The sequence below is a fragment of the Podarcis muralis genome, chromosome 12 (assembly GCF_964188315.1).
Source record: "Podarcis muralis chromosome 12, rPodMur119.hap1.1, whole genome shotgun sequence".
Lineage (NCBI taxonomy): Eukaryota > Metazoa > Chordata > Lepidosauria > Squamata > Lacertidae > Podarcis > Podarcis muralis.
In genome coordinates, this window is record NC_135666.1 from 2,157,369 (window position 1) to 2,431,569 (window position 274,201).

General features: G+C 47.0%; 9 protein-coding genes, 2 long non-coding RNA genes and 1 pseudogene across 18 annotated transcripts; 4 read left to right on the forward strand and 8 right to left on the reverse strand.

Moving 5' to 3' along the window:
• Positions 1-2,153: 2,153 nt before the first annotated feature.
• LOC144324971 (uncharacterized) lies at positions 2,154-30,118 on the reverse strand. 4 transcript variants are annotated; one of them, XM_077916615.1, is made up of 5 exons: positions 29,535-30,118; positions 27,694-27,899; positions 23,563-24,750; positions 7,720-7,774; positions 2,154-7,677 (listed from the first exon to the last, which is right to left on the reverse strand). In XM_077916615.1, the coding sequence occupies exons 1-5, from the start codon at positions 29,981-29,983 to the stop codon at positions 5,691-5,693; spliced, it is 3,885 nt and encodes a 1,294-aa protein (XP_077772741.1). In that variant the 5' UTR covers positions 29,984-30,118; the 3' UTR covers positions 2,154-5,690. The 4 variants fall into 4 exon arrangements, 2 of the variants coding, with proteins under 2 accessions (XP_077772741.1, XP_077772740.1); XM_077916614.1 differs by lacking the exons at positions 23,563-24,750; positions 27,694-27,899; positions 29,535-30,118 and adding exons at positions 8,730-8,911; positions 13,218-13,323 and having other exon boundaries at positions 2,154-7,828; XR_013390285.1 differs by lacking the exons at positions 2,154-7,677; positions 7,720-7,774; positions 23,563-24,750; positions 29,535-30,118 and adding exons at positions 24,903-25,580; positions 29,218-29,401 and having other exon boundaries at positions 27,745-27,899.
• Positions 30,119-33,602: 3,484 nt separating this feature from the next.
• LOC114607299 (uncharacterized) lies at positions 33,603-53,134 on the reverse strand. Its single transcript, XM_077916636.1, has 3 exons — positions 53,032-53,134; positions 43,939-44,120; positions 33,603-43,015 (listed from the first exon to the last, which is right to left on the reverse strand). Exons 2-3 carry the CDS (start codon positions 44,096-44,098, stop codon positions 41,214-41,216), a joined length of 1,962 nt encoding a protein of 653 aa, XP_077772762.1. The 5' UTR covers positions 44,099-44,120; positions 53,032-53,134; the 3' UTR covers positions 33,603-41,213.
• A 1,667-nt stretch (positions 53,135-54,801) lies between these two features.
• Positions 54,802-58,099, reverse strand: LOC144324976 (uncharacterized). The gene has a single exon (XM_077916632.1). The coding sequence runs from the start codon at positions 57,933-57,935 to the stop codon at positions 55,914-55,916; it is 2,022 nt and encodes a 673-aa protein (XP_077772758.1). The 5' UTR covers positions 57,936-58,099; the 3' UTR covers positions 54,802-55,913.
• A 12,994-nt stretch (positions 58,100-71,093) lies between these two features.
• LOC144324975 (uncharacterized) lies at positions 71,094-77,719 on the reverse strand. Its single transcript, XM_077916630.1, is given in 4 exon segments — positions 71,094-71,202; positions 71,205-73,000; positions 73,921-74,126; positions 77,640-77,719. Coding segments are annotated over 3 exon segments (2,061 nt in total). The 5' UTR covers positions 74,105-74,126; positions 77,640-77,719; the 3' UTR covers positions 71,094-71,121.
• Positions 77,720-97,835: 20,116 nt separating this feature from the next.
• Positions 97,836-158,441, reverse strand: LOC144324932 (uncharacterized). The gene is made up of 7 exons (XM_077916265.1): positions 158,294-158,441; positions 157,114-157,200; positions 154,248-155,556; positions 126,084-126,780; positions 112,873-112,970; positions 103,057-103,262; positions 97,836-102,144 (listed from the first exon to the last, which is right to left on the reverse strand). The coding sequence occupies exons 1-7, from the start codon at positions 158,424-158,426 to the stop codon at positions 100,187-100,189; spliced, it is 4,488 nt and encodes a 1,495-aa protein (XP_077772391.1). The 5' UTR covers positions 158,427-158,441; the 3' UTR covers positions 97,836-100,186.
• On the reverse strand, positions 126,866-144,346 carry LOC144324992 (uncharacterized). Its single transcript, XR_013390294.1, has 2 exons — positions 143,970-144,346; positions 126,866-126,997 (listed from the first exon to the last, which is right to left on the reverse strand). It is a non-coding gene; the product is annotated as an uncharacterized LOC144324992 (long non-coding RNA).
• Positions 158,442-163,554: 5,113 nt separating the features above from the next.
• Positions 163,555-172,654, reverse strand: LOC114607269 (uncharacterized). Of its 2 annotated transcripts, none has more exons than XM_077916646.1 (6): positions 172,547-172,654; positions 170,897-171,401; positions 170,393-170,462; positions 170,052-170,134; positions 168,859-168,985; positions 163,555-166,676 (listed from the first exon to the last, which is right to left on the reverse strand). In XM_077916646.1, exons 2-6 carry the CDS (start codon positions 171,308-171,310, stop codon positions 165,787-165,789), a joined length of 1,584 nt encoding a protein of 527 aa, XP_077772772.1. In that variant the 5' UTR covers positions 171,311-171,401; positions 172,547-172,654; the 3' UTR covers positions 163,555-165,786. The 2 variants fall into 2 exon arrangements, with proteins under 2 accessions (XP_077772772.1, XP_077772773.1); XM_077916647.1 differs by lacking the exon at positions 172,547-172,654 and adding an exon at positions 172,374-172,439.
• Positions 172,655-177,244: 4,590 nt separating this feature from the next.
• LOC114607312 (putative zinc finger protein 75C) lies at positions 177,245-184,714 on the reverse strand. Its single transcript, XM_077916645.1, has 7 exons — positions 184,634-184,714; positions 182,227-182,730; positions 181,888-181,969; positions 181,552-181,634; positions 180,525-180,705; positions 179,572-179,676; positions 177,245-178,296 (listed from the first exon to the last, which is right to left on the reverse strand). Exons 2-7 carry the CDS (start codon positions 182,638-182,640, stop codon positions 177,575-177,577), a joined length of 1,587 nt encoding a protein of 528 aa, XP_077772771.1. The 5' UTR covers positions 182,641-182,730; positions 184,634-184,714; the 3' UTR covers positions 177,245-177,574.
• On the forward strand, positions 184,713-186,282 carry LOC144324994 (uncharacterized). Of its 2 annotated transcripts, none has more exons than XR_013390297.1 (2): positions 184,713-185,026; positions 185,592-186,282. It is a non-coding gene; the product is annotated as an uncharacterized LOC144324994 (long non-coding RNA). The 2 variants fall into 2 exon arrangements; XR_013390296.1 differs by lacking the exon at positions 184,713-185,026 and adding an exon at positions 185,033-185,452.
• A 4,268-nt stretch (positions 186,283-190,550) lies between these two features.
• On the forward strand, positions 190,551-196,140 carry LOC114607298 (GTPase IMAP family member 8-like; annotated as a pseudogene). The gene is made up of 5 exons (XR_013390290.1): positions 190,551-191,077; positions 192,258-192,364; positions 193,348-193,390; positions 193,869-194,552; positions 195,316-196,140. The product of XR_013390290.1 is annotated as a GTPase IMAP family member 8-like (transcript).
• Positions 196,141-241,383: 45,243 nt separating this feature from the next.
• On the forward strand, positions 241,384-260,634 carry LOC114607309 (glycine receptor subunit alpha-4). 2 transcript variants are annotated; one of them, XM_028750412.2, is made up of 10 exons: positions 241,384-241,477; positions 247,229-247,362; positions 248,374-248,441; positions 249,618-249,841; positions 249,947-250,029; positions 252,076-252,216; positions 253,967-254,181; positions 255,543-255,692; positions 258,663-258,773; positions 260,006-260,634. In XM_028750412.2, exons 1-10 carry the CDS (start codon positions 241,431-241,433, stop codon positions 260,300-260,302), a joined length of 1,470 nt encoding a protein of 489 aa, XP_028606245.2. In that variant the 5' UTR covers positions 241,384-241,430; the 3' UTR covers positions 260,303-260,634. The 2 variants fall into 2 exon arrangements, with proteins under 2 accessions (XP_028606245.2, XP_028606244.2); XM_028750411.2 differs by lacking the exon at positions 258,663-258,773 and having other exon boundaries at positions 260,006-260,633.
• Positions 260,635-264,805: 4,171 nt separating this feature from the next.
• LOC114607675 (erythroblast NAD(P)(+)--arginine ADP-ribosyltransferase-like) lies at positions 264,806-269,128 on the forward strand. The gene is made up of 3 exons (XM_077916663.1): positions 264,806-265,448; positions 266,988-267,762; positions 268,809-269,128. Exons 1-3 carry the CDS (start codon positions 265,302-265,304, stop codon positions 268,883-268,885), a joined length of 999 nt encoding a protein of 332 aa, XP_077772789.1. The 5' UTR covers positions 264,806-265,301; the 3' UTR covers positions 268,886-269,128.
• Positions 269,129-274,201: the final 5,073 nt, after the last annotated feature.

A 274,201-nucleotide genomic window follows, 5' to 3' on the forward strand; every position in this document is an offset into this window, starting at 1 on the left:
GGAGTTTCCTGAAGGGATCTGCTTCACTTGGAAAGCCAAGAAAGAAAAGTGTGTGTGGATTCTGAACATGGCTGTCAACGTTTCCCTTTTTTAAGGGAAATTCCCTTATTCCGAATAGGATTCCTCGCAAGAAAAGGGAAAAGTTGACAGTTATGATTCTTGAAGTGGAGGAATTCTGGAGAAATGGCTAATTTGAATGACCAGGTAATGTATGTAACAGGTGGGAGAACATATTAAGGAGCAAAAACGAAGAAGGCCTTGCGGGAAGCCTGTAAAGTGTATTTTCTTAACCAATAGGAGCTGGAGGAGGGATATTCGGACGGTTTAACCTAATAATATTATCTGTGATGTGAACTGGAATGCGCACTCCCTCTTTCCAGCATGAGCTGGGGGGTCTTTGCCCGTGCAGTGCTGTGACTCCTTTCACAGAGACATCTGAATCTGCACCCACTTTCCTGAGGGAGTTTTCCTCCTGAGTCTTGGCTGCTCCCCCTCCCAGCTTCTTCTTCATTTCTCCTTCATTCTCTTCCTGTTCCTCTTTCCCCCATTGTTTGGGGGTCAGCTGCGTCCCCCCCCCATGGCCAGGAGGAGCCCACAGAGGTTGCAGGGCCAGGATATGGCATTTCCCGCCCTTTTCTGAAATAGGCAGGAACACCATGTTGTATCTTCTGGAGGCCCCAGCCGCTCCCAGAGATGCCATGGCTCCCCTGTGGGCCACATGGGTCCCACGGTCTTGGGGTTTCTCCTCCTGGCTGAAGGAGGGTGGCACCTTTGGGTGCCAGCACTCACGGGGTATCCACAGCAGCCTTCCTGCCATGATGGCTTTGCCTCCGCAGGGCAGCCTCTTTCCTCGCCATGTTTGCCCAACAGAGGAGGCCTCTCCATTGGAAGAGGCCAGGCAAGCGGCTTCAGAAGAGGAAGCCATTTTGGAGGACCGAGCCTGGCTGTTGTCTCCTGAAGGTCTCCTGCCTCCTCCCAAGGCTTCCTGGGGGCTGCAATGGCCAGAGGAAGAGACAGCCCCCCCCCAGCCTGAATCCCCTGCAGGGCCCTGGGCAGCAACCAGAGCCTGCATCAGTTTCCTTTCCCAAGGCATTGGAGGAACCTTGGGGTGCGGAAGGAGGAACCCCAAATGGAGATCAGGCTCCTGACAAATGGGGAAAGGAACTTTATATGGCCTCTGTTAAAGAAAACTCTGGGTTGAGAGACTACTCAGCAGCCCAGCTCGTTGGGGTACAAGTCCCCCACTGGTCCATGTGGTCAGTAAAAGAAGGAAATCCCAGCCAAGTAATTTGGAGCAAAACAGCAGTCAGTAGACTTAGAGCCTTTATTGTTGCGCAACAGGTTCAAATAGCAGTATGAACTCTGAGCATGGGGCGACATTAACTTTTAAAACTTTTGCACCATATCCCAGAATATCCACCCTCCCTTCCCCACAGGTGGGCGGGGTTTGCAGCACCGAGCGGGGCTCACCTGGGTGGGTATCACCTACCTGCTTGATCCGGCCTTTGACCTGCCCTTGGCCAGGGAGGACAATGGACCGCCGGCCGGGGGTGGGTCTAAGGCCAAAAGAAAAGAGGATGACTCCGTTGCTCAAGCCTCTTTTCCTGTTCTTCCTTCCAGAATCAGGATCAATATCAGGAGCGTGTCCAGGCGGCTGGATTGAGGTAAGTAGCCGGCCTTCTTTGCTTTGCCTGGATGGGGGGCGGGGGAGAGATTTGGCCCCTCCGCCAGGCTAGGCCGCATTTTTGGCGTGCTCGGTTGGTCATGTTGCGGCCTTTTCGTCTTTTTGTCCGCAGCGTGGGAGGGAGCTTGACTGCTCTGCCACTGGCTGCTGACCTGAGTCCCAGCGGGGCTTCTAGTGCGGCCTGCTCGCCTTCTGCGGCGGCGGGGAGGCATCGCTTAACGCTGGCCCGGGGCCCCTGATTGCCTTTTGCGGCGGGAGGGGGGGATCATCAATACATTGCACAGAATCATCAATACATGTTTTCTTTTTTTTTAATAATATTTTTTATTTTTCCAAAAGAAAAATAAAAGAAAAAAGAAAAGAAAAAAAATAAGGAAAACAATACAACACAACACATCAAATTAACAAAACAAGATTAAGACAATAAAATAAATCAACCAATTTCGTTATCCCAGAAAAGGAGGAAGTGTCCAAGTGGAAAGATAGGCCTTTATTGAATACAATTGTGCCTGCAAAGAACCACATCCCAAAAAGTGTTGCCACAGAAACTAGGGAGCTAAAGATGCTCTTCTGGCAGAGGGGTAAAATGTCATGGCAAAAGTCTTGAGGGTAGAAACTGGAAAATACATTCAAAGCACTGATACGGTTTCTGACCTGTATGAGTTCTTTGATGGGAAGTGAGACGAACTGTGACAAAAGCTCTTTCCACGCTCATGGCATTGAAAAGATTTCTCCCCTGTATGAATTCTTTGATGGCTAGTGAGCTTGGCCCCCTCCCGGAAGCTTCATTTAGTCTCCATCTTCTGTGTGTCAATTGTGTGGAGTTTGGAACTGACAGGGTTAAAACTCCGTGGTGTCCTGTATCTGGGAGGAGCTTGAGGCAGAGAAGTGTGTCACAGTGTGTGTCTGCTTTCAGTCTCGTTTTCTCTGCTGACTGACACACAGCAGCTTGGCACAGAAGCTGCGCGGGTGTGCTTTTGGAGAGCACAGAAATGGCTGAAGTTTCTGATGGATTTACTGCTTTGTAAATAAACACTACTAGAGATAAGAACGAACTGTCTCTGGACAGAATTTATCCCTTTTGCTCACACGGACTCAGGACTGCTGCTGCTCTGCTCTCTTGCCAGGTCTGCTTTCCCGGCAGAGCCCACACAGGGAAGAGTGACTGGACGCAGGAGTTATTTTATTTTCACGCACAAACTGTTCCCTTTGACATATAACTAATATTGAATAGTGGTCTTAGATTGTTCTCAGTTGTATTTCCACTTTCCGTTTTTTATAAAAAAATAATAATATTTATTACTTTCCAACAAATTGAACATACATAGAAAAAGAAAATAAACAGTACAATACAAAAACAATACCTAACAATAAACTAACAAAAACAATTTAAACTAAGAAAACAAAACAAAAACAATTTAAACTAAGAAAACAAGACAGAAACAATTTAAAACACATCAAATAATTTCAATCTTTCATTCACTTATTTCCATGACCTCCTCACACCTCCCTTTTTGTATTCCACTTCTATTTAGTTGTTTCAGCAATTCCTTTCCATCTTCCTCTGCTTTCCATCCTATAATTATCATAACACATTTTAACCTTATTTTTCCCTTTAATTCTCTATTAACCTATCTATACTTAATTCCTTATAATATTTCTACTAAAGCCGTATTACTTCATTTTTCTAACATTCATTAATTTTACAATATTTCTGTAAATAGTCTTTAAACTTTTTCCAATCTTCTTCCACCGACTCTTCACCCTGGTCTCGGATTCTGCCAGTCATTTCCGCCCTTTTAAACACAATTCAAGGATCCAAAATTAGTTTCAGTTTTCTGCTACTATTTGTTCTTTTTTTAAAAAAGACCCAAAAACTGTAGAAGCAATATAGAAACAAAGTATTTATCTTGCTTAGCTAGCTGTCAGCTAGCTGTCAGTAAACATTCCAAAAAACTTCAATCCAGCAGGCAGTCCGATTCCAGGTCAGAGCGGCAGAATTCTAACTCTCTTCACTCTCTCCTGCAGGTCTGCTCAGTCCACAACTTCCCCCCTCTTCTCCTGCCCCCAAGGGGGGGGAATGTTCTTTACCGTTGAAATTTTAGTCTTTTGCGAAAGGCTTTCCAAGGCTTCAGCTTACAGCCTTTTTGCCTCAGTCTATTTACAAAAAGGGGAAGGCGGACTTCCTGTTTTGATCCTCCCTGCTTCGATGCCAAATTGTATGTTTAAAAGTCTAATTCTCCTGTTCTAGCTCTACTCACGGGTAATTACTTTAGGTTCAAATTGTCCACAGGAAAAAGTCAGCGCTCTCCGGCAACAGCTATGCAGCTTCGCTCGGTTAAAGAAGCAGACGACTCGAAGCACCGCGCTACTCACCCCACGTCACTCCGGAACCCCGAAATCGGGTTTCCCCGCGAGTAGGGGAGGTGCAGAAGGTTCCCGCCGAGTCCCACGTTCACAGGCTTCTCCTGCCTGTGATTTTTCCCGGGTCTCCAGCTTTGCCGTAGTGGTCAGACCCTATTTTTCATGGGGCAAATTCCTCGGGTGAGAGGAATTCCGCCATTGCCGATGGCGCTGACCCGGAAGTCCCTGTATTTCCACTTTCCAACAAAAGAGCCAATTCTTTTGTTGCCCACACTGCATCTCTTCTACTTGTTGAGTTTTAAGCATTATAATAAAATGTATATTCCCTGTCTAATGGATGTTTGTCTCCATAAGTCCACTAAGTTGTTGTCATGTACAAAAAGGAATTGGGCATTTCCCCCTCCTTTTGTATCCAATTTCTATATTATCCTGCCTAACCTAATGAAACAGCCCCATTTAGATCTCCCATTAACATTATATTCCCTATAAAGTTTATATCCCCTTTATAATGTTCAGATGTCCTCTCATTGGGAGCATATATTCCCAAAATTATCCATCGCTGCCCTCTGATGAAGAAATGAGCAGTCCATAATTTTAACGGTAGGTTTATTGTAGCTGTGAGAGACAGAATAACAACAGGAAAAGCCCCAAAAACCCAGAAGACAAAAGTCAGAGATTGATGTGCATTATAATGAGTGAAATAAGTACTTGATCCCCTATCAACCAGCCAGATGTCAAATCTACCTGGTATCTTCACTGTATGTAATAAACTGAGATTAGAAGCACCTGGTGTAAGGGAGAAGTCTTACCTGTTATCCCAGGTTGTTACAGTACCTGTGCAAAAGACACCTGTTGACAGAAGCAATCAATCTTACCAGGGCATTGAAAATGGGTCGAGGATAGGTATTCCAGCATGAAAATGACCCAAAACACACGGCCAAGGCAACAAAGGAATGGCTCAAGAAGAAGCACATTAAGGTCCTGGAGTGGCCTAGCCAGTCTCCAGACCTTAATCCCATCAAAAATCTGTGGAGGGAGCTGAAGGTTCGAGTAGCTACACATCAGCCTCGAAATCTTACGGACTCGGAGAGGATTTGCAAAGAGGAGTGAGACAAAATACCTCCTGAGACGTGTGCAAACCTGGTGGCCACCGACAAGAAACGACTGACCTCTGTAATTGCCAACAAGTGTTTTGCCACCATGCACTAAGTCATCTTTTGCAAAGGGATCAAATACTTATTTCACTCATTATAATGCACAGCACATCAATCTCTGACTTTTGTCTTCTGGGTTTCTGGGGTTTTTCTTGTTATTCTGTCTCTCACAGCTACAGATAAACATACCATTAAAATTAAGGATGGCTTATTTCTTCGTCAGAGGGCAAACAGGCAAATTTAGCAGGGGATCAAATACTCACACCCCCCACTGTAACTCCTGACCACTTTTGTCCTTTATTATGGTAATTTTTGCCCGAAACGTTCCTATCATATCTCCAATTTTCTTGAACAGATCTTTGGTGTTTCCCATTCTATTGTTATATGATACAAATATAATAAAGGGTATTTTTAGTTATTCTCCCCCGTCCCGTTCTCTTTCCCATTCAACTGTGTTTGGTACGGGTTGTTTAATAATTTTTGCTTTATTACTTTTCTTTTTTTGGTCTTCCCTCTGCATGAATTCTTTGATGGGAAGTAAGATGGGAGTTCCGATTGAAACTCCTTCCACAGTCCAAGCACTGATAGGGTTTCTCCCCTGTATGAATTCTTTGGTGCAAAATGAGAGTCTGCCTGTGACTGAAGCTCTTCCCACATTCCAGGCATGGATATGGTTTCTCCCCTGTATGAATTCTTTGATGTGAAGTGAGACTGTGACGGAGACTGAAGCTTTTCCCACATTCCAGGCACTGAAAGGGTTTCTCCCCTGTATGAATTTTGTGATGGGAAACGAGATTCACCCTCTGACTGAAGCTCTTTCCACATTCCAAGCACTGATATGGTTTCTGCCCTGTATGAATTCTTTGATGGGAAGTGAGATTGGAGCGTTGACTGAAGCTCTTTCCACATTCGAAGCACTGATAGGGTTTCTCCCCTGTATGAATTCTTTGATGGGAAGTGAGACTATCCTTCTGATTGAACCTCATCCCACATTCCAAGCACTGATAGGGTTTCTTCCCAGTATGAATTCTTTGATGAGAACTGAGGTGGGAACTGTGACGAAAGCTCTTTTCACACTCATGGCATTGAAAAGGTTTCTCCCCTGTATGAATTCTTTGATGGGAAGAGAGCTTTGACCTATCCCTGAAGCTCTTTCCACATTCCAGGCACTGATAGGGTTTCTCACCTGTATGAATTCTAAGATGGGAAGTGAGACTATGGCTGAGACTGAAGCTCTTTCCACATTCAAAGCAATGATAGGGTTTCTCCCCTGTATGAATTCTTTGATGGGAAGTGAGATGTGTACTTTGACTAAAGCTCTTTCCACATTCGAAGCACTGATAGGGTTTCTCCCCTGTATGAATTCTTTGATGGAATGTGAGACTCAGCCGGATACGAAAGCTCTTTCCACACTCATGGCATTGAAAAGGTTTCTCTCCTCTATGAATTATTTGATGGCTTGTGAGATTAATCTCCTTCCGGAAGCTCTTTCCACATTCCAAACACTGATATGTTTTCTCCCCTGTATGAATCCTTTGATGTGAAGTGAGACTACCCTTGTGGCTGAAGCTTTTTGCACATTCTGTGCACTTATAAGGTTTCTCTCCAGTATGAATTCTTTGATGGGAAGAGAGCGTTGCCCCCTCCTTGAAGCTCTTTCCACATTCGAAGCACTGATAGGGTTTCTCCCCTGTATGAATTCTTTGATGTGAAGTGAGACTACCCTTCTGGCTGAAGCTTTTTGCACATTCTGTGCACTTATAAGGTTTCTCTCCAGTATGAATTCTTTGATGGGAAGAGAGCGTTGTCCCCTCCTTGAAGCTCTTTCCACATTCGAAGCACTGATAGGGTTTCTCCCCTGTATGAATTCTTTGATGAGAACTGAGATGGGAACTTTTACTGAAGCTCTTTCCGCATTCCATACACTGATAGGGTTTCTCCCCTGTATGAATTCTATGATGGGAAGCGAGACTTTCCTTCCGGCTAAAGTACTTTCCACATTCTAAGCACTGATAGGGTTTTTCCCCACTGTGAGATCTTTGATGGGAAGTGAGATGGGCACTCTGACTGAAGCTCTTTCCACATTCCAAGCAATGAAAGGGTTTCTCCCCTGTATGAATTCTATGATGGGAAGCGAGACTGCCCTTCAGAGTGAAGCTCTTTCCACATTCCAAGCATTGATAGGGATTCTCCCCTGTATGAATCATTTGGTGGTAAGTGAGCTTTGTCTTCCAGCTGAACCTCTTTCCACACTCCAAGCACTCATATGGTTTCTCCCCTGTATGGAATTTTTCATGGGACACGAGTCCAGCTCTGTGAGTGAAGCTCTTTCCGCATTCCATACACTGATATGGTTTCTCCCCTGTATGAATTCTATGATGGGAAGTGAGACCGTCCTTCCGAGTGAAGCTCTTTCCACATTCTCTGCACTGATACAATTTCTCCCTACTCTTTGTTCTTTCATGTGAAGTGAAGCTATCCCTCCTAACGAAGCTCTTTCTTTGATGGGAGGTGGACTGGGAGCTCTGACGGATGTTCCCTCCACACTCTGAATATTTATATGACTTCTCTGCTATGTGGATTCTGTTCTGGTCCCCCTTGTTCTTCTCTTCCAATTCTTCACCATCTGCAATGAAAAGAGAAGCTAATTAGAGCCTTGGAAAGAAATGGCGCTCCAGAGTATTGAACAAAGTCCGCCCCCCCGCGAGACTTGAGAGTGCTCTGTTTCAGCCGCAAGCAGACATCCTTGGAGTCTAACTTAATGTCATTGACGATGTGTGGTATCTTTGACCCCCCGAGCATTTCTGCATGCCTGCGGGGCACCTGACTTGAAACCGGTGGGGCCACACTGCCAGCATACCGTGACGGGGCACAGATGAAACAGAAGCATCAAATCCAACACCTGACCCCCCCTCCCCCAGCAATGCACTGCCATGTTAGTGTAAGTCACTCTGCATCGCTGTCCTGGACCCAAACCCCACTCAGAGCGAAGGGGACATGGTTCACATCCATTATTGAACAAAGTTAATAAATGCTTGTGACAGAGGAAGAACTGGAGTTAGGTGTGAGGCCTTACTATAGTTTTCACTGCCTTTGTTGATTGGTATTAACTGACATACTGCTTGGCTTTAATCTGGGATAGATTTTGTTTGGCTCAATCCTGGAATCCACTCCATCTCCGAGGTCAGTCTAATGCAGACAGAGCCAAAACAACAGACCTCACAGAAGTTATTTCAACTTCCCTAAAAGCTCTGAAGCCAATATTGAAGAAGGCCTGGAGGTTCAGACAAGCCTGGTCCTTGTTTAAAAAGGCATGACTAGATGGAGAACATTCACAGAGGAAAGAGTTGATATCCCTCCATTCAGGGTTCACCGTGGGGATGTTAGAATCCCAGACGCTGTTGGTCTCCCTCCAAACAGTGGAGGTTCAGGCAGGCAGGTGGAAGAGCCTGAAAAGGTGCTCCCCTTCTCCATCTCCATCCACCTGCCTGCCTCCCCCCACCCCCAAGCTGAGCAAGCCCCAATACCTCTCCAGCTCCATCCATCCACGTCACCAGATCTCTTGGAGGTCCCTGAGAGGGAACGCTCAGAGGTTGTGGGGAGGGATGCGGGAGACAACCTGACCAGGTCAACTGTCCATCTTCCCCCTTCCATCCTCGCTCGCTTTGCAGGATCCGTCTCTTTCATCCTTCCTGAGGAGTCGAGGAGCCTGGGAGAGAGGAAGAAGCAAAGGGAACCTCAGAGGCCCTGCAGGGATTCTCCTGCCCTAGATATTCTCCTGCCCCTGAAGAAGCACAAATGGGGCAGCCCCTTCCCAACACAAGCCCTTTTCCTAAACATCTCCAATGGTTCCAATGTAGCCTTATTGGAGTTCACCGATTGGGTCTGCGTTGCTCTGTGACAGGAGGAAGGAAGTCAAAATGACACCGAGTTGGTTCAAAGAAAGAGTTTATTCTGCTCTCCGGATAGCAGAAGGCACTTGCGTGGTGAGTCCACAGCAAGTCCAAAGAAATGACAAGTTATATGCAGTGTATATACCCTCCAGGCACCCTCTCCCTCCTTCCAACCACGTCAGCTTGTATACGTAGGTTGACAATGAAGCCTTAGCTTACAGGGGATTCATTTGCCCGCTTGCCCAGGACCGAGGAGAGAACAAAAGCACCAGGGAAGCAACTTCTTCGGAGAAAAGAGTTTTATTGAGATCTGCGCAGAGGCAGCCAGTGGAATATCTTCCAAAGACTGGCGGCCCGTATACTGTGTTCAGCAAGCATTCTTATACCTGGGAGCATGCATTCGTCTCCCCAATCAGCTGGCAAGGTTACAACTTATTACCTTATATGGCATATGGCTATATGGCTAGCTAAGCTCCCCTCCCTCCCTTGTATGTTTGTTCTTCTTCTCTTGCATTACTGAAGCAGGAAGCATGAAGCAGGAAACAGCTTCTGGCCTACATAGCTGAAGCAATTGTGGTTTTAACCACAGCTGCTGCTAGCTGCTTAACCACAACTGCAGCAGTTAGCTTGGGTCCTGATATTATTGAGATTAACCCTTCCCTCTCCCTTCACTCCCTCCTCTTCTTATGAACAACCTAATCCTTAGGTTCGTTCTGGGGTATGGGCCTATACTCTCTCACATATCCCATTGAACTCAGTGGGGCTTTTGGACAGAACTTGGTGGCAAAACCAGTGGAGCCCTGTCCCCAATCCTGAAAACCGCAACCCCAGAGCATGGCCAGAAAGTAGACAAGTAGCTATTACATGTGGGTGCCCCCATGCTAGATGCTTTGAATGGAGAGCCCAGTTCACACTCTTTGAGCTCTCTCACTGCAAGCCAGGCAGATGTTGTGGCCCTATTTGCCTCTGTCAGGGGTTGCCTGGGAACCAAATCTGTATGGGGAAGCAGAGGAGCTGGTGATGCCACATTTCTGAAATATCATGAGACGAATACACCACTCCTCCTTAGATATTGTCTGTGTTTATACACAACCTTCGCAAGTCTCCAGTCTCAAAATGTGGCCCCCACCCTGGCATGGAAGCCATCAAAGTATAGATCTTCCACATGTCCTAAATCTGTAGTGTTCTTAAGAACACCAGGCATGTATACCCTTTATAAACTCCAGAGGTGAGCTTTACACTCCTCTTGTGACAAGATTCCCAAAGGCTTAGGGTAGCTTGATAGAAATAGCCTCTTTTGAGACTGCACCAATTTCCATTTCTTTTTTATCAAAACCCACAGACGCTCTGCTAGATTTTTCCAGAAGATTTTACAAGTACCTTTCAAGATGGTTAGAATTTTATTACAGATAGCCAAAAAGGATTTTACGTGTTCCATGTCCTCTGTTAATAGTACAAGCCACCCAATGACTGATAATCCCTCTTCATTTGTCCCAGAAGGTTGGGAGAAGGAGTCTTTTATCCTTGTTTAGCATTTCCTGAGGATAGATCTGAAATCTGCTTTCACATTAGTTTGTCTACTTGTTTAGCCTGAATAGGGGAGAGACATGTTTTGTTGCATCTGGGACAGAGGAAGTGGCCCAGTTGTGCTGCTGCAGATGCAGAAGGGCTTTTCTTCTCCCTGTGCTCCTCCCATGTGCAAATGTTCCCGTCTGGCTACAACCTCTGTTCAGAAATGTGACTTATCCCTCAATCTGAAGGGGGTTTATTTGCATGCCCCCATGCAGTGGCGCAGCAAGGTCAGGTGTTAGCTGGTGCGGAAAATTTCCTGTCACTCCCCCCCCCCCATTGATTTTGTTTTGACTTTATTTCATATTTTCTTACAAAGGAATGTGGATTCTGGGCCTCTGATAACAAGGAGGCCACTGGGGGCAGATACTTAAATCCACAGGATGGGGTCTGTTATTTTATTTATATTTATTGTTTATTTAATAAAGTTTATTTTTAAAAGCCTGCAAAACTGTTTACCAAAACATAAAACAAAACAAAAAATCACAGCAGTAAAATCAATGAAAATTAGCAACCCTACTTTAAAACATACAAAATCTAAACTATTAAAATAGAGTAAAATTCCTTCAGCTTCCCAAGCATCTGAGTAAGCTTGCCTAAACAAGACTACTTTTAGCAGGTGCCTGAAAAGAGTCTAGCAAAGGCACTATTTATTGGGATTTCACCATGCTCTGTATTATCTGAAAAGGAAAACATTTATTTAAAAAGCAAGACTGCACAGCCTGGGAGTCTCATCATGATCAGCGGGACTTATTCCTGAGCCGACGGTGCATAAGGTGGGCTAGAATCCTATGCAACCCCCTGCATCCAACTTGTACCTAAAAATCTTCACAAACCTGCGCCAGAGAGTTGCAGAGTAGGAAGGGACCCCTGAGGGTCATCTAGCCAACCCCCTGGGGCAATGCAGCAATCTCCACTAGACCATCCCTGACCGATGGCCATCCAGCCTCTTCTCTGTGTGCCTTCTCCATGAGAGGTCTGGGTGGTGGCAACACAACAGCGAACCTTTTCTGCAGTGGTTCCCCATTTGGGGGAAGGTCTCCCAAGAGAGGCACGCCTGGACCCTTCCTGACATCTTGAGGTGCCAGGCAAAAACCTTTTTCTATAACTGGGTCTTTGGCTGGTTAGCATTCTATGGCCTTTTCAATATGTTTGTGGGAGGAGAGATTGTTGCCTTTGCCTTTGTTTCATTATGCGTTTGGTGTTCTAATTTTGCATGTTTATGTTGTGAATCGCCCTGTAAACTTTGGATGAAGGGCAGGATACAAATTTAACAACAACAACAACAACAACAATAATAGCAGCAGTGAACAGCTACAGTCAATCAGGGGTGCCAACTTGAATAAAACATTAGGAGGGAGCAGGCATCGGGCATAGCCAGGATTTATGTTAAGGGGCAGAATCTCATTTAATTAAGCATTTAATTCTCCCCATCGGACGCCCATGGACCCAAGTAAGCCCCACCCTGCAAAGTTGATCCCAAGATGCAGGGTGCACACACCAGTTGAATGGCAATGCCCATTAACGGGGTGGGGGCCTCAAATATTTCATGGTGGAACCAAAGGGACCTTGGTGCCCTGGGGTATGCCAATCTATGAGGAAGAGAAGCAGGCTTTGTTGCTCTCTCTCCCACCATCCCCCCTCCCCACTTTTTGGGCTGGGTTTCTACATCATTCTGGCAGGCAGAAATCCAGCAGGTCAGGAGGATTTCGTGTCAATATTGTTGCTGGAATGTTTGCAGTGACTGTGAGCTTCCATTGGATCATTGCAATGGATTGCATTACATTGCATTTGAATTATGGTGCAGAGTCCCATCGACTGCAAGAAGATCAAACCTTTCCATTCTGAAGGAAATCAGCCCTGAGTGCTCAGTGGAAGGACAGATCCTGAAGCTGAGGCTCCAATACTTTGGCCCCCTCATGAGAAGAGAAGCCTCCCTGGAAAAGACCCTGATATTGGGAAAGATGGAGGGCGCAAGGAGAAGGACGAGATGGTGGGACAGTGTTCTTGAAGCTCCCAGCATGAGTTTGACCAAATTGTGGGGGGCAGTGGAAGACAGGAGGGCCTGGCGTGCTCTGGTCCAGGGGGTCACGAAGAGGCGGACACGACTCAACAACAAGAACGGATTGCTTTGAAGGGATTTCTGCACCAGGTCAAGGAATCTGTAGCCCCCCAATTACACTCCGCCGCCCCCCACCTGTATTTTTCCCAACCAAAGGTGCAACTCTACCTGAAGCACAGGAACGAAGCAGCCAAAGGTACTTGATGACCTCCCTCCCCCCCGGGCGCCCCACCTTCCTTCCCCGGCTCCTTTTAACCCTTCTCCCCCTTTCCTGCCCCTTGTCCAGCCTCTCCGCCCCTCTCCCCCCAACTCCTGGGGCGACGCCTGCCTGCCTGCCATTGCCCCCCCCCCCGTCGCTGCTGCGTCTCCTTTGCCTTCTGCCATGACTTGGGGGTCTCCCCCCACTGAGCAGGGCCCCCCATGCCCCTCCCTGCCCCCTGGGACCCCCTTCTCCCCACGGCACCCTCCGGGGGAAGAGAGAGGAGACTCACCCAGGAAGCTTGGGCCAAGGGAGAGAAGAAAGCCGCCTCCTCTCGGCTGGCAGGAAGGGAACTTGGCAGGGAGGGAGGACCTGCGCCCCCTTCACTTCCTGTCCTCTCTAGGAATCCAGCTCGGCTCCTTTTAACCCTTGCCAAGCCGAGGGCACCAAATCCTCCCCTCCCTCTCCCTGGCTGCAGTTTTTCCTGCTTCTGCGCCTGCGCTCCAGGGGCTGCCCCCTTCCCTCCCTCTGGGCCAAGGACTCTGCCCCAAGGAGCCCACATCTAAGCAGACCAACAGCAAGGGAGGCGGGGGGGCCATGGGGGGGTACCTTGGCTCTGCCCCTCCCCCAAGATAGAGGCTCCAGGATCCCAAGGAAAGGCTGGGATGGAGAAGAGGCGAAGGTCTGCGCAGTGGCAGGAGGTGTCTTGGGCTCAGAAATGGCTCCATCAAGAAACCCCTTTTAAAAAACCCCTCCAGCTCAGTGAGTGGGGGGAAGGATGGAGGGGGCAGCTTCCCAGACAGGAGATCCCCCCCCTCCGAAAATGATCTCCCCCTCCTCCCAAGCGGATTTTGACCCCATTTTCCACCCAAGCTGGGCTGGACCAATCAGAAGCCTCTCCATTGGACAGCTGGCCAATCCCCTTTCAGATTCCCCTGGGCCTGGTCTCCTTCGCCTGGTTTCCTGAGGGAGTCCCCCCCCCCCATTTCCCTCTTGGCTGCTCCCTCTCCTTCTCCTTCACGGACTTCTCCGCAACCCTTCCCCTCTGCAGGGAGGTGGGACCGATTCGGATGGTCCGGCTTCCAGAGAGTGGTAGGGGATGCTTTATCCCAAGTTGATGGCCTTTCAGCTGATTCCCTGGTTGCACGCTGGAATGCGGAGTCAACCAGGGCTACTGACTGTCTGGCTCCGAAGCGCCCTCTCTGACTGCATGGAGCCCGGACAGCCCCGTGGTTTTCTTTGGAGCTGAGGGTGAGGAAACAAACGCTGACATGGCTAGAGTGCCGGTGGCAGAAAACTCATTCTGAATCAGACCGGACACGGGTTAGAGCTCAACGTCGAGCCTACCAAGTGGCAATGTCGACGAGTCCCACGCTCTCAGGTTTCTCCTCCCAGCTGAAGGAGGGTGGCACCTTCGGGTTCCAGCGCTCACAGGGCATCCTCAGCCGCCTTCCTGCCATGATGGCTTTGCCTCCGCAGGGCAGCCTCTCTCCTCGCCATGTTGGCCCAGCGGAGGAGGCCTCTCCATTGGGAGATGCCAGGCAAGATGCCTTGGGGGATCTTCCAGGTTATCGGCCAGAACAGGAGGAGGGAAAGCCCCACCTGTCTCTGAAGCCAAAGAAGAAGTGGGGCTTTATCCCCTCAAAGGGGGAAGGTTCCCTCAGGGGAGTTTGACCCCTGGACCGGCTTCCTTCGTCACCCCAAGAGCCAGAACAAGCAGAAGGGCTCCACCTGCAGGCCTAGGGGAAAGAGGGGCTCTTCCCCAGACAAGGCTGGAGACTCCCCTTCTGGCCCCTCGGGGTCCCAGGAGCCCTTTCTGGATGGCCCTCACTTGCCCCCCAAATGGGCCAAGACACCTGTTCCTCCCCCCTCAGGCAGCAGTTCAACAGAAGTTGCCCCCACTCCGGATCCCTATGGGTCTCAGGGGGCCACTGGAGCCCAGTGGGGGCACTCTGGGGAACTGGTTGAACTGGGCTCCTCCTGGTCTAGCCCAAAGAAGAAAGGGAGCTCTCAGAAGAGGAAGCCATTGCGGAGAGAACCGAGCTTGGCTGTTCTCTGCTGAAGGTCTCCTGCCGTTCTTCCACGGCTTCCTGGGGGCTGCAATGGCCAGAGGAAGAGACAGGCCCCCCCCCAGCTTGAATTGCCTGCAGAGCCCTTGGGAGCAACCAGAGCTCTTCCTCTTGCCATGGCTAAGCCTGCCTTAGTTTCCTTCCCCAAGGCCTTGGAGGTGTAGGGATGATCGCGGGGTCCAGAGGGAGCACACTCCCCTCCCGCAGGCAGCCACAGTCTGCCTCCACGCGTGACCTTGGGGTGTGGGGCACCCCCCTCCACACACAGACAAACCACAGCTGTCTGAATATCGTATTCTCTGCAGTAGTCTGTGGTGTCCTGTCTGTAACCTTTGTCTCAGAGACCTTTTGTCTCCGTCATACACTGTGCAAGAGGAAAATGATGCGGTGGAAACAGGTGCCAAAATAACTTTGTACCACCCCACTATCTCGGGACTGGAAGATGTGTAAAGGTCACAGCCCAAAATGTATCTGCCTGGGTTTGCATATTTCTGTCAATAAAAGGAGGCTCCACAGGGCTGGCTGGCAGCTTGCATGCAGCTCATCTGCATTCTCAACTCCTGCCTCATGTCCATCACTTCAGGAGGAACCCTGTGGTGCGGAAGGGGGAACCCCAAATGGCAAACGGGGAAAGGAAAATTATACGGCATCTTTCCAGATGAGCCAACGAATCGCCTCCAAGGTCCAGGGACTGATCCGCCCTGGCTTCATAGAATCATAGAGTTGGAAGAGACCACAAGGGCCATCGAGTCCAACCCCCTGCCAAGTAGGAAACACCACCAGAGCACTCCTGACATATGGTTGTCAAGCCTCTGCTTAAAGACCTCCAAAGAAGGAGACTCCACCACACTCCTGGGCAGCAAATTCCACTGTCTAACAGCTCTTACTGTCAGGAAGTTCTTCCTAATGTTTAGGTGGAATCTTCTTTCTTGTAGTTTGGATCCATTGCTCCGTGTCCGCTTCTCTGGAGCAGCAGAAAACAACCTTTCTCCCTCCTCTGTGTGACATCCTTTTATATATTTGAACATGGCTATCATATCACCCCTTAATCTCCTCTTCTCCAGGCTAAACATGCCCAGCTCCCTTAGCCGTTCCTCATAAGGCATCGTTTCCAGGCCTTTGACCATTTTGGTTGCCCTCCTCTGGACACGTTCCAGTTTGTCAGTGTCCTTCTTGAACTGTGGTGCCCAGAACTGGACACAGTACTCCAGGTGAGGTCTGACCAGAGCAGAATACAGTGGCACTATTACTTCCCTTGATCTAGATGCTATACTCCTATTGATGCAGCCCAGAATTGCATTGGCTTTTTTAGCTGCCGCGTCACACTGTTGGCTCATGTCAAGTTTGTGGTCAACCAAGACTCCTAGATCCTTTTCACATGTACTGCTCTCAAGCCAGGTGTCCCCCATCTTGTATTTGTGCCTATCATATTTTTTGCCCAAGTGCAATACTTTACATTTCTCCCTGTTAAAGTTCATCTTGTTTGTTTTGGCCCAGTTCTCTAATCTGTCAAGGTCGTTTTGAAGTGTGATCCTGTCCTCAGGGGTGTTAGCCACCCCTCCCAGTTTGGTGTCATCTGCAAATTTGATCAGGATGCCCTTGAGTCCATCATCCAAGCTGTTGATAAAGATGTTGAATAAGACTGGGCCCAAGACAGAACCCTGTGGCACCCCACTAGTCACTCTTCTCCAGGATGAAGAGGAACCATTGATGAGCACCCTTTGGGTTTGGTCAGTCAGCCAGTTACAAATCCACTGAGTGGTAGCATAGTCAAGACTGCATTTTACCAGCTTCTTTACAAGAATATCATGGGGCACCTTGTCAAATGCCTTGCTGAAATCAAGGTAGGCTATATCCACTGAGTTCCCTTCATCTACCAGGCTTGTAATTCTGTCAAAAAACGAGATCAGGTTAGTCTGACATGACTTATTTTTCAGAAATCCATGCTGACTATTGGTGATCACAGCATTCCTTTCTAGGTGCTCACAGACTGTTTGCTTAATGATCTGCTCCAGAATCTTCCCTGGTATTGATGTCAGACTGACTGGGCGATAATTATTTGGGTCCTCTCTTTTCCCCTTTTTGAAAATAGGGACAACATTTGCCCTCCTCCAGTCTGCAGGGACTTCGCCTGTTCTCCAGGAATTCTCAAAGATGACTGCCAGTGGTTCTGAAATCACATCTGCCAGTTCTTTTAATACTCTTGGATGCAGTTCATCTGGCCCTGGAGACTTGAATACATCTAAACTAGCCAAGTATTCTTGTACTATCTCCTTAGTTATTCTGGGCTGTGTTTCCTCTGCTGAATCATTTGCTCCAAATTCTTCAGGTCGGGCATTGTTTTCTTTATCGGAGAAGACTGAGGCAAAGAAGGCATTGAGGAGTTCAGCCCCTTTCTGTGTCCTCTGTTTGCATTTCACCATCTTCTCCTCTGAGTGACCCCACTGTTTCTTTGTTCTTCCTTTTGCTACGAACATACCCATAAAAGCCTTTTTTGTTGCTTTTAACCTCTCTAGCAAGCCTGAGTTCATTCTGTGCTTTAGCTTTTCTGACTTTCTGTGTCTACATGTGCTGGCTATTTGTTTGAATTCCTCTTTGGTGGTTTCCCCCCTTTTCCATTTTTTGTACACATCCTTTTTTAATCTTAACTCAGTTAAAAGTTCTTTAGATAGCCACCCTGGCTTCTTTAGGCACCTTCCATGTTTCCGTCTCATTGGTATTGCCTGAAGTTGTGCTTTTACTATCTCCCTCTTAACAAACTCCCAGCCATCATGAACTCCCTTTCCTTTCAGCATTACTGTCCATGGGATCTCACCCAGCACTTCCCTAAGTTTTATGAAGTCGGCTTTCTTAAAGTCAAGAAATTGAGTCCTAGTATGCTTGGCTGCTCCTTTCCGCTGTATAGTAAACTTCAGAAGAGCATGATCACTCGCGCCTAATGATCCTTCCACTTCTACCCCACTAACCAGGTCCTCAACATTGATTAGGACCAGATCTAAAATGGCTGTTCCTCTTGTTGCTTCTCCCACTTTCTGGACAATGAAGTTGTCTGCAAGGCCAGTGAGGAATCTGTTTGACCTTATGCTCTTGGCTGAGTTTGACATCCAACAAATATCCGGGTAATTGAAGTCCCCCATTACTACTATCTCCCTTCCTTTTGCATGCTTGGCCATCTGTTTCAGGAAGGCATCATCTATGTCCTCCGTTTGGCTTGGGGATCTATAGTAAACTCCCACAATGAGGTCTCTGCTATTCTTCTCTCCCTTAATTTTGACCCAAATGCTCTCATTTTGGCTTTGAGGTTCTAAATCTTGGATCTCTTCACAGGTATACACATCCCTGACATATAACGCCACTCCTCCTCCTTTCTTGTCAGGTCTGTTTCTCTGAAATAGATTGTATCCCTCCTTGGAGGTCCCTTCTGAAGGAGAAGGAGTCCCAGGTCTCCATGGGGGAGGGGGGGGAGAGAGAGAGAAGCGTCCCTGACTCCTGCATTCAAGGCTGATGCTTTCGCCTTTCAGACTTCGGCCACCTTCTCTGTGGTGCTTATGTGAGCTGTAGAGATGGGATCGCATGCAGACACTCCCTAGTTTAATAAGGATCCTGTGAAAAAGATGGGCTCTGCTTTGGAATAATGCCCCCCTCCCAACAAACCGTAAAATGAACTTCACAGTATGGAAAAAATATGTTTTAAAATTTATCGCTGATTCATTTTTTGAATGTTTTAAGAGTTGTTTCTATCAATAATTTTAGTGTTTCAGTCTCATTATAAATTACTTTCAAATTTATTTTTTCCATTCAGTCATGTGTATGTAGCAGAATCCAAAAAACGGTTCCTAGACTGGAGGTAACCCACAGAAACCCAAAAGAAAAGGAGGAAGTCTCCAAGTGGAAAGATAGGCTTTTATTGAAATACAAATGTTCCTGCAGAGAACCACATCCCAAAAAGTGTTGCCACAGAAACTCGGGAGCTAAAGATGCTCTTCTGGCAGTGGGACAAAATGTCATGGCTCAAGTCTTGAGGGCAGAAACCGGAAAATACTGGAAAATACTGGTTCCTTCCGGAAGGTTCTTTTCTGCTGAGGCAGCTGGATATATTATATTTGCCTTTTGTTCTCTCAAGGGCACACTGAGCCAGAAAGATAAACCTGTGAGCTCAATGGGCTGTTTCTCTCTTACTTTCACATCTGCTAGGTTTCCTAAAGTTTTTTTTCTGTAACGAAGCTGAAAACCCTTTAGCAGAAAGTTGTTCTTTTGGCAGTGAAGTTTGCATCTGCGTGGTTTATGGAGAACCAGATGCAGCCACTCCAAAAACGAAGCTTCTGCAGCTCTGCTCCCGATCCAGACATGGAACACCTTGGGACTGAAGACCCAGAAAAAGAGATCGAGGGGAATGTGTGGGTCATAAACTGGGAGTCGTTGGGAAGGAGTCACTGGGAGAGGCAGGAGGTTCTGTTGAGCAGGCGAGGGAAGAACAGGAGGGGAGAGAAAGAGCCCCATGGAAAGCTGAGGTTGGGCTGAGCGGGTGTGGGAATGAGCGGCAGAGAAAAATATACAGCCAGCAAAAGGGGATGCAATGCAGCTCCTTGAACTGTTCACAACGCAAGCTGCGATCTCGTTTGAGGGAAACTCTGAGGAAAGGGAATGAAGATGCCTTCTTCCCCATCCCCAGTGGATTAAAATCTTCAAAGATTAGGAAAAGAAGAGAAAGCAGGAATTGGATGATTAAAAGAGACAAGAATTTTGGATTGTGACTTGCCTGAGATTTGATGGAATGGCTTTTAAAAGGTTTTAAAGGAACTGGACCGAGAAACTGGAGAAATATAATTTGGATTATTAGACGATTATTTTAAGAGTCATATTGCCCTGTCTGAGTGGTTAAGATTTGAAGGCTGGGCTAGGGAGGGAAATGTAGGGAAAGTGTCATCTTGCTGAAGGGAAGGTGTAATGGTTTGGAGTTACTCGTGCGTAAGCCGACCCCGTTTGGGCGCTTGGTTGCCTGGTTAAACCCTTCGGACTGCACAGCCCATCTCTGCGTGGCTGCCTCAGTCACTGACAGAATCTGTCTGTGGGCATTTCTTAAACCTCTGCCAGCATAAAAGCTGTTTGACCCCCAATCGTCTCCGCCTCTCATTGCGCGGGAGTCTCCTGCGCAGGGTGGGCGTGGGTAGTGGAGTGCCTGGGCTCTCTTCACTGACTTCCAGGGAAGAATCCCGGAGCCCTTCCACCTCCTCTTCCCATTGCTCTCCTGGACTTTTGGTGTTACGCGCATTTCCTTCCCCTTCCACCAAGCTGAGTCTCCTCCTAGTGCTAGGACCTTCACCTGCAGAATCGGAGACCCTCTCCTTCTCCCGTGTCTCTGATGTCAGTTCCCTGACAGAAGGGAAAAGGCTGGGTATTAAATAGAAGAGTGACTAGTGGGGTGCCACAGGGTTCTGTCTTGGGCCTGGTCTTATTCAACATCTTTATCAACGACTTGGATGATGGACTCAAGGGCATCCTGATCAAATTTGCAGATGACACCAAACTGGGAGGGGTGGCTAACACCCCAGAGGACAGGATCACACTTCAAAACGACCTTGACAGATTAGAGAACTGGGCAAAAACAAACAAGATGAATTTTAACAGGGAGAAATGTAAAGTATTGCACTTGGGCAAAAAAAATGAGAGGCACAAATACAAGATGGGTGACACCTGGCTTGAGAGCAGTACATGTGAAAAGGATCTAGGAGTCTTGGTTGACCACAAACTTGACATGAGCCAACAGTGTGACGCGGCAGCTAAAAAAGCCAATGCAATTCTGGGCTGCATCAATAGGAGTATAGCATCTAGATCAAGGGAAGTAATAGTGCCACTGTATTCTGCTCTGGTCAGACCACACCTGGAGTACTGTGTCCAGTTCTGGGCACCACAATTCAAGAAGGACACTGACAAACTGGAACGTGTCCAGAGGAGGGCAACCAAAATGGTCAAAGGCCTGGAAACGATGCCTTATGAGGAACGGCTAAGGGAGCTGGGCATGTTTAGCCTGGAGAAGAGGAAGTTAAGGGGTGATATGATAGCCATGTTCAAATATAGAAAAGGATGTCACATAGAGGAGGGAGAAAGGTTGTTTTCTGCTGCTCCAGAGAAGCGGACACGGAGCAATGGATCCAAACTACAAGAAAGAAGATTCCACCTAAACATTAGGAAGAACTTCCTGACAGTAAGAGCTGTTCGACAGTGGAATTTGCTGCCCAGGAGTGTGGTGGAGTCTCCTACTTTGGAGGTCTTTAAGCAGAGGCTTGACAACCATATGTCAGGAGTGCTCTGATGGTGTTTCCTGCTTGGCAGGGAGTTGGACTCGATGGCCCTTGTGGTCTCTTCCAACTCTATGATTCTATGATTCTATAAATACAGCTGGGTTTATTCTGGAGCTCAAATTCTGAATAATTGTCACTACAGATAATTTTCAGACAGGCAGATGAGAGTTTTCTTTCATCTATATTTGTATGTTTTATATTAAGATTCCTTTATTTTGAATTAAGGAGGACACACATAGGAGGAGGACAGATTTCCAGTATTCACGCGTTCCAAGAGCCCGAAGACTTTTTTGTTAGGAATCATGACAACGGAAATCAATAAGTCAAATAGACCATTATTTATGTATGCCACAACTGCTGCCAGGATTCGAATTGCGAAAAGTTGGAAAAGCAAAACCATCCCCTCAAAACTCAAATGGCAAACCAAACTGCTAGTATACTTTCAGTTCAGGGCCGTGTTCAGAAAGTAGTGGTGGGGGATGAGTGTTCAGACCCTTGGGCCCTCACTTGTGGGATACCTCAGGGTTCTGTCCTCTCCCCCATGCTTTTCAACATCTACATGCAGCCACTGGGAGAGATCAGGGGGTTTGGGCTGGGTGTTCATCAGTAAGCGGATGATACCCAGCTCTACCTCTCTTTCAAATCGGAAGCAGTGAAGGCGGTGAAGGTCCTGTGTGAGTGTCTGGAGGATGTTGGAGGATGCATGGCGGCTAACAGATTGAGGTTGAATCCTGACAAGACAGAAGTACTGTTTTGGGGGGACAGGAGGCGGGCAGGTGTAGGGGACATCCTGGTCCTGAATGGGGTAACTGTGCCCGTGAAGGACCAGCTGCGCAGCCTGGGAGTCATTCTGGACACACAGCTGTCCATGGAGGCGCAGGTCAATTCTGTGTCCAGGGCAGCTGTTTATCAGCTCCATCTAGTACGCAGGATGAGACCCTCCCTGCCTGCAAACTGTCTCACCAGAGTGGTGCATGCTCTGGTTATCTCCCGCTTGGACTACTGCAATGCGCTCTATGTGGGGCTACCTTTGAAGGTGACCCGGAAATTGCAACTAATCCAGAATGCGGCAGCTAGACTGGTGATTGGGAGCGGCCGCCGAGACCACATAACACTGGTCTTGAAAGACCTACACTGGCTCCCAGTACGTTTCAGAGCACAATTCAAAGTGTTGGTGCTGACCTTTAAAGCCCTAAACGGCCTCGGCCCAGTATACCTGAAGGAGCATCTCCACCTCCATCGTTCTGCCCGGACACTGAAGTCCAGCGCCGAGGGCCTTCTGGCGGTTCCCTCGCTGCGAGAAGCCAAGTTACAGGGAACCAGCCAGAGGGGCTTCTTGGTAGTGGCAAAATAACTACCAAACCTTTAGAAGACATCTAAAGGCAGCCCTGCTTAGGGAAGCTTTTAATGTTTAATAGGTTATTGTATTTTAGTATTTTGTTGGAAGCTGCCTAGAGTGGCTGGGGAAACCCAGCCAGATGGGCGGGGTATAAATAATTTATTATTATTATTAGCAGCAAGGATAACCAGAGTAGTAAGCGGAAATACGATACAAGATGTTAATAAAGAATGGAAAGTAATCAAAGAATATCTTAAAGATTACTGTGATAACAAAAGCTTTATGGCAGATAATGATGATAATTATTATTATTATTTATTTATATCCTGCCCTCCCCAGCCAAAGCTGGGCTTAGAGCAGCTAACAACAGTATATTGAATGAGTCTTGTAATGTAAGGAAATATTGGAGAAAACGAGAACCCAAAAGGAGAATGTGAGGTGTGGGGGGGGGGGGGATTTAGGAAACTAAGAAAAATTAAGTTCAAAATAGTACAATGGGTATAGTTGGAAGGCTTTTCTTTATCGTAACATCATTTGCTATTCTTCTACTTCTTTTCTCTCTTTTCTTTCATTTATACTTTTTGTGTATTCATAATCTGTAATGTTTGAATGTAATGTTTTATATTGTATGTATTTTTAAGATTTCGGTATAATAAAGGTTTAAAAATTATATAAAACAGGAAGAGGGGGAGGGGCCTGCAAGGAATGCAGTGAAGGATCTCTCAGGGTGGGAGACGGGGAAAAGAGGGGGGCACCCAGGGGAGAGCTGGGGGAGCCTGCCTTTCTATGGGTTGATAAATAATATGATATATATGATACAAAGGTGATAAAGGGTATTTTTAGTTATTCTCCCGTCTTCTCTTTTTTATACACTTGTGCTTTGTAAGGGTTGTTTAATATTATTGTTGGTTTATTTTTTGGTTTTGCCTGTATGAATTCTTTGATGGGTCATGAGATTGTGCCTGAGACTGAAGCTCTTCCCACATTCCAGGCATGGATATGGTTTTTCCCCTGTATGAATTCGTCGATGGGAAGTGAGATGGGTGCTTTGAGTGAAGCTCTTTCCACATTCGAAGCACTGATATGGTTTCTCCCCTGTATGAATTCGTTGATGGTAAATGAGATTGGAGCTCTGAGTGAAGCTCTTTCCACATTCAAAGCACTGATAGGGTTTCTCCCCTGTATGAACTCTCTGATGGGAAGTGAGACTGCACCTGAAACTGAAGCTCTTTCCACACTCCTGACACTGAAAAGGTTTCTCCCCTAAATGAACTCTTTGATGGGAAGTGAGACTGTCCCTGAGACTGAAGCTTTTCCCACATTCCAGGCATGGATATGGTTTCTCCCTGGTATGAATTCTTTGGTGGATACTGAGCTTAGTCCCCTCCCGGAAGCTCTTTCCACATTCAAAGCACTGATAGGGTTTCTCCCCTGTATGAACTCTTTGATGGGAAGTGAGACTTTGCCTGACATTGAAGCTTTTTCCACATTCCAGGCATGGATATGGTTTCTCCCCGGTATGAATTCTTTGGTGGATAGTGAGCTTAGACCCGTCCAGGAAGCTCTTTCCACATTCGAAGCACTGATAGGGTTTCTCCCCTGTATGAATTCTGTGATGGGAAGTGAGATTGCACCTGAAACTGAAGCTCTTTCTACATTCAAAGCACTGATAGGGTTTCTCTCCCGTATGAATTCTTTGATGGGAAGTGAGATGATGCTTCCGATTGAAGCTCTTTCCACATTGCAAGCAATGATAGGGTTTCTCCCCCGTATGAATTCTTTGATGGGAAGTCAGATGGTGGCTGTAACTAAAGCTCTTTCCACATTCCATGCAGTTATAGGGTTTCTCTCCTGTATGAATTCTATGATGGGAAGCGAGACTGCCCTTCCGAGTGAAACTCTTTCCACATTCTCTGCACTGATACAATTTCTCCCTACTCTTTGTTCTTTCGTGTGAAGTGAAGCTATCCCTCCTAACGAAGCTCTTTCTTTGATGGGAGGTGGACTGGGAGCTCTGACGGATGTTCTCTCCACACTCTGAATATTTATATGACTTCTCTGCTATGTGGATTCTGTTCTGGTCCCCCTTGTTCTTCTCTTCCAGTTCTTCACCATCTGCAATGAAAAGAGAAGCTAATTAGAGCCTTGGAAAGAAATGGCGCTCCAGATTATTGAACAAAGTCCGCCCCCCCCCCCGCGAGACTTGAGAGTGCTCTGTTTCAGCCTCAAGCAGACATCCTTGGAGTCTAACTTAATGTCATTGTTGATGTGTGGCATCTTTGTTTTTTTTGTGGTTTTTTAAAATAAATATTTATTAAAGATTTTAAACAAATTTCATCACCAGACACATATAAAACCATCACCAAAATACAGTTAACAAAGAAAGACACAAAAGAAAGAAAGATTAAAACACAATAAAGAAAAGTAAAGGAAAAAAATATACAACAACAAAATCGATTCTTTAAAACCCAAACTTTCTTCAATTTTTGGACTTCCTCACATCTCTCGTTCCTGCGTTCCCAATTATAAAGTTTTAAACAGCAAATTATCACCTTGTTTCAAATCTAATTTTGTACTTTCCCAGTATTATGTCTCTAACTTTGCATATTTTTATCAACAACATAAGTTCTTAAGTTTAGACACAATATTAATCCAAAGTTTATCTTTTTTCTCAAATTTTCCATATTCTCATTATCCTTTCATACAGTTTGCTAGTGCCATGTTGTTTTCTTTCCTGCATCCTTCTTAGCACTCATACAGTTTACAATGTTTTTGTAGATAGTCCTTAAATTTCTTCCAATCCTCTTCCATAGCTTCTTCTCCCAGGTCTCGGATTCTGCCGGTCATTTCTGCCAATTCCATGTAGTCTATCAGTTGCATCTGCCATTCTTCCAGCGTGGGCAAATCTTGGGTCTTCCAATGTTTTGCAATAAGTATCCTTGCTGCTGTTGTTGCATACATAAAGAATGTTCGGTCCCTTTTTAACACCCTTATATTTATACTTAAATACCTTTTTCAACTCATTATAAATCATTTCCCAGAAGGCCTTAACCCTAGGGCAGGTCCACCAGAGGTGAAAAAATGTTCCTTCAATTTCTTTACACTTCCAAAATTTATTATCAGGCATATGGTATATTTTTGCAAGCTTGACTGGGGTCATGTACCACCTGTATATCATTTTCATAATATTTTCTTTTAAGGCATTACATTCCGTGAACTTCATACCGGTGGTCCATAACTTTTCCCAGTCAGCAAACATAATATTGTACCCAATATCCTGTGCCCATTTTATCATAGCTGATTTAACCGTTTCATCTTGTGTATTCCATTTTAACAGCAAGTTATACATTTTTGAAAGTACCTTAGTCTTAGGTTCTAACAATTCTGTTTCTAGTTTCGATTTTTCCACCTGGAATCCTATCTTTTTGTCCGATTTAAAAACCTCTTTAATCTGAGCATAATGTAACCAATCTCGCACTTTATCTTTTAGTTTCTCCAAACTCTGCAATCTCCAAGTATCTCCATCCTTTTCAAGTATTTCCCAATATTTCAGCCAGTTGGCCTCCATATTGAGTCTTTTCTGGGCCTTAGCTTCCATTGGTGACAACCACCTTGGGGTCTTATTTTCTAGTAAGTCTTTATATTTCATCCAGACATTGAACACTGCTTTTCTGACAATATGGTTCTTGAAAGCCTTATGGGTTTTAACCTTGTCGTACCACAAATATGCATGCCATCCATAAGCATTGTTAAATCCTTCCAAATCCAGAACATCACTGTTCTCAAGAAGCAGCCAATCTTTCATCCAGCAGAAAGCTGCTGATTCGTAGTATAGCCTTAAGTCTGGCAGGGCTAACCCCCCTCTATCTTTAGCATCAGTTAAAATTTTAAACTTTATTCTGGGCTTTTTGCCCTGTCAGACAAATTTAGAGATATCTCTCTGCCACTTCCTGAAACACTCCACTTTGTCCACAATCTGTAAAGTCTGAAACAAAAACAGCATTTTTGGCAATACATTCATCTTTATAGCAGCAATTCGGCCCAACAAGGAAAGTTTCAATTTTGACCAACTTTCAAGATCCTTTTTAATTTCTAACCAACATTTTTCATAGTTGTCCTTAAATAAGTTCAGGTTCTTGGCTGTCATGTTAACCCCTAGGTATCTCACTTTTTTAACCACATTTAAATCTGTCTCTTTCTGAAACTTTTCTGATTCTGAAGGTGTCAAATTTTCCCCCAATACCTTGGTTTTTTGCTTATTTAGTTTAAATCCCGCCACCCGACCAAACAATGTGTGGCATCTTTGACCCCCCCAGCATTTGTGCACGCCTGCGGGGCACCTGGCTCTCTTGAAACCGCTGGGGCCACACTGCCAGCATACCGTGACGGGGCACAGATGACACAGAAGCATCAAATCCAACACCTGACCCCCCCCCCCCAGCAATGCACTGCCATGTTAGTGTAAGTCATGCAAACTCTGCATCGCTGTCCTGGACCCAAACCCCACTCAGAGCGAAGGGGACATGGTTCACATCCATTATTGAAGCAAGTTAATAAATGCTTGTGACAGAGGAAGAACTGGAGAGAGTTAGGTGTGAGGCCTTACTATAGTTTTCACTGCCTTTGTTTATTGGTATTAACTGACATATTGCTTGGCTTTAATCTGGGATAGATTTTGTTTGGCTCAATCCTGGAATCCACTCCATCTCCGAGGTCAGTCTAATGCAGACAGAGCCAAAACAACAGACCTCACAGAAGTTATTTCAACTTCCCTAAAAGCTCTGAAGCCAATATTGAAGAAGGCCTGGGAGCTTCAGTCAAGTCTGGTCCTTGTTTAAAAAGGCATGACTAGATGGAGAACATTCACAGAGGAAAGAGTTGATATCCTTCAATTCAGGGTTCACCGTGGGGATGTTAGAATCCCAGACGCTGTTGGTCTCCCTCCAAACAGTGGAGGTTCAGGCAGGCAGGTGGAGGAGCCTGAAAAGGTGCTCCCCTTCTCCATCTCCATCCGCCTGCCTGCCTCCCCCCACCCCCAAAGTGAGCAAGCCCCAATACCTCTCCAGCTCCATCCATCCATGTCCGCATCTCCACTCCCCTGGAACTCACCAGATCTCTTGGAGGTCCCTGAGAGGGAACGCTCAGAGGTTGTGGGGAGGGATGCGGGAGACAACCTGACCGGGTCAACCGTCCATCTTCCCCCTTCCATCCTCGCTAGCTTTGCAGGATCCGTCTCTTTCATCCTTCCTAAGGAGTCGAGGAGCCTGGGAGAGAGGAAGAAGCAAAGGGAACCTCAGAGGCCCTGCAGGGATTCTCCTGCCCTAGATATTCTCCTGCCCCTGGAAAAGCACAAATGGGGCAGCCCCTTCCCAACAGAAGTCCTTTTTCTAAACATCTCCAGTGGTTCCAATTTCACCTGTTTGCTCCTCACTCCACTTCCTACGGCTGGCATGGCCTGCACAGTAGTGACCAGAGAGTAGATCCCATTGAACTCAGTGGGGCTTATGGACAGAACTTGGTGCCAAAACCAGTCACCACCCTGTCCCCAATCCTGAAAACTGCAACCCCAGAGCATGTGAAAATCGACTAGTAGCTATTACATGTGGGTGCCCCCATGCCAGGTGCTTTGTATGGAGAGTCCAGTTCACACTCTTTGAGCTCTCTCACTGCAAGCCAGGTAGATGTTGTGGCCCTATTTGCCTCTGTCAGGGGTTGCCTAGGGACCAAATCTGTATGTGGAAGCAGAGGAGCTGGTGATGCCACATTTCTGAAATATCATGAGATGAATACACCACTCCTCCTTAGATATTGTCTGTGTTTATGCACCACCTTCGCAAGTCTCCAGTCTCAAAATGTGGCCCCCACCCTGGCATGGAAGGCATCAAAGTCTGATCTTGCAGGTTTTTCTTCCCTCATGGGAAGAGAAGACTACCTGGAAAAGACCCTGATGTTGGGAAAGATGGAGGGCACAAGGAGAAGGCGACGGCAGAGGACGAGATGGTGGGACAGTGTTCTCAAAGCTATGAACATGAGTTTGACCAAACTGCGGGAGGCGGTGGAAGACAGGAGGGCCTGGCGTGCTCTGGTCCAGGGGGTCATGCAGAGGCGGACATGACTCAACAACAAGAACGGATTGCTTTGAAGGGGTTTCTGCACCAGGTCAAGGAATCTCTAGCCCCCCCCCAGTTACACTCCGCCGCCCCCCCCACACCTGTATTTTGCCCAACCAAAGGTGCAACTCTACCTGAAGCACAGGAAGGAAGCAGCCAAAGGTACTTGATGACCTCCAGGCTAGGAGGGGAGCGCCTCCCTCCGCCCCGGGCGCCCCACCTTCCTTCCCCGGCTTCTTTCGGCCCCTCTCCCCCTTTCCTGCCCCTTGTCCAGCCTCCTCCTCTCCGCCCCTCTCCCCCCAACTCCTGGGGCGACGCCTGCCATTTCCCCCCGTCGCTGCTGCGTCTCCTTTGCCTTCTGCCATGACTTGGGGGTCTCCCCCCACTGAGCAGGGCCCCCCATGCCCCTCCCTGCCCCCTGGGACCCCCTTCTCCCCACGGCACCCTCAGGGGGAGGAGAGAGGAGACTCACCCAGGAAGCTTGGGCCAAGGGAGAGAAGAAAGCAGCCTCCTCTCGGCTGGCAGGAAGGGAACTTGGCAGGGAGGGAGGACCTGCGCCCCCCTCACTTCCTGTCCTCTCTAGGAATCCAGCTCGGCTCCTTTTAACCCTTGCCAAGCTGAAAGCACCAAATCCTCCCCTCCCTCTCCCTGGCTGCAGTTTTTCCTGCTTCTGCGCCTGCGCTCCAGGGGCTGCCCCCTTCCCTCCCTCTGGGCCAAGGACTCTGCCCCAAGGAGCCCACATCTAAGCAGACTAACAGCAAGGGAGGCGGGGGGGCCATGGGGGGGTACCTTGGCTCTGCCCCTCCCCCAAAATAGAGGCTCCAGGATCCCAAGGAAAGGCTGGGATGGAGAAGAGGCGAAGGTCTGCGCAGTGGCAGGAGGTGTCTTGGGCTCAGAGATGGCTCCATCAAGAAACCCCCCGGGGGAAAACCCCCCAGCTCAGGAAGTGGGGGGGGGAGAAGGAGGGGGTGGCTTCCCGGCCAGGAGATTCCCCCTCCCGAAAATGATCTCTTCCCCCCGCCAAGCGGATTTTCCTGCTTCTGCAGCCGCTTTTCATCCCAGGAAAAATAGAGGAGAAAGTGTCCCATGCAAGGAATGAAACGCCCACGCGATCCTTTGGGTGGGGGAGACTCAAGGGGGGGGGGGACAGATGTGGAAGAGAAAAGAAATGACCATGCCTGCCTGCATCGGAGAGTAGGACTTACTTCTGAGTGAGCATGCATCGGGTGGGGCTGCATAGCAACGCTTCCAAAAGTGATGGGATCAGTGTGCGGATCTCACGAAATTAATGCCGTGCTCTTCTAAATGCACAGGGATAAGTGCATTCACACATACAAGGGTTCACAAACCCCTGCGTGTAACTGCAGGTGATGCAATAGGGACCCTTTTGCTGGGAGTTTCCTGAAGGGATCTGCTTCACTTGGAAAGCCAAGAAAGAAAAGTGTGTGTGGATTCTGAACATGGCTGCCAACGTTTCCCTTTTTTAAGGGAAATTCCCTTATTCCGAATAGGATTCCTCGCAAGAAAAGGGAAAAGTTGACAGTTATGATTCTGAAAGCGGAGGAATTCTGGAGGAAGAATTAGAAGGAGCTGGGAGATCCTGCACGGGTGGAATCTCATGAAGAAGAGCAAGTCGGAATTATGGGGGCTGGACTTGTGTTGTTTTCTTTGCGAAAAGAAAGACTCGGGTTTCTAAAATATGGCTTATAAATCTCTAGCCTGGAATGTGATGGACTCAATATGAACTCCGAAAGGCATAAGATAACACATGTATTAAGAAAGCAGAAATGAGTTTTAATAAGCTTGCAGGAGACCCACGTAAAAAGGACCCGTGGAAAATGGTTAATCAGTAAAGCTTGAGGCCAGTAATTTATACCTTCAGATAAATCGAAAAAAGACATTGCCAGGAAGGAATAAAAGTCCTGGTGTTACAGGCAGTGGCGAAGGGGTTGTTTAGACAGCCTTTCTAGGGAGAGAGAAGCTTGAAAAGCGAGAGAAATGAAGAGAAATGAGGGCGAATTAGAAGAAATCCCCCGATAAGCGAGGCAGCCCAGGGATACTGCAGCCTGGCCTGCCAGGAACCGGCCTCCTTGGCGCCTAAACCTGAGGCGAGGCTCAGATTTCGAAAGGCGGGCAGTTGGGAAAAGGCGGGAAAAGTCGTTTCCCTCAGAGCCGCTGAGGGGAGGAAGGAGCGGGGGGGAGGGGCTCCTCCTCTCTTGCCCCTCAGAGACACAACGGGGACCCTCTTGTGGGGGGAGCAGAAAGGGGGGCTCTCAGACAAGGGGGCGGCAGGGGGGTCTCTCGTCTCTCTCCCCCCCTCACAACCCCATTGCGTTCCTCTCATGGTGGAAGGCCTTGGAGAAAAGAAGCGACCATGCCTGCCTTCAAAGACGGAGGTTCTGTTTCAACCTCTGCTTGCAAAAGCAAAAGAAGGGGGTCCCTTCGGGGAATGGTGGATCTTGACAACCTGAGTTGTTTCATGTCTCACAACCTGAGTTGCTGGAGACACTACAGATGAGACAAAGCAGATGTTGGACATGACAAGTGGGAAGACTCCCTCAGAGGCGCCTTTCCCTGCTGGTGTTACAACTAAAGGAATGTGAACTGGAATGTGCGCTCCCTCTTTCCAGCATGAGCTGGGGGGTCTTTGCCCATGCAGTGCTTTGACTCCTTTCACAGAGACATCTGAATCCCTCTGGGAAAGATCCCCTGGACAGTTTTTGTCTAACAGGCCCCCCCATAAAAGTCCCACAGGCAGGAATGGGGAAGCCCAGGAAGGTGGGGAGAGGGAGGGGTGCATGTTGCTCAGGGGGCAGCCCCTCACCATGGGACTCTCCCAACGCCAGTTAAACAGAAGAGGGACACCTGCCATCCTTTCCCTGTGTTTCCAGCCAGAACACCAGTTTACACTGGGCTCCCAGAACCATCTGACCCCATTTCCCACCTCAGAAGCCTCTGCATTGGACAGCTGGCCAATCCGCTTTCTTCACCCACTTTCCTGAGGGAGTTTTCCTGCTGAGTCTTGGCTGCTCCCCCTCCCAGCTTCTTCTTCATTTCTCCTTCATTCTCTTCCTGTTCCTCTATCCCCCATTGTTTGGGGGGTCAGCTGGGTCCCCCCCCCCCATGGCCAGGAGGAGCCCACAGAGTCAGCAGTGCTAGGAGATGGCATTTCCCGCCCTTTTCTGAAATAGGCAGGAACACCGTGTTGTATCTTCTGGAGGCCCCAAACGCTCCCAGAGATGCCATGGCTCCCCTGTGGGCCACATGGGTCCCACGCTCTTGGGGTTTCTCCTCCTGGCTGAAGGAGGGTGGCACCTCCACAGGGCAGCCTCTTTCCTCGCCATGTTTGCCCAACAGAGGAGGCCTCTCCATTGGAAGAGGCCAGGCAAGCGGCTTCAGAAGAGGAAGCCATTTTGGAGAAGAAACAAGCTTGGCTGTTGTCTGCTGAGGGTCTCCTGCCTTTCTTCCAAGGCTTCCTGGGGGCTGCAATGGCCAGAGGAAGAGACAGCCCCCCCCCAGCCTGAATCCCCTGCAGGGCTCTGGGCAGCAACCAGAGCCTGCATCACTTTCCTTTCCCAAGGCCTTGGAGGAACCTTGGGGTGCGGAAGGAGGAACCCCAAATGGAGATCAGGCTCCTGACAAATGGGGAAAGGAACTTTATATGGCCTCTATGAAAGAAAACTCTGGGTTGAGAGACTACTCAGCAGCCCAACTCGTTGGGGTACAAGTCCCCCACTGGTCCATGTGGTCAGTAAAAGAAGGAAATTCCAGCCAAGTAATTTGGAGCAAAACAGCAGTCAGTAGACTTAGAGTCTTTATTGTTGCGCAACAGGTTCAAATAGCAGTATGAACTCTGAGCATGGGGCGACATTAACTTTTAAGAATTTCACACCATATCCCAGAATATCCACCCTCCCTTCCCCACAGGTGGGCGGGGTTTGCAGCACCGAGCGGGGCTCACCTGGGCGGGTGCCACCTACCTGCTTGATCCGGGCTTTGACCTGCCCTTGGCCAGGGAGGACAATGGACGGCCGGCTGTGGGTGGGCCTAAGGCCAAAAGAAAAGAGGATGACTCCGTTGCTCAAGCCTCTTTTGCTCTTCTTCCTTCCAGGATCAGGATCAATATCAGGAGCGTGTCCAGGCGGCTGGATTGAGGCAAGTAGCCGGCCTTCTTTGCTTTGCCTGGATGGGGGGTGGGGGAGAGATTTGGCCTCTCCACCAGGCTAGGCTGCATTTTTGGCGTGCTCGGTTGGGCACGTTGCGGCCTTTTCGGCTTTTTTTCCGCGGCATGGGAGGGAGCTTGACTGCTCTTCCACTGGCTGCTGGCCTGAGCCCCAGCGGGGCTTCTAGTGCGGCCTGCTCGCCTTTTGCGGCGGCGGGGAGGCATCGCTTAACGCCGGCCCAGGGCCCCTGCTGACCTGGGAGGACGTCGCGGGACCGGCTAGGCCGCAAACACGGCCTGATTGCCTTTTGCGGCAGGAGGGGGGATCATCAATACATTGCACAGAATCATCAATACATCTTTTTTTAATATATATATTTATTATTTTTCCAAAAACACTAAAAGAAAAAAAACAATACAAGACATCAAATTAACAAAACAAGGTTAAGGCAATAAAATAAATCAACCAATTTCGTTATCCCATCTTTCATTCACTTATTTTCACGACCTCCTCACACCTCCCTTTTTGTATTCCACTTCTGTTAGTTATTTTAGCAATTCCTTTCCATCCTCCTCTGTTTTCAATCCTATAATTATCTTAACTCATTCTAACCTTATTTTTCCCCCTTTAATACTCTATTAACCTATCTATACTTAATTCCTTATAATATTTCTACTAAAGCCATATTACTTCATTCCAACATTTTTCTAACATTCATTAATTTTACAATATTTCTGTAAATAGTCTTTAAACTTTTTCCAATCTTCTTCCACCGAATCTTCTCCCTGGTCTCGGATTCTGCCAGTCATTTCCTCCAATTCCATATAGTCCATCAACTTCATCTGCCATTCTTTAGCACCAATTGGCCGACCATCAATACATCATTGCTACATCGCTAAATTTCAGAAAGGGGAGGGTTACACAAGATTAGCATAGGCAAATGTGCCAGGATAACACCCAAGTATAATATTAGCATAGGCAAACATGTCTTAAGTACCCACCACCCAAAAGTACAACAGAACTTCCTTTGCATGTCTGGAGCCTGAGGCAAGTCGGTGATGAGATCTGGCTTCCCTTGGAGAACAATGAGCCCAGCAATTGTCACCTCTGGGCATTTCCTGGGTTAGGAGGTGTGTATACATGTCTTCACGCTCCGAGAGGTGGCAGGGGAAAGAGTCCTTTTTCCAAGGGCAATGGAATGGAGGAAACTGGCAAAGGAGGTAATTTTATATTTTTAAAGCTAAGTATCTTCCCTGAGCTGTCAAGTTGAAAGGATAAATTCAGGCAGAATATTTGTAACATTTAACAATTTTAATGATGTGCCCCCCCCCTGGTCATTTCCATCACACATCTTTCCAGAATAGTCTAGGAATTGCCTCCAAGGTCCAGGGACTGATCTGCCCTGGCTTCCTTCTCGGAGGTCCCTTCCGAAGGAGAAGGGGTCCCAGGTCTCCATGGAGGGGAAGCATCCCTGAGGTCTGCATTTGAGGCCGATGCTTTCGCCTTTCAGGCTCCGGCCACCTTCTCTGTGGTGTTTATATGTGAGCTGTAGAGATGGGATCACATGCAGACATCCCCAAATTTCATAAGGATCCTGTGAAAAAGATGGGTTCTGCTTTGGAATAATGCCCCCCCCCAAACCACCTGCAAAATGAACTTCACAGTATGAAAAAAATATGTTTTAAAATTTGTCGCTGATTCATTTTTTGAATGTTTTAAAGAGTTGTTCCTACCAAAAATTTTAGTGTTTCAGTCTCATTATAAATCATTTTCATATTTATTTTTTTAATTCAGTCATGTGTATGTAGGAGAAATTCAAAAAGAGAATCCTAGACTGGAGGTTACGCGCAGAAAACCAAAAGAAAAGGAGGAAGTGTCCAAGTGGAAAGATAGGCCTTTATTGAATACAATTGTGCCTGCAAAGAACCACATCCCAAAAAGTGTTGCCACAGAAACTAGGGAGCTAAAGATGCTCTTCTGGCAGAGGGGTAAAATGTCATGACAAAATTCTTGAGGGTAGAAACTGGAAAATACATTCAAAGCACTGATACGGTTTCTGACCGGTATGAGTTCTTTGATGGGAAGTGAGATGAACTGTGACAAAAGCTCTTTCCACGCTCATGGCATTGAAAAGATTTCTCCCCTGTATGAATTCTTTGATGGCTAGTGAGCTTAGCCCACACCCGGAAGCTTCATTTAGTCTTCATCTTCTATGTGTTAATTGTTCCCTTTGACATATAACTAATATTGAATAGTGGTCTTAGATTGTTCTCAGTTGTATTTCCACTTTCCTTTAAAAAAAAATAAAAAAATTATTACTTTCCAACAAATTGAACATACATAGAAAAAGAAAATAAACAGTACAATACAAAAACAATACCTAACACTAAACTAACAAAAACAATTTAAACTAAGAAAACAAAACAAAAACGATTTAAACTAAGAAAACAAGACAGAAACAATTTAAAACACATGAAATAATTTCAATCTTTCATTCACTTATTTCCATGACCTCTTCACACCTCCCTTTTTGTATTCCACTTCTATTTAGTTGTTTCAGCAATTCCTTTCCATCTTCCTCTGCTTTCCATCCTATAATTATAATAACACATTTTAACCTTATTTTTCCCTTTAATTCTCTATTAATCTATACTTAATTCCTTATAACATTTCTACTGAAGCCATATAACTTCATTCCAACATTTTTCTAACATTCATTAATTTTACAATATTTCTGTAAATAGTCTTTAAACTTTTTCCAATATTCTTCCACCGACTCTTCTCCCTGGTCTCGGATTCTGCCAGTCATTTCCGCCCTTTTAAACACAATTCAAGGATCCAAAATTAGTTTCAGTTTTCTGCTACTATTTGTTCTTTTTTTAAAAAAGACCCAAAAACTGTAGAAGCAATATAGAAATAAAGTATTTATCTTGCTTAGCTAGCTGTCACTGAACATTCCAAAAAACTTCAATCCAGCAGGCAGTCCGATTCCAGGTCAGAGTGACAGAATTCTAACTCTCTTCACTCTCTCCTGCAGGTCTGCTCAGTCCACAACTTCCCCCCTCTTCTCCTGCCCTTGAGGGGGGGAAATGTTCTTTACCGTTGAAATTTTAGTCTTTTGCGAAAGGCTTTCCAAGGCTTCAGCTTACAGCCTTTTTGCCTCAGTCTATTTACAAAAAGGGGAAGGCGGACTTCCTGTTTTGATCCTCCCTGCTTCGATGCCAAATTGTATGTTTAAAAGTCTAATTCTCCCGTTCCAGCTCTACTCACAGGTAATTACATTAGGTTCAAATTGTCCACAGGAAAAAGTCAGCACTCTCCGGCAACAGCTATGCAGCTTCACTCTGTTAAAGAAGCAGACGACTCGAAGCACCGCGCTACTCACCCCACGTCGCTCCGGAACCCCGAAATCGGGTTTCCCTGCGAGTAGGGGAGGCGCAGAAGGTGCCCGCCGAGTCCCACGTTCACAGGCTTCTCCCGCCTGTGATTTTTCCCGGGTCTCTGCCTTCACCGTAGCGGTCAGACCCTATTTTTCACGGGGCAAATTCCTCGGGTCAGAGGAATTCCACCATTGCTGATGGCACTGACCCGGAAGTCCCTGTATTTCCACTTTCCAACAAAAGAGCCAATTCTTTTGTTTCCCACACCGCATCTCTTCTACATGTTGAGTTTTAAGCATTATAATAAAATGTATATTCCCTGTCTAATGGATGTTTGTCTCCATAAGTCCACTAAGTTGTTGTCATGTACAAAAAGGAATTAGGCATTTCCCCCTCCTTTTGTGCCCAATTTCTATATTATCCTGCCTAACATAATGAAACAGCCCCATTTAGATCTCCCATTAACATTATATTCCCTATAAAGTTTATATCCCCTTTATAAAGTTCAGATGTCCTCATTGGGAGCATATATTCCCAAAATTATCCATCGCTGCCCTCTGACGAAGAAATGACCAGTCCATAATTTTAACGGTAGGTTTATTGTAGCTGTGAGAGACAGAATAACAACAGGAAAATCCCCAAAAACCCAGAAGACAAAAGTCAGAGATTGATGTGCATTATAATGAGTGAAATAAGTACTTGATCCCCTATCAACCAGCCAGATGTCAAATCTACCTGGTATCTTCACTGTATGTAATAAACTGAGATTAGAAGCACCTGGTGTAAGGGAGAAGTCTTTTTTTTATTATTATTCTTTTTATTAATGTTCCTTTATCATTGCACCAACAAAACTTTACAAAAGAGAATAACGAAAAAGGAAAAAAGCAAACAAACAAAGAAGAAAAACAAAAGGTACACAAAATGCAGCAAAAACCAAAACCCGAAATAACAGGTGCAGAAAAGACAAAAAGAACAAAAAACAGTTGAAAGTTTACATACAGCACTTAACAATCAGCCTCTACTTCCTTCCTTACTGGTTTCGGGTATGCGTTTTTGTACATTACGCTTTACAGCTGGTGTTGGTTTTTTGTTTGCGCGTCGAAAGTTTTATAGTAAACCTGCTATAGTTGGTAAGTTTCTAAAATTGCTTTCTATGTATGCTGAAAATTTGATCCATTCCTCATTTAACTTTGCTTTTTTTTTTATTTCTAATTCTTTGTGTCATTTTTGCCAGTTCTATGAAGCCATATAATTTCGATTGCCAATCCTTTACTGTTGGTAAATTTGTGTTTTTCCAATTTTGGGCAATTAACATTCTGGCTGCTGCTGTTGAGTATTGAAATAGGATTTTATCTTTATCCTGTATCTCATTTCCCACCATCCCTAACAAGAATGCCTCGGGTTTTTTAGGAAAATTGTATCTAAGTATTTTTTTTAGTTCGTTATATATCTGATTCCAGAACTTTTTTACTTCCTCACACGTCCACCACATGTGAATAAAGTTGCCCTCTTTTATTTTACATCTCCAACATTCCTTATTGCCGGTCTTATACATCCTATTTAATTTTTCCGGTGTTAAATACCATCTGTATACCATTTTCTCTAGATTCTCTCTTATTGCAGCACTTGCCGTGAATTTTATTCCCTCCCTCCAAAGTTTTGCCCATTTTTCATATTCAATGTTATGCCCCAAGTCTATCCTCCATTTAACCATGACTTCTTTGGTTTCTTCCTCCTTTGTGTCCCATTCTAATAAAATGTTATACATTTTAGACACTATCTTGGTTTTATTTTCGATTATTTCAATTTGAAACTTGGATTTTTTTTCATTCATTCCTGATTTTTTATCTTCCGTCCATAATGCATTAATCTGGTGGTATTGTAGCCAGCCCTTCAGCTTCTCCTTTAACTCCTCATATGATTTTAATTTCCAGCTATCTTGCGATCTAATTAGTAAATCTTCATATGTCAGTTTTTGTTCTTCCACATTTATCCTCCTGATTGATAAGATATTTGTAGGGGATAGCCACCAGGGTGTTTTCTGCTCTAACATTTTTTTGTATTTTTCCCAAACTTCATAAAGAGAGCCTCTGATGATGTGGTTTGAAAATCCTTTGTGCACCTTCCCTTTGTTTAACCAAAGGTAGGCATGCCAGCCGAACCTATTGTCTACTCCTTCTAGGTCCAATAGGTCGGTATTCTCCAGGGTTATCCAATCTTTGACCCAACATAGACAAACTGCTTCGTAATAGAGTTTTAAGTTGGGAACAGCAAGTCCTCCTCTCTCCTTCTTGTCTGTAAGCAATTTGAATCTAATCCTAGGCCTTCTGCCTTGCCATATAAATCTCAAGAGAGTTTTTTGCCATTCTTTAAAAATTTTGGATCCTCTTATGACCGGGATATTTTGAAATAAGAACAGCATCTTAGGTAGTACATTCATTTTTATCGCTTCCATCCTACCTAGCCATGAGAGTTTAACTTTACTCCACACATCCAGATCTTTTTTAACTTTGTTCCATGTTGCTGAGTAATTATCTTAGATTAAATTTATATTTTTTGATGTAAGCCAAATTCCTAGGTATTTTACTTTACTAGCCACCTTAATTCCAGATTCCCTCTCTAATTTCTCCTTTTCGTCATTATCCAAATTTTTTGTCAGCATCTTTGTTTTGGCTTTGTTTAATTTGAAACCCGAATGTTTCCCGTATTCTTCTACTGTCTCCAGGGCTTTATTAAGGCTTTCTTGCGGTTCTCCCAAAGATAATATCAGGTCATCCGCATAAGCTTTTAATTTGTACTCTTTTAAGCCCACTTTAATCCCTTGTATCTCTGACTTTGATCTTATTTTATTTGCCAGGATTTCTAGAACCATTATAAACAAAAGTGGGGAGAGAGGACATCCCTGCCTCGTTCCTTTCTCAATTTTAAATCTACTTGTAAGGTTGTTATTTATAACCAGCTTGGCAAATTGGTTTGAGTATATCGCCTGTATTCCTTTCAGGAACCCGCCCTCTATCCCTGCTTTTTCCATGGTTTTTAACAAAAACGACCAAGAGACATTATCAAACGCTTTTTCTGCGTCTATAAAGATTAAAGCTGCCGGTATCTCATTTTTAATCTCAAGATATTCTAGTAAATCGATCACATGCCTCACGTTATTTTTCAGGAATCTGTTGGGTAGAAACCCCGCTTGGTCTTTATGGATTAGAGTTGTTAGGTACTTTTTCAATCTGTTTGCCATGATGTCAGCGTAGATTTTATAGTCGTTATTTAACAGGGATATTGGCCTATAGTTCTTGATGTTCAATTTATCTGTGTCTGGTTTGGGGATTAACGTTATAAAGGCTTCTCTCCAGGACTCGGGTATTTTCCCTCCTCTCAGGATGTTATTCATAGTATCGCATAACGCAGTTGAGAGTTGATTCCCCAATACCTTATAATATTTAGCCGATAAGCCATCCGGCCCTGGTGCCTTCCCCAGTTTCATTTTTTTCATCGCATTTTGGATCTCCTCTATGCTTATGGGTCTATTTAATTGATGTTTTTCTTCTGTTATGGTCCTCCCTTCACAATTTTCTAAGTATCGTTCTATTTGGATTAGGTCTTCCTCTCCTTTTTTATATAGCAACTCGTAGAAATTGAGGAAGTTTTTTTGTATTCTTTGTGGGTCTGCTATCAATTCATCCCCTACCATTATCTTGAGAAAGCCAAAGTCACCTTAAAGGAGTACTTTGACCTTAACCTCAACACCGGAGTAAATATAGAAGTGGTGTGGGATGCCAGCAAAGCGGTCCTAAGAGGCCTTTTCATCCAGCAAAACAACTATAAGAAAAAAATAAGACAGCAAAGGAAGGAAGAAATTTTGAAACAGATAAAGGAGAATGAGAAAAAACTAATTATAAATCCAAAAGATGAACAAAGCCTACAAACAGTAAAATTACTGCAAACACAATATTCAATGTTAACGAATCAGGAGATTGAAAATAAAATAAAAATAATGAGGCAAAGATATTTTGAGTCAGCGAACAAAATTGGGAAATTTTTAGCGTGGCAATTAAGGAAAAAACAAAAACAGAACGTGTAAGGGAGAAGTCTTACCTGTTATCCCAGGTCGTTACAGTACCTGTGCAAAAGACACCTGTTGACAGAAGCAATCAATCTTACCAGGGCATTGAAAATGGGTCGAGGATAGGTATTCCAGCATGAAAATGACCCAAAACACACGGCCAAGGGAACCAAGGAATGGCTCAAGAAGCACATTAAAGTCCTGGAGTGGCCTAGCCAGTCTCCAGACCTTAATCCCATCAAAAATCTGTGGAGGGAGCTGAAGGTTCAAATAACTACACATCAGCCTTGAAATCTTACTGACTTGGAGAGGATCTGCAAAGAGGAGTGGGACAAAATACCTCCTGAGATGTGTGCAAACCTGGTGGCCACCTACAAGAAACGTCTGACCTCTGTAATTGCCTACAAGTGTTTTGCCACCATGTACTAAGTCATCTTTTGCAAAGGGATCAAATACTTATTTCACTCATTATAATGCACAGCACATCAATCTCTGACTTTTGTCTTCTGGGTTTCTGGGGTTTTTCTTGTTATTGTCTCTCACAGCTACAAATAAACATACCATTAAAATTAAGGATGGCTTATTTCTTCGTCAGAGGGCAAACAGGCAAATTTAGCAGGGGATCAAATACTCACCCCCCCACTGTAACTCCTGACCACTTTTGTCCTTTATTATGGTAATTTTTGCCTGAAACGTTCCTATCATATTTCCAATTTTCTTGAACAGATCTTTGGTGTTTCCTGTTCTATTGTTATATGATACAAATGTGATAAAGGGTATTTTTAGTTATTCTCCCCCGTCCCTTTCTCTTTCCCATTCAACTGTGTTTGGTACGGGTTGTTTAATAATTTTTGCTTTATTACTTTTCTTTTTTTGGTCTTCCCTCTGCATGAATTCTTTGATGGGAAGTAAGATGGGAGTTCCGATTGAAACTCTTTCCACAGTTCAAGCACTGATAGGGTTTCTCCCCTGTATGAATTCTTTGGTGCAAAATGAGAGACTGCCTGTGACTGAAGCTCTTCCCACATTCCAGGCATGGATATGGTTTCTCCCCTGTATGAATTCTTTGATGTGAAGTGAGACTGTGACTGAGACTGAAGCTTTTCCCACATTCCAGGCACTGAAAGGGTTTCTCCCCTGTATGAATTATTTGATGGGAAGTGAGATAACCTCTCTGACGAAAGCTCTTTCCACATTCCAAGCACTGATATGGTTTCTCCCCTGTATGAATTCTTTGATGGGAAGTGAGATTGGAGCGCTGACTGAAGCTTTTTCCACATTCGAAGCACTGATAGGGTTTCTCCCCTGTATGAATTCTTTGATGGGAAGTGAGACTACCCTTCCGATTGAACCTCATCCCACATTCCAAGCACTGATAGGGTTTCTTTCCAGTATGAATTCTTTGATGAGAACTGAGATGGGAACTGTAACGAAAGCTCTTTTCACACTCAAGGCATTGAAAAGGTTTCTCCCCTGTATGAATTCTTTGATGGGAAGAGAGCTTTGACCTATCCCTGAAGCTCTTTCCACATTCCAGGCACTGATAGGGTTTCTCACCTGTATGAATTCTAAGATGGTAAGTGAGATTATTGCTGAGACTGAAGCTCTTTCCACATTCGAAGCACTGATAGGGTTTCTCCCCTGTATGAATTCTTTGATGGGAAGTGAGATATGCACTTTGACTAAAGCTCTTTCCACATTCGAAGCACTGATAGGGTTTCTCCCCTGTATGAATTCTTTGATGGGAAGTGAGATGTGCACTTTGACTAAAGCTCTTTCCACATTCGAAGCACTGATAGGGTTTCTCCCCTGTATGAATTCTTTGATGGAATGTGAGACCCAGCCGGATACGAAAGCTCTTTCCACACTCATGGCATTGAAAAGGTTTCTCCCCTCTATGAATTATTTGATGGCTTGTGAGCTTAATCTCCTTCCGGAAGCTCTTTCCACATTCCAAACACTGATATGTTTTCTCCCCTGTATGAATCCTTTGATGTGAAGTGAGACTACCCTTGTGGTAGAAGCTTTTTGCACATTCTGTGCACTTATAAGGTTTCTCTCCAGTATGAATTCTTTGATGGGAAGAGAGCGCTGTCCCCTCCTTGAAGCTCTTCCCACATTCGAAGCACTGATAGGGTTTCTCCCCTGTATGAATTCTTTGATGTGAAGTGAGACTACCCTTCTGCCTGAAGCTTTTTGCACATTCTGTGCACTTATAAGGTTTCTCTCCAGTATGAATTCTTTGATGGGAAGAGAGCTCTGTCCCCTCCTTGAAGCTCTTTCCACATTCAAAGCACTGATAGGGTTTCTCCCCTGTATGAATTCTTTGATGAGAACTGAGATGGGAACTTTTTCTGAAGCTCTTTCCGCATTCCATACACTGATAGGGTTTCTCCCCTGTATGAATTCTATGATGGGAAGCGAGACTGTCCTTCCGAGTGAAACTCTTTCCACATTCTCTGCACTGATACAATTTCTCCCTACTCTTTGTTCTTTCATGTGAAGTGAAGCTATCACTCCTAACGAAGCTCTTTCTTTGATGGGAGGTGGACTGGGAGCTCTGACGGATGTTCTCTCCACACTCTGAATATTTATATGACTTCTCTGCTATGTGGATTCTGTTCTGGTCCCCCTTGTTCTTCTCTTCCAATTCTTCACCATCTGCAATGAAAAGAGAAGCTAATTAGAGCCTTGGAAAGAAATGGCGCTCCAGATTATTGAACAAAGTCCCCCCCCCACCCGCGAGACTTGAGAGTGCTCTGTTTCAGCCTCAAGCAGACATCATTGGAGTCTAACTTAATGTCACTGTCGATGTGTGGCATCTTTGACCCCCACCCCCCAGCATTTCTGCATGCCTGCGGGGCACCTGACTCTTGAAACCGGTGGGGCCACACTGCCAGCATACTGTGACAGGGGCGCAGATGACACAGAAGCATCAAATCCAACACCTGACCCCCCCCCCCCCAGCAATGCACTGCCATGTTAGTGTAAGTCATGCAAACTCTGCATCGCTGTCCTGGACCCAAACCCCACTCAGAGTGAAGGCGACATGGTTCACATCCGTTATTGAACAAAGTTAATAAATGCTTGTGACAGAGGAAGAACTGGAGAGAGTTAGGTGTGAGGCCTTACTATAGTTTTCACTGCCTTTGTTTATTGATATTAACTGACATATTGCTTGGCTTTAATCTGGGATAGATTTTGTTTGGCTCAATCCTGGAATCCACTCCATCTCCGAGGTCAGTCAAATGTAGACAGAAGCCAAAACAACAGACCTCACAGAAGTTATTTCAACTTCCCTAAAAGCTCTGAAGCCAATATTGAAGGAGGCCTGGAGCTTCAGGCTAGTCTGGTCCTTGTTTAAAAAGGCATGACTAGATGGAAAACATTCACAGAGGAAAGAGTTGATATCCCTCCATTCAGGGTTCACCGTGGGGATGTTAGAATCCCAGACGCTGTTGGTCTCCCTCCAAACAGTGGAGGTTCAGGCAGGCAGGTGGAGGAACCTGAAAAGGTGCTCCCCTTCTCCATCTCCATCTGCATGTCTGTCTCCCCCCACCCCCAAACTGAGCAAGCCCCAATACCTCTCCAGCTCCATCCATCCACGTCACCAGATCTCTTTGAGGTCCCTGAGAGGGAACGCTCAGAGGTTGTGGGAAGGGATGCGGGAGACAACCTGACCAGGTCAACCGTCCATCTTCCCCCTTCCATCCTCGCTAGCTTTGCAGGATCCGTCTTTTTCATCCTTCCTGATGAGTCGGGGAGCCTGGGAGAGAGGAAGAAGCAAAGGGAACCTCAGAGGCCCTGCAGGGATTCTCCTGCCCTAGATATTCTCCTGCCCCTGGAGAAGCACAAATGGGGCAGCCCCTTCCCAACAGAAGCCTTTTTCCTAAACATCTCCAGTGGTTCCAATTTCACCTGTTTGCTCCTCACCCCACTTCCTAAGGCTGGCATGGTCTGCACAGTAGTGAAAAGAGAGTAGATCCCATTGAACTCAGTGGGGCTTATTGGACAGAACTTGGTGGCAAAACCAGTGGCACCCTGTCCCCAATCCTGAAAACTGCAACCCCAGAGCATGGGCAGAAAGTAGACAAGTAGCTATTACATGTGGGTGCCCCTATGCTAGGTGCTTTGAATGTAGAGCCCAGTTCACACTCTTTGAGCTCTCTCACTGCAAGCCAGGCAGATGTTGTGGCCCTATTTGCCTCTGTCAGGGGTTGCCTAGGGACCAAATCTGTATGTGGAAGCAGAGGAGCTGGTGATGCCACATTTCTGAAATATCATGAGACGAATACACCACTCCTCCTTAGATATTGTCTGTGTTTATACACAACCCTTTTAAGTCTCCAGTCTCAAAATGTGGCCCCCACCCTGGCATGGAAGCCATCAAAGTCTGATCTTCCACATGTCCTAAATCTGTAGTGTTCTTAAGAACACCAGGCATGTATACCCTTTATAAACTCCAGAGGTGAGCTTTACGCTCTTCTTGTGACAAGATTCCCAAAGGCTGAGGGTAGCTTGAAAGAACTCGCCTATTTTGAGACTGCACCAATTTCCATTTCTTGTTTATCAAAACCCACAGACGCTCTGCTAGATTTTTCCAGAAGGTTTTACAAGTACCTTTCAAGATGGTTAGAATTTTATTACAGATAGCCAAAAAGGATTTTATGTGTTCCATGTCCTCTGTTAATAGTACAAGCCACCCAAAGACTGATAATCCCTCTTCATTTGTCCCAGAAGGTTGGGAGAAGGAGTCTTTTATCCTTGTTTAGCATTTCCTGAGGATAGATCTGAAATCTGCTTTCACATTAGTTTGTCTACTTGTTTAGCCTGAATAGGGGAGAGACATGTTTTGTTGCATCTGGGGCAGAGGAAGTGGCCCAGTTGTGCTGCTGCAGATGCAGAAGGGCTTTTCTTCTCCCTGTGCTCCTCCCATCTGGAAATGTTCCTGTCTGGCGATAGCCTCTGTTCAGAAATGTGACTTATTCCTCTTTCTGAAGGGGGTTTCTTTGCATGCCCCCATGCAGTGGCGTAGCAAGGTCAGGTGTTAGCTGGTGCGGAAAATTTCCTGTCACTCCCCCCCCCCCCCGTTGATTTTGTTTTGACTTTATTTCATATTTTCTTACAAAGGAATGTGGATTCTGGGCCTCTGATAACAAGTAGGCCACTGTGGACAGATACTTAAATCTACAAGATGGGTTGTGTTTTGGCTTCTGTTATTTTATTTATATTTATTGTTTATTTAATAAAGTTTATTTTTAAAAACCTGCAAAACTGTTTACCAAAACATAAAACAAATCAAAAAAACACAGCAGTAAAATCAAGAAAAATTAGCAACCCTACTTTAAAACATACAAAATCTAAACCATTAAAACAGATTATAATTACTTCAGCTTCCCAAGCATCTGAGTAAGCTTGCCTAAACAAGACTGCTTTTAGTAGTAGTAGTAGTAGTAGTAATAATAATAATAATAATAGCAGCAGCAGCAGTGAACAGCTACAGATAATAAGGGTTGCTAACTTGAATAAAATATTAGGAGGGAGTAGGCATCGGGCATAGCCAGAATTTATGTTAAGGGGCAGAATCTCATTTAATTAAGGATTTAATTCTCCCCATCGGACGCCCATGGACCCAACTAAGCCCCACCCTGCAAAGCTGATCACAAGATGAGGCGTGCACACACCAGTTGAATGACAATGCCCATTAATGGGGGGGGGGCTCAAATATTTCATTTTTTAAAAAAAAATATTTATTGGCTTTTCACAAATTATAAGACACACAAAATACACAACACACAGATACACACACGAAAACAAACATGCATAATTTCAAATCCTTTTTTTTCTTATAACTTACTTCACCGATTTCCCCATACTTCCCCTTTCTGCATCCCAATTCTCAAATTATTTCAGCAAATCCTCCCCTTTAATTTTATCTACTTCCGGTCAGCGCCAGCAACTAATGGTGGACTTCCCTCCGAGTTCCGAGGGAGTCTGCTCCGCGAGTTCGGGTCTGGCCGCTACGGCGAAGCGGGGACCCTCAAAAATCATAGGCGCAGAAGCCTGTGAACAAGGAGACTCGGCAGGCACCTTTGCGCCCCCCCAAACCGCGAAGGAGCCTTTTTAAAGGCTCTGGAACGGCAGCGGGAGTGTGGCGCGGTGCTGAGAGTCGTCACCTAAGCCCGTGGAGCGAAGCTGCGTCGCCATTGTCGGAGAGCGCTGATTCCTTCCTGAAATTGGGACTGAAAGTAACTACCCGTGAGTAGGACTTAAAAGAACTACCTGGGTTTGAGCTTTAATTATTACAATTTGGCCGGAAACGGGAGAGGCATAAAATAAGCAAGTCTGCCTTTCCGGACTGCATAAAGTTTAAAGCAAAGAAAGGGCAAAGCTGTAATCTGAGAAGGCTACTTGGAAACGAGTAAACTCGACATTAGATCTGAAACCCCCCTCTTGCATGCAGGAGCAGAGGGGGAGAAGGAGGACTTTTGATACCTGTATGGAAAGGAATCATTGAAAATTTTTTATCTGCTGTCTTAAAACCCTGGGAACGGACTGCCTAGTTAGGGAAGCTGAATAGAGAACTGTCACTTTGAAACTCTTTTGGTTTGACATTTAATTTGACTCTGTGAAAGATACAGAACCTTATTGTCAAGTGAAACAAATTTGGAACTGTTACAGTAAATTTTTGGAGACATTGGGGACTTTTTAAAAGAGACAGTTTGTTGCAAAGTTTTAGGGATTTCTCCCCCTAGAGGACTCTGTTGGAACAGTTGCAAATTGGACTATAATAGTTAAGCACTGGAAATTTCCACTTGAAAACAATCTACAAGTCTGGGAACGACCTTGGCTGGTTGTGAAAGTGTTATGGCTCACAGTTATGGCTGATAGAATCACCAGATCTGGAAAACAATATACGACTAGCACTTCGCACCAGCAAAGGGCTTCGGTTTCAGGTACAGTAACAGCTGCAGCTGGACAGACAAAAGTAAAAACAATGTCATCGGATCCTGTGGCACATGCTCTCTGCAAAATAAATGAGTCCCTGGAATTCCTGACAAAACAGGGTGCGGAATCCAGTAAACAATTGGCAGAGGTCTCAGCAAAGCTTGATTTGAATACTCAAAGTATAAATGAACTTGGGAAGAAGGTGAATTCAAATACTCAGATTATAGAAAAACTTAGAAGAATCAGCTACAACTCGAAAGATTGCAGAAGAAGCTAAGGTTACTGCAGAGGCTACACAGGAAAAGATAACACCAGTCTATAAAAAGTTAGAAGACCATGAGCTGGCTTTGTCCATGCTTGAATTGCAAAGAAAAGAGAGAAATTTGAGACAAAGAGCAGTGCCTGAAAGTGAGAAAGATAATTTGGTGGACTTCCTTACAAAAGAATTTTTGGACTTTTGGCAACTGGACCTAGAAAAGGAAGGATTTAAGATTGTGGCCGCTTTTAGATTGGGCAGGAGACAAAACAGAAAGAAGCCAAGGGACTGTTTGATAACTTTAAGATCCAAAGAAGAAAGGGACAAAATATTGAATCTGCATTTCCAAAGAAATTTGGAAATTGAAAATTCTTTTGTGGAGATTTTTAAGGATATACCCAAGTACATTTTGGATGCAAGAACTCACTATAAAGACCTGGTCGAATTACTGAGAAAGAATAGAATACCCTTCAGGTGGGAATTTCCTCAAGGCTTATCTTTCAAATACAAGGGAAGGAAAACAAGAATAAAATCAGTGAGTGACATAGACCAATTTTTGCGAGAGAACGAGGAAGACCTTCTGAAAGAAGTGGTTGAAGTGGAACCAACCCCAGCAGTAAAGGAAATAACAGATATCTTAAATCTAACATTTGGATTGAAATCACCGACGGAAGACGAACAACTACTTGGAGCAGTAGGAGGGGAAAGTAAATAACGGCAAGATGGCTCTGCAACTTCTAAGCTGGAATTGTAACGGTTTGAACCTTCCTCGAAAGAGGAAAAATGTGTTCCATTTATTGAAAAAAGAACATTTGGACTTGATTTGTTTACAAGAAACACATGTGACAAGGTTACACAGGAAACTACTTATCAACAAAAGATTAGGACAAGAATTTATTTCATCTGATAAAGTCAAGAAAAGAGGAGTTGTGATTTATGTAAAAGAAAAATTACTACCGAAATTGATGTTTAAAGATAAAGAAGGGAGATTCTTGGCAATTGAAATTCAAGCACAAGAAGAAAAATGTTTGATTGTGGGAATTTATGCACCAAATGAGGGGAAATCTGAATTTTTAAAGAAGTTGCATGAGACCTTACTGGATTATTTGGATTACAATTTAATTTTGATGGGGGACATGAATGGAGTAGTATCTACAAATATGGACAAAGCACAAAGACAGGTAGTCTCCAAAGATGGGAGACTACCAAAGACTTTCTTTGCAATGACGGAAAACATGGACTTGATTGATATTTGGAGAACAAAGAACCCTCTTGAGAGAGAGGGAACTTTCTTTTCTGAAGCAATGATGACATGGACTAGAATTGACCAAATTTGGGTTACTAGTGGGATGGCTCCAAAGATAAAGAAAGTAGAAATCTGCCCAAAAACTTGCTCCGACCACAATGCTGTAAAGATGGAGATGAAGTTAACAACAGCTGGCTCCTTCAGATGGAGGATGAATGACACCTTATTTAGAGATGAAGAGGTCTGCAAAAAGGCCCAAAAAACTTTGAGAGATTATTTTGAAATAAATTTAAAAACAGATGTTGAAAAAAGAGTAATTGGGGAAGCAAGTAAGGCTGTTATGCGTGTATTTTTAATACAGCAAAATACAATAAAGAAGAGAAGCCAAAATGAGAAAAAGGACAGGATCTTGGAAAAGATAAAAGAAGGAAAAAAGAAACTGAGATCTAAACCGAAGTCCCAAGAGATTTTGAGAGAAATTAAGCTATATCAGACGCAATATATGGAATTGATGAACCAAGAAATAGAATGGAAGATTAAGCAAATGAGACAAAGGACATTTGAATCTGCAGATAAATGTGGCAAACTTCTGGCTTGGCAATTGAAGAAAAGACAGAAATTAAATATGGTTACAAACCTAGAGGTTGAAGGAAAGAATATTTATAAGCCAAATGAGATCAGAAATTGCTTCCAGAACTATTTCAAAAAATTATATTCGCAAGGGCCGCAGAAAGAAGGGGACATGGATGAGTTTTTGAAGAAATATGGATTACAAAAAATTTCACATCAGAGTAAATTAGATTTGAACCAGAAAATAACTGAACAAGAGATAGAAGGTGCCATTCAAAATATGCAATTGGGCAAATCTCCAGGACCAGATGGGTTGACTTCCAGATATTACAAGGCTTTGAAGGAGTGGTTACTACAACCTCTGAAGGAAGTCTGTAATGAAATTCTAGAGGGGAAAAAGGCACCAGAATCGTGGAAAGAAGCTTATATCACTCTCATACCGAAAACAGAGACTGAAAAGACTCAGCTTAAGAACTACCGCCCTATATCATTACTTAATGTGGATTACAAAATTTTTGCAGACATTTTGGCAAAAAGATTGAAAAAAGTACTGATGGAAGAGATTCATAAGGACCAAGCAGGCTTTCTTCCAGGAAGACATTTGTCAGATAATGTGAGGAATATCATAGACATTCTGGAATTATTAGAAGTGAATATAAACACTAAAGCAGTTTTGATATTTGTGGATGCGGAGAAAGCTTTTGACAACATTTCTTGGAGTTTTATGAAGAAGAATCTACATGGGATGGGGGTAGGCCAAGGATTTGAGAATGGTATGGGTGCAATATATTCTGAACAAAAGGCAAAGCTAATTGTAAATAATGTGGTTATGGAAGAATTTAAAATTGAAAAAGGGACACGACAGGGGTGCCCAATATCCCCATTACTTTTTATATCAGTCCTGGAGGTTTTGCTAAACATGATTAGAAGGGACCAGCTGGTTAAAGGGGTACAGGTCGGAGCTAAACAGTACAAATTGAGGGCTTTTGCAGATGACTTGGTACTTACTTTACAAGAGCCAGACACTAGCACGAAAAGGGTTTTAGAATTAATTCAAGAATTTGGTCAAGTTGCAGGATTTAAACTGAATAAACAAAAAACTAAGGTATTGGAGAAAAACTTAACAGCTATAGAAAGGGAGAGGTTCCAGAATGAAACGGGTTTAACTGTGGTTAAGAAAGTGAAATACTTGGGGATTAACATGACATCTAAGAATGTGAATTTATTTAAAGATAATTATGAGAAATGCTGGACAGAAGTTAAAAAGGATCTAGAAATATGGTCAAAGTTGAAGTTTTCCTTGTTAGGCCGAATTGCTGTTATTAAGATGAATGTATTGCCTAGAATGTTATTTTTATTTCAAGCATTGCAAATTGTGGACAAGATGGATTGTTTCAAGAGGTGGCAGAAAGACATTTTGAAATTTGTCTGGCAGGGCAAAAAACCCATAATAAAACTAAAAATTTTAACAGATGCGAAGGAAAGAGGGGGATTTGCCCTGCCGGACTTTAAACTTTATTATGAATCAGCAGCTTTCTGCTGGTTGAAAGACTGGCTGCTTCTTGAGAACATACGACATTTTGGATTTAGAAGGTTTTAATAACATTTTTGGGTGGCATGCATATTTATGGCATGACAAGGTTAAAGAACATAAAGCATTTAAAAACCATATTGTTAGGAAAGCATTGTTTAATGTTTGGACAAGATATAAAGATTTACTTGAAAATAAAACCCCAAGGTGGTTGTCACCGATGGAGGCAAAGGCTGCAAAAAAGCTCAATATGGAGGCCAAATGGCCAAAATATTGGGAAATTTTGGAACAGGAGGGAGATAAATTGAAATTACAGAGTTTTGAGAAATTGAAGGCTAAAGTACGAGACTGGCTCCATTATTATCAAATAATGGAGGTTTACAAACAAGACAGGAAATTTGGCTTCCAGGTGGAGAAATCAAAATTAGAAACAGAACTGTTAGAACCTAATACTAAGAATTTGTCAAGAATGTATAACTTGCTGTTGAAATGGAACACACAAGATGAAACAGTGAAATCAGCTATGATAAAATGGGCACAAGACATTGGTCATAACATTATGTTTGTTGACTGGGAACAGTTGTGGACCACCGGTATAAAGTTCACGGCATGTAATGCCTTAAGAGAGAATATTATGAAAATAATATGCAGGTGGTACATGTCCCCAGTCAAGCTTGCAAAAATCTATCACTTGCCCGACAATAAATGTTGGAAATGCAAAGAAACTGAAGGTACATTCTTTCACCTTTGGTGGACGTGCCCAAAGATTAAGGCCTTCTGGGAGATGATATATAATGAAATGAAAAAGGTACTTAAATATATCTTCCCTAAGAAACCAGAGGCTTTTCTCCTGGGCATGGTTGGCCAATTGGTGCCAAAGAAAGACAGAACCTTTTTTATGTACGCTACAACAGCTGCAAGAATACTCATCGCAAAGTATTGGAAGACACAAGATCTACCCACTCTGGAAGAATGGCAGACGAAGGTGATAGACTATATGGGACTGGCAGAAATGACTGGCAGAATTCGAGACCAGAGGAAAGAGACGGTGGAAGAAGATTGGAGGAAATTTAAAATTTATCTTAAGAAATATTGTAAAATTAATGAGTGCTAAAATGTTGTGGTTATAGAAAATAGGTGATTAGAAAGGTAAAAGATTATGTAAAAGGGGCTCAAATATTTCATGGTGGAACCAAAGGGACTTTGGTGCTCTGGGGTATGCCAATCTATGAGGAAGAGAAGCAGGCTTTGTTGCTCTCTCTCCCACCATCCCCCCTCCCCACTTTTTGGGCTGGGTTTCTACATCATTCTGGCAGGCAGAAATCCAGCAGGTCAGGAGGATTTCCTGTCAATATTGTTGCTGGAAAGTTTGCAGTGACTGTGAGCTTCCATTGGATCATTGTAATGGATTGCATTACATTGCATTTGAATTATGGGGCAGAGTCCCATGGACTGCAAGAAGATCAAACCTCTCCATTCTGAAGGAAATCAGCCCTGAGTGCTCACTGGAAGGACAGATCCTGAAGCTGAGACTCCAAGACTTTGGCCCCCTCATGAGAAGAGAAGCCTCCCTGGAAAAGACCCTGATGTTGGGAAAGATGGAGGGCACAAGGAGAAGGGGACTACGGAGGACCAGATGGTGGGACAGTGTTCTGGAAGCTCCCAGCATGAGGGAGGCAGCGGAAGACAGGAGGGCCTGGCGTGCTCTGGTCCAGGGGGTCACGAAGGGGTTTCTGCACCAGGTCAAGGAATCTGTTGCCCCCCAATTACACCCCCCCACACCCACACCTGTATTTTGCCCAGCCAAAGGTGCAAGTCTACCTGAAGCCCAGGAAGGAAGCAGCCAAAGGTCCTTGATGACCTCCCTCCACCCCCCCGGGCGCCCCACCTTCCTTCCCCGGCTTGTTCTCCCCCTTTCCTGCCCCTTGCCCAGCCTCCTCCTCCTCGCCGCCCCTCTCGCCCCAACTCCTCGAGCGACGCCCGCCTGCCATTTCTCCCCTTCCTTCGCTGCTGCCTCTCCTTTGCCTTCTGCCCTGGCTCTCCGCTCTCTGCCATGGGGGTCTCCCTGCCCCCTGGGACCCCCTTCTCCCCACGGCGCCCTCAGGGGGAAGAGAGAGGAGACTCACCCAGGAAGCTTTGGCCAAGGGAGAGCAGAAAGCAGCAGCCTCCTCTCGGCTTGCAGGAAGGGAATTGGGCCAGGGAGGACCTTCACTTCCGGTGCCCTCTAGGAATCCAGCTCGGCTCCTCTTAACCCTTGCCAAGCCGAGGGCAACGAGCCCGCCTCTCCATCCGCTTCTGCCCCTGCGCTCAAGGGGCTGCCCCCCTTCCCTCCCTCTGTGCCAAGGACTCTGCCCCAAGGAGCCTACATCGAAGCAGACCCCTAACATAACAGCAAGGGAGGCGGGGGTGGCCATGGGGGGGGGTTACCTTGGCTCTCCCCTCCCCCGAAATAGAGGCTCCAGGATCCCAAGGAAAGGCTGGGATGGAGAAGAGGCGGAAGTCTGCGCAGTGGCAGGAGGTGTCTTGGGCTCAGAGATGGCTCCATCAAGACGCCCCCCCCCCCGGGGAAAAACCCTCCAGCTCAACGAGTGGGGGGGGGGAGGAAGGAGGCGGTGGCTTCCCGGCCAGGAGATCCCCCCCTCCCGAAAATGATCTCTCTCCCCCCCAGCGGATTTTCCTGCTTCTGCAGCCGCTTTTCATCCCAGGAAAAATAGAGGAGAAAGTGTCCCATGCAAGGAATGAAACGCCCACGCGATCCTTTGGGTGGGGCAGACTCAAGACAGATGTGGAAGAGAAAAGAAATGACCATGCCTGCCTGCATGGGAGAGTAGGACTTACTTCTGAGTAAGCATGCCTCGGGTGGGGCTGCATAGCAATGCTTCCAAAAGTGATGGGATCAGTGTGCGGATCTTACAAAATTAATGCCGTGCTCTTATAAATGCACAGGGATAAGTGCATTCACACATACAAGGGTTCACAAACCCCTGCGTGTAACTGCAGGTGATGCAATAGGGACCCTTTTGCTGGGAGTTTCCTGAAGGGATCTGCTTCACTTGGAAAGCCAAAAAAGAAAAGTGTGTGTAGATTCTGAACATGGCTGCCGACGTTTCCCTTTTTAAAGGGAAATTCCCTTATTCCGAATAGGATTCCTCGCAAGAAAAGGGAAAAGTTGAGAGTTATGATTCTGAAAGCGGCGGAATTCTGGAGGAAGAATTAGAAGGAGCTGGGAGATCCGGCACAGGTGGAATCTCCTGAAGAAGAGCAAGTCAGAATTATTGGGGCTGGACTTGTGTTGTTTTGAAGCCTTAGTTTACAGGGGATTCATTTGCCCAGGACCGAGGAGAGAACAAAAGCACCAGGGAAGGAGAAAAGAGTTTTATTGAGATCTGTGCAGAGGCATCCACTGGATATCTTCCAAAGACTGGCGGCCCCTATACTGTGTTCAGCAAGCATTCTTATACCTGGGAGCATACATTCGTCTCCCCAATCAGCTGGCAGGGTTACAACTTATTACCTGATATGGCATATGGCTATATGGCGAGCTAAGCTCCCCTCCCTCCCTTCTAGGTGTGTTCTTCTTCTCTTGCATTACTGAAGCAGGAAGCAGGAAGCAGCTTCTGGCCTACAGAGCTGAAGCAATTGTGGTTTTAACCACAACTGCAGCAGTTAGCTTGGGTCCTGATATTACTGAGATTAACCCTTCCCTCTCCCTTCAGTTTTCTTTGCAAAAAGAAAGACTCGGGTTTCTAAAATATGGCTTATAAATTTCTAACCTGGAATGTGATGGACTAAATATTGTTACGGAAATCTGGGTGCGTATTTGCCCTGCCACCCAGCCAATCGGACAAAGTCCGTGGGTCTTTGCGGAGGAAAGGAAGCTCAGCCGGACGCAGGAGCAAAGTACGAAGATCCAAGTTTATTGCGCAACAGGTTCAAAACGAGATTGAACCCCGAGAATGGGGCGACATAGACTTTTAAAAGTTCCCTCCAAGTCCCAGAATACAGTGCACAAAACGTCATGAATACATTATGGGAAGGTTGGGTTTCATGGGATTACATCACGAATACATTACACACGTCATGAATATCTCAGAGAAAGGTGGGGTTACACTAATTAACATTTGAGATAAGGGAGGGGGGAATATGCAGAGTGAGGGATGCGCACAAATATACATCTCTTGAGTACCGGGGCGGCGGGACAATGGGTTGGTGATATACATCGTCTGTCACTTGGCATTGCCCGGAGGAAGGGCTGGGCAGAGCGATCTGACAGGATTAAGGAGTTCCTGTGTACGTGACCTGCCGTCGCGGGGATTATGGAGTCCGGGTAGCATCATGGAGTCCAGAGGAAACTGAGTTGAACGACACCAAGAACAAGGAAATCGGAATTGTGGTTGATTTTATACGAATTTTTAAAGGTTCCGATGGTTTCCAGCCTATTCCGTAGTGTAGATCAAAAGCGGAAATAGAATGTATCCATTTTTGCAAGAATGGATACATTGTAACAAGGTTTTGACAGTTTTACGAGGTCGGGGGTTTCGATTCCATTGTTCTCACAGCGGGGAGCCGTCAGCAGCTCGTCAGAAGTGAAATGAGGCGTGCAGTAGCTCCCTGAGCTCGCCTCTGCAGGATGAATGCATGGCTGTGATTGGCTAAAGCACAGACATAGGAAAAAGCGGGGATATAGGGACACCCGGTCTACTCGTTCTAAGTATAGAGCGCAAATAGGCATAGAGAGAGATAGGGGAATATATTTATATATGAGCTTATTTCGCTCGTGAAAGGAAGAAGAAAGGGGGTTATGGGAGAAGTGTGGTGCTTGTGTAACGGTGAGGGGACTGGGTGGGTGTACCGTGGGTACCCTCGAGGTCATCGCCTCGGTTGTTCAAGGGAGAGGGGGGGAAAGAGGTACCCCCCCCTCCGGTCCGTATCAGTCCCCCATTCGGAGATAGATTTGCATTAAAGTTCTGTAGGAACTTGCAAATCTTTTCTCCGCACCACAGAAACGCTAAATTTCAGTGATCTCGTATTCCCCTTCCCCCAGATGCCTCATCTGTACGTAGTCTGGAAAGGTAGGGGTGTGTTGGGAACGGGAATAGGCTCGAAGAGAGAATGAGGTAGAAGAAGTAGACTGGCGGAGGAGGGAACAGCAGGGGCTAATACAGTGCACGGTACAACATAAGATAGAGACACAAAAAACAGCGGTCAAGATGAGGAGCAGTATGACTTTCAATAACTGTCGGAGCCATCCTAGCTTGGGTAACCATCCCCACAAGTCCACATCGGATAGCCCCTCATGCTGGATATTGTGTAGCCTCCCTGCTAACTCGTGAATGTTGTTTAAATGTCCGGTTATATTTAAAGTCTGGTCAGTCACATATGTGCAACACTCTGTACCTATTAGGGCACAGGTGCCTCCTTGACTGGACAAGAGGAAGTCGGTCGCAATCCTCGTCTGTAAGCTCAACTGTCTTACCTCGGATAGTTCTGACATGAGGGAGTCTGTGACCTGGGTTGCCTCCTGCATAAATTTAAGGAGGATGTCGGTGAGTCGGAGAATATCCACATGGTTTGATCCGGCCCCGTAGGCAGGGAAGAGTGCTCGGCCTACGGTCTCTCCATTCGCGGCAACGTCTGACAGGGCTGACAGCTCCTTTTGCTCCCTTTTATTCCGTTGTCTTCCAGGGGGTAGATGTGGAGTTATCCTTATCCCGGGAACAATATAGCCGACAAAGCAGGATCCGGACATGTGTGGGCTCACCCATGTATAGGTGCGATGTCCGCACACCCAAAATAGGCCGCTGAGATAAGACTCCATTCTGCCTGAAGCAAAGGATTGCAGCAGCATGGTGTCTGTGGGTTGCGGCTTCCAGTCCGAGGGGTGTCCGACAGCAGTGGCCCAGGCAACGGTAAGGTTAGGAAAAGTCCGGGAATCCCTTGTGTTGGAAACAGTGACCAGTCCAGTTGGTAGGATTTCAAGAGTGTTGGTGCATGTACTGGATCCGATGAAGGTTCCTCCTCCTGAGAAGCTGCGACAAAGGGGTCCCTTTGTAGGGCCGGTGAGATAGAGGTATTGATGTGTCAAGTTGAGCGCGGTTAAGTTCCAGGAAGTTACATTTCCGGAGCGGAACTGTTCTAGGGTCACCGGCACTGGAACCAGTGGAAGACTCTGTTGGAGATGGCTGGGCGCGTGAGCACAAATCCAGCAATCCGGGTAGGGTGCCTCCCTGGCCACCTGGCTGAGAAGTTTAATGTAGGAGTTTTGTTCCCAGGATGACAGGAGGTCTTCTCCCGGGAGTGCAGAGTCAGCGCCGAATTGTCGGGGTGCCGTGCCGACCGGGTGGAGGGGGTCGGTAGTGTTCAGTAGTCGCCTATCCCTGGCGATACCGCCGCATCTCAGAGGTCCGACGTGGTCCCATGAGGGGGAGCGCGAGGGGTGTATGGGATGGTGCCACCCTTCAAGATATTCAGCCCCTTTCCACTCATGAGTGACCCCTAAGTCCCATAAGCAGCAGAACCGTCGCAGGCAGAGTCCCTGGAGTTGGGGCTTCCGGGTTTCTGGGGTGGAGCGGAGGCACTGGAACCCAAAAATCAAGTTTCCAGAGGGGTGGTTTGAGTCCGTATAAGCGTGAGTGGCCCCTCCTATCTCGACTTCGGTCCAGTTTGGGTTTTGTGAGACCTCTCCACTCTCGTAAAGAAGATAAGTCCCATTTCTGCAGGTCAGCCGGTAAGAGGAGTGGTCAAGAGTAAGAGCCGCAGAGCCGATACGGTGTAAAACCTTGTTTCGGATGAAAAGTTCCCAATATTCGTTTTCGGCGAGTCGGGGTACTAGGGAATGGCGCAGTAAGGTCCGAGACTCAGGGAGGCAGAAATCAAAGTCCCCCATTCGATCAGGGTTAGACCTACCCGTCTCAACCTCATGGTAATCCAAGAAGTGATAGTCGGTATGCAATCCGGTGCAGTGGTCCGATGAGGTGGACGGGATCCAGGGTAAGGCGGCGAGAAGAAAGGCAATGCGGACCAAGCCCATAGCTTGGAGGCGCACAAGGAGAGTATAAATTGTGTGAGGTGGAGCGGAGCTATTGTCAGGGGGAGCCGGCAGATGAGCTGTCAGATGGAGCTGTCAGATGGAGCTGTCAGATGGAGCTGTCAGACGGAGCTGTCAGATGGAGCTGTCAGATGGAGCTGTCAAATGGAGCTGTCAGATGGAACTGTCAGATGGAGCTGTCAGATGGAGCTGTCAGACGGAGCTGTCAGATGGAGCTGTCAGAGCGTTTGAAGCGCAGCTTGATGTTGTTGGTATCTGGGATGATTTCAGACGTCCAGTTGGATGTCGCGGCGTCTGGTCCGGTCTCTTGAGCCCGACTTTGGCTCCGACCTGCTGGTCCGGTCTGTTGAGCCCGATCTTGGCCCCGATCCGCTGGTCCGGTCTGTTGAGCCCGATCTCGGCCCCGATCCGCTGGTCCGGTCTGTTGAGCCCGATCTCGGCCCCGATCCGCTGGTCCGGTCTGTTGAGCCCGATCTCGGCCCCGATCCGCTGTAGTTTCCTCCTCGGCGCCGTCGATGTAGGAGGTCGGCGGGGAAGGTGGAGGGTCGAAGGTATAGTCCTCCCCGAGGTTGTCGTGGGTTTCTTGGGGGGGGGTGCCGACTTGCACCTCGTGTGATGTATCCACGCGGCCTTCTCCCCCACCTTTACGGCAGTTGGTGAAGTCAGGAGTACCTGATAGGGGCCTTCCCAGGTTGGTTGTAGAGGTAGTTTCGGATACACCTTGACCAGGACCCAGTCCGCTGGATGGAAGGAGTGGGCTTGGACGTCGATGGGGAGGTTCTGTCCCTCGACGGCTGCGTAGTGGTGGAGGCGCTTCAGCTGTGTCTGGAGCTGGATAACATAGTTAGTGAGTTCTGTTTCCCCCACCTCAAGTTCTGAGAGGGGATATAGAGTATTATATACGGGAGGGGGTCTCCCAAACAAGAGTTCGAACGGTGATAGTTTTAATGGTCCAGTAGGGGCACTCCGGACGTTATGTAGAACCAGTGGGAGTGCATTCACCCATTTCAGTCCTGTGACTCTGCAGAGCTTTCCCAATTGTATTTTTATCTCCTGATTCATTCGTTCTACTTGGCCAGAGGATTGCGGGTGGTAAGGGGTATGTAAGTCCCACTTTATCTGGAGGGCTCTGGCAATTAGTTGTACTATCTCAGCGGTAAAGTGGGTTCCCCTGTCACTGTCCAAGCGTCGGGGTACTCCGTATCGGGGTATAATGTCCTGGAGGAGTGCCCTGGCAACTACTGAGGCAGTGGCCTTTCGGCAAGGGAACCCTTCCACCCATGAGGAGAATTGGTCTATTATGATCAAGGCATGTTTATAGCCCTGGCACTGTGGTAAATCTATGAAATCCAATTGTAAGCTCTCAAAGGGGACAAAGGCCCATGGTCTGGCCCCTGGAGGTCTTTTGGGTTCTCGCTTTGGGTTGAAGGCATTGCAGGTAACACAATTCTTGGAGGCTGCAGTGGCTGCTGCGGCTAGTCCTGGAGCAAACCAGGATCTTTTAACGTGTTCAATTAACCTGTCTTTTCCCCAGTGAGTCTGTTGGTGAAGGACCCTCACCAATTTTGGAGTCCAGGATTTTGGAAGGACAGCTCTGCCATCGGGGAGGGTCCAGACTCCGGCTTGGTTAACTGCGCCTAGGGATTCCCACATGGTTTTTTCCTCGTCTGAGGCCATGTGGTACATTTGTGAGGGGTCTATGTTGAGGGGGAGTTGTAAGGCTTGGAATTCTGACTCGTTTTGCGGGGGGCGGAGGGCAGCGGTCTGGGCCGCCTTGTCGGCCCGTCTATTTCCTTTAGAGACTGGGTCTCTTCCTTTTGTGTGCGCTTTACAGTGGACTACTGCTATTGCGGTGGGTAGGTGAATTGCTGTCAATAGTCTCTCGACCAGTGCGGCATGAGAAATTTGTGAGCCGGCAGCAGTCAAGAAGCCTCTCTGGAGCCAAATTTGACCAGTTGTATGTACGAGTCCGAAACAGTATTTGCTATCCGTGTAAATGGTTGCCCTTTTGCCTTCACTAATTTCACAGGCGCGTATGAGGGCAATTAATTCCGCGGCCTGGGCACTATACTGGGGATTTATTGGATTTGATTCTAGGACTTCGAGATCAGAGACTACTGCGTATCCAGTTTTCCTTTCTCCATCAATGACTTTTGAGCTACCGTCCGTGTAGAGTATGATGTCGGGGTTTTCTAGGGGGAGGTGGTCTAGGTCCTCCCGGGGTTTCTCTGCCTGGCGGACTATCGTGGCGCAATCGTGATGTGGGGTGCCGTCATCAGGGAGGGGGAGCAGGGTTGCCGGGTTAAGAGAGTTAACTCGTTTAATGGTGACATTGGACGGGGTCAGTAGGAGAGCTTCATATCTGTTGAGGCGGGAGTTTGAGAAGTGATGGCAGCCTTTTAAGGTCAGAAGAGTGGAGACGGAGTGGGGGACATGAATGGTGATTTCATGTCCTAGAACCGTTTCTTGGGCTTTTTCAAGAAGGATCGCGGCGGCCGCAATGGCTCTTAGGCAGCCTACTGCCCCCTTCGCGGTGTTATCTAGCTGGAGGCTATAATAGGCTACTGGTCGCTCTGTGTCACGAAAAGGTTGGGTCAGGACTCCTGAAGCTACCCCCATTTGTTCATGGATGAACAGATTGAAAGGGATTCTGTAGTCTGGCAGGCCTAAGGCGGGAGCAGACCGTAATTCCCGCTTTACACGTTCAAAGGCTTTGTAAGCTCCTTCCTCCCAGACCAAGGTGTCTGGGTGGTCTTGGCGGGTCATGGCAGTCAGGGGCTTGGTTATCTCACTGTAACCCGCGATCCAGGCTCTGCAGAAGCCAGCCATTCCTAGGAATCCCCGCAGTTGTCGTTTTGTTTTAGGGAGGGGGATCCTTGTGACTGCTTCTATCTTATCTGTGGCCAAACTTCGGGTACCTATTCCTAGGATGTGCCCGAGGTACTTTACTTCTTGTTTGCAATACTGGAGTTTTTTTGGTGACACTTTGTGTCCCTTTCGCGCTAATTCAGCAAGAAGGTATTTAGTGTCTCTTTTACATGCTTCCTCACTGGTGGAGCAGAGAAGAAGGTCATCTACGTAGAGAAGGAGGGCGGAGCCAGCCGGGAGGTGGATATCTTGTAAATCTTGGTGTAATATGGCCGAAAAAATTGCGGGCGATTCTACGTATCCCTGGGGCAACCTCGTCCAGGTGAGTTGGCTGGGTCCCCAGGTGAAGGCGAAGAGGAATTGGCTGGCTGGGTCCAAGGGTATACTAAAGAAGGCGGAGCATAGATCCGCAGCAGTGTACCATTTAGTGTCAGCCGGTATGGCATTCAAGAGGGAATTTGGGTTGCCCACCACTGGGTGGCGCGGTATTACAAACTGATTCACCAGTCTTAGATCTTGAACAAAGCGGTATCGGACTGGGGCTCCTTCTGTAGATGGCTTTTTTACGGGAAGTACTGGAGTGTTACATGGGGATGCGCAATGGATCAGGATCCCCTTTTCGAGGAAGTCCTCTATCATAGGGGTTAGTCCCTCGATGGCTTCCTTGGGTAAAGGATATTGTTTTGTACATGGAAAGGGTAAATCGGCCCTATAAGTGATTTTTACTGGGACTGCTGATAGTAAGAGGCCGACGGAGGTCGATTCGGTGCCCCATAGGGAAGGGGGTAAATCGGTTTCTAGTTCAGGTGGGAGTTCCGGGAATTGTCTGTCTGTCTTCGCTTCCTCTACTATTCCCTGAAATGCGGGAATGGAATCCTCCGGCATGTATAGATAGATACCCTCTTTGGAGCATTTGATTGTTGCGTTTAATTTGCAAAGAAGGTCCCTTCCGAGGAGGTTTACGGGGCTGGTGGTTAAGAGGAAGGTGTGTTCGGCTAGTAAGGGTCCAAGCGTAACTTTAGTTGGGCGTGAAAGTGGACACGTGCGGGGAATCCCATCCAGACCCATAACTTTTCTAGTTTCTGAGCCTGGTTCCAGGTGGCTATCGGTTAGAGTGGAGTATGTGGCTCCAGTGTCCAGTAGACATTGGTATGGATGGCCGTCTATGTCTATGGTGCAAAATGGGTCTTCAGCGGATAACGTCAGAACTGGGCAGATAGTCTGAGGTTGGTCGGGATCCCCCTCTAATTGTCAATATGCTTCTTGGTCGTCAGGTGGTGGCTGGTTGGGGGGGTGAAGGGGTGGTGCCGTGGCATTTGTCCAAGGGTGGGTTGGTGGATTTATTGTAGGCATTTGGGTCCTTGGCCCTGGCAGGGGCCCGTGGGTTTGAGCAGAGGCGCTTGAAGGTATTTGTGGGTTGTAAGGGGCAGAGGTCGTTCGAGGGGCATAGGTGGGAGGTGGTTGGTTTCCGTATCCGTGGGTCGTGTTGGAGTGCATGCCATAAGACATGTTATTGTTGAGGTAAGGGCAAAACCTTTTTATGTGGCCCTCTTCCTGGCAATAGTAGCAACCTCCGGCGGCAGGTCCCCATGGCCTCTGGGGATTTAGGGGTCCTCCTCCCCGGACTCCTTTTCCTCTGCTAAAACCCCTTCCCCTGTGGGGGTTCGGCTCCATGCTGAGGGCCAGGATCTGATCGACTTCGGGTTTGGGATCTCTCTTTCTCCGTTCGTCTCGAGAATTATAGACCGATTTAGCAATGGAGAGGATTTCACTAATACTTTTTCCATCGTATCCTATCTGTAAGTTTAGGGCTTTCCTAATATCAGGGCAGGCTTGATCCTTAAAGAAGCCTTTCACTATAACTTCATGTTGGGGGTTTTCTGGATCGATTCCTCCCCAGGTCTTAATGGCTGATACTAGCCTGGTGTAATAATCGGATGGGTGTTCGTTTGCCCCTTGTAATACAGTTTGGACCTTCGTCCAATTGACGGTACGCTGTCCCGCAGCTTTAATGCCGTCTAAAATCGCCTTTTTGAACATGTTTAAACACCAGGTTCCGTTGGTGGTATTATAGTCCCAAGACGGTTCGATGCGCAGGCATTGGGCTGTGAGTGCCTCCAGCCTTTCTGGGCGTCCCGCCTGGTAGTTCGGGAGTTCAATTGCTTCTCCAGCTTTAGTTAAAATATCTGTCTTTTCCGCATCGTTGAAAAGGGCGTTTAGGAGAACGTGAACGTCTGGCCAGGTTGGGTTATGTGTTGAAAAAATAGCGCTGACCTGGCGGTGGCATTTATCCGGGTCATCTCTTAGGGACGGCATTTGATTAGACCAAGTTACCAGGTCTGCTGTATAGAATGGCTGGTGGGTGTATACCATCCGAGGGGGTCCATCCGGTTCTAGGGGTGGGATTGGTAGGGCCCTTAAGGGCATCTGGACAGCTGTAGAGTCCGATGGCTTGGACGTCTCTGGGGCTTCTCTGGGTTTCTCTACGGGGCCAGAGTTTTCGTGGGAGGTGTTCTTCCTTACTTTAGCCTGTTGTCGGGTAATTCTTTGGCTCGTCCCCCCCCCGAGCCCCTTTCTCTTCATCGCTCTCAGACTCCCCGCTCGAGGTGGGTGGTGGAGCTTCCCTATAGTAGAAGGGGATGAGCGCTCGCTCCGTTGAGTCGTCTGCTGAGTGTCCTTCATAAGGGGGGGGCAGTGGTTGTCTCCCTTGGTTTAGAATGGGGAGTTGGTAGGTCATCGCTCCTTTTGGAGCCTGAAGCACTTTTTTGACCGTCTCAAAGGCGGCTAGATATTCTAACTGACGGGGCTTCTCCTCCATCAGGTACTTTCTTAGGTATTGCAGGCGGTCTTCGTTAAAAGAGCCTCCCGGTGGCCAACGTAGCTCAGGTTTTGCGGAGGCCGTGCCGTCAGGCCAGATTTCTCTACAGAGGTCCTCTAATTTCTGTCTCGATAGTAATTTGTGCCCGGGGATAGACTTCCAATATGAGATGACGAATTCAAGGGGGGAGTCGGGGTCTCTCTGGGACTCAGATGGCTTTCTGGAAGCCTTCTTCCCGGAGCGAGCCCGCTCGTGCTTGGAAGCTTGGGTACCCATTAAAATTCACGCGTGTCTGGGTAAAGAGAAGGGGAGAGAGAGGGTCGTTAAGGGTGCTGGGGTTTATCTGGGTCCTAACGGGGTTTACTTTAGAGAGCTCTTCCTACCTACTTTCCTTATCCTGTTTCTCCACTTTATCAATTTTCCTGGGGTTTCCTTCCCACTCTGCCGTTTCCCGCCCAATTCCTCCTGGGCTACCCTCCTGGCAACCTCCTACCTATCGTACAATCTCAGGAAAAGGGGCCCTACTGGACGCCCGCGCCGTGCGGTGCCAGATCGGGTTGTCCCTGGACAGAGTTTTCCGGGTCGAAAATCCCCCTTGCTTTCGGAAGCGGGCTCACGCACGATACACGTGTTACGTGGCTCGACCGGTGCGGCTGGGATTGGTGATAGAAAGCAAGACCACTTCCCGCCCCCTTGCCGGGCGCTAAAGAAGTTCGGAAAAGAACTCCAACCCCTTGCTTTCAACTGGGATGTCCGTTGCGGAGAGTCGGCTGTCTTTCAAGTCGGCTCTCTCCGTCTTACCTTCGGACTCCCAATTGGTGCGGCTGGCTGGAGAGTTTAGAGAAAGGGATAGAGCTCAGAGCCCCCCTTTCGGGCTGAGCGGTGGTCCACGGTCTCTCTCACTAACCGGACCGAGAGAAAGGTAAGAAGGAGCGATAGGAGGAGGGCAGAGATTCAGTTGCCAGGAGATTTCCACCCCTTTCCCACCAGTGCACTGGATTTCCTATACTCACGCGTCTTCTCTGTTGATCCGATCCCGGGATCGATGAACAAGCCGGCTGGATCCCTTTTGCTCCCCGGCTGAACTCCTGGGGCTTTCGATTACCGCCCGGAAGATGGCCGGAGGTCCAAAAGGGTCTTCCCAGGCAAAGTGGCCCGGAGCCGGCTGAAGATCTCGGGGCCCCCGGTCAGCAACTCGGGAGAACTGCTGAAAGCCCCACGTGGGGCGCCAAACTGTTACGGAAATCTGGGTGCGTATTTGCCCTGCCACCCAGCCAATCGGACAAAGTCCGTGGGTCTTTGCGGAGGAAAGGAAGCTCAGCCGGACGCAGGAGCAAAGTACGAAGATCCAAGTTTATTGCGCAACAGGTTCAAAACGAGATTGAACCCCGAGAATGGGGCGACATAGACTTTTAAAAGTTCCCTCCAAGTCCCAGAATACAGTGCACAAAACGTCATGAATACATTATGGGAAGGTTGGGTTTCATGGGATTACATCACGAATACATTACACACGTCATGAATATCTCAGAGAAAGGTGGGGTTACACTAATTAACATTTGAGATAAGGGAGGGGGGAATATGCAGAGTGAGGGATGCGCACAAATATACATCTCTTGAGTACCGGGGCGGCGGGACAATGGGTTGGTGATATACATCGTCTGTCACTTGGCATTGCCCGGAGGAAGGGCTGGGCAGAGCGATCTGACAGGATTAAGGAGTTCCTGTGTACGTGACCTGCCGTCTCGGGGATTATGGAGTCCGGGTAGCATCATGGAGTCCAGAGGAAACTGAGTTGAACGACACCAAGAACAAGGAAATCGGAATTGTGGTTGATTTTATACGAATTTTTAAAGGTTCCGATGGTTTCCAGCCTATTCCGTAGTGTAGATCAAAAGCGGAAATAGAATGTATCCATTTTTGCAAGAATGGATACATTGTAACAAGGTTTTGACAGTTTTACGAGGTCGGGGGTTTCGATTCCATTGTTCTCGCAGCGGGGAGCCGTCAGCAGCTCGTCAGAAGTGAAATGAGGCGTGCAGTAGCTCCCTGAGCTCGCCTCTGCAGGATGAATGCATGGCTGTGATTGGCTAAAGCGCAGACATAGGAAAAAGCGGGGATATAGGGACACCCGGTCTACTCGTTCTAAGTATAGAGCGCAAATAGGCATAGAGAGAGATAGGGGAATATATTTATATATGAGCTTATTTCGCTCGTGAAAGGAAGAAGAAAGGGGGTTATGGGAGAAGTGTGGTGCTTGTGTAACGGTGAGGGGACTGGGTGGGTGTACCGTGGGTACCCTCGAGGTCATCGCCTCGGTTGTTCAAGGGAGAGGGGGGGAAAGAGGTACCCCCCCTCCGGTCCGTATCAATATGAACTCCGAAAGGCATAAGATAACACATGTATTAAGAAAGCAGGAATGAGATTTAATAAGCTTGCAGGAGACCCACGAAAAAGGACCCATGGAAAATGGTTAATGAGTAAAGCTTGAGGCCAATAATTTATACCTTCAGATAAATCGAAAAAAGACATTGCCAGGAACGAATAAAAGTCCTGGTGTTAGGATTATGCGCAGCAAATGAAAAGAAATCAGACTTTTAAATGCTGGGAGGGATGCAGGCAGTGGCGAAGGGGTTGTTTAGACAGCCTTTCTAGAGAGAGAGAAGCTTGAAAAGTGAGAGATATGAAGAGAAATGAGGGCGAATTAGAAGAAATCCCCCGAGAAACGAGGCAGCCCAGGGATACTGCAGCCTGGCCTGCCAGTGGCGTAGCGTGGGGGGTGCAGGGGGGGCCGGCCGCACCGGGCGCAACATCTGGGGTTAGGGCAAATCCATTGGTTAAGGGGCACAAATCCACGGGTTAGGGGGCGCAAATTACTTGCCTTGCCCCGGGTGCTGACAACCCACGCTACGCCACTGTGGCCTGCCAGGAACCGGCCTCCTTGGCGCCTAAAATGGAGGCGAGGCTCAGATTTCGAAAGGCGGGCAGTTGGGAAAAGGCGGGAAAAGTCGTTTCCCTCAGAGCCGCTGAGGGGAGGAAGCAGCGGGGGGAGGGGCTCCTCCTCTCTTGCCCCTCAGAGACACAACGGGGACCCTCTTGTGAGGGGCGCAGAAAGGACGGCTCTCAGTCAAAGGGGCGGCAGGGGGGTCTCTCGTCTCTCTGCCCCCCTCACAACCCCATTGCGTTCCTCTCATGGTGGAAGGCCTTGGAGAAAAGAAGCGACCATGCCTGCCTTCAAAGACGGAGGTTCTGTTTCAACCTCTGCTTGCAAAAGGTTTCAACCGACACCCAAAAGAAGGGGGTCCCTTCGGGGAATGGTTGATCTTGACAACCGGAGTTGCTGGAGACACTACGGACAAGACAAAGCAGATGTTGGAGACGACAAGTGGGAATCCTCCCTCAGAGGCGCCTTTCCTTGCTGGTGTTACAACTAAGGGAAGAACGTGTCAGAAGTCGGTGGTTTGCCTCGAAAGAGGGAGAGATTTACAGTGGAGAGGTGACTCGAGATAACAAGGAGCAATAGCAGGTGGTAGCTGAAGAATGAGTCCACATGCTCAAACGCTTCATGAATATTATAGAACACACCTCTGTGGGAGAAATGGCTAATTCGAATGACCAGGTAATGTATGTAACAGGTGGGAGAACATATTAAGGAGCAAAAATGAAGGCGGCCTTGCGGGAAGCCTGTAAAGTGTATTTTCTTAACCAATAGGAACTGGAGGAGGGATATTCAGACGGTCTTAGGTTAAAAATTTTAACCTAATAATATTTTCTGTGATGTGAACTGGAATGCGCACTCCCTCTTTCCAGCATGAGCTGGGGGGTCTTTGCCCATGCAGTGCTGTGACTCCTTCTTTCACAGAGACATCTGAATCCCTCTGGGAAAGATCCCCTGGACAGCTTTTGTCTAACAGCCCCCCCCCCCCATAAAAGCCCCACAGGCAGGAATGGGGAAGCCCAGGAAGGTGGGGAGAGGGAGGGGTGCATGTTGCTCAGGGGGCAGCCCCTCACCATGGGACTCTCCCAACGCCAATTAAAATCAAGAGGGACACCTGCCATCCTTTCCCTGTGTTTCCAGCCAGAAAACCAGTTTATACTGGGCTCCCAGAACCATCTGACCCCATTTCCCACCCCAGAGCGGGGCTGGACTAATCAGAAGCCTCTGCATTAGACTGCTGAGGGTCTCCTGCCTTTCTTCCAAGGCTTCTTGGGGGCTGCAATGGCCAGAGGAAGAGACAGCCCCCCCCCAGCCTTTATATGGCCTCTGTGGAAGAAAACTCTGGGTTGAGAGACTACTCAGCAGCCCAGCTCCTTGGGGTACAAGTCCCCCACTGGTCCATGTGGTCAGTAAAAGAAGGAAATTCCAGCCAAGTAATTTGGAGCAAAACAGCAGTCAGTAGACTGAGAGCCTTTATTGTTGCGCAACAGGTTCAAATAGCAGTATGAACTCTGAGCATGGGGCGACATTAACTTTTAAAACTTTCCCACCATATCCCAGAATATCCCCCCTCCCTTCCCCACCAGTGGGCGGGGTTTGCAGCACCGAGCGGGGCTCAGCTGGGCGGGTGCCACCTACCTGCTTGATCCGGCCTTTGACCTGCCCTTGGCCAGGGAGGACAATGGACGGCCGGCCGGGGGTGGGCCTAAGGCCAAAAGAAAAGAGGATGACTCCGTTGCTCAAGCCTCTTTTGCTGTTCTTCCTTCCAAGATCAGGAGCGTGTCCAGGCGGCTGGATTGAGGCAAGTAGCCGGCCTTCTTTGCTTTGCCTGGATGGGGGGCGGGGGAGAGATTTGGCCCCTCCGCCAGGCTAGGCCGCATTTTTGGCGTGCTCGGTTGGGCACGGTGCGGCCTTTTCGGCTTTTTGTCCGCAGCGTGGGAGGGAGCTTGACTGCTCTGCCACTGGCCGCTGGCCTGAGCCCCAGCGGGGCTTCTAGTGCGGCCTGCTCGCCTTTTGCGGCGGCGGGGGAGGCATTGCTTACCGCCGGCCCGGGACCCCTGCTGACCCGGGAGGACATCGTGGGTCTGGCTAGGCCGCAAACACGGCCTGATTGCCTTTTGCAGCGGGAGGGGGGATCATCAATACATTGCACAGAATCATCAATACATCTTGTTTTCTTTTTTAATAATATTTATTATTTTTCCAAAAACACTAAAAGAAAAAAAAGAAAAAAACAAAGAAAACAATACAATACAACACATCAAATTAACAAAACAAGATTAAGACAATAAAATAAGTCAACCAATTTCGTTATCCCATCTTTCATTCACTTATTTCCACGACCTCCTCACACCTCCCTTTTTGTATTCCACTTCTGTTAGTTATTTCAGCAATTCCTTTCCATCCTCCTCTGTTTTCAATCCTATAATTATCTTAACTCATTCTAACCTTATTTTTTCCCTTTAATACTCTATTAACCTATCTATACTTAATTCCTTATAATATTTCTACTAAAGCTGTATTACTTCATTCCAACATTTTTCTAACATTCATTAATTTTACAATATTTCTGGAAATAGTCTTTAAACTTTTCCCAATCTTCTTCCACCGACTCTTCTCCCTGGTCTCGGATTCTGCCAGTCATTTCTGCCAATTCCATATAGTCTATCAACTTCATCTGTCATTCTTCCCGGGTGGGTAAATCTTGTGTAAGTGTCCAAGTGGAAAGATAGGCCTTTATGGAATACAATTGTGCCTGCAAAGAACCACATCCCAAAAAGTGTTGCCACAGAAACTAGGGAGTTAAAGATGCTCTTCTGGCAGAGGGGTAAAATGTCATGGCAAAAGTCTTGAGGGTAGAAACTGGAAAATACATTCAAAGCACTGATACGGTTTCTGACCTGTATGAGTTCTTTGATGGGAAGTGAGACGAACTGTGACAAAAGCTCTTTTTATGCTCATGGCATTGAAAAGATTTCTCCCCTGTATGAATTCTTTGATGGCTAGTGAGCTTAGCCCACACCCGGAAGCTTCATTTAGTCTCCATCTTCTCTGTGTTAATTGTTCCCTTTGACATATAACTAATACTGAATAGTGGTCTTAAGATTGTTCTCAGTTGTATTTCCACTTTCCAACAAAAGAGCCAATTCTTTTGTTGCCCACACCGCATCTCTTCTACTTGTTGCGTTTTAAGCATTATAATAAAATGTATATTCCCTGTCTAATGGATGTTTGTCTCCATAAGTCCACTAATTTGTTGTCATGTACAAAAAGGAATTAGGCATTTCCCCCTCCTTTTGTGTCCCAATTTCCATATTATCCTGTCCTAACCTAATGAAACGGCCCCATTTAGATCTCCCATTAACATTATATTCCCTATAAAGTTTATATCCCCCCTTTATAAAGTTCAGGTGTCCTCTCATTGGGAGCGTATATTCCCAAAATTATCCATCGCTGCCCTCTGACGAAGAAATGACCAGTCCATAATTTTAACGTTAGGTTTATTGTAGATGTGAGAGACAAAATAACAACAGGAAAAGCCCCAGAAACCCAGAAGACAAAAGTCAGAGATTGATGTGCATTATAATGAGTGAAATAAGTATTTAATCCCCTATCAACCAGCCAGATGCCAAATCTACCTGGTATCCTCACTGTATGTAATAAACTGAGATTAGAAGCACCTGCTGTAAGGCAGAGGTCTTACCTCTTATCCCAGGTTGTTACAGTACCTGTACAAAAGACACCTGTTGACAGAAGCAATCAATCATACCAGGGCATTGAAAATGGGTCGAGAATAGGTATTCCAGCATGAAAATTACCCAAAACACACGGCCAAGGCAACAAAGGAATGGCTCAAGAAGCAGCACATTAAGGTCCTGGAGTAGCCTAGCCAGTCTCCAGACCTTAATCCCATCAAAAATCTGTGAAGGGAGCAGAAGGTTTGAGTAGCTACACATCAGCCTTGAAATCTTACTGACTTGGAGAGGATCTGCAAAGAGGAGTGAGACAAAATACCTCCTGAGACGTGTGCAAACCTGGTGGCTACCTACAAGAAACGTCTGACCTCTGTAATTGCCAACAAGGGTTTTGCCACCACATACTAAGTCATCTTTTGCAAATGGATCAAATACTTATTTCACTCATTATAATGCACATCAATCTCTGACTTTTGTCTTCTGGGTTTCTGGGGTTTTTCTTGTTGTTATTCTGTCTCTCACAGATACAAATAAACATACCATTAAAATTAAGGATGGCTTATTTCTTCATCAGAGGGCAAACAGGCAAATTTAGCAGGGGGTCAAATACTCACCCCCCTCCCTCACTGTAACTCCGGACGACTTTTGTCCTTTATTATGGTAATTTTTCCATGAAATGTTCCTTTCATATCTCCAATTTTCTTGAACAGATCTTTGGTGTTTCCCATTCTATTGTTATATGATACAAATGTGATAAAGGGTATTTTTAGTTATTCTCCCCCGTCCCTTTCTCTTTCCCATTCAACTGTATTTTGTACGGGTTGTTTAATAATTTTTGCTTTATTACTTTTATTTTTTGGTCTTCCCTCTGCATGAATTCTTTGATGGGAAGTGAGACCATCCTTCCGATTGAAGCTCTTTCCACAGTCCAAGCACTGATAGGGTTTCTCCCCTGTATGAATTTTTTGATGCTGAGAGAGCGTTCCACTTTGACTGAAGCTCTTTCCACATTCCAAACACTGATATGGTTTCTCCCCTGTATGAATTATTTGGTGCAAAGTGAGAGTCTTCCTGTGACTGAAGCTCTTCCCACATTCCAGGCATTGATATGGTTTCTCCCCTGTATGAATTCTTTGATGGACTGTGAAATTGGCACTGTTTCTGAAGCTCTTTCCACATTCCAGGCATGGATATGGTTTCTCCCCTGTATGAACTCTTTGATGTGAAGTGAGACTGTGACGGAGACTGAAGCTTTTCCCACATTCCAGGCATTGAAAGGGTTTCTCCCTTGTATGAATTCTTTGATGGGAAGTGAGATCACCTCTCTGACGAAAGCTCTTTCCACATTCCAAGCACTGATATGGTTTCTGCCCTGTATGAATTCTTTGATGGGAAGTGAGATTGGAGCTCTGACTGAAGCTCTTTCCACATTCGAAGCACTGATAGGGTTTCTCCCCTGTATGAATTCTTTGATGGGAAGTGAGACTATCCTTCCGATTGAACCTCATCCCACATTCCAAGCACTGATAGGGTTTCTTCCCACTATGAATTCTTTGATGGGAAGTGAGACTGGAACTGTGACGAAAGCTCTTTTCACACTCATGGCATTGAAAAGGTTTCTCCCCTGTATGAATTCTTTGATGGGAAGAGAGCTTTGACCTATCCCTGAAGCTCTTCCCACACTCCAAGCACTGATAGGGTTTCTCCCCTGTATGAATTCTTTGATGGGAAGTGAGACTATGGCTGAGACTGAAGCTCTTTCCACATTCAAAGCACTGATAGGGTTTCTCCCCAGTATGAATTCTTTGATGGGAAGTGAGATGTGCACTTTGACTAAAGCTCTTTCCACATTCTAAGCACTGATAGGGTTTCTCCCCTGTATGAATTCTTTGATGGAATGTGAGACTCAGCCGGATACGAAAGCTCTTTCCACACTCATGGCATTGAAAAGGTTTCTCCCCTGTGTGAATTATTTGATGGCTTGTGAGCTTAATCTCTGTCCGGAAGCTCTTTCCACATTCCAAACACTGATATGTTTTCTCCCCTGTATGAATCCTTTGATGTGAAGTGAGACTACCCTTCTGGCTGAAGCTTTTTGCACATTCTGTGCACTTATAAGGTCTGTCTCCAGTATGAATTCTTTGATGGGAAGAGAGCGTTGCCCCCTCCTTGAAGCTCTTTCCACATTCGAAGCACTGATAGGGTTTCTCCCCTGTATGAATTCTTTGATGAGAAATGAGATGGGAACTTTTTCTGAAGCTCGTTCCACATTCGAAGCAGTGATAGGGTTTCTCCCCCGTATGAATTCTTTGATGGGAAGTGAGATGATCCTTCCGATTGAAGCTCTTCCCACACTGCAAGCAATGATAGGGTTTCTCCCCCGTATGAATTCTTTGATGGGAAGTGAGATGGTGGCTGTAACTAAAGCTCTTTCCACATTCCATGCAGTTATAGGGTTTCTCTCCTGTATGAATTCTATGATGGGAAGCGAGACTGCCCTTCCGAGTGAAACTCTTTCCACATTCTCTGCACTGATACAATTTCTCCCTACTATTTGTTCTTTCATGTGAAGTGAAGCTATCCCTCCTAACGAAGCTCTTTCTTTGATGGGAGGTGGACTGGGAGCTCTGACGAATGTTCTCTCCACACTCTGAATATTTATATGACTTCTCTGCTATGTGGATTCTGTTCTGGTCCCCCTTGTTCTTCTCTTCCAATTCTTCACCATCTGCAATGAAAATAGACGCTAATTAGAGCCTCGGAAAGAAATGGCGCTCCAGATTATTGAACAAAGTCCTCCCCCCCCCCCGCGAGACTTGAGAGTGCTCTGTTTCAGCCTCAAGCAGACATCCTTGGAGTCTAACTTAATGTCATTGACGATGTGTGGTATCTTTGACCCCCCCCAGCATTTCTGCATGCCTGCGGGGCACCTGACTCTCTTGAAACCGGTGGGGCCACACTGCCAGCATACTGTGACAGGGGCACAGATGACACAGAGGCATCAAATCCAACACCTGACCCCTCCCCCAGCAATGCACTGCCATGTTAGTGTAAGTCATGCAACCTCTGCATCGCTGTCCTGGACCCAAACCCCACTCAGAGCGAAGGGGACATGGTTCACATCCGTTATTGAACAAAGTTAATAAATGCTTGTGACAGAGGAAGAACTGGAGAGAGTTAGGTGTGAGGCCTTACTATAGTTTTCACTGCCTTTGTTGATTGGTATTAACTGACATATTGCTTGGCCTTAATCTGGGATAGCTTTTGTTTGGCTCAATCCTGGAATCCACTCCCTCTCCGAGGTCAGTCAAATGCAGACAGAAGCCAAAACAACAGACCTCACAGAAGTTATTTCAACTTTCCTAAAAGCTCTGAAGCCAATATTGAAGAAGGCCTGGGAGGTTTAGACAAGTCTGGTCCATGTTTACAAAGGCATGACTAGATGAAGAACATTCACAGAGGAAAGAGCTGATATCCCTCCATTCAGGGTTCAGAGTGGGGATGTTAGAATCCCAGACGCTGTTGGTCTCCCTCCAAACAGTGGAGGTTCAGGCAGGCAGGTGGAGGAGCCTGAAAAGGTGGCCCCCTTCTCCATCTCCATCTGCCTGCCTGTCTCCCCCCACCCCCAAGCTGAGCAAGCCCCAATACCTCTCCAGCTCCATCCATCCACGTCTGCATCACCACTCTCCTGGAACTCACCAGATCTCTCGGAGGTCCCTGAGAGGGAACGCTCAGAGGTTGTGGGGAGGGATGCGGTAGACAACCTGATCAGGTCAACCGTCCATCTTCCCCCTTCCATCCTCGCTAGCTTTGCAGGATCCGTCTCTTTCATCCTTCCTAAGGAGTCAAGGAGCCTGGGAGAGAGGAAGAAGCAAAGGGAACCTCAGAGGCCCTGCAGGGATTCTCCTGCCCTAGATATTCTCCTGCCCCTGGAGAAGCACAAATGGGGCAGCCCCTTCCCAACAGAAGCCCTTTTCCTAAACATCTCCAGTGGTTCCAATGTAGCCTTATTGGAGTTCACCGATTGGGTCTGCGTTGCTTCGTGACAGGAGGAAGGAAGTCAAAATGACACCGAGTTGGTTCAAAGAAAGAGTTTATTCTGCTCTCCGGATAGCAGAAGGCACTTGCGTGGTGAGTCCACAGCAAGTCCAAAGAAATGACAAGTTACATGCAGTATATATACCCTCCAGGCACCCTCTCCCTCCTTCCAACCACGTCAGCTTGTATACGTAGGTTGACAATGAAGCCTTAGCTTACAGGGGATTCATTTGCCCGCTTGCCCAGGACCGAGAACAAAAGCACCAGGGAAGCAACTTCTTCAGAGAAAAGAGTTTTATTGAGATCTGCACAGAGGCAGCCAGTGGAATATCTTCCAAAGACTGGTGGCCCCTATACTGTGTTCAGCAAGCATTCTTATACCTGGGAGCATACATTCGTCTCCCCAATCAGCTGGCAAGGTTACAACTTATTACCTTATATTACCTTATATGGCATATGGCTATATGGCTAGCTAAGCTCCCCTCCCTCCCTTGTATGTGTGTTCTTCTTCTCTTGCATTACTGAAGCAGGAAGCATGAAGCAGGAAACAGCTTCTGGCCTACATAGCTGAAGCAATTGTGGTTTTAACCACAGCTGCTGCTAGCTGCTTAACCACAACTGCAGCAGTTAGCTTGGGTCCCTGATATTATTGAGATTAACCCTTCCCTCTCCCTTTACTCCCTCCTCGTTCTGGGGTATGGGCCTATACTCTCTCACATATCCCATTGAACTCAGTGGGGCCTTTGGACAGAACTTGGTGGCAAAACCAGTGGGGCCCTGTCCCCAATCCTGAAAACTGCAACCCCAGAGCATGGGCAGAAAGTAGACAAGTAGCTATTACCTGTGGGTGCCCCCATGCTAGATGCTTTGAATGGAGAGCCCAGTTCACACTCTTTGAGCTCTCTCACTGCAAGCCAGGCAGATGTTGTGGCCCTATTTGCCTCTGTCAGGGGTTGCCTGGGGACCAAATCTGTATGTGGAAGCAGAGGAGCTGGTGATGCCACATTTCTGAAATATCATGAGACGAATACACCACTCCTCCTTAGATATTGTCTGTGTTTATACACAACCTTCGCAAGTCTCCAGTCTCAAAATGTGGCCCCCACCCTGGCATGGAAGCCATCAAAGTATAGATCTTCCACATGTCCTAAATCTGTAGTGTTCTTAAGAACACCAGGCATGTATACCCTTTATAAACTCCAGAGGTGAGCTTTACACTCCTCTTGTGACAAGATTCCCAAAGGCTTAGGGTAGCTTAGAACTAGCCTCTTTTGAGACTGCACCAATTTCCATTTCTTTTTTATCAAAACCCACAGACGCTCTGCTAGATTTTTCCAGAAGGTTTTACAAGTTCCATGTCCTCTGTTAATAGTACAAGCCACCCAATGACTGATAATCCCTCTTCATTTATCCCAGAAGGTTGGGAGAAGGAGTCTTTTATCCTTGTTTAGCATTTCCTGAGGATAGATCTGAAATCTGCTTTCACATTAGTTCGTCTACTTGTTTAGTCTAAATAGGGGAGAGACATGTTTTGTTGCATCTGGGGCAGAGGAAGTGGCCCAGTTGTGCTGCTGCAGATGCAGAAGGGCTTTTCTTCTCCCTGTGCTCCTCCCATCTGCAAATGTTCCTGTCTGGCTACAGCCTCTGTTCAGAAATGTGACTTATCCCTCAATCTGAAGGGGGTTTCTTTGCATGCCCCCATGCAGTGGCGTAGCAAGGTCAGGTGTTAGCCGGTCCGGAAAATTTCCTGTCACTCCCCCCCCCCCCCATTGATTTTGTTTTGACTTTATTTCATATTTTCTTACAAAGGAATGTGGATTCTGGGCCTCTGATAACAAGTAGGCCACTGGGGACAGATACTTAAATCTACAGGATGGGTTGTGTGTTGGCTTCTGTTATTTTATTTATATTTATTGTTTATTTAATAAAGTTTATTTTTAAAAACCTGCAAAACTGTTTACCAAAAACAAAAAAGAAAAATTAACAACCCTACTTTAAAACATACAAAAGCTAAACTATTAAAACAGATTCAAATTCCTTCAGCTTCCCAATCATCTGAGTAAGCTTGCCTAAACAAGATTGCTTTTAGCAGGTGCCTGAAAAGAGTCTAGCAAAGGCACTGTTTATTGGGATTTCACCATGCTCTGTATTATCTGAAAAGGAAAACATTTATTTCAAAAGCAGGACTGCACAGGAGCAATCTACTCGCCTGGGAGTCTCATCATGATCAGCGGGATTTATTCCTGAGCCGACGGTGCATAAGATGGGCTACAATCCTATGCACGCTCTGCATCCAACTTGTACCTAAAAATCTTCACAAACCTGCGCCAGAGAGTTGCAGAGTAGGAAGAGACCCCTGAGGGTCATCTAGCCAACCCCCTGGGGCAATGCAGCAGTCTCAACTAGACCATCCCTGACCGATGGCCATCCAGCCTCTCCTCTGTGTGCCTTCTCCACGAGAGGTCTGGGTGGTGGCAACACAAAAACGAACCTTTTCTGCAGTGGCTCCCCATTCGGGGGAAGGTCTCCCAAGGGAGGCTCGCTGGCCCCTTCCTGACATCTTGAGGTGCCAGGCAAAACCCTTTTTCTATAACTGGGCCTTTGGCTGGTTAGCATTCTATGGCCTTTTCAATATGTTTGTGGGAGGAGAGATCATTGCCTTTGTCTTTGTTTCATTATGCATTTGGTGTTCTAATTTTGCATGTTTATGTTGTGAATCGCCCTGTAAACTTTGGATGAAGGGCAGGATACAAATTTAACAACAACAACAACAACAACAATAGCAGCAGTGAACAGCTACAGTCAATCAGGGGTGCCAACTTGAATAAAATATTAGGAGGGAGCAGGCATCGGGCATAGCCAGGCGTGCTCTGGTCCAGGGGGTCACGAAGAGTCGGACACCACTGAACAACAACAACGGATTGCTTTGAAGGGGTTTCTGCACCAGGTCAAGGAATCTGTTGCCCCCCAATTACACCCCCCCCACACCCACACCTGTATTTTGCCCAGCCAAAGGTGCAACTCTACCTGAAGCCCAGGAAGGAAGCAGCCAAAGGTCCTTGATGGCCTCCCTCCCCCCCGGGCGCCCCACCTTCCTTCCCCGGCTTGTTCTCCCCCTTTCCTGCCCCTTGCCCAGCCTCCTCCTCCTCGCCGCCCCTCTCGCCCCAACTCCTCGAGCGACGCCCGCCTGCCATTTCCCCCCTTCCTTCGCTGCTGCCTCTCCTTTGCCTTCTGCCCTGGCTCTCCGCTCTCTGACTTGGGGGTCTCCCTGCCCCCTGGGACCCCCTTCTCCCCACGGCGCCCTCAGGGGGAAGAGAGAGGAGACTCACCCAGGAAGCTTTGGCCAAGGGAGAGCAGAAAGCAGCAGCCTCCTCTCGGCTTGCAGGAAGGGAATTGGGCCAGGGAGGACCTTCACTTCCGGTGCCCTCTAGGAATCCAGCTCGGCTCCTCTTAACCCTTGCCAAGCCGAGGGCAACGAGCCCGCCTCTCCATCCGCTTCTGCCCCTGCGCTCAAGGGGCTGCCCCCTTCCCTCCCTCTGTGCCAAGGACTCTGCCCCAAGGAGCCTACATCGAAGCAGACCCCTAACATAACAGCAAGGGAGGCGGGGGTGGCCATGGGGGGGGGGGGTTACCTTGGCTCTCCCCTCCCCCGAAATAGAGGCTCCAGGATCCCAAGGAAAGGCTGGGATGGAGAAGAGGCGGAAGTCTGCGCAGTGGCAGGAGGTGTCTTGGGCTCAGAGATGGCTCCATCAAGACGCCCCCCCCCCGGGGAAAAACCCTCCAGCTCAACGAGTGGGGGGGGGAGGAAGGAGGCGGTGGCTTCCCGGCCAGGAGATCCCCCCTCCCGAAAATGATCTCTCCCCCCGCCAAGCGGATTTTCCTTCTTCTGCAGCCGCAAGCTGACTTGGGGGATCTGCCAGGTTCTCAGCTAGAACAGGAGGAGGGAAATCCCCTCTCTGTCTCTGAGGCCAAAGAAGATGAATGTCTTTATCCCCTCAGAGGTGGATGGTTCCCTCAGGGGAGTTTGACCCCTGCTCAGAGGTGCATGGTTCCCTCAGGGGAGTTTGACCCCTGGACCAGCTTCCTTCGTCACCCCAAGAGCCAGAACGAGCAGAAGGGCTCCACCTGCAGGCCTAGGGGAAAGAGGGGCTCTTCCCCAGACAAGGCTGGAGACTCCCCTTCTGGCCCCTCGGGGTCCCAGGAGCCCTTTCTGGATGGCCCTCACTTGCCCCCCAGATGGGCCAAGACATCTGTTCAACAGCAGTTCAACAGAAGTTGCCCCCACTCCGGATCCCTACGGGTCTCAGGGGGCCACTGGAGCCCAGTGGGGGCACTCTGGGGAACTGGTTGAATTGGGCTCCTCCTGGTCTAGCCCAAACAAGAAAGGGAGCTCTCAGAAGAGGAAGCCATTGTGGAGAGAACTGAGCTTGGCTGTTCTCTGCTGAGGGTCTCCTGCTGTTCTTCCACGGCTTCCTGGGGGCTGCAATGGCCAGAGGAAGATACAGCCCCCCAGTCTGAATCCCCTGCAGAGCCCTTGGGAGCAACCAGAGCTCTTCCTCTTTCCATGGCTAAGCCTGCCTTAGTTTCCTTCCCCAAGGCCTTGGAGGTGTAGGGATGATCGCGGGGTCCGGAGGGAGCACACTCCCCTCCCGCAGGCAGCCACAGTCTGCCTCCACGCGTGACCTTGGGGTGTGGGGCACCCCCCTCCACACACAGACAAACCACAGCTGTCTGAATATCGTATTCTCTGCAGTAGTCTGTGGTGTCCTGTCTGTAACCTTTGTCTCGGAGACCTTTTGTCTCCTTCATCATACACTGTGCAAGGGGGAAATTACACAGTGGAAACAGGTGCCAAAATAACTTTGTACCACCCCACTATCTTGGGACTGGAAGATGTGTAAAGGTCACAGCCCAAAATGTATCTGCCTGGGTTTGCATATTTGTGTCAATAAAAGGAGGCTCCACAGGGCGGGCTGGCAGCTTGCATGCAGCTCACCTGTGCGCAGCTCACCTGCATTATCAACTCCTGCCTCATGTCCATCACTTCAGGAGGAACCTTGTGGTGCGGAAGGGGGAACCCCAAATGGCAATTGGGGAAAGGAAAATTATACAGCATCTGTCAGGGGCTCAGGAGCAGAGGCACAGGAAAGGGAGGAAATAGAGAGCGAGGGGGAGGAATCCGAAGGAAATGTTAGCGATGACAGCGGTCCGAGGTCTCTGAGTCTCTCCAGCGAATCGGAGGATTCACAGAAAGGGGCTCCCATGGTCAGAGCAAGGGGGTTGCCTAGGGGGACACCCCAGGAAGAAGGGGCCAGAGGGGACTCAGAGAGCAGCAGTTGGAAATCAGGACCAGCTTCTCCACCAGAGTGCAGTAGGGGGGAGGAGTCCCAGGTATTGGGATCAGGCGGCTCACCGCCAGCGGGAGGACATGAGTCAGGATTGGCCACGCCTCCATCAGAGAGCGAGGAAACGGTCAAAAGGAAGGTCGGAGACTGGGCGCGCGCGCCAAGTTCAAATGTACAAGAGGGCGGCGCAGTTGGCAGCCCGGATAGGGAGCCAGGTCCTAAAGCCCGCCGAAAGGAGGGAGAGCAGTCAGGGGGGTCAGCGTCAGAAGAGTCCAGGAAGGAAGGGACCCCGGGGGGTAGAAGGACCCAGAGGAGAAAGGAGAGACGGAAGAGGTGGAGTAAGGTTAGAGTCTTAAACTGGTGTACAGGGGGTGGAGATTCAGATGGAGCTTCGCCGGTCTACCTTCTAGACGTAGAGCTGCGCGCTGCGGCTTGAAAATGGAAACTGTATTTCAATAAAGACTTTTGTACATTACTACCGGCTAGCGTTGGTCCTCTGTGAGCTGGGACCTGGAGGCAGTTCTGACAGCATCTTTCCAGATGAGTCAACGAATCGCCTCCAAGTTCCAGGGACTGATCCGCCCTGGCCTCCTCCTTGGAGGTCACTTCCGAAGGAGAAGGGGTCCCAAGTCTCCATGGCGGAAACGGAGTAAAGCATCCCTGAGTCCTGCGTTCGAGGCTGATACTTTCGCCTTTCAGGCTTCGGCCACCTTTTCCGTGGTGTTTATGTGAGCTATTTATGTTGAAATACAAATGTTCCTGCAGAGAACCACATCCCAAAAAGTGTTGCCACAGAAACTCGGGAGCTAAAGATGCTCTTCTGGCAGTGGGACAAAATGTCATGGCTCAAGGCTTGAGGACAGAAACCGGAAAATACTGGAAAATACTGGTTCCTTCCGGAAGGTTCTTTTCTGCTGAGGCAGCTGGATATATTTGCCTTTTGTTGTCTCAAGGTCATCTTGCTGAATTGAAGGGAAAAGGCTGGATATTAAATAATAATAATAAATAATAATAATAAATTTTATTTATATCCCGCCCTCCCCAGCTGAAGCCAGGCTCAGGGCGGCTAACATCAATAAAATAGTACAACATTTTAAATCATTTCATTATAAAATTAATTCAAATCAAATTGATGGCAACCATTAGGCTAAAGTTCTGTGAAGATTGCCAAAAGAGGGAGTCAGGCTGTGCCCTGACCAAAGGCCTAGTGGAACAGCTCTGTCTTGCAGGCCCTGCGAAAGATGTCAAGTCCCGCAGGGCCCTAGTCTCTCGTGACAGAGCGTTCCACCAGATTGGAGCCACAGCTGAAAAAGCCCTGGCTCTAGTTGAGGCCAGCCTAACCTCTCTGTCGCCTGGGACCTTCAGGATGTTTTTGTTTGGAAACCATAAGTTCCTCTGTGGGACATACCAGGAGAGGTGGTCCTGTAGGTACGAGGGTCCTAGGCCGTATAGGGCTTTAAAGGTTAAAACCAGCACCTTAAACCTGATCCTGTACTCCACCGGGAGCCAGTGCAGCTGGTATAGCACCAGGTGAATGTGATCTCGCAGCGAAGACCCCGTAAGGAGTCTCGCCGCGGCATTCTGCACCCGCTGGAGTTTCTGGGTCAGTCTCAAGGGCAGCCCCAGGTAGAGCGAGTTACAATAATCCAGTCTGGAGGTGACCGTCGCATGGATCACAGTGGCTAGGTCAGGGCGAGAGAGGTAAGGAGCCAACTGCTTAGCTTGGCGGAGATGGAAAAATGCCGCCTTTGTTATAGCTGCAATCTGCGCCTCCATGGAGAGGGAGGTGTCGAAGATTACACCCAAACTCTTAACGGACGGTGCTGCCACTAATTGCGCCCCACAAGAGATGGGAGTTGGCCCCCCAGTCCCATATTGTCCCGTCCCAGCCAAAGGACCTCTGTCTTCGAAGGATTTAACTTCAACCGGCTCCCACGTAACCATCCAGCCACAGCTTTCAAACATCTGATCAGTGTGTCTGGGGCCGAGTTAGGATGGCCATCCATCAACAGATAGAGTTGGGAGTCATCAGCATACTGATGGCAGCCCAGCCCAAAACTCTGGACAAGCTGGGCGAGGGGGCACATAAAGATGATGAAAAGCATCAGGGAAGAGTATCGCACCCTGAGGCACTCCACACACCAAGGAGGGGCCGATGACAATTCCCCCCCAAGGGCCACCCTCTGTCCCCGACCAGAGAGAAACGAGCGCAGCCATTGAAGGACTGTGCCCTGGATCCCCACATCGGCAAGGCGGTGGTCCAAGAATTCGTGATCGACCATGTTGAAGGCTGCTGACAGGTCTAGAAGAATCAGCAGCCCTGACCCGCCTCGATCCAGCTGCCTGCAGAGATCATCTGTTAGGGCGGCCAGAGCCATCTCGGTCCCATGACCAGCGTGGAAGCCAGACTAGAATGGATCCAGAGCCGATGTTTCATCCAGAAACCCACCAAGCTGTTCAGCAACCGCTCTCTCAATCACCTTACCCAGGAACGGAAGATTCGAAACCGGGCGATAATTGGATAGATCTAAGGGATCTAATGATGTTTCCTTAAAGAGCGGGCGCACCACTGCCTCCTTCAGTTCCCCTGGGAATGTCCTGGTGCCAAGGGACAAATTGATGATATCCCCTAGGGGGCCCTGCACCTCATCTGGACATGCTCTAATCAGCCAAGACGGGCACAGGTCAAGAGGACAGGTGGTGGGCTTTCCAGCTCGGAGGAGTCTGTCCACATCAGCTGGGGATATCCGGTCAAAGTGGTCCAATACTGGACCCGAGGACAGTCAAGGGGCCTCCAGTTCCTTTATTGTATCCAAATTGGCAGCGAGGTCACGGCGGAGCAACAGGACCTTCTCCGCAAAAAAGCTCGCAAATGCCTCACAGCTGTGTGTCAAATTGTTATTTAAATTTGGCTGTCCGTCCAGGGACATTAAAGGCCTAATTATACTAAATAATTGCGCCGGGCGAGAGCTAGCAGATGCAATGGAAGCCGAGAAGTAAGACTTCTTAGTGGCCTTCACTGCCATCTTGTAGGTTTTCATAAAAACCCTATAAGATGTTCTTGAGGCTCCATCATGGGCACCACGCCATACTTGCTCTAGCCGTCTGAGGTCCCACTTCATTTTCCAGAGCTCCTCGGTAAACCAGGGAGCCCGGTTTCTGCGGGGTCGCAGAGAGCGCTTAGGTGCGATCTCATCGATGGCTGCCAGGAGCTGGGTATTCCAGCCCTCAACAAGCTCAGTCAATGAGTCGCCAGGGGGAGCAAGGTCCCGCAAGGCTTGGCGGAATCTATCAGGGTCCATCAGCCTCTGCGGGCGAGCCCAAATCGGCTCGCCACCTAAGCAGGGTGGGGGTGGAAAGTCAATCCTGGCTTTCAGAGCGTAGTGATCAGACCATGGCACCTTCATTGAAGGAGACATGATCACATCTATACCTACGCCAAAGATCAGATCCAGCGTGTGGCCTGCTTGATGTGTGGGGCCCGAAACAAACTGGGAGAGCCCTAGTGTCGCCATGGAAGACACCAGGTCCAGAGCTTGTGAGGAGGGGGTGGCATCAGCATGGATGTTGAAGTCCCCCAACACCAATAGGTTAGGGAACTCCAAGGCCCAGCCGGCCACAGCTTCCAGTAGGCCTGACAGGGTGGCTGCTGGAGCGCTAGGTGGCCGGTACACCAGCCAGACAGCCAAGCTCTCCTCGGAGCCCCACACTAGGCCAACACATTCAATGCCGGGGATCGATGGCGATGGTAGAGCCCTGAAAGAACAATCTTCCCGGATTAATAATGCCACCCCTCCCCCCGGCCCACAGTCCGCGACTGGTGGAGGACGGAGAAACCCGGGGGTGCCATCTCTCGTAAGGTAACTGTTTCTCCTTCGCGCACCCAGGTCTCCGTCACACAAGCCAGGTCGACCCCCTGTGAGGTAAAGAAGTCTCGCAGGGTGGCGGTTTTGTTGCCTATAGACCTGGCATTGCACAGCACCAGTGACGGAGGTGAGTAATCCTTGCTCATCCTACCCTCATCCCTCGGGATGGGGCGCAGATTGGAAGGGGTACGAGCATATCTGTATCTCGATCCCCTTCGCCTATGACATTTGCCCCCACCGCCATACCTCCCTCGCCCCTTCACGGTAGAAACCCCAAGCCTCATACTAGCCGCCATTTACAAAATAGTAACGCAAAATAAAACAAAAACAATTATACTAAAATAAAACTAATCCCCACCCCACTCAACATTTATCCCACCCCAAAACAAAACAAAATAAAAATACATAAATAAAAACCACCGTTCACAGTGGTACAACAAAGTAAAAACACTTTCAAAACATTTTAAAATATGTAAAAACAGTTTTGACATTTGCTGCAGCAGCACCAGTGTCCTTAAAGCTGTGGCGATGGTGAGTGTGGGCCCCGCCCCCTAGGCCTGGTGGAATTGGCCTGCAGGAGGGAGCAGCCTTCTCCAGCACTCACAATGGCAGCAGCAACAGCTGGGTTTATTCTGGAGCTCAAATTCTGAATAATTGTTGCTACAGATAATTTTCAGAAAGGGAGATGAGAGTTTCCTTTTCATCTATATTTGTATGTTTTATATTAAGATTCCTTTATTTTGAATGAAGGAGGACACACATAGGAGGATGTGAGAGGGGGAAACTGTGAGATTGGGAAACAAAAGAACAATACAGATATTATGTGCCTCAAACTCAGCCTTGAGAGCCAGACATGTACGCGAGATAACACAGTTACATGCGCAAACTGAGACAAGCCAAAGGTGATGCCCATATTTGGCTTTGAGTAACATGGATGGAGTAGATTGGACAATGTATTAGAAATGTGTTGAACTTTGATAGGTAGATTGTAAGCCAAGCCTCCAAAAGAGGGGCGGCAGTAAGGGATAAAACTATTGTACTGAAACTTGATCGGGGCTCTTCGTATCCACGGGTACGAGGAGTCCGCCTTTGCAAACACGCTGAATAAAAGGGTTATCCTTATACTGAAGTCTTAGTCCTTTGTCTCCACAAATAATATCTCACAAATCTTGGCGCCCAAACGTGGGGCCCTCGACGGGTTGCGCGGGGGGAACTCGGATTCCGGGCCGGCGCCGCTCCGTTATTCGGAGTAGCCTGGACCTAGATCTGCCCGCGACAGCTCACGAGGGCTAAAGACAGGACTCAATATAAGGAAGTAGGGAAAATTTCAGTTCTTTGGCGGTCTGGGACCGTGAGCACCCAGCGGGGACGCCCGCCTGTTCACTAGTTGCGAGAAGTGACGCTGGACTGTATTGGGTGAGTAGACGAGAGAAACTTGTGGACCGCGGTACGGGGCGGGGGCGAGAGAGTCGTCTCTTGAGCGGAAGAGAGGTTCCATACGGACGCGTGAGTGTGGATCAGGGTTCTGCCCTGACGGGAGGATTAGCTTGCGGTTCCGTCTTTCCCGCGAGGGAAGCGGCCAGGCGATTCCGCGTGAGTGTGTGTGTGTGGACGGATTAGAGACATTGTGGATATGGGCAAGAGTCAGAGCAAGAGACAGAGGGAAGGGAGTGTGAAAAGCCCAATCGACCCTACTAGTCCGTTGGGCCAGGTGCTGATCCAGTGGGATGAAGATTATTTAAGGAAGTTCACCAGATGTTTGGTGAAGGTAACCATGATCAATTTTTGTAGAAACATTTGGCCGATGTATCCAATAGGACCGGAGGGCGGATATACTTGGGATCCCGAGGGGGAGACAGATAGATATTGGATGACCCAGTTAAGAAATTATTTAATGCTAAATAAAAAGGAAAAAGAGAAACCATACTTAGAGGTATGGTTTCATGCCCGATTTTATGGACCTGATCCCCCTCCCGTTAGTCAATTTCCCCTGAGGAAAAAAGAGGAAGAATCAGATGAAGAAACGCGCCCTGTCCCCTCTGCCCCTCCCGCGGCCGTGCAACAGCCACCAACCCCGCCGGCACTTTCTGCGGTCGCAAGTCCCCCGGTTAACGACCGGTCAGAAAGGGAGAAGTCTCCTCCTCCTGATCAACGGGATGGGGAGGTCACCGGGGAAGGGGGGCAGGCGGTTTGTTCGCCGCCACCCTACCAGCCGTTACATAGGGAACTGCAACAACTGGTGAGAGATGTGCAGAATTTCCCGCTCCCAGGGGGAGCGCCCCGCGGTTCTCCGGAGTCTGATCCATTCCGAAGGTATAGAAAGGAGAAGAGTTGGGGATTCTCTCAGGCGGGGGTTCTGGGCGACTTTCCAGTCCACACTTTTCCCCTCAGAGAGACCCCTGGAGGAATAACTCAAGCAGGCCAGCCGGTAATGGTATATGTGGTCAGTCCCATCAAACCATCAGAACTGAGAGAGTTAAAACAGACGCTGCCCAAATTACATGAGAACAGTCAAGAGGTCGCAAACCTCCTTCAAATGTGGATGGGACCGCACATATATACATACACTGAGTTGATGTATATCTTGCGACATCTGTTTACCCCAGAGGAAAAAGCAATGATTAGGAGGGCAGCAATGCAATATTGGGAAGTTAAGGAGGCACAACGGGTGGCAGTAAACCTGGGGGGGCAGGGCCCGGCTCTACCGGTACCACCGGAAACCAAATTTCCTATAGGGGACCCGAATTGGGACATAAATAATGTAGATCATCGTACTCACTTGATGGATTTAAAGGAGATGATCTTGGAAGGAATCAAACGGGCTGTACCTCAAAGCACTAATCTCACCAAAGCTTTTGAAGTCAGTCAAATGAAAGAGGAATCGCCGGGCGACTTCATACAAAGAATTAGGGACCATTTGACTAAATATTCAGGGGTGGCACCAGACTCGCTGGCGTTTGATAATCTGCTGAGAATGCAATTCGTAACCAAGGCATGGCCTGATATTCAGAAGAAATTGCAGAAAATGGACTGGCAAGATGCCGCCATCATAGACTTAGTAAAAACAGCGCAGCAGGTTTATGTTAACAGGGAGGCAGTAAAAAGTAAGCAGAAATGCCAGATGATGGCGGCTACTTTACAGAAAACTTGGGAAATTCAGAAGCAACAGGAAACCGAGGCCACGAGGGGGCGTGGGGGAGCACCATATCGGGGAAGAGGGCGAGGGAGAGGGGGTTACACACCAGGTTCCAGTGTCGTTTGTTATCGATGTAACAAACCTGGTCACTTTGCCCGAGAATGTCGGACCCCACGAGATCAGATACTGGAAAGAAATGAGCAGAGACAGGGAAGTCAGAGGCCAAGGCAGACAGAAAGAGAGGAAGAAACTGGCACAACAGAGTTGTTCAGCCTATACGATGAATAGGGAACCTCCGGCTCACTCCATGGGGTCCGGAATGAGCCACTGGTGAACTTGCGTGTGGGGCCCTCTCAGAAATCAGTGGTTTTCTTGATAGATTCAGGAGCAACCCGGTCCTCCATATGCGTGCCCGTTCCAGGGGTACATAAAACAATGTCAAGTTTGAAAGTAGTAGGGGTAAGCGGGAGGCCAAAGGAAGTGGTGCAATTAGAAGAAACCACAATAAGAAGAGGAGACCGGATGGCTAAGGGATCACTATTATTTATTCCTGAGTCAGGAATAAATTTGTTAGGGAGAGATTTGATGGTAGAATTGGGATTTCAGTTATTGGATTTGGACTTAGGAACTCCCATGTACCCTCTGCAGATAGAGGATGAAGAACAAATAGACCCGACGGTGTGGGCAGATGGGAAGATGGTAGGGAAACTGGACATAGCCCCCATTAAGGTCACAGTAAAGCCAGGGATCACCCAGTCATGGACCCCCCAATACCCAATGACCAGAAAAGGAAGAATAGGACTACAGCCGGTGGTAAATGAATTAATAAGGCAGGGACTATTAGAACCTACCATGTCACCTTTTAACTCTCCTATCTTAGCGGTGCAAAAGAGAGACGGGACATATAGAATGGTTGAGGACCTAAGAAACATAAATCGGATAGTGGTCCCCCGTTTCCCGGTAGTACCGGACCCATATACTCTCCTTAGTCGCATTCCGCCCACTACCCGATGGTACACTGTTATAGATTTAAAGGATGCATTCTGGACTTGCCCCCTGGACATTGAAAGCCGAGATCTATTTGCTTTTGAGTGGGAAGATGTAAACACGGGCAGAAAACAACAATACAGGTGGACAGTTTTGCCCCAAGGGTATACAGAGAGTCCACTTCTTTTCGGGCAGGCGCTAGGGGAGAAGTTAGCGGGGTTTACCACCACAGGCCCCAATAGCTTGTTGCAATATGTGGACGACCTGCTGATGATGGGGGATAAGGAGAAAGAGGTTAGGCAAGACTCTATAAAATTGCTGAATTGGTTGGGTAAGTTAGGGGTGAAGGTGTCTAAGGGCAAACTACAGTTTGTACAGCGGAAGGTGAAATATTTGGGACATTTGCTAGAAGGGGGAACAAGGAAATTGGATCCAGAAAGAGTCAAGGGAATCTTAGAATTACAACCCCCTAAGAACAAAACAGATGTAAGGAGAATGCTGGGACTCCTGGGATATTGTAGACTGTGGATAGACCAATTTGCCAAGTTGGTCCGGTTTCTAAACCAAAAACTGGTTGGAGACGGTGAAATAACATGGGAGTCAGATGATGAACAAAGATGGGAAGAAGTAAAGAAAACATTAATGGGGGCCCCGGTCTTAGCATTACCGAACCTCCAACAGCCGTTTCACTTATATGTAACTATCAGCTCCCAGACTGCTGTCGGAGTTTTAGCTCAAAAGAGAGGGGGGCGGTATCAGCCAGTAGCCTATCTCAGCAAAACCCTGGAGCCAGTAGTGCGCGCATGGCCCACGTGTATCCAGGTGGTGGCAGCAGCGGCTGAACTGGTAGTTGAAAGCAGAAAGCTAACTTTTGGAGGAGCCCTAATTGTTCATAGTCCACATCAAATATCCACGGTGCTGACTGGGGCAGCCTCCACCTGGATGACGGATGGCCGCTTAACGCACTATGAAACAGTGCTAAGAACAAGCCCTGATATCACGCTGGGAACTGATCGGAATCTAAATCCGGCAGAATTCCTGATAGGAGAAAGGAAAGAATGGGAACCGGATGAACACGATTGTTTGGGTATTATACAATTAATGGCAAAGGTCTGAGAAGATTTATTTGAAACCCCTTTAACAATGGGAGAGAGATGGTACATAGATGGGTCTAGTTATGTTGAGGAAGGAAAAAGGAAGTCAGGATATGCTGTAGTCAAGGAGGATGGGGAGGTGATCGAAAGTGGGGCCTTGCCGGCGAATTGGTCGGCCCAGAAAAGTGAAATCATGGCCTTGACCTGGGCCCTCGAGTTAGCTAGGGGTCTGGAGGTAACCATATGGACCGATTCCCGTTATGCATGGGGAGTAGTGCATACTTTCGGAAGGACCTGGCGAGACCGAGGGTTCATTAAGGCAGATGGGAAACAGATAGAACACATGGTCTTGTTGGAAAGGCTGTTGGATGCCCTTACTGGACCAGAAAAGGTTGCAGTGGTACATATTCCCGCTCACACCAGGGGTACCACCCCTGAGGAAGCTGGAAATAGGTGGGCTGATTTGAGGGCAAAAGAAGCCGCTAAGGGCGTGCCAAATGAAGCAACGATACAGCAATGTACCTTGAGGGTGCCCATTCTGACTACGGCTGACACAGAGAATTTAACTTTCACCTCTCAAGAGATAGAATATATAACAAGAGAAGGATGGGAAAAGAAGGATAAGGGATGGAGGACCCCAGAGGGACAAATAGTACTGCCAAAGACTGTAATGATGGGGATTCTAGAGAAGATACATGAGAGTGGACATTTCGGGACAGAGGCTATGGTTAACATGGTGAAATCATTGTATTGGAGTAAAGATATGTGGCCCATGGCCCACTCCATAGCCTGGAAATGCATAATCTGTCACAAGGTAAATAAGGCTAAAGCAAAGAAAACAGAAAAAGGGGGAAGACCTCTAGCAGTATGGCCATACCAAAGAATACAAGTGGATTTCACAGAACTACCAGAGAAGGGAGGTTATAAACATCTTCTGGTATTCAAAGATCATCTTACGGGGTGGGTGGAGGCCTTCCCCAGTCGAAAAGCAACAGCACAGGTAGTAGTCAAGACCATTCTAGAACATATAGTCCCCCGGTTTGGTATAATCGAAGCCATAGACTCAGACCGCGGCACCCATTTCACACAAAAGGTTCTACAGGAAGTAATGGCAGCCCTAGGAATCAAATGGGACCTTCACACGCCGTGGCATCCGGAGAGTAGCGGGAAGGTGGAAAGGGCAAATGCAGAAATAAAAAAACATTTAACTAAATTATACTTGGAAAATGGGTTACCATGGACAAAAAACCTTCCTTTGGCTTTACTGAGGATGCGTATAGCCCCCAGAAAGGACTTAGGGGTATCCCCATTTGAGTTGATGATGGGGAGACCGTATTTGGCGCAACTAGGTCAACCGATGGTGGAGTTTAAAGACTTGTTCATTAGAAAGTATTTGCAGTCACTCTCCCAGTCTTTGTTGTCTCTTCATAGACGCGGTGTCCTTGCCCAACGCCCTCCGCTACTGGAGCAGCAACACAGTTTTCAGCCTGGCGACCTGGTCCTGATTAAGACGTGGAAGGCGGAAAAGCTCAGCCCGGGTTGGGATGGTCCATTTCGGGTCCTGCTTATCACTGAATCAGCAGTACGGACTCGTGAGTATGGATGGACCCACTACCACCGCGTGAAGAGGGCCCCGCCTGAACGTTGGACGGCCATACCGAGCCTAGACGATCCACTAAAAATAAAAATCACAAAATCAGGGAACCAGGGAACCAGGGAAGGACTGTAAGACAATAATTAGAGCTCCAATGTGTTTATTCTGCACTTGCAAGTGTCTTTTCGAATGCTGTTGCTGTGCCCATTGTGAAGGGTGTGTCTGCTGCGTCCACTGCACGGAAGAGTGCAATCTCGTGTGCATAAAGGACATAATACTCCAATATTGTACAATTGCACCGGGAGGGGCAACTATATATTGTAGTTTAGTTCAGACCCCCACAGTGGTTCAGGCCCTCAGAGAGTTGGAAGACAAGTAATATGAAAACGAGTTGGCTGAGGGGACTTCTGTTAAGCCTCTTAACAGCTGGTGTAGTCCGGGGCTCCGCGGAAACGCTACAATGTACAGAATGTATTCACGTCACAAAAACAGGGAACAAAATTACAAGGAATTCCATGCGTATTACCTATCTTTGTCCGGGCCATTAACAACTCTCTCTCCCTGTTGGCCCAGCGACATGTAACTACCCAGTTAATGGCCATAAGATACACACCAGTACCTACGGACGAAGAAGGAAGGGAATATTGGGAGCTATTACGTGAGTTTGAGGCAAGGTATAAAGAAGAAAGGGGGGATTGTGAGAGGGGGAAACTGTGAGATTGGGAAACAAAAGAACAATACAGATATTATGTGCCTCAAACTCAGCCTTGAGAGCCAGACATGTACGCGAGATAACACAGTTACATGCGCAAACTGAGACAAGCCAAAGGTGATGCCCATATTTGGCTTTGAGTAACATGGATGGAGTAGATTGGACAATGTATTAGAAATGTGTTGAACTTTGATAGGTAGATTGTAAGCCAAGCCTCCAAAAGAGGGGCGGCAGTAAGGGATAAAACTATTGTACTGAAACTTGATCGGGGCTCTTCGTATCCACGGGTACGAGGAGTCCGCCTTTGCAAACGCGCTGAATAAAAGGGTTATCCTTATACTGAAGTCTTAGTCCTTTGTCTCCACAAATAATATCTCACAAGGAGGACAGTTTTCCAGTATTCACACGTTCCAAGAGACCGGAGACTTTTTTGTTAGGAATCATGACAACGGAAATCAATAAGTCAAATAGACCATTATTTATCTATGCCACAACTGCTGCCAGGATTCTAATTGCGAAAAGTTGGAAAAGCGAAACCATCCCCTCAAAACTCAAATGGCAAACCAAATTGCCAGCATACTTACAGTTCAGAAAGTGGTGTTGGGGGGTGAGTGTTCAGACCCCTGGGCTCTCACTTGTGGGATACCTCAGGGTTCGGTCCTCTCCCCCATGCTTTTCAACATCTACATGCATCCACTAGGAGAGATCATCAGGGGGTTTGGGCTGGGTGTTCATCAGTAAGCGGATGATACCCAGCTCTACCTCTCTTTCAAATTGGAAGCAGTGAAGGCGGTGAAGTTCCTGTGTGAATGCCTGGAGGTGGTTGGAGGATGGCTGGCGGCTAACAGATTGAGGTTGAATCCTGACAAGACAGAAGTACTGTTTTGGGGGGACAGGAGGCAGGTGGGTGTGGAGGACTCCCTGATCCTGAATGGGGTAACTGTGCCCCTGAAGGACCAGCTGCGCAGCCTGGGAGTCATTTTGGACTCACAGCTGTCCATGGAGGCGCAGGTCAATTCTGTGCCCAGGGCAGCTGTTTACCAGCTCCATCTGGTACGCAGGATGAGACCCTCCCTGCCCGCAGACTGTCTCGCCAGAGTGGTGCATGCTCTGGTTATCTCTCGCGTGGACTACTGCAATGCGCTCTATGTGGGGCTACCTTTGAAGGTGACCTGGAAACTACAACTAATCCACAGTGCAGCAGCTAGACTGGTGACTGGGAGCGGCTGCCGAGACCATATAACACCGGTCTTGAAAGACCTATACTGGCTCCAAGTACGTTTCTGAGCACAATTCAAAGTGTTGGTGCTGACCTTTAAAGCCCTAAACAGTCTCAGCCCAGGATACCTGAAGGAGCATCTCTACCTCCATCATTCTGCCCGGACACTGAGGTCCAGCTCTAAGGGCCTTCTGGTGGTTCTCTCACTGCGAGAAGCTAAGTTACAGGGAACCAGGCAGAGGGCCTTCTTGGTAGTGGCACCCGCCCTGTGGAACACCCTCCCACCAGATGTCAAAGAGAAAAATAACTACCAAACTTTTAGAAGACATCTGAAGGCAGCCCTCTTTAGAGAAGCTTTTAATGTTTAATAGGTTACTGTATTTTAGTGTTTTGTTGGAAGCCGCCCAGAGTGGCTGGGGAAACCCAGGCAGATGGGCAGGATATAAATAATAAATTATTATTATTATTATTATTATTATTAGCAGCAAGGATAACCAGAGCAGTAAGAGGAAATACAATACAAGATGGTAATAAAGAATGGAAAGTAATCAAAGAATATCTTAAAGATTACTGTGATAACAAAAGCTTTATGGCAGATAATAATAATATTTTATTTATATCCTGCCCACCCCAGCCGAAGCCGGGCTCAGAGCAGGTAACAACAGTATATCGAATGAGTCCTTTAATATAAGGAAATATTGGAGAAAACTAGAACCAAAAAGGAGAATGTGAGGTGTGGGGGGGGCGAAGATTTAGGAAACTGTAAAAAATTTAAGTTCAAAATAGTACAATGAGTATAGTCGGAAGGCTTTTCTTTATCGTAAATAACATCATTTTCTATTCTTCTACTTTTTCTCTCTCTTTTCTTTCATTTATACTTTTTGTGTATTCATAATCTATAATGTTTGAATGTAATGTTTTATATTGTATGTATTTTTAAAATTTTGGTATAATAAAGGTTTAAAAATTATCTAAAACAGGAAAATACCTGTTTCTCGAAGCTACCAGCATGACTTTGACCAAACTGCGGGAGGTAGTGGAGGACAGGGGTGCCTGGTGTGCTCTGGTCCATGGGGTCATGAAGAGTCGGACATGACTAAACAACAACAACAAAAACAGGAAGAGGGGGGAGGGGCCTGCAAGGAATGCAGGTCTGCGCAGTGGCAGGAGGTGCCTTGGGCTCAGAGATGGCTCCATCAAGACACCCCCGGGGGGAAACCCCCCAGCTCAGTGAGTGGCTTACCAGACAGGAGATCCCCCCCCATGGGAAATTCTGCCTTTGCACATGAGTCTGGGAATGTTCAGTTCACATTGAGTTCATGAAACACTGTGCCCTGACCTGTTCTTAACGCATTATTGACCACATCTACGGAATGCGATTGTTATGCCTTTTCAAGTCATGCAATATCAATCATTAGTAATTGTATTATCAACCACTAGTAATAGTTTAACAAGGAGGATTTCGTACCTGTCTAACCATGTGTTCCGTTTCCCAACCTTTAATCTATTGATGATTAATGCCTATATTCAACTATATTCAACCTTTGCATTGTATTTGTGTTAACCGATCAGCAACAAGCACATATCTGGTAATGCTGTAATATTAAATAAAAGGGACTCACCGAGACCTGCTCGGCAGATGCCTCCCATATGACACTTGCCATTCGTCTGTCGTTTATTTCAACCCAACACCCCCCCCCCCCGAAAATGATCTGTTCCCTCCGCGAAGCGGATTTTCCTGCTTCTGCAGCCGCTTTCTATCCCAGGAAAAATAGTGGAGAAAGTGTCCCATGCAAGGAATGAAATGCCCATGCGATCCTTTGGGTGGGGGAGACTCAAGACAGATGTGGAAGAGAAAAGAAATGACCATGCCTGCCTGCATGGGAGAGTAGGACTTACTTCTGAGTAAGCATGCCTCGGGTGGGGCTGCACAGCAGTGCTTCCAAAAGTGATGGGATCAGTGTGCGGATCTCACGAAATTAATGCTGTGCTCTTATAAATGCACAGGGATAAGTGCATTCACACATACAAGGGTTCACAAACCCCTGCGTGTAACTGCAGGTGATGCAATAGGGACCCTTTTGCTGGGAGTTTCCTGAAGGGATCTGCTTCACTTGGAAAGCCAAGAAAGAAAAGTGTGTGTAGATTCTGAACATGGCTGCCGACGTTGCCCTTTTTTAAGGGAAATTCCCTTATTCCGAATAGGATTCCTCGCAAGAAAAGGGAAAAGTTGACAGTTATTCTGAAAGCGGAAGAGTTCTGGAGGAAGAATTAGAAGGAGCTGGCAGATCCTGCACAGGTGGAATCTCCTGAAGAAGAGCAAGTCAGAATTATTGGGGCTGGACTTGTGTTGTTTTCTTTGCGAAAAGAAAGACGCGGGTTTCTAAAATATGGCTTATAAATTTCTAACCTGGAATGTGATGGACTAAATATGAACTCCGAAAGGCATAAGATAACACATGTATTAAGAAAGCAGGAATGAGATTGAATAAGCTTGCAGGAGACCCACGTAAAAAGGACCCATGGAAAATGGTCAATCAGTAAAGCTTGAGGCCAGTAATTTATACCTTCAGATAAATCGAAAAAAGACATTGCCAGGAAGGAATAAAAGTCCTGGTGTTAGGATTATACGCAGCAAATGAAAAGAAGTCGGACTTTTAAATGCTGGGAGGGATGCAGGCAGTGGCGAAGGGGTTGTTTAGACAGCCTTTCTAGAGAGAGAGAAGCTTGAAAAGCGAGAGATATGAAGAGGAATGAGGGCGAATTAGAAGAAATCCCCCGAGAAACGAGGCAGCCCAGGGACACTGCAGCCTGGCCTGCCAGGAACCGGCCTCCTTGGCGCCTAAAACGGAGGCGAGGCTCAGATTTCGAAAGGCGGGCAGTTGGGAAAAGGCGGGAAAAGTCGTTTCCCTCAGAGCCGCTGAGGGGAGGAAGCAGCGGGGGGAGGGGCTCCTCCTCTCTTGCCCCTCAGAGACACAACGGGGACCCTCTTGTGAGGGGAGCAGAAAGGAGGGCTCTCAGACAAAGGGGCGGCAGGGGGGTCTCTCGTCTCTCTGCCCCCCTCACAACCCCATTGCGTTCCTCTCATGGTGGAAGGCCTTGGAGAAAAGAAGCGACCATGCCTGCCTTCAAAGACGGAGGTTCTGTTTCAACCTCTGCTTGCAAAAGGTTTCAACCGACACCCAAAGGAAGAGGGTCCCTTCGGGGAATGGTTGATCCTGACAACCTGAGTTGCTGGGGACACTACGGACGAGACAAAGCAGATGTTGGAGACGACAAGTGGGAAGACTCCCTCAGAGGCGCCTTTCCTTGCTGGTGTTACAACTAAGGGAAGAACGTGTCAGAAGTCGGTGGTTTGCCTCGAAAGAGGGACAGATTTACAGTGGAGAGGTGACTTGAGATAACAAGGAGCAATAGCAGGTGGTAGCTGAAGAATGAGTCCACATGCTCAAACGCTTCATGAATATTATAGAACACACCTCTGTGGGAGAAATGGCTAATTTGAATGATCAAGTAATGTATGTAACAGGTGGGAGAACATATTAAGGAGCAAAAATGAAGAAGGCCTTGCGGGAAGCCTGTAAAGTGTATTTTCTTAACCAATAGGAACTGGAGGAGGGATATTCGGACGGTCTTAGGTTAAAAATTTTAACCTAATAATATTTTCTGTGATGTGAACTGGAATGCGCACTCCCTCTTTCCAGCATGAGCTGGGGGGGTCTTTGCCCATGCAGTGCTGTGACTCCTTCTTTCACAGAGACATCTGAATCCCTCTGGGAAAGATCCCCTGGACAGCTTTTGTCTAACAGCCCCCCCCCCCCCATAAAAGCCCCACAGGCAGGAATGGGGAAGCCCAGGAAGGTGGGGAGAGGGAGGGGTGCATGTTGCTCAGGGGGCAGCCCCTCACCATGGGACTCTCCCAACGCCAATTAAAATCAAGAGGGACACCTGCCATCCTTTCCCTGTGTTTCCAGCCAGAAAACCAGTTTATACTGGGCTCCCAGAACCATCTGACCCCATTTCCCACCCCAGAGCGGGGCTGGACCAATCAGAAGCCTCTGCATTAGACAGCTGGCCAATCCGCTTTCTTCACCCACTTTCCTGAGGGAGTTTTCCTCCTGAGTCTTGGCTGCTCCCCCTCCCAGCTTCTTCTTCATTTCTCCTTCATTCTCTTCCTGTTCCTCTTTCCCCCATTGTGTGGGGGTCAGCTGGGTCCCACCCCACCCCCCATGGCCAGGAGGAGCCCACAGGGGCAGCAGCGCTAGGAGATGGCATTTCCCACCCTTTTCTGAAATAGGCAGGAACACCATATTGTATCTTCTGGAGGCCCCAGCCGCTCCCAGAGATGCCATGGCTCCCCTGTGGGCCACATGGGTCCCACGCTTTTGGGGTTTCTCCTCCTGGCTGAAGGAGGGTGGCACCTTTGGGTGCCAGCACTCACGGAGTATCCTCAGCCGCCTTCCTGCCATGATGGTTTGCCTCCGCAGGGCGGCCTCTTTCCTCGCCATGTTTGCCCAACAGAGGAGGCCTCTCCATTGGAAGAGGCCAGGCAAGCGGCCTCAAAAGAGGAAGCCATTTTGGAGAAGAAACAAGCTTGGCTGTTGTCTGCTGAGGGTCTCCTGCCTTTCTTCCAAGCCTTCTTGGGGGCTGCAATGGCCAGAGGAAGAGACAGCCCCCCCAGCCTTTATATGGCCTCTGTGAAAGAAAACTCTGGGTTGAGAGACTACTCAGCAGCCCAGCTCCTTGGGGTACAAGTCCCCCACTGGTCCATGTGGTCAGTAAAAGAAGGAAATTCCAGCCAAGTAATTTGGAGCAAAACAGCAGTCAGTAGACTGAGAGCCTTTATTGTTGCGCAACAGGTTCAAATAGCAGTATGAACTCTGAGCATGGGGCGACATTAACTTTTAAAACTTTCCCACCATATCCCAGAATATCCCCCCTCCCTTCCCCACAGGTGGGTGGGGTTTGCAGCACCGAGCGGGGCTCACCTGGGCGGGTGCCACCTACCTGCTTGATCCGGCCTTTGACCTGCCCTTGGCCAGGGAGGACAATGGACGGCCGGCCGGGGGTGGGCCTAAGGCCAAAAGAAAAGAGGATGACTCCGTTGCTCAAGCCTCTTTTGCTGTTCTTCCTTCCAAGATCAGGAGCGTGTCCAGGCGGCTGGATTGAGGCAAGTAGCCGGCCTTCTTTGCTTTGCCTGGATGGGGGGCGGGGGAGAGATTTGGCCCCTCCGCCAGGCTAGGCCGCATTTTTGGCGTGCTCGGTTGGGCACGTTGCGGCCTTTTCGGCTTTTTGTCCGCAGCGTGGGAGGGAGCTTGACTGCTCTGCCACTGGCCGCTGGCCTGAGCCCCAGCGGGGCTTCTAGTGCGGCCTGCTCGCCTTTTGCGGCGGCGGGGGAGGCATTGCTTACCGCCGGCCCGGGACCCCTGCTGACCCGGGAGGACATCGTGGGTCCGGCTAGGCCGCAAACACGGCCTGATTGCCTTTTGCGGCGGGAGGGGGGATCATCAATACATTGCACAGAATCATCAATACATCTTGTTTTCTTTTTTAATAATATTTATTATTTTTCCAAAAACACTAAGAAAAACAAAGAAAAAAACAAAGAAAACAATACAATACAACACATCAAATTAACAAAACAAGATTAAGACAATAAAATAAGTCAACCAATTTCGTTATCCCATCTTTCATTCACTTATTTCCACGACCTCCTCACACCTCCCTTTTTGTATTCCACTTCTGTTAGTTATTTCAGCAATTCCTTTCCATCCTCCTCTGTTTTCAATCCTATAATTATCTTAACTCATTCTAACCTTATTTTTTTCCTTTAATACTCTATTAACCTATCTATACTTAATTCCTTATAATATTTCTACTAAAGCTGTATTACTTCATTCCAACATTTTTCTAACATTCATTAATTTTACAATATTTCTGTAAATAGTCTTTAAACTTTTCCCAATCTTCTTCCACCGACTCTTCTCCCTGGTCTCGGATTCTGCCAGTCATTTCTGCCAATTCCATATAGTCTATCAACTTCATCTGTCATTCTTCCCGGGTGGGTAAATCTTGTGTAAGTGTCCAAGTGGAAAGATAGGCCTTTATGGAATACAATTGTGCCTGCAAAGAACCACATCCCAAAAAGTGTTGCCACAGAAACTAGGGAGTTAAAGATGCTCTTCTGGCAGAGGGGTAAAATGTCATGGCAAAAGTCTTGAGGGTAGAAACTAGAAAATACATTCAAAGCACTGATACGGTTTCTGACCTGTATGAGTTCTTTGATGGGAAGTGAGACGAACTGTGACAAAAGTTCTTTTTATGCTCATGGCATTGAAAAGATTTCTCCCCTGTATGAATTCTTTGATGGCTAGTGAGCTTAGCCCACACCCGGAAGCTTCATTTAGTCTCCATCTTCTCTGTGTTAATTGTTCCCTTTGACATATAACTAATACTGAATAGTGGTCTTAAGATTGTTCTCAGTTGTATTTCCACTTTCCAACAAAAGAGCCAATTCTTTTGTTGCCCACACCGCATCTCTTCTACTTGTTGCGTTTTAAGCATTATAATAAAATGTATATTCCCTGTCTAATGGATGTTTGTCTCCATAAGTCCACTAATTTGTTGTCATGTACAAAAAGGAATTAGGCATTTCCCCCTCCTTTTGTGTCCCAATTTCCATATTATCCTGTCCTAACCTAATGAAACGGCCCCATTTAGATCTCCCATTAACATTATATTCCCTATAAAGTTTATATCCCCCCTTTATAAAGTTCAGGTGTCCTCTCATTGGGAGCGTATATTCCCAAAATTATCCATCGCTGCCCTCTGACGAAGAAAGTTTATATCCCCCCTTTATAAAGTTCAGGTGTCCTCTCATTGGGAGCGTATATTCCCAAAATTATCCATCGCTGCCCTCTGACGAAGAAATGACCAGTCCATAATTTTAACGTTAGGTTTATTGTAGATGTGAGAGACAAAATAACAACAGGAAAAGCCCCAGAAACCCAGAAGACAAAAGTCAGAGATTGATGTGCATTATAATGAGTGAAATAAGTATTTAATCCCCTATCAACCAGCCAGATGCCAAATCTACCTGGTATCCTCACTGTATGTAATAAACTGAGATTAGAAGCACCTGCTGTAAGGCAGAGGTCTTACCTCTTATCCCAGGTTGTTACAGTACCTGTACAAAAGACACCTGTTGACAGAAGCAATCAATCATACCAGGGCATTGAAAATGGGTCGAGAATAGGTATTCCAGCATGAAAATTACCCAAAACACACGGCCAAGGCAACAAAGGAATGGCTCAAGAAGCAGCACATTAAGGTCCTGGAGTAGCCTAGCCAGTCTCCAGACCTTAATCCCATCAAAAATCTGTGAAGGGAGCAGAAGGTTTGAGTAGCTACACATCAGCCTTGAAATCTTACTGACTTGGAGAGGATCTGCAAAGAGGAGTGAGACAAAATACCTCCTGAGACGTGTGCAAACCTGGTGGCTACCTACAAGAAACGTCTGACCTCTGTAATTGCCAACAAGGGTTTTGCCACCACATACTAAGTCATCTTTTGCAAATGGATCAAATACTTATTTCACTCATTATAATGCACATCAATCTCTGACTTTTGTCTTCTGGGTTTCTGGGGTTTTTCTTGTTGTTATTCTGTCTCTCACAGATACAAATAAACATACCATTAAAATTAAGGATGGCTTATTTCTTCATCAGAGGGCAAACAGGCAAATTTAGCAGGGGGTCAAATACTCACCCCCCTCCCTCACTGTAACTCCGGACGACTTATGTCCTTTATTATGGTAATTTTTCCATGAAATGTTCCTTTCATATTTCCAATTTTCTTGAACAGATCTTTGGTGTTTCCTGTTCTATTGTTATATGATACAAATGTGATAAAGGGTATTTTTAGTTATTCTCCCCCGTCCCTTTCTCTTTCCCATTCAACTGTATTTTGTACGGGTTGTTTAATAATTTTTGCTTTATTACTTTTATTTTTTGGTCTTCCCTCTGCATGAATTCTTTGATGGGAAGTGAGACCATCCTTCCGATTGAAGCTCTTTCCACAGTCCAAGCACTGATAGGGTTTCTCCCCTGTATGAATTTTTTGATGCTGAGAGAGCGTTCCACTTTGACTGAAGCTCTTTCCACATTCCAAACACTGATATGGTTTCTCCCCTGTATGAATTATTTGGTGCAAAGTGAGAGTCTTCCTGTGACTGAAGCTCTTCCCACATTCCAGGCATTGATATGGTTTCTCCCCTGTATGAATTCTTTGATGGACTGTGAAATTGGCACTGTTTCTGAAGCTCTTTCCACATTCCAGGCATGGATATGGTTTCTCCCCTGTATGAACTCTTTGATGTGAAGTGAGACTGTGACGGAGACTGAAGCTTTTCCCACATTCCAGGCATTGAAAGGGTTTCTCCCTTGTATGAATTCTTTGATGGGAAGTGAGATCACCTCTCTGACGAAAGCTCTTTCCACATTCCAAGCACTGATATGGTTTCTGCCCTGTATGAATTCTTTGATGGGAAGTGAGATTGGAGCTCTGACTGAAGCTCTTTCCACATTCGAAGCACTGATAGGGTTTCTCCCCTGTATGGATTCTTTGATGGGAAGTGAGACTATCCTTCCGATTGAACCTCATCCCACATTCCAAGCACTGATAGGGTTTCTTCCCACTATGAATTCTTTGATGGGAAGTGAGACTGGAACTGTGACGAAAGCTCTTTTCACACTCATGGCATTGAAAAGGTTTCTCCCCTGTATGAATTCTTTGATGGGAAGAGAGCTTTGACCTATCCCTGAAGCTCTTCCCACACTCCAAGCACTGATAGGGTTTCTCCCCTGTATGAATTCTTTGATGGGAAGTGAGACTATGGCTGAGACTGAAGCTCTTTCCACATTCAAAGCACTGATAGGGTTTCTCCCCTGTATGAATTCTTTGATGGGAAGTGAGATGTGCACTTTGACTAAAGCTCTTTCCACATTCTAAGCACTGATAGGGTTTCTCCCCTGTATGAATTCTTTGATGGAATGTGAGACTCAGCCGGATACGAAAGCTCTTTCCACACTCATGGCATTGAAAAGGTTTCTCCCCTGTGTGAATTATTTGATGGCTTGTGAGCTTAATCTCTGTCCGGAAGCTCTTTCCACATTCCAAACACTGATATGTTTTCTCCCCTGTATGAATCCTTTGATGTGAAGTGAGACTACCCTTCTGGCTGAAGCTTTTTGCACATTCTGTGCACTTATAAGGTCTGTCTCCAGTATGAATTCTTTGATGGGAAGAGAGCGTTGCCCCCTCCTTGAAGCTCTTTCCACATTCGAAGCACTGATAGGGTTTCTCCCCTGTATGAATTCTTTGATGAGAACTGAGATGGGAACTTTTTCTGAAGCTCGTTCCACATTCGAAGCAGTGATAGGGTTTCTCCCCCGTATGAATTCTTTGATGGGAAGTGAGATGATGCTTCCGATTGAAGCTCTTCCCACACTGCAAGCAATGATAGGGTTTCTCCCCTGTATGAATTCTTTGATGGGAAGTGAGATGGTGGCTGTAACTAAAGCTCTTTCCACATTCCATGCAGTTATAGGGTTTCTCTCCTGTATGAATTCTATGATGGGAAGCAAAACTGCCCTTCCGAGTGAAACTCTTTCCACATTCTCTGCACTGATACAATTTCTCCCTACTATTTGTTCTTTCATGTGAAGTGAAGCTATCCCTCCTAACGAAGCTCTTTCTTTGATGGGAGGTGGACTGGGAGCTCTGACGAATGTTCTCTCCACACTCTGAATATTTATATGACTTCTCTGCTATGTGGATTCTGTTCTGGTCCCCCTTGTTCTTCTCTTCCAATTCTTCACCATCTGCAATGAAAATAGACGCTAATTAGAGCCTCGGAAAGAAATGGCGCTCCAGATTATTGAACAAAGTCCTCCCCCCCCCCGCGAGACTTGAGAGTGCTCTGTTTCAGCCTCAAGCAGACATCCTTGGAGTCTAACTTAATGTCATTGACGATGTGTGGTATCTTTGACCCCCCCAGCATTTCTGCATGCCTGCGGGGCACCTGACTCTCTTGAAACCGGTGGGGCCACACTGCCAGCATACTGTGACAGGGGCGCAGATCACACAGAAGCATCAAATCCTGACCCCTCCCCCAGCAATGCACTGCCATGTTAGTGTAAGTCATGCAAACTCTGCATCGCTGTCCTGGACCCAAACCCCACTCAGAGCGAAGGGGACATGGTTCACATCCGTTATTGAACAAAGTCAATAAATGCTTGTGACAGAGGAAGAACTGGAGAGAGTTAGGTGTGAGGCCTTACTATAGTTTTCACTGCCTTTGTTGATTGGTATTAACTGACATATTGCTTGGCCTTAATCTGGGATAGCTTTTGTTTGGCTCAATCCTGGAATCCACTCCCTCTCCGAGGTCAGTCAAATGCAGACAGAAGCCAAAACAACAGACCTCACAGAAGTTATTTCAACTTTCCTAAAAGCTCTGAAGCCAATATTGAAGAAGGCCTGGGAGGTTTAGACAAGTCTGGTCCATGTTTACAAAGGCATGACTAGATGAAGAACATTCACAGAGGAAAGAGCTGATATCCCTCCATTCAGGGTTCACAGTGGGGATGTTAGAATCCCAGACGCTGTTGGTCTCCCTCCAAACAGTGGAGGTTCAGGCAGGCAGGTGGAGGAGCCTGAAAAGGTGGCCCCCTTCTCCATCTCCATCTGCCTGCCTGTCTCCCCCCACCCCCAAGCTGAGCAAGCCCCAATACCTCTCCAGCTCCATCCATCCACGTCTGCATCACCACTCTCCTGGAACTCACCAGATCTCTCGGAGGTCCCTGAGAGGGAACGCTCAGAGGTTGTGGGGAGGGATGCGGTAGACAACCTGACCAGGTCAACCGTCCATCTTCCCCCTTCCATCCTCGCTAGCTTTGCAGGATCCGTCTCTTTCATCCTTCCTAAGGAGTCGAGGAGCCTGGGAGAGAGGAAGAAGCAAAGGGAACCTCAGAGGCCCTGCAGGGATTCTCCTGCCCTAGATATTCTCCTGCCCCTGGAGAAGCACAAATGGGGCAGCCCCTTCCCAACAGAAGCCCTTTTCCTAAACATCTCCAGTGGTTCCAATGTAGCCTTATTGGAGTTCACCGATTGGGTCTGCGTTGCTTCGTGACAGGAGGAAGGAAGTCAAAATGACACCGAGTTGGTTCAAAGAAAGAGTTTATTCTGCTCTCCGGATAGCAGAAGGCACTTGCGTGGTGAGTCCACAGCAAGTCCAAAGAAATGACAAGTTACATGCAGTATATATACCCTCCAGGCACCCTCTCCCTCCTTCCAACCACGTCAGCTTGTATACGTAGGTTGACAATGAAGCCTTAGCTTACAGGGGATTTATTTGCCCGCTTGCCCAGGACCGAGAACAAAAGCACCAGGGAAGCAACTTCTTCAGAGAAAAGAGTTTTATTGAGATCTGCACAGAGGCAGCCAGTGGAATATCTTCCAAAGACTGGTGGCCCCTATACTGTGTTCAGCAAGCATTCTTATACCTGGGAGCATACATTCGTCTCCCCAATCAGCTGGCAAGGTTACAACTTATTACCTTATATGGCATATGGCTATATGGCTAGCTAAGCTCCCCTCCCTCCCTTGTATGTGTGTTCTTCTTCTCTTGCATTACTGAAGCAGGAAGCATGAAGCAGGAAACAGCTTCTGGCCTACATAGCTGAAGCAATTGTGGTTTTAACCACAGCTGCTGCTAGCTGCTTAACCACAACTGCAGCAGTTAGCTTGGGTCCTGATATTATTGAGATTAACCCTTCCCTCTCCCTTTACTCCCTCCTCTTCTTATGAACAACCTAATCCTTAGGTTCGTTCTGGGGTATGGGCCTATACTCTCTCACATATCCCATTGAACTCAGTGGGGCCTTTGGACAGAACTTGGTGGCAAAACCAGTGAGGCCCTGTCCCCAATCCTGAAAACTGCAACCCCAGAGCATGGGCAGAAAGTAGACAAGTAGCTATTACCTGTGGGTGCCCCCATGCTAGATGCTTTGAATGGAGAGCCCAGTTCACACTCTTTGAGCTCTCTCACTGCAAGCCAGGCAGATGTTGTGGCCCTATTTGCCTCTGTCAGGGGTTGCCTGGGGACCAAATCTGTATGTGGAAGCAGAGGAGCTGGTGATGCCACATTTCTGAAATATCATGAGACGAATACACCACTCCTCCTTAGATATTGTCTGTGTTTATACACAACCTTCGCAAGTCTCCAATCTCAAAATGTGGCCCCCACCCTGGCATGGAAGCCATCAAAGTATAGATCTTCCACATGTCCTAAATCTGTAGTGTTCTTAAGAACACCAGGCATGTATACCCTTTATAAACTCCAGAGGTGAGCTTTACGCTCTTCTTGTGACAAGATTCCCAAAGGCTGAGGGTAGCTTGAAAGAACTCGCCTATTTTGAGACTGCACCAATTTCCATTTCTTGTTTATCAAAACCCACAGACGCTCTGCTAGATTTTTCCAGAAGGTTTTACAAGTACCTTTCAAGATGGTTAGAATTTTATTACAGATAGCCAAAAAGGATTTTATGTGTTCCATGTCCTCTGTTAATAGTACAAGCCACCCAAAGACTGATAATCCCTCTTCATTTGTCCCAGAAGGTTGGGAGAAGGAGTCTTTTATCCTTGTTTAGCATTTCCTGAGGATAGATCTGAAATCTGCTTTCACATTAGTTTGTCTACTTGTTTAGCCTGAATAGGGGAGAGACATGTTTTGTTGCATCTGGGGCAGAGGAAGTGGCCCAGTTGTGCTGCTGCAGATGCAGAAGGGCTTTTCTTCTCCCTGTGCTCCTCCCATCTGGAAATGTTCCTGTCTGGCGATAGCCTCTGTTCAGAAATGTGACTTATTCCTCTTTCTGAAGGGGGTTTCTTTGCATGCCCCCATGCAGTGGCGTAGCAAGGTCAGGTGTTAGCTGGTGCGGAAAATTTCCCGTCACTCCCCCCCCCCCGTTGATTTTGTTTTGACTTTATTTCATATTTTCTTACAAAGGAATGTGGATTCTGGGCCTCTGATAACAAGTAGGCCACTGTGGACAGATACTTAAATCTACAAGATGGGTTGTGTTTTGGCTTCTGTTATTTTATTTATATTTATTGTTTATTTAATAAAGTTTATTTTTAAAAACCTGCAAAACTGTTTACCAAAACAAAACAAAACAAAAAAACACAGCAGTAAAATCAAGAAAAATTAGCAACCCTACTTTAAAACATACAAAATCTAAACCATTAAAACAGATTATAATTACTTCAGCTTCCCAAGCATCTGAGTAAGCTTGCCTAAACAAGACTGCTTTTAGTAGTAGTAGTAGTAGTAGTAGTAGTAGTAATAATAGCAGCAGCAGCAGTGAACAGCTACAGATAATAAGGGTTGCTAACTTGAATAAAATATTAGGAGGGAGTAGGCATCGGGCATAGCCAGGATTTATGTTAAGGGGCAGAATCTCATTTAATTAAGGATTTAATTCTCCCCATCGGACGCCCATGGACCCAACTAAGCCCCACCCTGCAAAGCTGATCACAAGATGAGGCGTGCACACACCAGTTGAATGACAATGCCCATTAATGGGGGGGGGGGCTCAAATATTTCATTTTTTTTCAAAAAAATATTTATTGGCTTTTCACAAATTATAAGACACACAAAATACACAACACACAGATACACACACGAAAACAAACATGCATAATTTCAAATCCTTTTTTTTCTTATAACTTACTTCACCGATTTCCCCATACTTCCCCTTTCTGCATCCCAATTCTCAAATTATTTCAGCAAATCCTCCCCTTTAATTTTATCTACTTCCGGTCAGCGCCAGCAACTCATGGTGGACTTCCCTCCGAGTTCCGGAGGGAGTCTGCTCCGCGAGTTCGGGTCTGGCCGCTACGGCGAAGCGGGGACCCTCAAAAATCATAGGCGCAGAAGTCTGTGAACAAGGAGACTCGGCAGGCACCTTTGCGCCCCCCCAAACCGCGAAGGAGCCTTTTTAAAGGCTCTGGAACGGCAGCGGGAGTGTGGCGCGGTGCTGAGAGTCGTCACCTAAGCCCGTGGAGCGAAGCTGCGTCGCCATTGTCGGAGAGCGCTGATTCCTTCCTGAAATTGGGACTGAAAGTAACTACCCGTGAGTAGGACTTAAAAGAACTACCTGGGTTTGAGCTTTAATTATTACAATTTGGCCGGAAACGGGAGAGGCATAAAATAAGCAAGTCTGCCTTTCCGGACTGCATAAAGTTTAAAGCAAAGAAAGGGCAAAGCTGTAATCTGAGAAGGCTACTTGGAAACGAGTAAACTCGACATTAGATCTGAAACCCCCCTCTTGCATGCAGGAGCAGAGGGGGAGAAGGAGGACTTTTGATACCTGTATGGAAAGGAATCATTGAAAATTTTTTATCTGCTGTCTTAAAACCCTGGGAACGGACTGCCTAGTTAGGGAAGCTGAATAGAGAACTGTCACTTTGAAACTCTTTTGGTTTGACATTTAATTTGACTCTGTGAAAGATACAGAACCTTATTGTCAAGTGAAACAAATTTGGAACTGTTACAGTAAATTTTTGGAGACATTGGGGACTTTTTAAAAGAGACAGTTTGTTGCAAAGTTTTAGGGATTTCTCCCCCTAGAGGACTCTGTTGGAACAGTTGCAAATTGGACTATAATAGTTAAGCACTGGGAATTTCCACTTGAAAACAATCTACAAGTCTGGGAACGACCTTGGCTGGTTGTGAAAGTGTTATGGCTCACAGTTATGGCTGATAGAATCACCAGATCTGGAAAACAATATACGACTAGCACTTCACACCAGCGAAGGGCTTCGGTTTCAGGTACAGTAACAGCTGCAGCTGGACAGACAAAAGTAAAAACAATGTCATCGGATCCTGTGGCACATGCTCTCTGCAAAATAAATGAGTCCCTGGAATTCCTGACAAAACAGGGTGCGGAATCCAGTAAACAATTGGCAGAGGTCTCAGCAAAGCTTGATTTGAATACTCAAAGTATAAATGAACTTGGGAAGAAGGTGAATTCAAATACTCAGACTATAGAAAAACTTAGAAGAATCAGCTACAACTCGAAAGATTGCAGAAGAAGCTAAGGTTACTGCAGAGGCTACACAGGAAAAGATAACACCAGTCTATAAAAAGTTAGAAGACCATGAGCTGGCTTTGTCTATGCTTGAATTGCAAAGAAAAGAGAGAAATTTGAGACTAAGAGCGGTGCCTGAAAGTGAGAAAGATAATTTGGTGGACTTCCTTACAAAAGAATTTTTGGACTTTTGGCAACTGGACCTAGAAAAGGAAGGATTTAAGATTGTGGCCGCTTTTAGATTGGGCAGGAGACAAAACAGAAAGAAGCCAAGGGACTGTTTGATAACTTTAAGATCCAAAGAAGAAAGGGACAAAATATTGAATCTGCATTTCCAAAGAAATTTGGAAATTGAAAATTCTTTTGTGGAGATTTTTAAGGATATACCCAAGTACATTTTGGATGCAAGAACTCACTATAAAGACCTGGTCGAATTACTGAGAAAGAATAGAATACCCTTCAGGTGGGAATTTCCTCAAGGCTTATCTTTCAAATACAAGGGAAGGAAAACAAGAATAAAATCAGTGAGTGACATAGACCAATTTTTGCGAGAGAACGAGGAAGACCTTCTGAAAGAAGTGGTTGAAGTGGAACCAACCCCAGCAGTAAAGGAAATAACAGATATCTTAAATCTAACATTTGGATTGAAATCACCGACGGAAGATGAACAACTACTTGGAGCAGTAGGAGGGGAAAGTAAATAACGGCAAGATGGCTCTGCAACTTCTAAGCTGGAATTGTAACGGTTTGAACCTTCCTCGAAAGAGGAAAAATGTGTTCCATTTATTGAAAAAAGAACATTTGGACTTGATTTGTTTACAAGAAACACATGTGACAAGGTTACACAGGAAACTACTTATCAACAAAAGATTAGGACAAGAATTTATTTCATCTGATAAAGTCAAGAAAAGAGGAGTTGTGATTTATGTAAAAGAAAAATTACTACCGAAATTGATGTTTAAAGATAAAGAAGGGAGATTCTTGGCAATTGAAATTCAAGCACAAGAAGAAAAATGTTTGATTGTGGGAATTTATGCACCAAATGAGGGGAAATCTGAATTTTTAAAGAAGTTGCATGAGACCTTACTGGATTATTTGGATTACAATTTAATTTTGATGGGGGACATGAATGGAGTAGTATCTACAAATATGGACAAAGCACAAAGACAGGTAGTCTCCAAAGATGGGAGACTACCAAAGACTTTCTTTGCAATGACGGAAAACATGGACTTGATTGATATTTGGAGAACAAAGAACCCTCTTGAGAGAGAGGGAACTTTCTTTTCTGAAGCAATGATGACATGGACTAGAATCGACCAAATTTGGGTTACTAGTGGGATGGCTCCAAAGATAAAGAAAGTAGAAATCTGCCCAAAAACTTGCTCCGACCACAATGCTGTAAAGATGGAGATGAAGTTAACAACAGCTGGCTCCTTCAGATGGAGGATGAATGACACCTTATTTAGAGATGAAGAGGTCTGCAAAAAGGCCCAAAAAACTTTGAGAGATTATTTTGAAATAAATTTAAAAACAGATGTTGAAAAAAGAGTAATTGGGGAAGCAAGTAAGGCTGTTATGCGTGTATTTTTAATACAGCAAAATACAATAAAGAAGAGAAGCCAAAATGAGAAAAAGGACAGGATCTTGGAAAAGATAAAAGAAGGAGAAAAGAAACTGAGATCTAAACCGAAGTCCCAAGAGATTTTGAGAGAAATTAAGCTATATCAGACGCAATATATGGAATTGATGAACCAAGAAATAGAATGGAAGATTAAGCAAATGAGACAAAGGACATTTGAATCTGCAGATAAATGTGGCAAACTTCTGGCTTGGCAATTGAAGAAAAGACAGAAATTAAATATGGTTACAAACCTAGAGGTTGAAGGAAAGAATATTTATAAGCCAAATGAGATCAGAAATTGCTTCCAGAACTATTTCAAAAAATTATATTCGCAAGGGCCGCAGAAAGAAGGGGACATGGATGAGTTTTTGAAGAAATATGGATTACAAAAAATTTCACATCAGAGTAAATTAGATTTGAACCAGAAAATAACTGAACAAGAGATAGAAGGTGCCATTCAAAATATGCAATTGGGCAAATCTCCAGGACCAGATGGGTTGACTTCCAGATATTACAAGGCTTTGAAGGAGTGGTTACTACAACCTCTGAAGGAAGTCTGTAATGAAATTCTAGAGGGGGAAAAGGCACCAGAATCGTGGAAAGAAGCTTATATCACTCTCATACCGAAAACAGAGACTGAAAAGACTCAGCTTAAGAACTACCGCCCTATATCATTACTTAATGTGGATTACAAAATTTTTGCAGACATTTTGGCAAAAAGATTGAAAAAAGTACTGATGGAAGAGATTCATAAGGACCAAGCAGGCTTTCTTCCAGGAAGACATTTGTCAGATAATGTGAGGAATATCATAGACATTCTGGAATTATTAGAAGTGAATATAAACACTAAAGCAGTTTTGATATTTGTGGATGCGGAGAAAGCTTTTGACAACATTTCTTGGAGTTTTATGAAGAAGAATCTACATGGGATGGGGGTAGGCCAAGGATTTGAGAATGGTATGGGTGCAATATATTCTGAACAAAAGGCAAAGCTAATTGTAAATAATGTGGTTACGGAAGAATTTAAAATTGAAAAAGGGACACGACAGGGGTGCCCAATATCCCCATTACTTTTTATATCAGTCCTGGAGGTTTTGCTAAACATGATTAGAAGGGACCAGCTGGTTAAAGGGGTACAGGTTGGAGCTAAACAGTACAAATTGAGGGCTTTTGCAGATGACTTGGTACTTACTTTACAAGAGCCAGACACTAGCACGAAAAGGGTTTTAGAATTAATTCAAGAATTTGGTCAAGTTGCAGGATTTAAACTGAATAAACAAAAAACTAAGGTATTGGAGAAAAACTTAACAGCTATAGAAAGGGAGAGGTTCCAGAATGAAACGGGTTTAACTGTGGTTAAGAAAGTGAAATACTTGGGGATTAACATGACATCTAAGAATGTGAATTTATTTAAAGATAATTATGAGAAATGCTGGACAGAAGTTAAAAAGGATCTAGAAATATGGTCAAAGTTGAAGTTTTCCTTGTTAGGCCGAATTGCTGTTATTAAGATGAATGTATTGCCTAGAATGTTATTTTTATTTCAAGCATTGCAAATTGTGGACAAGATGGATTGTTTCAAGAGGTGGCAGAAAGACATTTTGAAATTTGTCTGGCAGGGCAAAAAACCCATAATAAAACTAAAAATTTTAACAGATGCGAAGGAAAGAGGGGGATTTGCCCTGCCGGACTTTAAACTTTATTATGAATCAGCAGCTTTCTGCTGGTTGAAAGACTGGCTGCTTCTTGAGAACATACGACATTTTGGATTTAGAAGGTTTTAATAACATTTTTGGGTGGCATGCATATTTATGGCATGACAAGGTTAAAGAACATAAAGCATTTAAAAACCATATTGTTAGGAAAGCATTGTTTAATGTTTGGACAAGATATAAAGATTTACTTGAAAATAAAACCCCAAGGTGGTTGTCACCGATGGAGGCAAAGGCTGCAAAAAAGCTCAATATGGAGGCCAAATGGCCAAAATATTGGGAAATTTTGGAACAGGAGGGAGATAAATTGAAATTACAGAGTTTTGAGAAATTGAAGGCTAAAGTACGAGACTGGCTCCATTATTATCAAATAATGGAGGTTTACAAACAAGACAGGAAATTTGGCTTCCAGGTGGAGAAATCAAAATTAGAAACAGAACTGTTAGAACCTAATACTAAGAATTTGTCAAGAATGTATAACTTGCTGTTGAAATGGAACACACAAGATGAAACAGTGAAATCAGCTATGATAAAATGGGCACAAGACATTGGTCATAACATTATGTTTGTTGACTGGGAACAGTTGTGGACCACCGGTATAAAGTTCACGGCATGTAATGCCTTAAGAGAGAATATTATGAAAATGATATACAGGAGGTACATGACCCCAGTCAAGCTTGCAAAAATCTATCACTTGCCCGACAATAAATGTTGGAAATGCAAAGAAACTGAAGGTACATTCTTTCACCTTTGGTGGACGTGCCCAAAGATTAAGGCCTTCTGGGAGATGATATATAATGAAATGAAAAAGGTACTTAAATATATCTTCCCTAAGAAACCAGAGGCTTTTCTCCTGGGCATGGTTGGCCAATTGGTGCCAAAGACAGACAGAACCTTTTTTATGAACGCTACAACAGCTGCAAGAATACTCATCGCAAAGTATTGGAAGACACAAGATCTACCCACTCTGGAAGCATGGCAGACGAAGGTGATAGACTATATGGGACTGGCAGAAATGACTGGCAGAATTCGAGACCAGAGGAAAGAGACGGTGGAAGAAGATTGGAGGAAATTTAAAATTTATCTTAAGAAATATTGTAAAATTAATGAGTGCTAAAATGTTGTGGTTATAGAAAATAGGGGATTACAGAGGTAAAAGATTATGTAAAAGGGGCTCAAATATTTCATGGTGGAACCAAAGGGACTTTGGTGCTCTGGGGTATGCCAATCTATGAGGAAGAGAAGCAGGCTTTGTTGCTCTCTCTCCCACCATCCCCCCTCCCCACTTTTTGGGCTGGGTTTCTACATCATTCTGGCAGGCAGAAATCCAGCAGGTCAGGAGGATTTCCTGTCAATATTGTTGCTGGAAAGTTTGCAGTGACTGTGAGCTTCCATTGGATCATTGCAATGGATTGCATTACATTGCATTTGAATTATGGGGCAGAGTCCCATGGACTGCAAGAAGATCAAACCTCTCCATTCTGAAGGAAATCAGCCCTGAGTGCTCACTGGAAGGACAGATCCTGAAGCTGAGGCTCCAAGACTTTGGCCCCCTCATGAGAAGAGAAGCCTCCCTGGAAGAGACCCTGATGTTGGGAAAGATGGAGGGCACAAGGAGAAGGGGACTACGGAGGACCAGATGGTGGGACAGTGTTCTCGAAGCTCCCAGCATGAGGGAGGCAGCGGAAGACAGGAGGGCCTGGCGTGCTCTGGTCCAGGGGGTCACGAAGGGGTTTCTGCACCAGGTCAAGGAATCTGTTGCCCCCCAATTACACCCCCCCACACCCACACCTGTATTTTGCCTAGCCAAAGGTGCAACTCAACCTGAAGCCCAGGAAGGAAGCAGCCAAAGGTCCTTGATGACCTCCCTCCACCCCCCGGGCCCCCACCTTCCTTCCCCGGCTTGTTCTCCCCCTTTCCTGCCCCTTGCCCAGCCTCCTCCTCCTCGCCGCCCCTCTCGCCCCAACTCCTGGGGCGACGCCCGCCTGCCATTTCCCCCCTTCCTTCGCTGCTGCCTCTCCTTTGCCTTCTGCCCTGGCTCTCCGCTCTCTGACTTGGGGGTCTCCCTGCCCCCTGGGACCCCCTTCTCCCCACGGCGCCCTCAGGGGGAAGAGAGAGGAGACTCACCCAGGAAGCTTTGGCCAAGGGAGAGCAGAAAGCAGCAGCCTCCTCTCGGCTTGCAGGAAGGGAATTGGGCCAGGGAGGACCTTCACTTCCGGTGCCCTCTAGGAATCCAGCTCGGCTCCTCTTAACCCTTGCCAAGCCGAGGGCACCAAATCCTCCCCTCCCTCCCTCTCCCTGGCTGCAGTTTTTCCTGCCTCTGCCCCTGAGCTCGAGGGGCTGCCCCTGCTTCCCTCCCTCTGGGCCAAGGCCTCTGCCCCAAGGAGCCCACATCGATGCAGACCCCTAACATAACAGCAAGGGAGGCGGGGGGGCATGGGGGGGTTACCTTGGCTCTCCCCCAAAAGAGAGGCTCCAGGATCCCAAGGAAAGGCTGGGATGGAGAAGAGGCGGAAGTCTGCGCAGTGGCAGGAGGTGTCTTGGGTTCAGAGATGGCTCCATCAAGACCCCCCCCCCCGGGGGAAACCCCCCAGCTCAGCGAGTGGGGGGGGGGGAGGAAGGAGAGGGTGTCTTCCCGGCCAGGAAATTTCCCCTCTCGAAAATGATCTCTCTCCCCCCCCCCCAGCGGATTTTCCTGCTTCTGCAGTGTCCCATGCAAGGAATGAAACGCACAGGCGATCCTTTGGGGGGGGGGGGAAGACTCGGGGGGGGGGCATAGAATCATAGAATCATAGAGTTGGAAGAGGCCACAAGGGCCATCGAGTCCAACCCCCTGCCAAGCAGGAAACACCATCAGAGCACTCCTGACATATGGTTGTCAAGCCTCTGCTTAAAGACCTCCAAAGAAGGAGACTCCACCACACTCCTTGGCAGCCAATTCCACTGTCGAACAGCTCTTACTGTCAGGAAGTTCTTCCTAATGTTTAGGTGGAATCTTCTTTCTTGTAGTTTGGATCCATTGCTCCGTGTCCGCTTCTCTGGAGCAGCAGAAAACAACCTTTCTCCCTCCTCTATGTGACATCCTTTTATATATTTGTACATGGCTATCATATCACCCCGTAACCTCCTCTTCTCCAGGCTAAACATGCCCAGCTCCCTTAGCCGTTCCTCATAAGGCATCGTTTCCAGGCCTTTGACCATTTTGGTTGCCCTCCTCTGGACACGTTCGAGTTTGTCAGTGTCCTTCTTGAACTGTGGTGCCCAGAACTGGACACAGTACTCCAGGTGAGGTCTGACCAGAGCAGAATACAGTGGCACTATTACTTCCCTTGATCTAGATGCTATACTCCTATTGATGAGGCCCAGAATTGCATTGGCTTTTTTAGCTGCCGCGTCACATTGTTGGCTCATGTCAAGTTTGTGGTCAACCAAGACTCCTAGATCCTTTTCACATGTACTGCTCTCAAGCCAGGTGTCCCCCATCTTGTATTTGTGCCTCTCATTTTTTTTGCCCAAGTGCAATACTTTACATTTCTCCCTGTTAAAATTCATCTTGTTTGTTTTGGCCCAGTTCTCTAATCTGTCAAGGTCGTTTTGAAGTGTGATCCTGTCCTCTGGGGTGTTAGTCACCCCTCCCAGTTTGGTGTCATCTGCAAATTTGATCAGGATGCCCTTGAGTCCATCATCCAAGTCGTTGATAAAGATGTTGAATAAGACCGGGCCCAAGACAGAACCCTGTGGCACCCCACTAGTCACTCTTCTCCAGGATGAAGAGGAACCATTGATGAGCACCCTTTGGGTTCGGTCAGTCAGCCAGTTACAAATCCACTGAGTGGTAGCATAGTCAAGACCGCATTTTACCAGCTTCTTTACAAGAATATCATGGGGCACCTTGTCAAATGCCTTGCTGAAATCAAGGTAGACTACATCCACTGCATTCCCTTCATCTACCAGGCTTGTAATTCTGTCAAAAAACGAGATCAGGTTAGTCTGACATGACTTATTTTTCAGAAATCCATGCTGACTATTGGTGATCACAGCATTCCTTTCTAGGTGCTCACAGACTGTTTGCTTAATGATCTGCTCCAGAATCTTCCCTGGTATTGATGTCAGACTGACTGGGCGGTAATTATTTGGGTCCTCTCTTTTCCCCTTTTTGAAAATAGGGACAACATTTGCCCTCCTCCAGTCTGCGGGGACTTCGCCTGTTCTCCAGGAATTCTCAAAGATGACTGCCAGTGGTTCTGAAATCACATCTGCCAGTTCTTTTAATACTCTTGGATGCAGTTCATCTGGCCCTGGAGACTTGAATACATCTAGACTAGCCAAGTATTCTTGTACTATCTCCTTAGTTATTCTGGGTTGTGTTTCCTCTGCTGAATCATTTGCTCCAAATTCTTCAGGTCGGGCATTGTTTTCTTTATCGGAGAAGACTGAGGCAAAGAAGGCATTGAGGAGTTCAGCCCTTTCTGTGTCCCCTGTTTGCATTTCACCATCTTCTCCTCTGAGTGACCCCACGGTTTCTGTTCTTCCTTTTGCTACGAACATACCCATAAAAGCCTTTTTTGTTGCTTTTAACCTCTCTAGCAAGCCTGAGTTCATTTTGTGCTTTAGCTTTTCTGACTTTGTGTCTACACGTGCTGGCTATTTGTTTGAATTCCTCTTTGGTGGTTTCCCCCCTTTTCCATTTTTTGTACACATCCTTTTTTAATCTTAACTCAGTTAAAAGTTCTTTAGATAGCCACCCTGGCTTCTTTAGGCACCTTCCATGTTTCCGTCTCATTGGTATTGCCTGAAGTTGTGCTTTTACTATCTCCCTCTTAACAAACTCCCAGCCATCTTGAACTCCCTTTCCTTTTAGTATTACTGTCCATGGGATCTCACCCAGCACTTCCCTAAGCTTTATGAAGTCGGCTTTCTTAAAGTCGAGAAATTGAGTCCTAGTATGCTTGGCTGCTCCTTTCCGCTGTATAGTAAACTTCAGAAGAGCATGATCACTCGCGCCTAATGATCCTTCCACTTCTACCCCACTAACCAGGTCATCAACATTGGTTAGGACCAGATCTAAAATGGCTGTTCCTCTTGTTGCTTCTCCCACTTTCTGGACAATGAAGTTGTCTGCAAGGGCAGTGAGGAATCTGTTTGACCTTATGCTCTTGGCTGAGTTTGACATCCAACAAATATCAGGGTAATTGAAGTCCCCCATTACTACTATCTCCCTTCCTTTTGCATGCTTGGCCATCTGTTCCAGGAAGGCATCATCTATGTCCTCCGTTTGGCTTGGGGATCTATAGTAAACTCCCACAATGAGGTCACTGTTATTCTTCTCTCCCTTAATTTTCACCCAAATGCTCTCACTTTGGCTTTGAGGTTCTAAATCTTGGATCTCTTCACAGGTATACACATCCCTGACATATAACGCCACTCCTCCTCCTTTCTTGTCTGGTCTGTTTCTTTGAAATAGATTGTATCCCTCCATTATTACATTCCAATCGTGGGATTTATCCCACCAGGTTTCAGTGATTCCTATTATGTCATATTTAGTTTGCTGTACCAGGAGCTCAAGCTCATCTTGTTTATTTCCCATGCTTTGCGCATTAGTGTACAGACATTGAAGTCCATTAATCATTCCCCCGTGTCTCTTATTTAAGGATTTTTTCCTCCCACCACTAGGTCTGCATGCTCTTTGCTCCATTCGGTCTATGACATTTGGATGATCATCTTCCTCAATTGATAGACTCCTACCTTCAGGAGCACTGTCTCCCTCCCCCACATTAGTCAGTTTAAAGCCCTCCTGATGAGGTTTCTGAGATTTTTTGCAAAAACATTCCTCCCAACCGTTGTGAGGTGCAGCCCATCGCTAGCCAGAAGTCCATCTTCAAGAAACTGCAGTCCGTGATCTAAGAATCCAAACCGTTCCTGTTTACACCATTTGCGAAGCCAGTTGTTCACTTCCACTATTTTTCCCTCTCTCCCTGGGCCACGTCGTTCAACTGGGAGGACAGATGAGATGACAATTTGTGCATTTAATTGCTTCAATTTCCTGCCCAGAGCCTCGTAATCTCTTTTGATCTTCTGGAGGCTATTGCTTGCAGTGTCATTGGTTCCCACATGAACCAAGAGGAAGGGGTATTTGTCAGTGGGTTTTATGATTCCTTGCAGTCGTTCAGTTACATCTTGGATCTTAGCCCCGGGGAGACAGCACACTTCCCGAGACATCTTGTCAGGCCCACAGATCACTGCTTCTGTTCCCCTCAGTAGGGAATCCCCTATCACCACCACACGCCTCCTCTTAGGTCTGGTCGGGGTTCTTCTGTGAGCTGTCCGTTCCAAGGTCGCCTGGACATTCCCAGAGGACTGCCTTTGCTCCTCGTCTTCATATACCTGATCGACTGTAATGAGGGAGAGATCCTCAAATGGAGTCTGCTCTTCGTCTTCCATGCTAGGGGAAAGGACCTCAAAGCGATTGCGTATTTCTAAACAATCAGAGCGAACCCTGGGCCTCCTACTTCTTTGAGTCACGTTTCTCCATATATCTGGCTCCTGTGTTGGTGAACTAGCCACCTTCTCAGGGGAGTCCCCTGTCTCTTCCTTGGTGGAGACGGTGTGCTCTGTTGCTTCCAAGAAGAGTTCCAGGTCTCTAATTCTTTGGAGCGTAGCTACACGTTCCTCCAGTTGCTGGACTTTGTCTTCTAAGAGGGCAATCAACATGCAATTGCTGCAGGTAAAGCTGCCTGCAACCTTTGGCAAGATGGCAAACACTGCGCAGGAACCACAGGCGACTGCAGCTGTTCCCTCACCCTCCATCTTGAGAACGTGTGGTTGGGGGTGACTACAGTGGTCCTCTATCATTAAAAGTGTGGAGACAGGACAAATAAATCCCCCCCAAAAAACCTAGGTCTCCCCCAACAAATGTTTGAGACTAGCTCCCCTAAATCTAAAATATGGATCAAACTGCGCGCGCCGCTAGAGAGAGAGCAGCTAAACAGCCACAAGAAACTCACACAAGAAAACCCTTTTTGTTCCTTCTTCAGCTGCTGCCCTAAAACTCTGATGTGGGCAGATGTGGAAGAGAAAAGAAATGACCATGCCTGCCTGCATGGGAGAGTAGGACTTACTTCTGAGTAAGCATGCCTCGGGTGGGGCTGCACAGCAGTGCTTCCAAAAGTGATGGGATCAGTGTGCGGATCTCACGAAATTAATGCCGTGCTCTTATAAACGCACAGGGATAAGTGCATTCACACATACAAGGGTTCACAAACCCCTGCGTGTAACTGCAGGTGATGCAATAGGAACCCTTTTGCTGGGAGTTTCCTGAAGGGATCTGCTTCACTTGGAAAGCCAAGAAAGAAAAGTGTGTGTAGATTCTGAGCATGGCTGCCGACGTTTCCCTTTTTAAAGGGAAATTCCCTTATTCCGAATAGGATTCCTCGCAAGAAAAGGGAAAAGTTGACAGTTATGATTCTGAAAGCGGCGGAATTCTGGAGGAAGAATTAGAAGGAGCAGGGAGATCCTGCACAGGTGGAATCTCATGAAGAAGAGCAAGTCAGAATTATTGGGGCTGGACTTGTGTTGTTTTCTTTGCGAAAAGAAAGACTCGGGTTTCTAAAATATGGCTTATAAATTTCTAACCTGGAATGTGATGGACTAAATTTGAAATCCGAAAGGCATAAGATAACACATCTATTAAGAAAGCAGAAATGAGATTTAATAAGCTTGCAGGAGACCCACGTAAAAAGGACCCATGGAAAATGGTTAATGAGTAAAGCTTGAGGCCAGTAATTTATACCTTCAGATAAATCAAAAAAAGACATTGCCAGGAAGGAATAAAAGTCCTGGTGCTAGGATTATACGCAGCAAATGAAAAGAAATCGGACTTTTAAATGCTGGGAGGGATGCAGGCAGTGGCGAAGGGGTTGTTTATGTGAAATTGATTGATTAGCGTGACCTGCTAATTGATTTACGATCCACAATTAGCTCTTTACTGCCGTCCGGCGCGCTTCCCTCAGCTGCGCGATCTCAGCTCCGTTGTCATCCAGTCACGCCTCAGCAGAGTGAACACAGCGGTAAAACTGTCACTTCATTTCCGACAAACACACAGAGTCCCAGTTTGTCTATTTACAGTCTTTATTCCGACATTCCCCAGAAAACTCCTGGGCTTCTTGCAGCCATGACAAACTGCGTCCTTCTCCCTCAAAAGACAGAGAGGAAGAGAACGAAACTCCTCCCAGCTTCGAAAGCTGACGTCAGAATGCTGAGGCATCATGGGAACAACTTAACCTGTTAAGTTCCAAACCCCATAGTTTAGACAGCCTTTCTAGAGAGAGAGAAGCTTGAAAAGCAAGAGATATGAAGAGAAATGAGGGCGAATTAGAAGAAATCCCCCGAGAAACGAGGGAGCCCAGGGATACTGCAGCCTGGCCTGCCAGTGGCGTAGCGTGGGGGGTGCAGGGGGGGCCGGCCCCACCGGGCGCAACATCTGGGGTTAGGGCAAATCCATTGGTTAGGGGGCGCAAATCCACGGGTTAAGGGGCGCAAATCCACGGGTTAGGGGGCGCAAATTACTTTCCTTGCCCCGGGTGCTGACAACCCACGCTACGCCACTGTGGCCTGCCAGGAACCGGCCTCCTTGGCGCCTAAAACGGAGGCGAGGCTCAGATTTCGAAAGGCGGGCAGTTGGGAAAAGGCGGGAAAAGGCGTTTCCCTCAGAGCTGCTGAGGGGAAGCAGCAGCGGGGGGAGGGGCTCCTCCTCTCTTGTTCCTCAGAGACAGGCAGAGAAACAACGGGGACCCTCTTGTGAGGGGAGCAGAAAGGAGGGCTCTCAGACAAAGGGGCGGCAGGGGGGTCTCTCGTCTCTCTCCCCCCCTCACAACCCCATTGCGTTCCTCTCATGGTGGAAGGCCTTGGAGAAAAGAAGCGACCATGCCTGCCTTCAAAGACGGAGGTTCTGTTTCAACCTCTGCTTGCAAAAGGTTTCAACCGACACCCAAAAGAAGGGGGTCCCTTCGGGGAATGGTTGATCTTGACAACCGGAGTTGCTGGAGACACTATGGACAAGACAAAGCAGATGTTGGACACGACAAGTGGGAATCCTCCCTCAGAGGCGCCTTTCCTTGCTGGTGTTACAACTAAGGGAAGAACGTGTCAGAAGTCGGTGGTTTGCCTCGAAAGAGGGAGAGATTTACAGTGGAGAGGTGACTCGAGATAACAAGGAGCAATAGCAGGTGGTAGCTGAAGAATGAGTGCACATGCTCAAACGCTTCATGAATATCATAGAACACACCTCTGTGGGAGAAATGGCTCATTTGAATGACCAGGTAATGTGTGTAACAGGTGGGAGAACATATTAAGGAGCAAAAATGAAGAAGGCCTTGCGGGAAGCCTGTCAAGTGTATTTCCTTAACCAATAGGAACTGGAGGAGGGATATTCAGACGGTCTTAGGTTAAAAATTTTAACCTAATAATATTATCTGTGATGTGAACTGGAATGCGCACTCCCTCTTTCCAGCATGAGCTGGGGGGGGGGGGTCTTTGCCCGTGCAGTGCTGTGACTCCTTTCACAGAGGCATCTGAATCCCTCTGGGAAAGATCCCCTGGACAGTTTTTGCCTAACAGCCCCTCCCCATAAAAGCCCCACAGGCAGGAATGGGGAAGCCCAGGAAGGTGGGGAGAGGGAGGGGTGCATGTTGCTCAGGGGGCAGCCTCTCACCATGGGACTCTCCCAACGCCAATTAAAATCAAGAGGGACACCTGCCATCCTTTCCCTGTGTTTCCAGCCAGAAAACCAGTTTATACTGGGCTCCCAGAACCATCTGACCCCATTTCCCACCCCAGAGCGGGGCTGGACCAATCAGAAGCCTCTGCATTAGACAGCTGGCCAATCCGCTTTCTTCACCCACTTTCCTGAGGGAGTTTTCCTCCTGAGTCTTGGCTGCTCCCCCTCCCAGCTTCTTCTTCATTTCTCCTTCATTCTCTTCCTGTTCCTCTTTCCCCCATTGTGTGGGGGTCAGCTGGGTCCCACCCCACCCCCCATGGCCAGGAGGAGCCCACAGGGGCAGCAGCGCTAGGAGATGGCATTTCCCACCCTTTTCTGAAATAGGCAGGAACACCATATTGTATCTTCTGGAGGCCCCAGCCGCTCCCAGAGATGCCATGGCTCCCCTGTGGGCCACATGGGTCCCACGCTTTTGGGGTTTCTCCTCCTGGCTGAAGGAGGGTGGCACCTTTGGGTGCCAGCACTCACGGAGTATCCTCAGCCGCCTTCCTGCCATGATGGTTTGCCTCCGCAGGGCGGCCTCTTTCCTCGCCATGTTTGCCCAACAGAGGAGGCCTCTCCATTGGAAGAGGCCAGGCAAGCGGCCTCAAAAGAGGAAGCCATTTTGGAGAAGAAACAAGCTTGGCTGTTGTCTGCTGAGGGTCTCCTGCCTTTCTTCCAAGCCTTCTTGGGGGCTGCAATGGCCAGAGGAAGAGACAGCCCCCCCAGCCTTTATATGGCCTCTGTGAAAGAAAACTCTGGGTTGAGAGACTACTCAGCAGCCCAGCTCCTTGGGGTACAAGTCCCCCACTGGTCCATGTGGTCAGTAAAAGAAGGAAATTCCAGCCAAGTAATTTGGAGCAAAACAGCAGTCAGTAGACTGAGAGCCTTTATTGTTGCGCAACAGGTTCAAATAGCAGTATGAACTCTGAGCATGGGGCGACATTAACTTTTAAAACTTTCCCACCATATCCCAGAATATCCCCCCTCCCTTCCCCACCAGTGGGCGGGGTTTGCAGCACCGAGCGGGGCTCAGCTGGGCGGGTGCCACCTACCTGCTTGATCCGGCCTTTGACCTGCCCTTGGCCAGGGAGGACAATGGACGGCCGGCCGGGGGTGGGCCTAAGGCCAAAAGAAAAGAGGATGACTCCGTTGCTCAAGCCTCTTTTGCTGTTCTTCCTTCCAAGATCAGGAGCGTGTCCAGGCGGCTGGATTGAGGCAAGTAGCCGGCCTTCTTTGCTTTGCCTGGATGGGGGGCGGGGGAGAGATTTGGCCCCTCCGCCAGGCTAGGCCGCATTTTTGGCGTGCTCTGTTGGGCACGTTGCGGCCTTTTCGGCTTTTTGTCCGCAGCGTGGGACTACTCTGCTTGACTGCTCTGCCACTGGCTGCTGGCCTGAGCCCCATGTTTTATATTAAGATTCCTTTATTTTGAATGAAGGAGGACACACATAGGAGGAGGACAGTTTTCCAGTATTCACACGTTCCAAGAGACCGGAGACTTTTTTGTTAGGAATCATGACAACGGAAATTAAGAAGTCAAATAGACCATTATTTATCTATGCCACAACTGCTGCCAGGATTCTAATTGCGAAAAGTTGGAAAAGCGAAACCATCCCCTCAAAACTCAAATGGCAAACCAAATTGCCAGCATACTTACAGTTCAGGGCCGTGTTCAGAAAGTGGTGGTGGGGGATGAGTGTTCAGACCCCTGGGCTCTCACTTGTGGGGTGCCTCAGGGTTCTGCCCTCTCCCCCATGCTTTTCAACATTTACATGCAGCCGCTGGGAGAGATCATCACGGGGTTCGGGCTGGGTGTTCATCAATATGCAGATGATACCCAGCTGTACCTCTCTTTCAAATTGGAAGCAGTGAAGGCGGTGAAGTTCCTGTGTGAGTGCCTGGAGGTGGTTGGAGGATGGATGGCGGCTAACAGATTGAGGTTGAATCCTGACAAGACAGAAGTACTGTTTTGGGGGGACAGGAGGCAGGTGGGTGTGGAGGACTCCCTGATCCTGAATGGGGTAACTGTGCCCCTGAAGGACCAGCTGCGCAGCCTGGGAGTCATTTTGGACTCACAGCTGTCCATGGAGGCGCAGGTCAATTCTGTGCCCAGGGCAGCTGTTTATCAGCTCCATCTGGTACGCAGGATGAGACCCTCCCTGCCTGCAGACTGTCTCGCCAGAGTGGTGCATGCTCTGGTTATCTCTCGCTTGGACTACTGCAATGCGCTCTATGTGGGGCTACCTTTGAAGGTGACCCGGAAACTACAACTAATCCATAGTGCAGCAGCTAGACTGGTGACTGGGAGCGGCTGCCGAAACCATATAACACCGGTCTTGAAAGACCTACACTGGCTCCCAGGACATTTCTGGGCACAATTCAAAGTGTTGGTGCTGACCTTTAAAGCCCTAAACGGTCTCGGCCCAGGATACCTGAAGGAGCATCTCTACCTCCATTGTTCTGCCCGGACACTGAGGTCCAGCTCCAAGGGCCATCTGGTGGTTCTCTCACTGCGAGAAGCTAAGTTACAGGGAACCAGGCAGAGGGCCTTCTTGGTAGTGGCACCCGCCCTTTGGAACACCCTCCCACCAGATGTCAAAGAGAAAAATAACTACCAAACTTTTAGAAGACATCTGAAGGCAGCCCTCTTTAGGGAAGCTTTTAATGTTTAATAGGTTACTGTATTTTAGTGTTTTGTTGGAAGCCGCCCAGAGTGGCTGTGGAAACCCAGCCAGATGGGCGGGGTATATTATTATTATTATTATTATTATTATTATTAGCAGCAAGGATAACCAGAACAGTAAGAGGAAATACAATACAAGATGGTAATAAAGAATGGAAAGTAATCAAAGAATATCTTAAAGATTACTGTGATAACAAAAGCTTTATGGCAGATAATAATAATATTTTATTTATATTTTTTTAAAATAATTTTTTATTAGGTTTTCACATTTTATATAGACAACACAAACACACAAAGACAAAAACAAAACATGTATAATTTCAAATCCTTATTTTCTTAACCACACTCCCTGACTTCCCCTCACCTCCCCTTCGTACATCCCCATTCCAATAGTTAGCTCAGCAAGTTCTTATCTCTCATCCTTAGAGTATTATTATTATTATTATTTTAACTTAGCTCTTCTTAATTAACCAGATTTATCTTATACAAATCTCTTATAAGCATTTGATCCTTTTCTAAGGTCGACCCAGGTTCCCTTCCACAAATTTCCCATTTTTACATTAAATATTGATCATACTAACTAAACACAAAAGTCATAATATTTTTTTTGGAATTTCACTCTCACTCCCCTCCCCCGGTTTCAATCCCTTTCCAAAGAAGTGTCCACAATAACAGCTCTTAGCCTGGATTTCTCACGTCCGAGGCCTTCAAATCTCTGTCCGTCCCTCTCTGCCGGTTTTGTTGGTACTCCTTTATGTTGGTCATTAAGTCTCGAAGGAGCTCTAACACAATAAAGTCAAAGTTTATTCCAACCAGTTTTCCATATTCAGAAGGGTAGCCCCAATCGTATTTCTTATTTCTTTTAAATCCAGATATTCCAAGTGTTCCGGGGCTCCCTCTTTCATCTTAAACAATGTAGGCTCAGCCTGTACTTTTCCATCTGCAGCCATTGTAATGTCTCAGAATTCCCCCTAGAGGGATTCTGGTTACTTAGTAATCCTTCTCCAACAGTCCATTACTTTGTTATTTATTCCTTCTTTGTTTCCAACAACTTAAATTCAAATGTAGCAGATTTAATCTGCAGAGATAGTATATAACAGATTTTTCTAATTTTGACAGCTCGTTTGACAGCTGTCAAACTCCTTATTTCTCTTCAACAGGCTCTCACACACAGGGCGCTCCCGGGTCCGGGGAGGTTACACAAAAGCTTCTAAAAATCAGCTCTTATTCTTCAACACAAAACTTCTTATGCCAATCGTGGAATTAATATCTTTTATCTCACAGGGATGAAAGTGATCTCTCCACCTTAGTTATCCGATTCTTGCTTTAAATAATCTGTAGGGAGGGGGTGCGGACTTCCCTTTAGCACATCCCCCGGTCATACCGAATTCAAGGAAATAAATTTTAAGTCCAAATTCCGTTCTACTTACGGGTTGTTTCTTTTCAGGTCCAAATTTCAGGGGAAAAAGTCAGCGCTCTCCGGCCATGGCTCGCGGCTTCACTCCACTGAGGTAGCGGTCAACTCACAGCACCACGCCACCCTCCGTACCCTCTCCGAAGCATTTAAAAAGGCTCTTCGTGGGTCGGGGGGCGCTTAAGGTGCCCGCCGAGTCACCAAGTCTGCAGGCTTCAGCGCCTGCGGTTTCTGAGGGTCTCCGCGTCGCCAAGACCCGTCCCCAGTAGAGCCGATTCCCTCCGGTGCTCGGAGGGAATCCGCCATTAACCGATCGCGCTAACCCGGAAGTCCAATAATATTTTATTTATATCCTGCCCACCCCAGCCGAAGCCGGGCTCAGAGCAGGTAACAACAGTATATCGAATGAGTCCTTTAATATAAGGAAATATTGGAGAAAACTAGAACCAAAAAGGAGAATGTGAGGTGTGTGGGGGCGAAGATTTAGGAAACTAAAAAATTTAAGTTCAAAATAGTACAATGAGTATAGTCGGAAGGCTTTTCTTTATCGTAAATAACATCATTTTCAATTCTTCTACTTTCTCTCTTTTCTTTCATTTATACTTTTTGTGTATTCATAATCTGTAATGTTTGAATGTAATGTTTTATATTGTATGTGTCAGGAAACTGACATTGGAGCAGAGTGGAGAGGCTAGGCTCCCCAACGATGCCGGAGAGGGAACCAGTACAGGGGGAGAGAGGGCTTCCGCTGGGGAAGAAAGCCAAGGTGACACCAGGAAGAAAGAAGGGATTGAGAGCACTTTGGAGGGGAGGCTCCGAGACTCTTCAAGTGAGGTCAGTGAGGAGAGTGGAGGACCACCGGTGGGGACACCCACTCTGCGCAGAAGGCTTTCGCGCAGAGAGGCGAGACGGAGGTTGTCCGTGAAGGAATTCTTATGTTGGAAGAAGTTTAGGAAACGCCCACTGATGGATTCTGCCAGCGACTGAAGCAGTCGTGCCCAAGGGGGGCTGCTCAGCCGGGGAAAACGCAACCGCCTCATGCAGTTTGGAGCAGGTGGAGGTTTACACACAAGCAACCCCAATTCCCATGATAGTATGTATTTTTAAAATTTCGGTATAATAAAGGTTTAAAAATTATGTAAAACAGGAAGATACCTGTTTCTCGAATCTACCAGCATGACTTTGACCAAACTGCGGGAGGCAGTGGAACACCGAGGTGCCTGGTGTGCTCTGGTCCATGGGGTCATGAAGAGTCGGACATCACTAAACGACTAAACAACCACAACAAAAACAGGAAGAGGGGGGAGGGACCTGCAAGGAATGCAGGGAAGGAAAGATCTCTCAGGGTGGGAGACGGGGGAAAGAGGGGGGCACCCAGGGGAGAGCTGGGGGAGCCTGCCTTTCTATGGGTTGATAAATGATATGATATATATGATACAAAGGTTATAAAGGGTATTTTTAGTTATTCTCCCCCCTTCTCTTTTTTATACACTTGTGTTTTGCAAGGGTTGTTTAATAATTTTTCCTTTTTTCCTTTTTGGTTGTCCCTCAGTGTGAATTCTTTGATGGGAAGTGAGATTGGTGCTTCGACTGAAGCTCTTCCCACATTCGAAGCACTGATAGGGTTTCTCCCCTGTATGAATTCTTTGATGGGAAGTGAGATAGATCCCCTGACTGAAGCTCTTCCCACATTCGAAGCACTGATAGGGTTTCTCCCCTGTATGAATTCTTTGATGGTAAGTGAGATAGATCCCCTGACTGAAGCTCTTCCCACATTCGAAGCACTGATAGGGTTTCTCCCCTGTATGAATTGCTTGATGGGAAGTGAAATTGGTGCTTCGACTGAAACTCTTCCCACATTCGAAGCACTGATAGGGTTTCTCCCCTGTATGAATTCTGTGATGATAACTGAGATGGGAACTTTTTCTGAAGCTCTTTCCACATTCGAAGCACTGATAGGGTTTCTCCCCCGTATGAATTCTTTGATGGGAAGTGAGATGATCCTTCCGGCTGAAGCTCTTCCCACACTGCAAGCAATGATAGGGTTTCTCCCCCGTATGAATTCTTTGATGGGAAGTGAGATGGTAGCTGTAACTAAAGCTCTTTCCACATTCCATGCAGTTATAGGGTTTCTCTCCTGTATGAATTCTATGATGGGAAGCGAGATTGTCCTTCCGAGTGAAACTCTTTCCACATTCTCTGCACTGATACAATTTCTCCGTACTCTTTGTTCTTTCATGTGAAGTGAAGCTATCCCTCCTAACGAAGCTCTTTCTTTGATGGGAGGTGGACTGGGAGCTCTGACGGATGTTCTCTCCACACTCTGAATATTTATATGACTTCTCTGCTATGTGGATTCTGTTCTGGTCCCCCTTGTTCTTCTCTTCCAATTCTTCACCATCTGCAATGAAAAGAGAAGCTAATTAGAGGCTCGGAAAGAAATGGCGCTCCAGATTATTGAACAAAGTCCGTCCCCCCCGCGAGACTTGAGAGTGCTCTGTTTCAGCCACAAGCAGACATCCTTGGAGTCTAACTTAATGTCATTGTCGATGTGTGGCATCTTTGACCCCCCCCAGCAGTTCTGCATGCCTGCGGGGCACCTGACTCTTGAAACCGGTGGGGCCACACTGCCAGCATACTGTGACAGGGGCGCAGATCACACAGAAGCATCAAATCCTGACCCCTCCCCCAGCAATGCACTGCCATGTTAGTGTAAGTCATGCAAACTCTGCATCGCTGTCCTGGACCCAAACCCCACTCAGAGCGAAGGGGACATGGTTCACATCCATTATTGAACAAAGTTAATAAATGCTTGTGACAGAGGAAGAACTGGAGAGAGTTAGGTGTGAGGCCTTACTATAGTTTTCACTGCCTTTGTTGATTTGTATTAACTGACATATTGCTTGGCTTTAATCTGGGATAGATTTTGTTTGGCTCAATCCTGGAATCCACTCCATCTCCGAGGTCAGTCAAATGCAGACAGAAACCAAAACAACAGACCTCACTGAAGTTATTTCAACTTCCCTAAAAGCTCTGAAGCCAATATTTAAGAAGGCCTGGGAGGTTTAGACAAGTCTGGTCCATGTTTAAAAAGGCATGACTACATGGAGAACATTCACAGAGGAAAGAGTTGATATCCTTCCATTCAGGGTTCACAGTGGGGATGTTAGAATCCCAGACGCTGTTGGTCTCCCTCCAAACAGTGGAGGTTAGGCAGGCAGGTGGAGGAGCCTGAAAAGGTGCTCCCCTTCTCCATCTCCATCCGCCTGCCTGCCTCCCCCCACCCCCAAACTGAGCAAGCCCTAATACCTCTCCAGCTCCATCCATCCATGTCCACATCTCCACTCCCCTGGAACTCACCAGATCTCTTTGAGATCCCTGGGACGGAACGCTCAGAGGTTGTGGGGAGGGATGCGGGAGACAACCTGACCAGGTCAACTGTCCATCTTCCTCCTTCCATCCTCGCTAGCTTTGCAGGATCCGTCTCTTTCATCCTTCTGATGAGTCGAGGAGCCTGGAAGAGAGGAAGAAGCAAAGGGAACCTCAGAGGCCCTGCAGGGATTCTCCTGCCCTAGATATTCTCCTGCCCCTGGAGAAGCACAAATGGGGCAGCCCCTTTCCAACAGAAGCCCCTTTTCTAAACATCTCCAGTGGTTCCAATTTCACCTGGTTGCTCCTCACTCCACTTCCTAAGGCTGGCATGGCCTGCACAGTAGTGACCAGCGAGTAGATCCCATTTCACACTCTTTGAGCTCTCTCACTGCAAGCCAGGCAGATGTTGTGGTCCTATTTGCCTCTGTCAGGGGTTGCCTGGGGACCAAATCTGTATGTGGAAGCAGAGGAGCTGGTGATGCCACATTTCTGAAATATTATGAGATGAATACACCACTCCCCCTTAAATATTGTGTGTGTTTATACACGATTTTCGCAAGTCTCCAATCTCAAAATGTGGCCCCCACCCTGGCATGGAAGCCATCAAAGTCTGATCTTCCACATGTCCTAAATCTGTGGTGTTCTTAAGAACACCAGGCATGTATTGTTGTTTTTGCAGAGTCCTGAACACAGCGGAAGGATGAGCAGTACATGCCACATGCTTAACTTTACTTTATTTATGAAGTGAGAAGTGAGGAGATTTCACCTCTCCCATATCCAAGAATCTCCTGAGGAGATCTGCTGATTCTCCAGAGAGGAGGAGGCGTGTTCTGCTATCTACTTATTCTACTCCATCAAGGAGTCATTCAGTCAGTCAGTGTGTCGGAGAGAGAGAGAGACTGATTTTTACAGATCGTGTGTAGAGATAAGGTTGCCGCTAAGAGCAGCTGCAGACACTCAGTGTAGTGTAGCATTCTTTATGCTTAGAGAACCCATTAAGCTCTGTATATAGTTGTATAGTAGTTGTAGATAGAATAAAGAAGATATTCTACAGAGGTGCTCTCCGAGTCATTTATATACTCTGCTAGACTCTGCTATACTCTGCTGTGCTAAGCTGTGAGTCCACAGCACTTTGACCTGTTCCTGTCCAGAAGGTGGTCTCTGGAAGTGCTACCCAGCTCGCCTAGCCCAGTCGGGGCTGAAGTGTATGAGTCCAGTTGGTGGCACTGGCTCAAGGGCGATGCTGACAAGAAGGAGTCTTTTATCCTTACAGATGGGTAGCCGTGTTGGTCTGCCATAGTCAAAACAAAAAAAATTCCTTCCAGTAGCACCTTAAAGACCAACTAAGTTAGTTCTTGGTATGAGCTTTCGTGTGCATGCACAAGTGTGCATGCACACGAAAGCTCATACCAAGAACTAACTTAGTTGGTCTTTAAGGTGCTACTGGAAGGAATTTTTTTTGTTTTTTCTTTTATCCTTGTTTAGCATTTCCTGAGGATAGATCTGAAATTTGCTTTCACATTAGTTCGTCTACTTGTTTAGTCTAAATAGGGGAGAGACATGTTTTGTTGCATCTGGGACAGAGGAAGTGGTCCGGTTGTGCTGCTGCAGATGCAGAAGGGCTTGTCTTCTCTCTGTGCTCCTCCCATTTGCAGATGTTCCCGTCTGGCTACAGCCTCTGTTAACAAATGTGACTTATCCCTCAATCTGAAGGGGGTTTCTTTGCATGCCCAGTTTTCCTTGACCCAAAGCCCCCTCCCCAAAAGGATCCAAGGGAAGAAGAGAGCTGCAGACCTCATGCAAACTCACCCCCTCCCTGGCTTGGCAGAGAGAAGGGGGGACCCTCTGCTTCCTGACTTGGAGGTCTCTCCCCATCAGGCATGATCTGGACCTCCATGCACCCTCCCTGCACCCCTGGGACCCCCTTCTTCCCAGGACACTCTAAGGGGGACAAGAGAGGAGACTCACCAGATTCAAGGAGGGACACCGAGGAAGCTTTTGCAAAGGAGAAGAAAGCAATCTCCTCTCTGCCTGTAAGAAGGGATATGGAGGGAGGGAATTTAGCCATGAAGGAGCTTGCCTTCTCCTGCCCTCCACCTCTGTCACCAAACCGTGGTAACTTTGTTGTTTTGAAATCAGGAGAGACAAGTGATATTCCGCATGCTATAGGACTTTCAGTGAGACAAAGTTACCACGGTTTGGTGACCTAAATGGCGTCACGAACAGGATGGAGACAGTAACTCAAATATCAGCAGACACTTATTACTCAGTCTTGGATTTGGCAAACTGTTTTTTTGCAATACCTTTGACCAAAGACAGTAGAGCTAGATTTGCTTTTAATTTGGGAGGGAAACAATACACGTTCACCCGATTGCCCCAGGGATTTCACAATGCCCCAGCAATAGCACATTCTTGTGTAACAAAGATGTTAGATGATCTGGGGCCTGAAGATAGACCCCATGAGACTTCTTATGTAGATGACATTCTGGTGGTGGCTAAAACCATGGAAGAGATAGAAGAAAGAACCAGGAGAGTGCTGGAATTAATAAGAGACACTGGGTTTAAAGTAAACCTGGAAAAGGCTCAGATTGCAAAACAACAGGTAAAACATTTGGGAATTTGCCTAGAAAGTGGAGGCAGAGTAATTGAGGAAAACTGAATAAAAAGCTTGTGTAATATAGATGATCCCAAAAATCTAAAGGAATTAAGGATGTTGCTTGGAGCTTTTGGATTTGTGTGATCCCATGTTCCAGCTTATGCACAGTTAACTACAGTGGTACCTCGGGTTAAGTACTTAATTCGTTCTGGAGGTCCGTTCTTAACCTGAAACTGTTCTTAACCTGAAACACCACTTTAGCTAATGGGGCCTCCTGCTGCTGCTGCACCACCGGAGCACGATTTCTGTTCTCATCCTGAAGCAAAGTTCTTAACCTGAAGCACTATTTCTGGGTTAGCGGAGTCTGTAACCTGAAGCCTATGTAACCTGAAGCGCATGTAACCTGAGGTACCACTGTAAACCAATGTACCGGATGCTGAAAAAGTGAGTGGAATGGAAATGGGACGGGCAATGTCAAATTTTTTTTGGAAGAATTAAAATTGTGGGTAAAAAGAAGCATAAAACTTTGGCAGCCTTTGGAGGCTCGGTGTATGAAGCAGGAATGAGACAAACAGCTTGGGCATGGTTTAATCCCATACGGCACAAAGAGAAAATGGGATTAGTGGAAAATTCGTTTGGAGCACAAGAGGCTGAGGTTCAGGCTGTCTTAGAAGTTTTGATGTTCCTAAAAAAAATCTAAAAGGTGAGGGTGAGACATATATAGTAATGGGCAGTTGATATGTACATAGAGGAGTAACAGAATATTTGAATTTGGGGGCAAAAGGTGAATTTAAAAACACTGATAGAAATGAATTGAAAACACAAAGTACAGTGGAAACAGACATGGGAATTGTTAAAAGAAAATGAGAAGAAAAAAAATTTGCTTGGATAAAAGCATACCCCAAAGAAGTAACAAATTGGTTACAGGAAGGGAACCAATATGCAGATCAGCTAGTGAAGAAAACAAAACAAGAAGTAAAAACACTAAAAGAAAGGCAAGATCATACTGATCAGTACCAGCTTTTAAAAGATATACATGAGGCAGGACATGAAGGAATGGAAAAGGTGTTCCAACGGTCCCACGAATTTGTAGAATGGAAAGGGAAAAGGAAAAGGATAAGTGACATAGGGACCCCTGACCATTAGGTCCAGTCATGGCCGACTCTGGAGTTGCGGCGCTCACCTCGCTTTACTGGCCGAGGGAGCTGGCGTGCAGCTTCTGGGTCATGTGGCCAGCATGACTAAGCCGCTTCTGGCGAACCAGAGCAGCGCACAGAAACGCCGTTTACCTTCCCGCTGGAGCGGTACCTATTTATCTACTTGCACTTTGACGTGCTTTTGAACTGCTAGGTGGGCAGGAATAAGGGACATAGTGGATTCCTGTATACCAGGGGTCTGCAACCCGCGGCTCCGGAGCCGCATGTGGCTCTTTTACACCTTTGCCGCGGCTCCGGGGCGGATACTAGCGAGGGGAGGAGGCGTATTGTGCGCCCCGACACTCCCCACTGTGGTGGGTGCTGTACTGGCTGTGACGTCGCATGGGGGCGGTGCGTGCGTTAGTCACGCACTGTCCCGACGTCACCTTCCCGCCCGCTGTCAGATCGCGGCTCTGGAGATATATTTGTTTTAAATGTCGCAATGGTTTTGTGGCTCCCAGTTTTTTTTTTCCTTCGGAAACGGGTCCAAGTGGCTCTTTTTGTCTTAAAGGTTGCAGACCCCTGCTGTATACCATGCAATTTAGTGAAAAGGGAGTACGAAAAACAGGAAGAAATATTATTACCAGTGAAGGAAGAAAGGCCTTGGGGAATAATATATATGGATTATATTGATAAGTTGCCAAAAACAAAGGAAGGGTATCAGTATTTATTAACCGCAACTGATCATTACAGTGGGTGGGTGGAGGCATTTCCTACGAAAAATAATGGAGCTAAGGTAACAGTAAGAAAATTGTTTTCTGAAATGTTTGCAAGGGTAGGAGTACCTAGTGTGATCAGTTCAGACCGAGGTTCAGCTTTCATTAGTAAAGAGATGGAAGAGATGGCGAAGGCCTTAGGAATTTCTTTCAGGCCACAGAGTTCAGGAAAAATTGAAAGGGTTAAATGAACGATTAAAAACATGCTAAGAAAAATGGTTAAAGCAACAGGCAAAGATTGGACAGAAAAATTGCCTCTGGTGTTAATGGCTATAAGAAGCAGTCCAGTGGGAAAATATGGGTACAGTCCATATGAGATTCTGAATGGAAACAGAATGAATTTAGGATTTCCTCATGAATTTGAAGAAAGTAGTGAGGAACAGTGGATGGAAATCCTGAAAGAAAGGGAAACGTATAGAGAACTTATAAAAGAAATGTTACAGCTGGAGGAACAGATTAAACCACAACTCAGTAATGAAATGATACCCATTGGAAGTGAAGTATTTACATTTGGGACCAAAAGAGCCTTGAGACCAAAGTGGAAAGGTCCATTTGTGGTCATGGATTCTATTTACCCTGTAAGTTGTTTGATCAACATGGGAGAAAAACAGAAATGGGTACACCGGAATCAGATAAAATTGTGGAAAGCCGCACAAGCGTAACTGTGCTTTATATTTACAGGAATGGAGTGGCTGATATATGCATTTGGAATTCTGTTATTTTTATTGATCCTTGGACTACTGTATCAGTGTGAAGGAGACAAGTATGGAATACTTATACCCTACGCTGGAGCCGCAACCCCAGAGTCGGCCACGACTGGACCTAATGGTCAGGGGTCCCTTTACTTTTACCTTTACGCTGGACAAACAACAGGAAGAAATTGAGTTAAAAAAAATTTTGAACAAGAAAATGTACTCATGAGGAGCCTGCCGACATTGTGGATGGCCCACAACTAGCCTCGAGCCTGTGTATGAAGGAACAGATGGAACAGACTATTGAGTCCCTGCAAAAAACTTCCCCTGAATTATCCCAGCCACCAGCCCAGTTAAATAAGGACCGAGAGGTACTGGAACTGCTAATTTGCCAGACTGAGCTGATAACACATACCATCACCAACTTATACAAAAGGCTGGATGGGATCGAAAAGAAGCTTGAAAAAGTTTTTGGCTTGTTCTGTTGCCCCCCCCCCCTCACTTCCTCAGCTTAACAATACTGCAAACTCCGCTCACCCCTGCCCAAGTGTGCAGGCCAACCTTGCACAAAAACAAGTGAGATGCCTGCCCAACCAAGTACAAAACTTAAGTCTGCAACTTCAGATCAGCAAACTTGCAGTACTGGTGGGAAGCCACCCCTTGAACTATAACAAATGGGTGGATAAACACTCGGTCGCAAATTCCCTGACCCAACTGCTGGGGCAGACACTACGCCCCGCAGATATCGTGGACATCTCATGGCTGCCTTCTGGACCTTATATGAGACGTATGGTTATTAACTTTAGATCTGCCCATTTCGTTGCAAAGATTCTAAAATTAAGAAACCGTACAAGAAAATGGCACATTTTTTTCACAAGGGTATTCACTAATCTGACCCGTACACCACTATGCACCAGGATAGGCGCTGTCTGTGTCGATGCTGGGCCTGTGCGCCATAAAGAACAAACAGACGGGGGAATGGAGCCGGGGACCCCAAACAAGGGCAAATCTATTACCCCACAGGGAGTGGCAAGCCTGCCCGCAAATGACTTAATTGATTTCCTACACCCCCCGCTTGGTACCTTGGTCTCTACGTGCAACGAGCCTGACATTGGACTATCCAAGCAAGACCAGTCTGAAATGCTCTCGCCCTCATATGCCTCGATGCCGGAATTGGAGGCTTCCATTATTCTAAGCCCAATACGCAACCAAGATCCACAGCATTTGTCAAATTTTGACCCGCTGGCAGTACCGACGCAAGATGCAGCTGTTGACCTGCTACCTGTACAGCCTATACGGGTCGGCAAAACCCTTGCTCTGCAAAAACCAGCTGAACATCATGATATTTGTAATGGTGCCATCGAAGATCCTCTGGGCCATATCAACCAATTGGCCCCTCAGTTAAAGCTAGCACACCTACCTAGGGACCAGCGACCTCAAACCTGGACCACCAAGCAGGGCAGAAAGAGGAGGAGCCCAACTTAGGAGCCTCAAACCACCGGAAAAGAGACTGACTGCCACTATTTCCACCATCACCCTATTTCCACATTCTATCTTGGAATGTGGCGGGATGGCTATCTAAGCAGGGCGATGTCGACCTTCTGGATTTTCTTACAAAATTTCAGATTATATGTCTACAGGAGACATGGTGTTTAGATCTCCATGTCCCTTCTTTACAGGGTTACGAAGCCTTTGTTACCCCCGCGATAAAACCAAATACCTGAGCCCGACCTAGTGGTGGTTTAGTCACTTTTATATCTACTAAGGTAAAGTGCAAGGCCCGGCAACAGCAGTGGGTGAAAAGTAACAATTTACAAATCTTACTTATTTCTAGCAGTGAAGGAGGAGATTTTCTCTGCTTTAATATATATATCCCTCCCATAGGCACCCCTTCCCAGTCGTCACAAATCTGGGAAGATTTAGAGCTATGTTTGGAGAAGGCTGAACTAGAACTCCCTGGCATGGATATCCTGCTGGCAGGTGACTTCAACGCCAGGATAGGAAACGACATTAATACGTACTGCTCTAAATCTCAGTTCCTGCCAGAGGCAGATTGGTTTATTCCCTGGTCCTCTGACGACAAGGTCTTGAATAAGGCAGGCATTACATTAATGGAGACTGCCTTCAAACATAATTTGTATAATTTGCATGGTACCCATATGGACAGGTCAGGGGGGTTCTTTTCTTTTCTTGGGCCTAGAGGTGCGAGCATTATTGATTATATCCTGGTCTCCCCAAAACTCTTGGAGAGGTCACAGGGCTTCAGGACTTTCAATAGAATTGAGAGTGATCATCTTCCTATATCAATTTCACTAATTCCCCGTGGTTTGGAGGATCCACAATACCGCAATCACTGTGCAGACCCACCTCCAACTCTGGCCCTTCGTAGGCGTAAATGGAACAGCGACCTGGATTTTAAAATCAAACAACACCTGCATTCATCAGACTTACTGGCCTTGAGAGACCAGTGTATCTTATCTAATTCTGACCCCTTTTCAATATTTCAGCAGGTCTCAGAGTTGCTCTTCTCACTACTTACGAACTCCAATCCTCCCAAACAACTAAACAACTCGAGGGCCTGGTTCGACAAAGACTGTAGGAATCTAAGATCTTTGCTTAGGAAATTACAAAATAAGGTAAAACAGGAAGGGACCCTGTCCTCAGTGGAAAACCTGCACAGGTGGCGTTCTCATTATAAAAATACTCTAAAATTTAAGAAATCCCTCTACAGAAAGGAACAATGGGAGGCACTTGACAAAGCGATCAAATTGCGGGACGACAAAAAATTCTGGGAAATAATTGCTCAGGGAGTTTCACCCAAAGGGAAAATTGTAACCAACAGTATTTCACCCAACTTATGGTACCAACATTTCTCCCGGCTATATACAGCTCCAAACACTTCTAAACCGAGCCAGTTCCCTCCTCTTAAAAACGATCTATTAATGGGCTGGGATCCTGTTACCGAATCAGAATGTTTACAGCTAATTAAAACACTCAAGAATGGCAAAGCTCCTGGTGAAAATATGATTCCTCCTGAGGTGTTTAAACTAAATGCCCAGTGGTGGGCTGCTTTCTTGGCCCAACTTTTTACGGTAATAAATGATACATGCAAAATCCCAGAAAACTGGAAACTGAGCCTGGTAGCCCCCATCTATAAGAAGGGAGACCCCCAAGACCCCTCAAACTATCGCCCCATAAGTCTCCTGGACATTGTGTATAAACTTTATACTCGTTACCTGCTAAATAAACTGGTTGACTGGGCTGACCACTCTAACTGGCTTAATCCGGAACAGGCAGGGTTTAGAAAGGGCCATAGTACAACAGGCCATTGTTTGGTACTACAGACAATGATAGATAAGTATACAAAGGTATATAAGAGCAAACTTTTTGTGGCTTTTGTAGATCTCACATCTGCTTTTGATTCAATCTGTAGGGACAAATTATGGCAAAAACTATATGAGACAGATATTGATAGACGACTTCTCAAAATACTTAGAGAGTTACATTCAAACACTACAGTTAAAATTAGAACTGGGATGTCAGGCAACTATACTGACCCACTGCCACTGGGGAAAGGGGTTAAACAGGGTTGTTTGTTAGCGCCGTTCCTCTTTAATTTCTATATAAATGACATTGTTCAACATATGGCAAAGTATAAGTTAGCAGCTCCCGCCCTGGAAGGCAAACACCTGAATATATTGCTATATGCTGATGACATGGCGGTCATGGCACTCACTCGAAGGGGCCTACACAGCATGCTGGAGGGGCTCGCAGCTTATTGTTCCCAAAACTCTCTAAAGATAAATTATGACAAAACAAAAATTGTGGTGTTTACTAGAGCTCGCCAGACATTCAGATGGTCTTTAGATGAACACATAATTGAACAGAGACTTTCTTTTAAATATCTTGGTATCACTTTCCAAGCTACATCTAGCTGGCTTGCCCACTTCAAGACTGTAGCCCTCCTAACACGTAGGACAATTGGTGCTCTGCTCAGCTTTTTTTATTTGAGGGGAGGGCAACTGGTGACCCCGGCACTAAAAGCTTTTCTGGAAAAGTAATTCCCCAGATGTTATATGGAGTAGAACTCTGGGGATGGAATCAGAAGCTGCTAGAACGGCTTGAAATCTTCCAAAATTTCTATCTCAGAAGAATTCTAGGCCTCCCTCAGAGTACTCCGGCAGCCTTCCTAAGAGTGGAAGTAGGATTACCTTCTGTGTCTGCCAGGGCCCACTTAAGATTCCTGCGTTTTTTCACCAACCTCCCAGATGCCCCGAACACGTTATTGGCTAAACAAGCCTTTGTATCATTACAAAATAATATTACTTGGCGTAAAAATTTACTAGATATCCTATCCAGATACAATCTACCCGAGTTTAATACTCTCAAATTGTGGAGCCCTGATAAAGTTCGGGAATGGATTTTTGAAAAAGACGCCTTTTCGGACTTCATAAAGATAAAAAACTCTGGGTTTTCCTACTGGTTTCCCGGTGTAAAAGCAGTCAAAATCTGTGCCAACTACTTGGTGGAGATCACTGATCCCACCCTTCGGAGAGCTTTCACTATGGCACGGTTTCAAACATTGCCAACTGCATATCTGACCGGTAGATTCACAAAAACACCAGTAGAACATCGTTTATGTCCTTGCCCTATGAAAATTAAAGAGGATCTTACACATTACCTCCTCTATTGCCCCATTTACTCGGGCTTTAGAGACGCATTGCTGCAAATCATACCCAACTCTATAATCAATCCTGAAGATAGAGTAAAAATTTTGTTAGTAGATGCAAACCCACGTATTACCCATGTGGTAGCGGTTTTTGTGATGAAGGCCATGAAAGCCAGGGAAAGATTTATGGATGACAATGTAAAGACCCTCTCATCGTCTGTCTAACTCGTTGCTTGCTTTTTTTTCTCTTTCTATTTTGTGGGTTGAAGGTTTTGTTGGCATAGTATGTAATGAATTTTAATATTTTTAATTATTGTTGTGTCGATGTTTGTGTACAGGCATGGTCCTCACAATAAACGGATTTGTTGTTGTTGTTAAAAAAAAAATGTTATGGGCGGGCCCACACGCGTAGAACCTTTAAAAGTGATTGGAACCTTAAAGGAAGCCAAAATGATTTCAAATTCACACTGCAGCGGAAGGATAATAGGACTATTCCTATTAATAAGCATGGTAGGCTGGTGTCCATTTGTGGAAGAAAACGAAACTTATGTGAATAAGAAATGTGAATGCATTATAGTTCTAGAAGATGACCAACAGGACAATGTAACTTTTTGGTACAATAAAACACAAAAGCTTGTGGAGCAGGGTGTAGGTCTAACAATACAGCCATGTTCACAATACATAAGTGAATTGACATTGTCCGAAGACCAGCTTTGTGGTTTAACTGGATAAAAAGTTTTAGTATAATTTGGATGCCAACTGGATAAAAAGTTTTAGTAATTTAATAAAAAGGTATGAAAAATATGAGAACCCAGAGACTATAGAAACCCGGTTACTGGATGGAAACCTCATAATGGTGACCCCCCCCCCCCACAGTACAGCGGTACCTCAGGTTAAGTACTTAATTCGTTCCGGAGGTCCGTACTTAACCTGAAACTGTTCTTAACCTGAAGCACCACTTTAGCTAATGGGGCCTCCCGCTGCTGCCGCGCTGCCACTGCACGATTTCTGTTCTCATCCTGAAGCGAAGTTCTTAACCTGAGGTATTATTTCTGGGTTAGTGGAGTCTGTAACCTGAAACGTATGTAACCCGAGGTACCACTGTAGAAGTAGCAACTTTAAGAAAGATAGAGTTGGGAAATAAAACAGATAAAGAACCAGTTGTGAAGGTTCTGGTTTCTAAACAATGAAATCATAGCCTACCAGGATGGGAAAGACCACAGTATAAACGCGCATTTATACATTCTAGATCTAATTGTACCAACTACAGTTTAATTGCAATGCAAACGGTTTCATGGAATTCTGGCGGGGTAGGAGTCAGCTCATTTCGATTGGCAACCCTGCGGAATCATCCTATCCCTATTTGGAAAGGAGAAATATGGGTAGCATGGGCTGTATAAGCAATTTTGGAGGAGCTAGACCTGAATTGTGGGAAGTTTGGCTCAACGAAAATATAATTAATTGTACTGGTAAATGCATTGTTAAATTTAATTGTAGCATACATATACAAATGATCCTGATGCAAGGAATGTTGAAAAATAACACGGAAGGAAAATGTAAAGATCCCAATACTAACAAAGCACAAAAATTAGGGTATGCAATGTTTCAGATAGCCAATGTAACCAAGGGGATTCGGGGAAACCCCCCATCAATTATGAAACTATGGCATAAACCAGAGGAAGCCATAGTTAACCCAAAACTGCACAAGTGGAACATTAAATTAAATTTAACATTTTTCAATGTGTCCAAATATAAACCAAATTGTGTAAAATATACCAACCCCTTGTTAAAACTTATTAACGGAAAAAGTGAAATTTGCAAAAAAAGTAAGAGAGATCCAATGGATACAATATTGAGGGGGGGGGGACTAGAACTGGGGTGGGTGCAGCAAACTCTTGGGACATAGAGAAGAATGCCAACAAATTGCCAACATTAGGAGGATTACAATGGAAAGTGTTAAAGATGATGGGGAATGGTTTTGATTCTAGCTATCGGTTGCATATGCTGTCAGCAACTTTGGCAGAACAAGTCTCTGAACATTTGAATAAAGCATTGTGGGCTATAACAGATTCCCAAAACCAAACTTTAGAAGAAGTATCAAACACTGTGTCATCTTTAACAATACAGATGCTGTTACAAGGATGGAAGACCAGACTGGCGTTTCTCCTTTGGGAAGGGATGGGCTGCCTGGTGACTCCCAAGGCTATGGGCTTGCTTTCTAGTAGCAGCAGCAGAGGGAGAGGGCTCTGGGTGGCAGGTCTGCAAACTTTTACCTCTCGGATTCCCTCTTGGATTCCCCATCCTGAACATCCTTGAAAGCTTGCTCTGGGATCCGAGAGGGGAAAGTTTGCAGGCATGTGTGGCGTTCGTACGGAGCCCCCGGTCGTCTCACAGACTATTGACCCGTACACCACTAATCCGCTGCCACCAACCAGGTCCTCACTGGTAAAATCACTTAGTCTCAGCCAGCTTTTCAATTAATAAAGAAGAGTGTATTTTATTTCAGACACAAACAAAACTTTTACAGCATTCCAAACGTTGTTGCTCTTTACTTTCTTAGTCTTCTTTTCCCCTCTCTATCTCTTCTATCTCTTCTAAGCGAAAGGAAAGTCCAATGCTGTAAAGAAAAATATTGCATAGGAACCTGGAATGTAAGAACCATGAACCTGGGTAAGTTGGAGGTGGTCAAAAATGAGATGACAAGAATAAATATTGACATCCTGGGCATCAGTGAACTAAAATGGACGGGAATGGGCGAATTCAGTTCAGATGACCATCACATCTACTACTGTGGGCAAGAAACCCGTAAAAGAAATGGAGTGGCCCTCATAGTCAACAAAAGAGTGGCGAAAGCTGTACTGGGATGCAATCTCAAAAATGATAGAATGATCTCGATACGAATCCAAGGCAGACCTTTTAACATCACAGTAATCCAAGTTTATGCACCAACTACTGGTGCTGAAGAAACTGAAATTGACCAATTCTATGAAGACTTACAACACCTTATGGAAGTGACACCAAAGAAGGATGTTCTTCTCATTATAGGGGATTGGAATGCTAAAGTAGGGAGGCAAGAGATAAAAGGAACAACTGCCAAGTTTGGCCTTGGAGATCAAAATGCAGCAGGGCAAAGGCTAATAGAGTTCTGTCAAGAGAACAAGCTGGTCATCACAAACACGCTTTTCCAACAACACAAGAGACGACTCTACACATGGACATCACCAGATGGGCAGCATCGAAATCAGATTGATTATATTCTCTGCAGCCAAAGATGGAGAAGCTCTATACAGTCAGCAAAAACAAGACCCAGAGCTGACTGTGGCTCAGATCACCAGCTTCTTATAGCAAAATTCAAGCTTAAACTGAAGAAAGTAGGAAAAACCACTGGGCCGGTAAGATACAATCTAAGTCAAATCCCTTATGAATACACAGTGGAAGTGAGGAACAGGTTTAAGGATTTAGATTTGGTGGACAGAGTGCCTGAAGAACTATGGATGGAGGCTCGTAACATTGTACAGGAGGCAGCAACGAAAACCATCCCAATGAAAAGGAAATGCAAGAAAGCAAAGTGGCTGTCCAACGAGGCCTTACAAATAGCGGAGGAGAGAAGGCAAGCAAAATGCAAGGGAGATAGTGAAAGATACAGGAAATTGAATGCAGATTTCCAAAGAATAGCAAGGAGAGACAAGAAGGCCTTCTTAAACGAGCAATGCAAACAAATAGAGGAAAACAACAGAATGGGAAGAACCAGAGATCTGTTCAAGAAAATTGGAGATATGAAAGGAACATTTCGTACAAAGATTACCATAATAAAGGACAAAAGTGGTAAGGACCTAACAGAAGCAGAAGACATCAAGAAGAGGTGGCAAGAATACACAGAGGAATTATACCAGAAAGATATGGATGTCTCGTACACCCCAGGTAGTGTGGTTGCTGACCTTGAGCCAGACATCCTGGAGAGTGAGGTCAAATGGGCCTTAGAAAGCACTGCAAATAACAAGGCCAGTGGAAGTGATGGTATTCCAGCTGAACTATTTAAAATTTTAAAAGATGATGCTGTTAAGGTGCTACATTCAATATGCCAGCAAATTTGGAAAACTCAGCAGTGGCCAGAAGATTGGAGAAGATCAGTCTACATCCCAGTCCCAAAGAAGGGCAGTGCCAAAGAATGCTCCAACTACCGCACAATTGCACTCATTTCACACGCTAGCAAGGTTATGCTTAAAATTCTACAAGGAAGGCTCAAGCAGTATGTGGACCGAGAACTCCCAGAAGTGCAAGCTGGATTTAGAAGAGGCAGAGGAACCAGAGACCAAATTGCAAACATGCGCTGGATTATGGAGAAAGCTAGAGAGTTCCAGAAAGACATCTACTTCTGCTTCATTGACTATGCAAAAGCCTTTGACTGTGTCGACCACACCAAACTATGGCAAGTTCTTAAAGAAATGGGAGTGCCTGATCACCTCATCTGTCTCCTGAGAAATCTCTATGTGGGACAAGAAGCTACAGTTAGAACTGGATATGGAACAACTGACTGGTTCAAAATTGGGAAAGGAGTACGACAAGGCTGTATTTTGTCTCCCTGCTTATTTAATTTATATGCAGAATACATCATGCGAAAGGCTGGGCTGGATGAATCCCAAAGCTGGAATTAAGATTGCCGGAAGAAATATCAACAACCTCAGATATGCAGATGACACAACCTTGATGGCAGAAAGTGAGGAGGAATTAAAGAACCTTTTAATGAGGGTGAAAGAGGAGAGCACAAAATATGGTCTGAAGCTCAACATCAAAAAAACGAAGATCATGGCCACTGGTCCCATCACCGCCTGGCAAATAGAAGGGGAAGAAATGGAGGCAGTGACAGATTTTACTTTCTTGGGCTCCATGATCACTGCAGATGGTGACAGCAGCCACGAAATTAAAAGACGCCTGCTTCTTGGGAGAAGGGCAATGACAGGCCTAAGCATCTTGAGAAGTAGAGACGTCACCTTGCCAACAAAGGTCCGTATAGTTAAAGCCATGGTTTTCCCAGTAGTGATGTATGGAAGTGAGAGCTGGACCATAAAGAAGGCTGATCGCCGAAGAATTGATGCTTTTGAATTATGGTGCTGGAGGAGACTCTTGAGAGTCCCATGGACTGCAAGAAGATCAAATGCATCCATTCTGAAGGAAATCAGACCTGAGTGCTCACTGGAAGGACAGATCGTGAAGCTGAGGCTCCAGTACTTTGGCCACCTCATGAGAAGAGAAGACTCCCTGGAGAAGACACTGATGCTGGGAAAGATGGAGGGCACAAGGAGAAGGGGGCGACAGAGGACGAGATGGTTGGATAGTGTTTTTGAGGTTACCAGCTTGAGTTTGACCAAACTGCGGGAAGTAGTGGAGGACAGAGGTGCCTGGCGTGCTCTGGTCCATGGGGTCACGAAGAGTCGGACACGACTAAACAACAACAAGAACAATCTCTTCTACCTCCCCTCAAGAACCCATGGCCCTAACTGTCTCTCTATTACGAAAACCCACCAACAACTCCCAACCAACTCCTCCCAGAACTGGTTTTATAAACCCACTGACTCCACCCCCCTGGGTCCTGTCTGTGCAACTTATTTAACTATTTTCCCTCCGGCACTCTCTCATATATGTTAACGTCACAACCTGCCACCCAGAGCCCACTCCCTCTCCCCCTTGCATTGCCTCATCCCCTTCAGGACAAGACCTTGGAGTCCTTAAAGCCGCTTTGCATCCTCTCCTCTTCTCCACGGAGAGCAGCGGCCCAGGAGAAGCACCTGCCCAGAGAGACCTGAGCTGATCTGGAGGAGGATCTGGCAGGGGGAATGGCTCTGCCGGGAGCAAAGGAGGGCCTGGCAGGGGCTCCCCCATTGCAAGGGGGATTCTGGGCATGCCCTTACCCCCCCGACCCCTCCCTCCCTCCCAAAGAGGAAGCAGCGCCTGGATGCAAAGGAAGAGCAGAGCTGCAGACCTCGCCCCCTCCCTGGGAGCAGGACCCTCTTCTCCCAGACTTGGGGGGGGGGGGTCTCCCCCTGCAATTCAGAAGCAGAACACACACCCCCTGCAGCCCTGGGACCCCCTTCTCCCATGGGCACCCCAAGGGGGAAGAGAGAGGAGGCTCACCGGATTATTCCCAGAAGGGAAACCGAGGCAGCTCGTGGAGGAGACCAGAGATGCCGGAAGAGACTGGGCACGGGGGTGGGGGGTGGGGGAGGAATCTGCTCTGGAGGACCTGCCCCCTGCTGTCTCTACTTCCTGTCCTCTCTAGGACCCCAGCTCTGTAGAACCCTTCGCAAGCTGAGCACAGCCGGCTCTCCGCTCCCCCTCCCTCCCCGAATCGGATGGTCCGGGGCATGTGCAGAGTTCTCTGTGATTCTCGGCTCAGAGGCCATCGAGGCAGCAGCCTCGTGCCCTGGCCCCAGATGGGTGGGGTATAAAGAATAAACTCAAATTCTTCGTCTTCTTCACCTGCTCACTAGCAGGCTGAAAGTCTGTTGCAATATTAGGAGGGCACTTGAAAGAGACGCCTGTCCCTTTGGAGCAAGTGGCTCCGTTGGTAAAGCGGGAGACTGGATCCCAGGGTCGCGGGTTCGAGCCCCACGTGAGGCAAAAGATTCCTCCCTTGCAGGGGGTTGGACTGGATGACCCTCGGGGTCCCTTCCAACTCGACAATTCGAGGAGGAGGCGGCGGGGAGATCGCCCCCTTTGTCGTAATTACTCCCCTTGCAACCCGGGGGGGGGGGAGGCAGAAACTCAGCCGGTGCAGCTCCTTTCCTTGCAGGGAGAGGAAGGGGCTGGCGGGGGAAGCTTCTCCGGTGGGATTTTTGAGTTGCTGGGTAGCTAAGATTCCTGCATTGCGGGGGGTGGGACTAGATGTCCTTCGGGATCCAACCTACAGTTGTTTACTATTATTATTTTCAAACTATTTTTCCTTTTTAAAAGATCAGTGTAATTTAACAACACTAATAATAATAATAATAATAATAATAATAATAATAACTACTATATAATTATAAGAGTTAACAATTCCAATTCCATATATACTTCTCTAATGTCTAGGTGATATTATTATCCCAAAACATATATGTTGATTCTTAACCTACTGTATTTGGTATACAGTAAATGCATTCCAACCCTACAACTCTTTCTGATTATTTTATAATGGCCCTCTAGCAGATCCCACTGCAAGCCTTCAATTAATTAAAGTCACATTATGTCCTTGCTAATGGCCCCCAATTAAATATAGTGGATCCACCTCATGGTTTGCCCATTAAATGAATTTCTGCCATTGACCACGGCCTCTCTTGTGTGAGGGAAAACTTGGTGATTTAGAGTCTTGGGCCGAAGCTGAACAAAGAAGAAAAGTTTCATTTACCAAGAAAAGGTTGGTGTCGGGAGACAGGTTCTTTCAGGCAGAAGTCAACTTCTTGCTTCAACTTTGAGGAAGTCACGGAATTAAACGCAGAGGGGGGCCATGCGCAAGAGCTTTTCTCAGGAGACCAGGGCCCTGCGGGATCTGATTTCTTTCCACAGGGCTTGTAAGACAGAGTTGGCTTGGAATCAGTTTGATTCTCTCCCCCTCTTTCTTTTTCCTTTCTCCTCCTGTGAAAATCTTAATCTTTTAAATTTTATTTTTATCAACTTGTTTTTATTATTGGTTGTTAGCCACCCTGGCTGGGGAGGGCAGGGTATCAATAAAAAATTATTATTATTAATATTATTATTATTCTCCAGCTCCATTTGCCAAAAAGCCGTTGCTCCACTTCAGGCAGATGTTCTGCTTTCCAGACATGGTGGTCCAATGCTTAACTCCATTTCTGCCCCTTCTTCCCTCTGGTTCCTTGACTGAGGTGTGACAGGTGTCACTCACCATTCAAGGCTCTGGACGCAGCCCCCCTTCCCTGGCGGATTCCCACTTGGGGGGTTCCTGAGCGAGGGGCCCTTTCCCTCCGCTCCCCCCCCTCTCTCAGCCCCTCCAGAGGGATTCCCAGTCACAGACCCAGGGGGTCCCCTTGTTCTGGGCTTGGGGGGGTCTTCTCCTCCTCAAATATCTCTCCCCCCCCCCCAGACTGGAAGGAGACCTCGCTTCCACCTGCCTCCCCACAGCTTCTCCCCTTGAACTCCCACCTGACTCCTCTCCCCAGACCCTCCTCTTCCTCTGGCCAGAGAGATTCTCCTCCCCACAGACCATCCCTCTCCCAATCCCCCCTTTCTCCCTCCCTCAGAAAGGGCTCCCTTCATTTTCCCGCCAAAAGTGCTGGCTCCTCCCCCGATGGCTTGGGAGCCAATCAGAGTGAGGCTCCAGCAGCCTCCTGGTGGGATTTCTGAGGGACTAAATGCGCTGACTGGCCTGGCTCTGCTGTCCATCACAGGCTCAAACAAGGGGGGCATCTGGCAGCTTCCTGATACTGATATCTATATATTATCTACGTTTGTCAATTACCTATGTATTTTAAACTTTTAGGGTTTAGGATAATTTAAAATGACTGTGTAGGGTGCCAGAGCTGCATAATTATTATTATTATTTATTATTTATACCCCGCCCATCTGGCTGGGCTTCCCCAGCCACTCTGGGCGGCTTCCAACAAAATATTAAAATACAGTAATGCATCAAACATTATAAGCTTCCCTAAAGAGGGCTGCCCTCAGATGTCTTCTAAAAGTCTGGTAGTTGTTTCCTAGCCACTACTGAGAAGGCCCCCTGCCTGGTTCCCTGTAACTTGGCTTCTTGCATTGAGGGAGCCCCCAGCGGACTTTTACTTGGAGGAGAGGCCCACGGATATGAATAAAGCCAAGTAATTATGAGGGCCAACCACACACACAAAATCTTAATGGTACACTCATTTTGACTCGGTGGAGTGGTGCCATCAATGGATAATTTAAAATGACTGTGCAGGGTGCCAGAGCCTCTCAGTAATAAATAATAAATAATAATAATAATAATTTTTTATTTATACCCCAATCGCTGGGGATCTCTCCTGCTCACCTCACCCTCCTTGCGCAGCGGTGCTGTCGGTCTTCACGCGTACGCTGTGCCTGGAGTCCTGCCTCGGGCGCCCGGCGGTCCTGCATTGTGGCTTCTCGGCGCCATCCTCAGCCTCCTCGGTGGAGTGGTGCCATCAGTTCCAGGGGGCCGGGAAGGTGGTGCTGGCTTACAACGGAGCCTCGCGGGGGTCTCCGTGGCAGAGCTGCTGCTGGACACCGAGGGCAGCAGCGCCTCCCTGCGCCTGCAGAGCGTGGCCATTTGCCACGAGGGCACCTACATCTGCACCTTCTACCTGCCCCACCTGCATGCCCAGCAGGTGCTCGAGATCAAGGTGGTGGATGTCTGAGTGATGGGGGCGGGGTCTCCCTCGCAGGGAGGGCAGAGGAAAGGGGAAAAGGGGTATCAGCTGCCCCCATTGAGCCAGCTTCCTTTATTCTCGCAGGGTCCAAATGCCGTCAAGAACCTAGGGATCCAGATAGACTGCTCCTGTGCCTGGAGGCTCCAAAAGAACATAGGGAGAGTGCTTAAACCTCGCAGTGGCCAAATAGCCCTGAGATAGCTGCCTTGCAGATGACCCTTAGGTGCCCTCCTATTCTATAGTTCTATGATTATAAGAACCTAGGATAGACTGTCTCTGCTCCAGGAAGCTCCATGGGAACAGACGAAGTGCCTGAGGCATCCAGTCCGGCCTCCTGTCCTTGCAGTGGCCAAATGCCCATAGGTAGTGCTTCCTGCCTCCTAAGGGGTTGGGCTGCATGACCCCTGGGGGTCCTTCCACCTTTGCCATTCAAGCAATCCAGGGAGACTGCCCCTGGACTGGGAGGCTCCATAAGAAGAGCTGGCTGCTGGACCAAGCCCTGTCCTGTCCCTGTTGTGTATTGAGTCAAAGGATTTTATATCTGTATTATTATTGTCTGTATTTGCATTAGGGTAAAGTAACTGCCTTTTGGTTTCAGAGGGTACAGCTACTATTGGTTCATTTAAACTGCTGTATTTGGATCCTCTGTCTTATTGGTTTCCTCCAAAAGGCAGGACTGTGATTGCCTGATATTGTTCCCTCCAAAATGTATCCTTTCTAGCTAGTCCCCTGTCCCTATAAATGTAGCTTTCCCCTCCTCAGTCTTCGGTCTTGTTTGCTGTAATAAAGAAGTGTTACTAGAGAACTGTCTCCAGCATATTATGTCAAGAGAGCTGAAATCACAAACCCCGGTGGGATCCGGAATGCTGAGGAGCGGTTAAACGCAGCCCTGCCTCAGACTCCGGATTACAGCTAAGAACAAGACTCACTGGCCAGCTGAGAAGACGACCCTGCCACAGGACAATGGAGAGTCCAAGGGTATTGGAGCCCTTCCAGCCATCAGAGCCCCACACGTGGGAAGACTACGTCGAACGCTTCGAGTTCTTCGCAGTGGCTCAGGGGATCACCGATGCCAGCAAAAGAAGGGCCACATTCCTGAGCTACTGTGGGCCTGAGACCTTCAAGCTGGCCAAGGCATTGCTTGCTCCAGCGAAGCTAAGTGAGACATCTCTCAAAGATATTCTTGCCTGCCTAACAAGCCATTTGGCGCCTACTGAGACCAAGATGGCCCGGCGGATGGAGTTTCATAAGAGGCAGCAGCGTGCTGGGGAGTCTGTATCTGCATTTCTAGCTGAACTGTGGAAGCTCGCTCAGCACTGCGACTTCCAAAATCTGGAAGAGACTCTCCTGGATCGGTTTATCGGTGGTCTGAGCAGCAGGAAAGCCAGAAGACGCATCGTGGCTAAAGAAGAGGTTACCCTTGCTTCAGCCTTGAAGGAGGCCACCGCCACGGAGAATTATGAAAGAGAGGAGCTTGATGCCAGTCGCAAGGCCCCTAAGCCACAGATAGAAGTTGTGCATGCCATGGACGAGCTAGAGGCTACTCCGAGCCAGAGCCCAGTCCGTGGGGTCGAGTCAGTGCATCAGGCCTGCACAGTGCACAAAGATCACTGAGGCAGGTGTCCAGGTTGTGGCGGAAACCATGAGCGGAAGAGTTGTCGTTTCTGGGATGCTATGTGCCGGACGTGCGGGAAGACAGGTCACATCGCCAGGGTCTGTAGATCGGCGGCGTTGGGAGCGACAGGAGCACCTAGACTGGAGCATCGCAGACCGCCCACAGCAACCCATTTTCTAAAGGACTGCCACTATGTAACGGAGATCAACGGGAGGGTCGTGCAGTTCCCAGCGCAAGGCAAGGCACACGTCAAGGTGAAGATTGAGGGTCAGCAGTGCGACATGGAGGTGGACTCCGGATCTGGATTCACTATCGTGTCGGACCAGACCGCGAGGACATTCTTCCCCAGGGGTAAGTTGCCCCCTCTGGAGCCCTTCCCGGCAACCTTGCAGTCATACTCAGCGGGCCGCATCCATGTTATGGGAATGTGTGCCGTGAGAGTTCAGTTCCGGGACAAACAGGCTTTTTGGTGACACTGCAGAGTTGGATGAGAGACAAACTGGTGATTGCGAAGGGCAGTCGCCCCAGTCTCCTGGGCACTGACTGGTTCCCCGCCCTGGGACTGAGTATATCAGGGCTTAATTCAATCCAAACCTGCCCTGAGATGAGCGAGGCATTATGCAAAGAGTTTGCTGGTCTCTTTAATGGAAAACTGGGTTGTTATAAAGGGGCCCCAGTTGACTTCGAGTTGGACCCTGGGGTGGCCCCAATCCGACTCAAACCAAGGCGAGTGCCATTTGCACTGCAACCCAAGATCGAAGCAGAGCTGGATAAATTGGTCAAGCAGGGAGTTCTCTCACCCGTGGACTCTGCTAAGTGGGAGACTCCAATCGTCACGCCCCTTAAAGCAAATGGGGAAGTCAGGATCTGTGCAGATTACAAATGTACTATCAATAAGGCACTCAGGGGAAACTCATACCCCATTCCAGTCGTATCACATCTGTTGGCTAAACTGGCTGGGGGCAAGGTGTTTGCCAAAATTGACCTGGCACAAGCCTACCAACAGCTGCCAGTAACCCCACAATCAGCGGAAGCACAGACTATTGTCACACATAAAGGGGCGTTCAGAGTTAACAGATTACAATTTGGAGTTTGTGTGGCCCCAGGGATTTTTCAAGGGCTCATGGAACGCCTGTTAAGAGGTCTGCCGGGGGTCTTGCCATTTTTTGATGACGTTTTGATTGCTGGAAAAGACCCACAGGAACTGGTTGCGCGTGTCCGTGCAGTGTTGCTCAAGTTCAAGGAGGTGGGGTTGCAACTGAAAAAGGAAAAATGCAGTTTTGGGGTGCCAGCTGTGGATTTCTTGGGGTTTAAAATTGATGCATCAGGCATCCACCCCACAGATGCTAAGATTAAGGCCATCATCGAGGCACCACGACCACAGAACAAGACGGAGTTGCAGTCATTCCTGGGACTTATTAACTTTTATCATTCATTCTTACCCCATAAAGCTTCGGTAGCTGAACCATTACATAGACTGTTGCAGAAAAAGAATGTGTGGCGATGGGGGCAGGGGCAGCAGAAGGCTTTTGACTCCTTGCGAGGAATGCTGAGTAGCAGGAGCGTCCTTGCTCATTATGATGAGTCAAAGCCACTGGTCCTGGCATGTGATGCCTCTCAATACGGCCTGGGGGCGGTGCTGAGTCATAGGGAACCGGATGGGTCGGAAAAGCCCATCTCTTTCTATTCCCGTACGTTGTCGCCCACGGAGCGCAACTATGCTCAAATTGACAAAGAGGCACTTGCAATTGTGGCAGGAATCAAAAAGTTCCATGATTATGTGTACGGTCGCCATTTCTCCATTAAAACGGACCACAAACCACTGTTAGGGTTGTTCAACCCGAACAAACAAACGCCACAAATTCTCTCCCCCAGAATGTTGCGTTGGTCTATATTCCTGAACGGGTTCCAGTAAACCTTGACCCATGTGCCGGGGAAACGGTTGTGCCACGCTGATGCGCTGAGTCGATTGCCCCTTCCTGGTGGGAGCAATGAGGATCCCGCTCCAGTGGAGCACATAATGATGCTGGAAACACTTCCGGGGGCTCCTGTAACGGCTACTGATATAGCTGAGAAAACTAGGAAAGATGCTGTTCTCTCCCGTGTGCTCACTTGGGTGGGGAGGGGGTGGCCAGGTGGTCCGCATGAAGACAAATTCAGGCCTTATGCGACAAGGCAGCACGAGTTGTCCATGCATAAGGGTTGTCTCCTGTGGGGAGATAGGGTGATCATCCCAGCACCACTGAGAAACAGGGTTCTTGAGACGCTTCACATGGGACACCCGGGAATGGTCAGGATGAAGTCGCTAGCCCGATGTTATGTGTGGTGGCCTGGAATGGACCAGAACATAGAACAATGGGTACGAACATGCAAGGCAGGCCAAGAGGTGCGGCCAGAAGTGGCCAGAGCACCATTTCACTGGTGGGAGCAGTCCAGATCTCCCTGGAGCCGGCTGCACTTAGATTTTGCTGGGCCATTCCAGGGGAAGGTCTTTTTGGTTATCGTCGATGCATATTCCAAATGGTTAGAAGTGGCGATGGTCCCTAGCATGGCATCAGCTGCCGTAATCAAGGTGTTGAGGCAGCTGTTTGCAACCCACGGGTTATCTGAGACCATTGTATCAGATAATGGGGCAGCTTTTGTATCCCAAGAATTCAGGGCATTCTTGGCTGATAACTTCATAAGAGGGGTCACATCCGCGCCCTTTCACCCATCCTCCAATTGGCAGGCTGAGTGCATGGTAAGAACAGCCAAAGAATCCATTGCGCGCTTAATGGAGGGTAACTGGTCAGCTCGCATCGCGCGAATGTTATTTTTGCAGCATGCGACGCCGTGTACTGCGACGGGCAAGTCGCCAGCTGAGCTGCTCTTGGGTAGAAGACTGGTAACGGTGCTGGATTATGTCCACCCAGATAAAATGCCAAACTGTAATTCAAGAGCAACCCCCCAGGCTGAGACTGACACAACAAGGTATCTCGCCCCTGAAGATCTGGTCTGGGTGAGGAACTATTCACGAGGTTCGCGGTGGGTGGCTGGTGTGGTCACCCGGGCTAGTGGACCTGTGTCCTATTATGTAACCTTGGAAAATGGGCAAGTTTGGAAGAGACATATAGATCAGCTGAGGCACCGGGCGCTCAGCAGGGAGGAGTCAGATAATTCATCCCTGGCTAACGACGCTGAGCTGCAAGACCAGAGTGAAAATGGCCCAGAGGTGCAGTCACCAGGGGCTTCAGCAAATGAACCAGGGTCTGCTAGCCCTCATGATGACGAGGTACAGGTAGGGAACCCTGAGATGTCTGGGACTCCATCTGTTCATGACGAAACCCCTATAGCAGCCACAGGTAACACCCAATCCAGAACTGGCAACACCTGTTGTCAGGAGATCAAGTAGAAGTTGTAGGACCCCACAGTACCTGAGAGATTACGTCTGCTGTGCTCACTAGGGGGGGAGGGGTGTTGTGTATTGAGTCAAAGGATTTTATATCTGTATTATTGTCTGTATTTGCATTAGGGTAAAGTAACTGCCTTTTGGTTTCAGAGGGTACAGCTACTATTGGTTCATTTAAACTGCTGTATTTGGATCCTCTGTCTTATTGGTTTCCTCCAAAAGGCAGGACTGTGATTGCCTGATATTGTTCCCTCCAAAATGTATCCTTTCTAGCTAGTCCCCTGTCCCTATAAATGTAGCTTTCCCCTCCTCAGTCTTCAGTCTTGTTTGCTGTAATAAAGAAGTGTTACTAGAGAACTGTCTCCAGCATATTATGTCAAGAGAGTTGAAATCACAAACCCCACGTCACAACAGTCCTGCAGCAGCTGACCCGATGTCCTTCCCCCAGCCAGGATTTGAACCCGAGGCCCCCTCTCCCCTCCCAGCAGCTGGGAGCCTGAAGCCTTGGCTGCCTGCAGCTCTCCTGGTTGTCAGCGGTTGGCGCTGCGCTCACTCCCTCTCCCCCCTCTACACATGCAGAGCCCCCCCCAGTGAAGCTGCACCTATGACGTTCTCAGTGCCCCCCGGCGCCTGTCCCCAGCCAGCCTGCGAGGTCTCCAGCTTCTACCCTCTGGGTGCCTTGGTTAGCTGGAAGCGGAGGAGGTCCGGCGCCCCCCAGCATGCCTTCCTGAACATTGGGACTTGGGGCACCGCCAGGCCCCCAACGGCACCTTCAACTTCACCACCTTCGCCTGCCTGTTGCCCATCCTGACCGAGGACCACGGGGTCTCATGTCTGCCACATGGGCCACCCCGGGGTGGGTGAGGCGTCAAAAAGGCAGTTGTGCTTCATGTGGCAGGTGGGGGCGCATTGGTGTGCATGTCTGTGCTTGTGGGTCTATGTGGGGGTCCCCTGGAGGCTGGGCAGCAGGGCCCACAAGACCAGCTGTGGGTGCGATTCCTGACTCTCCTTTGCGTGAGACTTTGATGTGGAAGTTGGGTGGCCGGCTGTCCTGCAGAGACCGGTGGCTTTTTTGTCAGGAATCATAACAATGGAAATCAAGAAGACAAACAGACCATTTATTTGTGTACGCCACAACTGCTGCCAGGATTCTAACTGCAAAAAATCGAAAAAGAGAAACCATCCCCTCAAAACTTAAATGGCAAACCAAATTGCTAGAATACATACAGTTAGCAAGGATAACTGGAGCAGCAAGAGGAAATACGATACAAGATGTTAATAAAGAATGGACAGAATACATACAGTTAGCAAGGATAACTGGAGCAGCAAGAGGAAATACGATACAAGATGTTAATAAAGAATGGACAGTAATCAAATAATACCTTAAAGTTTACTGTGATAACAAAAGCTTTATGGCAGATATCGAATGAGTCTTGTAATATAAGGAAATATTGGAGAAAACTAGAACCAAAAAGGAGAATGTGAGGTTGGGGGGGGGAGAGATTTAGGAAACTGTAAAAAAATTAGTTCAAAATAGTACAATGAGTATAGGCGGAAGGCTTTTCTTTATGGTAAATAACATCATTTCCTATTCTTTTTCTACTTCTTTTTTCTTCTTTCTCTTTTCTTTCCCCCCATTCATTTATACTTTTTGTGTATTCATAATCTGTAATGTTTGAATGTAATGTTTTATATTGTATGTCTTTTTAAGATTTTGGTATAATAAAGGTTTAAAAATTATATAAAACAGGAAGAGGGGGAAGGGGCCTGCAAGGAATGCAGAGAAGGATCTCTCAGGGTGGGAGACGGGGAAAAAAGGGGGGCACCCAGGGGAGAGCTGGGGGAGCCTGCCTTTCTATGGGTTGATAAATGATATGATATATATGATACAAAGGTTATAAAGGGTATTTTTAGTTATTCTCCCCCCTTCTCTTTTTTATACACTTGTGTTTTGTAAGGGTTGTTTAATAATTTTTGCTTTTGTCTTTTTCCTTTTTGGTTTTCCCTCTGTATGAATTCTTTGATGGGTTGTGAGATTGTCGCTTCGACTGAACCTCTTTCCACACTCATGACATTGAAAAGCTTCCTCCCCTGTATGAATTGTGTGATGGGAAGAGAGCTTAGACCCGTCCCTGAAGCTCTTTCCACATTCGAAGCACTGATATGGTTTCTCCCCTGTATGAACTTTTTGATGCAAATTGAGACTGTGCCTGTGAGTGAAGCTCTTTCCACATTCCAGGCACTGATATGGCTTCTCGTTTGTATGAATTTTTTGATGCGAAGAGAGATTGGAGCTCTGACTGAAGCTCTTTCCACATTCAAAGCACTGATAGGGTTTCTCCCCTGTATGAACTCTTTGATGGGAAGTGAGACTGTGCCTGAGACTGAAGCTCTTTCCACATTCCAGGCATTGATATGGTTTCTCCTTTGTATGAATTCTTTGATGGGAAATGAGATGATCCTTCCGGCTGAAGCTCTTTCCACATTCCAAGCACTGATAGGGTTTCTCCCCTGTATGAATTTTTTGATGGGAAGTCAGATGGTGGCTGTAACTGAAGCTCTTTCCACATTCCAAGCACTGATAGGGTTTCTCCCCTGTATGAATTCTTTGATGGGAAGTGAGATGTGCCCTTTTACTGAAGCTCTTCCCACATTCCAAGCACTGATATGGTTTCTCCCCTGTATGAATTTTGTGATGGGAAACGAGATTCACCCTCTGACTGAAGCTCTTTCCACATTCCAAGCACTGATAGGGTTTCTTCCCTGTATGAATTATTTGATGAGAACTGAGATGGGCGCCTTGACTGAAGCTCTTTCCACATTCCAAGCACTGATAGGGTTTCTCCCCCGTATGAATTCTTTGATGGGAAACAAGGTTCACCCTCTGACTGAAGCTCTTTCCACACTCCAAGCACTGATGGAGTTTCTCATTTGTATGAATTGTTTGATGGGAAGTGAGATGATTTTTCCTACTGAAGCTCTTCCCACACTCCAAGCACTGATAGGGTTTCTCTCCTGTATGAATTCTTTGATGGGAAATGAGACTATCCTTCCGATTGAAGCTCTTTCTGCACTCTAAGCACTGATAAGGTTTCTCCTTTATATGAATTCGTTGATGGGAAGTGAGATGGTGACTGTGACTGAAGCTCTTTCCACATTCCAAGCACTGATACAATTTCTCCCTACTCTTTGTTCTTTCATGTGAAGTGAAGCTATCCCTCCTAACGAAGCTCTTTCTTTGATGGGAGGTGGACTGGGAGCTCTGACGGATGTTCTCTCCACACTCTGAATATTTATATGACTTCTCTGCTATGTGGATTCTGTTCTGCTCCCCCTTGTTCTTCTCTTCCAATTCTTCACCATCTGCAATGAAGAGAGCAGCTAATGAGACCGTCAGAAAGAAATGGAGCTCCAGATTATTGAACAATGTTAATGAATGCTTGTGATAGAGGAAGAACTGAAGAAAGTTAGATCTGAGGCCTTACTATAGTTTTCACTGCCTTTGCTGGCTGGTATTAACTGACATTTTAAAGGAAACCTATCCATTCTTAAGGTAATCAGCTCTAAGTGCTCCCTCGAAGGAGCTGAAGCTGAGACTCAACAACAATTAACTGACTTATTGTTTGGTTTTTACAGTAGTACCTCGGGTTACATACGCTTCAGGTTACATATGGTTCAGGTTACAGACTCCGCTAACCCAGAAATAGTACCTCAGGTTAAGAACTTTGCTTCAGGATGAGAACAGAAATCATGCTCCAGCGGCCTGGCAGCAGCAGAAGGCCCCATTAGCTGAAGTGGTACCTCAGGTTAAGAACAGTTTCAGGTTAAGAATGGACCTCCAGAATGAATTAAGTACTTAACCCGAGCTACCCCTGTATCTGGGATAGATTTTGTTTGGCTCAATCATGTAATCCACTCCATCTCTGAAGTCAGTCATCTCTTTGGTCAACCAAATACAGGCAGAAGCAAAAGCAAAAATAAAACCAACAAACCTGACAGAAGTTACATCAACTTCACTAAAAACTCTGAAGCCGGCATTTAAGAAGGCCTTAGCAGTTCAGACAAGCCTGGTCATTGTTTAAAAAGGCATGAATGGACAAAGAACATTCACAGAGAAGCCTATTGATATCCCTCCATTCAGGGATCATGGTGGGGATGTTAGAATCCCAGATGCTATTGGTCTCCAACCATATGTGGGATGTAATCCACTGGGAGCAGTCAAGTACAGCATTCCTTGTTTTGCTAGAGTGGACATGCAAGGGAATGTTTGGTCCAGCCAGTTGAAACTTCCTGTTCCTCCTGGCCTGGAGCATCCTTCCTTGCATGTGACTAGTGGGTGGGCGTGACCTTTCCAGACCTGGCAAAAGGCCAAGTCACCTGCCGCCTTTCTCTTTCCTCCCCTTTTTGTCCTGCCAGCTTCCTGCCTCAGATGGACTGGACTGTTGGCTGCCACAGCAGTTCCCCAGGTCATCTCCCATATGGGGTAAACCTGTTTGTACATGTTTGTAACTTTAAGCCTTAAGCCTGCCTTCAGGGATCACACTGTGCTCGGCCTGATCATAAGTAGAACTACTTTTCGTTACTTATGAATAAGACTGTGGTGTCTTTATTCTTTTAGGAGGGATTCAAAAGGGTCTTACCAGGAATATTAGAACATATCTCAATCTAGACAAGCCAGATTGAATTGCTAGTTGTCTTAAGAAACTCACACGAGTTTGCAACCAGCTTTCTGCTACATAAGAAGGGGAATGCACTCTGCTAAGTGAAGAAACTTGCTAGCGCAAGTTAGCAAGGATATTAATTAACAATATATTCTCTCCTGTCACCCTCAACATTCCCACACCAAATAGTGGAGGTTCATCCCATAGAGGTATGTATGGAATTTTAAAACTGATCTCATGATCCAACGGGGAGTTTTACCAAGAGGGTCCATGATCCCACGATTCTCCTCCTTGACTTCCTTATGCAGAGCTCTCTGGTCAAGATCCTGCAACGTCCATGCCTCATCTATGAAACAAACAGCAACATCTTCACCTGCACATTCCCCATTAGCAGTTACCTCAATCTGATTGGTCTAAATTTAAATTTATACGTAAATAACTTTCTTCACCTTGAGCCCCCCTCCCATGTTCACGAGGAGACCAACTCTGTATTGTTTCATTGATAACACAAGAGGAAAAATGACTATGACTCACACTTAATCTAATCACAACAGCCACAAGAGCTCCTGACTAGGCATTCAACTATGTGATGTTGAATGTTCTCTGTTCTCTCCTGTTTTCCCCTTTTTTGTTTCAATTTAAACCAATTCGTGAACCCAGTAATGATGAGCCATATGTTATAGATCAGTGGTCAGCAAACTTTTTCAGCAGGGGGTCGGTCCACTGTCACTCAGACCTTGGGGGGGGCCGGACTATATTTTTTTTGGAGGGGGGGAATGAACGAATTCCTATTCCCCACAAATAACCCAGAGATGCATTTTAAATAAAAGGACACATTCTACTCATGTAAAAACACACTGATTCCCAAACAATCTGCGGGCCGGATTGAGAAAGCAATCGGGCCACATCTGGCCCCTAGGCCTTAGGTTGCCTACCCATGTATTCTATTTTGAGATGTACAAATGACATGAGAAGACTCAGTCTACATATTTGTATCATTTATTAGCCCTATGATCCTTGTTTTTAAAAGCAAATAAAAGTTATACAAAAAGGAAAAAAGGGGCAACACACGGAGACCTCATCTGCGTTCAATCTGCAAAGCGGGATCAGGTTACTTTAAAGAGTCGTGGCTTCTAGTGCTGCGCGATGGATTGGTAAGTTGTTTGACATTGGTAGGGCATTCAGATCACAGCACTGGTTTTAGACATTTTGAGCTGCATCACGGTGGTCAGAGAGCTGTGATGTATTCCTAGCTCAAATTGCCTGCAGATGACAAAGGCGCAGGCAGGCAGGTGGGTGGGTGGAGGAGCCCGGAAAGGTGCTCTCCTCCTCCATCTCCACCCGCCTGCCTGCCTCCCCCCACCCCCAAGCTGAGGAAGCCCCAATTCCTCTCTGGCTCCACCCATCCATGTCCCCATCTCCACTCCCCTGGGACTCACCAGATCTCTCGGAGGTCCCTGGGAGGGAACGCTCAGAGGTTGTGGGGAGGGATGCAGGAGACAACCTGACCAGGTCAACCGTCCATCTTCCCCTTTCCATCCTCGCTAGCTTTGCCGGATCCGTCTCGTTCATCCTTCCTGATGAGTCGAGGAGCCAAAACAAGCTTCAGGGTCCTTAATTCCCTGCTTAAAGGAAATTGGCAGGATAACAAAGCTGGGATATAGTTGGCATGTAAACTGTGTAATAGATCAGTTCTTATATACGTTATGTCCAAATAGAAGCTTTTTGTGTTTCACACATGTACAAATAAATCTCATGTACCTCATGTAAATATGTACTGCAAGTAAAGGAGTTTTCTATCAAAGAAGGCTTTAAATTTGCTTTACAGTCGTTTGCTACATGTGCTACTCCACGAGTAATCTATGTGATTAAGTGTCCTTGTGGGTTACTTACATGTAGGTCACACCATTAGACCCATCAAAGTTAGACTATCAGAACACCATTCCAGAATCAGAAACAGTGTTGACGCGCCTTTAGTGCAACATTTTATTCAAGTGTCACATTCAGATGAAGATTTAACTTTCTTTGTGATCTGGGCATATCAAGGACCTTTAGAACAAGCCAAAAAGATTCTTATGCAGAAAGAAACCAGATTTATTTTCCTGCTCGATTCTTTGCATCTCTCAGGTTTAAATACAGAAATAGAATATAGTTGTTTTCTCTGAGCTATTATTAATATCTTGATATACCATTGATAACCTTAAAAATCTACCTTGAATATGGTGGTTTCAAGGGGGTCACTTTAAGAGAAAAACACTTTGCTGTAGATTGCCTGCCACCTGTAACAGGAAACAGCAGCTACACACAACAACTATACTTTGCAAAGGCAGATGTGGAACATTACAAAGAAAAGTTCATCTTTGGCAAGTACTGCTCCTTAAAGTTGTTGCATTTGACATTTGTATTTGCAAAGACATACGTGGAACACAAAAAGCTTCTATTTGGACGTTATGCTTAAAAAAACTGATTCATTTGTAAATACGTGGAACACAAAAAGCTTCTATTTGGACGTTATGCTTAAAAAAACTGATTCATTTGTAAATACGTGGAACACAAAAACTTCTATTTGGACATTACGTATATAAGAAATGATCTATTTGTATTTCCTGTTCTAAATGTTGGTCTTTAATTGCTTCACCTCCAGGCTTCATTATTGTAACTCGCTCTACGCGGGGCTGCCCTTGATACTGACCCAGAAACTCCAGCTGGTGCAGAATGCCGCGGCGAGACTCCTTACGGGGTCCTCACCACGGGATCACATTCACTCGGTGCTATACCAGCTGCACTGGCTCCCGGTGGAGTACAGGATCAGGTTCAAGGTGCTGGTTTTGACCTTTAAAGCCCTACACGGCCTAGGACCCTCGTACCTATGGGACCGCCTTTCCTGGTATGCCCCACGGAGGACCTTAAGGTCCACAAAGAACAACACTTTGGAGGTCCCAAGCCTGAAGGAGGTTAGATTGGTCTCAACTAGGGCCAGGGCCTTTTCAGTACTGGCCCCGACTTGGTGGAATGCTCTGCCCCAAGAGACTAGGGCCCTGCGGGACTTGACATCTTTCCGCAGGGCCTGCAAGTCAGAGCTGTTCCGCCTGGCCTTTGGTTTGGACCCAGTCTGACCCTTACGTTTCCCTCCCCTTACGGTTTTGTTCTATGGGCTACTTTTAAAATGAGGCTGCATTTTAAATTGCATTTTAACCTGTATTTTAAATTGGTTTTTTCCCCCTATTATGATTTTACTGTAATTTTACTGGTGTTAGCTGCCCTGAGCCCGGCTCTGGCCAGGGAGGGCGGGGTATAAATAAAATTTATTCTTATTCTTATTCTTCTTATTATTTTACTCAATTAGATAATGTGAAAAGAGTTATGTTTATATCAGTGGCGTAGCATGGGTTGTCAGCACCCGGGGCAAGGCAAGTAATTTGCGCCCCCTAACCCGTGGATTTGCGCCCCCTAACCTGTGGATTTCCCTAACCCCAGATGTTGCGCCCGGTGCGGCTGGCCCCCCCTGCACCCCCCACGCTACGCCACTGGTTTATATGATGTATAAAGAATTCATATAGTTAAACACAGCCAGTTACATTGTGGTCATCTGTTGCCAGCCTGACAAGTTAAGATTTATATTCAATTATTTCCGTACGGCATATATATTTTTATCACAAATAGCTACCAGGGTCAGGATCCTCTGTTTCCTGTCTTGGGGATCTCCTCTCCCCCCATTCATTTCGTTTCATTTCATTTTCACTTTTAATTTGTATACTGCCTTTCTATGTTACTATACCCAAGGCATTTTACAAGCTGAAGAAACAGCAAAATAGCCAGCAAAGATCACACCCCTAATAGCAATCTGATTCAATACCAAAAAGTTAATAAAACCATAACTTTAAAATAAACAACTTATATAAAACAAAGCAATATTCAATAATCCATTAGAATATAACAGTAAACTGTATAATTAAGTATCAGAAGATATTAAACAGTTTACGCTTAACCACTACAATAAAGAATTACTAAACTATAATAATTAAAAATAAAAGCAAATACACTAGAGCCACGCATCCTATTCCTGTGAATGACATTTGTTGTAACTCTTTTTAATATGGCATTTTAAAATGGTTATAACCCGCCTTGGGTAATAAATGTAGGAATAAGAGTAATAACCACAACCAGAACAACCTGAACATCTATAACATTAAGCCTCAAGGGTGGTAAAACACAAAGCCTCAAGAAACACACAGAGCTTTGTTGTTGTTGTTGTTGTTTTGGCACAACTAACAATACACACATTACAGCATCTTGAGGGAAAAACAGCCTCCAGAATACTCACCCACTGCATCTCTGTTTGGCTCAATCTGGTTGCTCCAAATTTAAATTGAAACAGAATTTATTACCTCGGCTTTGAACACCCCTTGAAAGTCCATCAGTGGACCAAGACTTTATAGGGCTTCATTGGTAATGGAAGAGGGAAAATGACTCTTGCTCACACCTACAGGAAGCAGAACCACAAGGGCAGCTGGCTAGGCGTCTGGCTCTGGGATGCTGACTGTCCTCTGTTAACAGATTCTACCGTGTTTCCCCCTTTTCTGTTTCAACCAATTAATTAACCAGGAATTGCTACACTGACCGCTAATAATGAACCATAGGTTGTAAATATTCCTGGAAATTTATTCTGCTCTTTTTTGTGATATACAAATGACATGAGAAGAGATTGTCCATTTATTTGTCTCCTTATTATCCCCATGATCCTTATCTATAAAGCCCCATAAAAGTGATTCAAAAAAAGGAAAGGAATAAACCCAGGCTCCAAGCAGGATCAGGCCACCTGGAGAGCCCTGGAAAAAAGCACACCAAGAACTCAGGCCGATGTAGTGGGAGTGGTCCCTACTCACAAATCAATAGTCAATTGTAACAAAAACTAATCCATTCAAAAATATGTATTCTGACAAGGATTACAAACTCAAACTCATAAAGATGTTACAGAAATTACAGGGGCCCCCCCCCCACATCTTTAAAGTTTTTAAATGTTACAAATATTATGCCTGAATGTATCCTTTCAACTTGACAGCTCAGGGAAGTTACCTAGCTTTAAAAATAATATACTGTAAAATCAACGCCTTTGCCAGTTTCCTCCATTCCAACGCTATTTTGCCCTTGTAAAATAGGGACTCCAGGAAGTGCCCAGAGGTGACAATTGCTGAGCTGATTGTTGGCCAAGGAAAGCCTAACCCCATCACTAAACTTGCCAAGGGGTCCAGACATGCAAAGGAAGTTCTATTGTACTTTGGGTGGCGGGACTTCAGAGGTGTTTGCCAAGGTTAAACTAGTGTAACCCCTGTCTACCCCTCCCTTTGGTGACACATCAGTGATGTAGCAATGATGTATCAATGATGCTGTACGAACTGTATTCTGGAACATGGTGGGAAGTTTTAAAAGTCAGTATCACCCCTGCTCTGGGTTCACTCGCTGCTGTTGAACCTGTTGTGCAACAAGAAAGGACCTAAGTCTACTGACTGCTGTTTTGTCCAAATTGCTTGGCTGGAATTTCCTTCTTTTACTGACCGCATGGACCTGAGGGGACTGGTACCCTGACGAGCTGGGCTGCTGAGTAGTCTCTCAACCCAGAATTTTCTTTAATGTACAACTTCCCTGGGGAGAGCATCCCACAGACACAAACCAGCAGTCATCCATATGGGCAGGGTATTATTATTATTATTATTATTATTATTATTATTATTATTATTGTGTTGGAGTGCAAGCTTCCACATAAATCTCAAACACAGAGAGTAACCCTTTGTTTGGGGCATCTTCTTCACTAGCCATTCAAGTCAAACCCTTGTAGCAACAATAAAGACCAGGATTAAGAGCTGCTTTTTGCTTCTACTGTATATGCTTGTCTGCAGACTTTGGTATTTCCTGACTGATCAGGAGCACACAGAATTGTGTCCCAGCGCAGTTGGGGAGAACTGTAGGTGTTGCACCCAAAGCTTACTTTGCCACAGTAATAATAATAATAATAATAATAATAATAATAATAATAATAATAATAATAATATCTTTATTGTCATTGCCCCCTCTCGGGGACAACGAAATTACTTGACTGCTCCATAAAAACCCTAATTAAAACAATACAGTATAGTACAGCAAGGAAGATTAGATGACTTTCAAAGTCCAGGCTTCCCATTCAGGACCGAGATCGCTCTGGAGAAGAAGCTGTTCTTAAGACGGCTCGTTCTTGTCTTCATCGTCCTGTATCTCTGTCCCGACGGCAGAAGCTCAAAGAGACAGTGACCAGGATGCGATGGATCTTTTACTTTAACTCTTTACTATGTAAAGAGAAAGGGGAGGTGCTTCCCCGGTTGGATTTCTGCCTGGTTGTTCAGAGGCAGGCAGTCTCTTGCAGGCAAAGGGGTCTTAGGTGCCCCATAGGGTGGCTTTGCTTCTCCCAAGCCCCTTTCTCCTCAGCCACAAAGTCCCAGAATGGTAGAACTGGACGGGGCCCTAAAGTCTCCCTTCGCACTCTTCCTCAGGTGCAGGCACACTTCGTCTCATGGGGTTGATGGAGTGAAACCAGGGCCTGGATGTCCAAACTGGCTCAGTCTGGGTGCCTGGGGGCAAGTCCTGGGGTTGCCTGTTGGCTATTTGCAGATTAGTTGTGCTACAGAAGGCGTGCTGGGGAGACCACACATTACAAGGAACGCAAAAATAACTTTTGCTAGGTTTTAATAACAAAAACTCCTTTAATACTAAATTACAATATATCAATAATCATGACCCATCCACCAGGGTACTGAGAGAACTACATGGTGCTCTTTAATATACCACACCCAACAGCTTAATTACCGCAACTTAACAGCACCTGCTATACTGCTTCACAGCCGTAAAACTAGCTCACGTTATTTGCTCTGGCCTTTAAAGAAATACACATCTTGTGGAACAATAATGAACCTTCAGATTTAAAGAGACCATTCAACACTGCCCACTCAGCCTTGCCCTTTCTGTGCTCCCTCTTCTGGGGCTAAGATGGCTGGCCTCATTGTGCAGGAGAGGAAAAGAGTGTGGAAGAGAGGGGAGAGGGCAGTAATTGCACACACACACGCCTCAGTAAATAAGAACTGCTGCATTACAAATCTAGGGGGTGGGTGGGGAGACCTGGCTTGGCAGTAGCAGGGGTCTTTGTAGACCATAAGCTGAACATGAGTCAACAGTCCAATGCAGCAGCAGCAGAAAAAGTGAATGCTGTGTCCAGTTCTGGGCACTACAAGATGAATATTGACCAACTGGAACATGTCCAGAGTAGGGCCACCAAGATGCTCAAGGGTCTGGTAACCAAGCATCTGGAGGAACGGTTGAGGGATCTGGGTATGTTTAGCCTGGAGAAGAGGAGGCCGAGAACAGATATAAGAGCCATCTTTTGAAATATCTAAAGCAGGCATAGGCAAACTCGGCCCTCCAGATGTTTTGGGACTACAGCTCCCATGAACCCTAGCTAACAGGACCGGTGGTCAAGAATGATAGGAATTGTAGTCCCAAAACATCTGGAGGGCCGAGTTTGCCTATGCCTGATCTAAAGGGACCACCTGTAAAAGAATCAGTACATCTCCCAGTTGGAGAACTGGCCCCAAACTAAGAAAGTGAACTTCAATAGGGACCAATGTCAGGTTCTGCACTCAGGCAGGAAGAACCAGATGCACAAATATCAGATGGGGAACATCTGGATTGCCAGTGGCATATGGGGAAAGGGTCAAGGGGTCCTAGCAGACTATTAGCTTAACATGAGTCAACACTAAATACAACAGCATGAAGCAAGTCTGTGTGGGGCAAGAAGGACGAAGAGGCTTCTGTTGGTCCCTCTTAGCGGAACCCCCTGGAGGGGCTGGTTCCAGAGCAGAACACACAAGCCCCACCCACCAGATCCCAAACATTCTACGGATCCAATTAGGCCTCAGTGATTTTGATACATTCAACACTTGGCCAGTGACTTCCACCTTGCAGATCTGGATTCCTAGTGTGAAGAAATATTGGGCACCAGGCTTGCACCCCATGGCTCTGAGAGGCGAGACTGACTTCTCTGCTGGGGCTACGAAGCACAAGAACACCGTTGCAATCCTCACCCAAATACTAATTAAAGTCTCTTAAAATTTAATTACTACATAGCAACTGGTTTTTTAAAAAAGCATTTTTTATTAAATCTCCAAAAGTATTTCACAACATTATGTAATTTTTTTACCCCATGAATTTTCTTCTTGACGTCCCACCTCCCTTTCCTGATGTTTGCTTTTTGCTCCATTTTATTAGTTGTTTCACAGCACATACGTTTTTACTTTCTAATCTCTAGGATTGTTAATTCTTTCACCTATCCATTAATATTTCAAATCCTGCTAACAGCTTCATGTCTGGGTGATACTTTAATAGACAATCCATCAATGGTCTCCAATCCTCCTTGAAAACTTCATTATATCCTCTTAATTTGGCAGTTAATTTCACCATTTCAGCATAATCCCTCTGTTTCAGAAGCCATTCCTCCTTTGTTGGTAATCCCTCCTCTTTCCACCTCTGTGCATATAAAAGTTCTAGCTGTTGTCGTTGCTACATAAATAAATGGGTCAGTTTTCTCACAACTTCCATCCCCATTGCTCCTAGCAGAAACACCTCAGGTTTTTAAGGAACTGTCAGCTTAAACATCCTTTTCAGTTAATTATATATCATTCCCCCCCAAACACTTTGCCTTTTCACAGGACCACCACATATTATAAAATGACCCTTCCTCCTGTTGACATTTCTGGCATGTACATTTTTATACATCTTTGCTAGTTTATATGGTGTTAAGGATATATACATTGTTTTCATATTGTTTTCTCTTGAGGTATAATATGCAGTAAATTTCAAATCTACCTTCCATAGTCTCTCCCAAGCAGTCATCACTACACAGCAATTGCTATGGTTTCTCCACACTGTGAGTTATTTGATGGGATATGAGATGGGAGCTCTGACCGAAGCACTGATAGGGTTTCTTGCCTGTATGAATTCTTTGATGGCAAGTGAGGTTTTTCTTCACAGTGAAACTCTTTCCACATTCCAAGCACTGATAGGGATTTTCACCTGTATGAATTCTTTGATGGCAAGTGAAACTGTCCTTCCACCTGAAGCTCTTTCCACATTCCAAGCATTGATAGGGATTCTCCCCTGTATGAATTCTTTGATGGGAAGTGAGACTACTCTTCCACTTGAACCCCTTTCCACATTCCGAGCACTGATATGGTTTCTCCTCACGGTGAATACTTTTATGTCGATAGTAGTTTGGCCTTGTATTAAAGTTCTTTCCGCATTCCAAGCACTGATACGGTTTCTCTCCTGTATGAATTCTTTGATGGGTCGTGAGATGGGCCCTCTGACTGAAGCTCTTTCCACACTCTAAGCACCGATATGGATTCTCCCCTGTGTGAATTATTTGATGGGAAGTCAGACTGACCTTCCACCTGAACCTCTTTCCACATTCCAAGCACTGATAGCCTTCATCCTCATAGTGAATTCTCTGATGTCGATGGAAGCTTGTGTTCGTAGTGAATCTCTTTCCACAGTCCAAGCACTGATAGGGTTTCTCCCCTGTATGAATTCTTCGATGGGCCGTGAGACGGGAGTTCCGAGTGAAGCCCCTTCCACATTCCAGGCACTGATAGTGTTTCTTCCCAATGGGATTTATTTGATGGGAAGTGGAAAGGGAGCTCAGACTGAAGCTCTCGCCACACTCCATATATTGATACGGATTCTCCACTGTGTAGATTTGGTCATGGTCTCCCTCATCCTTCCTTTCCAATTCATCCCCTCCTACAATGAAAAGAGAAACTAATTAGAGCCTCAGGAAGAAATGGAGCCCCAAATTATCGAACAATGCTAATGAGCGCTTGTGATAGGGGAAAAGACGGAGGGAATTAGATGTGAGGTTCTACTACAGGGTTCACTGCCTTTATTGACTGGAATTAGCTGACATATTTATGGGAACCTGAGATTTGAAAATCCTGACTCTTTCCTGGGATGTGTTTCATTTGGGCCAGTCACGGAATCCACTCCATCTCCAACGTCAGTCGTCCCTTTGGTCAACCAAAAACAGACGGAAGCAAAAACGAAAGCATAAATCCTGACAGAAATTACTTCTCTTACCACTGCAAAGCCTACATTTAAAAATGCTGGGGCAGTTCAGACCAGCTTCATCATTGTTTTTTAAAAGGAATGGAGGAAGAATATTTGCAGACAAACCAGGAGATACCCCTCCATTCAAGGGGAGCTGTAAGGGTGTTGGAATCAGAGGTGCTGGAAGTGGCACTGTTGAGCACCATCATTTATTTATTTTAAATCATATCGTATTCATCATTTTCTCTTATCCTCGGACTTTCCAGTCCATCTCTCCATGGCATTCTAGGGCGTCTTGTCAGGAAAACCCAGGACACATTATCAAAAGCCATGATATGCCCACTCCTTCTATCCTTTCCCCTCCTTTCAGTTTTCAGAAACAAAACAAAACACCACCCTTAAATATAATTCTGGGCATCAAGAAATGGGAAGCAGGGAAAAAATAAACTAACCCCCGCCCAACAAAACTGATAAAAAGTTTCTTTCTTCCTTCTCCCTTCAGTCTTAAGCCATCTGCTTTTCTTATTTCCTCTGTCCTCCTCTCTCCTTGCCTGTAGCCTTGTCTCCTTTGCATTCTATAGTCTTCTTTTGGCTTATTCGTTCCTTAAAAAGGTAAAGGTAAAGGTAAAGGTACCCCTGCCCGTACGGGCCAGTTCCTTAGGAGAGTTTTAATGTTACCTGCCCCCTTGAAGGTTTGAATCAAAGTCCACTCCAGTTCCACAATCCACATTTGTCCAATAGTCCATTCAGGTCTTGTTGTATTTCAACACCCACACTATTTATTCAGTCTCTCTAAGACGTTTCCCCCATGCATTCACTCTTGTCTGTAGTCTGTTTTATACTCTAATTTTAGCCTCAGATTTCCTGAGTGGAAATCTTTGTTTTCTGGGGTGGTCTTTTTCCGAGAGAGAAAGTGGCTGCTTCACAGATGTTCCCCTTCTTTCCCCCTTAGCGCTATTTTCCATCCAGGGAGACAGTCACTCAAACACACACCGTCTTTTTATCCCCCCCCCCCCCCGCTCCACTCTCGCCTTTCCAATCCTCTCTTCCACCTCTTATCCTTTCCATTTTCCAGTTGTTTGGGCTTTAGAAGTTCATCTCTCTCTTTCTCATCCCTCTGGCAACTTGATCCCCTTCCACTTCCCTCATACTCACAAGCAGGTCTGTTCTTCTCAACAGTAACCACAGTCAGTTTCCCCCCAGGCAGCATAGTGGCATTTTGAGATGGGCTTCCTTCTTCTTAAGTACTTTTGGGGGTCCTGTGGCTCTTCCTCCCAGACCCAGCTCTTGTTTCTGGGGTGCTACCACTCGGTTAGGTCCACATCAGGGGCTTTCTGCCCTGGAGGGAGCATAGCTCCCCTTTGCCATCTTAACCCGCTCCCCGATCCTTCATGGAGCTTTCTCAGCCCCGTTCAAGATCCTCTGCACGGTGGGGTGTCCTTGGAGGCTCCGGATTCCTCTGGAGGTTTTTTTTGGGGGGGTGTCGCAGAGCCCTCACTTTCTCCCCTTCTCCTCCAAGACAGCCAGCTCTCGCTCAGTGAGTGCAACCAGCTCCATCAAAATATTGCAGATTTCCCCTATAAAATATATGTCTGGGATTTCAAAACAAATACAGTGGTACCTCAGTTTACAAACTTAATCCGTTCCGGAAGTCCATTCTTAAACCGAAACTATTCTTAAACCGAGGCAGGCTTTCCCTAATGAGGCCTCCCGCCGCCGGTGCCCTTCCACCGTTCGGAATCCGTTCTTAGACCGAGGTAAAGTTTGCAAACCCAGACACTACTTCCGGATTTGCGGAGTTCTTAAACAGAATCGTTCGTAAACAGGACTGTTCTTAATCCGAGGTACCACTGTATTATTATCCAACAGGGAGCCTTACCGAGAGAGACCAGGATCCCACAGTTATCCTCCATGACTTCCTTATGCAGAGCTCTCTGGTTAGGATCCAGCAACGCCCACTCTTCGTCTGCGAAATGAACAGCTATATCTTCAAAGCACACTGGACCCTAAGAGAAAAAGGGAAATGTCCTCCTCTTAGACAGAGTAAATATTATCTACTACACATTACTCTGGTATTTTGTGCCTATTAATGGCTGTCTTGCTTGGATGGGATTGTTTTGCTGCACATTTTAAGTCTGAATGCTTATTTTGACGTCTCTGTGGAAATCCCCCCCCCCCATGTATTTTAATGATGGATGTATGGAAGTGAGAGCTGGACCATCAAGAAGGCTGATCACCGAAGAATTGATGCTTTTGAATTCTGGTGCTGGAGGAGACTCTTGAGAGTCCCATGGACTGCAAGAAGATCCAACCTCTCCATTCTGAAGGAAATGAGCCCTGAGTGCTCACTGGAAGGACAGATCCTGAAGCTGAGGCTCCAAGACTTTGGCCACCTCATGAGAAGAGAAGCCTCCCTGGAAAATACCCTGATGTTGGGAAAGATGGAGGGCACAAGGAGAAGGGGACGACGGAGGACGAGGTGGTGGGACAGTGTTCTCGAAGAGACTAGCATGAGTCTGACCAAACTGCGGGAGGCAGTGGAAGACAGGAGGGCCTGGCGTGCTCTGGTCCAGGGGGTCATGAAGAGGCGGACACGACTAAACAACAACAATTTTAATGATGGGTATTAATCATTGTTTAAATGGGTGGAACTTCACGCTGCGTTCTTCAAGTCATTTTGTTAGCACAAACATTCCCATTTGCCAGATGAAAAGATCCTCTCTCTCATCTTGCTGTGATGTGGAAGGGTATCTTCCCAATGTCCTGAAGCTAACTTTAAGGAGCGTGTGGCAGCCGAGGCGTGGGAAGGAGAGCAGGGAGGCCCCGTTGTGCAACTCATGGAGCCAGGTCGGTGAATCCCGGCCACTCTTCATAGTCTGCCTACTGCTTAGAAGCCTGTTCTAGCATTCATTGTTAAGCAAATGAAGAAAATGGCAACAAATGGCAATCAATTATACTAATGACATTTCAGCCTTTGACAGAAGCCAAGAGGAGGAAAAAGATTTGTTTGGGCTCAGAGGCACCTGGCTTTCCCACCCCTCGGCTTCTCCCCACAAGGCTCCTTCCTCTGACCTGATCTGGTTCCACAGCTGCTGCATCTGCTCCACCACCAAGAAAAGAGGGGTGAGGAGGTCTTGTCAGCATCATTCCGTCACCTGCAAGACACAAAGGTAAGTGGGAAGACATCCCTGCATGCTTCTCTCGGAGTTCAGCTGTGCATCTCTAAGGCGGGCATTAGAAAAAGTCTTACGTGATGAGTACATTTGGACCCATTTCATATTTTATTTGTGTACAAATACATCGCCCCTCCTCTTGGCCTCAACTGTCTCCACCCACCCCAAAGATGAAAACCCAAAGATCAGTTTCCATATTAATAGAATGAGAAAAAAGAGAAAACCCTCCTTCCTCCTTACCCAGCAGCTTCTCTCTGGTCTCCAACGGAGTCCTCTCTGCCTCAGGCATTTCTGCTAACAGAAACTTTCCCTGAAGGAGCAACAAGGATCCAAAACAGGGAATGAAAATAAGGATTACAATAGGAATGGCAGAAGTAAACACTTCAGGGCTATCAGATCTCATTGCTTGCTTTCCAAAAACAGAAAGGATGAGCCATTAGGAAAGAATTTCGGTATACAGTGGTACCTCGGGTAAAGAACGTATTTCGTTCTGGAGGTCCGTTCTTAACCTGAAACTGTTCTTAACCTGAAGCACCACTTTAGCTAATGGGGCCTCCAGCCGCCGCCGTGCGATTTCTGTTCTCATCCTGATGCAAAGTTCTTAACCCAAGGTACTATTTCTGGGTTAGCGGAGTCTGTAACCTAAAGCGTATGTAACCTGAAGCGTCTGTAACCCGAGGTACAACTGTACTGTCCCTCCTGTTTGGAGCCCCTTGGGAGTATCCAGAGGAAAGTCTCTCTCACCTGCTGCTCTGCCTGCTTCCTCTCCTCTGCCTGACTCAGGAGGAATCCTTCGGCCAGGGCCACCGCCTGGGAACTGGTCTCCGCTCCACATTCCCTCACCCAGCTCTCCATCTCTGGCGGAAGGACAGCCAGGAACTGCTCCAAGATCACCAGGTCCAGCATCTCAGCTTTTGTGTGCCTTTCTGGCTTCAGCCACTGGTAGTAAAGGCGGTAGAGTCGGCTGCAAATCTCTCGGGGTCCTTTGGCCTCCTGGTAGCAGAACTGCCTGAGCTGCTGACTCTGAACAACTGAGCGGAGAATGTCCTCCTCACCCAGGATCTTCTGCACAGAGTTTTCCCAGAATCCCTCACTGCTCCCAGTTTTGATGACATGGCCTCTTCCCACTTCAGGGCCAGCTGAGTCTTGCTCATCCATCTGGGCTGTCAGGAATCCCCCAAGAGATCGGAAGGAGCCCCCTGGTCTTCTGCCCCGTTCTGTCTGTCCTACGTAGAGGTGCTAGGAAGTCCTACAAAGCAAATGCATTGTTGTGATCAGCAGAAGACAGAGGTTCATTGAGCAAGATTAGATGAGTCGTGCTAGAAACAAGGGCTGGTCTGCACCACAGCCCAGACACTGAATTTTCTTTTATTTAAGAAAGGGAAGTCAGCCTCTAGCCCATGTAGAAGGACACTTCCCAAGCAAAATGTGAAGGCAACTGAAGGGATTTCTGTGATATGAATCAGCCTGGCTGCTCTTGCCTTTCAGTGCTTGCAGTCCAGGAATGAAGTCGAACCGTGATGGAGAAGTGGGGAACTTGTGTACTTGTGCCAGGGTCTAGACAGTGTCAGGGATGTCAAGTGTCACCCAGTCCATTTCCCTTGCAGTGCAGGGAGCCAAGGGTCTCGACAGGGCTTCCTGTTCAATCTCAAAAGATCCTCTGAGCATGTAGGGCCTGCAGGTCTGAATAGGTGCACATGTGCCAGTCAGGAGTCTGGATAAGACCCCTGTCCTATCTGAGGATGGGGGAGCTTTGATTGTAAAGGAAGTGCAAATTTTGACGTCTCTGTGGAAATCCCCCCCCCCCAAGTGTATTTTAATGATGGATGTATGGAAGTGAGAGCTGGACCATAAAGAAGGCTGATCGCCGAAGAATAGATGCTTTTGAATTCTGGTGCTGGAGGAGACTCTTGAGAGTCCCATGGACTGCAAGAAGATCAAACCTCTCCATTCTGAAGGAAATCAGCCCTGAGTGCTGACTGGAAGGACAGATCCTGAAGCTGAGGCTCCAATCCTTTGGCCACCTCATGAGAAGAGAAGACTCCCTGGAAAAGATGTTGGGAAAGATGGAGGGCATAAGGAGAAGGGGACAGAGGAGGACGAGATGGTGGGACAGTGTTCTCGAAGAGACTAGCATGAGTTTGACCAAACTGCGGGAGGCAGTTTCCTGGCATGCCGCTCCCCGCCCCCTCTTCAAAGGGGCATGGATAGAGTTGCAGACCTCCTGCCCTCCTCGTCCTCTCTCTGTCTTTGGGGGCAGTAGGACTCTCTGCTCCCTGACTTGGGGGTCCCCCTCTTCCTGAGCTGAGCAGACCCCCCCCCCCCCCGTGCACCCTCCCCCTGCAGCCCCCTTCTCCCCATTGCACCCTCAGGGGGAAGAGAGACGAGACTCACCGGATCCCAAAGACAAAAGCGAGCCCCCTCTCCTCTCGCAGGAAGAGACTGGGGGGGGGGTTCTGCTCTGGAGGACCTGCTTGCCTCGCCCCCCTTTCTCTCCCGGCCTCTCTAGGAATCCAGCTCTGTTTCTTTTAACCCTCAAAAAGCCGAGCGCAGCAAGTTCAGCCCTCCCTCTCCGTCTCTGAGAGAGAGAGAGAGAGAGAGAGAGAGAGAGAGAAACCTAGAATCGTAGAGTTGGAAGAGACCACAAGGGCCATCGAGTCCAACCCCCTGCCAAGCAGGAAACACCATCAGAGCACTCCTGACATATGGTTGTCAAGCCTCTGCTTAAAGACCTCCAAAGAAGGAGACTCCACCACACTCCTTGGCAGCAAATTCCACTGTCGAACAGCTCTTACCGTCAGGAAGTTCTTCCTAATGTTTAGGTGGAATCTTCTTTCTTGTAGTTTGGATCCATTGCTCCGTGTCCGCTTCTCTGGAGCAGCAGAAAACAACCTTTCTCCCTCCTCTATATGGCATCCTTTTATATATTTGAACATGGCTATCATATCGCCCCTTAACCTCCTCTTCTCCAGGCTAAACATGCCCAGCTCCCTTAGCCGTTCCTCATAAGGCATCATTTCCAGGCCTTTGACCATTTTGGTTGCCCTCCTCTGGACACGTTCCAGTTTGTCAGTGTCCTTCTTGAACTGTGGTGCCCAGAACTGGACCCAGTACTCCAGGTGAGGTCTGACCAGAGCAGAATACAGTGAAGCGCAGCCCCATAATCATAATCATTTATTATTCATACTTCTTCTTTGGCGATCCCCCGTAGCCGAGTAGGATTGTCTTCCATGAACACGGTTTTAACAGTGAGTCTGTAAGTGACTGTGGAGGCCAATTCTGGATCCACACATCCTTCCACGGTGGGGACATTGGTTTCTGGGCAGGAGTTGATCACGGTGAGGATTTTCCAAGCGTGCCTTCCTCATAGCACATTTCTCCCTTGCGTCCAGAGTTCGAGTGTCTTCAAAGCCCAGGACACCTTTGGTCAAGGCTGTTCTCCAACTGGAGCCCTCGCAGGCCAGTGTTTCCCAGTTGTCAGTGTTTATACTACATTTTTAAAGATTAGCCTTTTAAGATTTTAAAGCTCTTTTGTTGACCACCAGCATTACGCTTTCCATTTTTAAGTTCGCAACCCCAGAGTCGGACACGACTGGACCTAATGGTCAGGGGTCCCTTTACCTTTACACTGCTTTGAAGGACACAAGATTCTTATAAGTAAACCTTTTTATGCTCATTTGAAAGACTGGTCTGGCTATCGGTAAAAGGAGCAGAGGTAGCAAATCCCAAGTGCCCAGAATGGATACCTAATACAGGCTGTGCTGCCTTATACATCCTGTAAAAAGGTAAAGGGACCCCTGACCATTAGGTCCAGTCGTGGCCGACTCGGGGGTTGTGGCGCTCATCTCGCTTTATTGGCCAAGGGAGCCGGCGTACAGCTTCCGGGTCATGTGGCCAGCAGGACTAAGCCGCTTCTGGCGAACCAGAGCAGCGCATGGAAACGCCGTTTACCTTCCCGCCGGAGCGGTACCTATTTATCTACTTGCACCTTGACGTGCTTTCAAACTGCTAGGTTGGCAGGAGCAGGGACTGAGCAACGGGAGCTCAGCCCATCGCAGGGATTCAAACCGTTTTTAGCCCTTCATTTCCAGAGGTTGCTGCTCAAGACACCAGCTGATTAAATAACTACAAGCAGCAACTACTTTTTGCGCAAAACGAAGTCCAAGCTACGAAGATGCTGCTGCAGTTCTTTATCTTTTTTCTCGTGCTCCATCTGCAGCTCTCAGTTCCATCAGGCGGGGTGGGAGGAAGGGGGGGGGGGAGAGAAATAGCGCCCGAAGTAAACCTGCAGATCAGACCATCTATGCTAGTCTATCACTACAAATCTATGGGAGAAGCGCTTGCGGTCCTTCCCTTGTAGCCCTTGGAACACCTGCCCACGCCTCCGCTGCCGCCTCCTCTCTCTGAACTGCTTTCTCTATGGTTGCCCTCGCTCTCCTCTCAAGGCTCCTCAGCAACTCATAGGGCACGCCAGGCTGCCCATCTTATCTGGGTCCTTTGGCGGCGCAGCCGCAGCACGGCCTAGCGGGAGCGGTGGCGGCAACGACAGGCAGAGAAGCTCAGTTCAGCAGCCACGAGGAGGATGGTGGTGGAAGGGCCCGAGGCTCCCGCCAGTCCCAGCGGGGAGGGGCTCCCGGGGGCCAAGGCTGGAGGGGGGTGGACCGGGCAGCCAAGCAACACAGTTGGAGCCTCCCTCCTCCCTGGCCAGCAGGGAGGAAGAGGAGCTGCTTCCTTTGAAACCCAGGAAATTTAAGGGACATCATCAATCCAGGACAGCAGCGGGACACGGCGCTGGGATAAGGGAGTTTCCCGCCAAATAAGGGATGGTTGACAGCTATGCTGATAGATGGTATCCTCATCAGTGGGGCCAAATCGTGCTTGACCCTCCACCAGGCATGGCATGAGGAAGGTCATTGGCTAATGTAGTAGCATAGTAGTGTGAAGAAATGTTGGGTCCTGGGTGTGTACTCCATAGTCCTTTTTTATTTTTTAAAATAACTTTGTTGATAACCATAAGAAAGCATACAGACAAAAATAAACACACAAATCAGCAAACAAACCCATACTACATCCTATATTATTTTAATCTTTAATATTTCTTCTCCCTCCCCCTTCTCCCTACTTCCCTCACCTATATGCAATCTTGTTGCTCTTATATTATTCTGCTGTTCTTATTTAAGTTCCTTTAATAAACTAATTTTTCTTATTTTTATTCATTTACATTGCGATATAGTTACTATTTTTTACTAATATTTATTTGCTAATAATTAGCTTACCTTTCCAACCCTTTCCATGTATGTTTCAACACATTCCCATTCTTTATTGACCTTCTGAGTGAAGCCTCCTCTCACTGACCCTCTTAATTTTGCCATGCTCATGAATTCACAAATTTTGGATCTCCATTCAGATAGCTCTGGTACTATTGTTTTCCAGTTTTTTGCAACCAATAATCTTGCTGCCGCTGTTCCATATAAGAATATATTCTTCTGGTTTTTAGGAATATCAGCTGTTAGTAGTCCCAATAAATATGCTTCTGGTTTTTTATGAATTGTAATCTTAATTCCCCCTCCCCCCAATTCTTCATGAATCCTTATCCGAAACTGTTTTATTAGCCTACACCCCCACATGTGAATTAGGGTTCCCACTTCTGCACTGCATCTCCAACATTTGTTTGAATAATTTTTATATATTTTGGCTAGTTTCACTGGTTTATCATACCATCGGTGGCACATTTTCATATTTTCTCTTATCAGGTAGCAAGCGGTAAAGTTTATATCTTGGGTCCATAATCTTTCCCAGTTTTCTAGGCATATTGTTTTGCCCAGGTCATGCACCCATTTTATTGATTCCTTTATGACTTCATCTTTTAGATCCCACTCCCATAATAAATTGTACATTCTTGATATTATCTTTTTATCCGATTGTAATAATTCCTTTTGTAACTTTGAGATCCCCTGTTCAAAACCCTGTTTTTATCCTCTTTAAACAAATTTGCTATCTGATGATAATGGAGCCAACTACTGCAATGCTCTTTAATTTCTTCATATGCTCTTAATTTTAAAAGATCTTGTTCTTTTGTTACTAACTGATGGTAGGTTGGCCAGACCTTTCCCATGTTCAATTTTTTAATTCCTATCACCTCTGATGGTGAAACCCACCAGGGTGTTTTCGGTTCAAGTAACCAACGATGACTTTCCCAAACTTTATATATGGGCCTTCTTATTACACAATTTAAGAAATCTTTATTATTTAACACTTTACCATATGCCAAATATAAGTGCCAACCAAATTGGTTGTTCCACCCCTCAATATCTAAGATCTCCACATTCCTCAGCAAAATCCAATTTTTAACCCACCCGAAACTGGCCGCAAAATTAAATAAAGTTTCAAATTAGGTAATCCAAACTCCCCCCCCCCCTCTTTGGAATCTGTTAATATTTTATACTTTATCCTTGGCTTCTTTCCTTGCCAAACAAACTGTGTAATATCCTTCCTCCATCCTTCAAATATCTGGTAATTACTGATTATTGGGAGCATTTGGAATAAAAATAACAATTTTGGTAATACAGTCATTTTTATCGTAGAAACCCTGCCCCAAAGTGATAATTTTAATCTTTGCTAAATGTCCAATTGCTTTTTGACTCCATTCCAATTTTTTTTGTAATTCTCTTCAAATAATTCAATATTTTTCATTGTTATTTGAATTCCAAGCTATTTTGCTTTTTTTTACAATTTGAAGACCATTCCTCTCTTGTATTAATTTTCCCCCCTGTTCATCCAAATTTTTAACCATGACCTTAGTTTTTTATTTGTTGACTTTGAGCCCTGCCACTCCCCCAAAATCTTCCATCCTTGCCATTAATTCTTGTATACTATCTACTGGTTCCTCTACCATTATCAGCATGTCATCAGCGAAGGCTCTAAGTTTATATGAGTTTCTTCCTAATTTTATTCTATCCCTCCCTTATTACCTCATTCAAAACCTCCAAGGTAAGTATAAAGAATGAAGGGGAGAGAGGGCATCCCTGCCTAGTCCCCTTTTGGAATGGAAAATATTCAGTCAACTCATTATTTATAATCAAATTTGCCCTCTGATTGTTATAAATTGCTTTTATTGCCCTTATTATTGGCATACCCACACTCCATGGTCCTTAAAGACACGGTCGACTTCTGTGCTGGGTCCCCAAAGGTCAAAAACACGGTTGCAATCCTCATCTACCTATTAAGTAAAGTCCCCTAAAATTTAGTTCTGTATACAGCCATGGCTATGGCTTCTCCTGATTGTGAGTTCACTGGTGGGCAGTGAGATTGCGGAATTTTTTCTGTATTTGAAACACTGATAAGGTTTCTCCCCGTGTAAATTATTTCATGGGAAGTGAGAGAGGAGCTCTGGCTGAAGCTCAGTACATATTCCAATCATTGTTAGTTTTCCCCACAATGACTTCTTTGATGGGTAATGAGAGTGGAGTTCTGACTGAAGCTCCTTCCACATTCCAAGCACTGATAGGGTTTCTCCCCAGTATGAATTCTTTGATGGGCAGTGAGACTACCCTTCCGATTGAACCTCATCCCACATTCCAAGCACTGATAGGGTTTCTCCCCAGTATGGGTTCTTTGATGGGAAGTGAGACCGGACTTCTGACTGAAGCTCCTTCCACATTCCAAGCACTGGTAGGATTTCTCCCCAGTATGAGTTTTTTGATGGCAAGTGAGAGTGAAGCTGTGACTGAAGCACTTTCCACATTCCAAGCACTGATAGGATTTCTCCCCAGTATGAGTTCTTCGATGTACCACGAGACTGTTCCTCTGACTGAAACACTTCCCACAGTCCTGGCAGTGATAGGGTTTCTCCCCAGTATGAAGTCTTCGATGTGCCACGAGATTGGCCCTCTGATTGAAACCCTTTCCACAGTCCCAGCACCGATAAGGTTTCTGCCCTGTATGAATTCTTTGATGAGCAATGAGAGTGCTTCTGTGACTATAGGTATTTCCGCATTCCAAGCACTGATAGGGTTTGCGCCCAGTGTGGATTCTTTGATGGGACATGAGTTGGGATTCCTGTCTGAATCTCCTTCCACATTCCAAACACCGATATAGTTTCTCCCCGGTTTCTCCCTTGTTTTTCATTTCTAATTGATCACCACCTGCAACAAAGAGAAAACCAGATCAGAGCCTCAGGTGGAAATTTAGCCCTCAATGCTTGAACAGTGCTAATGAGTGTGGATTGATGCCAGGATTTGTCCACGTCTGGAACCCGCAATGCACCCCGACTGGGCTAGGCAGGAAGACTGGAACACCTTCAGCATAATCCGGAAACCTGGACTCACAACTGTGCGTTATGAGCACCACAGTCAGAGGTGCAATAAACGCGGATGGGGCTGCAAGAGTTTTGAAGCAGTTCTTCTTGATTTCTACAAGCTACAGAATTATTTACAGAAAATACAGACTGTGTGGTATAGCTTCTTACTCCCACATCTACAGCAGAGATGAAATCACACTCCCTAAACACGAGGCTCAGAGTCAGGAAAAGGAAGATTAAAGACACAGTTCCCTCCCCCTTCTCTCTGACCACCAGATCAGACGATTCTCCCAGAAGGGAGGGGTGAAATGCGAACAACGAGTGCTTTTCATAAGGGAAGAACTGAAGGGAGTTATCTGTGAGGTCTTACTAAAGGGTTCATTAGCTTTGTTGACTGGAATCAAGGATATTTATGAGATCCTGAAATTAGAAAACCTGGCTCTTTTCTCAGATAAGATTTTACTTGGCCCTATCATTGAATCCGCTTCACCTCCAAGGTCAGTAGCCTCATTGGTCCACAAAAAATGGACAGATGCAACATCAAAGGAGCCTAGGAGAAACTACTGGAGAAACTAACAAGTCTAAAGCCTACGCTTGGAAAGGCCTTGGCAGTTCAGACTAGGCTGACTTTCTTATGTACTGTTTTATTCTGGATTGCGGGACGCGGGTGGCGCTGTGGGTAAAACCTCAGTGCCTAGGACTTGCCGATCGTATGGTGGGCGGTTTGAATCCCCGCGGCGGGGTGCGCTCCTGTTGCTCGGTCCCAGCGCCTGCCAACCTAGCAGTTTGAAAGCACCACTAAGTGAAAGTAGATAAATAGGTACCGCTTTATAGCGGGAAGGTAAACGGCGTTTCCATGTGCTGCGCTGGTGCTGGCTCACCAGAGCAGCTTCGTCACGCTGCCCACGTGACCCGGAAGTGTCTCCGGACAGCGCTGGCTCCCGGCCTCTAGAGTGAGATGAGCGCACAACCCTAGAGTCTGGCAAGACTGGCCCATATGGGCAGGGGTACCTTTACCTATTCTGGATTGTTTTATTTGACTTCTAACATAGTTTGTAAACTGCTTTGAGGTTTCTTTAATCTGAAATAAAAAGAATAATAACAATAGTAATAATAATACCTGGAGGAAGAATAGTTACAGGTAGGTAGCCGTGTTGGTCTGCCGTAGGCGAAACAAAATAAAAAACTCCTTCCAGTGGCACCTTAGGAAGGATTTTTCTTTTACCTGGAGAAAGAATAGTCACAGATGAAACCGTAGATAGCTCCCTATTCAAAATGTTCTGTACGGGTGTTAAGATGTTGTAGGTGGCCCTGTTGAGCTCCATAAAAATATTAGAGGTTTGTCACATAGAGATATACATATTACATTTCAGAACAGATACAGTGGAACCCCGTGTTACGTATGCGATCCGTTCCGGATCATGCTACGTAACACGGGTGTGCGTAACGCGAACACACAAAAACAAAAAACCCAGAAGAAGTGCGATTTGGGCGCTTCTGCGCATGCGCAAAGTGTGCAGAAGTGTTCCACTCATCTGGGTCACGCGCGCTCCGGAAACACTTCCGGGTGGTGGGCGTGCTTATCCCAAACGTACGCAACACGGAGCGTACGCAACACGAGGTATGACTGCATTATGATTCAACGGGAAGCTTTACCGAGAAAGTCCTGTTGGAAGATCGCCCGCCCGGGAGCATTGCCAGCATCTCAAAGCACTCTGGGGCGATTAGTCCGGTGGTCACTCTCTGGCTACCATCCAGGAATCCTCCTTTAGTCCAGAGAGACCGATAATTAGGCGACTTGTCTCTTATGAGAAAAGCACACCTATTTCTCCTGAGCAAAATCAGAAGAAAAGGCAGTTCGTAGACTTCATCTACTTTACTAAAACTGCATAGAAAATACACACATGACTGCACGTAATGAGCAGTCCAGCTTAGAGTTCTCCAACTCAACACTGCTCCAGTCCAGGAGCAGAAGAAAGAAGTGTAACTCCGCCCCGGTTACACTGAGGACAGTCTGAGAACTGGCTCAGACTTCCTTTCCCCCGGTCAGCTACACCTGATGTAAACAACAACCTTTTAGCTTTTGCTGCTTCCTGGCAGCTCGCGTAGCTCGTAGGGACTGAAATCCCAACAAGTCCATCATCTCACGATTCTGCTCCATGACTTCCTTATGCAGAGCTTTCTGTTCAGGATCCAGCAACACCCACTCCTCATCTGTGAAAGGAACAGTGATATCTTCAAAGCGCACTGAACCCTAAAAGAAAAAGGGAAATGTCCTCATATAGCGTAAAGATGATAATAATAATAATAATAATAATAATAATAATAATAATAATAATAATAATAATCTATTTGTACCCCGCCTATCTGGCTGGGTTTCCCCAGCCACTCTGGGCGGCTTCCAAAAGAATATTAAAATACTGTGATATATCAAACATTAAAAGCTTCCCTAAACAGGGCTGATCAACTAGGACAGATGATCGACTAGACACTGATCTGGTGTTTTCTGCCTGTAATGGCTGTGTTGTTTTAATGGAATTGATTTGCTGCACATTTTAGTTATGGATTGTTATTTTTATATTTTAAATGAATTCTTCTATTGTGTCTTTCAATGGTGAGTATTAATTTTGTTGTAAATGGGTGGAACTGAACATGGTGTTCCTCAAATAATTCTCTTGGCACAAGCGTTCCAATTTGCCGGGGGGGGGGGGGGGGGAGGAGGATCCCCTCTGTACTCTCCCTGTGTGCTGTTCTTCAGGGGACAAATGGGAAGCAAAAGGAGACCTAGGAAAGCCCTGAAGGTGAATCCTGGCTACTGTTTTTATGGTTTCTCAACTGCTTAGAAGCCTATTATAGTATTCAACAATAAATAAAGAAAACGGTGACCGAGAAATAATGCAAGCAGCAGTAAGGCTAGTTGAGGCAAGGCGGCTGTTCCTTATTTCCAGCAGCCTGACCTTCTAGAAAGGCCTATTTGGTCTTTGTTCAGGGCAGCTTGGCCAGAAACAAAGTGGAGGAAGAGTGAGATTTGCTTGGGCCCAGAGGCACCCTGACTATCCCACCCTTCAGCCTCTTTCCACAGTATGCTCATTCCTGCTACCTGATCTGGTTCCACAGCGGCCGCTTCCCCTCCTCCCCCATGAAAAGATGAATGAGGAGGTCTTGCCAACATCCTTCCGTCACCTGCAAGAGACAAAGGTAAGTGTGAAGCCAGGTGTGCATGCTTTTCTCAGAGATGAAGCAGTGCAGCTCTAACGACAGATGGGCCTTGGAAAAAGCCTCACCCGCAGAGCGCATTTGGACGTTTGTACCCATTTCGTATTTTAGCGTTTTCCCTTCCTTGGCACTTTCCCCCAAGAAGATTCAAGGAAGCCCTGGATGAGTTTCAGGATTCACAGAATGTGACCAAACAGAAAAACAACTCAATCCTCCATACCCTGTGGTCTCTCTTTGATGTCCAACGGAGTTCTCTCTGCCTCAGAGGAATACCGGCCCATTTCTGCAAACAGATCCTTTCTCTGAAATAGAAGAATCATAGAATGTTAGAGTTGGAAGGGATTCCAAGGGCCATCTTGTCCAGGAACCTCGACAAGGATTCCAAACAGAGAATGAGGAGAAGGATTAGAAAAGGAATGGCAGAAGCAAACAATTTAGGGGTATCAGATCTCATTCCTTGAACGCTTTCCAAAAAAGAAGAGCCATTAGCTGAGAATTTGGGGGTCCTCTCCCTCATGATGGAAGACCCTGGGAGTATCTAGAGGAAAGTCTCTCTCACCTGCTGCTCTGCCTGCTTCCTCTCCTCTGCCTGACTCAGGAGGAATCCTTCGGCCAGGGCCACCGCCTGGGAACTGGTCTCTGCTCCACATTCCCTCACCCAGCTCTCCATCTCTGGCGGAAGGACAGCCAGGAACTGCTCCAAGATCACCAGGTCCAACATCTCAGATTTCGTGCGCCGTTCTGGTTTCAACCACTGACGGAAAAGGCAGTAGAGTCGGCTGCAAACCTCTCGGGGTCCTTCGGCCTCCTGGTAGCAGAACTGCCTGAGCTGCTGGCTCTGCACATCTGAGCGGAGAACGTCCTCCTCTCCCAGGATCTTCTTCACAGAGTTTTCCCAGAATCCCCCACTGCTCTCGGTTTTGATGACATGGCCTCTTCCTGCTTCAGGGCCAGCTGAGTATTGCTCATCCATCTGGGCTCTCAGGAAGCCCCCAAGAGACTGGAAGTAACCTGTAGTCTTCTGCCAAGTCCTATCTGTCCGAATTAGAGGTGCTATAAAATACTACAAAACAAATACATTGTTGTAAGATTGACACACTGTCAGGAGAAGAAAAATGTTCATTGGGCAGGCGTAGATGAGTCTTGGTTTAATTCTTATTAATACTGAATTTTAATCTGCCTTGGGTAAGATTTTTTTGATGAATCCAGGGACACTTTTCAACTTCCTACTAAATAGATGGATTTTGTCAGAGGACTGATTTGTAAATCTGGGGACTGTCCCTGGGAAACGGGAACGTCTGGTAACCTTAGACTAGACAGCCCTTGGCATCCCTTCCAACTCTACAATTCTACGATTGTACAATTCTAATAATATTAATAATAATAACAACAGCAATAACATAAAGCATCAAGTGTGGGGGAAATAAAGCCCTTGAGATTTTGGCGTAGGTAAGCACAAGCACCCCATCGGCATTTTGGTTCACCTGGTTGATCTAAATTTACCGGTAAATGTCAAATTGAAGGATTAACAATGGAGTGCACCTCTGGGGGGGGGGGGAGTCAATTTCCTTTGTGAGCAGCACCAAAGTGACTGCAGGAGGTGCTGGAAGGAGGCGTACAAAGCGCCACCCAACTGCCTTAGGGAATCCACTCTGGGTTTGTGGAAGGTTTACTCCTCAATCTTTTCTTCTCCTGAAGGGGGTTCAGGATCAGAGTTTTCCTTCTCTTAGCTGGGTTCCCGTTCTGGGTCGAGGAGCCCCATCTGCCCCCCACTTGACCTTTGCACCCCCTCTCGGTTTTGTCCACTCAGCATGCTGAACCCCATCTTTGCATCACTGTAGACTTGAGACCCATCAGCTCCCCCATTGTTCAGCCCGGACACTAAGGTCCAGCGCCGAGGGCCTTCTGATGGTTCCCTCACTGAGAGAAGTGAGGTTACAGGGAACCAGGCAGAGGGAGGGCCTTCTCGGTGGTGGCGCCCGCCCTGCGGAACGCCCTCCCTTCAGATGTTAAGGAAATAAGCAGCTATTCTATCTTTAAAAAACATCTGAAGGCAGCCCTGTTTAAAGGTAAAGGGACCCCTGACCATTAGGTCCAGTGGTGGCCGACTCTGGGGTTGCAGTGCTCATCTCGCTTTACTGGCCGAGGGAGCCGGCGTACAGCTTCCGGGTCATGTGGCCAGCATGACTAAGCCGCTTCTGGCGAACCAGAGCAGGGCACGGAAACGCCGTTTACCTTCCCACCAGAGCGGTACCTATTTATCTACTTGCACTTTGAGGTGCTTTTGAACTGCTAGATTGGCAGGAGCAGGGACCGAGCAACGGGAGCTTACCCCGTCATTGCGGGGATTCAAACTGTCGATCTTCTGATCGGCATGTCCTAGGCTCTGTGGTTTAACCCACAGCGCCACCCACGTCTCTTTACAATCCTCTGATTCCATGAGTCTGTGACCTGCTCACAAACAGGGAATGATCACAGCAAAGAGCAGATCCTAACAGACACACTCTTTCCCGTCTTGCGTGGATTGTGGAGTATGGGGCTGAGGATCCCCACCCCCCACCATGCCCCACACAGGGAGGTTTTTGATATTTAATGCTGTATTGTTTTTAACACTCGATTGGAAGCCGCCCAGAGGGGCTGGGGAAACTCAGCCAGATGGAATATAATTAACAAACTATTATTATTATTATTATTATTATTATTATTATTATTATTATTGTTGTTGTTGTTGTTATTATTATTATTATTATCATTAAGCACCAGCGAAAGCCTTTCCTGCGATTGCAGCTGCTGCAGTCCGCTGACAGCTCCAAGGAGCCACAGGAAGGAGCAGAGGGCAGGGTGGGGCCCGACGGGGGACCCCAGGACGCATCCCCACCCGAGGGGTGGGTCCCCCCACGCACCCGCCCCCTGCCACCCGGGACCCCGAATTCTCCCCACTTTGCCCTATGGCAGAAGAGACTAACCAGCTTCCCGAAGGCGCCGTCGAGAGAGAGACAGAGACCCCGCCCCCTTCCCTCTCAGTGCAGGAAGTGATTGGCAGGAAGGACTTTTGCACGCCCCGCCCTTCCGTTGCGTTATTTCCGGTCCTCGAGGCGGTGGGGGGTGCGGCGGTGCGCGCCAAAACACCAAAGGCGCCATTTTGGAAGAGGGCGGAAGGGAGGGCTCCGTCATGCTGGAAAAGGCAGTGATAGGGCAGGTATCAAAGGCGCCATCTTAGGAGAGGCACTGAGGCTAGAATGTGACGCAAGAAGAGGGCGGAGGAGGCACCACCGCCATCTTGGACAAGGGCAAAGAGACGACTGGGAGGAAATCTCCTCAGGAATGGAGGTCGAGTCCCCATTAAGCCTAGACTTCAGGTAGACTGCCTCTGCAGGGCCTAGTACAGACTTGGCCCTCCAGGTGTTTTGGCCTACAACTCCCATGATCCCTAGCTAGCAGGACCAGTGGTCAGGGATGATGGGAATTGTAGTCTCAGAACTTTGAGGAATCCTAGCCTAGCAGGTGTTTATGAAGCCTGTGGTTTTTCAGGGAGAGGGTTGGGTTTGCTCGGCTTGCTAAGGGTTAAAAGGCCCTGAGCTGCATTCCTAGAGAGGAGAGGAAATCGGAAGGGGAGGGAGAGTCCTCCAGAGCCGAAGCCCCCCCTGCTGGGCGGGGGAGGGGCCGCCATCCTCTCCTTCGCAATACAGTCCTACCTTGGAAGTAGGAATCCCTTATGGGACTGCATCTGTTTTGAAATCCAGTACATATTTCTGTGTGACAAACCTCCAATATTTTACGTACAGGTGGGTAGCCGTGTTGGTCTGCCGTAGTTGAAACAAAAAAATAAATAAATTATTTCCAGTAGCACTTTAGAGACCAACTAAGTTAGTTATTGGTATGATATTTATTATATTTATAATTTTTATTTATTTATTTGTTTAGTTTCGACTTCCAATATTTTGATGCTGCTCAATAGCACCACCTACAACATCAAACCTAGACAGCATTAGAAAGCAGAGACATCACCTTGCCGACAAAGGTCCGTGTAGTTCAAGCTATGGTTTTCCAAGTAGTGATGTGTCGAAGTGAGAGCTGGACCATAAAGAAGGCTGACCGCTGAAGAATGGATGCTTTTGAATTATGGTGCCGGAGGAGACTCTTGAGAGTCCCATGAACTGCAAGAAGATCAAACCTCTCCATTCTGAAGGAAATCAGCCCTGAGTGCTCACTGGAAGGACAGATCCTGAAGCTGAGGCTCCAGTACTTTGGCCACTTCATGAGAAGAGAAGACTCCCTGGAGAAGACCCTGATGTTGGGAAAGACAGAGGATGAGATGGTGGGACAGTGTTCTGGAAGTTACCAGCATGAGTTTGACCAAACTGCGGGAAGCAGTGGAAGACCTGGCGTGCTCTGGTCCATGGGGTCATGAAGAGTCGGACACGACTAAACAACTCAACAACAACATCTGGGATCCTAACACCCCCACAGCCCACCTTGAATCAAAACCTCCCACAAAAGCGCAGGGTTCACTGGCTAGGAGATTCATTTATTTTTTAAGTTACAGGTAGGTAGCCGTGTTGGTCTGCCGTAGTCAAAACAAAACAAAATAAATATAAATAATTTCTTTGGTTCACCCCAGGTCCCTCTGCGTCTGAGCTGAAAGCAGCAACCCCTGGAGAATAAGGCCCATGGCCAGCACTGCAGGGCTGTTGTGTTGCAGCTGGGCAAGGAAGGGGGTGGGAGATCCTCTCTCAGGCGCCCCCCCCATCACTCATGCAAAACCATGCTGCAAGTCCGCTACCTGATTTCCACCTCTAGAGGTGCAAACCTTTCCAGAAATCACGTTCAGCCTATTCACCATGCATGGGGAGCATTCAGTATTTTGGGCAGTGTGATTCAAAGACTATTAACTGAAATATTATTTCGTGCGTCCCCATCTCTGAGAGGGAAGAGACTCCAGGAAGTCGGTAGAGGTTAGGCAAGACGATTCCTGCATTGTAGGGGGTTGGACTAGATGGCCCTCGGGGTCCCTTCCAACTCTTTGATTCTATTGCTTTTTCCTCAGTGAGAGGATCCATAACAAATGACAGAGGACTTCAGTCTCCCAGAAAGGCAGCTTGATTCATGGATACAAATATCAGCTTCCAGGAATTGGCTGTGCTTCTGAGGGCAATGGTCAGGCCCAGCAGAGGAGCCAGTGGGAGGCAAGGAAAGGGTTAACCCCCTCCCTGTGTACCACAGCCTCCTTCCTGATTCCACCCCTATCCACAGCTGTTAGATACAAGGATATAAGCAGCATGAAATCAAATGTCTGGCAGGAAATGAAGTCTGGTCCAAGCCTCCTGCTTCCAAATAAGGCAGCAAGGGGTGAACTGGAGGACAGATCTGGGGCACTTGGAAGACAAAAACCGAGACAGGAAAGATGCCTTGCACATTTCCTTTCTTTAATTTGCACATAAATTGTTTTGCACGCACCCCTACCATGTAGGAAATGCATGTGGCATGTGGCATGTGGCACAGAGCTTCATTCTAATTTGGGCCGGCCTGAGACATTTTGTCTCAGAAGGTGCTGTGGTGGGAGGAGAGCACTTGTCTCATCCCCTTCCGACGACGAAGAAGAAGAAGAGTTTGGACACCTTTCACTCCCCAGGAGCGCCCAAACTTTTTTCAAAGAGGGCCAGATTTGATGAAGTGGACATGCGTGAGGGCTGACCAAAGTTATCAAGCTTTTTTAGGATTTCAGCCCAGGAAATAAACTGCCAATAAATAAGCGGCTAACCATCTCTTGGCGGTTTCCAACAAAAGATTAAAAATACATTAAAACACCAGTCATTAAAAACTTCCCTAAATTTCTTCCCATTTTTATAGTAATTATCATTAAATAAGTTTATATATTTTGGTGTGATGAAGAAGAAGAGGAGGAGGAGTTTGGATTTGATATCCTGCTTTATCACTACCCAAGGAGTCTCAAAGCGGCTAACATTCTCCTTTCCCTTCCTCCCCCACAACAAACACTCTGTGAGGTGAGTGGGGCTGAGAGATTTCAGAGAAGTGTGACTAGCGCAAGGTCACCCAGCAGCTGCATGTGGAGGAGTGGGGAATCGAACCCAGTTCCCCAGATTATGAGTCCACTGCACTTAACCACTATACCACGCTGGCTCTCCCCATTCCACCGACTGACCCCTCTTTCACCTTTGTACAATGGCTTACTGGCTGGAGACTGCAGCTGCTCTCCTGCAAAGCTGGGAGTGGATTTGATTATCTAATTTCTTATACCATTTAATATATTAAAATCAACCACAGACAACTTAAACAAAATATTACAAAAATGCAGCACGCCACCCCAGTCTCCGAGTTGAGTGAGATCCCAGGGCTTCCAGGCGCTTCAGAACCCTGAATGCTATAAGTAGGCATGTCATTATGTTTTTATGTATGGGAATGGTCCCATTTCTTGGGGTAGTTATAAACACAATTGTGCAGCTCTTTCTTCCACAGATTCCAAATGTGCAGTTGCTACAGAGGTGTGCAGAGTGGTTGCCTGGCTTGACCAGATGACTGAGGGCTTTGAGTTGATGCGAGAGAAGCCCATGCAACTGACCTCTTGGTGACTTTTGATACCATCAACCACAGTCTCCTCCTGGAGAGGCTCTCTGAGTTGGGGGAGGGCAGCACTGCATTGCAGTGCTTCTGGTCCTACTTGGATGGTTGTCTTCCGTGGGTGAGGCTTGGGGAGTGTTTTATGGCAACGTGGGTCCTCAATGTGGGCTTCCTCAGGGCTCATGATATTAATATTGCACAGCCTGAAGCAATTGGATATATGAAAACTGACTCCTTTCGGAATAAAAATAGTCCAGACTCATAAATTTTCTTCAAAGCTTTACTAACCAAAACATGTTCAAAAACAGGTAGAAAACAATCAATGATACATCCAGAAAGTTGTATAAAGCACTTGCATATTCAAGCATAGGTTTTTCTTAAAAATATAATTATGATCAGAGCAAGAAATTCAAGCTCTGTCTCTCCCATAGTTTGCATTAGCCTGCACCAAGAGAAGGCAGAGGGCCTTCTTGATAGTGGCATCTGCCCTGTAGAACGCCCTCCCGTCAGATGTCAAGGAAATAAACAACTATCCGACTTTTAGAAGACATCTGAAGGCAGCCCTGTTTAGGGAAGTTTTTAATATTTGATGTTTTATTGTGCTTTTAATATTCTGCTGGGAGCTGCCCAGAGTGGTTGGGAAGGCCCAGCCAGATGGGCAGGGTATAAGTAAAAAAATATTTTTATTTATTATGGTATTTATTATTACTACTACTACTACACACATTTACAAGCATGCCTGTGTTGCCTCACACAGTGTCCTACATTCATTATAGAGTTGCTTGTGAAATAATTAGTGTGTGTAGCATTAAGAAAGGTTGTCCAAGGCATCTCTCTGTTTGCCTCTCAGATCTGCCCTCCATTTCAACCCTGCTGCCTTGGGTGGAAGCAGGAGGCAACGGCCAGGCTTCCTTTCCTTCCCAACATTTGATTTAATGTTGTTGATATCTTTGCATCTAGCAACTGTGGGGAGGGAGGAATCTGGAGGGAGCCTGTGGAGCACCATCCCTTTCCTTGGTTCCCATCGGCTCCTCTGCTGAGCCCGACCCTCACCCCCTCAGCATGGCTAATTCCTCGGTGGGTCAAGCTGCCTTTCTGGCAAGTGCACTGCTGTTGTTACTGAAGCTCTTACTGAGGAATTACCAGGAAGCCTTTAAAGGAACTCCACAGTTTGGAAAGGATCAGCCAAACCCTTCACCTTTGCAGCTTAAAGGAACTGGGTGGAGGAGGAGGAGGAGAAAGGGATCCCAGAATCAGGGAAACGAAACTCTGAAAATTCAGCTGAATGTGGTTTTTTACAAGCTCTGTAAACATACTGCATTTTTTGGGCTGGAAAACTGCATTCACAATTCACACAAGTGTATATACTGAAGGTTAGCAGGTGTTGGTTTGCACATTTTCAAAAACTGTGAATGAGGAAGGTGTGAACTGATTGAATTCATCCTTGATTAATCTTGTTGGCAAACCGTCCCTTGCCCTGCCTTGCCAATAAGCTGGAGAAAAGAGCTGCTGCTGAAAGCGCCCATCTTTGAAAAAGGGGTCTACAGAGCCATATGTTTCACAGGGAGATGGAGAAATACCTTTATACCAGGGGTGTAAACAAATCAAAAGAGTCCTTATTTATGAAAATGAACTCACCCTGGGGCGGGGGGGCGGGGAAAGGATTGGACAAATAACTCTCCCACCTTTGCTTCCATTTTGTAACATGGGGATCCTGGGAATGTGGGGGCTTCCACAATATCATTCGGAGGGCAGGCCCCAAAGGATGTAAAGTCATTGGGGATTCAGAAACAGGCTTCTTCCAGCAGCCGAGCTTATCTAAGTGAGACCTCAACAAACCAAGCTTATCTATATTTGGCTTTTCAGTCTGTATTGTGTGTGAAATAGGGATAATTGTGTGGCAGAACATACAAGGCTTTCCCATCTCGCCCTGTCCTCAGATTCTTCTTAAAGGAGGAAGAGCACTCTACTTATGCTCAGAGGAACACTGCCCTTAATTTTTCTTTTAATATAGAAAGAACAAACAACAACAACAAACATGTTTCTGTGTGCATTTATCTCCACTATAAACCTTTCTGCAAGCAATTTCCCCTAATATAATTCATTTCTCTACAAATATATGCTTAGGCAACCCCACTGCCCCCCAACCCCCAAGCACGGGGTGGTACCTCCCAGTTTGGGGGCCTCTGCCTGCAGGTTGGCAGGCTTAACTCTGTGTGCAGAGGCTCCTTCGCCTAAAAGTTTCCTAGGACGGAAGGGGGAAAGAATGTTACAGCCACTTCGAGAGTCACAATTGTCGGGGGTGGGAGGAGGGGGCGGAAACAGAGCTGCGTTTCCCACATATCTGACAAGAGTCCCAAATTAAAAGGCGAACAGGAAAGACACGGAGCATCTCCAAGACAGACTGATCTGCTTCCCAAACCTGCAGACTCGGACCTTCAACTCTTGCAGCTGCTGCTCGCGCCTCCCCGGCACCAAGCTGCGGGTCTCTAAGGGAAGTGTGGGGTTCCTCTGCCTCTCGGGTGCGTCTGCAAGCGCCCCGGAAGACTCAGTGGGGCGAGCAGAGTCGTCTCCGCTTGGCAATTCTCTTTTGGTGAATGAGAAACAAGTCAGAGAAACCTCCCTGACGTCTGAGAAAGGGCTCTGGGCTGCTAGCCAGAAATATTTGGTGGCACTGCAGGGTGAGAGGGGGGCTGGATTCGCCCCTCCCCGTTTTATTCCTCTCTGAACCGAGTCCCTGGTCCACAAGAGAGAGAGAGAGAGAGAGAGAGAGCAACGCCCGTCAAGCGCAGCTGCTCTCTCCAAGCAGCGCAGACAACGCGGAGAAGAAGGTGCGCTTCTCTTTCTGCATTTGGGAACCCCAGACGTCGCCTTGGGTGGGGTTAGGGTTAGGGACCCTTGCTCCGTCTGGCGTAATGTCGCCTGCACTGACTGGCAGGCGCTTCCCAGGCCCGAGTCTCTCCCCCAACCCCACCTGGAGAGGCCGGGGGTCAAACCTCGGACCTTCTGCATGCAGGGCAGCTGCCCTACCGCTGAGCCGATTCTCCCTCATGGCGAAAGATTCCCTTGCTCTGAGTTCGAGTGCGGATGGGCTGGAGAGAACAGAGGAGGGAAGCGGGAGAGTTCACTTTGACCGGCGAGCCGAGGTCTTGATCCCTGAATGCAGTGATTTGGGAAGAGATGCCGACGAAGGATTGATTTTTCAGAGAGACCCTTTCTCTTTCCTCTGCCTCTCCTTTCTCTATCCAGTTCAATGGAGAGATTTCTTTCTTGCAGGGAGAAGCTGTGTGCCGAAAAATCCCTGGAGTGGGGCAGAAGAAGTCATTTCCATTCCTCCCCCCTACTGATTTTTTCTTTGTCTTTTTGTACCACCCCCCCCCCCATGGCAAAGGAAACAGGACAGCTCTAATTTTGGGATTTGTCAGTCTCCATGTCTGCAAATTTCAGGCAATTCTGCAAGGGGGGGGGGGTAAGGACATGTTCCTTTATAAATAAACTTTAAAACTCCTAGAAGGATGTTCCTGCAGATTGTCAGGCTCCTTTAACTGCCAATTTAATAAAAAGGAAAAGATTCATGCTTATACACGCAAGCCAAAGTTTTGCTTCTGAGAGCTCTAACTCAGACTCTAACAGCAGGTCAAACAAAGCAGACCTTGAGCATCTCTGAGGCAGGTTGAGATACAGAAGACTTAAAGTCAAACCTTGTGGCTGCTGCTCCCAGCTCCCAAATACCAACCTGTGGTCCTTCTGATGTGCGGGTCTCGCTCCGTGTGGGTCTCCTGCTGCTGCTGCTCTTGGGTGCTTCTCCAAGAACTGCAGGAGACCAAATGCAGCTCCTCTGAAATTTTCTACCCATAGGGCAGTCTTGTCCTCTCCTGTAGCCAATAGAAACAGAAATGCAATTCCGGGAAGCTGTTTTGGCTTCTCAGAACATGATCTGGCTGCTAGCCAAGAAATGCTTTTTTGGTGGGGGGACGGAGAGCTCATGCCTGCCATCCCTATTTTATTCAGCTCAGAACAGAGTCAGCCATCGACAGAGAGGGAGAGAAGAAACTGCAGAGCAGAGGGACCATCGAACACGAGAGTCTTCTTCAAGCTCCAGAGGCATCACAAAGAAGGTACCATTTCCTTTCTTGTCTTAGGAACATCCGAAGCTCCCTTTGCAAGGAGATGTCACCTGGCTCAGCCCCACCTGGAGATGCCAGCGGTTGAACCCGAGACCATCTCCATGCAAACCAGATGCTCAGCTGCTGAGCTGTGCCCCCTGCCCCAAACCACATGGAGAAAAAAGGGGGGGGGCCTGAAATGGCGACATTCAGCAGCAGCAGAAGGAAGCTAGTGGGAGAGAGTCCGCTGGCTGGAGGGGGGAGGGGGGAGAGGCGCTGGAACTGGTTGGCATCAGCCCCCTCCCCACTGAAAAGCAGCTGCCTTCAAGAGGTGGTCATCTCTGGAGGGTATTTTCATCAGGACTAGGCCCCAAGGAGTCTACAGACCATCATCCTGAGTGGCTGTAGCTCTTCAGGGCCCTCCCCAAACCAGCCCACCTGCCTGGGAGCTGCAGAGGGGAGGATATCAGGCCAGGCTGCCAGGGACCCCCAAGGCAGAAGCAGGTAAGGGGGGGGGGAGATGCAGCTCTGGCTGGAGGAAGGGAATATCCGGGTGCTTTTTTTAACCATTTGAACACTGGTGAGGGTGAAGCAAGTATGCCTGCAGATGTAGAGGGTGGGAAGATTCTGGGAAGAGATTGTGAAGGACAAAGTGTTAGGCATGCTTATTTATTAATGCTTATGCACTTGTTGGTTGTAAAAAAAACCTACACGCCCTCAAAGCCGTTTCCAAAAAGATAGAACTATGAAATTATCAAAAAGGAAAAATTAGCAAACCTAATTTAGGACCAATGCATGTAAAAAAGTCATCAACTGCCTCCCTAGTAATTGAATCCCAAATCTGCAGGGGCAGAATATGGTGCTTTGAGGTTCTTTCAGGGTTGTGTTTACATCATAAGCTTCCTCTGGTGGTGGAGAGGAGTTTGGGCAAAGTACTAGTCAAACTGTATTGCAGGAGCTAATGAACTTCATTTTCTGGTTCTCTTCCGGCTCAGCAATCTGCCTGGACAATGGATGAACGGAGAGAGGAAGTTAGAGGTAGGTCTCTCCCTTCTCCTGACCCTCCTCTGAAAGAACCACGTGAAGGGAATAGTGAAGGTTGGACCATTTGTGGGCCACAGTTGGAAGGGTGAGGTGACCCCAGGTGCTTAGGGGAATTGTTGCAGTGTATGGACCCTGGATGGTGGCAATTCAGGAGTGAATTCCCAGGCAAGCGGCAGGCCCACAAATCTGGAAATGAGCAGCCCACTCTCCCTTAAGGAACAAGACTTAGTGGTGCTGCAGGAATAGTTGTTGACTTGGGTCTCCAAGGTATGAGTGTGGCCAGGTCAATATTGTTTTCATTCCTGACTGACTTAGGGTCAGCCACCTTAGGGTCTTTCTTGAGAATAAGAACCTGGGTGGTGTTTCTACAAGGTAATCTCTCAGTTGGGCTACTGCAACGTGCCATGAAACTGACATCCCTTTAAAACTGTTCAGTCTTGGATTCTTAGACATCTTCCTAATTTCTTTCCAGAGACCACCAAAGCACACGAGAGCAGAAACCTCAATGAAGATCTACGGATTGTTCTTGTTGGGAAGACGGCAGGAGGGAGAAGTGCCACAGGAAACACCATTTTGGGTGAAAAGAAGTTCGAGTCCAAACTCTTCCCCGAAGCCAGTGACCGAGACTTATAGCAGAGAGGTCCGAGCAGAGAAGTGGAAGGGGAAACAAGTAGTCGTCATTGACACTCCAGACATTTTTGATGCTCGTCCTCTAACACAGCATGATATTCTGGAAGTCCAGAAGTGCCTCTCTCTCTGTGAGCCAGGTCCCCACGCCCTGGTGTTTGTGACGCAGGCCGGTCGTTTCGCCAAGGAAGACGCTGTGGCCTCCAAGAGGGTGGAGGAGGTCTTTGGCCCAGAGGCCACAAAGTACATGATTGTCTTGTTCACCCGCAAAGAAGACCTAGAGACAGAAAGTCTAGAGGAGTACATAGGGTTGTCTGGAAACAGAGCCCTGCAGGATTTGGTGGGGAAGTGCAATGGCCGTTGCTGCGCTTTCAACAACAAAGGGACGGGAGAGGAAAGGGCCAGCCAGGCAGAAGAGCTGCTGGTGAAAATCGAGCAGATGATGATGGACAACCAGAACAAGCCTTTCCTTGAGCTGTTTCCATGAGGACCTACAAGAAGCGCAGCTGAAATGAAACCAGAGGAAGAAGCAATGGACACTCACAAGGGAGGACCAAGTATATTCCCTGAAGGTAGAATCAAATTATGATTCGGAAGCAGTTCTAGATCTCCCTGGGTTGAGTTTCCCAAGGTAGCCTTTCCTTAAAGAGACCCACCAAATACCTGCTCTTCTTCTTTGTACAAGGAAGAGCCCAAAGGCAGAAGAATTCTGCACCCATAAGGGGGTGGCTCTGTAACTTGTAAACATTTTGCAAATTATGGAGATGGGTGCAAGAGTTTGCTTGCTTTGTGCAATCCACCGCATGAATTCTGGTGTATTTGGAGGGGAGGGATTTGAGTGATGGTGGAGGGAGAAAGGCAATGTCTACTGTATTAAGAATTTAGGATAACCCTGGAGCTGAATCCTGCCAAAGGCCCCTCAAGCACAGCATTCTGTTACATAGAACAGAGGAACCTGCCTTGTACTGAGCTCAGTACTGCCTACACTGATTGGCAGCAGTTCTTCAGAGTTTCAGGCAGGAGACTCTCCCAGCCCTGCCCTACAAATACTGCGTTCCCTCCCTCCCCCTCTGTGGTGTATGAAATTAACAAACCTCTCTTGCAAGACATTCTCACACTTTTCATCCAAAAGACAGGATGGAGCATAATATGGACTTGTGTAGAAGGAGAAATTCCTCCCTGTGATGCATTTTAAAATACTGCGTGGACAAAATTTCAGTGATACTCTTAATAGTGTTAACATTCCTTATTCCTTCCCAACAGAGCCTGGGAACCAGAGTCGATCCCACAAGGATTCCGAACTGCGGGTCATTCTTGTTGGGAAGACGGGAGGAGGCAGAAGTGCCACAGGAAACACCCTTCTGGGGGAGAAGAAGACCTTTGAGTCCAAACTCTCCATGAGCCAGTGACCCAGACATGCAGCAGAGAGGTCCGAGCAGAGAGGTGGAAGGGGAAACAAGTGGTTGTCATTGACACTCCGGCCATTTTTGATGCTTGTCCTCAAACACAGCATGATATTCTGGAAGTCCAGAAGTGCCTCTCTCTCTGTCAGCCAGGTCCCCACGCCCTAGTGTTTGTGACGCAGGCCGGCCGTTTCACCAAGGAAGACGCTGTGGCCGCCAAGAGGGTGGAGGAGGTCTTTGGCCCAGAGGCCACAAAGTACATGATTGTCTTGTTCACCCGCAAAGAAGACCTAGAGACAGAAAGGCTAGAGGAGTACATAGAGCTATCTGGAAACCGACCTCTTCAGGATTTGGTGAGGAAATGCAAGGGCCGTTGCTGCGCTTTCAACAACAGGGGGACGGGAGAGGAAAGGGCTAGCCAGGCGGAAGAGCTGCTGTCTCTGATTGAGAAGGTGGTTCAGGAGAACAGGGACCAGCAGTATCTCAAGCCGCGTCCAATGGAGATGTCACTGAGGTCAGATGGAAGGAATCCTGGGGAGACTTCAAAGCAAACAGCAGCAGGGGAACCAGTGGAGGATGAAAGGAATGCTGGAGGAATCCCCGATGGGCAGAAGAAGAAATCAAAATGTCAGGTGAAGAAGATAGGGTGCAAAGAATAAGAATTGGGCCCCTGTCTTTTCCAATTGCTGATGATTTACATTGTAGACAAATTCAAACTTGGAAAAGGAGGGTGGAACAGGGCTGTTTTCAGTTGCTCCAAAGGGTAAGAGCTGAACAAGCAGCTCAAAAGTACAAGGAAAAGGGATTTAGACTAAACATTAGGAAGAACTTCATGTTCCTGGGAAAGAATTTATTAATTTAATGCATTTATATCCCACCTTTTCCTCCAAGGAGTTCAAAGTGGCACACGTGATTCTCCCCCCACCTCATTTAATTCCCCTCAAAATGCTATTTCTTTAGAGGTTTTTAAGCAGAGTCTGGGGGGGTCCCTATCGAGAGGTTGGGCTAGATGACGTTTGAGGTTCCTTCTATGAGCTTAAGGGAGGGGGGTAAATTCTTGCTTATTTGAGAACTCCCCCCCTCCTTCTCCCCCTTGACATCTTTCCCCCTTTCTCTTGACTCCACACCAATCACTTACGCCGGGTTTGTTTCCAACAGGCATTTAGTTCTGCCGTGGGCTCCCTTCGTTCATACTTTGTCCCAGAATCCAGACAAGCTTCCAAAGAAGGCAGAGGAGGAGCAGGAAGATCTCATCCTCCAGTGTAAACGGAAGCAGTGTCATCAATAAACACAGTAGGATAATTTGCGTTCTCCCATCATTATTGCATGTCCTCCACGTGGCACTATTTCACGACCTCCACCCCCCTTGACTTCTCAACCTCCTTAAGCCTAAAGTGGGTTTCACATTTTGGATCCAGGGAATTCTGTGGCTTATCCACACTTCCTCTTGTTTTGCTCCCTCTCTTTTTTTTTTTTTTTAAATATATATTTATTAAAGTTTTTTTTTCAATACAAAAGCATATTACAAAAACAACATTGATTATTTAGCATCTTTCCATTATTGCTTTGGACTCCCCCACGCCTCCCGCAGACACTTACATCATTATACAATTGTTTCCACACAAATTATCATTTTATCCATAATCTTAATTTTGTTCATTGACATATAATTTAATCTTAAATCTAATTTAGTGGTAGACAATCATTTCTATTCTGACATCCCGGTCAACATTCAGCCAAATTACAATACTTTTGTAAATAAATCTTAAATTTCTTCCAGTCTTCTTCCGTCCTTTCTTCTCCCAGGTCTCGAATTCTGCCGGTCATCTCAGCTAGTTGCATATAGTCCATCAGCTGCATCTGCCATTCTTCCAGAGTGGGTAGATTTTGAGTCTTCCAATTCTTAGCAATCAGTATCCTTGCTGCCGCTGTTGCGTACATAAAAAATGTTCTGTCTTTTTTTAACACACTCTGGCCGACAATGCCCAAGAGGAAGGCCTCTGGTTGCTTAGTAAAGGTGTACTTAAACACCTTTTTTAACTCATTATATATCATCTCCCAGAAGGCCTTCACTTTAGGACAAGACCACCAGAGGTGAAAAAATGTTCCTTCATTTTCCTTACATTTCCAACATTTATTATCCGACGAATGGTATATTTTAGCCAATTTGACTGGGGTCATGTACCATCTGTATATCATTTTCATTACATTTTCCTTCAAAGCATTACATGCAGTGAAGTTCAGCCCAGAGGTCCACAACCTTTCCCAATCTTCAAACATAATATTATGCCCAATATCCTGAGCCCATTTTATCATTGCCGATTTAACCATTTCGTCTTGTGTGTTCCATTTCAGCAGCAAATTATACATCTTTGAAAGTACTTTAGTCTTAGGTTCTAACAGTTCAGTTTCCAACTTTGACTTCTCCACCTGGAATCCTACCTTTTTATCATTTTTAAACACTTCTTTAATCTGAGCATAGTGTAACCAGTCTCGCACTTTATCTCTCATTTTCTCTAAACTCTGCAATTTCCAATTGTCACCATCTCTTTCTAATATCTCCCAATATTTTGGCCAATTGGCCTCCATATTGGCTCTTTTTCGAGCCTTAGCCTCTAGGGGTGACAACCACCTCGGAGTTTTATTCTCCAATAAGTCTTTATATTTTGTCCAGACATTAAAAACTGATTTTCTGACAATATGGTTCTTAAAAGCCTTGCTTATCTTAACCTTATCATACCATAAATATGCATGCCATCCAAATGCATTATTAAAACCTTCCAAATCCAATACATCCGTATCTTCAAGGAGTATCCAATCTTTCAACCAGCAGAAAGCTGCAGCTTCATAGTACAGCTTTAAGTCTGGCAGGGCAAAGCCCCCTCTTTCTTTCGCATCTGTTAATATTTTAAATTTAATTCTGGGCTTTTTGCCCTGCCAGACAAATTTTGAAATATCTTTCTGCCACTTCCGAAAACATTCTGTCTTGTCTACAATCTGTAGTGTCTGAAACAAAAATAACATTTTTGGCAATACATTCATTTTGATGGCAGCTATCCGGCCTAACAAGGAAAGTTTTAATCTTGACCAACTATCCAAGTCTCTCTTAATTTCTGACCAACATTTTTCATAATTATCTTTAAATAAACTCAGATTTTTTGCTGTTATGTTCACCCCTAGGTATTTGACTTTTTTAACCACAGTTAATTCTGTCTCTTTCTGAAACCGTTCCAACTCAGTGTCTGTCAAATTTTTCCCCAAAACCTTAGTTTTTTGCTTATTTAATTTAAATCCCGCCACTCGACCAAAGTTTTGAATCAGTTGTAATACTCTTTTCGTACTAGATTCCGGCTCCTGTAATGTCAAGACTAGGTCATCTGCAAATGCCTTAAGTTTATATTGTTTCGCTCCGACCTGGATCCCTTCCACCAACCGGTCCCCCCTGATCATATTCAACAGCACTTCCAGAACCGAAATAAACAGTAATGGGGAAATCGGGCAGCCTTGTCGTGTACCTTTTTCTATTTTGAACTCTTCTGTAACCACATTGTTGACTATCAGTTTAGCCTTTTGTTCTGAATATATAGCCTCAATCCCATTCTCAAACCCACGTCCCACTCCCATTTCTTTTAAGTTCCCCTTCATAAATTTCCAGGATATGTTGTCAAAGGCTTTCTCCGCGTCTATAAAAATTAAAGCTGCTTTAGTGTTTATGTTTGTTTGCAAAAGTTCCAATATGTCTATAATGTTCCTTGTATTAGCAAACATATATCTACCCGGGAGAAAGCCTGCCTGGTCTTTATGGATTATCTCACTTAAAACTTTCTTGAATCTACGTGCCAAAACGTCTGCAAATATTTTGTAATCCACATTTAAAAGAGAAATGGGACGGTAGTTCTTGAGTTGTGTCTTTTCAGTTTCCGACTTTGGTATCAATGTGATAAATGCTTCTTTCCACGATTCTGGCGCCTTCTTCCCCTCCATTATTTCATTACTGACCTCCAACAATGGCTGTATCAGATAATCTTTCAGTGTCTTATAATAGTTGGAGGTCAGTCCATCTGGCCCTGGCGATTTGCCCTGTTTCAAACTCTGGATGGCCTGCTCAATCTCTTGTCGTGTTATTTCACCATTCAAAATTGTTCTGTTTTCTTCTGACAGCTTTGCTAATCCATTTTTCTCTAAAAATTGTTTAATCTCTATTTCGTCTTGTGGCCCTTGGGTGTATAGCTTTTTGAAGTATCTCTGGAAGCACTTTCTAATCTCTCCAGGGTTCTGGATATTCCTTCCTTCAATCTCTAAATTTGTTACCGTATTTAGTCTTTGTCTCTTTTTCAACTGCCAAGCTAGCAGTTTTCCGCATTTATTAGCCGATTCAAAAGTTTTTTGTTTCATTGTTCTGATCTTCCATTCTATTTCCTGATTTATCAGTTTAGAATATTGTGCCTGGTAAAGTTTGATTTCTCGCAGAATCGGTTGGGACTTCGGGTTAGATCTTAACTTCTTTTCTAACTCTTTAATTCTTTCCAGAATCTTGTCCTTCTTTTCATTTTGTAATCTTTTCTTTATCGAATTTTGTTGTATCAAGAACCCTCTCATCACGGCCTTGCTTGCATCCCAGATGGTTCTTTTTTCCACCGTGGTGCCCATATTAACCTCAAAATAGTCCTTTAAGGTTTTTTGGGCCTTCTCTACAAGTTTTTGATCTCTAAACAGGCCATCATTCATCTTCCATCTATAGGAGCCAATTGGGGTCAGTGTCATATCCATTCTCAATGCGTTATGGTCGGAGCATGTCTTTGGGCAGATTTCCACCTTTCTGATCTTGGGTGCCAGACTTCTAGTTATCCATATTTGGTCGATTCGTGTCCAGGTCAGTTGGGCTTCAGAAAAGAATGTTCCTTCTCTTCCCAAGGGGTTTCTCACTCTCCAAATATCAATCCAATCCATATTGTCAGTCATTTCAAAGAAAGTCTTAGGTAGTCTTCCTTCTTTAGTAATATTTTGATTCTGTGACTTATCCATATTTGTTGATACGACCCCATTCATATCTCCCATCATGATGATGTTGTTGTAGTCCAGATAATCCAGCATAGTCTCATGCAACTTCTTGTAGAAATCCGATTTTCCTTCATTTGGGGCATAGATTCCTAATATCAAAATTTTTTCTCCTTGGTACTGTATTTCTATTGCCAAGATTCTTCCATTTTCATCTTTAAAAAGAAATTTTGGTGAAAGGCTCTCTTTTGCATAGATCACTACGCCTCTCTTTTTAACTGTGTCCGAAGATATAAATTCTTGACCGAGTCTCTTATTTATTAACACTTTTCTGTGGAGCCTAATCACATGTGTTTCTTGTAAGCATATAATGTCCAATTGTTCCTTTTTTAAAATATGAAAAATTTTCGCCCTTTTTTCCGGGCTGTTGCAGCCATTTATGTTCCAGCTCAAAAGCTGCAGAGCCATCCTGGATAAATCTGGTTATTCTTGCTGGGGTGGTATCTTATTCTCTGGTCCTTTAGGGTCCGAGGGGGCAGGTTCCCCTGGAGGTTCGGGCGCTGGAAGTCCAAGTCCTTTATGGAGGTCTTCTCCGTGTGCTTCAAGAAACTTGTCTCTATCTTCCGCTGTTTTGATTTTAATCTTTCTCTCTCTATAGGTAAAAGATAATCCTTGAGGAAACTCCCACCTGAAGATAATTGCGTTACTTCTTAGCAGTCTTGCTAGTTCCTTGTAGTCAGATCTAAGGTCCAACAACTGTTTAGGGATATCCTTGTAGATCTCAATTCTCATACCCAAAATGTCCAGTGACTTTTCGTAGTGCAGGCCCAAAATCTTGTCCCTTTCCTCCTTGGATCTCAATATTATCAGGCAGTCTCTGGGCTTCTCTCTCCTCCTGAGTCTTCCAAGCCTGAAAGCAGATACTATTTTGAAGTCTTTTTCCTCTAACTTCCAGAACTTGGAAAATTCCTTGGTCAAAAATTCAATTAAATTATCTTCTTCCACTTCTGGTACTGACCGTATCCTCAAGTTGGCCTCCTTGTTCCGCAGCTCTGTCATCGAAAAATGAATCTGATGTTCTCCAACTTGTTTACTGAGTGGTCTTACCTCTTTCTCAAGTTCTCCCAATCTTTGGCTAGTGTCTTCAGCCAATTTCCGATTTTCACCTACAGCCTCCTTTAACTCTCCAATAGATTGGGCATTCTGTGCAACTTGTCCAGTCAATTTGTTCAGACTTTCTGTGTTCTGTTCAATTTTAGCCGTTTGCAAATCAGCCTTTTTGTCCAAAGCCTCCAATTTTTCAAAAATTTTCTCTAAAACAGAGCCACTTATTCCTGAAGCCATATCCTCCAGATGCAATTCCTCTGTTTCTCCCTCCCCTGCCTGCGTCAGGGAAGGCACCTCTATCTCAGGAGGCAGAGTAGAAGGCAAAACAGGCACAGAAGATCTACGCTGTGAGGCTGTAGATAAAGTTAAAGTTGTCTGTTTAGTTCTTCCTCTTTTCCTTGTGCCACTCATTCCAAAGTTATCTGTAATCCAAGGTCAGACCAAGTTGTTCCCATGGGAAAATAAAAGCCAGGAAAAGGAAAGTAAAACAAAGTCACTGCTGTAAGTCCAAAATCCTCTAGAGGGAGCTTAATATGTCTTTAGGGAGAAAGTTTAGTCCGATTCAAGTTAGTAAGTCAAATTCCACATCCGAAAGCCTCCATAAAGTGATATTTTTTCAGCAGAGTATACTTAAGGCAAAACAGTGTCTCTAAAGGTGCCAGACTGCAACTGTTTCCAAGTAACAGGTCCCTGCTCAGAGTGTTTCAAAATTTAAATTCAATGTATCCAAAGTTGCAGACTGATGCTCAGTCAGGCAGCTCCAGCACCTGGGGTTTTTATTTAATTTGTAATCCACTAATTCAGCAGAAGAAGAGTGTCTTTGAATCCAAAAATCAACAACTTAGAATTTTTATCCAAGTCCAAAAAGCAGTTTAAATGGGGGTCAGATCAGTTAATTAAAGCATCGCTCTTTGTCTCCACTCCTCCAGCACTTTGCTTTCAAGTTCAGTGTTAGCGGAAGACGGACTTCCTGTTTATCGTCACTCCGCTTTCAGCCAAATTCCAGCTCTTAAGAAGCCTTAAGAGCCTTAAAGTCTAGTAAAATCAAAAGTTGTAAGGTCCAAATTACTCACGGGTTGCGACTTTCCGAATTTTGAAGTTTCCAGGAAGAAAGGTCAGCGCTGAAAGACAACAGCAGCGCGGCTTCACTCCGTTGACCGCGAAACGACCCACAGCGCCGCTGCCCCCTCCGCGATCCGGAGCCCCTTACGGGGTCCCTTCAACGTTTTGGGGGGTGCTTTTTGGCGCCCGCCGGGTCTCAAGCCCACAGGCTTCTGCCGCCTGTGGTTCTCCAAAGCGGGTCTCCGCTGTTTTGCTCCCTCTCCACAGGAAACCATCCGCTTCTAAGACTTGCCCTTTGAAAACAAAACCAACTCTTACAATGTTTTATTTATTGTAAAAAGGAAGGTCTGTGCTATTTTGCAACCACTTGGAAATTACCCTAGGGGCTGATGGGTGAACTGGGGTTTACAGGTATTTTGAAATATATGGTGGGAGCCATATATTCATGTCATATTTGGTGGTAACCGCAGTGACAGAAGATGGTTTTGCTACAAACTGTTTGTACTAAATTTGAATATTTTCCATTCATCAAGCTGCATGAATTCTCTAATTGCTCAGATATTAGAATGTGATTCTAAGATTAGTTCCCTTCACATGCATCTCAGCCATGCCAGAAACTACTCTCTTGTTGGAGGCAGAGAAGCAAAGAACTATCCATCCCATAATGACTCCAAGGTCGTTTCCAGCAGTGTTAGAAACTGAGAAATGAAAGCTAGGAACTCAATGGCACCTTAAACCGAGGTTATGGGAGCAACAACGGAATGTCCAGGTGCGCTTTTTTAATAACAAGAATACAAAGCTGAAAAGGAATAGACTGCAGCTAAAATATTATCTTCATTTTTCACATGGTCTAGTCCTTCCCCTGCCCACCCCCCTAATATTCGTAAGAGGGTCTCTTCTTCTTTTTTTCCAAGTAAATTTTTATTGTTTTCCTTACATATTCTTTTCCAACAAATTGTAATAGCACCATACATTCCCTTTGACTCTGCCGAGTCGCGACCCCCCTCCCTCCCCACAACTGGTATATTTATCCTCTTTCCATCACGCACATCATTCCCATATTAGTACTATTATACATTGGAGGTATTATGTCAATCCTGCTAGTGTCTTGACCTCCTTACAATTCATCTTTAAATATTTAATAAATTTACTCCAGTTATTTTGGTATCTTTGATCTCCCTGGTCCCGGATCCTCCCTGACAGTCTGGCAAGTTCTGCATATTCTGTCAACTTCGCCTGCCACTCCTGAATCGTTGGTATATCTTGTACTTTCCATCTTTGGGCCAGAAGGGTCCTCGCGGCAGCTGTAGCATACATGAACAAATTTTGATCTTCTACTTTAATTTCTGTTCCTATTAAGCCTAATAGACACACTTCCAGTCTTTTGGGGAAAGTATATCTAAATATTTTTTTTAGTTCATTATAAATTGATTCCCATTTTTTTTTTACCTTATCGCAGGTCCACCACATATGGAAATAGTCCCCATCTGCCTTTTTACATTTCCAACATTTTCTTTCTTTTTTCCTATACATTTTAGCTAATTTTACTGGCGTCAAATGCCATCTATACATCATTTTTAGCAAGTTTTCCTTTAAAGCCATGCATCCTGTAAATCTCAAACCCTCCTTCCATAATCTTTTCCACGCATCCAATTCAATGTTATGCCCAATATCAATTGCCCATTTTATCATTGATTCCTTTACTTCTTCGTCTTTTGTATACCATTCTAGCAAGAAACTATACATTCTTGATAAAATTTTATCTTTACAGTCTATTAACTCGATTTGAAATTTCAATTTTTTATCTTCGAACCCATTTCTCTTTTTATCTTCCTTTAATAAGTCACTGATCTGGTGGTATTGCAGCCACCCTGTTAACATCTTTTCAATTTGGTCATATGGTTTAAGCTTTATCCCTTGGTCTGTTTTCCTAGTAATATCCTCATATGTTACTCTTTCCCCTTCCATGATTACTTTTTTTGTTGTCAACACCTCAATTGGTGATATCCACCACGGTGTCTTTCTTTCCAGGAGGTTTTTATTCCGATCCCATACTCCATATAAAGAATTCCTAATCACATGGTTTAGAAAACCTTTATGTACCTTTACTTTGTTGTACCATAGGTACGAATGCCAACCGTATCTATTGTCGTGGCCCTCTAGATCTAATAGGTCAGTGTTTTCTAAAGTCAGCCAATCTTTTAACCATACCAAGCACAAAGCTTCATAATATAAAGTCAGGTCTGGTAAATCAAAACCACCTCTCTCTTTCTTATCTACTAATATCTTCATTTTTATCCTTGGCCTTTTCCTCTGCCAGACAAATTTCGCTAATTTTTTTTGCCAATCCTTAAATTGTCTTATCCCTTTTACCACTGGTATTGCTTGAAATAGAAATAACAGTCTAGGTAGTATATTCATTTTTATCACAGAGATTCTGCCTAATAATGACAATTTTAGTCTGCTCCATATATCCATATCTTTCTTAATTTCTTTCCATACCACCTCATAGTTGTCCTTGTACAGGTTTATATTTTCTGTTGTCATCCAAATTCCTAAATATTTTATTTTTTTAGCTATCGCGATTCCTGAGTCTACTTGTAATTCTTCCATCTCTTCTTTCTTCAGATTTTTTGCTAGCATTTTCGTCTTATTTTTGTTGAGTTTAAACCCTGATACCTTCCCAAACTCTTCCATTCTTTTTATTGCCTCTTTCACACTTTGTCTTGGTTCTTCCAAAGTTAAGACTAGATCATCTGCGAAGGCTCTTAATTTAAATTCTTTTCGTCCCACCTTAATGCCTCTGACTTCTGATGATTCTCTTAGCTTTATTTACAGACCTCTAGGACTGTAATAAATAGCAAGGGAGACAAAGGGCATCCCTGCCTAGTACCTTTAGTTATCTCAAAGTTATGTGATATGTTGTTATTAATTATTAACTATGCATTTTGGTCTGAATAGATCGTGTCAATACCTCTCAAAAAAATTCCACCAATTCCTAATACTTTTAAGTTTTCTTTCATGAAATGCCAAGAAACATTATCGAACGCTTTTTCCGCGTCTATGAACATTAGTACTGCCTGTTTCTCATTTCTGACTTCAAGGTATTCAATTATATTTATCAGGTTTCTTACGTTGTACCTTAGTTGCCTCCCCGGCAGAAAGCCTGTTTGGTCCTTGTGTATCACCTTATTTAACACCATTTTTAGTCTATTCGCTAGTATATCCACAAATAGCTTATAGTCGTTATTCAATAACGAAATTGGTCTGAAATTTTTTACATCTAATATATCCGCCTCTTTCTTCGGGATCCCTGTAATATAGGCTTCTTTCCAGGTGTTTGGCATCCTTCCTTCTCTTAAGACTTTATTCATTACTTCACTTAGAACAGGTGTCGGCTATTGCGATAGTGTTTTATAATACTTTGCTGAGATACCGTCCGGTCCTGGGGCCTTCCCTATTTTCATTCTTTTTATTGCCTTCGTGACCTCTTGTTCTGTTATCTCCTGGTTAAGCATTCTTTTTTCTTCTTCTGAGATTTGATGCAAGGGTCTCAGCCAGCAGCACATGGGCTCATCCCTCACAGAGGATGAATCCACACTTTTCTCTCTAACTGTAACTACAAGAGAAAGCCTGCCTTCAGGACTATACTGTGAACTGAATGTAAGTAAACCTTATCATTACTTTGAAAAGAAGACTGTTGTGTCATTATTGTTTCTAAGAGGGAACTAAAGGGGATTTACCAGGAACAAGCCAATCTGGAGAAGCCAGACTGGATTGCTTAACTCAAATGGTTCTGACGAATCCATCAACCAGCTTCCAGCAATGTGCAAGGGAGTGTGCTCTGCTACTAGCTGAGTGAGGAAGGATAATATTTAATCAATATATCCTCTCCTACTACCCACATTCCCACAGCCCCTTCCTCCTCTCCCTCCTTGCCCCTTCCCCGGCTCAGAGCCCTTGCAATGCAGCCTCCCTTAGGGCTCTCAAGTGGCCTGCAGATGGCAGTGTGTCCCTTCCAGTGTGGGAGAAGCGCCTCCTGCAACAGTCATGCCACCTTCGAGTGCCAGAGTGCCAGGCTGGTCCTGGAAGCCTTCGTTTGTTTGTGAGGCAGGAGGGATGCTAGAACGGTTTCTTCAGGGAGTGAAGATGCTACACAGAAGTGGCTTGTGGGAAGATGGGGAGCGCATGGAAGCAGCTGGCGCCAACAAGGGCAAACGTGCCTGAATGGTGAACTGCTGGTGCAAAAAGGAGGCACTGGCTCAGGATCACACCCTATATTAAAAGCACATATCCCCCCACAGAATCCTGGGGACTGCAGTTTATTTAGGATGCTGGGAATGGCAGCTCTGTCTGTGATAGGAAAGCTATAGTTACCAGGATTCTCTTACGGTAGACATACGCTTCAAAACTGTGTGGGGTGTTGCAGGTAGTTTGTTGCTTTCTCCCACAAGAGAGTGCCAAATCCATTTTTATTGTGCAGCTTGAGTTTGCTGGCCTACAATTAGATCACCCCTGCAAAATAGTCACGTTCTGGGAGGAGCCCACAGCCAAGCTCTAAAGGCCTTGGGACTTGGGGTGTCTGCACACAGCAAAGCACCCCAAGGTGCCCTTCAGCTTCTCTTGCGATGCACCGTGTGGGATGGTTTTAAGGTATGCAGGATGCCCAGGGGAAGAGAGACCCAATTAATCTGTGTTCTGTTCTCTGCATTCACATTTCCAGCTGTTTTAGGTAAACAGTGATTTAAGGCTCGTTCTTAGGATGTCCTTTAATGTGCAGTTCTCTTTCTGTTTGAGGGGGGCCTGCCCAGGATGTAAACAGAGGCTCCCTCCTTAGAGTCCTCCTTCCTTCCTTGCGATACAGGGGGGGGCTCTAAGCGCACAGCAGTCGCAGCCGCATGGAAAATGTACTGTCATGTACGCAGAGGCGTGGTGGGGGGCACTAGCTAGGAGTCCCCAAGGGAAGAAGGCTCAGAGCCCGGGGACAGTGAGCGAGGGAGAAGTCTGGGAGGAGGAGGTGTCAGACTAGGTGCTCAGAAGGGCTCAAGGTGTGTGCCGGTGGGTGGGGGGCAAATCAGGAAGTGAGGTTGAGCCCCCCCCCCCAGATTCTGGCATTTCTGCTGCATTGAGGACTATGTGTCACTTTTAGGGCTCTGGGCGGAAGTCCCAGCCACCCCCCATCCTCCCCCTGCTCCTCCCAAAGTGGGGGCAGACCCCCCCTCTGGTTTTGCCACGCCTTGGCATTCCGAGGTCACTGCGCCTGCAGAAGGCGTTTTCTCCTTCTCTCTTTTTTAAGCTTAAGCGAAAGCAAACAGGAGGCAGTCCCCTTGAGAGTCCTCCAAAAAGGATTTCCATGCTGCTTGGATTATTCTTGAAATCCTTCAAGATTTCTAAAGTGCAGCAATTATTTCCAACGGCTGAACCGTTTCTTTCTTGGAAGTCAAAAGGAAAGCTCTTTCCCTGCCCCCATGCTGAGGTCGGGTCCAGAGCATCACAGGAGTCGATTAAACCGCCCTGGCAGAGGGGGCTAAAGAGGGGCAGGACAGTTGAAGGTGTGGGGCATGCTGGGGATCCTCAGCCCCATACTGCACAATCTGCACAAGACAGGAAAGAGTGTGTCTCTGTGTGTTCTTCTGGGAGGGGTCTTGCCTTGAGTTAGGGGAGAAATAAAGGCAAAGACAGACTGGAGAGCCAGCCAGCCTTGGTCATTTTTGCATCTTGTTGTGAAAAGTAAACATGATGCCCCTCTCAGGACTGGGACTCCAGGTTTTGTTGCTGACACACAGAGCTGGAGGCACGACACTCGTGTACCATGCAGACACACTTCTCTGCAGAACTGTGGTCTGGAGTGGCTGCCCCATGCTACCCCATAGTAAGGCTGGCTTTGCTCCTCCCCCCAGGCCTGCTGACCACAAAGTGCGCCCCCAGATGGCAGCCTCCCTGCTTAAAGGCCCGTCCCTCTGCAGGCCAGCAGATGGCAGGAGCTGGGATGGTCCAGAGGTGGGAATGGGCCCTGCTTGGCAGACTTTTGCAGGGGGTTTCTGTTAGGCTCTGCTCAGTCCCTGTTTGTGAGCAGGTCACAGAGTCATGGAATCAGAGGATTGTAAAGGGATGCGGGTGGCGCTGTGGGTTAAATCACTGAGCCTAGGGCTTGCCGATCAGAAGGTTGGCGGTTCGAATCCCCGTGACGGGGTGAGCTCCCGTTGCTCGGTCCCTGCTCCTGCCCACCTAGCAGTTTGAAAGCACATCAAAGTGCAAGTAGATAAATAGGTACCACTCCAGTGGGAAGGTAAATGGCGTTTCCGTGTGCTGCTCTGGTTTGCCAGAAGTGGCTTAGACATGCTGGCCACATGACCCGGAAGCTGTAAGCCGGCTCCCTCAGCCAGTAAAGTGAGATGAGTGCTGCAACCCCAGAGTCGGCCATGACTGGACCTAATGGTCAGGGGTCCCTTTACCTTTAAAGGGACCCCCAAGGGTCATCCAATCCAGCCCCCTGCAATGCAGGAATCTCAACTCAAGCATCCATGACGGATGGCCATCCAGCCTCTGCCTAAAAGCCTCCAAGGAAGGAGAGACCACCACTTCCCGAGGGAGTCTCTTCCACTTCTCAGCTTTCACAACTATTTTACAATGCAGCTTAAAATATAAGAACAGAACACAACAGCTAAACCACAAGCAATAAAACAACAAAATGCAACAAGCCAGACCTTCGTCAGCAGCAGTTTCAGTAGCTACCCTGCTGCGTTGAGTTCTTACTGTTAATTAGTTTATTTTGCACTGAATATAGTTTGATATGCTATTACCCTGCATTTTGTGTGTGTGGATATGTAGGTATAGATATACACACACAAAAACATTCTACACCGGGGGGGGGGGATTTGCCCCTGTTCAATTTCCACCCCCACCTTTCTCTCCTTGCTAAAACCCCACAGCTTCTCCCACCCCCAGCTGCTTCCAATTGCTGTGAGTGAGTTTAACCCACCCAGGGGGTTGCTAAGCCCCTGGGCAAAGGGTCTCCTCAGCCCTCCATTAAACTTCCTGGAGGGTGCATTGAATGCAGGGGGGAGGTGTATCGCTCCTCTCCCTCTTTTGAGCAGCAGTGCATGGCATGGCCTGGGCTGGGCTGGCAGCCGCCATTGGTGTGGTCTCACCACCTGCAGAGTGTGACAACGTTTTACATTCTTATGTATATAGGGAGATGCAAACCCCCAAACCTGGACAAAACTGAGTCATCTTCATCTCCTTCCGCAAGGCAGCCAGATGGGGGGACATTCCACACTGGTCATTGCCTGCATAGCTCAGTTGGTTAGAGCATGGTGCTGATAAACGTGGGATGTGAAAAACATAGCAGTCAAGTACAACATTCCTAGAGTGGACATGCAAGGTCCAGCCAGTAGAAAACTCCTGGGCTGGGACAAACTTCCTCTGCATGTGACTAGAGATGGGTGTGATCTTACCTGTCCAGGTGACAAAAGGACCAGGAACAAAGCCTCCTGCCCTGAGCTCCATTCCAGCCAACAGAGCACAAAGGGACTATCTCCTTATGGGATAGTTCCACATGTATATTCTTCTGTAACCTAAGTCTGCCTTCAGGGATCCATCTGTGAACTGACTGAATGTGAGTAAACTTCTTTTATACTTTTTACACAAGATTGCGTTGTGTCTGTTCTTTTTAAGGGGGAGTAAAGGGGATTACCAGGAATCTTATATTGAGAGGCTAAAACTAGCCTGCAACAAGCTAACCAGTGTGTATTTTAAAAGGGGAATGTTAAAACTCTGCTAAGTTATAGAACTTGCTAGCGCAAGTTAGGAAGGATATTATTAAACAATATATCCTTTCCTGCCTCCCTGAACACTCCCCCAATAATGCCAAGGTTGCAGGTTCAATCCCTGTATGGGCAACTCCATTGCACAGCGTTGGCCTAGATGACCCTCAGGGTCCCTTCCAACTCCACAGTCCTATGATTCTATGACCCCAATCAGATATTCATTCATTCATTCATTCATTCCCTGCCCATCTGACTGGGTTTCCCCAGCCAATCTGGGTGGTTTCAGAATATATAAAAACATAGCCAAACCTTAAACCCTAAAAAGCTTCCCTATACTGGGCTGCCCTCAGATGTTTCCTAAATGTTATAAAATTACTCATCTCCTTAACATCTGGTGGGAGGGCGTTCCACAGGGTGGGTGCCGCTACCGAGAAGGCCCTCTGCCTGGGGCCTCCCCACCTACCTTCCCCTCTCTGGGTTACTTTAAATGGGGTTGTGGAGTGTCTTCCAGGTTAGCTGGGGAGAGTTTGTATTGGGGTGGCTTTGTCCCAGTCATCGGATGAGCAAAGGCATCTTGCCGGAGCTCGCTCTCTCCCACCCCCCGCGATGCCTTCATTAGCCTGACCTCGATTCCACACAGCCTCTTCTCCTGGACATGCATTTTGTGCTGATTGCCTGAGCAGTCCTTAGACTGATAATAAACTGCGCTCCCATAATAAACATGCCTTGCACCTCCAGGGCTGGCGCAGGAGAGAGGAGAGGCCCCAGAGGACCCTCGGCTGCTCTTTCAAGGCTCCCACTGAGCCAGGCGGAAGTCTCCTTTGATCTGATTTATTGATTTATTGTATGTCTATGATGCTTTTCATTCAAATGAATCTCAAAGCGGCTTACAACCAATAAATAAACATAACATAAAAACAACAGAATAGGGCATTGCGAATACAGCATACATCATACAAAATAATTAACAAATTATCAATGAAACAGTTGCAATAGTAATTAAAAAAACTTAACAAAACAGCAACGAAAAATAAGCTAAACCTCACAATTATGGCAAGTTAACAAATCAATGCAGCCTTTAGAATCTATAAGGATAAAGGACCCCTGACCATTTGGTCCAGTTGTGTCCGGCTCTGGGGTTGCGGTGCTCATCTCGCTTTATTGGCCGAGGGAGATGGCATACAGCTTCCGGGTCATGTGGCCAGCAGGACTAAGCCACTTCTGGCGAACCAGAGCAGTGCACGGAAATGCAGTTTACCTTCCCGCCAGAGCAGTACCTATTTATCTACTTGCACTTTGACGTGCTTTTGAACTGCTGGGTGGGCAGGAGCAGGGACCGAGCGAGAGCTCACCCCATCACAAGGATTCAAACCGCTGACCTTCTGATCGGCAAGCCCTAGGCTCTGTGGTTTAACCCACACTGCCACCCGCGTCCCTTTCTTAGAATCTATAAAACGATATTAGAAACATTAACGAAATAGCAACTAAAAATATAAGCTAAGCATTAAGTTCATTCACACAATCTCTGCACCCCCCGACTCACGCTCTCTCCCCAAAATAAAACTGTGCTGCTTCCTCGCCCGCCCCCCCAGTGAAGGGAGGGGGCTGCTGGTGACCTGCCCAGCCAGATGGTGCTCAGTCTCCTTATTGCAGCCACACAGACCCCACTCCAGACCCCAACTGGGAGGCTGGGGAAGGGAGGTGCAGAGGGGCCACGTCAGGAGCTTTCCCTGGGGTTTTTGGAAGACAACAACAACAACAAGAAACCAGAAGCCTTTTTATTAGAAATTACAGGTACCGACATACCAAAGGAGAAAAGACTCTTTATGTATGGAACAACTGTGCCCCGAATGCTCCTAGCCAGAGATGGAAAGTCCTGACCAGAGAAGAATGGCAAACCAAGCTGATGGACTATGCCGTTCTGGCAAAGCTGACTGGGAAACTCAGGAACCAAGAGGATAGAAACTTTACAAAAGAATGGGGGAAATGTATAAACTACATAGGAGCCCACTGTAAGCAGATGGAAACAAGAGCAGGATTTTGACTCACTTGTAGTGTAAAAAATACTATGGATATTGTGGTTTGATATAAAAATTGGAGTATGGATGAATATGCAGTTGTAGATGATTAAAATGAGGTTCCATGGAGGCGATGGGGGGAATTTCTCAGATTCAGAGAATCTCTTTACATAGACATGCTTTTCTTACTTTTTGTTTATCTGTATTTTGTATTTGTAAAACCAATAAAAATGGGTTTCAACAGAAAGAGAAAAAGATCTGTCCCAGGGGTGACCAGGTCTGGTTGAGATCCTGCTCTGGTGTCCAGCCCATAGCTGTCAACTTTTCCCTTTTCTTGCGAGGAATCCTATTTGGAATAAGGGAATTTCCCTTTAAAAAAGGGAAACGTTGACAGCTATGGTCCAGCCTTCCTGACACTACCTGAGAGTTTAGGAAACCACTTAAGCACTGGCCCTCACCTTCCTGGTTGCATCTGAGTCACTACTTCGGATTTTTCATAGGAAGGAGAAAAGGAGACAGGGTTTCCTGGCTTCCTCTTGGGAATGACTCTGACGGCATGTCGGATTGTCGGAGCCATCCATCTCCCTAATAAGCCGCCCTGGATGGCTGCTGGCAGCTGCACGAAAGAGGCAATTAATAAGGATCTTTCTGACCTAGATCCAGGTGGGTTTGTGGCTCCCGGATGAGATGCCACATTCATTCCTCACGCCATCCTCCCTGCTGAATGCTAACCTCTTTTCCAGCAGCAGTGGAAAAAGGGCTTTGGCTGGGGGGCGGGGAGATCGCAGAATGAAGTCGCCCCTTAAGCAAGGAGTGGGGAGATGAAAGGATCAAAATGGCATCCTTTTTGATAGTGTTATCGTCATTGCTGCCCGGGGCAGCGAGCAAATCATTAAAACAATATAATTCAAAACATTTCTTAAAAGCAGCTTGAAACATTTGCTACTACAGTGGTACCTTAGTTCTCAAACTTAATCTGTTCCAGAAGTCTGTTCCAAAACCAAGGCGTTCCAAAACCAAGGCACGCTCTCCCATAGAAAGTAATGCAAAATGGATTAATCCATTCTAGGCTTTTAAAAACAACACCTAAAACAGTAATTTAACATGAATTTCACCAATGCTTGTTTCTGGGGTGATGCAGGGGTACGCATACCCCTAAACATTTTGTGAATCTAAGTTTGACTTCATTGAGGGGCAGTATTTCAACATGAGTAGGAAGATGAGAGTACCCCTAAACATTTTCTTTAGAAAAAAGCACTGAATTTTACTATCTAATGAGATCATTGATCCATAAAATGAAAGCAATAATCAATGTACTGTACTATAAAATAAATAAGACAGTATTGTAGATGATAAAAATTAAAATTAACTTTTTTTCTTACCTGCACTGATGATAGCCTTGTTTGGATGGGGGGGGGGTTGTCCATTTCCACAGTCACACAATCAATCAATCAATCAATCAGTCAGTCAGTAGTTGAACTGGGTTACACACAGTCACAAAAACAAATGAACTGAAAAAGCCTCAAAAACAAAAACTCAAAATAAATAGCAAAAACAAAAGCACCAAACTTAATCCGTTCCAGAAGTCCATTTGATTTCTGAAATGTTCGAAAACCAAGTTGCAGCTTCTGATTGGTGCAGGCGCCCTGGAAACAATCGCTGACACCCACATCGGAAGTCCGCTTTCCAAAAAACGTTCGAAAACTGGAACACTCACTTTTGGGTTTTCAGCGTTTGGGAACCAAGGTACCACTGTATTTATGTCAGGGCTGCCAGGAACAGTCTCCTTCAGCCAACAAGTGCCTGGCCAAGCGGGGATGCTTTCAAAGCCCTATTAAAAGTCAGCAGTGAGGGAGACAGACACACCACCCTGGGGAGGGCATTCCACGAGTGGAGAACCACCACTGAAAGGTCCTGTCCACACCAACAAGGCCTCACAACAAGTATCTGAGGTAGATAAGGGCAGTGGCTGCCTCCAGGTCACCCCTGTCAGCATCGCAGCTGAGAGCGGGATTTGAATCCAGATCCCTTTGGGTCCAAGTCTAGCACTCTAACCACTACACCGCCATGGCTGTTCTTGCTCACCATCTCTCCTCCTTCTCCCACCTGCTTTCGCTGCCCTTTTCACCTTCATTCTGACTTCTCAGCCCTTCCTTCGTCCCTGCATGTCCTGTCCAGGATCCCACGCATTGTTGACCAAGTATATAATTGCTCCTTCGTTGTATAAACTGCTGCTCTACGGGTATTGTAGAACGGGGATTTGACATTGTAAATTGATAGATATTGTGCGCTCTGCTTCAGGCCGAGCTTCATCTAGGAGTTTTCTTTCATCGTGTGCTGAGGCAGTAATTCCCCAGAGACGCAGTTCAGTCGAGCTCCTTCGACACCCGGGGACTTTGATGCAAGGTTGAAGTTCTTCTGTCGCCGCCACTACAGGAGTATCCGAATCCAGAACGCACCATCTGCATATAGATTTGGTTTATCCTCTGTAGGGTGGTTTGCTTTCTCTTTGTTATTCTTTAAACCTTTTCTTAATCCCACAAATCTGCATATCCATTAATGTTCTTAAACATGGTATAAATACATTTCTTTCCCTTTTTCCCTTTTTGGAACTGGTCTAAATTAAGGAGAGTGGCTAGCCCATCCTGCTAATTTAAATTTTCTCATTGATCCCGCACACCCACACTGGTTTGGCAAGATTTGATCTCGATTGCATCCTTAGAGGCTCTTTGAGAATGAAAGTAGACATTGCCCACTAAACAGGAATGCCCACCTCTTATCCAGGCTGAACTTACGCAGTTCCCTCACGCAAAAGGCAGATCTCTTGGGCTGTTTTCCTTGCCTATGGGAGTACAAAGGGAAAGCAGGATCCTGCCCCCTCTCTCAGGAAGTAAGGGATCAACCTGCTCCTGCCGTTCAGCGCTCTGCTCAGCAAGGGCAATGGCTCCGGGCTGGCTGACAAGCGCCAGGCACTGTTTGTTGCGGCTACCAAAACGATTTAACAGCAAAACTTTAAGCAGCTTTTAGTTTCACGTTGTGAATGCATTTAGCCGTTTGCCCTATTTGCAAATGCACCTCCCCGTTCCAGGATGCCCTCAGCTGCCCCTTATACTTCTGGCCCCCTTCCCCTCACACGCAGAGACACCGCACCCCTCCGCCCTCCAGTTTCCTGGCCCTGAAGCTTAAAGCCCGTGGGCAAGCTGGCAATCAGAAAGGGCGCTTCTGCCGCTGAATGTTCCCAAAGCAAGTTCCTCACTGGGGTGTAAGTAATGCCTAGCAAAGACAGGGGAGAGAGAGAGAGAGAGAGAGAGAGAGAGAGAGAGAGAGAACGTAGCACTCAAAGACACTTCTCACCTGGGAAGCGAATTTCCTTGTGAATTCCTCAAAGCGTATTTGTTAATGCTACTAAGTGCATAAATTGCTTTAGCCAACTCCCTTTGGGCATTTGTGTCCCGTTCATTCATATTCTAGGATTTAAAGATCATGCAAATTGACGCCGCTCAGGCTGCGTTGGGTCGTCAGCCATGGCAGAGGCTTCACTGCCCGGTTGGCACCCAAAGCAGGCTGCCGGGCACCAAGTGCTTTACTTCCAGGGGAAAAAGGTGCCAGGACACACCCGTAGCCTTGAGAACCCCCGGGGGAAAAAGCACTGCTTGGCATTGATATCCGAGCTCTCTGCCAACGTCACCCCTCTTCCCGCTGGAATGTTGAGTCCCTGTCGTGTTGGACAAAGCTCACTGGCCATTACCAGGGCGTAAGAATAGTAACCCATGACAAAAGGCTAATCTTGGATAAGGTAAAGGTACCCCTGCCCATACGGGCCAGTCTTGACAGACTCTGGGGTTGTGCGCCCATCTCACTCAAGAGGCTGGGGGCCAGCGCTGTCCGGAGACACTTCCGGGTCACGTGGCCAGCGTGACAAGCTGCATCTGGCGAGCCAGAGCCGCACACGGAAACGCCATTTACCTTCCCGCTAGTAAGCGGTCCCTATTTATCTACTTGCACCCGGGGGTGCTTTCGAACTGCTAGGTTGGCAGGCACTGGGACTGAGCAGCGGGAGCGCACCCCGCCACGGGGATTCGAACCGCCGACCTTTCAATCGGCAAGCCCTAGGCGCTGATGCTTTTACCCACAGCGCCACCCGTGTCCCTGCGCCACCCGCGTCCCTAATCTTGGATAACTGTGTGTAAAATAATAAAATAAAATAAAATAAGGGAAATGACATCAAATCATATGTAGAAAGAGCAGAAAAGTAGCACACGGAATGTGTCAAACAAGGACAACACGTTTGGCGTTCTTTGTCATCCTGGAAAAAAGTGAGAATTTGGGTGCCGCAGGGTTCTGTCCTGGGCCCATTGTTGTTCAGCATCTTAATAAATGACTTGGATGAAGGAATTGAGGGGATGCTCATCCAATTTGTAGGTGACACCAAACTGGGATGGGTAGCTAATGTCGCAGAAAACAGAATCAGAATTCAAAATGACCTTAACAGATTGGAGAACTAGGCACAAGCTAACAAGATGAATTTCAATTCATTGAGGGAGAATCTGTTGAACTGGCCAAACCAGTCTCTTTGTAAGATACAGGTAGGTAGCCTGTATCTAAGTTTGTTATTAGTATGTCTTCGGGTGAAAATAAATTGCCGTCCAGTCACTCCTCCCTGTGAGAACTCTGCTGGGGAAAAATGACCTGGCAAGATAGCAGAGTAGCAGCAACGGTCCTGCTTCCGTGTGAGAATAGGGATAAATCAAGTCCAGAGACAGTCCGTTCTTATCTCTAGTAGCTTTATTTACAGAGCAATAAATTCCATCAAACTCCGTCGGAAACTTCGGCCATTCTCCGGATTGCGGATTGCGAGGTCCGTAGCGGTCCTGACGTGCAAATCGGTCGTCCGACCCGGGTATAGGGGCGAAAGACTAATCGAACCATCTAGTAGCTGGTTCCCTCCGAAGTTTCCCTCAGGATAGCTGGCGCTCGAGCACCGCAGTTTTATCTGGTAAAGCGAATGATTAGAGTATGAGCTTTTGTGTGCATGCACACTTCACATGCACACGAAAGCTCATACCAATAACAAACTTAGTTGGTCTCTAAGGTGCTACTGGAAGGAATTTTTAATCTTTGTAAGATAATGGCCTGAGCTGGGCGGTAAAGTGCTCTCATCAGCATCTTAGAGAGCGAGCCATGTTGCCATAGTGACAACTGAGTGATGCTGCTCTCCAGAGAAGAGGGGCACAGCCTTTTCCCACCTCACATGGATGTCACATGATCCATGAAGGAGATCAAGAGGCTAAAGGGGCAAATTCTGGCATGGGAGTTTTTGGCCAGGCTGGGAGCTGGTCAGAAAGAAGAGACTTTTCTGTGGAATGAATCCAGAGCTGTGAATTTGTGGGGCTTCTTCAGGAACCCTAGTGGGGAAGCAAGTTCAGCTGGGGTGTTAATGCTGTGAGTCCCTCTACCCAGGTCCCTATGCTCAGGTTGTATATATATTTGTCAATGAAACCATATAGCCTACAGACACCACAGACTCCGCTGACCTGCAGTCCAAGGAAACTGAACAGGTGCCCCAGAGTCTCTCACCACCTGGAGAATGAGTTGTACAAAACAACATTATTATTTCTGGTGCTTTCAGTTTAGAGGGTTTTACCTGCTGCTTTTGCCAATGTTTCCTTAATCCATGTGCTATTTTTGCTATTTTTTAAAATCCTCTGGTGTTTTGCAAGACATGGAAAAGTAGGATACAGACGGGGGAAAAATATCAACAAATACAAATGAATAGTTGTGAACAGCAGACACATTTCAGCGGGGATGCCTCTGCAATGGAAGCTAGGCTGGACATTAGTCAAAATGCCCACACTTTGGCTAAGAGTAGTCAAGAGTATGCACAATCAAGTATGTGACTTTAGATATCTGAAGATGGCTCTCGTATCTCCTCTCGGTCTCCTCTTTTCCAGGCTAAACATACCCAGCTCCTCACAAGGCTTCATTTCCAGACCCTTGATCATCTTAGTCCCCCTCTTCTGCACACCTTCCAGCTTGTCAATATCCCTTTCCTCTCTGTGATTCCACGTCTAGCCATGGTCAACTCTGCCTGCTCTCTTTGGGGACCCTCCATCTCATTCTGCTGAGTTCCCTGGCTGATGGCACCGCCAGGAGGAGCCCCTCTTGAACCCCTTGTGATTCTGAGACAGGGAGACCCACGGGACAGCAGTGCCTTGCCTTGCATCACCTGCCATCTTTTAGGTAAAGGCAAAGGACCCCTGGATGGGGTCCTTTGCCTTTACCTAAAAGTCCTTAAGTCCTGCCATAGTTGGAGGCAGAAATGGTTCTGAATCAAAGCTTTTCAGGCCAAGGGAGCCGGCGTTTGTCCACAGACAGCTTTCTGGGTTATGTGGCCAGCAGGACTAAACCACTTCTGGTGCAACAGAACACCGTGGCGGAAACCAGAGCGCATGGAAACGCCATTTACCTTCCCGCCACAGCGGTACCTATTTATCTACTTGCACTGGTGTGCTTTCAAACTGCTAGGTTGGTAGGAGCTGGGACAGAGCAAGGGGAGCTCACCCCGTTGTGGGGATTTGAACCACTGCCCTCCCGATCAGCAAGCCCAAGAGGCTCAGTGGTTTAGACCACAGCATCACCCGCATCCCTGTGCCACCTATTAGCAGTCTTGTGCTCATCTGGAAGAGGCCCTCTTTGCTCTGCATTTTGGAATTGAAGAGCGAAGCACAGGCCCAACTGGGGAGAAAAAGCAACTCTGCAGAATCAGCCCTGCAGAGGCGATGCTTTGGAGCTCGGTCGCTCTGCCGTTCCCGCCCACTGGAGCCATGCGCTTCTCCTTCCCTTCCACGCAGCCATTAAGAGAGATCAAATCACTGAGTTAAGAAGGAGCACGGGGAGGATGCAGGAGCCCAATTAAGCGCAGGCACAATCCTCCGCGGCCGAGCCTCGCACTCCCCATCTTCCAGCCGCAGAACCAGCTCCCGGCTAATTGGGCCCGGCAGTCTGTCACACAGGTTCCTGTCAGACTTCTCCTTGATCCTATGGGACAGGAACCTATCACAAGGCTTCCCCCCCCTGACTCCTGTGTAGTTCTGTGCCCCCAGCCCCCAGCAGCAGCAGCAGACAACAGAGAGAGATGCAAAGGGCTGCAGGTGAGTGTAGAATAAGGTTGCCATATACCCCAAAGTGAAAATCCCGACGAAGGATTTTTGCTTCCACACTAGGGCTGCCATATGTCTGGGTCTTCCTGGACATTTTGCAGATTCAGCAAAAATCCACCCGGATGCTGCTTTGCAGCCCGATTCCCAGATGTGTCCGGGACGTAGGAAAGCCCTAGTGTAGAAGCACGTGTTTCACATGCAGAAGATCCCAGGTTCAATCCTGGCATCTCCAGGTGGGGTTGAGAATGTCTTCTGCACTCAGACTCTGGAGAGTGACAGCTGCCTAGCTGGGTCCAACGGCTTGACTAAGTGTAAGGCGGTTTCCAATCTTCCCATGTGTCTAAAGTAAGATGGCAACAATGAGGATATAAATGCTTGTTTGGTGTTAGGTGTGGGGATGTTCAGGGATGCAGGAGACGATATATTGTTTGATTATAGCCTTTCCAACTTGTGTAAACAAGTTCCACAATTTAGCAGAGTAACATTCCTCTTTTTAAACTCACAGCGGATGCGTTTGCTCAGGCTCGCTAAAGCCTCTATAATAACTGTTCTGGTATTTTCCCCTTATTCCCTCATAAAAGATAAGACACGACACAGTCTTCTAGAAAAGTATAAAAAGAGTTTACTCACTCACATTCTGTTCATAATCGGATCCCAGAAGGCAGACTTAGCTTAGAAAAGTAACACACACCTGAAAACTCTCTCATAAGAAGACAGTCCCTTTGTCCTCTCTTAGAGCATCTTTGGCTAAGCAAATGTTGCTTCTTCGATGCATGTAGTCAAAAGAGAGAGAGATGGCTGCCCTGCCCTGTGCTTTTGTTGTTACCTGCACAGGTGAGGCCACACCCACCTCTAGTCACATGCAGAGGAAGTCTATCCCAGCCCAGAAGGAAACAGGAAGTTTACCTGCTGGCTGGACAAACATTCCTCCCCATGTGTAAACGTGTTCACTCTAGGAATGTTGTACTTGACTGCTCTTGTGTTTCACATGCCACATTAGGCACCAAAGGATGTACTCCACAGGGAGCTGGCTTCTGGCACCAGACCAATTGGCAGACCAACTCTGCCTCACAAAGATGTCTGCAAACATAAAATGAAGGTTGGCAACATCAACTCTGCCGTGCGGGAATCCCTTGCAGATGACCCCAGTGCCTGGAGTCAGACAGTCAGGCCGTGCATCCATAGCAGTGAGCAGAGAAGGAATGACCGCTGGGAGGAGAAACCCTCTGGTGCATCTGCAGCAGCACAACCAGACACCTTCGTCTGCCCCAGCTGCAACAAAACATGTCTCTCCCGCATCAGTCTCTGCAGCCACAGCAGGTGCTGCTTCCTCCCAACAGCTTGACCTCACCCCCAAAGGTGCTCTCCTCCATTGTCTCATGAGACAGAAGGGTTAGGCAGCCTGCCTCCATCATAAATGCATAATGGAATCTTAGACCACATCTTAAGTCCTGCCATAGTTGGAGGCAGAAATGGTTCTGAATATCAGTAGCTAGAAAGCACAGGAAGGGAGAATTTTGTTGAGGTCAGGTCTTTCAGTTGCAGTGGTTGGGGATGTCTCAATTCTGTTGGTTCAAGGAAAAAATAGGTATAAAAAGGAGAATTCCTGGGATGCCAAGATCCAAGTTAGAGGCTAGTACTCTTGGGCGAGAGAACCCCAGCAGAGCTTTAAAATCACAAAACACACAGCAAAGTAAAGTGTGGCTGTTAGACATTTAAAATATGCCCTTCCAAGTTCCTTCCAAAGTTCCCCTCTTCCTTTGACATAGAAAAAGACCACCATGTTTGGAAAGTTTAAAATGGTTTACTTACAAACTCTTCAAAGGTCAGATTCCTGTGCTTTCCCATACAGTCAGAAAAGCTGCACGGGAAGAAAAACTTGGCTCAGTTGACCTGTGGTGAAAGTTCCCAAATTATTGGTTAGCAACTCAAAAGAGGCTTGTAAGAGCCATGCAGCCCGAGCTGCAGCAGCCAGCTCAGAACCTCTTCGCTTGCTGAAGTTCACCTGTAGACTAGCAGGGCAGCTTACTCTATGGTATCAACCCCTTCATGCATTAATCAAAATTAAGCATGTTGGTTATAGGATGCTGATTATCCCACAGATCCCACCATGTCAGAAAATGCCTCCTACTTTTAGATAGGCTGGGCCCTATCTTTGCCATGTAAGCTGTCAGCCGCACTTGACCTGGCCAGCATCAGATTCTCTTAAATCTGATCCGCTACACACAGCAACCAAGTCAGCTCAGAGCTCCCTCCACAAGCAACCCACTGTCAGCTCCTGTCTTCCCCGGGGGCTGCCCTTTAATATCTCGCTACTCAGAAACCGAGGGCGGATTCATATGGGGGATGTAACGTGAGAGCCAGGCCATAATATTGAAGAGACAGCCAAGAGAAAGCAGTTGCCAGAAGCCGTTATCCTCAGTGAGATCTGGCCAAGGGAGGCCTGCGGCAGGCTGGTGCAATCTCTGCTTCCTAAAAGTTTAATACGGCAAGAGTGGAGTGTGTTACGAAGGCCCAGGAGATGCCTTCTTCTAAGCCACAAATGTTTGCTCAGTCCTGCTCTGCGGGGGATAAAGAGGAGCAAAGAAGCTCTCTCTCTCTCTCTCTCTCTCTCTCTCTCTCTCTCTCTCTCTCTGTGTGTGTGTGTGTGTGTGTGTGTGTCTTGCAGAACAGCTCTCCTGGTCAGGCTAATGGAGCCTCAACTTTTTCCTAAGCTGGGAATGTGGAGTTTGTTTTTCTGATCACGAAACCAGCACCATGTTCTGGGTCTGGGGAGAAAGGATGTTGCAGGTATTAAATATTGTGCAGTCTGAAGCAACTGGGCACATTTCCTTTGGAAATGAAGACCCATGAAAATATTATTTAAACTTTTACTGGCAGAACTTTCTTCCAAACAGAAAAATACCTATACAATATCTTGTGCTGTCCAGCACCGGCTCAGCATCTTACAAAATACAATATAATCCAATCAGACCTAAAAGCAGAGTTCTTTCTTCGCATTCAGAGAAAGACTTGTGGCCACTACCCTTCCAAGGTGGCAAATTTGCAACTCAAGACCTTCATCACATGATCAAAGGTTCACTCTCAGTACATAGGAAAGAAACAATCAACAGGTAAGCATAAACTAGTTACAGCTCAGAGTCCTTTAGAAAAATTCTTGTGAAAAACCCCAGTGTTAGCAACCCTTCAGCAACACACATTTAACCGTTTTCCGTTTTAAATCTCCATTAATACATGCACACTTTTCATTTCTGTGTGAATTAAACCATTATACTTAACAGAAGAGGAACAGATGTCCAGGTTGTGTTGCACCCTTTTTGGAAAAACCAGTTGATTAGTACCATCAGATCCAGCTGGGACCCTGCTCTGTAGGGTGCTTTTTAGTCAAACAAACAATGCAGGACTGCCCAGAGGACATTCCTTGTCCACCTGGCATGGTTCCTTCTGAGGAGGCCAGAAGGAAGCAGGAATGGCACAACATCAGGCCACAAGTGACTCTTCCAGATGCCCCCTTCCTCATCAACACAATCCTTCACTTTGTTCTCCTTTTCCAGAATCAGCATCAACTTGCCTGGAATATGCAGCCTTCATTTCTTGAGAACTGATCTTCAACTATTTTTATACTGAACCAAAACAAACAAAACCCGTAGGAGCAAACCTAATGGTGGCCTGGACTGAGCTTGGGTCAGCAGGCACAGAGACCTTGGCAGGAGAAAAAACAAGGGAGGGGCAGGACCATGGACAACAAAAGGACCAGCGTTTCAAGGAACTGCTCCACCACTGCTCTGCTTGGAAGCATTTTTGGGGAAAGTGTGGGGTGTGAAACACAAGAGCAGTCAAGTACAACATTCCTAGAGTGAACATGTTTACACCTGGGGAGGAATGTTTGTCCAGCCAGCAGGGAAACTTCCTGTTTCCCTCTGGGCTGGGACAGACTTCCTCTGCATGTGACTAGAGGTGGGCGTGGCCTCACCTGTGCAGGTAATGACAAAAGCACAGGGCAGGGCAGCCATCTCTCTCTTTTTGACTACATGCATTGAAGAAGCAACATCTGCTTAGCCAAAGATGCTCTCAGAGGACAAAGGGACTGTCTTCTTATGGAATAGTTTTCAGGTGTGTGTTACTTTTCTAAGCTAAGTCTTGCCTTCTGGGATTCTATTGTGAACAGAATGATGTGTGAGTAAACTCTTTTTATACTTTTCTAGAAGACTGTGTCGTGCCTTATCTTTTATGAGGGAATACGGGGAAAATACCAGAACAGTTATTATAGAGGCTTCAGTGAGCCTGAGCAAACGCATCCGCTGCGAGTTTAAAAAGGGGAATGTTACTCTGCTAAAATTGTGAACTTGTTAACACAAGTTGGAAAGGCTATAATCAGATAATATATCCTCTCCTGCATCCCTGAACATTCCCACAGAAAGGAGAGTCTCAGGTTCTTGCCCACTCAAACTGGTCTGCAAGAAATGCACATTTGTATGCTCTCCCTTTTAAGAAGCAGCTGCAGGTGTTTTGGCACCTGTAGAAAGTCAGGGTGTAAACATTGGAAGCTCCCGTAAACCAAGCCAGACCACTGGTCCATCTAGCTTGGTATTGTCTGCACTGACTGGCAGCCGTGGCTCTTCATGGTTTCAGGCAGGGTTCCCCTCCCCCTCCAGCTTTACCTGGATATAGCAGGGATCAAACTGCATGCAAAGCAGGTGCTCTGAGAGGCAACTTCTCCTTAAATATTGGGATTTCATAGAATTGTAGAATTGTAGAGGGACTCCTAAGAGTCATCTAGTCCAATCCTCTGCAGTGCAGGAATCTTGAGTAAAGCACATTGCCTGGCAGCCAAATACTTCACGCTGTTGCCTTAAGAAATCATGGGTGAAACATTAGATTTGATGCTGTCGTGTCACTGGCAGTGACTTTTTAAAACCAAAATGTTACCAGTTTTGAAAGGTGGTGCAGCTTTGAGGTCTGGGTGTGAAATGGTTGTAATGTGGGGTCTAGTAATTCTGTTTCTTCCCCCTTTTCCTTTATTTATTTTGACAAAGTAATAATCATAAATAAATAAGAATTAACATGTGCACCTCCACCACCGAGACCACTTCATTGTAATTACCCAACCTCACCAAATTTCAACATAGTTATGGACAAACAGCTCACGGTTTTGATTTCAAAAACAAGCAACTCTACTGACGGAACTGAGGATTTGACCTTGAAAGATTCTGCAGCTGAACTGGAAAAAGTTTCTTTGAAGTTGGAGGACAAGGAGTCTGGAGGGCAAAAAGTACAGGAACAGGACTTCATGCAGCAAGGGGACAGAGAAGTTTATTGGATTATGGATTTTGAAAAGAGAAAAGTAAAGGAGGAAGATTTTGGACACTACAGATGGGAAGCTGAAATAATGAAGAAATATAACTGGGACTTCCTCCTCTTTTCTGGCATTGGTGAACGTGATTTAAGGGAATATTCGGCAGAACCCCTGCAGCAAGTCCTTCCAACTAGGTTTGACTGGAGAGAAGGTGAAGAGACTGTATTGGACATCCCTCGAGACTGGAAGATCAATAAGAAGGATTATCAACAAAACAGGCAGAGAGAGACTCAAATGGTGTTAGAGGCCTCAGATGTGAGGAATCCGGGCTAGGAGTCTTATAAGAGGGCAGATATCTAGGAAGGGACAGATATCCGGACAAGGAGGGAGGGGGAAAATAGAAAGTTTTAAAACTAGTTTATGACTTTCGAGTTTTATAATTTTGACTTATATTTTAACATGAAAATGGGGAAATTTATGGTAAAAGAACCTCGATCGATCTTAGAAAAAGAATTTAAGGAATATAAGAAAATGGGATAAATAAGTTGGGCCTAATAAAGGGAATTAAGTTTAAATATAATAAGAAGAGGTTTAAGGAATGAAACAAGAACTTGCTGAATTAAGTGTGAAAATTGGGATGCATGGGCAGGGGTGGGGGGAAGTCAATGAAAGAGGGTTATGAAAGAATCTATTTGTGATTATTTCTCTCTCTTTTTTTTTTCCTTTCTTTTTTCTTTTTCTTCTCTTCTTTCTTTTTTTTTTTCCTTTCTTTCTTCTTTCTTTTTTGCTTTGTATTAAAATTTGAAAATCCAATAAAAGTTATATTAAAAAAAAAAAAAACAAATTTCAACACGTCTTGCGATGGTTTGATCCCTTTCCGTTTTAACAGTACAAATTCTACAAACACCCTCCATATCTCCTCAAAATCAATTCTCCTGCATATTCCCTGTCTTACCCTAATGGAACATGTAAATTTATCATTAATAGAAATATCCCACACCTCTTTATACCATTCTTCCATTTTATATCCTGCTTGCCCCTTCCTGGCTAGAATAATTCGTGCAGCTGTCAATATGGGGCCTAGTAAATCTTACAGAGTATTATTATCATCATCATTGCCGTTATATCAAGATGGGATGGCAGGTGTCTGTCCACATCTGCATAAGGACAGGAGAGCCACAATTTCCTAAAGAGCAACTGAATGGCAAGGAGAGGGAAGACGGACATTGGCCGCGCAGGAAGATCCACGTTGCCGTGAGAGGCTGGCTTGGCCTGACCCAGAAATGCCTCCCCAGAACTATTATCCGTGAGTCTTCGGACGCAGTGACTCAGTGAAGCTGCTCTGCTGGGGGGCTCTGCTTTTCTCCTCCTCCATCCATTCCAGATCAAATGGTTTCCGCTTAATGAAAGCCACAGGGATGCTTCCCTCCTCTGCACTTTCAGTCCTGCAACCTGTTGTTCTTCAGAATTTTTTTTTTTTTTTTTTGTTAAAGTATAAAAGGAGAAACCCCTGGACACCTAGTTCCAGGTTTGGGGCAAGTTCTCTTTGGCAAGAGAGCCCCTGCAGAGATTTAACATCACAAAACATGCAGCAAAATTGTTGTCGGCTTCCGTCTGTCTTAGGAGACAAGGCAAGAGTACACCTTAGAGGGCGAAGCAATAAATACATTTTGCAGAGACAGCACAGTCTTTTCTCTTGCCCAAAGGAAACACGGACCCTGGATCCCCTCAGAACTGCTCAGAGATTGGGGTGGTGTGCAGCAGTGTGTGAGGAGCACCTATCTCCAGCCATGGCCTGCTCACCAGCCTTTTCTGCACTGGGATAGCCTTGCAGCAGTGGCTCCAGGAAACTCCTGTGTAGGCTACTGCAATGTGCTGCATGTGAGACTGCCCTTGAAGATGGCCCAGCTGGTGCCAAGTGCAGCCACCCAGATCTCAGGTGGTGGAGTCAGGTGGGACCATGTTGCGCCCCTTCCTCCAAGAACTGCATTGGCTGCCAATTTGCTATCTTGGGTCCAGTTTCAGGGACTTCTTATGCAGCTTGGGGACCAGGCACTTGAAGGAGCAACTCTCCTGTTGTTTGCCAAACTCCGCCTTAAGAGATGTGTGTGTGGTTCTGCTGATGGAATCATAGAGTTGTAGAGTTGGAGGGGACCCTGAGGGTCATCTAGTCCAGCCCCCTGCAATGCAGGAATCTCAACTAAAGCAACCATGACAGGTGGCCATCCGACCTCTGCTTCAAAATCTCCAAAGAAGGAGAGTCCATCACCTCCTGAGGGAATCCCTTCCGCTGTGGAGCAACTCTTCCTTTCAGAAAGCTCTTCCTGATGTTTAGCAGGAATCTCCTTTCTTGTAGCTCGAAGCCATTGGTTTGGGTCCTACCCTCCAGAGCAGGAGAAGACAAACCTGCTTCTGTATATAACTGCAGCCCATTGTGCAATGCCTGACAGCAGGGTCTGGCTGGGTCTGGCTGGCTTCCTGCTCTGCCATCTCCCACAGAGGGACCTGCTTGCCACTGATTTAATTCTTTTAATATGGAAAGCCAAGGGAGGAGAGGACCGGGTGGAAAGCAAAGATGGAGGAGGCTGATCACCCTCTTCCTCCTCCTCCTCCTCCTTCTCTGCTTGCCTCCAGGTGCTCCATAGCATCCCACCTCAGTGGACCACCTTCTTCCTTCCATGAGCCTCTATACTGCTGTCTGTTGTCCACAAGCAGCTGCTGGAAATGCTTTTTGGGGTTGGAGGTGATCAGGGATGGAGGGTGCAAAAAGCTTACTCAGCCACCCAGTAAATTTGTAGTACCACTAGTTCGTGACCACACCACCTCCCGTGTCATGACATTCTCGACAATTTTATATTTTAGTTAGGTACCGTGTAGGTTGTATCTGACACTGGATAACTCGGTTGGTTAAAGTATGGGGCTGATAATGCCAGGGTCGCAGGTTTGATCCCCTTAAGGGACCACTGCATATTCTTGCATTGGAGGGGGTTGGACTAGATGCCCCTTGATGCCCTCTTCGAACTCTACAATTCTTCAATTCTATGATTCTATGCTCACAGCAAAACCAACCACCAGAAGCCTTTTCTCTTCCCAGCTCCTCTCCTCCTCTCTCTCTCTCTCTCTCTCTCTCTCTCTCTCTCTGTAGAGGGGCTACTCATCACCATGGCAACCACTCCGCCTTTGGGCTCCCACAACTGCACAGTAACTTCACTGCTGCTCCTGCCTCTGCTGTTTGCAGAGCCGGATAAATTAAAAGGAAGGGAGAGAGTTGGAGGGGAGGGGGGGAAGGAGAGGACGGTCTGGGGCCTCAAAATGTAGAAAAGGTTCAGAGGAGTCACCCCAGGAGGAAGCCAAAAGGAGGGCTCAGCCTCCAGGCCCATCCATCACGCAGCTTCTCTGCATTACGTAACTGGGCTCGGCTGCCCCAGGCACAGAAGATGATGAAAGTCCTTTGCATCCATTCAGGCACTCTGAGAGTGGCTTGAGGTGCAATGAGCCCAGGCAGAGCAGGACCTGAGGACTCTCAGCCACCCTGTGTGTTCTGGAAGGTTACTCAGATGCTGCACGGACAGAAGTCTAGTGTCCAGGTCAAGGAAAGTCATAGTCCTGCTCTATTCTGCCTTGCTCACACCACACCTGGAGTCCTGAGTCCAGTTCTGGTCTCACAATTTAGGAAGGATGTTGACAAGCTGGAAGGCGTGCAGAGGAGGGTGACCAAGATGATCAAGGGTCTGGAAACTAAGCCTTATGAGGAACGGTTGAAGGAGCTGGATGTTTAGACTGGAAAAGAGGAGACTGAGAGGAAATATGAGAGCTGCCTTCAAATATCTGAAGGGCTTTCATATGGAAGAAGGAGCAAGCTTGCTTTCTCCTACTCTGGATGGTAGGACTCGAACCAGTGGCTTCAAGTTATGAGAAAGGAGACTCCAACTCAACATGGGGAAGAGCTTTCTGAGAGTAAGAGCTGTTCGACAGTGGAACAGACTCCCTCTGGAGGTTGTGGACTCTCCTTCCTTGGAGGTTTTTAAGCAGGGGATGGATAGTCATAGGTCAGGGATGCTTGGGGTGAGATTCCAGCATTGCAGGGGGTTGGGCTAGATAACCTTTGGGGTGTCTTTTCCAACTCTGCAATTCTATGACTCCATGAAATGCCACTCCCAGTTGAGGGAGAGGTCCCCCTCCTGGTTTTTCGTTCGGGAGCTTCAAAAGCTTTCTTCAGCCTGAACATCACAGCGACCGATGCCAACAGACACCGGCACACTTAGGGATCCACAGAGTTTGCACAGCTTTGCGCAACAGACCTCAGCAACTCAGCATATTGGCTAATCTACTTTATTTACATATAAACACACACGGAGCACTGCAACATGGCTCCCCCCCTCTCTCTAGCATCAGGCAGCAAAGGGAAAAAAACAAAGGACAATAGTCCCACTTCATGGAACACAGTAACACAAACATCCTGTCTCCATCACTTCCTGCTTTGTGGAGTCAAAACACATACCGTCATGTGATAGACAACAATCCCATGACTGCAATCATGGAACAGGAATTCTAACAGGGACACCCCCTTTCTCACTTGGCTGCCATGGACGGCCACCTGCCATGGCCTCTTTATTGAGATTCCTGCATTGCTGGGGGTTGGGCTAGATGGCCCCCGAGGTCCCTTCCAGCTTGACAGTTCCATGATTCCCCAGCCCAGCCTTCTTTGCCTCTGGCTCACTGGAGCCTGCAAGCCAGCACCCACCTAAGCAGTCTGAGCCTGGGTATTTTTAGCCTTGGAGAATAGCCAGTGGATGGGGGCGGGGGGAGGCGAGGGATTACTGCCTGCTCTCACCTTCTCCTCTCCTCTCCGGGGACCCTGGTGTCATCACGTTGCTCAGGAGCCGTGAAGCCATGTGGGGATGGGGGCATTCCAGGCCCAGGAGGAAGAGGCGCATGGATTTAACTCCTCTCATCCATTAGAATGGAGCAGGAGTCCCATGACAAGAGGAGTTTGTGGCTGGTGGCTGCATGGCTGAGAGGCAGGTGCGCTGGGCAGTTCTACTGGCTTTGCCACCTTTCCCCCCCGGGTGCTGCCAGGTGTTCGAGAGACGCCAGGCAGGTATTATGATTCCTCCGGGCGCTGACTTATTTATTAGTGCTGTAGACGTGGATTATTTATGCTCGTCACACATTATCCTCAGCACAGAGCTGCGCACCAGAGGAGCCAGAGACCAGCTCGATCCCCGCAAGCTGGAAAGATGTGCGAGCGGCTGGAGGAGCCCAGCGTCCTGGCGCGAAACGGGAGGGAGCGGAGAGCAAAACTGCTTCAAGTGCTGCTTTTTCTACAACATTAATTTCACACCCAACAGACTTTCTGAAAATATCTCTGTGTACTAGGAAGGCTCTCTCCCCGGCTGCTTAGGGATTCCCTTGCAAGAGGTGGAAAAAGGGATGTCAGGACTCAGGAGCTGTGATTAGGGATCGGGGCCCTCCCACACCTGGCCTGCTCCCCGCCCCCAGCCCCACAGCTACATTATCATGTTCCAGAGAAAATGCTGAGGGGTGTCAAAGGTCCTCTCAAAACATAAGCCAAGGGCCCCTTTCACTTTCATTTTTATTTTTGCAGTGTTTTCTTCCTGATGGGGGTGTGTGTGTGTGTGTGGTGTCAGACTGCTGCTGTGTTGGTAAAACAGCTGCCGAATCCTGTTGGGATGTGAATAGATGCTAGGAGAGGCTATATTTAACAGATATTCTTCTTCTTTCCTCATATTTGTGAGTTCAGCAGAGTGTCATCCCTATTTAAGAGAAGCTTAAATAGGCTGGTTCTAGCTTTTTAAGGAAATCAGCCCTGAGTGCTCACTGGAAGGACAGATCCTGAAGCTGAGGCTCCAAGACTTTGGCCACCTCATGAGAAGAGAAGACTCCCTGGAAAAGACCCAGATGTTGGGAAAGATGGAGGGCACAAGGAGAAGGGGACGACAGAGGGCGAGATGGTGGGACAGTGTTCTCGAAGAGACCAGCATGAGTTTGACCGAACTGCGGGAGGCAGTGGAAGACAGGAGTGCCTGGTGTGCTCTGGTCCAGGGGGTCACGAAGAGGCGGACACAACTAAATGACTAAACAGAGCCTTTTAGTTTAACTAATCCAGGATGCTTTAAGGCAGACCAGATTCTCCTGGTATTTCCCCCTTAAAACAACAATCACACACAATACAGTATAGTCTTGTAAAAGGTGAAAATAACATATACTCACTCAGAATACTTGTTGAAGAGTAACTGATACAGCAACTTTCTTCAGGCAGGCTTAGGTAATTCAGTTACAAAGACATGCTTAAGTCTAGTTTAAGAGGGAGTCTGAGCATTGGAGCTCAGATTTAGTAGATGTTCTCACATTTCTGGCTTGATGATGAAAAGGTTTATTTTGTGTGGCTTCAGTTTTCAATGTTTCTGCAGGCTGTTGCTGTTTAACTGTGGTGTGTGTCCCCCCCCCCTGTATTGTATATTGCCTTGAGAGAATTGTATGCAAAGTGACTAATGACTCAATGACAATAACAATCACAAATCCCACCAGCTAATAACACCGCCTCTGTCCCAGTGAGTGGCATTTAATCCAGGTTAATTAACTTGGAGCAACAGACCCCGCTTGGCCCAGACAAGGATTTGCAAACCGTTTAATAAATTTATAAGTGGTTTTTAAACACCAGGCAACACCTCCTGCTGCACTTGTAGGCTGATGCTGAAGAAATAGCTCCTCTTTCCTCTGGTGTAAACCGGCCTTCCTCCAGCCTGGGGGCTGAGCAGAATCCTGCCCTGGAGCTATAAGCAGATCACCGTATCCATGGCAGCGGGATCCTTAGCTGAAAGATCCTTGACACTCTTCACTTTTTCCTTCTTTCTTTCCTCTGTATTAAATGGCTATTCTGCAAGCCCTCCAAGTCTCATTAGACTTCCACCTCCACTGCCTGATGTCCAGGGATGATGGGAATTGCAGTCCCTCCACATCTGGAGGAGCAAAGAATTGTCTTGCGTTGTCAAGCAGCCAGTGGCTGAAATTGCACAGCTTTTGGAAACTGGAGCTCGCTTTGCTCAGATATGTGATGTAATTTGGGATGTTTCCTAGAAATATATCCATGGGCAGAGGTGGAAAGGAAACTGTACAATATTATCAAACTTTCATGCATCTGATGGAATTGGGCTGTAGCCCACACATGCTTTTTCCCCTGCCGCAATAAATGTGCCAGGTGCTACAATGCCTGATGAGGAACGGTTGAAGGAGCTGGGTATGTTTAGCCTGGAAAAGAGGAGACTGAGATAGGAGAGCCATCTTCAAATACCTCAAGGGCTGTCACATGGAAGAGGGAGCAAGCTTGTTATCTCCTGCTCTGCAGGGTAGGAGGTGAACTAATGGCTTCAAGTTACAAGAAAGGAGATTCTGACTAAACATCAGAAAGAACTTTCTGACAGTGAGAGCTGTTCAGCAGTGGAAGCAACTCTCATGAGATGTGGTGGACTCTCCTTCCTTGGAGGTTTTCAAGCAGCGGTTGGATGATCATCTGCCATGGATGCTTTAGCAGAGATGACTCTTGGGGTCCCCTTTCAACCCCACAGTTCTATCATTCTGTGATGCTACTATGACTTTTTTCTTCCTAGGTTTTTGCTGTTCTTATTTTTACCTGTGAGCTGCCTTGATCTTTGGTCTTTCTGGGGCGGGGGGGGGGGGGGGGAGACTATTGATGTATGCTACCACGGCTGCCCAAATGATATCTGCCCAAAACCGGAAAGAGGAACTGGCTCCAGAAAGAGACAACTGGCAATTAAAAGGCAATTGGCAATTAAAACTGATGGAATACGCAGAGATGGCAAAACTTCCTGGAAGATTAAGAGATCAAGATGATGAGCTTTTTGTAACAGAACGGGGGGAAAGTTATTGAATACATGAAAAAGAAATTGTAAACAATTAAATACATTAGCAGGATTGATATAAACACAAGCAGTTAGAAATTTAAAGGAATTATAAATTTGTAAGAAGGATAAATTTGGATATGCAGTGATAAAATAATAGAAAAATAAGAAACCGCAGAAGGGGAGGGAAGTCACAGAAAACATTATTTGATTTGTGTAGATTTTTATTCATTGTTGAATGAAGTAAAATGGAAAAATAAAATATTTAATGTAAGCAGCCTTTAGCCCCTGTCAGGGAAAAAGGCAGGGTATAAACAACAACACATTCAGAGTCTTTTCTCAGCAGTCATGGCTTGCAAGGACTAAGGTGTCAGCAGCACTGTAAAATAATAATAATAATAATAATAATAATAATAATAATAATAATATTTATTATTTATACTCCGCCCATCTGGCTGTGTTTCCCCAGCCACTCTGGGCAGCTCCAAACAGAAAATTAAAAACATAATTGTCAGAGCTGGCTCCAGGTCCCAGCTCACAGAGGACCAACGCTAGCCGGCAGTAATATACAAAAGTCTTTATTGAAGTACAGTTTCCATTTTCAAGCCGCAGCGCCCAGCTCTACGTCTTAGAGGCTAGACCGGCGAAGCTCCATCTGAGTCTCCACCCCCTGTACACCAGCTTAAGACTCTAACCTTACTCCACCTCTTCCGTCTCTCCTTTCTCCTCTGGGTCCTTCTGCCCCCCAGGGTCTCCTCCTTTCTGGACTCTTCTGACGCTGACGCTGACCCCCCTGACTCCTCCCCCTCCTTTCGGCGGGCTTTGGGACCTGGCTCCCTATCCGGGCTGCCAACTGCGCCGCCCTCCTGTACATTTGAACTTGGCGCGCGCGCCCAGCCTCCAACCTTCCTCTTGACCGTTTCCTCGCTCTCCGATGGAGGCGTGGCCAATCCTGACTCATGTCCTCCCGCTGGCGGTGAGCCTCCTGGTCCCGATACCTGGGACTCCTCCCCCCTACTGCGCTCTGGTGGGGAAGCTGGTCCTGATTTCCAACTGCTGCTCTCTGAGTCCCCTCTGGCCCCTTCTTCCTGGGGTGTCCCCCTCGGCACCCCCCTTGCTCTGACCATGGGAGCCCCTTTCTGTGAATCTTCCGATTCGCTGGAAAGACTCAGAGACCTCGGGCCGCTGTCATCGCTAACATTTCCTTCGGATTCCTCCCCCTCGCTCTCTATTTCCTCCCTTTCCTGTGCCTCTGCTCCTGAGCCCCTGACAATAATAAAAGATCAAACATTAAAAATTTACCTAAACAGGGCTGCCTTCAGTATCTTCTAAAAGTCAGATAGTTCCTTATTTCCTTGACATCTGATGGGAGGGCGTTCCACATGGTGGACGCCACTACAGAGAAGGCCTTCTGACTGGTTCCCTGTAAGCTCACTTCTCACAGGGAGGGAATCACCAGAAGTTCCTCAGAGCTGGACCTCAGTGTCTGGGCTGAAAGATGGGGGTGGAGACGCTCCTTCAGGTATACAAGGACCAAGGCCATTTAGGGCTTTAAAGGTCAGCACCAAGCCTTTGAATAGTGTTCGGAAACGTACTAGGAGCCAATGTAGGTCTTTCAGGACTGGTGTTATATGGTCCTGGCAGCCACTCCCAGTCACCAGTCTAGCAGCCGCCTTCTGGATTAGTTTCAGTTTCTGGGTCACCTTCAAAGGCAGCACCACGAAGAGCGCATTGCAGTAGTCCAAGGAGGAGATAACCAGAGCATGCACTACTCTGGCAAGACAATGTGCGGGCAGGGAGGGTCTCAGCCTGCGTACCAGATGGAGCTGGTAGACAGCTGCCCTGGACACAGAATTGACCTGTGCCTCCATGGACAGCTGTGAGTGCAGAATGACTCCCAGGCTGTGCACCTGGGGATTCAGGACCAGGGAGTCCTCCACATCTGTCCACCCCCTGTCCCCCCAAAACTCTGTCCAATCCAGATGGAATGTAAAGTTGAGGGCAAAGCCAGGATGCCCCCCCCCCCGACAACAACGGGAGAGGAGGGACACTGCTGGACATCGCTCTGTGGAGAGTTGCTGCTCTTGCACTCAGCTGCTGTTTGTGGGCTTCCTATAATGGGCACCTGATTGGCCCCTGTGAGAGCAGGATCCTGGACTGGATTGGGCCCCCTTGGGCCTGATCCAGCAGCTTGTCTTGTCTTAGGCTCTTAAAGTTTTCCAGGAAGCCGTTGGTTACCCAGGGGTTGGGGTTGGGGCAGTGGGATGGGAAAGATTCACCAAAAATGTTTGTAAAAATATATATAGAAGGTATCAGGTGGTTGGTGGAAGGACCCTGAGTGAGAGACTGGGAAGGGAAGATCTCCCAGGGTGGGAGACGGGGAGAAGAAAGGAAATGAGTGAATTTGAGGTATTTGGGCCTGAAAGTATTGCTTAGCAGAAGGCAGAACAGCTGGATGTCATCCGAGAGTGAATATTTTTTGGGGGGAAATTGTATGTAACTGACAGATGGAAAGTCAGAAGTGCTTTTGATCTCTTGTTCTCTCCTCTATTCCTGTTCTCTTCTTTATTCTTTCTTTCTCTTTGGTTCCCCTTGGTGTCCTCTGCTCTGGGTCTTTTTTTGGATTAAGGTGGTGGGTGGTGGGTGGAAGGACCCTGAGTGAGAGGCAGGGAAAGGAAAATCTGCCAGGGTGGGAGACGGGGAGGAGAACGCAGAGGCGAAAGCTGGGAGGGTCCGCTCCTTTCTGTGTGAGGCAAGAGTTAAGATTTACCTGCGAGAGAGGCCTTTGCATTCTTCCTTTCTCTTTCTCCGTTTTTACTTTTCTCTAGATTAGTTTCTTTTATCTTATTGCGTGTGTATGTGTAAATAAACACACACACACACAGCTCCCAAATAAGCAGCTTAGATAACTATTTGGTCCCTAAAGTTCTTGACATTCAGGAGCCACCTTCAAGAAAATGGATGTTTAAACATCCCCCCCCCCCATTTTATGGTTTTTTTTATTAGCCACTTTCCCCCTGCTGGGATAAAAATGTTTAAATCCCAATATGTTAGGTGGTGTGGGGAGGGAGGGAGACTCAAAACCTTTGTCTGCTTTTATTTTGCCTTTGATCTACCACTTGATAAATCCAAGGCTGCCTGCTGTGTGTGTGTGTGTGTGTGTGTCAGATCTGGGGTGTGTGTGTGTGTTCCTGAATAACTCCCTGTGTCAACAAGGCTTTCAGAAGCCCTTCTCCCCTCAGCTGCTTGAAGTGACGTGGAAACATGCAGTGATTTTGAATCGCTATGAGCTTTCGCAGCGGATGTGCCATGTGTCTATATTTAAACCAGGCTGATAAATTTTGCATCAGACACAGTTTAAAGGCAATGAACAATTAAACTCCCCAAAAAGATGGGCTTTCTGAAAGGTGCCTAAAGGCGGGCGGCAGCTGCAACGCATTTGGACCTGTTAACAAATGTGTTTGTCTTTCTTAATTGAGGGGGGCATTTCTTTGTCCCACAAAGAGAGAGAGAGGCTAAAGGAGCGCCCATTCCATGGGTCAAAAAGAACATCTGCTTCCTATGACAGGCCATTTGCACAGCTGTTGCTGCTGAGGAGGTCTCTAAATCTGCAGCACCTATGACCTTAGGTGGACTCTCCTTCCTAGGAGATTTTGTGATTCCTTGGTGTGGAGCAGGCTCCCTCAAACTCAGCCCTCCAGATGTTTTTGGCCTACAACTCCCATGATCCCTAGCTAGCAGGACCAATGGTCAGGGATGATGGGAACTGTAGTCTCAAAACATCTGGAGGGCCCGAGTTTGAGGAAGGCTGGTGTGAAGGAAGCAAGACACGTTCTGTCGCCTGCCTGGAGTCCTCTAGATCTTTCCCTGCCATATCTCTAAAACAAGAAGCTCATATTTCTGCTCCTCTCGCCAAGAAGTACCATCCCTTTTTAACCTAAGTCATTCCCAACACCATGGAGGGCAGAGATCATGAGCCCCACTGGGCTGTGAGCACCAGGTGCCTCCATAGCCAGGGCTCAAGGAATGGGGTCTGTGCTGGAGCCTGGCCTTGATGGTGTGGGGTGCATGAGCACATCTTCACCACAGCTGGAAACCAACAATGGCTGCAGCAGGATTTGGTTGCAGTTCAAGTCCGCCTCCCTTGTGAACAGACTCTTAGGCCGCTGTCTTATTGTGGGGCTGGCAAGCACATTAAGTGTGGAGCTTAGCTGCTGTGGCTGCTTTTCAGCACTTGGACAGCGCACAGCTAGCAAGAGGGATTTCTTCATTTTATTCTACTCATTCATTACATTTCTAGACTGCTCTTCACCCAAAGATCGCAGGGCGGTTTACAATATAAAAACATGAAACAGCCAAGTCGTCTACCCACAGCAGTGACCAGAGGAGGAGTGACCACTGGAGAAGAAATGCCTGGTGCATCTGCAGCAGCACAACGGGATGCCTTCATCTGCCCCGGCTGCAACAAAACATGTCTCTCCCACATCGGTCTCTGCAGCCACAGAAGGTGCTGGGACCTTCCAACAGTTTGACTTCACCCCCAAAGGTACACTCCTCCATTGTCTCCCAAGAGAGTTGGATGTCTACGAGCATAGCATAATAACAAACAAAAATAATTCCCCCCAGTAAAGAACTTTTTATTCAAAGTGTCTCTCATGAAACAGCTGCCAAACTTGCAGGCAGGTTTCAACAGCTGCACCCAGAAAGAGGCAGGTGAACGTGTAAGAAGTGGCCCGCAATGGACAAGCCTGGCTTTGTGCTGACCTCACACAAGAGAGCCTCCGTATGCTGGGAAATGCTTCTTAGCCTAACCTTCTCCTCCCCCACTCCCAGGGCCAAGCTGCAGCTGAGGCAAGGACCTTAAAGGTAAAACTGGCACAGAGCACTGGGTCTTGCTCATCGGCACCCTCACCTTGAGCAGGAGTTGCCAAGCGGAGAAGCCTCTTCCGTGTCCACGGCCCAGGTGACAGATGACTTTTCTGCTGCCATCGGCTAATTTTAGCCTTGTGCTGGGAACAAACAGCTCTTGCAATCTTTTTTGGGAGTTAAGGTGAAGGGGCTGCCATATGTTCGCCTGGGATAGTAGAGTTGGAAGCGATCTTGAGGGTCGTCTCAACCCTTTGCAACGCAGGACATGAACACAAGTGCCCTCTCTTTTTCTGTGGTTTTTGGCAACTGGTCCTTTTCTGAACAAGCCCTGCTGAGGTCCATCAGCATGAGGTTTCTGGGATCTCAGGGTGCGAGAGTTCCCCTAAACATTTGTGGGTCAGAACTGGAAGGACTCCTCCAGCAGCCAAACAGCCGCCAGGCAGAGGAGATCCCCTTTTTTCCAATGGGCCGGTGGACATCTCTTCCTGCTTCTGCTCTGTCCTTAAGACCTCCCTCCCTCCCTCTTTCCCTTTCCATTCCATTGGATGTGTCTTCTGCTCCTTAGCCTAGACTTCTCCTCTTCTAATCTTCCCCCTGCACCACAGCCACGTGTAACTGGGCCCCTGACAATATCACTTTAAGAAACTGCCAGCCTTCCTCAACAATTTTTCACCCTCCCAACTCTTCACAGCAATTTCCCAAGTTTGCTCAGCCAGGCATGACTCAGGATGGGCTGAGGGCCATTTCTTCCCACTCATCATGTTATGGGCTGGTTGGATGCAGAGGAATGGTGGGAGGAACCGGCTGGGGAACCCTCAAGGGAAGAAGGCTCAGAGTCTGGGGATTGGTGGTGGGATGACGATGAGTGGTCTGAGAGAGTAGACCGAGAGGAGGAGGTGTCAGAAGCTGATGAGGCAACAGGCCATTGTGAGCGGGGAGAGTCCGTGTCAGAGAGCAGTCCAGAATTAGAAGCAGAAGCTGAAGCAGGAGGGTGGGAAGAGAGAGGCCAAGAGGCAGAGATGAGTCAGGCTGGTGTAGAGTCACGGCTGTCTCCTCCTCCTGCTGCAACAAACTTCCCTTCCCCCCTGTCTCCCAGAACCAGATGAGGCATGAAAAGGGTGGAGGGGAGGTTTGCTGCACACAGGTGTGGTCTCTGACTGCTTGGGGAAAGCCCTGGAGAGGAGGGGACTTAGACAGCCATGAGGGACTTTCAGTCTCAGCAACTGATCTTCATAGAGTGAGACCACCAGGAATGAACTTTTCTGTGAACTGCCCTGAGACCTCTGGGTATGGGCGGTATAAAAATTCAATAAACAACAACAACAGTTGCTCTGCTCATTAGGCCTGACACTCAACCAAGTCCATGGAGATTGTGTTTTTGCTAATAAAGAGTTAACACCAATTTTGAACTGTGTGATTACTGACCAGCAGTCTCCTGTGACATCAGATCTCTCTCTCTCTCTCTCTCTCTCTCTCTCTCTCTCTCTCTCTCTCTCTCTCTCTCTCTCTCCCCCTCTCTCTCTCTCTCTCTCTCTCTCTCTCTCTCTCTGTGTGTGTGTGCGCGTGTGCTCATTGGAGCCCCCAACCTCTCTTTTCCCAACCTCCTCCCTCCACTCTCTTCATTTCCTCTCCAACCCACTTCAAGGAATTAATAATGCGTGTGTGTGGTAAGATCATAGAAGAGCTTGCTGAATCAGGCCAGTGGGCCTTCGAGTCCAGCATCCTGTTCTCACCCCCTGCTCTAAAAAATTGGCAAATGAATCTTCTCAATTTTGCACCGCCTTGGCTTGGTTCTCAGTGTAGGGAAGCAGCCTGAAACAGCCTAAATGCAACCCTGGGGGCACCTGGTTGGCCACTGTGAGATCAGAGTGCGGGACTGGGTGAGCCATTGGCCTCATCCAGCCACAGGACTCTTCTTACATTCTTAGTGCCAACCTGGAATTTGGGAGAGTTTGTCTTTTCTCTGTAGCTGAGAATTCTGTGTCATTCCAGCCTTCCTGATGAAGAGTCGGGTGTAACACGGAAGTGTTCAGATTCCATCAGAGCTAATCTTTGGTGAACAAGTCTGAGGGCTCACCCACACTTCTTTGCTTTCTAGACTCACTTTCAGGCTTTCCAGGTCTGTCCAAAGGGTGGTGGCCGTTGTTTTATTGACCCGGCACTTTCCCCAGGAAAACCTGTGATTTATGAGATTCTGAAGGTCATGGGTTCAAGCCCCTCCTTGGGCAAAAAAAATTCCTAAATTGCAGGGGGTTGGACGAGAAGACCCTTGCGGTCCCTTCCTATGACTTAATCAAAGCAAATAGCAGCCCACAGAAAACCCGATTTGCTCCAATTCAGTGGTAAAATGCAGAATCGATCACATGGCATGGCATGCACACACCATTTGAATGCAAAACACTACTAAACCTTAGGCTACGCAAATACAACCTTGGTAACAACACACACAACGTAACAGGCTGTTTTTGGCCATGTAACTTCTATTTCAAATACAATTCAACATATAAAGTCCATTCAGTTACTAAATTGGCCATCCATTGGGCTTTAATTTCTCAGGATATGTTTCGTTTGCATAATGTGTTGGTCTATGGAATTACACTTTGTGAGATATTATATGCTGAATTGTGTTTCAAATAGAAGTTACATAGTCAAAAACAGCCTGTTAAGTTGTGTGTGTTGTTACCATACCATGGCAACGCCCAACAATCTTTTTTGGGGGGGCCAGCCCCCTCAAATATTTTATTGGGGTGGCCGAAAGTAGCTCAGCCCCGAGGAGTTGGCTCCTAGGAGCAAAAGATTCCTCCACTGAAGTGGGTTGGACTAGATGACCCTCGGGACCCCTCCCAATTCCACAATTCTGTGAAGTAAAAGCCCGCTGGTTTCTCGCAGGCTGCTGGGCGGGTGCAGGGTGGTGTGTGTGTGGCAGGCGGTCTGTCCAGCCCAACTGGCGGAAGTGGAGGGTCCTTAGTGAAGCCCTTAAGAGCATCGGAAGAGTCTGGCCACAGGCTGACCAGGCCAGATCTCGACTAAGCTGCCTCTTGGGGACGCAGGAGTCCGGCTGGAGTCGGCTCTCCGTGGGGGGTTCACTTCTGGGGAGAACTTCGCGAAGGCGGGGGGGGGGGGAGTGTCCGGTGAGCAAAGCCCTGCGGCGCCAGCAACCTCACAGAACAGAAAGCCAAAAAGAAGGAAACAGCTGAATTGGGGGCGAGGGAGAGAGGCAATCCGACGTCGCGGACAGGGGAAGGGTCGGGGAGCCCACCTTTGCTCTCCCCTGCGAGGATTTGGGGCATCCAGAACTAACCGCGCTGCGCTGACACCACAGTTTCTGGCGAGCAGAGAGTAACCCTTCAGACGGGAGAAGCGCTCCGACGGCGCAGACATTTCTCTCCGTCGGCGCGCACTCTGCACAAGCTCTGCGGCTCCTTTTTCGCGCGCCCGAGAAGGTTAAGCTTGGAGAGAAAAAGGCGACGGCGGCGGATCTGGTTTCGGGGAGCGGCAGCAGAGCGCTGCGCCGTCGGGGCTGTCCTTGCGTGGGTTGGGCAGCGCCCTCCCCGCTGGAGGGCGGGCCGAAGCGAGCGGGAGCGTCTCTGCCAGGCTCGGGGCTACGGGCGGAGGAAGCCAGCGGCGGGCAGGACTGAGGCGCTGGCCGTCGCTCGGCCGTCGAGGCGCCTCCATGCGGCGCTGCTGCCGCCGCCGTTGCCACTGCCGCTGCCGGACGGAGCCGCGGAGCAGCGGCGGGACATGCGCGCGCGCCTCCTCGGGCTGGGGCGCCGCCGCCACCGCCAGCCTCGCCGCCCGCCCGCCTTCCCCGAGGCCGGCGGGGGACGCCGCGCGGCCGAGGGATGCGAGGGCCCGTCGTCTCCCACCTCCTGCTCGGCGTGCTGCTCAGGTGAGGCGGGGGACGGGGGCACGGGGAGCGTCTTCGTTCGGGGCCGCAGCTGCAGGGAAGGGGCACTTTGCACGTGCTCAGAGGCGCGCTGGTATTTTCCAGGTGGCGGCGCGTTCTCTGCGCCGGGGCTGAGAGCTGGCGCTCGAAACCGGTTCGGGGGCTCAAATCAAGTGCCAGGCAGCCCCGCCCCCGCCTCACTTTCCCTCTTTTCCTTCGTTCCCGCAGCTCCTTCCCCTCCTGAGCCGGCTTTGGAGCATAAGCCCTGCAAAGAAATCACGAGAGGGTCTCTCTCCCTCTCCTTCACCACCAGCTTAGCCCGCAGATCTCCACAGTCCCAGCCCCCATCTCTCTTCCAGATCTTCTTGGATCTTGGGGGAGGGGGGGGGGCTTCTTGCTTGCGCTCGGACTGCGGGGGCGGCGGGTTGTGAAGCCCGGCAGGGAGGGAAGGAGCGAGGCTGGTCCTATCCCGACCCAGCGAGGCCTCTTGGTCCTTCTCGGGGGAGAATTTTAGCACCAGCCGCTTTTCACTGCCAGGGGGAGAATGCCCTTTGCTGGGCAAGAAGGCTCTGGGGACCGGATCCCCCTCAGAGACTGGCACTGGCAATCTGGGCGCAGAGGCGGCGGGGGGGGGGGCGCTTAGCTCTCAGGCAAGGCTCCGGGAGGGGTCTGAAGGAGAAGGGTGTCCTTTCACCTGAGCTCCTAGGCCTGGTTCTCTCCAGGGTCCGAGAAAGCAACATTTCTCCGGGCACGGGGCAGGAGGGGGACCAGAGAGGCCACTCCAGCAACGAAGCGCCCCAGGGTGGGATGGGCCTTGGGGAGGAGTACTGTATGTTCTGGCATGGCGAGTACTCCTAAGAGGAACTGACAGCCTTCTTGGGTTTAGGGGAAGGCAGAGGTGCCAGCAGCAGCAGGGTCCTTGGGGTGGGATGTGGGGCTTGCAAAAAGATCCATGTTCCTCATCCATTTCGCGCTGGGAGGTCCCAGCATCGCCCCACAGGCATTCCAGCTGTGGGGAGAGCAGCGCTGGGGGGAAACTCCTTTAAGTGTTCTGTAGTGTAAGAGCCTCGTAGATGTTTTCAGGACTCCAGCACCCCGTGAATATTTCAGATCCCCTCATGTCAGCCTCGGGTCTCCAGGTAAGCGCTTGGGAAGCTGAGCCTAAAAGCCTGCAGGGAGGTCAGGAGCAACCCCCCCCCGCCCCCCCCGCAGTCTGGGCTTGTTCCGCTCTGCAAATTCGCCAGCTGTCTCTAACATAGCAACCATTTCTACACACGCACACGGACAGTGCAGTTGTGAAGTGTGGGAATAGCCGAGGAGGTTATTTTTGATCGGGAGCAACCTCTGCCCGTTGTCTGGACTTAAAGCTCGAGGTCTGGGGGAGAGGCGGCCTGCCAGCGACACAGATCTGGGAGTTCAGCCCTCCTCACGAGTGCAACACACAGAGAGACCCCAGCTAAGCTGCTCCACCACCCTCATGGAGGGGTGCACTGAAGATAACCCAAATCTTTCCCAAGCTATGGTGCAGTTCTTGCATTCCAATGAGCGTGGGGCTACCCCCAGGAAGGCCCTGCGGCTACTGTAGGGGTGAGAGCAGCCGGCCAGATTTCCTGGCTCTGTGGGACTGCCTGATATGAGGCTTGGCCGTTGCCTCGAGATCCTCTTTCAGGTGGGTTTGGAGTGAAGGGTAGGGAACATCTTGCTTGTGCAAAGGCACATCCATCTGGGTGGGCACAGGCAGCGGGAGTTCTCTCAGCTCTTCCAGGAATCCTCGCTCCCTCTGCCACTCGGCTCCGCAGCGCAGTATCTCCTGCCCGCCGTGTCCACTGGGAGAGATATCAGGTTTGCCTGAAGGCACTGAAGCTAAATCAGGTGAAGGTAGCCGATGGGTCTCCATCCCTCAGTAGTCAGGGACTTCCCCTGCATGCAAAGACAGACTCCGGCCGATTGAGCGGACGAGACCAAGAGTGGGTCCAATGGTCAAGGAGGCGGTTTCTGCAGGTGGCCTAGGGGGTAATGAGGGGCAGGTGGGGCTCGGCCACCTGGAAAAGGAGCCTGTCTGGGAGAAGGAAAACTCTTATCATAAACATCCGCTGCCTTGCGGGATATCTTTGGGAGAAGAAAAGGATGAGGAGTAAAGCCTACACAGAACAAGGGTGGAGTCCCTAAGGCGGTTGGATGGTGCCTTGTACGCTTCCTTCCAGTCCCTCCTGCAGCCCAGCTGGTGTTCTCCTTTGGACCCCATCAGTGAGGCCCAGAGACGGGTCTTGTTATATAGGCAGCCCAGGACCTCCAAACACTGGTCAAGTCATGCGTCCTGGGGAAGTCCCTTCGGTGCTGCTAACACAGTAGTTCGACTTTACCCCTGGAGATGCACGGATGCCAAGAACTGAAGCCCTTAGCCCCTTTCGTGCTTCTCAACTGGACTGGCGGCAGACGCTCCTGTCCTCAGACTGGGTCAAAAGGGAAAGGCCTGGACGGAAATGGGACCCCCACTTCTGGCGACCCTCGAGGGCTTGAGAGAGACCCCAGGCACTGCGCAGCCAGGCAGCAAATGGTCCACACTTCCTGTCGCTGGGATCCCTCCTGCTCAGCCCAGAATGGCACAGCTCTCCCCCACCCAGGCATGCAGGGGTCCTGGCCTACAAGGACTCACCCACCCAACTTCTGCCAGGGGGGCCACCAGCCTTTCCAGGCAGCACTGGTCCAGTAACGGAGCAGGGTCACTGGAGACGCATCCAGCTCAGATATTTTTGCTTGTTGCGTTTATTTAGATGTCATCTCTTGATGCAGAAAGAGAGAGGAGAATGTATATTCTACATGCGGCCGAAGCCTCAATTGGCTTGTAAGTTACTCCAGATCTTTCAGCCCCCCAGAGGGAGGGGAGGGGAGCTGTTCTTGCCACAGTCCAAAACCTCCAGGGGGGCCTGTTCCACTCCGGATTCTGCAGGAGCCTTGGCGAGCGAATGATGAGTCGGATGCAAGCGCTGCTGACCTCCCGCAGCGCTCGCTTTGCTGACCTTGCAGAGGAGCTGCTGGGCTTGTTAAAATTATTTGGCCTCCCAGGATCTGCGGAGCCTCCTTTGCGTCTTTTAACAAGGTAGCGTCTTGCAAAGTGCTTTTCCAGTCTAGCCAGCGACTCCTTCCCCGGGAGCTCCCTTCCTTTTAATGGACGAGCATTTTCACGCGGGGAATCGACAGCAAATCCTCGGGCAGCTCTCGGGGAAGGGGGCATTTAGGAGAAGCGTGGATAGCTCGTTTGGTTGGAGCGCGGCGATGATAACGCCAAGGTTGCATCTCTGGTCCTCGTTTGGGACGGCTGCATATTTATCCCTGCATTGCAGGGGGTTGGACTCGATGATCCTCAGGGGTCCCTTCTAACTCTATGATTGGCGGGGGGGGGGGGGACTGAGAGGCTGGCCTTAGGGACAGAGGCCGAGCTAGCTGCTCCAGAGCCCAGAGCGGCGCACGTGCTGTGCACCTGGGGGCGAGGCCATGGGGGTGGGGTGAATGTCCCAGGGGGAGAGATGCCCATGGGGGGTGAAGCGAGCTGTCCATGGTGGGCTGCTTCCTGGGGGGTGTGGAGCCATGCCGCTTTGCCAGTGCCCTTCTTCCCTTCCCTCTTCCTTTTAACAGCTATGGGGAGGCTCTCCCCCCGCAAGCAGCCCGGGAGCGGGGGCAATGGCGCGCCGCCCGCCCACAACTCCCAAGTCTCCCCCAGCTGTCAAAACGAAGGGGGAAGGTGGGGAAGGCCGCTGGCAAGGCGGTGCATCTCCACCTCTTCCCCTGACGGCTCTGGGTAGGCCTGGGAGTCACGGGCAGGCGGTGCGCCGAATGTCATCCCCCTCAGTGATGACACCTGGCCAAAGAGGGGAAATGCTATTGACTTATTCACAGTAGTGATGTATGGAAGTGAGAGCTGGACCATAAAGAAGACTGATCGCCGGAGAATAGATGCTTTTGAATTATGGTGCTGGAGAAGACTCTTGAGAGTCCCATGGACTGCAAGAAGATCAAACGCATCCATTCTGAAGGAAATCAGCCCTGAGTGCTCACTGGAAGGACAGGTCGTGAGGCTCCAGTACTTTGGCCACCTGACGAGAAGAGAAGACTCCCTGGAAAAGTCCCTGATGTTGGGAAAGATGGAGGGCACAAGGAGAAGGGGGCGACAGAGGATGAGATGGTTGGATAGTGTTTTCGAGGTTACCAGCATGAGTTTGACCAAACTGCGGGAGGTAGTGGAGGACAGAGGTGCCTGGCGTGCTCTGGTCCATGGGGTCACGAAGAGTCGGACACAACTAAACGACTAAACAAACAAACATAGCCCTCTCTACGCTGAATTCTCCCCACTCCTAAGAGTGGGGAGCAAAGTAATGAAAACAAACAGAAGAACAATTTCAAAATCTTTTAAACAGGTCCATTGAAAAACTAATCAACGTCCTATTTGTCTGGGGGAGGTGCCCCCAGTGCCCTCTTGCCTGGGGAGGGACAGGGAGCGGGCAGAGAGAGGCCACCCCCCCCAGGAGTGACAGCAAACTCCCTTGGGTGGTGGAAAGGTCTGCTCTTGCCCTGGCAGCTGCACAAAGACCTTGAGGAACTGGAGGAGGAGGAAGATGGCATCTCCCTGTAAAGGCTGCCAAGGCTGCCATGTCCAGTTTTTGCAGTGCTGGTTTCCTTAATTTGCTTAATGACCGTCCTAATTCTGAGCAGAGCTCTGGGGAAGCACCCCTTGTTCCATGGGGAGAACCAGCACAAGGCCTTGCAGGCGAGATGCAAGCTGGGCCCAGAATGGCAGCAAAGGGGAAACCTTTGTCCCTCTGGATAACTCTCTCTGCCCCACTGTCGGGATGTGAAGAGATGCTAGGATCTAATTATTAGACATTATCCTTCCTTCCTCACATTTGTGAGCTCAGCAGAGTGCCATCCCTTTGCAGCTTAGTTTTAGCCTTTTAGTTTAAGTAATCCAGAATGCTTAAGGCAGACTCGATTCTCCTGGTATATTTTCCCCTTTTCTCCCCCTTAAAACAACAGTCACACAGTCTTGTAAAAGGGGGGAAAATAACATTTCCTCGCTCAGAATACTTCTTGAAGAGTAACAGATGCAGCAGCTTTGTTCAGGCAGGCTTAGGTAATTCAGTTACAAAGACATGCTTAAGTCTAGCTTAAGATGGAGTCTGAGTTTGGAGCTCAGATTTAGCAGATGTTCTCACATTTCTGGCTTGGGGGAAAGTGCTGAAAAAGAGAACATGTGCCCAGGGAGGTAAGATAATATATATGGCTCTGCCATCCCTCTGTCATGGCACAGCGGGGGTCCCGTCTCTCACAGAGGGGACAGAGGGAGTAGCTTGAGTGGCACCAAGAGGTTAGACTATTTATCTTATGCATCAAAACCATGTCCCACCTTTTCAAAGAGCTGAAGGTGGCATACAAAGCTCTCTTTGTCCTCATTGATCCATCACAACAACCCTGCAAGGTAGGATGAGAGGCAGTGACTGGCCATACCTTGTGAGCTTCATGGCTGAGTGGGGGTTTGAACTCTCTCTCAGGTCCCAGTCTGACGCGCTACCCACTGTACCACACTGCTGCCTTCTACCTCTGCGTGTTGAGGCACCTAAACCCAGCAGGGCTGAATGGCGACAGGCAGCCCAGATGATGCCAGCTCCTATTTCCAGCAGTGGTGTGAGTGTGAGTGTGTGTGTGTGTGTGTAGAAAAGTGGGGTTCAGCCTGCTGACATCCCCCTCTCTTCCCCGCAGATTGGTGTCAGGGAAAGGAGAAGCAAAATCTGCCTCACGGAGCCTCCCGCAACCAATGTCTCCTTCTGATTTCCTGGACAAGCTCATGGGACGGACGTCGGGGTACGATGCCCGCATCAGACCCAATTTCAAAGGTAAAGGAGGACTTTGCTCACATCCTTCCCATCCTTTCGCAATGTTTCCCCATCAGGGCTGCCAAATCCAGGGCATCATACACATCCCTCCAGTGCTGAAGGTCACTCCGTGTGCAAGAATATCGGAGGCTGGAAGTTTGAAAGATAGCCAGGGATGCAAAGCCCCTCCCCACACAAAAAGAGACACGCTAGAAGACAAGAGAGCCCTTTCCTGGGTGGAAACGGGGGAGTGTCGTCCCTGGGAATTATATTGCAAGACTCCTGGTGTTGGATAGATTCAGATGAGTCGGAGAGGATATTTTATTTAGTCGTTATCCTTTCTCTTTCTCACTTCTGTGAGAATGTAAATACCTATTTTTTAGCAGAGTTAAAATCACCATCTGTGCACAGCTTATCTCTAGAAGCTGTTAGGATAAGGTTGCACAGCCTTCTGGAGCAATTAGGATATCCAAGGATGCTCTAGGCAGACTTGGATTATCTGCTCCTGTTCATATTTCCCTCTTAACAAAGAAATCACTCTTAGGCTATTTAGTAAAACAAAAGATAAATAAATAAGGTTTACTCACATCAAAAGTCTTGCCAGGATTCAACGCTTACAGTGATGAAAATCAGACAGGCAGTAATCCTTAAATATTACAAACATCCATAGTCTAGTTCAAAATGGAGTATGTTTTCTGGAGGAGAGCTTACAGACAATCTACCCCATTGCAGACAGGAGAGTGTGCAGAGACAGAAAGAAGTAAATACTAAGTTTCTATTGCTCTTCCTGCCGCAAAAGTTTAGAGGCTATGACATCATCAAGTCCCCTGTTTGTGACTATCTGGGAATCATGCATTTGTGATTAGGCTGCACATCCTCTCTCACCTGTCCTGGGACCATTGGAAAGACCAGTGACCTGTATAAGGCAGGTGTCTCCTCCAGGTGGACCAATGCTTTGACTTGGTCAAAGGCGGCTTTGAGTTGCCCCCTGGCACCTTGTCAACTCACCTGTGCTTTCCCATTGGCTTACAGGCCCGCCCGTCAACGTGACATGCAACATCTTCATCAACAGTTTTGGTTCGGTCACCGAAACAACCATGGTGAGACTCTGACTGCTTGCCTCGCCCCAAGCACAAGGGTCCTCCTCTGCCCTGGGGCTGGCTGGGCAGTGATCCCTGGGGGTTGTGCTTGCCTCTGAGTGGCTGCTGTTTCCTTGGAGGTTGATGGGGGGGGGGAGGGAGAGGAAAGTGGTGGCAAAGGTGGAGGTTCAGGTGATGAGGACAGTTGGGAAGAAGGCAGAGAAGAGCCTTGTGGCATGTGCATAAGAACACACAAATAACCCTGTAGCTGGATCAAGCACATGGCCCTCCTAGTCTGGCACCCACACTCACACGGGTCTTAGTCTCTCATAGAATAACAGAGTTGGAAGGGACCACGAGGGTCATCTAGTCCAACCCTCTGCAGAGCACGAATCTTTTGCCCAGTGCGGGTCTTGAACCCACAACCCTGAGATTCTGAGTCTCAGGCCCTACCAACTGAGCTACGATGGGCACAGGGGCCAACAAGAAACCCATGGGAAACCTGCAAGTAGGATACTATGATCATAAGAACTCTCTCCCGGGGGGTGGACTGGGTGACCCCCAGATCCCTTCCAACTCTACGGTGTTGATTCTCCCCTCCTGTGGTTTCCAGCAACTGGTATCCAAAGTCATTAGGTTACAGGGAACCAGGCAGAGGGCCTTCTTGGTGGTGGCGCCTGCCCTGTGGAACGCCCTCCCATCAGATGTCAAGGCAACAAGCAACTATCTTACTTTCAAAAGACATCTGAAAGCAGCCCTTTTTAGGGAAGCTTTTAATGCTTAACGCTGTATTGTGTTTTTAATATTCAGTTGGGAGCCGCCCAGAGTGGCTGGGGAAACCCAGCCAGATGGGCGGGGTATAAATAATAAATAATAATAATAACAATTATTATTATTATTATTATTATTATTATTATTATTATTATTATTATTATTGCCCCCTACTATGCAGGGAGAGCGTAGCCTACATCAATAGCCATTGATTTGCAGGGGTTCCAGAGCCTTTCTCCAAATCTCTTCCCAGCTTGCTTGCTGCCTTATTCCCACCTCCCACCTGCCTTGCTCACTCCTGGGCCAGGATACCAGAGGCCCTGAACCAGCCCTGCAAATGGATGCATGTGTGTGCGCGCAGGTGCATGCCTGTGTCATGTGACTTGTCCCCACCTCCGCATGTGACGGCTCCTCTCTGCTCTCAAGGACTACCGCGTCAACGTCTTCCTGAGGCAGCAGTGGAACGACCCCCGCCTGGCCTACCGGGAATACCCCGACGACTCGCTGGACCTTGACCCCTCTATGCTGGACTCCATCTGGAAGCCGGATTTGTTCTTTGCCAATGAGAAGGGCGCCAACTTCCATGAGGTCACCACCGACAACAAGCTCCTACGCATCTTCAAGAATGGCAACGTGCTCTACAGCATCAGGTGGGCCCAGCAGCACCTGGCATGGGCTCGCCGTGCTGCCACTTGGAAGCAGGGCAGGGCCCGACACAGACCCCTTTCCATCCTTTCTCTCCCCTTCCCTCCTAGGCTGACACTAATCCTGTCCTGCCCCATGGACCTAAAGAACTTCCCGATGGACATCCAGACCTGTACGATGCAACTGGAGAGTTGTGAGTACAAGGGCAAAACCTTTTTGCAGTGCCAGGTGCAGGACGGTCGCCGCATCTGCAGTCTATGTTCGGAGGCGAGGAGGAAGGATGCTGCCCCAAATTGTTGCCAGTGAGCTGCATGGAGTGGCCAGCAGCTGGGCAGTGGAAGGACTGCCAGCTGAGTCCAGGGTGGCTCCCCAAAGTCATTGCTGAGGTTCTGGAAGGCCCAGCAGACTCTGGCAGTGGAAGAGTCCATTACAAAGCAGCTCTGGTGCTTCTCAGAAAGCAATGATGCCTTGGGTGGCGGAGTTGGAGGAGCAGGTCAAGGGGAAATGTGATAGCCCCTGGGGCAGGGAACATGTCTGCCAACCAGCAAGGGAGGACAGTGGAACTTGCAGTTGAGCATGATCTGGAGAGACACAGGTTTGCCTTCCCTTTGCTATGGGGTGGGAAGGTGGCTGTTGCTGAACAGAGGAAGAGGCAGAGAGCAAAGGGCTGCCCCATGGAAGATGGAGCAAGCTTGTTTCCTCCTTCTCTGGAAGGTAGGACTCGAACCAGTGGCTTCAAGAAAGGAGACTCCAACTAAAGACACCAGGAAGAGCTTTCTGAGAGTGAGAGTTGTTTGACAGTGGAATGGCCTCCCTCAGAAGGTGGTGGACTCTCCTTCGTTGGAGATTTCTAAGCAGAGGTTGCGTACAGTGTTAGATACGGAGATATGGAAGCTAGGAGCTCAATGGCACCTTAAACCGAGGTTGTGGGAGCAACAACAGAATGTCTAGGTGCACTTTTTTAATAACAAGAATACAAAGCTGAAAACGAATGAACTGCAACTAAAATATTATATTCATTTTTCACATGGTCTAGTCCTTCCCCTGCCCACCCTCCTAATATTCTTAAGAGGGTCTCTTCTTCAGAGAGTAGCTGGAAGTGGGGAGGCAGAAAAAGGCCATTCTTTCCTTCCACTCTGCGGTTTTAACCTGAAATCTGAGGTGCAGTACTGCGCCCAGAGCTCAGAAACTGCTTGCGCCAATGAAATTCCCTGTCACAAAATGCGCCTAGAACAACGGGAGTTTCGAACACTGGTTAGGTGGCCACCTGTCATGGATGCTTTAGATGAGAGTCCTGCATAGCAGGGGGTTGGACTAGATCGGAGGTTCCCAAGCTTATTTGACCTAGTGCCCCCTTTTCAGAAAAACAACAACTCAGTGCCCCCTGGAAATCTACCTTCGTTAAGGGCACAAACAGAAAGATGCTGTGACAAATTTGCATTCTTTTTATGTATCTATATTTCTAGCTACATCCTAAGTATATAATCACTCTGACTTTAACTCTATGTTACTGTACATTGATAAGCATCATTATACAACAATTGAAACCATGCACTCAATGGTTTTTCAAAATTTCATTCTCTTCTCGTCTTTCTTCATGCTTTATTCAATGCCCACCCCTTTGCACCCGAGGCTACTACCGCTCCCTGGATTGTTCCAGCGCCTCTCTGGGGGTGGTATTACCCACTTTGGGAAACACTAAGCTAGATGACAAGGAACGCTGGTGGCGCTGTGGTCTAAACCACTGAGCCTCTTGGGTTTGCCGATCGGAAGGTCGGCAGTTCGAATCCCTGCGATGGGGTGAGCTCCCGTTGCTCCTGCCAACCTAGCAGTTCAAAAGCATGTCAAAGTGCAAGTAGATAAATGGGTACCGCTCCATCAGGAAGGTAAATGGCGTTTCCATGCGCTGCTCTGGTTCGCCAGAAGTGGCTTAGTCATGCTGGCCACATGACCCGGAAGCTGTACGCCGGCTCCCTCGGTCAATAAAGTGAGATGAGCGCCACAACCCCAGAATCAGCCACGACTGGACCTAATGGACCTTTACCTTTACCTTTACACACATTGCACCCAGGGAGCCAGGGGTCCCTTCCAACTCTACCATTCTATGAAGGCCTTGTGGTTTGGGGGAGGGGGGAGGATTCCTGACAGCACTTGTGGCTTTGTGCAGACGGCTGGAAGACTCTGGGTTGCCCTTGTCCCTCTCACCCTTCCTTCCTCACCTGCTGCCTTTGCCTTCTAGTTGGCTACACCATGAACGACCTGATCTTTGAGTGGGTGAAGGAGCAGGAAGCTGTGCAGGTGGCCGAAGGCTTGACGCTCCCTCAGTTCATTTTGCGGGATGAGAAGGACCTGGGCTATTGCACAAAGTCTTACAACACAGGTAACCAGCCTCCCTCCGTCAGATGCTTCCATCTTCCCAGCACAGAATGAGCACCTTCCCACCCGCAACACTGCCCACTCCTGTGCCACGGGGCTTGTGACAATGGCGGGCAACTCACCTCCCTGATGTTTTCCCCTCTTTCTTCTTGATTTCATGACCCCCCCTTCTTTTAATTTTAAGGATCCCAATCTTGTACAGAGTCTTTTTAATTGACAGTATCACATCTGCATATTTGACTGGTTTTTGCAAACCATCCAGGGGGACTTCGTCCATGGGCAGTCTAGGAACGGCACAAATAAATGAAATAAAGAGGGGAACAACCTCTTTATGAGGAGAACACATGGAGGTCCCCCCCCCAAACAACCTTTGTAACCTCAGCGTTGTCTTATTGGCACTCCCTTTAAATATATATATATATTTTCAGTTTTTCATCATTAACATCATTCAAACTTAAATTCAGCAATATTTATACATTTGCGGGATTCCCTGAACCCCTGGACTTCCCTCCTCCCCTTTCTGGTTTTCCTCAAATACATTTTTAAAATTTTGACTGCATCTAATTGCATATATCCAACTTTATTTAAATTTAATTAATTAAATCCCTTGCCAGTTAAAAATTACAAGTGCTACATCAATCCTGCTAATGTCTTTAAATGTTTACATTGTTCCTTGATATACTCTATAAATTTATGCCATTCTTTTTTAAATTTACTGTCATCTTGGTGCCTGATCTTCCCAGGCATTTTCACCGTTTCTGCGCAGTCCATCATTTTCACTCTCCACTCTTCCTTGTTTGACGTTTCCTCTTCCTTCCATCTCTGGGCAAAAAGCATACATAAACAGTCTTTTTAAGTCCTTTGGTATTTCTTCACCTGTAATGCCTATTTTAAAAAGCTTCCTTTTTTATTAACAAAAGTTATCTTAAACATTATTTTCAATTCATTATATATCATATCCCAGAACGCTCTAGCCTTTGCGTGTCCACCACATGTGGTAGAACATGCCTTCATTCTCTTTACACTTCCAACATAGGTTGGTAGTGTTTTTCTACATTTTTGCTAATCTTCTGGGAGTCAAATACCACCGGCACATCATTTTCACATAGTTTTCTTTCAATGTACAGCATGCTGTAAATTTCAAATACTCCTCCCATAATCTTTCCCAATCAGCAGTGTCTCATGGGCATGCTCAGGACTGGATTTAGGTTTGATGAGGCCCTAAGGTGCTCCAGAAGGTAATGGGGCCCTTTCTATGTCCAGCTGTCCTTTGTCAACAACAAATTGTCGCTGTTTTTTGTGTTGAATGTATGCTATATGGTCGTTTATGGACCTCATAGGCATCTCAAGCCATTTGAACATAACAAAAAATGTATTTTATCAAAGTCATCGTTGAACTGAAATACAATTAAGAAGAAGTACGTATATTAGTAGTGAAATAATTACTTAAAATGATTTTTTATTCATAACAAACTTAATAATGCAAACACATTGGCATTTGGCAATAACAAAACTTCCTTTAGAAACACAGTTTACAAAGACTCATAATCTAGTCTCTAGAAACTTGCTATAACATGAAATAATAATTGTAGGTTTTATTTTATGTTTTTTATCTTATATTTTGGAAATGTACATCCAGTTTTTCCCCCTTTAATTTTTTTGGGGGACCCCCAAGAGAGTGGGGCCCTAAGCTGTAGCTTGTTTAGCTGATCTGTCAATCCGGCACTGGGTTCTTTCTGCCTTTTCCCTTGCAGGGAAGTTCACCTGCATCGAGGTGAAGTTCCACCTGGAGAGGCAGATGGGCTACTACCTGATCCAGATGTACATCCCCAGCCTGCTCATCGTCATCCTTTCCTGGGTCTCCTTTTGGATCAACATGGATGCCGCCCCTGCCCGGGTGGGCCTTGGCATCACCACGGTGCTAACCATGACCACGCAGAGCGCGGGCTCCCGGGCGTCTCTGCCAAAGGTTGGTGCTGCCAGGTGGTTTGAAGGGGGAGGGGGAGAAATAGCGCTCTCCCAAGGAGGGAGGCAAGTGAGCCTCTCCAGTCCCCAAGATGGCGTCTTGCAAATATTTGTTTCATTATTGCATTCCCACCGCACCTTCCCCTCCAAGGAGCTCAAAGCCTCATGCGTGGATTTTGAGGAGTAGGAGAGGATGTTCTATTTAGCCACACTCCTTCCTCTTTCTCACTTCTCTGAGAATGCAAATCTCTATTTCACCATCCTGTGCAGCTTATCTCTGGAAGCTATTAAGACAAGATTGCGTAACCAAAGATACTTTGTCAGGGACAGAAAAAAGGAGAGGTTTATTATTTATTCATCACATCCACCACCCACCCTTTCTCAAGGTAGTGTACATAGTTCCTAGAATCATGGAATTTTTTATTTTTGCAGAAAAGACAATACCATTATTATAACCAGTTACATTTCCATACATTATTATATAGATATAAGTGACATCATTATCCTAATACGCATATGCTTATTAAAAACCTACTATATTCTGTATAAACTCATTCCAAATGTCAATATATTTCTGTGAACAAAGTCTATGTCTACAAGCAATCCGTTCATAAGTTGAGAGTGTTGTCATGTTGTCAGTCCATTGACTGAAAAGGATCAGATCTTTATTCTTCCAATGCATCAGTATAGAATTCATCATAGAACCATAGAAATGCAGAGTTGGAAGGGACCCTGAGGGCAATCTAGTCTAACCCCTTGCAATTTAAGAAGGATGATGGAAGGTGTGCAGAGGAGGGCAACCAAGATGATCGAGGGTCTGGAAACCAAGCCTTATGAGGAACAGTTGAAGGAGCTGGGTATGTTTTGCCTGGAAAAGAGGAGACTGAGAGGAGATTGGATAGCTGTCTTCAAACATCTCAAGGGCTGTCCCATGGGAGGGGGAACAAGCATGTTTCCTCCTTCTCTGGAGGGGAGGACTCGAACCAATGGCTTCAGGTTATGAGAAAGGAGGTTCTGACTAAACATCAGGAAGAACTTTCTGACAGTAAGAGCAGTTTGACCGTGGAACAGTCTCCCTTGGGAGGGGGTGGGCTCTCCTTCCTTGGAGGTTTCTAAGCAGAGGTTGGGTGGTCATCTGCCATGGACGCTTGAGCTGAGATTCCTGCTTCTCAGGGGGTTGGACTAAATTGACCCATGGGATCCCTTCCAATTCTAGGATAATCCTATTCTAAGACACTGTGGGACATTAGGGTGCTCCTGCTGAGTAGGGCACAAGTTCCCAAGGGGGATGGAGTCTTTCAAGTCAGGCCCTGCCTAGCCATCCACTTCTGAGGAGCCACCCCGTTCTCCCTTCCTCCTTTGCAGGTCTCCTACGTCAAAGCCATTGACATCTGGATGGCTGTCTGCCTCCTCTTCGTCTTCGCCGCCTTGCTGGAGTATGCCGCCGTCAACTTTGTCTCCCGCCAGCACAAGGAGTTCATGCGCTTGCGCCGAAGGCAGCGGCGGCAGCAGATGGTGAGTAGGCGGATTGACACCCCCACCCCCCTGCCCCGCCCCCCACCTTGGCTGTCTTCTTGATGGAAGGGGGCGATTCCCTGGCTGTATTCCCAGCTGCTCTTCTCAGCCCAGACACAATGGCCATGATCCTGGGTTGGGGAAAGGGAGGGATGGGCAGGATCAGGGCCTCCCTTCTCAAGCGGCAATAGCTGAGCCATCCCTGTCTGCTGGGTTGCTCAACCCCTTCCTAATGGAGCAGGATTGGCCCCACTTGCCCCCCCTCCCAGATTCCTGGCCCAGCTGACCCTGAATTTTTGTTGAAAGTCGCCCAGGATGTGGTGGGGAGGCTGGGGCTTTGGAGGGGGCTGTAGCTCAGACTTGCATGTTGAGAAACAGATGGCTCCCAGAAGATATTTCAAGGCCTCCCACCTGTTTTGCAGGTGTTTTTGTTTCATCAGGTTCACCAAATCTGCCCCGAGTCTCTGTAGCAAAAGAAAAACAAAACAAAACAGGTTTTGAATCTGATTTGACAACATTATCATTGGCCACCAACTCCCAAGAGCTCACAGGGTCTAGCTGGAGTCTTTCATTCTGAACCATGAGGACAAATCTTTATTTTGAGGGGAAGGGCTGTAGCTCAGTGCCTGCAGAAGGTCACAGGTACAACTCCCAATGGCTTCTCCTGGGAGGGCCAGGTGTATCAATGCAATTTGTTCCTTTTGGGGCTCCTTTTCAGTCAGCTGAATCACCCAGAAAATCCTCCAGAATCTTCTTTCTCAGTCCACTTCATCTGTTGGTGAATTCCCATGTGGGAACAAACACCTCACCCATTCTAGTCCTGCTTAAAGTATTTATTGAAAAATTGACATTACAACTACTGGTCTAAGGAAAATAAAGTAAAACTATGCAGAGATAATCCTTCCTCCTCTCTGCTCTTTAGCTGTCTGGCCAGAGTAACAGCCAAAATCCTCTCATTCAGAGCCTGTCTAATAGAGAAGTCTGTTGCTAAGGAAACCCTGTTGCTGGGGAAGACCTGTTGCTGGGATAAAACTTGTTGCTAGGGGCAAAACTATGCAAGGATCGTTTCAAGCCTGTTTTTAGACTACACTAACAGGGAGAAGATGCTTGATCTGAGAGCTGCTGCCATTCAATGGATGGAGCTGTAAGAACAAAAGAATGGGGGACAACCTGGCTTGCCAGTAGTACATGTGAGAAGAATCTAGGGGGTCTTGGTGGACTCCAAGCTTAACGCGACTCAATAGTGAGATGCAGCAGCAAAAAGAGGTTGGGTGGCCTTCGGTTATGGATGCTTTAGTTGAGATTCCTGCCTTGAATAGGGGTGGACCAGCTGATCCTCAGGGTCCCTTCTAACTCTGTGATTCGACGATTCTATGATTCTGTGATTAGGATGAGATGTTGCCCAGCTGGAGGGAGCATCTCTGAGCAGGTGCAGAGTGCAAATGGCCTTCTCTAGCTGCAGCAAAGCCAGGCACAGACCTAGAATTCAGAGGAAGCCCCTTCCTGGGCGTGACGGCAGGGTTCCCAGCTGGGTTTCTACCCCCAGAGATAAAGCTACTGGTCTTCGAGGGTGTCGGTGAGACTGTGTTGCTGCTGCTGCTGCTGCTTCCTCCTTCCACCCCTCTCCCCTTCTCCTCACCCCCCCTTTTCCTGAGTCATGCGCCCCAGTGCCCACCCCCACTGCAACCATCTCATTTGTAGAGGCCCACACTTTAATAAATGAAATGGTCAGGAAAAGCAAATGTTGAAAGCACATTTTTGGAAGCACATTTGCGTAGCTTGGCTTATTTGGCATCCATCCATTTCTGGGAGTTGCAAGGAGGGGCCAGGAATGCTGAAGGACCCTGGGCAATCCTGCTCAGCCCCTTTCTCCTCACCCACCTCACCCCATGCCCATCTTTTGAGACGTCACCAAGCCTTGACTAAACCCTCCCAGTTCTATATCTGTAGCCTTAAAGGCTGGCCACTTGGCAAGCCAAGACGGAATCATAGAATTGTAGAGTTGGAAGAGACCCCCAGGAATCTCAGCTCAAGCATCCCTGACAGATGGCCATCCAAGCTCTGCTTCAAAACCTCCCAGGAAGCAGAGTCCACCACCTCCCAAAGGAGTCCATTCCATGATTCAATGGCTCTTCTGATGTCGAGATGGAATCTCCTTCCTTGTCATTTGAATCCATTGGTTCAGGTCCTACCAAGGTGTGTGTGTGTGTGTGTGTGTGTTGCCTGTAATATGCTGCCATTCCACAAGCTCCCACAAAACCTTGCCTTTCATCCTCCTCCATTCCCCTACTCCTCCCTGCCTAAGCTGGGAGCTCCTGAATGGCTGGTTTGTGTGAATCTGCCCTCAAAGCCCACACGCCATTTTGAGCCCTTCGTTGGAGGCAGTGTGTGTGTGTGTGTGTGTGTGTGTGTGTGTGTGTGTGTGTGTGTGTTTGTGGGAATGAGGGTTGTCTTTGGGTGGAACGGACTCCCTTGGAAAGTGGTGAACTCTCTCTCTCTCTCGTTGGAGGTTTTGAAGCAGAGCTTGGATGGAAATCTGCTTGAATTGAGATTCCTGCATTGCAGGAGGTTGGGCAGGTCCCTTCCAACTCCACAACACTACGGTTCTGTGATTCCAGGCCACCCACCAGGGCCTCTAAGCCCCACTGCCCCACTGCCTTTTTGCTGCCATCCTCCAAAGAGGAGAGGGCAGGCCTGCCAGGCACCTGGTGGGTCTCCCCTGTCTGTTCTCTTGTTGAATGATGGGGCACACCTGGGCGTTCTGTGCATGTGTGAGTCCACCCAGAGGACTGTAGTCAACCAAGCTCTCTAAGAGGAGACCTGTTGAGCCACAGCAAGCCACGCCTATGGGCATCAATGGACAGACCCATTGCACGGGCTCCCGCCCAGAGTCGCTGTGCGCCAGCCGAACCCTCGGTCATCCACTCTCCTGTTTCTGTTTGATCTTCACTCCCTGCTGGATTGTAAAAGGGTCTCAACAGCCAGACGCCCAGCTTGGAGTCCCTACGGCAGCTGGAGGTCACGCCCAGCAGCGAGTCCACCTGCGAGACCCTCTCTCAATTCGGCAGCACCGACTCCAGGGTAAAAAGCAAGCACACACCCCTTCCCCACCACCTGACCCCACCCCGCAGGTCTCCTGCTCTCCGCCTGACACCCTTCTCCACGCCAACCCTCGTGTTTTTCCCCTCCCTCCCTTGCACTGCCTTCCCCATTGCCTGTGAGAAACCCACCCTGCAGTGTTGCCCACAAATGCACAGCACCCCCTGTATGTGTGGGAGCAAAGGGTTTTTTTGCTGGCAGTGGGGTCAGCAAACAGCCCTTGGAAGCCAAAGGAGCCCAGAAGGAGAGGGGGTTGGATGTGCTGGAAGTGCAGCTGTTATCAGGGCATGCATGCGTTCTGAGTGGCACAGAGCTCTTTGTCAGACACACTCTATGGAAGCTGGAAATAGAGAAGGCTGCAGCCCCTCTTCACATGCTCTCATGGGATGCATATAGAAATAAGGAGGTACTATATTTGTTAGATATTATCCTTCCTTATTCACATTTGTGAGTTCAGCAGAGTACATCCCCTTTGCTGAAAATAATAATAATAAGGAAGCTGTTGATAAACTAGTGTTAGCCCTTTAATTTAAGCAATCCAGGATGGTTTATCACAGATTGGATTTCCTGGTATTCCCCTTTTTCCTTCCTTAAAACAATAAACACACAAAACAGTATTCTTATTAGTAAAGACAGGTTTACTCACCCAGTTTCACAGCAGCAGTCTTGCACCAGGCTTAAAAGGTAGTTACAGACATATATGGTAGTTTAGATTAAAGTGTTGTGTCTCATACTCAGCGCATGTCCTACAGCCCTAGTCATTGAAGAGAAGAGATGAGAGAGATCGGAGATCAGGAATCAGAGAAGGAGCAGGCCAGGGACATGACCAGCTTATATAGGCTGCTCACCTTTACCTGGCTAGAGACAGTAGGAGTGGCTCTCCCAGGGAGGATTTCCTGTAGAGATCCAACTTCCCCCGTGTTTGCCTTTCTAGCAAACACACCTTGTTGGTTTGACTGCCTTGTAGACATCCCACCTGCTCTGCTGTGGCATATCTCCGGCGTTACTTCGAAAGCCATTGCTTCCCATTAGTTTCAGTGCCCTGGTTCAAGCCACCATCCTTTGAGGAAGGATTTTGGGCCTGAGCCATGATGCAGCAGCATCGAGGCCCCCCCTGTCCTGTAGACAAGACAGAGAACCTTTAAGCCGTGACTACCCCTCCAAAGCAATGACCCCAGCTCCCTGGGCTGCTCTCCCCCTTTCTCTTTCCCCAGGAGGAAGAGGTTGTCCGCGAGAGCCGCTTCTACTTCCGGGGCTACGGCCTGGGCCACTGCCTGCAGCACATGAAGGACGGTGGGGCAATGGAAAGTCTTGACATCTACAGGCCACCCCCTCCCACCTCGCTCCTGAGGGAGGACGAGATGCTCCGGAGGCGCTACCTGGACAGGGCCAAGCGCATCGACACCATCTCTCGGGCGGTCTTCCCCTTCACCTTCCTGGTCTTCAACATCTTCTACTGGGTGGTCTACAAAGTGCTTCGCTCAGAGGAGGTCCACCAAGCCACGCCCTGAGCTCTTACCAGACTCGGAAGCCAAGCCACAAGGACCTTGGGAGCTGCATTCTGTCTGGCGTTCACCTTGCAAAGCATTGGGATGTTGACCTCTCTCTTCCCCACGCCCTTCGTGTTTCCTGGACACAAGTTTCCCAGTGCTGGCCAAGAAAGTTGTAGAGCTGCGCATGGCATGAGAAGGCCCAAAGCAAAGCTTGCTCCCACTTCTTCCTCCAGTACCTCCACCACCGGAGCATGGCGTTTAAGGGTGGGGCGTGTTTCTCAAAGTGCCCCAGGGATTTTAAGGTGCCCCAGCCTACTGGAGGCACCAGAGTTTCTACGCTAGACCTGTGTTGCTGTTCCTTCGCCCCAGCAAGGAATCATAGAATCATAGAATCATAGAGTTGGAAGAGACCACAAGGGCCATCGAGTCCAACCCCCTGCCAAGCAGGAAACACCATCAGAGCACTCCTGACATATGGTTGTCAAGCCTCTGCTTAAAGACCTCCAAAGAAGGAGACTCCACCACACTTCTTGGCAGCAAATTCCACTGTCGAACAGCTCTTACTGTCAGGAAGTTCTTCCTAATGTTTAGGTGGAATCTTCTTTCTTGTAGTTTGGATCCATTGCTCCGTGTCCGCTGTGGGAGAGTCAGTGGGACCCAGTTTCCCAGCTCTGTAGCACAGTGTGCTGCCACTGCCTCCCTTGACATCTAACCCACCAATACTTAGCCAGCATGGTCCAACAGAGGATCCTTGAGGAGGTCATTTCCCAGTCACACAGCATGGTCCTTACATCAGCTGGGCTCCTGCCCTGCATTAGCAGCATGGATATGTCTTGCAAGCAACGTCACTTCCTGCCATCTCCCCAGCACCAACACAACCCATAGATCTGGAAGACCAACCAAACCAGCAGTGGTCAGGGGGTGGGGGTGGGGGGGACTGGGACATGGTGCAGAGATGAAGGTCCTTAAGGACAAGGCAGGTTTGGTCAGTCCTTGATGGTCCAAAACCTGCCCAGAAATGGAAACAAAAGGAAGGCACAAGTAATGCAACTCTATCTTGCTGTGTGTGTGTTTATACTTTTTAGAAATGTTTAACTGCTGCTTGGATGGACTATGGGAGAAATGTTTGGGTGTCCTCATTCAACACAGTTCAGTTCTTTTTTTGGGGAGGGTAACATAGTTCTTATTCCTTTTCATCTTTAAGCTGTTTATCATGGTTGCATTGAGATATATCTTTGTTTACATTAGAGCATATGACATGCAACAATTACATAAAATTAAAACAACAATAAACACACAGACAAATGTTTCTGACAAGGTTGTGTCAAAGTGTATATAGCAAAAGTAAGACAATTACTACAGATATGAAATGGTGCAAAGTAACAGTGACAATAAGTAAGAGGAATTTTGTATCAATAACAATTAGAATTTATAGGAATTTATAGGAAAGGGGTAGGGGGAAAGTTAAAATATGTCCTTCATGCACGCTAGACTGTGCTGTAAACTTTGGGTACGGTTCTTCCATATGCCTCTTTATTTGTGTAATCAATAAAGTCACATCAGATTGCATAAAAATCATCATGATTCTTTTGCCCTCTTGCTACTTTTAATTTTTGTGGCAGTTTTTCCAATCCTGTTGTTTGCCAGATTTCATTCGACTATTGGTCCATAATCAACCATTATTTGTAATTATTTCCGTGTCTTGGCAATGGTTGTTCTTGCAGCGGTTAATGGATGTGTTATGAGTTATGTGTTTCTAACTTGCAACATATCATGACTTACAAGTTGAGTAGAGCCAGTCCTGGGGTCCTGGGGTCTGTCTGCCTTGTAATCAAAGATATGCTGGAGACACAGGGCAAGGGAGGGCGTTGCCCAGGGTGTGTTTCCTGAAGGCTTCAGCTCTCCCCAAAACAGGGAGACCGTCTTGAAGGAGAACACAAAAGCACAGGAATTCAGAATCCCACTCCCTTGGCAGCTAAACAGGGACAGTGTTGGCATGGGATGAGTTTTCCAGAGGAGAGTTCTCCTTAACAGAATAAGGGAAAGCGAAGAAATGGACTGTTCCTAGGCCTATACTGACATCTAGGGACCATTGAGGGAAGTTTGCCTCAGCACAGGACAATCTTCTTGAGAGCTCAGTATACGTTTATTTTAGATTCTCCCCAACCAGTGGCGTAGGAAGGGGTGTGTGTGTGGGGGGGGGGGTGCGGTCCGCCCTGGGTGTCATCACTGAGGGGTGTGTGTGACAAAATGGCAAAAATATCATGTTTTAAAAATAAATTTAAAAAATTGGGCTCATGACACTTTTTTTTGGAAAAAATAATATTATTTAAAACGAGTTTAATAACTTCGTCTGACAATTAATTAACTTCAACAAGTCAACACAATACGTATTGAAACTTTTTAGTTCAGTCAAGAAACGCAACGAAACACGGCTGAACTCGACGCTGTGTAGTGGAGAGCAAATGGACAAGGAAGGGCAGGGGGTGTTTCTTTCCACCGAAGTCTGTCTCTGCAGTTTGTACTCGAGCGAGACGTAAACAGCCAGTGACTCATCATCACTCAACCCGCAGCCAATCCTATCTGCACCGGGTACCAGCTGACCTTGCTACGCCACTGTCCCCAATATCCCGCCTCCTCCACTGAAATACCCTTCGCAGGACTCCCTGTGGAGAGTGAAGGACCACAAGCCAGTTTGCTCAGCAGTGTTGATAAAACACACTTTTAATAAAATGCCCCCCCCATTCCGTTAAGGATCAAGGGAGATTGTTCTGTCTGTTGTCTCCTCCAGTCAAATCAAGGGGTCTCTTCAAAATCTGCCTGTGCCCAGGCCCAAATCTGCTTTGGAAGTGGATTGTGCCCAAGCCTTGGAAAATCCTAGGCAGCCGTCTCTTGGACCAGAAGTTGTTTCATCACTGGCAACCCCGCAAGTACTTTCCACCCCAAGTGAGCTTGTGCGTCACCTGGGCAGGCCCTCTCAACTAAGCATGGAAATGTGCTCCAGTTCACATTTAAAGGTGAACTAACCTAATTCACACTTTCTCAAACAGCGCGAAAACCAAAGGTAGCCTTTGGAATTCTCACTTCTTTGGATTTTGTAACCCAGTCCTCTAGCCAAATAATGTGCGTAAAAATGCACATGACAGGGCAAATAGTGCATATAAAAGTTTATACAGTGGGAACTTGGTTTTCAAATGCCTTGGTTCCCAAACACCAAAAATCTGGAAGTGTTTTTTTGGAAGCCAAATGTCTGATGCAGCTGTTGGATATTGTTTCCGGGGCACCTGCACCAACCAGAAGCCACGTCTTGGTTTTTGAACATTTCAGAAGTCAAATGGATTTCCATAACAGATTAAGTTCAAGAACCAAGGTACACTGTATTTGGCACTTCTGTTTTGGCTATTTATTTTGCGTTTTTGTTTTTGAGGCTTTTTCGGTTAATTTGTTTTTGTGACTGTGTGGAACCCAGTTCAACTACTGATTGATTTATTGTGTGACTGCGGAAATGGATAAAAGCCCCACATCCAAACAATAACTATCATCAGTGCAGGTAAGAAATGTTTTAATTTTTTTTTATCATCTACAATACTGTCTTATACATTTTAATAGTACAATACATTGATTATTGCTTTCATTTTATGGATCAATGGTCTTGTTAGAGAGTAAAATTAATGTTAAATTGCTGTTTTAGGGGTTGTTTTTAAAAGTCTGGAATGAATTAATCCTTTTTGCATTACTTCTTATGGGAAAGGGTGTCTTGGTTTTGGAACGCTTTGGTTTTGGAACGGATTTCCGGAACGGATTAAGTTTGAGAACCAAGGTACCACTGTATTGTCAAAAATGGAATAGAGAAATGCATTATTTTAGGAGAAATTGCTTTGCAAGCTTGTACGTGTTAGACAAACTTTCATATAAATCTATGTACATTAGGAATAAGTTGAACTAAGATGGGGTGAATTTTCAGCGGGACTTGAAACAAATATATACTCACAAATTGATGTGGAAATGTGGAGGACTGGACTTGAGAATCGAAAAATGAGAAATGAAGATAAACCAAAATTTGCCCACCCCTAACCCCAACCTAAGCTATGGAATACAGGACATCCCTAGAGGGGTGTCGTGTATTTATTTATTCTTATTTAGCAAGATACACACACACCTATATAATTTAAAATACTGATGAAAACAGACTTTAAAAACATTAAACATATCTGAATTATCAAGATATATCTACAAACCAATAGCTTTTTAAAAGCAATGTACCCAATGAAATTCCCTGTCTCTGTAGGCTTGCCTGTGGAAAGGAAGTTTAAGCAACGTTTAAAAGAAGCCTGCCCAATGAAGGAGGGAGATTATGTGGCCCTTGTGCAGGGCCGTCTTAAGCATATCTGGCACCGTGGTGCAAAGATCCCTCCCCCCCCTTCCCCAGAATTGTCACCCCTTCCCAATCCTCTGCAGGGATTGCTCTCCTCCCGAGGAGGCTTGGGAAGGAGGCTGCACAGCCCTATGGTTGAGGGGGCACAGCTGGCGGGCGTGTAGGGAAAGGGGAGGCAAAGCCACGCAGCTCCCCCACTCGCTGGGGCGCCCCTGAGAGGCCAGCGCCCTGGCGCAACGTGCCACTAAGACCAATGGGAAAGACGGCTCTGCACTTGTGAAAAGTCCCAGTTCCGGAGACAGGAGTCTGGCAGGCCAACCCTTCAAGTAAACTGATCCCAAGCTAGTGAGGGCTTTGTATACTAATAGTCGCCCCTCTAATTTGGCTGAGTAACAAACCAGAAGTGCAGATTGAAATGCTCTTTGATGGTGTTGAGGGGAAGGATGTAGAGAAACAAGCCTCTCCCTCTTCCTGTTACTGGAGGAATCTCTGTGAAAACGAGACCTATCACTGGGTATGTTTTTGCTAGAATGAACTTAGTTGAACATTGAGGAAGTGAGCTTCCCCTGCCTCCGAAACCTCAATTCAGCCTGTTTCCTGTTTCTGTGAGAAAAAACACATAAAGCTGCAAGTAAGTTTCAAATGGAAGCAAGCGTGCAGATAGAGATATCCGCTCCGCCTGCACCTAACTTGCTTCACCGCAAAAATGAACGGGCGTGGACAATGAAGTCCCCTCTCCACAGAGTCCTGGTGTTGCATCTGATGGGAATCTTCACAGGAGACAATCAGGTATGAAAAGGCACCTTGGAGGGTGGAGGGGGGGGCAAAGGTGGGCTTCAGTCCAGAATTCAATCTTAAATCTGGAGTTTGGGTTTCACCAGCCTCCTGTTAACAGGACTGGAGGAACCAGTAGCTGTGGCCAGGAAGGCCAGATCTGGAAGATGAGAAGCCACCAGTGTTGTCTGCAGGGTTTCAAGCAAGGGATTTTCCCAGTCCTTTCAGGAGTTGCCCACCTGGGACCTTCTGCTCTAAGACAGGGCTTTGGCCATTCCTCAGACTCGGTCCAGGCATTCTCCAAGGAGGTCAGTCACTGACTGCTAACCTCCAGGGTCAAGGGTGCTATACATTGGCAAGGGCTGGCTTTTGCAAGTATCTGATTGGTCAGTGGGCACTGTAGGTAACTGGATGCCAGACAAGATGGAGCCTGGAAAGCATAAGAGCCTGCCTGTTGGATCAGGCCAGTGGTCCATCTAGTCCAGCATCTTGTCCTTACAGCCGCCAACCAGATGGGAAGCCCACAAGCGGGGCATGAGTGCGAGAGCAACTGGTATTCCACCAACTGGTATTCAGAAGCATTACTGCACACAGCTGGGGAGGCAGAGCAGAGCCGTCACGGAGAGCCTTCTCCGCCCCCTAAAGATCCAGATCTTTACTGAAGAAGTTGTTCACAGCTCTGCCCCCCAACCCCCAACAACTGGGGCAGAGGGATCAGTGCCTCTGTATGGAGCTGGAGAAGTCAGAAGGAAGGCTTGCTGAGAGCCCTAGAAGATACCAAGTGAAACATCGCTTCCTTGTTCTCGGTGCTAACTGGACACAATCCCACTTCCAGGAAGCCAGACCCTCTTCACTTTGGGCATAGGTATATTTTCATTTTTTGCACATGTGCAGTTGGAAACAGCCTCAGCACAGGGGCAGTTTGTTAAGAGGTCTCATTTCCTTTTTATTGTTTTCTTAGAGCAGGTAGTGATTCGGGGAACACCTTGCTGATTCATAAAAAATTATGCACTGCTTGATTTGTGAAAACTAAACAAACCTCAACGTGCTTTACAAAAAAAAACAGAACAACAACAACAACAATTTATTATCTATACCCCACCCATCTGCCTGGGTTTCCCCCGCAACTCTGGGCAGCTCCTAACAGAATATTAAAAACACAACAAAACATCAAACATTAAAAACGTTCCCCAAACAGGGTTGCCTTCAGATGTCTTCTAAAAGTCAGATAGTTGTTTATTTCCTTGACATCGCATGGGGGGGGGCATTCCACAGGGCGGGCGCCACTACCAAGAAGGCCCTCTGCCTGGTTTTCTTGTCAATAAGAAAAATCAACAATGTAAAACTTTGAAAAAAAATTAAAACAACAATAGAGTAGAAACAGATTGAAGGACACACTCCTTTTTTTGGAGGTTTTATAGCAGAGGTTGGGTGGCCACTTGTCAGGGATGCTGCATAACTTGACCTGTGATAGGAGCCTCTATCGCAAAGTCTCACCTTCCCAGCCTCTTCGTATGCTAAGCTACTTACCCATCTTGTTCTTTTCTGCTTGAGGTCTCCCACAGCTCCAGCCCAAGACAAGATCGTTTTTCAGGCAACGAGTTAACGCTTGACATGGCCCTGGATTCCTTCGATGACCAATACGAGGGCTGTGAACAGACGATGGAGAAGGAGATTGCACGGCTAAACCAAACCGAGCTCCTCAAAAACAAAATTTATGCCAAAGCCTGGAAATTAGCAGCCAACTTGAGGGATGATAGTAAATGGCCCAGAAACATCAAGCCAGAGTACGCTGCAGCAATCATGGCTTATACCCTTGAAGAACCCAGGTTGTATCCTGATTTCAACGCAGCTGTAAGAGAAGCTGGGAAATCCAGGGAACATTACCGGAATAATTTCGACTTCAAGACCTTCCACTTTCTCCTGACCAGAGCCCTTCAGGACCTGAGGACCTCCAACACCCCCAGACCCCCCTGCTACGAGGTGTTTCGAGGAGTCAGAAATATCCACTTCAGCACTACTGTTAAGGATACGGTCCGTTTTGGGCAATTCACATCCTCATCACGGCAAGAGGGGATTGCCCATGGTTTCGCTGCAGATCCTGAATCGAGAGTTGGACAGCCTGTGGCCAAAACCATCTTTGAGATTTACACTTGTCATGGGGTTCTCATCAGAGGATTTTCTTCCTTCCCCAATGAGGACGAGGTTCTGATCCCACCTTATGAGCAGTTCAGGGTTGTAAGTTCCAGAAAGGATGTGGATGGTACAACCCGCATACAGCTCCTCTCTGCTGGGAAATTCAGCAAATACAACTGTGCTTATGCAAGTGGTAAGAACCCAAGCAATTACTCCTGAGATCAGAGAATAGCCAAGTTTCTTTCCTTCCTTCCTTCCTTCCTTCCTTCCTTCCTTCCTTCCTTCCTTCCTTCCTTGAATGGAAGAGGGATAACTGTCATTAGTCATAGAGTAGACCTATTGATATCAGTAGATTTAAGTCAATTTATTTCATTGCTCCCACTCTGGATATGTCTGATGTTGGATGTCAACCCCTAATATAACGAAGTAAAAGCAGCATCAAATAGCAGAGTTAAAATTATAGTTACAAAGCAGAGGCAAAGAAAGCAAACTTCTAACAGGAAAATTATATACAGTAGTTGTTAAAACAAATTTATTCAAAGATGAACCCTGTCCGCCCAATATTGGAATTGTAAAATAGCAGCTCATTTGTCTCCTTATTTATTCACTACAAGTTAACTTCCTACCCAGACACACTTTGCTGAAATGGTTCATCCACTTTCTCCTTTATTGTATTTCAACTTCGAATTTTCTTTTGTATTTGGTAGTTACTCTCCTTTTTATTGCAAATTAATACGATAATAAAAATCAATAAAGGAGAGTGAAAAGGGCATTTGTTTGTCACCAACAGGAAAAGGGTTCCTGGATTTATTACTTCTCCCTAATACAGAATGAGATAGGCGTTGCAGGGTTGCCATATGTCCTCCTTTTCCAGGACACGTCCTCTTTTTCATGGGTAGAGAGTTAGAACTGGAAGTTGGCAAATGTGTCCTCTATTTTGCTCTAGAAAGGTTGTTTTTAGAGGGCTAACGGTGCCCTATATCTGGGATGGGGAACCTCAGGCCCAGGAGCTGAAGGAAGATGCCTCAGGACTCTCCCTTGGCCACAGCCCTTTGCCTCCTGGGCTCCACTCCTCGCTGGCTCAGCTCTGCAGGCTCCTCACATACTTCTCACGGTGTGGAATGTGCTCGTGGGGCACAATAATGCCGAGAGAGAAACGGGGGTGGGGGGTGGATGACCCCTTTTGGAGCATGAAGGTTAATAATACATGAACGACTAATGTTGTGGTTCTTGTTTCAGGTGGGAACTATGAGGAAGATGCTGTGGACCAGGGGTCACCCAACGGTTTGGACCAGTGGGAACACTTCGAATTCTGAGAAGGTGCTGTGGGTGCTGGTAACCAGAGACGCCAGCTTGTGAAAGCGACTGGAGGGGCCAACGTTGTGTGTGCGACGGCACGACGTCAGGAGGAGTTGGGGGCAGAGCTGAACGCAGCAGCTGTGTGGCTTCAGTGGCCAGTGGCTCTGCCTCTCCTCCTCCCAGGGCCATTACTGACAGGAGGTGCTTTGAAACTCCTTCCCTTCCACAGCAGGAAGAGGAGGAGCCAGATGCCAGAGTTGGGCCACTGTTGGCTCCACACTCTGCCTCCATGATTTTTGAACGTTGGCAGGGTGTCCATACCACCCAAAATATGGGGTGGGGGACAAAAGGTCTCAGCCCCCAGGAGCTGGTGCCCCTGCCAGTCACAAAATGGCTGCCTCGGGGATGTGGTGCAGCACAAAATCCTAGCCTATTCAAAGGTGGACACCAAATCTGGTTGGACACATACCACATTGACATCCAACACACTCCCTGCTGTTAAAGACAAAAAGAGGACAATGGGAGCTAAGATGATCCCCAAATGTTTTCCATAAGCCAGGAAGGTGATAAATTTGGGGACACATTGATCTCTGTCCTTGTTTGGATGGTGATCATCTGGGCATTTTGTGCAACGTTCTGCATCTGAGGAAGAGGGAAAGAGCGGCTTCCGCATGACTTACCTCCCGAACCACCTGAGCTCAATTACATTATGAGAATATATGAAGCTGTGGGTGGAGGGGAGGAAATAAGTATTTGTCAATAGGTAGAGAGAGGCAAAAAAATATTTAGTTCATTTTTTAAAAAAAGTTTACCCTTGTTACTGCCTTTCCCTCAAGGAGACAGAGGTGGTGCACAAGGTTTTTCTCATTTTGATCAGCAAAGCAACATTGTGGTCTATGACTGAGAGGCAATGACCTCTGCAAATCAGCTGCGTTGAAGGATTCCTGCCTAATCCTGAAGACATGCCTCTTTACCTTTGCTAATGCAAACAGTTTCCTAGTAGTTGTATTGCAAACATTTCCATATAAGGTATTGTTAGCGCTGTGCTTTTACTATGTTAAAAATCTGCCACTTTCACCATTTGCCAGTTATTCTTCATAATTTTCCAAATCATTGCCTTTTTCACGTGGCTTGGTATAAAATAGCAAAAAGGAACGCGTTGTGAGAAGTGCAAGCTGAGTCCTCTCTCTGCTGATTTTGAACTCCAGAGATGGCTTCCTTGTGGTCATTTCTTTCAACTCACTTCCTGGAATTGAGGTGAATAAAAATACAGAAGCCAAGAAGGATCCAAATTCTACAATTTATTCTGGATTTTCACAAAAAAGTAGGAGTGAATTTCCACCATGAATTTGGGACAATAAATTCCCCCAGGTATGCCCTCTCCCTTGCAGTGTCTCACCTTCCTGTGCCGAGAAGGTCCCTTCCGCACACAGAGAACAAGCAGAGCAGCAAACAGGGTTTGCTCCACAATGCTTAGTATTCATTTCATTGTCTTATTGCATTTATAAAGGGACCCTGACCATTAGGTCTAGTCATAGCCGACTCTGGGTTGCGCTTTATTGGCCGAGGGAGCTGGCGTACAGCTTCCGGGTCATGTGGCCAGCAGGACTAAGCCACTTCTGGTGAACCAGAGCAGCGCACGGAAACACCGTTTACCTTCCCGCCGGAGTGGTACCTATTTATCTACTTGCACTTTGACGTGCTTTCGAACTGCTAGGTGGGCAGGAGCAGGGACCGAGCAACAGGAGCTCACCCTGTCGCGGGGATTTGAACCGCCGAAAGCAAGCCCTAGGCTCTGTGGTTTAACCCACAGCGCCACTCGCGTCCCTTACTGCATTCATATCCAAACCCTATTCTATTCTATCCATTACACAACAAAGACTGGGAGATTCATGCTTTATTTCAGAAGCACACAGTCTTGACAGAATAAAACTGACTAAAAATGGATCACCCACCTCCCAAGTTTGTAAAATACTTTTAAGTTTTGCTGCAGTGATTTTGACTGCTTCAAACGGGGGCTGTATAAAGCCCCCACTTGTTCTTCAGAAGGAAAAATGGGGGTCAAGGAGGGGTTTTTTTGTTTTTGTTTTTAACCAAGGATGACCACTGGGTAGAAAACTGGTAGCTAAATAGGTAGTTAAACAGCCATTTGAGTCCAGGTGGGGAAGCACCAAACACCTCAATATATCTTTACTTACAAATGAGGCCTGGTGGGTTGAAGGGGTGTGTGGGTGTGTGGATGTGTGTGTGTGTGTGTGTGTGTGAGAGAGAGAGAGAGAGAGAGAGAGAGAGAGAGATGAATTGTGCAAACAGAGTAATAATAAATAAAATCCCTGAACCTTGGAAGTGGCCAGAGTTTCATGCCATCCTCCCTTCCCTCCTACAAGTGGGATGAGTCAGAGCATCCTTTGGAGCCCTGAACAGATTCCTTTGCATTATTGTGTCACCACCTTCAAAAAACAACACAGAAGGAGGAATAAGAAAATATCCTACTAAGGGAGACCCAGGAAATGAGGAAAGAGAAGAGGCAGGTAGGGAATCTTTTGTTGGAGAGCGCTCTGGGCTATCTGCAGCCCCCGGATCTCCAAGCGTCCTCTGGTGAGCATAGCTCTGGAAAAGGGATCCCCTTCTTCTCCAGGGCGCTCCAGCAACATAAACCAACTTGATTTATGCACACTAATCTTCTGGCATTGCACAGCAAGAAGAATGAACCATCCGTAGATCTAAACTCCCAAATATGGGAGCGGAGCAACCTCTATGGGTTTCCTCGGGAGCAGCGTCCCGGAATCCTACCCCCGAAGTTTTGGAGCCCAAAAAAGAAACGAAGGCGAAAGCGAGCGACTCGCAGTTCCTTTCGGGGCCGCGGGAGGCAGACGCAAACGCGGGCGCAACCGCGAGGGCACTTTCGGTTTCGTTTCCATCCACCCGGGCGGAGCTTTTGCGCAGCAGCTGGGCGGGCGGGGAGGGGCGGAGGGGGGCTCGGCAGTGGCTCTCCAGGCCCCACAATCCCCGCTCTGTGTCCCGGGCCTCGCGCATCACGCGGGGAGACTCGCGCCAGAGGACAGCGGGCGCTGGGCGTGAGGACTCCTGCTGCCCTGGGCAGGCTTCGTGCTAGGAGGAGGGACCTCGGACGGATGGACTTGGCATCGCCCATGGGCCCCGATCCCTCTTCCCTCTTGCAAGCTGAACGGGGACAGCGCAAGGCGCTCCCCACGCCCGGTCTCCCCGGGTCTCGCCTCTGGCCAGGGAATCAGGAGGGAGATGCGCGCCACGGCAGCGCGCTCAGCTGAGCTTCCAGGAACCGGCCGCTCTCCCCGCCCTCCTGAAGGGCGTCTTGGAACAAAAGGAGGCGCGATCGTGGGATGCTGAGCTCCGCGCCCATCCACCTTCAAGGCTGAGAGATTCTGGCACAGTGCCGGATCGAGGTATAAGCTCAACAAGCCAGAGCTCAGGATCCCACTCTCTTGGGGGGGGGGCAAAAATTAAAGGGGGAAAAACCCCTGCATGTACATTTCCAAAATATAAGGAAAAAAAACCAAATCAAATAAAACCTACATACAGCAACAGTGTTTGTGTGTTGTGCAGGCTCCTATGATGTAAGTCTTGGGCCCCGCCTGCTAGCTTGCTCCCTCAAATATCCCTGGTTTGCTCCTTTCTATATATAGGGTGCCTACATCCTGCTATTTAATTAATAGTAGTTTGCATCATATATTTACACCTATTATTATTTCATGTTATAGCAAGTTTCTGGAGACTAGATGATGAGTCTTTGTAAATGGTGTTTCTAAAGGAACTTTTTTTATTGCCAAATGCCAATGTGTTTGCATTATTAAGTTCATTATGAATAAATCATTTTAAGTTAGAGCTTAATAATTATTTCACTATTAACATACTTCTTGTGTTTCACTGCTAATATACTTCTTAATTTCAGTTCAACAATTACTTTTAAAAAACACGTATTTTGTGATGTGCAAATGACTTTAGATACCTATGAGGTCCATAAGTTACCATATAGCATATATTACACACAAAAACAGTGACAATTTGTTGACAACAAAGGACAGCTGTACATAGAAAGGGCCCCGTTACCTTCTGTAGCTGAGGGCTGCATCAAACATAAACCCAGCCCTGTTCTGGCACAAGCAAAATGCATTGTGGGTCGGCAGTTCATGCCTGGAAAGGGGCCGTTTCCCCAGCCCCCCCTCAAAGTGAAAGATCCTGGAGGAGAAATGCCCCTGTGAAGTGTGGAATATGGGCTTGTCTCTGACGCCCTGTTGTCACGCAACTCACACTTTCCTGCAAGCAGGTCAGGCAGAATGCTTGGACAGCGAGCAGGTGTTTGAAACTCACATTTTTGCGACACTTCATTCAAACAGCGAGAAGTTTCTGACCTCTGGGCGCAGTACTGATTTCAGATTAAAACTGCAGAGCGGAAGGAAAGGAGGACCTTTTTCTGCCTCCCGACTTCCAACTACTCTCTGAAGAAGAGACTCTCTTACGAATATTAGGGGGGTGGGCAGGGGAAGGACTAGACCATGTGAAAAATGAAGATAATATTTTAGCTGCAGTCTATTCCTTTTCAGCTTTGTATTCTTGTTATTAAAAGAGCGCACCTAGACAACATTCCGTTGTTGCTCCCATAACCTCGGTTTAAGGTGCCGTTGAGTTCCTAGCTTTCATTTCTCAGTTTCTAACATTGCTGGAAACGACCTTGGAGTCATTATGGGATGGATAGTTCTTTGCCTCTCTGCCTCCAACCAGAGAGGAGTTTCTGGCACGGCTGAGATGCATGTGAAGTGAACCAAACTTAGAATCACATTCTAATATCTGAGCAACTAGAGAATTCATGCAGCTTGATGAATGGAAAATATTCAAATTTAGTACAAACAGTTTGTAGCAAAACCATCTTCTGTCACTGCTGTTACCACCAAATATGACATGAATATATGGCTCCCACCATATATTTCAAAATACCAATAAACCCCAGTTCAGCCCAGTTCAGCCCCTAGGGTAATTTCCAAGGTAATTTTACCAACCACAATGCTTGGTAAAAAGGGGAAGTGGCCTACATATAGAGAAGGAAAATGGAAATTAAAAGATTATGAGGAAATTAAAGACCATTTTTAGAGTTGGCTGCATTACAGACAATTACATGAGATGTATAAGGAAGATAATAAAAAAGGGTTTAGTTATACAATCTCTAGATTTCAAAAGGTGGTTATAGAAAAAGATGCGAAGAAAGCATATAGTATTCTGCTAGAATGGGAAACAAAAGATGAGGAGGTCAAATCAGTTATGATCAAATGGGCACAAGATATAGGACACAATATACA

Excerpts from the sequence above, each read along its gene's own strand:
- LOC144324976 (XM_077916632.1), bottom strand. The coding sequence starts at position 57,935 with ATGGGCTTGGTCCGCATTGCCTTTCTTCTCGCCGCCTTACCCTGGATC.
- LOC114607309 (XM_028750412.2), top strand. The coding sequence starts at position 241,431 with ATGCGAGGGCCCGTCGTCTCCCACCTCCTGCTCGGCGTGCTGCTCAG. Across the intron at positions 247,363-248,373 it reads CATCAGACCCAATTTCAAAG|GCCCGCCCGTCAACGTGACA; the intron begins GTAAAGGAGGAC and ends ATTGGCTTACAG. Across the intron at positions 252,217-253,966 it reads CACAAAGTCTTACAACACAG|GGAAGTTCACCTGCATCGAG; the intron begins GTAACCAGCCTC and ends TTTCCCTTGCAG.
- LOC144324932 (XM_077916265.1), bottom strand. The coding sequence starts at position 158,426 with ATGAACGAGACGGATCCGGCAAAGCTAGCGAGGATGGAAAGGGGAAGA. Across the intron at positions 126,781-154,247 it reads TGTCATGAGTGTGGAAAGAG|TTTCACTCGGAAGGACAATC; the intron begins GTTCAGTCGAAG and ends ATGTGGAAAGAG. Across the intron at positions 112,971-126,083 it reads CCTTGCAAAACACAAGTGTA|AGGGCACCGGAAGTGAAGGT; the intron begins TAAAAAAGAGAA and ends CTGGATTCCTAG.
- LOC114607312 (XM_077916645.1), bottom strand. The coding sequence starts at position 182,640 with ATGGATGAGCAATACTCAGCTGGCCCTGAAGCAGGAAGAGGCCATGTC. Across the intron at positions 179,677-180,524 it reads GAAGCAGCAAAAGCTAAAAG|GTAAAAGAAAAATCCTTCCT; the intron begins GTTGTTGTTTAC and ends TTCTTTCTCCAG. Across the intron at positions 178,297-179,571 it reads TGTAACTATTCTTCCTCCAG|GTGGTGATCAATTAGAAATG; the intron begins GTATTATTATTA and ends TCTTTGTTGCAG.
- LOC144324971 (XM_077916615.1), bottom strand. The coding sequence starts at position 29,983 with ATGCAGCCCCACCCGATGCATGCTCACTCAGAAGTAAGTCCTACTCTC. Across the intron at positions 24,751-27,693 it reads GGATGGATGGAGCTGGAGAG|ATGGTGAAGAACTGGAAGAG; the intron begins GTATTGGGGCTT and ends TTTTCATTGCAG. Across the intron at positions 7,678-7,719 it reads AACATCCGTCAGAGCTCCCA|CTTCACTTCACATGAAAGAA; the intron begins GTCCACCTCCCA and ends TAGGAGGGATAG.
- LOC114607269 (XM_077916646.1), bottom strand. The coding sequence starts at position 171,310 with ATGGATGAGCAAGACTCAGCTGGCCCTGAAGTGGGAAGAGGCCATGTC. Across the intron at positions 170,135-170,392 it reads GACCAGAGAGAAGCTGCTGG|GTGACGGAATGATGCTGACA; the intron begins GTAAGGAGGAAG and ends TGTGTCTTGCAG. Across the intron at positions 166,677-168,858 it reads TGGGATCCTGGTCTCTCTCG|GAGGGGATGAATTGGAAAGG; the intron begins GTAAGGCTCCCT and ends TTTTCATTGTAG.
- LOC114607299 (XM_077916636.1), bottom strand. The coding sequence starts at position 44,098 with ATGAAAAAGACGGATCCTGCAAAGCTAGCGAGGATGGAAGGGGGAAGA. Across the intron at positions 43,016-43,938 it reads GGATGGATGGAGCTGGAGAG|ATGGTGAAGAATTGGAAGAG; the intron begins GTATTGGGGCTT and ends TTTTCATTGCAG.
- LOC114607675 (XM_077916663.1), top strand. The coding sequence starts at position 265,302 with ATGGAAGCAAGCGTGCAGATAGAGATATCCGCTCCGCCTGCACCTAAC. Across the intron at positions 265,449-266,987 it reads TCTTCACAGGAGACAATCAG|GTCTCCCACAGCTCCAGCCC; the intron begins GTATGAAAAGGC and ends TTTCTGCTTGAG. Across the intron at positions 267,763-268,808 it reads CAACTGTGCTTATGCAAGTG|GTGGGAACTATGAGGAAGAT; the intron begins GTAAGAACCCAA and ends TTCTTGTTTCAG.